The sequence below is a fragment of the Pristis pectinata genome, chromosome 4 (genome assembly GCF_009764475.1).
Source record: "Pristis pectinata isolate sPriPec2 chromosome 4, sPriPec2.1.pri, whole genome shotgun sequence".
Lineage (NCBI taxonomy): Eukaryota > Metazoa > Chordata > Chondrichthyes > Rhinopristiformes > Pristidae > Pristis > Pristis pectinata.
This window is the reverse complement of record NC_067408.1, coordinates 102,230,288-102,518,645: the sequence shown is the minus strand read 5'-3', so window position 1 is coordinate 102,518,645 and position 288,358 is coordinate 102,230,288. Positions and strand designations below refer to the sequence as shown.

General features: G+C 40.4%; 6 protein-coding genes across 10 annotated transcripts; 3 read left to right on the top strand and 3 right to left on the bottom strand.

Moving 5' to 3' along the window:
* Positions 1-55,779: 55,779 nt before the first annotated feature.
* Positions 55,780-71,998, top strand: LOC127569610 (protein downstream neighbor of son homolog). Its single transcript, XM_052014395.1, has 10 exons — positions 55,780-56,451; positions 59,049-59,129; positions 61,407-61,607; positions 62,080-62,258; positions 62,912-63,090; positions 63,483-63,609; positions 64,258-64,371; positions 66,109-66,307; positions 69,168-69,380; positions 70,482-71,998. The coding sequence occupies exons 1-10, from the start codon at positions 56,155-56,157 to the stop codon at positions 70,617-70,619; spliced, it is 1,728 nt and encodes a 575-aa protein (XP_051870355.1). The 5' UTR covers positions 55,780-56,154; the 3' UTR covers positions 70,620-71,998.
* A 1,705-nt stretch (positions 71,999-73,703) lies between these two features.
* Positions 73,704-119,432, bottom strand: LOC127569682 (protein SON). Its single transcript, XM_052014483.1, has 12 exons — positions 119,234-119,432; positions 109,700-109,863; positions 106,960-108,279; positions 105,850-106,007; positions 103,174-103,308; positions 88,852-89,031; positions 84,425-84,535; positions 81,547-81,663; positions 76,456-76,603; positions 75,077-75,145; positions 74,641-74,756; positions 73,704-73,868 (listed from the first exon to the last, which is right to left on the bottom strand). Exons 1-12 carry the CDS (start codon positions 119,311-119,313, stop codon positions 73,704-73,706), a joined length of 2,763 nt encoding a protein of 920 aa, XP_051870443.1. The 5' UTR covers positions 119,314-119,432.
* A 6,329-nt stretch (positions 119,433-125,761) lies between these two features.
* Positions 125,762-164,691, bottom strand: gart (phosphoribosylglycinamide formyltransferase). 2 transcript variants are annotated; one of them, XM_052013786.1, is made up of 22 exons: positions 164,573-164,691; positions 158,747-158,895; positions 157,246-157,341; positions 153,601-153,775; positions 152,683-152,794; positions 150,853-150,921; positions 148,203-148,328; positions 146,035-146,122; positions 145,236-145,321; positions 144,932-145,100; positions 142,505-142,736; positions 141,801-141,895; positions 140,262-140,371; positions 139,947-140,145; positions 138,001-138,252; positions 136,928-137,080; positions 135,972-136,175; positions 134,370-134,513; positions 131,531-131,661; positions 130,240-130,381; positions 129,354-129,469; positions 125,762-126,278 (listed from the first exon to the last, which is right to left on the bottom strand). In XM_052013786.1, the coding sequence occupies exons 2-22, from the start codon at positions 158,889-158,891 to the stop codon at positions 126,081-126,083; spliced, it is 3,042 nt and encodes a 1,013-aa protein (XP_051869746.1). In that variant the 5' UTR covers positions 158,892-158,895; positions 164,573-164,691; the 3' UTR covers positions 125,762-126,080. The 2 variants fall into 2 exon arrangements, with proteins under 2 accessions (XP_051869746.1, XP_051869747.1); XM_052013787.1 differs by lacking the exon at positions 164,573-164,691 and adding an exon at positions 160,781-160,812.
* On the top strand, positions 164,662-170,936 carry dnajc28 (DnaJ (Hsp40) homolog, subfamily C, member 28). Its single transcript, XM_052013788.1, has 2 exons — positions 164,662-164,761; positions 168,682-170,936. Exon 2 carries the CDS (start codon positions 169,203-169,205, stop codon positions 170,283-170,285), a length of 1,083 nt encoding a protein of 360 aa, XP_051869748.1. The 5' UTR covers positions 164,662-164,761; positions 168,682-169,202; the 3' UTR covers positions 170,286-170,936.
* Positions 170,937-174,851: 3,915 nt separating this feature from the next.
* Positions 174,852-226,847, top strand: LOC127569451 (transmembrane protein 50B). 4 transcript variants are annotated; one of them, XM_052014104.1, is made up of 7 exons: positions 174,852-174,964; positions 186,853-187,030; positions 207,121-207,233; positions 208,928-208,995; positions 222,813-222,905; positions 224,901-224,958; positions 226,071-226,847. In XM_052014104.1, exons 2-7 carry the CDS (start codon positions 186,932-186,934, stop codon positions 226,114-226,116), a joined length of 477 nt encoding a protein of 158 aa, XP_051870064.1. In that variant the 5' UTR covers positions 174,852-174,964; positions 186,853-186,931; the 3' UTR covers positions 226,117-226,847. The 4 variants fall into 4 exon arrangements, with proteins under 4 accessions (XP_051870064.1, XP_051870065.1, XP_051870068.1 ...); XM_052014105.1 differs by having other exon boundaries at positions 174,858-174,964; positions 186,857-187,030; XM_052014108.1 differs by having other exon boundaries at positions 174,877-174,959; positions 186,857-187,030.
* Positions 226,848-229,912: 3,065 nt separating this feature from the next.
* On the bottom strand, positions 229,913-280,394 carry LOC127569431 (interleukin-10 receptor subunit beta-like). The gene is made up of 9 exons (XM_052014069.1): positions 280,149-280,394; positions 255,048-255,165; positions 248,027-248,190; positions 244,779-244,890; positions 242,270-242,457; positions 240,417-240,580; positions 236,620-236,767; positions 234,409-234,566; positions 229,913-231,711 (listed from the first exon to the last, which is right to left on the bottom strand). The coding sequence occupies exons 1-9, from the start codon at positions 280,201-280,203 to the stop codon at positions 231,406-231,408; spliced, it is 1,413 nt and encodes a 470-aa protein (XP_051870029.1). The 5' UTR covers positions 280,204-280,394; the 3' UTR covers positions 229,913-231,405.
* Between the last annotated feature and the right edge of the window lie 7,964 nt (positions 280,395-288,358).

Genomic DNA, 288,358 nt, shown 5'->3' with positions numbered 1-288,358 from the left:
CTGCAAGGGTGCTAAGTATGTGAAGGTTTTTTGCGATAAATTAATGTTAAGTCTGATTGCTGAGTACAGAGGTTGGCAGTATATAATGGAGAAGGGTGAACTGAGTAGTGACAGAATTTTATATTACAGCTGATAAGATGCAATATTTGAAGTAACTTCCTGCAGGACTGCATTCAGGTCTTTGGGGATTAACTCTTGTAAATGTTATTTTTGCTGTGTTAAAGCCCAAGACATGAACACTCCCATTGGGCTGCTTTGTAGAAGGATTTCACTTCTGATCCATTCTGGAAGAAGGGAAACATCCATGCCTTAGGGATAATACCACACACCTAAGCACTTGAGTCAATAGCCAGATTCATAAAATGTAGGAAAGTCCAGTAGATTTAGGCTTGATGTATGAATGGGAGGGGAGAAATGAGGTATACAATTGAGTAAAACAAAAAAGGCTACTTCACAGCATTATTCTAAATGAAACCATACTTGATAGTCAAGGAAAAACAAGTAATAAAACATAAATGCTGCAAATACTCAACAAATCATCAGCCTGAAACATTAACTGTTTCTTTCTCCACAGATGCTGTCTGACCTGCAGAGTATTTCCAACAATTCTGTTTTATTTCAGATTTTCAGCATTTGCTTTTGAAAGTGACATGCACAAATTAACATTTGACAAGTCCAGAGTATAACATGTAACAATGTGCTTTGTGAAATAAATAAAAACTAATACTAATAAAAAACAATGGAATCATTGAAGATACTGCAGTAATAAGAACTTTGGAAATATTCAGCAAGTGAGAAAGCATCCGCAGAAAGAGAAGTTAACATTTCTGATGAGTGATCTTCCAGCTAATGATCTACAATGGATTTAATTTGGATTCAAAACTGGTTTGGCCATAGAAGACAGAGGGCAGTGGTAGAGAGGTGTTATTCTGACTGGAGGTCTGTGACCAGTAGCGTTCTGCAAGGATCAGTGCTGGAATCTCTGTTGTTTCTGATATACAGATGATTTGGATGGAAATGTAGGCGGACTCTTGGTAAATTTGCACACAACCCAAAAATTGGCAGAGTTCGGGATAGTGAGGAGAGTTGTCAAAGGACATAGCAGGGTATAGGTAGTTAACAATATGGAGGAAAATAGCAGATGGAGTTAATCCAGGCAAGTGTGAGGTGTTGCACTTTGAGAAATCAAATGTAAGAGGAAAGTATATAGTAAATGGCAGGACCCTTAGGAGCATTGATGTACAGAGGGATCTTGGGGTGTAAGTCCATAGCTCCCTGAAAGTGGCAACACAAGTACATTGGGTGGTAAGAAAAGGCATATAGCATGCTTGCCTTCATTCGTCAGGGGGGTTGAGTATAAAAGTCAGGAAGTCATGTTGCAACTGTATGAAACTTTGGTTAGGCCACATTTGGAGAAATGAATGCAATTCTGGTCACTGCATTACAGGAAGGATGTGGAGGCTTTGGAGAGGATACAAAAGAGGTTCACCAGGATGTTGCCTAGATTAAAAAGTATTAACTATAGGGAGAGGTTGGACAAACTTGGATTGTTTTCTCTAGAATGTCGGAAGCTGAGGGGCAACCTAATAGAAGTATATAAAATTATGAGCGGCATAGATAGAGTAGATAGTCTGAATCTTTTTCCCAGGTTGGAAATGCCAAATACTAAAGTGTGAAATTTTAAAGGAGATTTATGTGGCAAATTTTTTTGCACAAAGAGTGATAGGTGCCTGGAACATGCTACCGGGGAAGTGGTGGAAGTAAATACAAGAGCGATGTTTAAGAGACATTTAGACGGGTCACATGACAGGAATTGAGGGATATCAACCACATCAGGCAGATGTGCAGTTTAAACTGGCATCATGGTTGGCAACGTGACCCAAGGGGCCTGTTCCTGTGCTGTACTGTTCTACATTCAAATGTTAACTCTTTCACTCTCCACAAATGTTATCCAATTTGCTGGGAATTTCTAGCCTTTTCAGTTTTTATTACAGGACGTACCAGATGCGCCAAATGATCTCACCCAGCTGTATTTATCCTTTTTGTTGTGAACTATCTGAGACTAAACTCAACCACTTGCAACTTGGTGCTATATTGTCCCCCAAGCCAAGACCAAGAAAAGTAGCTTCCACCTCCATAATACAGATCAACTCTGCTCCTCTCTAAGTTCATCTGCTACTGAAACCTTCATTATCTCTGAACTTACCTATACTAATTCATTCCTGGAGAGCCCCCCATCTGCCACACAAGGTGCCAGTGACTTAACTTGTTCTAAGTACCATTCACCCTACAGTATTTCACTCCTTGGAGAACATTGGATCTCTGTTAAGTAATGCTATTATTTTCTGATGAAAGGTCATTAATCAGAAATATTAACTCTGGTTAAGTTTCCATTGTTGCTGCCTGACCAGTTGAGTACTTCCAGCATGTTTTATTTCTACTTTGATTTTCTGACACTTGCTTTCAGTTCCTCCTTGGCCCTGCTCCTCTGTAATGTTCTCCATTTCACAACCCTCCAGGGTATCTGTCATCCTCCATTCCATTGAATGGAGTAACAGGCTCAATGTGCTTTGGGTCAAGTCCTACTCTCAGTTCTTACATTCTTTTCCCTGATTTTACTGTTTCATCGTTGGCAGCCATGCCTTCAGCTGCTGAGGCCCTTAGCTCTGAATTCACCTCCAAAAACCTTTCCTCCTCTTTAACTATCCATCTTATAAGACACCCTTTAATAGCTATCTCTTTGAGTAATGTTTTATTCATCTGCCCTAAGATCCCTTCATGTGGCTAAGATTTACAATTTGTTTGAACCTCCTATGAAGTGCATTGGGAAGTGCTATTGTGCTAAAGGTGCCATATAAATACGGTTGCTGTTGATTTAACTTTTGAAATGTATTCCAGTGTCTCCTCCTCTAATTCTTTCCCAAGATTGGTGCAGAGTAACCACAAATTCCTAAATTATCAAGCTTTCATTCTATACACTTCTGCACTAAGGATCATGACCCTTCATTTAAGGTTCTCAGGCGTCAGACATTTCCCAAATACGAAGTGGCCATCTTCTGTTCTGTCAGCATATTCCAATCCAGTAAAGAACAATTAAAATTAGCATGTGGCTGATGGATACCATTTAGCCACAACTAGGCTGAGTTTGAAAGCGAAAGGGCGATAAACCACTCCTCACCACATTTGGCATCAGTTTGATCTTTCATAGTGTGTTCAGGAGGCAAAATAAATCCCTCCTGCAATGAACAATCAAGAAAACGCTTTGGAAAGTGTATGAAAAGGCAGCAATGGCCCTTCCCAGATAGTGTGCAAATAAAGTACATTCAGGCCACAAAGTTTATCCTTTACATAACACACAGATCATTTATTGCATCATTCATAAACGTCAACATTGGTATTACTCAACTTGGACAACATTCACTTTAAATGATGGGTTGAAGAACTTTGATTTGGAGATATTCCACATACAAAAGCAGTGTTAATTGTTTCAATCCCCACTGGTTGTGGAGTTGTTTACTTTTAATTTATATCTACTCAACTGTATTTGCTGCTTGATTCTTGGAAATTGTTTAAGTAGTGAATTCAGGGCATATCTAAGCAAGAAGAACCCAGCTGAGTAAACAGAGTATGAGTAAACTGTGAACAAAGGAATACTGAGCGCCCACACCCACATCAACAGGAAAGCAGCACCTAGAAATTGTAAGGTTATGCAAGCACAGGCAATCTATGCTACAAATGACAAATAACCTATGCTTGTGCACCTCTGAGTATAGCAGTTTTCACTATGTGGTTCAGCAGTTATACAAATTAAAAGTTTTCAGGCTATTGCTCTGTGGCCTAAACCAAGAGGGTGCTTACTTGAGTTGAGAAGAGAAAAGAGAAGTTAAAAATTGTAGATGTATCATTATCATAAATGTAGATATATATAACTCCTTACTGACTTTCAGTTTATTACTATCCACCTGATGAATGAGGTACCATTCACTAGAACACAATATCAGAGCAACACTATGGAGCATCCCAGGCTCTGATGTCACAGATATTCCTGAAAGTTCGCCCACAGGTTCACTGTAATAATACATTCAATAGTTCACTCTTCAGCCTGCCAACGTATTTCTCACATGAACATAATTCTTATGGTTTTCTTCCACTGTAATTAACGATATAAAACACTGAATTTTACATCAATCCTGGAGTATTTGTTTTACTACTGGGATGCTGATATAACAAAGCTGGGTCATGACGCTGTGACAGGTATTTTTCTTTCTAGCTGGGTATAGCAGCTTCACATAATACAGCCCTTAGAAACTGGAGATGATTCAAATTACAACAACCACCTTTGATGTAGTAAAATATTCCAAGGCTCTTTACAGCAAACAGCAAAGGAGAGTTTAAGAAATAAGTTTAATAAGTCTTTTAAAGAATGAATGAGAGGTACAGAGGTGCAAAGATTTAGGGATGAAATTCCAGGGTTGCACAGAAATGTTAATGGTGAAGGGTAAATGATCAGCAACACTCAAGAGATCTGAATTGAAGCGCAGCAGATACCTCTGAGGAGTGTAGGTTTGGAAGAGATGGGGTTGTGGTGCAACTATTTGAAACATTGGTTAGGCTGCAGCTGGAGAGTTGTGTGCAGCTCTGGTAGCCAAACTAGAGGAGGAACATGATTGGACTGGAGACGGTGCAGAGGAGATTCACCAGGATGTTGCCTGGGATGGAGCATTTTGGTATTGGTATTGGTTTATTATTGTCACTTGTACCAAGGTACAGTGAAAAACTTGTCTTACAAACCAATCTTACAGGTCAATTCATTACACAGTGAAGTTACATCAAGTTAGTACAGAGTGCATTGATGTAGTACAGGTAAAAAAAAACAATAACAGTACAGAGTAAAGTGTCACAGCTACAGAGAAAGTGCAGTGCAATAAGGTGCAAGGTCACAACAAGGTAGATCATGAGGTCATGAGGTCATAGGTCATAGTCCATCTCATTGTATAAGGAAACTGTTCAATAGTCTTATCACTGTGGGGTAGAAGCTGTCCTTAAGTCTGGTGGTATATGCCCTCAGGCTCCTGTATCTTCTACCCGATGGAAGAGTAGAGAAGAGAGAATGTCCCAGGTGGGTGGGGTCTTTGATTATGCTGGCTGCTACACCAAGACAATGAGAGGTAAAGACAGAGTCCAAGGAGGGGAGACTGGTGTCTGTAATGTGCTGGGCTGTGTCCACAACTCCCTGCAACTTCTTGCGGTCTTGGGCAAAGCAGTTGCCGTACCAAGCCATGATACATCCTGATAGGATGCTTTCTATAGTGCATTGCTAAAAGTTGATGAGAGTCAAAGGGGACAAACCAAATTTCTTTAGCCTCCTGAGGAAGTAGAGGCGCTGGTGAGCTTTCTTGGCCATGGCATCCACGTGGTTTGTCCAGGACAGGTTGTTGGTGATGTTCACTCCCAGGAACTTGAAGCTCTCAACCCCCTCGACCTCAGCACCATTGATATAGACGGGTGTATGTACACCGCCCCCTTTCCTGAAGTCAATGACCAGCTCTTTAGTTTTGTTGACATTGAGGGAAATATGAGGAACAATGCTGGTTTGTTTTCCTTGGAGCAGAAGAGAGTGAGGGGAGACCTAAATGAGGTATACAAAATTATGAATAGAGTATACAGTAAGAAATTTTTCCCCACAGCAAAGATGTCTAAAAACAGAGAACATAGGATTCAAGTAAGGGGTAAGAGGTTTAGAGGGAATCTGAGCAAGAATTTTTTTCACCCAACCAAACTATCTACTCCAACCCCAAGGCCTACAAGATATGAGGCCCAATATTCCACTGAAAGCAGACACAAAGCACGTCTTCCTGTCTGCAAGTAACAGTAAGTGAACATAAATAAGTTTCCTTTCATTTTTCTTCATCCTACCCTACAATATGACCTTCTATTCCTCACTCCCTCATGTGCTGACAGGTTTTGCCCTTAGCTGCATTAACTACTCCTTGGAGGACCAAGTACCATACTCTCACCACTCTCTTGCAAAAGGAATTTGTCTCAAATTCCTTGTTAGATTTATAATTTCTAGTCTAAAACTTAGGTTAGGGAATGGATTGTGTCCTTTCTCTGCCTCCTGCCTGAAACTCCTTCAGGGCGAGTGTCAATTCCATTGGCTGAGGTGCCAGAAAGTTTGTGATTTCTGTGGTCAGATTTTTGTTCCATTTTTGGGTCACAATCTATTCTGCTAGTTTCTCAAACACAACAGTTAAACCATCTAAAACATGAAACAAATAACTAAAACTATCATACTTTGATATTGCCCAATCTTTTTTTAGATTTAATAATAGAGATAAAATTACTGCTGTTTAATTTCCAACTGCTTAACCAGTTAACCACTCTCTAACAATGTCTTAGTAAGTTATCAGATTCAAACTATCCACATATGGATAATTCATTAGTTTAAGCTAGAATTTACAAAATCTGTTTGAACTTCAGTGCATAATAAAACAGAAAGATTGTCTTGAGCCAAGATCCTCTGACTCCACTTTAATCCTTAAAAGATCCTCCAAAAATCCCTCACCTAGTGGCATCCAACCAGCTCCAGTCAACAAGAACCACAATGAAAATGAGTGCCCTTGAAATTAAGCTGTTAATGTGTCAGCTCCCCAGGTAATTTTCAAAAAGTCTATTTGGAAAAAGAATTACCCCTAACCAACACTTCAAAGATTTGAAGACTATCTAAAATCACTGCTAATGAAGCACAAAATCAAAAGACGATCAGTCACAGCAAATTCTGCAAATCATTTCAAATAGCTACCATGTGTAGCCAGAACTCTACATATATTACAAAAAGGCTGATAGTATCTTAGGAAGCACAGAACATGTACTTTGGACAGTTGAGAACAGTTGCTGATATTTTTAGTGCTTATATTATTTTAACAAGAAACTTTGATTTATTTGTGAGAATTTCCTGCAATCACTACAGAATGGGCAGAAATAGTAGCCACTTGGATCAAGAACTGATGCACCAGTCATATCCTTGCACTGGAGTGTGAAAGCATTGGCTTCAGGTAAGGAACATAGAACAGGCCCTTCGGCCCAAGATGTCTGTGCTGACCATGCTGATTTTAACTAACTTCATCTGCTTGCACATGGTCCATATCCCTCCATTCCCTGCCTGTACACCTTCCTGTCTAAATGCCTCTTGAATGTTACGATCATATCTGCTTCCACCACTTCCCCTGGTAGCATGCTCCAGGCACCTATTTGTGTCAAAATCTTGCCTTGTAAAGCTCCTTTAAACTTTCCCCTATCACCTTAAAGCTATGCCCTCTGGTATTTGGCATTTCCACCCTAGGAGAAAGACTCTACCCTATTATGCCTCTCATGGTGTTTTGTTATAAAAGAGGAATAAGAAATAATGTGCAAAAGCCTTATCTTAGTGAGTGACAAAGAGCCTGGAACATGTCTATGCCCTTTGGAGGAATGGTAAGTATATCAGGGAAGGACTTCTATCTGCAATTGTTCCATCAGTCAACCCACATGTCACTCCCACCACTATGGAGGCTTAGGTAGAAAATTTCTCAGACTTATCCAGTACAATTCTGTGGGAAGCTTAAACAAAGTTAAATGCTGGTATCCCCATCTGATAGTGCAGTTTTACAGAGGTCTACTATCCAAAGTAGATCCACACATTCATTGAAATCCACACATTCATTGATCAAGAAGTCCTGTTTCTGTGTTGTATAATAATCCAAAAAAATAAACTCCAGCAAATGTTTGCTCTTACAAATTTTCACAGAAGTCTTAGTTATACATAGTACCTCAAGTCATATTGGTATTAATGAACAATGGGAAACAACAAGGCAAGGAAATGCATCTTTTTTCCAGCTAAGAAGCTATTCACATGCACATCTTGACTTACCTCCATAACCCACACAAAATCTATTCATAGTTTGAGACAGGAATTGAGCTTCAATGTCATTACAAGACAATAAGAAATAAGAACAGGAGTCATATTGGCCCCTCGATCTTGCTCCACCATTCAATACTATCCTGGCAGATCCTCAACACCATCACACCACCATTCCCAGCACACAAATGAAAAATCAATCTCAGTAGAAAATATTTTAATCAATTCAATCTCCAACAATCTCTTGCAACCAACTGAGCTCCATTTTGAATGGGCAACTGCTTATTCTGAAACCATGTCCCTAGTGCAAGATTCCTCCACCAGGGGAAGCACCTATTCTGCCAAACACCCTCAGAATCATAAATGTTTCAATAAGATCACTTCAGTGGAGATAGGCCCAACATGACCAACCTTTCCATTCTAAACAACCTCTTCATCCCAGGAATCAACCTAATGAATGCTGTTGCTCCAGGAAAGTTTCAGTGGGAAGTCAGGATAACTCTGTGAAACTTTTCACACCATCTTTCAGAAAAAAAAGGGTTTGGGGCTGAAAAATTAGACATACTCATATAAAATCCATCTATAATCCACTGACAGAGACTCAAGAAATCAAAAATGTTTTCATTTCCATAGCGTCTCATCATGACATTAAAACACGTCAAAGTTCAAATACCTTTAAAGTCTGATCACTATGGTTACATGGACAAATGCAGCAGTGACCCACCAGCAACAGTGAGGTAAATGATTCTATATTGTTACTGTAGAAAAGAATGTTGGTTGTTCTTCAGATTGTGCCAAGAGATCCTTTATCGCCACACGAGAAGGGAGATAGAAGGCTTGTCCTGCAGTTCATCTGAAGGACAGCATCTCCAGTAATGCAGCATTGCGCTGCAGTGCCAAATTAGATTACAAAAGCAGTTACAAATCTACACCTGGGCCAGATGTTTGAGTAATCCTAAAGAAATTTAGTACAAATTATAATTTGTCAAAAGCCTTAAATTACATCCCATTCCATAAATTGTTTTTCATTGGACTAAAGTAATATATTTCACTGCATTTTACCTCAGTGAATTCAAAGCTGTTATTTATTTTTGTAAAAATTGGAATTAATCAGAAACTCAAATTAATAGTTTAACAAAACCACAGAATCCCACCTTTGACTGATTTTAAACTGAATTAACAATGTCGCCTTTCCTCTAGGATTTCCGCAAATCTTCCAGCAAAGATACAGTGAGAGGTCAGGATGACCCCATCCCATAGACCTTTGATTATGTACATCATTTCCAATATTTGTACAGGTTTATTTGGCACAGTATCTGAAATTTTATAGAGAGTCCTCTAAGTGAAACATTGGCTTCACAATGCTTCAAAACTGGTTCAGCCACATAGACACTATGGCCAAGAAAGCACTCCATGCCTCTCCTTCTTCAAAAGGCTAAGGATATTCGGCATGTCCCCATTGACCCTCACCAATTTTTACAGATTCACCATAGAAAGCATCCTATCCAGATACATCACAGCTTGGTATGGCGACTGCTCTGCCCAAGACTGAAAGAAATTGCAGAGAGTTGTGGACACAGCCCAGTCTATCATGAAAACCAGCCTCCCCTGCATTGACTCTGTCTACACTTCCCGCTGCCTCGGGAAAGCAGCCGACATAATCAAGGAACCCTCCCACCCCAGTCATTCACTCTTCTGTCGGGCAGAAGACACAAAAGCTTGAGAACATGTACCACTAGGCTCAAGGACAACTTCTATCCCGCTGCTATAAAGACATTTGAACGGACCACTTATACGATACAGATCAACTCTTGATCTCTCAACCTACCTCATCATGGCCCTTGCACTTTATTTGTCTACCTGCACTGCACTTTCTCTGTAACTGTTATACTATATTCTGCATTGTGTTATTGTTTTCCTACTGTATCACCTCGATGTACTTATGCATGGAATGATCTGTCTAGATGGCACACAAACTAAACCTTTTCACTGTATCTCGGTACATGTGACAATAATAAACCAATTACCAAACAGAGCTTCATCTCAACAATGGTGGACAGAGATATTTCTGTCCAGCTACCGTATAAAATCTAACAATTGCTGGAATAAACAAATCATTGATTAGCAACTGTAATTTTTCAGCCAATTACGTGATCAACGTAAAGCACTAGATAACTATATTTCACTTGCAGCCCCTTCATTGTGCCAACTGCTTAAATCAGCTGAGGATTCATGCTGTAACTGTGGAAACTGCAGCCATTGATATAATGGAAACACACCCAGTTGATAGCTTCCCAGGTATCATCATGTCAATCCCAAGACCTGCTCTCAGTTTCATCACTATTGTAAACAGAAAGCCTGCTTAAGCAGGCAGCAGAGCAGCAAAATAAAGGTGCCAACCATTGGCACAACTACGTAGCTGAAGACTTCCCATTCTTCCTTTTGCAGGTCATGTAGCAGACTCAGAAAGATCATTTACCTTTGGCTCAAATGGTCAAGGAAGGCTAAATGGCTTCCTTTTGTCCTGTGCCCTTCAATAATTCTATGAACAATTTCACAGTATCTATGAAAATTCTATATAATACTTCTAGCTGTACTTGAGGGTTTAGAACTTCTCATGTCAGTGGCACCCATGTCATTTGCCACCTCTTTCACTGTCCTGTGGTTAAGGAATACTGCTACGGACATGATAGTCAACTTCCACATCCAGTTTAAAGCATTTCTAAAATCTCTGAATCTCAAGAAAAATGGGACAAAAAACATTTTGCTGTTTTTTTCCATACAGTTGCATTTTGTTAATTTTGCACGTAAAACAATCAGAATTTTTCCCAATGAAAAGAACTGCTCTGCAACTTAATCTGTTCTGTATCAAAGAAATGAATTTCAGCATCCCTGAAACATTAGGTACTCTAATTTAAAGCAATGCTGTTTAATTCCATATTTCTGCACTGAGGGAGCACTTTACCAGTTATTTATTTATCTTCGTCTCTGTCGTATTTTGTTAGGTTGACTGCTGAAGCAGTATAAACTTTTGATCACTGCTTATATCTTGAGAAATAGAACATGGTCGATAAACCTTTAGTCCTCAAAAAAATGCCTTCAGATAAGGTCCCATTTGTCCTTTTTGTACTAAAGTTATTCAATAAACTGTGACTTCTGAAGAGTATTAATTTTCCATAGATTCCTTTATATAAAATATTTTCCTTGCAAAGCATCTTCAGTTCTTTACATATGCTTCTTGAGAATACCTTGAGGAGGTGCTATACCTACTGGGACAAAGCAATCATGATATTTTTGCTGCAAACTCTTAATGCATCTGTATCAATTCCCTTCACCTCTGCTTTTAAGAGGAGCAATAAACCACTTAAAATAAATAGCATGGCGCCTTTGTTAAAATACTGGACGGAGAGATTTGATACAGAGCCATTAAACTTTCATGCATTAATGTCATACAACAGAATTTCTAGGCTTATATGAGGAAGGTATAAAGATACCAGGGTCTTTATGAGGGAAATCTGGAATACTATTAAACATTTATACTCCTCAATGCATTCTGCAGTGATTATATTGTTGTGGTAAAATTGTCTTTAAACCAGAACCATTGAGACAAAGAAAAATGTTATCAATTATTAAATGATCTGGATCTGAGGGTTTTCATGCATGATGAATTTTTCATTTAGTAACTATTAAACGCCACCACTGATAAGATTTCTGTCAATTGCGGCTAATGTGAAGCAAATTTGCAGTAGTTCACAAACAATTTTTTATATATGAGTGATAGTGTGCTTTTGAATTATTTTCGTGCCTTAACGATGTTTGTTTATTAAAATCTAGTATGTGTAGTCCATAGTTAGAGTGTCATTTGAAAAATGTATTTTGCAATGTTGCTGGGAATATTTGCTCCCATGTTGACCAAAACCACCTGCAGAGTTTACCAAGAAGGCGTTGGGAGTGTTTATTTGTTTCAAAGCTGCTGTTGCTCAGATACTGCTGAATATATTCAAACACAGTGATTTAATATCTAGGGTTTTTTTTAATAACTTGTCATGAACTTGAACAACACTTCTAATCTTGAAAGGAGATAATGCTTTGACAGGCCTAACCACTCCCCTCGAGCATCAGGCACTCAGATCCTGCAAGCTCCAGTGCAATCAGCAAGTGTAAGAATGGCTGGAGACTGCACACAAATTGTAGGATTCTTAAACAAAAACATAAAATGCTGCAAATACTCAGCAGGTCAGGCAGCAACTGTTGAGGGTGAAAATTTATTTTCAAGGTGATGGTCTTTTATGGATAGACATTCAGTATAGCCTTCAGAAAGGAAATGCTTAAGTACTAGGAGGAAAAATGCAGGGAAAGACTGTGAATAACTGAATTGTTCTTAAAAAGACGGTGCAGAATGGGAGGTGGAATGGCTTCCTCCTGTGCTGTATTATTCTATGAGTTTATGTTCAAAGGAAGAAGTCAGTGATATTAAGCAAGTACTGAGGCAAGGAATGGGCAGGAAGAGGAAGCGAGGTCAGAGCAAGAGGGGAAGCCTGTGAGATGATAAGTGGCAGAAGATTAGATGATAAAAGAGATGAAAAACACAAATGGCAATGAGGTAGCAATTGGACAAGAAATAAAGTATGGATCTAGAAAAGCACTGAGAGGCAACAATGCAACTAATGTCGTTAGACCTGGTGCAGGAAGAGCATCTCCCATTATTTGAATGGAGAGGAACAGGTTGCAAGGAATAAAAGTATTAGGTAATTCACAATTATTTGGGGGTAGCTAAATATTTTTGATTGTTTAAAATGGTGCAAGTGTTTTAAGCACTTTAGCTTCCATTTATTATTTTAAAAAATCTTTATAACTTTCATTGATTTTTAATGGCCTTTGAGACAACTAGAATCATTTAATGCTTTTAAAAGATTCGACAGCTGGCTAAGCCCAGGGTGTGGTCTAGCCAGCTGCAAAATTTTCTTCCGTTTTTCCTGGGTACAGCTTATTTTATTCACCCTCCCCTGCCTCCCCCCCCCACCCCCACCCATGGCATCATTACATCGTGCTATGCCCTTTTATCATGTAAGACCTTAATATTGGCAACAAGTTCTAGCTTAATCTAAAAGTGCTGAATTCTGTATTGATTCAAGTAGCATGTGAAATCCCCAGTCAAAAGATGTGGTGCTATTTGTTGATTTTCACCTGGGTATAATGGAACAGTATGGAAAGCAATGTGTATTATTAGTTTTTCTTCTTAATTTTAGTGTTTTGCTCTTGTTTGCATTAAATTTCATTAATGGTTATTCTCTTGAGATCCCTTTTTTGTTCAAACTTACTTGTAGCTTTTCAGTTGTCTCTGCTGATTCCACTTCCTCTTCTGTTTTGGTATCCTAACTGCCTGCGTTTGGGATTTGAACTCATGATTTCTAAACTGATAAGCCAGATAAAGTGCAGTACCACCCCAAAAGTACCCTTTGCAAGTATCAAGGAGAATCACAGAGCCTCAGGCCTTCTGGCTTCTGTGATTGGATGAAAGCCTTGAAGCTCCAGATTTGGTAAGACCTACGCACCTGGGAACCTGAATGCAATCCAGTTCCCTCTGCTGATTTCCAGTGCCCACCCTTTCCAAGCAGCAGGGCAATCTCATTACTTTCTATTGCAGAGGTTGCAACAAACACTCAAAGCTTAAGTAAAGTCTTACTGAATATGGTTCCCTCTACCCTGCCCCAATAGCCCACCTTTTTTCTTCCTTCCATATCAGAAAAATATCATTTGGACTAATACATAGAATATAGAACATTACAGCACAGTACAGGCCCTTCAGCCCACAATGTTGTGCTGACATTTTATCCTGCCCTAAGATCTTTCTAACCCTTCCCTCCCACATAGCCCTCCATTTCTCTATCATTCATGTGGCTATCTAGGAGCCTCTTAAATTTCCCTAATGTATCTGTCTCCACAACTTCTGCCGGCAGTGCATTCCACATACTCACCACTCTCTGTGTAAAAAACTTACCCCTGACATCCCTCTTATACCTTCCTCCAGTCACCTTAAAATTATGTTCCCTTGTGTTAGCCATTTTCACCCACAGTCAATGGGCAGTCAATACAGCCAACAGTCCCAGTTAATGTTGAAGTATCTGCATCTTTGGGCTCCAATGTTGCACTAAAACTGGTCTGGGTTATCAAACTCTTTATGTTTATTTTCCTTAAAGCCATCACACATTATACTTTGCAAATGATTAGCCTGAATTGCATTCAGACACTAAAAGGAAAGCAAATTATCTTCCTGGACTACTTAGACCAAACAAACATTTTCATACATTTCATGTTAGATTCATTTTAACTGTCCACGGCAGGTTAAAGAAGGCAATATCCCTAAGACGCAACAAGATGTCACCTGGAACCAGAGAGAAGGGCTGCCCCTTTAAGTTTAATATTTATTGAAATATTAAAAAAATCAATGCAATTTCACCAAATGAATGCATATTTGCTGATTTATTGAAGGCAGCAGTCAATTTCACTTCTGAAGCTCATTTGTCAACCCTGTCCACTGTATAAAGTCAAAAATTCTTGGCTGCAATGAATGGAAGGGAAAGCTTTGTATTTGACTTGTGATAGATTTGACACTCCTGATCCTAAGGTGCACTGTCTTGACAAATGTTAGACAATCTGTGAGCATGTGCAATTATGCATGTGATAGCATACTGTGGTGGAACAGAAACCTGAGATACTGTTGCAATCTCTTTCAATCTTGCCTTCAGTCACTGAACCTACTAGTTTGGTGCACACCTGGGTCCATTATACATGGTCATATGGCTGATTGATAATATTGTGCTGTTAGTCAGGGATGACTGATCCCAAATTTGGTGAAATTTGGAACTGTTTGTTCAAGTACATCTATAAATGTCACAGGAGAATATGTGTGCACCCAAATTTAATCCTGAGAGGAAAAGTAGGATAGTTTTACTTTTGTGTCTTTTACTAATAGGTGAGGTTTTTGTGGTCAGCCACGATAAGAACTTTGATCTCTTTAACACAGTCAGACCTCAGGTGGGTAAACTTAGCAAAACTGTGGTTTGGTTTCCAAACATAGGAAAGATAAATTGGCTGCTGCACCACCTTCTGATAACCCTATCAACAATGCATATCTGCATATGGCTGACACAGCAAACATCATCTCACATCAGCACAAATATCATTTGACAAGGAATATTTGACTTACTAACTTAAGATTGGGTTCTTATGACTAACTTTCATTCTTGTTTTGTCTGAAATTAGTCTTCATCAGTGACGTGAAATGGGTGATAGCGAAACAACAGCTGAATGGGTACCATGCCTGCTTTTCCTCCCACTGACCTCAAAACAGAGATGGAGCCAAGTGTAAACTGGGTAGCCCATACACTATCACCCAAGGATAAAAGGTCAAATGATTCCCCCTTCTATAATGTACATACAGTCTACATCAATGGCACATGGGATTAATGTTTAAGTGGAAGCCAAAACACCAACATGGACTGGTTGAGGTGAATGGCCTATTTCTGAGATGTAATTTCTATACGGGTTTATGCAATTCATAGAGTCAGACTCATACAGCACAGAAATAGGGCTTTTGGCCCAGCCTGTCCATGCCAACCATCAAGAACCCATCTACTGTATATTAATTCCATTTCAAGACGCTTGTATTCCTGTATAGTCTGTTTGTATTCTTCTATGCCTTGACGATTCAAGGGTTTGTCTTCATTTCCTCTGCTTATTTGTGGTAACTGTTCATTGTCTAACTTTTGGTGATCTAGATGGCAGTAAACCACCACCCATCTGAGTTAGAATTGAGGAGATTGTAGTAATTGTTCTGAAGACTATATCTTTCCAATGTGGACAATATGAACATTAGGCATCTGAACTCAAAATCTTAATTATTTTAAAGCCTTTATTTTTTGAAAATATCAAGCTTTGGTCTATTCTAATTGTATAATTGCCCAACGTTGAATATAAAGTGGTGTGACTAATTGTTTATACTCCCATCTGCTAAAGGGTAAATAATGAAGGTAAAGATAGTGAAGCATTGTTATACTGCTGGACTTCTTAACAGCTCTGGATTATGCAATGACAACATTCTTGGATGGTGATATAATGCCTACAATAATTCAACAGAGATGCATTTGATAAAGTGTTGAATGGTAGATGGTCCTCAACATGTTATATTAGTCAGCTGAGGCATGCAGTAGGAGCACATTACAAGAACTATCACTGATAATTATTCCCCACAATGAAATCATTAACACCTCATTTATCAATATTTACCCAAAAGGCCCACAGTAGTTGGTGTATAATGCTAAACTGCATAATATCATTCATTTTCACATAATAAAACATCCAGGAGAAAAAAGAATCACACTAAGAGATTTTTGCATAGACCTGTATAGAAATTACATCACAGAAAATTTCCATCTGCAAAATATGTTAACAATGCTAAGGAGCAATGTAATTCCTGTAATTGCACATTACCTGAACATGAGAAAGGCTTTCAGGAAGACACAGTCCAGACACAGTGTCAAATAGATGAAGTAAGGTCAGGTTTCCAGAGAGTGGCCACCTGGCTGTAACTGTATGCAACTCAAGAGAGATTAAGCCCACCACTGATGAAGCTGTCAGAAAATTGCCAAACATCATACTATGAGACCTTGTTTTGACTAACTTCTTATCCCTAGTGAGATTTTTAGAATTCTTTTCAATCAGTCACAGATTATAAAATGTAATTTTTAAGAGGTCAAGAAGGGGAAAGAACATTAGCTTATTTTTCCCTGTTGAACATTCCATGATAACCTCTTATAATCAAATGATTCAACTCACATTAAGATGTTACTTATCCACAGAAGTTACTTATCGAAACTGTGCACAGAATGGTCAGAACAAAATTCGCGTTAGTTGGTCAACAACTTTGAGTTGAAACAGCTTCCACAAAATGTTGTTCGATAGCTGAACACTGACCAGACTCATTTCACACTGAACTGCTGCAGTCAGCAGAAACAGTAGGCTTCTAACCCATACATTTCCACTAATGTGATGATGCAAACCAATTGCACCCCAAGTAACTCCTAACCCACCTGGTAATAAACTGACACCATCAAATCAGCAGCCATTGGTCAATGGATATTATAATCAGGCTTTGTGTAAAATGGGTATACTCTGATCCTTACACTTTGGTCGGGCAAGCTAGGAAGGTAGCTGGATTTTAACCCTGGCAACAAAATGAGCTAGAGCTCAGATTGGTGGTAGAGCCCTCTCCTTGCTCTGCTCAACCAGACACAGAAACTGCAGATAGGAGGTGAATCCTTGGGACTGTCAACAAAATAGAACAATTGCTAAACGCTATTACAGCAGCAGCGACCCGGGTTCAATTCCCGCCGCTGTCTGTAAGGAGTTTGTACCTTCTCCCTGTGTCTGCGTGGGTTTCCTGCGGGTGCTCTGGTTTCCTCGCACATTCCAAAGACATACAGGTTAGGAAGTTGTGGGCATGTTATGTTTGCGCCGGAAGCATGGCAACAGTTGCGGGCTACCCCCAGAACACTCTATGCAAAAGGTGCATTTCACTGTGTGTTTCGACATACATGTAACTAATAAAGATATCTTATCTAAAAACGTGTTTCTGAGCACTTGGTTCCCAACTGCGGAGAGAGCAGGGGAGTCTGCCTCGAGCTGAAGAAATAAATAGATTCGACATCACAGTCGATTCACTTTTCGACATCACTTCATGTATGGATCAGTAGCCAACATAGTGGATCATCAGTTGTAGCAATCAAATGAGCCTTAACCTTGGTTATTGATATGCCAACATGCCTGAGGCTTTAAATATGATGACTAATACAGTATCTCAGGCTTGGCTTTACAGCACCTAACTAATTCTCAGCAGATAATGCAGCTGGCATGGGGCATGATGTCAAAAACAATGTGGAAGTGGATTCTGCCACCTATTCTCATCCGTTGCTTCCCCAACTCCTACCATCCTGCCTCAGGCCACATCTGTACCTACACAGGAGTCAATGGAGCAAACAATGGCAGGGTCTTCAAGGGCTTCAAAACACAAGAGGACATTGAACCAGAGCATCACCATCGTTGAAACATGGATCTAAGTAACCTTTCTCAACCTCTGGTGAAGCCACAGTCCAGGTCCAAAGATATCTGGGAATTTGTGTTGCCACAGAACAAAAGCACACTCTCAGCTCCTATACAGAATCCCATACACACCTGGAGTTATAGAAAAACACAGCAGAGGAGGCAATTCAGCCTTTTACACTTGTTCTTTGGTAGCCCTTCTATTAGTTCCAGTCTTCTGCTCTTTCCCATTGTCCCGTAACTCTGTATTTTCCACGTAATTGTCCAATTCTCTGATGAAAGTTACTTTTGATTCTGTTTCTGACATCATTTCAGGCAGTGCATTCCTGGTCACAACAACTCACTGTACAACAGTCATGCCATGCCTGGTACTTTTCCAATGCCTTAAGTACATGTCCTCTATTCACTGATCCTTCAGCCACAGGAAACAGTTCTCCTTTATTTACTCCATTAAGATTTTGAACACTTCTACTAAATCTCTTCGGAGACTTCTCCAGTCTTTCCACAGTAGTGGAGCCCCCATCCCTAAACTTTTCTGTGGCCTTTATAATGATTTGACATCATTACTGGTGAGGTATCCACAGCTGAACACAAAACTCCAGCCTAACCAATCTTTTACAAAAGTTTAGCAGAACTTCTTGGCATTTATGCTCCATTCCTCTGTCGGTAGAGCCAAGGATCCCATTTATGGTTGGTAGCTTTCCTTCAAAGATTTCTGAACATATAGCACAAGTCTCCCTTTCAGCACCCTCTATAAAACTGTACAACTTCATCATTAATGCCTTGCTTCATTCTGTCTACCAAACACTTCTCTGTTTTCTAATTGCACACCAGCTTGGCAGTGATGGAGCAGAGGGCCTTGTTGTTCAAGGACACTCCTGGTTGATTTAGCCGTGCACAAGTGTGTGGTCAAGAAGCCGTATAGTTGTGGGAAGCCAGCTGTACTGTGCAAACCCAAGCAGCTGCTCATTCCGACTGTAGTCCTCACAGACAAAGTTCCCATAACCGTAGGTACCAGCAAACAGTCCATCAGTCACCTACATTAACAACTACGTGCAATCCCTGGCCACAAGATGCATCAGAGAACAGATCATCTTCTACAAAACTACATGCAATCCCTGGCCACAAGATGTATCAGAGAACAGATCATCCTCTACAAAGCTACAGATAACTGCCGCCACCTGTTACAACCATCCTGCTGGCTGTATTGTCATTTGCAAGCCCTGCCTCACCACTTCCCTCTCTGCTATCCACCTCCAGATCTGCCAAGCACATCATTTGTTACAGAGTCACACTGTTTAATATCTAGTCAAAGGCAATGGGCACACCACCCATTCCATCAAAATCCTCCAAAGGACACTCTCAGCAAATTGGCTGTGAACAAACCCTTGCTGGTTAGTCAATAAGAATAAAAAAAGCAGCAATGATAAGTGCTTATCTGAGTATGCTCAGGATTGTAAACCAACCCTATCAGTCATGGCAATGTTTTTGGTTTCAATCCGTGAGATTCAGGAAACCCAAATTATGTTTAAATGTTTGCCAAAATATTGTTCCGATTGAATTTATTAACATTAGTTAATAGACAACCTGCCTCTCCCAGGTAATCTACGCACCCAAGGAAAACAGTAGGTTGCAACCTGCTCCTTGACCCAGTGACATTTTGACAACTCCAACACACCAACAACACTGAAACTCTCGTGATCTTCCAGGTTAAACCTACCCACTGGGATTCGGATCAGCAAGGCACTCCGAACTTGCTCTTAAATTGGTCTTGGCGGGTAGTTATTAGAGGCTGAACCACTATTGCAAAGATTTGGGAAAAAGGAGTGAAAACAAAACACAAAGAAAAATTAGCCACAAAACAATGATTTTATATTTGGCGGGTTTAAAAGGGTAGTCCGTAAGGATAGTGAGAAGCAGTTCAGTACTTTAACCCCGAGATTATAGCTTCTTAAGCAGATGTGGGTCCAGCTCCCAGGGGAATGTTAAGGTCACTGACATTACTGCTGGGATGCAGGAATTGATTGCGCAAAGTACTTTAAGTGAGCTTTTGGTCACGGTTATCTGCAAAGCCATTGCAGCTCACTCAAGCAATTGGTGCTGTCCTTTTGCTTTTGTCAATTTGCCTGTGTGATCGCTGTCATCGCTGTCCATGCCTCTGTGGCACTGGCTGATGCCAAACCATCAAATCTGATTGTTCCAAAAGTTTAATCTGATGTGGAGAGGCCGCACAAGATGCAAAATTGTGGGTCCAACACATTGTACTGGAGAATGGAAGGTACGCAAGTACATGCATTTATCCAGCATCATATCACATCTCAAAGCAATCCACAAATTGACTACTTGGATTGCAGCGGATGTCCAGAATTTTTTTTTATTATTTAAATAAAAGCCAAGCATATTTCTCTTGGACACACATCACAATGTTTTCTTCCTCAGACAGGTGAACAAGATCGATAACTGAAGGTCTCCCAGGCACCAGCTGCACCCTCACAGTACTCCGCACTGCTAACACACCACAACTGGCCTTTGGCTATTTCCTGTCAATAAATTTTGATAACTTAAAGCCATCTCCTTTCAAACTGGACGCCTTACCGTAATCCCACATATTTTCAGAGGTGGTACTGTCTTGTGGGAAAAAAAATAAGATGTTTTGTTTAGTAATTTCTTTTTAAATTATTCCGAGGTCCAGGTTACAAGCAAGAGCAAACCCCAAAACACAAGACAGGTTCAAGTCAGCAAGAACGAACGGGGAGAAAGGCTGTCTGGCGATCCCAGAGCATTCATCACAAAACACCCTTCTGTCACCCACCCAATGCAATCTAGAGTTCCTTCTCAAACCTCACAAATTCCTTCCCCCACCCCCCACTTTCAAAATCTGCCTTAAAATACAATTTAAAATGGAGAGGTTATAAAGGTGGAAATGGAGTATGACCAGGAGATTATAATCCATTGGTATTTCAGAATATCATGCTAGTGACTGCTGCTTCTTTTCCCCACTTCCAAAAAGGTCAACAATACCAACCTATTTGGCCATGCCTTGGACTCTGCCCCCTCCATTAAATCCTCCCCCAACTTCTGCTCAGAATTTTTTCCCTCCCCTTTCCTTGTGCATAATGTCCACCTGAAAAATCGGCTTGCAAACGTTTCTCACTTGTGCACTGAGCTCCTCTCCTACACCACTTCCAAGCAACACTGACTGACTGACCTTGTCACGTCTCTTTTCATCTGTCAAGACATTGTACAGACCTATATAAACACAAATTGTTACTTGACCTTTTCCACAAGGCACATGGACTTTCATCAGAATTGTTACATTAGCAGTGAATTATAGACATTAGACATTTAAAGGGCAGGTAATAAGCATTAAACTAATGCATTCCTGGTGGTATCTCCTTTAAGATTTGTACAGGGAATTCACACACTGTCCATAAGTGCGCAGCCTCAGTAAATAAATAAAGCTAATTACAGCAAATGGTGTGGAGCGACTGCAAACAAAAACATGGAAAGGTTAAAATCTGCATTTACATCATGACATGAAATTTGTTTCAATCCCAAAGTAACGTGAATGCTGAAGTAAATTTTCAAAACTTCACTTGTTACTATACTTTAATAAAGATGCATTTTTAGCTATTATAATACTGCTGTTTTATTGCTAAATATGTGCTTAGCATGTCTCAAGCCGGCTCTTGGGTTGCATAGCAGTCCACATTTGGTCACACCTGACTGTCCCACAGAGTGCTGATCATGGGTTTCCCACCATTCTAGGTCACAAGAACAACAACAAGCAATTTGCATTGCGTCAATGCCTGCACTTTAATAATAATTCATTGGCTTATATCACTTTTATTTATGAAATGGCAGCAAGTTAAATATATATTGTAAAATATATCCAGAATTTCATTTTCGTGCAGTTGCAGATTGGGCTGGTCGTGGGTGTTGCTGAAACTAACAGTGCCAGTGAAGCTCCTCAATAAAATGCCAATGCCCAATCCAGTATGAAACGATTCATAACAGCAAGATTACACAACCAGAACAGGAGTGCATCTGCCCATTGATTCAGTGTAAAAGTTGCTGAGGACTTTATATGTGACAATGGCGCCCCCAAGTGGTTTCTGCGTAATGAAAGAAATGCATCAACTAATTCTCCTCCCTGCCGGGAATCTTTAATTGCGAGTCAATACTATTTGCCATTCCTTTTGATCACTTAATTTGCAATGTCTCACTTTACATAAGAAGAATAACATTCTGTCTTTTGTCACAGACTGTGCAGCAGGCATGTTTATAAAGTAATCCTGTATGATTCTTAAATGGGAAAGATGGCTACAAAATGTGAAATGCACAATTCACAACAAAATATTTTAAACTGCAATAAAATCTGAAAAAGTTGAAGATATTCAGCAGGTCAGGTGGCATCAGAGATGGGTCAATGAATTGCAAAAGGTATAAAGTGTCACAATGTTAAGAGGCAGCAAAAAGGGAAAGAGAGGAGAGATCAAAATGGAAGATCCATGGTAGAGTGAAAGGCAGGAGAGATTAAACTATGGAAGATATGAATATACAGTAAAAACAGCAGATAATGAGACAAGAAAATAAAGATTGATCTAAAGACATAAAGGAGTTTAGCAGAGTCATTCTCTGTACCCATTGAAGCTTTAATGCACACTGCTAAAGATGCAGAATTATTGCACACATTTATATTGAACTTCTTTGCAACAATATATGAGGGCAACGATAAAGAGTTCAAAGTGTGAGTGGGATGGAGAATTAGACTCAGGTGACTGAGTCTTGCAGACTGAATAGAGGTGTTCTGCAAAGCTGTCACCACATCTGCACAATGTGAAGGAAACCACATCGTGAGCAGTGAATAAGCACACTAAATTGAACGAAAGGAAGGAGCACATGGAACATAGAATATAGAACAGTATAGCACAGGAATCGGCCCTTTGGTCCACAATGTCTGTGCTTACCATGATGCCAATCTAAACTAATCTCATCTGTCAGCACTCTGCTATCCCTCCATTCCCTGCCTGTGCCTTTCTAAATGCCTCTTAAATATTGCTTTTGTATCTGCTTGTACCATTTCCCCTGGAAACACATTCCAGGCACCTACCGCTCTGTGTAAAAAAACTTGCCTTGTAAATCTCCTTTAAACTTTCCCCTTCTCTCCTTAAAGCTATGCCCTCTAGTATTTGACATTTCCAACCTAGGAAAGAATGAGTAAATTGTCAGCCATGGTAAGAGTGTTTGGGCCCAGGACCATGGAAAGATAGGAGGTGAAAGAGCAGGTGCTCATCTCCTGTTCTTGCAAGGGAATTGAGCAAAGATTGCATGGAGTAATCTGGGTGTACAATTGAATTGGCACATCCCATTGAAAAAGAAACAGCCAACCCATAATTGTTCTTGAATAAAAACAGAAAATGTTGGAAACTCTCAGTAGGTCATCTCTCTCAGGTAGCATCAGTCACTCTTGGACAATGATTTTAAATTTAGAAACATCTTACAAATTTGTCACATTCCAGTTGGATTCCCTTACCAGTGACAAAAATGCATGGGGACCATAACAGGCTTCATATAATTCTCCTGTAATTAAGAATATTTTGGTACAAAACTTTTCCTTCAAAAAAATATCAGGCTAATAATGTGATCTACAAGTTTACTTTGAACAGTATTTGTACTCAAGCATAAGTTTACCTTCCCTTTTAAATTTGCATATAACTCTCAAAAATAAAGCTGATATTAGCATGTACCACATCAGGCTGAAGACAGTTGTAAAAATGTTGAGTATGAATATAGATCAATAAACTGTCTATGGATTAAAGTTCATAAGTATTAGCAAAAGCAAAAATCAGCTGATTGATCCAAGCCGGAACAAGAGACAAAGGTATGCTCTGGTACTTCGTAAAATGCAAAACATTTGACAATAGACTTGATTCATGAGTCTATAATGTTAGTAAGGCATTAGTAGGATGAGAAAAGCATAGCTACAATTCCTTCAAAATGTAACAGTGGCTAGTGCCAATAGAAAACTGGGAAAAGAAGAGATAAATGCAGAAGTTGTCCTCCCCTGCCAATCAATTGAAATTATGGATTATGACTGAATTTATACCTTATCTCCACTTTCTCATCCTTATCCTGCATCTCCTTTATATGTCAGTATCCAAAAATCTCTAACTTTGAATATACTCAACAATGGAGTATCCATAGGGAATTCCAAGATTACTGACCTTCTATCTCTGGTCGTAAGTTCAAGGCTCTGCATGTTATGTCATGTGTTATTGACCCTGTAAGGGAACTGAAAGGGCCAGAATGCAGTTCAGATAGGCAAGGCTGAGCCTCCTTGAATAACCACTAAGAGGTTTGAGGAGCTGTAGAGATACATCTCCCCAGCAAAGAATAAACCTCCTGCTTAATAGGAAGAAGAGGTAGTTAGGGGTTGCAAAGTAAACTCCTAACAAAAGCATGATTCAGTACAGAAGGCATTTCAGTCACAGAGAAGATAAATGACAAAATTCAGCTCAATTTGCACATAACATCATTTATCCTCAACTTGAGCCTCCTCCTTCAGTCTAATCCTCCCCTCATTTCTCTGTCTAACCAGCATCTCCATAAATGCATCCATACCAATCTCTTGTGATAGCAAATTCCATGTTCTTATCAATCTAAACATAAAAAATGTTTCTTCTGAATTCCTTATCTGATTTTTTTTTAGTGACTATATTATATTGATTCCCACTAGTGGAAACATACTTTCTGGTGCCTCTTTTTTAAACCTCTCCAGTGTCTTTACAGGTGACCATTCCTGTACCTAGCATTCCAAGTATAATCCGACCAAGTTCAGCATAACTTCTGAAACAAAAATAGAAAATGCTGGAAACACAGATGGAAATGCTGGTGAAGGGTCTGAACCATTAACTCTGTTTCACTTTCGACAGCTGCTGCCTGGCTTGCATACAGAAATTTCTATTTCAGATTTCCAGCATCTGCAACACTTTGATTTTCATTTAACATAACTTTTCAATTCAAGACCCTTGGTTTCCTTCACTTTGTTATTGACCTACATCATAACATTTAGTGATGTGAATACTTGCTCTTCCAGATCCCTTTGTCCCTCTGAGGCATTTGGATTCTTATTTTCCAAGTGGTATGTGAGATCTCCTTGCTCTTTTATTGATCAAAACATAATCCCTTACACTTTCTATCTTTCTATATTGCTAAAATAATACTATAGTTCTATCTTATACTATATTGAAATTGATTTATAAATTTATTTGCAATTACTTCTGTGATAATGGGTTGCCTCCCCTGGTGCAGGGTGCCAACTATCATAGAGATCAGGAAAGGTGGGCACAGTGACACATTCACCTCCAGTCCGCCATGCACACCCCTCACTTTGCTGCTCCATCACATCGCTCCTGACACCCACTTACCTTGTAGCTAGACCCATCCTTCTCTTTCAATGCACTTGCTCCCATTCCCATCTGGCTATCCAGCGCCCCTACTCACTATTGGTCTCTTCGTCCCATCATTACACGAGTAGAGGACACAGACCAGAGAGACCTGAAGGGACTCTCTGTGGCTCACAGTTGTGGAGGAGGCAGCGCTGAAAGGAAGTGATTATGGTAAACCAAGATGACAATGGGAAGATGGAAAACTCAGTTATCTGGTGGTACATGAAATAAGGGCACCCACGTGTCCTGTGTACAATGGCATAATGGTTAAAGTACTGGACTAACTATCCAGAGCTATGAATTCAAATACTACTACAGCAGCTGGGAAATTTAAATTCAGGTAATTAACTCATTCGGATTCTAAACAAAAGATATTACTAGTAATGGTAATCACAAGACTGCAGGATTGTTATTAAAAATACATCTGATTCATTAATGTCTTTCAGAGAAGGAAATCTGTATCCTTACCTGATCTGGCCAGCAATACTGTTGACTCTAAACTGCCCAGTGAAACAACTGAGCAAGCCATTCCATTGAATCAACATCCACTACCTTTGTATAAGATAACTCCCTATCGAACAACTCTGTGGGAGTTCTTTCTGCAGCATTTTCATAAAGGCAGTTCATTAGCACCTTCTCAAGAGCAATTAGAGATAGGTAATAAATGTTGGCTTGTCAATGATGCTGACATCCCATGAGTGAATTAAAAAAGATCATCTTGATTTGGATTCAACAGTGGTTGGAAAATGTCTCTCTCCACAATGATAACCTGCAATATTTTTATATCAGGATGAGAATTTCATGTTGTTTTTTATCATGCATGCAGCAGTTGTCAGCATAATCACTGGTAATGTGTCCTCACAGGAGTGGAATTCATCTAAAGATTCATCATCACATGATTCATGCAGACCCACACTTCGGTAGGACCAGTGTTCTCTCCTGGTGACTCACACTTAAGAAGTGAACAAGAGCAGATAGGGACAATAGTCAAGAGCCTGTGTTGGAGATCATGGCCATCTCTAAACCTGCTCAAATGCAGAGAGATCCTGTACACTGTAGGCTTTTGATGAAGAGGAGAATTCTTACCAACAGCAGAAAATGGCCAGTGTATTGACAAGCATTCAAAACATTGCAGAGAAGTTGGAGAGTGCACTACAGGTAAGAGGGAGATGGCATTGCAGGCCATTTTGATGAGATCTTCATTGGATAGTATGAAGCACCATCAGAGGCTTCAATTCAAATGAGTTCATACTCATCCTCAGCATAATTGCACACACTCTGGTGGCACAATGGCTGCAAACTTAAACAGAAGTGCACCTTCCACCTTGCTTTTATATCCTTGTTATAATATGGCAACTAGAACTGCAAACATGTGTGGTCTGGCCAAAGATTAACAGATGGCCCTGAGACTAATATAGCCCTCTCAATGCCAAGGTGTCCTCACCCCTGTTTTTGTCTACAAATTTCAGGAAGCTTGGAATCTCGAAGACTTGAGATTAAACATAGAAGTGCATGGAAATATTACTCTAACTGAGCAACTAATATGGTAATTCATGAGGGCTTTGAACACACGCAGCCCATCTGAGGTACGGAAGTTGGTGATTTGGAGCCAGCTTCACCATGCAGTGTCAATTGTATCCAAATCTACACATCCCTGCAGGTTAAAATTGGGTACAGTTTACCTGTAATCATCTTTCTGTAAATCTGTCAGTTCAGTCTGTCAAGGTTGGTGTCCACCACCTGTTAGTTCAGGTGTTGGAGACCAACCTTGTTGATATCCCCCACTGTTTTCCACATCTTGAGTCAATGTAGGTCTGGTACAGGATCCAAGAACCTACTGAATTTAGCAGGGATTGTAGGGCTTCATATTGGATGGCAAAGGGGAAGATGCATTAATAAAATTAGTTTGCTTTAATTTCAATATTTTTAATTATTTAGGTGTTTTAAATGCTTTTAGCTAAAATTAGTTTTCTTTAATTGCTGAGATTTTTATCTTCTTTAATCATTTTTGATAGTTTTGTAATACCCCAAACGTTAGAGTCATTTAAAAACTAATAAAAATTCTCAAGCCTTTTAGAGTTGCAAAAACTAGGGGCAGGGCTTTTGGAGGTCTCATCGGCCTTCTGGGCCAGCCACGGAAATCCCAGAAATTTCTCCTCATCTTAGTCCAAAATGCCTTATCCCATATCCTGAGACGATGATACCTGGTAATAGACCCCCACTCCAATCAAGGGAAATATCTGCCCTCTCAAAATGTCCTATATTTTAATGAGGTTGCCTCTCATTCTTCTGAACTCTAGCGGATACATGCCTCGTTGATCCAATGTTTCCTCATATAAAGTGCTGCCATTCCAGAAATCAGTCTGCTCTGCCACTGATGCCCTTTCTTATGTAAGGAGTACAAAACTGCACTGAACACTCCAGGTGTGATCTCACCAAGACCCTGTATAATTGCAGTATCATTTTCCAGGAATTCGGCTAATATGTTTGATTGAAATTCATGTCATTACAATCTGGTTATCCATTAATTTTAAAGAGGTTATTTACTTAATTAAAGTAGAAACCTCATTCAAACCCACCAGCTAATTCATTAGAATAGCAGCCAGAGTCATTTTAGTAATAGGGTAGAAGTGGAAGATCTTTACAGCCTAATTTTATATCCATGTTTCATCAATCAAAGCCACAGAAGGACGAGTACTCTTGTCAATTAATCTTAGAAGAGGAGTTGTCATCGTCTGCTGATAACACGCACAAGCTCAGTTCCTGTACAAGTCAAACCTGCCTTTTTCAAGTCTGCATTATTAAGCTGATGTTCAGATTTCTGAGGCTTCATTTTGAATATTTTATTTTCATGAAATGATAAAATGCCAAGATGACTCTGCCAATTTTCATAAATCTGATCAAGATTATTTTTCATAAACAAAATCTAATTAGTGCTGATTATCAATGAGTGATTCGGAACTAAGAATCTAATGTATCTTATGAAAATTGAGGCAACTTACCTTTGCCTTCTTTAGTATTTCTTTTGTGTAATGTGCTAAATATTTGCAAACTACCTGAGCATATACTTGAACACTCGTGTGAAAGGTGTGTAAAAGCATGATATAAAGGTTGCATTTCATAACACATAATACAACCTAGGAACAGGCCCTTCCACCCAGAATGACTGTGCAGTTAAACTAATCCTGCACATGGTCTATATCCCTCCATTCCCTCATGTTCATGTGCCTGTCTATATGCCTCTTAAGTGTTGCTATTGTATCTGCTTCCACCACCTCCCCTGGCAGTGTGTTCTAGGCACCTACCACTCTCTGTATAAAAATCTTGCCTCACAACTCTCCTTTAAACTTTCCCCCTCTCATCTTAAATCTATGCCCTCTAGTATTTGACATCTTCACCCTGTGAAAGAAGACTCTATCTGTCCCATCTATGCATCTCATAATTTTACATACTTGTATCAGCTTGCCCCTTGGCCTCCAATGCTCCAGAGCAAACAATCCAAGTTTATCCAACCTCGCCTTCTAGCTAATACTCTCTATTCTAGGCAACATCCTGGTGAACCTCTTCTGCACCGTCTCCAAGCCTCCATAACCTTCCCATAAAGTGGTGACCAGAACTGCACACATTACTCCAGATGTGACCTAACCAGAGTTTTATACAGCTGCAACGTGATTTGCCAACTTTTATACTCAATGACTTGACCAATAAACATAAGTGTGCTGTTTGCCCTCTTTACCACTCTATCTCCTTTCACTTTGACACTTACAGGAAGCTATGCACTTGCACCCCAAGATCCCTCTGTACATAACTGCTCCTAAGGGTCTTGCCATTTATTGTATACTTTCCTCTTACACTTGACCTCCCAAATTACAACACCTCACACTTAAACTCCACATTTCCAACTGATCTTTATCTTGCTCTATCCTTTGGATTTGATATTGGGACGTTTCTATTATCCATACAGCATCAGTATCAACCTAAAACAATACCTCACCCATATTTGATCTATGCCTCTTACATCCAGGTGATGGTGGAAGTCAGAATCAGAATCAGAATTAGGTTTATTATCGTTAACATATGTCATGAAATTTGTTGCTTTGCGGCAGCAGTGGAGTGCAAGAGATCAAGACATAAAATTACAGTAAGTTACAAAAATAAATAAATAGTGTAAAATGGGAATAACGAGGTAGTGTTTATGGGATCATGGACCGTTCAGAAATCTGATGGTGGAGGGGAAGAAGCTGTTCCTGAAACACTGAGTGTGGGTCTTCAGGCTCCTGTACCTCCTCCCTGATGGTAGTGTTACGTACCAGCAACAATAGAAACACAACGAGCCATGTATAAATGTTAAAATCTATTTATTAATAACTACTTGTAATAATAAGAGAAATAAAAACATTAGCTATTAGACATTGACCCCAAAATAAACCCGAAGTGTGTGTGTGGTAAGTTTCCAAACCCCAAGTCTGGGAACAGTTCTCAAAATTCGGTTCAGCAAGTCATGAGGCAAAACAATGGGCAAAGGCTTTTGAAAACCACATTAGGATGTAGAGAGAATGTAGAGAGAAGGTGTTTACGAATTTCACAAGTTCCATGATGGAACCAATATGACATCTTAATCACCGAAGATCTCCATTGCTTTGTTCCGAAGTATCTGCCACACCGAAGGCACTCGATACATGGCTGCCCACAGATACCTGTTTTCCAGTACAGGTTAACGCAAAAGTGGACTCCACAGATTGCTCCAAAAATCCATACATGGATTGTATAGTGACAATCACAACAATTATGATTCACTCGTAGATACAGAGACTGGCAGTCAGTGCTACCAATTTTTACGTCTCCCGCTCTCTCTCTTTTTCTCAGTCTGTCTGTGCCATTGCCAGCAGGTCAGTGAATTTTCTTCAGACTCTTACAGCATTCCAGTTATAGACACTTTTTCCCCTCCCACTCTTAGTAATCAGATAAAACCACACACATACTACTACACTACCGTCCAGGTGCCTTAAAGGGACATTCACCAAGTAGCAACCTGGCTCGTAACAAAAGTAACATGAAGAGGGCATGTCCCAGGTGGTGAGGGTCCTTAAAGATGGATGCTGCCTTCGAGGTACCGCCTCTTGAAGATGTCCTTGATGGCTGGGAGGGTTGTGCCTGTGATGGAGCTGACTGAGTCTACAACCCTCTGCAGCCTCTTTCGACCATGCACATTGGAGCCTCCATACCAGGCAGTGATGCAACCAGTCAGAATGCTCTCCGCCATACATCTGTAGAAATTTTCAAGGGTGTTTGGTGACATATCAAATCTCCTCAAACTCCTAATGAAGGAGAGTTGCTGGTCTGCCTTCTGCATGATTGCATCAATGTGTTGGGCCCAAGACAGATCCTCTGAGATGTTGATGCCCAGGAACTTGTGGCTGTTCACCCTTTCCACCGCTGACCCCTCAGTGAAGACTGGTGTGTGTTCTCCTGACTTCCCCTTCCTGAAGTCCACAATCAGTTCCTTGGTCTTGCTGACTTGACAGAATAAAATATTGACATAATCAAATAACTTGACATAATCAAAACATTTGCAACAGTACTTCTTTGGACAAAGAGTTGTTAGAATGTGAGCTGCTTTGCCACGGAGGTGGAATTCTCACAGCATGTTCCCAATTTCCTACAGTAACTCTAGTCACCTATGAAGTTCATTCTGTTCTTTAGCAGTTGAAGCAATAGCAGAAGATTGAAAGATCAGAAGACCCTTGCAAATTCCATATAATATAAATGGCTATGGTTCAACTTGCTTGGCTCAATGCATAAGTTTCTGAAAACAGACTCTATTGAGTTCATACAAGGGTCTTTGATTCCTGCAGATCTCCCAACGCTGTCTACCATTCAAGGATCACCAACCTATATTCCATACTATTTTTTGCCACATTCCCTAGAAGGAGGGTGTAAATTTGACTGTCCATTAGAGTGGCAGTTAATATGTAAGATATCAGCTGGTTTCTCCTCTCTATAAATGGGAGACTGTTTATTACCTGGTTTCAATCCTTCCACTGAGATCAGGTGCATTCTGGAGCTATTCAACAGAGTATAATGAATGTTAGGGAGTGTACAACATTTGAATTCAGGGATTAAAAAAAAGAAATGAGTCGCTGATTAATTGTCACTCTACTGGACAGTTAAAATTACTCCTTCTTTCTAGGGAAGCTATTTTTACTTCACTTAACACAACTTGGAATTAATTCTAACTTCTATCAAGTTTTTCCCTACATTCTTTATTTACAAAGACACAGATTTTAGACCACCACTTGTGCTGTGTAAAGGGAGTGCTGCACTCGCAGAGAAAACATTCAGATAGGAAGTTAGACTGATGTCCAGCATGTTCTTTCAGGTGGATGATGATAAAGATGCCACAGCATAATGTCAAAGTAAGCAGAGGAATTTTCCCAGTCTCCTAGTCAATATTTATCACTAAGATAAAATCTGATTATTTGGTGATTCACACATTGTTGTATGTGGGACCTGCAGTGCGCAAACTGACTGTGTTAATTACAGTAAGACAGGTTCTATGCTTGAAAAAGTGTGTTGTCAGTTGTAAGCACTTCATAATTTCTGGAAAGACATGTTATACTACAAATCCTTTCTTTACAATCAACCAATTCTGCAGGTTAAAGAGCATAATGGTGCTTCCATTGGTTGCTGACATGTTGACAAGTTCTCTCAGTTCCGCAAGGAATTAGCCTAAATTATCTTTGTATAGGTTGTCTCAACTCTTGCCATAAACTGAACACACAGGCACTGAAGCCATGAGTCAACTGCAGCAGGCTTTTAAAATCTTCAGAAGTCAAATGAATAGTTAACATTAATCTATAAATACTTCCTTAAACTAGAAAGTAATAATAATAATTTGATTGCATTGTCACCATCTCAGAAAATCTAATGAATGATGGCTGGCATTATTCTATACGTGCAATTCCAAACTTTAATTCAGACAATAGAAAACTGAACCATTCACTTGTCATTTTCCATAAAAGGGGAAACCACAGTCCTTAATCCTTCAAAACTAGTATATTTAACTCTCTTTATATACAGCATCCCTTTCTCCTTGAGATGTAATTACAGTTTACCTAGACATATTAAAAAACTTGCTTCAAGTCTATTCCTTCCTATGAATGTTATGGTCCTCATGGATTATTTAAACTCATCCTGCAGCACTAAAATGATATTCAGACAACCATCCGTTCTCTCTATTGCCAAAAAGGAAAGGAAAAGATCAAATATAATCATTTCATAGTGCAGCAGCCCAGGCAACTGTCAAGAGAATTTTTTTTTTCATTTATTTGGCCTTGAACACTGCCTTTGGCATTAGCTAGTTACAAATGACAAATAACATTTGGCTTTGAGTGACACTCAGACTGAAATAAAACAGACTTTGGAAAAGAAAGGATGACAGAAGAAGTGCTTAGTCTGAAGGAAACTGCTGTACACGCTGAGATGGCAGGGTTGTGTGATTTTTGTGAGTAACATAAAGCATACGAGATGTTAAATGCTAAGTTCCTGAAGTCAAAGACAATGGTGCTTCAGGATTGTTATGACTTTCTCCTTTGTGTTTTTGCCACAACAGGGAAACGCAAGCTGTATTTCATTACAGGGATAAGGCCTGTTCAGGGCAAACGAAAGGGAAAGTTCGTAATATAGTTCCGTAACTTACAGATGGCAAGGATCTCCAGCACTCACTTTTGACAATGAAGATAAAAGTTGACAGATGCCAGGAAACTACTTCCTTAATGTATCCTGCAGTACAGCGAATCAGAAGAGAATGAAATTTAATAAACCAAGCAATCTGGTGGAATAATACAATATTTACTTTATCCTTGTGTTTTCCCCTTTATTTCTTCCTCTGTTGGGCCTCCCTGTTTCCACAATGGCCACACCAAGGTTCAGGCTTAATATTCACCTTTGGTGCTGCTGGGCAGATCAAACAACCAAGCTGGAGCTGGTCTGGACAACAATGATAGTGGGTGGGAATTAACAGCTTTCTCTTGACTTCCTACATTTCAAAAATAAGTAATGAAAGGATCTCAATGTCAGAAAAGCCTCCCAGTTATAAAGGTATCAAAACTATCTCCCAGTTCAGCAGGAAAAAGGGCCTTGCAGCCTTCTCAATGTTTTAGAATAGAGAGTGACGAAACAAGGCCTTCAGTACAACAGGTTCATCTGATGCTTAGGCTCCAGTTAAACTTCTTTCCAAAATAAAAACAGAAAATGCTGCAAATACTCAATAGGTCAGGCTGCGTCTGTGGGAAGAGAAACAGGGTTAATGTTTCAGGTCAAAGACTCTTTGTCAGAACTGGGAAGGAAAGCAAAGGAACTCATTAAGCTGCAGGTAATGTAGGGGAGTGGGGACGTCTTTGATAGGGTTAAACCAGGGTAACCACAGGGATAAGATGTAAAACAAGGTTATCTGGTCAATGAGTGACTGGGAGCAGTTAGAGAGTGAGAACAAAAGAAGGTAGGAGTTGTGAAATGCAGAGCAGGAAGACATGCCCGGCAGGTCAGGCTGCTCATATCCTTCACCCCCAGAGGAAAAATAAGAAAAAAAAACTTCAGCTTACTTTATTTCTCTGCATCAGTCATCCATCTGTGATCTTGGCTCAGCTTGTTTGTTTTTTCTTCTTTTTTTCTATTCAGCTTATCCCCATGGCCACCCCGGTTTTACCCTGTCAGAGACATGCCCATCCCCCACCCTCCCTACCACTTAACAAGCTTCTTTTCTCTCTTTCCTGGTTCTGATGAAGGGCCTTTGACCTAAATTGTTAATTCTGCTTCTCTTCCCAGGGATGAGGCCTGACCTGCTGAATATTTCTAGCATGTTCTATTTTTATTTTAGAGATTTTGTAATTCTTTTTGATTTTCACAGGCTTCTTGCCATCTTTCTCCTCCAACTCTTCTTTCCTTCCTCCTTATGAAAAGTCTCTTTAAATGCATTCATTCTATTCAACTCAACCACTCCTCAGTCCAATAATGCTGTTAATCTGAAATTAAAACAGAAAATGCTCAGTAAGTCAGGCAGCATCAGCGAAGAGAGAAACATAGCCTCAATCTGAAATGTCAGCATTGCTTCTCTTTCCATAGATATGGCCTGACCTATTGAGTGTTTTCAGTGTTTTCTGATTTTACTCCCTGTGATAATGAGCTCCACATTTTCACCACTTTCTGGGTAAAGAGTTTTTTAGCTTAATTCCTTAATTTCTTAGAAACTATCTTGATTGTCTCCAGCTATGACCTTCCCTGCAAGACTCTGTTTACTCTGTAGAAGCCTTGCACATTCTTAAATCTCTGGTGTGTCACCCCTCAGGCTTATCTTTTCTGATGAAAAGAAAGCCAGTGTGCTCAACTTTTCTCCCATTGGCATACTGTCATTACACTGGCTTGATAGCTCTAAAGGGAGCTCAAGACTGCAGCAGGATCCCTAGGCAAATGGCAAGAGATCAGAAGACAGCCACAGGTGCAATTATCAATACTAATAGAACCAATTTTCAGGAACGAAGCGAGCACAATATCATGCAATTGAGAGTGAATTTCTGTCTTCACATGTTCTATTTTCAACAATCTGCTACACTTCCTAATTAAAATATTGACATCAGTTGTTGTCAACAGCTATTCTCAATGGCAATGGTTTTGCAAGTTCTCAGGGGAAAAATTTATGAAAAGCATGATCTGTTCCTATAGCATTAAATCTTTGGAAATTGCCATTTCTCAGTTCCAAGATTGGATTTGGTTCAAATTCTGTATTTTAAAATGGACATGACACCAACCTAAAAAAACAAGGTTCAGTTTGGATCCAAAAATAAGGGTTGCATTATCTCAGTAGCCATACTGTAATTAACACTGACCAAATATGGAGTCCACCCGTAGCTGGATCAGTATAGATTGAACATTATCTTGGTGTTTTAAGGAAGGGAATTTGATTTACGTGGCATTTCCTTAGAGTCAGAGTTGTACAGCACAAAAACAGGCTCTTCGGCCCATCACATCCATGCTGACCTTTTTGCTCACCAACACTAATCCCATTTGCCCACATTAGGTTCATATCCTTCTGTCCCTTACTCTCTGTGTAAGAAACTTACTCCTCAAATTCCCTTTAAAACTTCTTCCTCGCATCTTAAACCTTGTTTTTGAGACCCCTATCATGGGAAGAAGACTATCTAGCCTATCTGTCCCTCTTATAATTTTATATATTTCCATCAGATCCCTCCTCATCCTCCTTCGCTCCAGGCAAAACAAGCCTAGGATATTCAATCTCTCCCATAATGAAACAGGCAATATCCTGGGAAATTCCCTCTGCACTCTCTCCAGTACAATCACATCATTCTTATAGTGTGGCAAACAGAACTGCACACATTACTCCAGTGCAGTAACATTCCAGTTTTACATTTTATGCCCTGACCAATGAAACAATCATGCCCTATGTCTTCTTGACCACCCAATCTACCTATTTTCAACCTTCAGGGAACTCTGGACTTGAACTCCAAGGTCCCTCTGTTTTCATCACATTCTTTAACAATTCTACTGTTTGCTGTTTACGTCCTATCCCTATCTGACTTCCCAAATTGCATCACTTAGCAGTTGTCAGGATTAGATTCCATCTGCCAGTGCTCTACCCAACTTTCCATCTGATCTATATCCTGCTGTAAGCCGTAGACAATCTTCCTGACTATCCACAACATCACCAACTTTTGTGTCTTCAGCAAACTTACGAATCATACCTCCTACATTCCCATCTAACTTGTTACTATATATCAAAAACAACAAGGGTCACAGAATTCCAATCAGAAAAGCATTGTTCTACCACTACCCTCTGGTTCCTATCATCATGCCAATTTTGGATCCAATTAGCCAGTGCATCTTGGATCCTATGTGCCTTAATCTTCTAAACCAGCCCACCATGCGGGACCTATTCAAATGACTAAAGTCCAATTGGACAACATCTACCACCCTGAATTCATCAATCTTCTGAGTTACCTCCTCAAAAAACTCAATCAAATTAGTGAGGTGGGATTTCTATTCCCCCATTCCCACAATGCAATACTGACTATTCCTGTCTTTCCAAATGCATATGAATCCTATCCCTTAGAAATTTCCCTACCCTCTGATGTAAGGCTCATGAACCTGTAATTACCTGGCTACCCTTCTTAAATAAAGGAACAACATTAGCTATCCTCCAGACTTCTGGCACTTCATCTGTTGCTAACAAAGATGCAAAAATCTCTGTCAGGGCCCCAGCTATCTCCTTTCTTGGTTCCCATAGCAACCTCTCTTGGATTATATTGCTTCTCAGGCTTACCCTTTAACTCACATAGACTGGTGGAATGTCACCAGTTATTGGTTAATTTTCAAATGAAGTAGAATAACACAAGGTACAGCATTTTAATAATTATGTGGGTTGTAACAACATTAAGTGCTTTTACTAAGCACCTTTCCATCCCACACATTCGCTACTGTAGGAAGATTGTCTTTTGCTTTGGTTTATTTCTATCATTCTTGAATGTGAATTAACCCAAGTTGGGATGTTGAACAAAAATCAAAAAATTGCAGAGGCTAGAAATCTGAAATAAAAACAGAAAATGCTAGAAACTCTCATCAGGTCAGGCAGCATCAGGTCTTACCTGAAACATTAACTCTGTTTTCCTTGCACAGATGCTGGCTTGGCAATAGGAGACAGAGGGTGATGGTGTAGGGTTATATTTGTAATTGGAAGCCTGTGGCAAGTGAGGTATCACAGGGATTTGTGCTTAGACCTTGCCATTTGCCATATACGTTCATGATTTGGATACGAACGTACAAGGTATGATTAGTAATTTGATATAAAAATTGGGAGTAAGAAGGATATCCTTAGGTTACAGATATTGACCAGCTAGTAAAATGGATGAAACAATGGCAGAGGAAAATTAATCACAATAAGTGTGAGGTGATGTGATTTGGAAGGTCTAATAAGGGTAGGACATATACCATGAATAGTAGGGGCCTAGGGAGTATTGAAGAATAGAGGGACAAATCCATAAATCCCTAAAGGTGGCAGCACTGATAGATAAGGTGGTGAAGAAGGCATATGGGATATGCCCTTCATTAGCTGGGGCATAGAACATGGAAGTCATGGTAGCTTTTTTTTGCATTTAAAGGTGCTTTTAAGTACATTTATTACTTTTAAAAAACATGTTTAAATTATTTAAATCTTTTTTGTACTGTTTCTAAATGATTGATCATTAGAGTCATGTAAAAGCAATGCTAAGGCTTTTGACATCAACAATCTATCAAAAGACCATCAGGATGGTTGTGGATAGAATCTCAGTATCCACCATTCATCAAAGCTGATGAAAAGTCATTGACCTAAAATGTTAGCTCAGTTCCTCTCTCCACAGATGTTGCCTGACCTGCTGATTAACTCCAGCAGTTTCTTTGATTAATAAAGCAGAAATATTAGATTGATGAATGGCCAGGTAAAGACAGCTCTTTGGAAACCATAAGCAGAGTTTAATGAATGGTTTCCTTATTTGACTGTCTATATTTGGGCCATTTAAAGGCCATCATCCAAGTAGGCTGATGTTTTAAGGAGTTCAAATGGCTTGAGTTTGCACATTTACAAACCACAAGAGATCTGGCCGCTACTGGGAACATTAACAGTAGCTCAGATTGAAGTGAAGGACAGTAAACAGCTAGTTGGATTTACTTGATACTATACATATGGAAATATAATTGAGGTGGGCCATAAAGAATTTTAAATATAAAGAATACTTCCTCTGTTTCTGAAGATCTGTGCCAGGCTAACTCACCTGCACAAGGCCAGTGTAAGTGCACTACAGCAGATCTCAGTATCCTTCTATTGATGTATTAGAGCAGGAGCAATCATACTGCTGATCCAGTTCACAATGAAACATCACACCAATGAGTGTCTTTATTTATTTGTGGAATGTGGGTGTCACAAGCAAGGCAGCATTTATTGTCCATCCCCAATTGCCACCTCTTTGAACTGGTACCCTCCTTCCGATGAAGATGGCACTCCTGTGAGACTGCTATATATCCCAAGCAAGGGCAGGATTAGGCTTCGGATCAATATCTTTAAATTTAAATTTTACTTACTGCATGGTAACAGGCCCTTCCAGCCCAACGAGTCTGCACCGCCCATTTTAAACCCAAATTAACCTACCCATACGTCTTTGCAATGTGGGAGGAAACCAGAACACCTGGAGGAAACCCACGCAGACACGGGAGAACGTACAAACTCCTTACAGACAGCGACGGGAATCGAACCCCGATCACTGGCGCTGTAATAGCGTCGCACTAACCACTACGCTACTCTATGGTCAATTTTCAAGGTTCATACATAGAAAATGACCGGTTGGGCAAAGTACCAGAGACACCATTTGAAAAGCAGGTAAGAGCCAGTTCATAGAGTCAGGGAGTCATAAGGCATGGAAACAGGATCTTCAACACACTGAGTCTGTGCTGACCAACAAGTATCCATTTGCACTAGTCTTACTTACATGCACATACACATAGGGATAAATTATAGTGGCCAATCAACCAACCAGCCTCAATGTATTTGGATCTGGGAGGAAACCAAAGCATCCAGAGGAAACCTGCATAGTCACAGGGAGAACATGCAAACTCCAAACAGACTGCACCAGAGGTCAGGATTGAATTTGGATCGCTGGAGCTGTGAGGCAGTGGCTCTTCTAGCTGCATCGCTGTATTGCTGCTAAATTCACTGATGATTTTCTTACTGAATGAGCCCTCAGTTTAGAGGAGATCATCTCACTGAACTGGGTCTTTATATCCAAATTTCTTATAGGTGCCTTAAATTTAGGTAAATCTCTGCAATTTAATCCCATTAATAAACAGCTCTTAATAAAAATTACCAATTATTCCAGGATCCAGAATTCAAATCCAGTTCTTGTTATTTGCTTTAAACCATGACTGCAAAAACATGCATGCATTCAATTTCCAAACTAATTTCATTCTCCTGAGATTCAACAGATGGACTTAAGTCTGGAAACTAACTACTGGGAAAGATCAAGCAGAGAACTATATCCATGCTCTGTGTCATATTTCTCATAAAAAGGGCACTTGGTCTATCAAGCCTCTGCCAATTCTCAGAGAAATCCCATCAGTCCCATTCCCCCACTTATTTCCCTGTAATCTATTCTCTCTCACATGTCTATCAACTCCTCACAATTCTCCTACCACCCACCTACACTAGGGGCAACTTACAGTAGCCAGTTCACCCACCTGCATGTCTTTGAGACATGAGAGGATAGTGGAGCAGCCGGGGGAAACCTACATGGCTACAGGAAGAATGTGCAAAACTCCACACTTTCAGCACTGAAAGTCAGACACAAACCTGAGTCACCGGAGATCTGCACACTAACTGCTGTGCCACCCTACAAGAAGCGGGAGAGAAAACTATCATTCCAAAATGAAATAATTAAGAAGTGTGAAAAAAAATCCAGAGGTATTATTTTACTTCATTTTCATTGGCACTGATGTAGCATTTAAAAGCCCCGCTTGTTAAATTGAATAGGTTATTGCTCTGAAACTCTTGGAGTGCAACTCTAATGTGCAAGGGTCTTAGCACCACATACCTTAGTTCTAAGTCACATCCCAAGGAGGGAGCTTTATTGAATGGGCTGATTGCCCCTGAAAGACCTTGTGAGCTGTGTCTTTCCTAAGATGCTTGTTGGAATATCAGATGGTACCATTCCACAGCACTTAATGAATGGCTCTGAGACTCTGTGTCATTCCATTGGCTCTGAAGGATTCTGGCACTCCAATGGCAGAATGGTCATTGGGACTCCCGTGACAGAGAAAAGGGCTCAAAAATACTCCTAAATCCGCAGTTCCAGCTGCCGAATTGTAGACTCCAAGCAGGGTCTATAATTCTACTACTGGGATTAGGCAGGCAGGTTTAGTGCCTTAAATAATAGAAGGCCAGTCACGGATGCCAGTTTCCTAGAAATCGACGAGCAAGCATTAGTTTATGAAGCCCAATTAACCTATGCTCTCCACAACTGTCTCTTAAACTGCTTCAGATTTGTTTGCATCCATCAACCTCTCTGGAAGGCCGCTGCAAAGCTTTTTACATTTTAGCTTCCTCAGTAATGCTGATTTTGGAAGGTATCCAAAAGCATGTTGTAATGTGGAGGGTATTGCGTAAAAGATTTTTTTTCCCCTGTAGTGGTGAGAGAGACATAAACAGTATATGTTAGAGGGCTTTGCGTACCATCAGGGGGCACATGAGAAGAAGGTGTTGTAATTCCCCAGAAACTGAGAGAGACATAAGCAGTATGTTCTTGCAACAGATGGAATGATGTGTGAGGAATTGTGACAATCTATACCGAGTTCCTGCACCATGATAATATCATTAGTAATGATAGATCTCATATAAAGGTTTTGTGAGTCAAAACTAGTCCACATTATGCAATACTCAATTGTCTGCTCAGTCAACTTTGAAAACCCTTAATTTTAGTCATGCTAACAGCAGCTTTACTGAGCTTCTGTAGTACAGAAGCACCTTTACCCCGAAGCCTCAATAAAATGGTTTACACATCTGAGTACAAATTGTACAGAGGAAGTGAATAAAAAGCAGGGTCCACTCGACTACCCAAATATCACAGTAAAATCATACCATTGTAAAAATATTTAGACATTCTGATGTTGGAATGTTTTCCTGAGGTTTTATTTTACTCCGGTGGAAGTGACTGTTTTTACTGGAAGGAAGACAATTATAAGAACAGGGTTTTAGCATAGCTTCTTCCTTAAGGGTTTAATTTCTACACTGCTTAACAAGGTTGAGTAAAATTCCTTTGCGTACTTATTTAATAATTGTTATCCCATTTATTTTAAAATAGCTAACAACTCCTTTAAAATTGTGCACAGGGGAATTTTTGGCTAAATTCATCAATCACACCCTCTGAATAAGAAGAACTCTCAGATCAGATTACATTGCAACTTTTTCCCTGTTTAACACATATCCTCAAGCCATTCAAGTGCTCTAACCTCAGGCGCCACCATGTCTTTTTTCCCTCAGGGAACGAATATAAAGGAAGGGAGACAAATGAAACTGGTTGACGAAAGTCGTTCTTGTACTCTTCTTTCTCGGTGTGAAGAGTTCATAAGTATGTTTTCTGGGCAACTGAGCTAAGAGAAAGAACTGAACCTGTGGTCCAATGTTTAATCACACTTCAGTCTCAAACTCTCCAATATAGAACATAGAACAGTACAGCACAGGAACAGGCCCCTTGGATCGCAATGTTGTGCCGATCTCATTAAACTAGTAATTAAATGCCTAACTAAACTAATCCCTTCTGCCTACACACTGTCCATGTCCCTCCATTCTCTGCACATTCATATCATGTGCCTATCTAAGAGCATCTTAAATGCCTCTAATGTACTTCTCTCCACCACCACCCCAGGCAGCGCATTCCAGGCACCCACCACCCTCTGTGTATAAAAATTGCCCCGCACACCTCCTTTGAATATACATCTGAGATTTGAACTACCTATAGCAGACCTCTCAAAATACCACCAATGCTGTCTCTTCAAAATCCTCCACGTACACTGGGTGGATAGACAAACCAAAATCAATGTCCTCCCCCAGACCAGCACTGAGGCCGTAGCTGGCCACGTTAGGTTGGCCATGTCTCATATTCCTGACAGCAGATTCCCAAAGGAGACACTCTATTCTGATCCTGTCATCGGAAAAGATTACAAGGCGGACAAAGGAAAAGGTTCAAGGCTGTGTTCAAAACGTCCTTGAAGAAATGCAACATCCCCACTGACTCTTAAAAATCTCTGGCCCACGACAGCTTAAAGAAAAAAGGGAGCATTTGCAATGTTATTGAGAACTTTGAGGGCATGCATTAAAAGCAGGGACCCTGAACAAAAGTGGAAAGAGCAGACCAGCTCATAAACTACCCAGCTACCTGGCACATTAGCCACCACCTGCCCCATCTGTGGAAGAGACCACAATTCCCACATTGGCCTCATGAAAATGCACTAGTAGAAGTAAGTCATCCTTGGTCCCGAGGGAATGCCTGAGCAGAAGAAAAAGACTACCTCTCTGCAGCATTACTCTGAACTACCCATTCTGTCTTAAGAACAGTGGTGGTCCACAAACACTTACATGTAATAATCCACATTCAGACAAAGTTTCATACCTTGCCATATCAGTTCCACAGCACATCAATTCACAGCTCATTCTTAAAATCCTGTTCTTGTTGAGCATTTGTGCTGAGACTCTGTGGTTAAATGTACAGCAATCTGAGTGACTGGCTCCAGAGAACATATTAATGGGAAAAAGATGAAACAGATATTTTGGACTGTGAAGTTCTTGCATGTGGAATCAGTGAGGGAGTGGAGGAAAGGGGTACAAATGTCTTTTATATTTTCACCCCTACCATAGTCATCATGTACTTCCTAGTCATTCATATTCCCAACCACAGTTCCTAAATTAACACTATTTCCAACCCAACACTATAACAGCCCACCCTCCAGGTCGTGAAGCCATCACAATTTTAACTTCTTACCCTTGTCCCTGAGGGCCTCAGCAGCTTCTCATCTAAACCCAGCAGGAAGGGATGGGAATTCTGGCAGCAAAAGCCAAAAGCCAGCATCCCAAAGGAATGTCCTTGTCACCTGATATACACCAGTTTCAGCTGTCACATAACAGCCTCCTTTGACTTAGCTAAAGTTTCTGTTCACTATGCCATCCCAACCACACCTGTATGTTGGGCAGGCACGGTAGTGTAGCGGTTAGCTTAACTCCATTGCAGCGCTAGCAACCCAGGTTCGATTCCGGCGGCTGTCTGTAAGGAGTTTGTACGTTCTCCCCGTGTCTGCGTGGGTTTCCACCAGGTTCTCCGGTTTCCTCCCACATTCCAAAGACATATAGGTTAAGAGGTTGTGGGCATGCTACGTTGGCGCCGGAAGCATGACGACACTTGCAGGCTGCCCCCAGAACACCCTACACAAAAGGATGCATTTCTCTGTATGTTTCGATATACATGTGACTAATAAAGATATCTTATCTTATGTTAAAAGGTGGACCAGTTACCATCTGATGTGTTTTCTTCTCACTCTTTCAAACGAATAGGTTTAAAATACATCCCTTGGGAAGGCAGTAAGGTACTGTAATGAAGTAGCATGATAGCAAAGTGGTTGGATTACCAGCCTAATCAGAAATTGATCTAGAAACTCAAATTTTAATCCCAGCACAGGGGTATTTAAATTCAAGTGTTCAAGTAAATCTGGAGTTAAAATAAATGCTTTTATCAGTAGCTGTAACCCCAAAACGACCAGATGGTTGTAAAAACTCATCTGGTTAACCAACATCCTACAGGGAAGGAATCCTGCCCATATGTGACTCTAAATGAATCAAAATGATTGATTCTTAACTGTCTACTCAAATCAGAGCAATTAGGGATGGGCAATGCATTGCCAAAGATATCCACATCCTAAGAACAACTAAAAGACAAAAGGCAGTCCTGGGAGTAAGTCTCATTGGCCTTTCATGAGACTCTGTTCTCAATACTGTTGGGCAGGAGTGTCTAGATTTGGCTTTCAGATTTTAATCGAGGTACCAAAATTAATCTAATTATTGAGATAAATATTTTAAACCTTAGTCTGCTGGCAACAACGTCTTCCCCTTCACTTCAACAAACACTTATAATCCACACTGGGAAAATATCAAATCCCACTGTAGGGAAAAGACTTTTGTTCTTCTTGTGGAATTCAGTCCACAGAGAATTCATCTTAACAATGATCAAGGAGCTTGTTATAATTTGAAACCATAATAATCATAGGAGAAATACTTCCAGTATAAATATTGTCAGCTAGTAAGCCACGCTGTATAAAATGGTTTATAATTACACTCACAGCTTTTTGCATTTAGGAACAAATTAAAGGAAGAAACAAAATCCAGGTCAACTATGTGGCAAAAAAATATTGGAAAATCAATACAAAAAAAATGCCGCATTAACTCTACACTCAGACTTGTGACTGCAATGATGCATTTTTGAAGAAATACAAAAGGTTAAAAAACAACCAAGTGTTGAAAATACTCTAAATTTTCAGTGGAACATAAAGATCCCCAGACATGTGCATAAATCAGAAAATGATGCCACTTTCCTGAACAGGATGTGATCGTAGGAACAAACAGCAAGTTTTTCCAGCCCAGTTCAGATCCCATTAAACAAATAAAAGTAATAAGGAATTCAGAAGAAGTGTTTTCGTTCAGAGACTGGTTAAAATGTGGAACTTTTAATCACATACAATGATTGAGATGAATAAGATAAAAAAAATTAAGGGGAAGCCAAGTAACCACAGTGCAGAGAGAATACTATGTTCTCTGCACCGATACTGCCTGACATACTAAATCCAGCATTTTCTGTTTTATTTCAGATTGTCACCATTTTCCTTATAAATATCAGCATACTGAATGTACTAAGAAATACACTGTTGATCATATTAACTAAGCGCTGTTCTGTTAGCAGTCACTATCATTGCACCATAGCAGATTCAAGAGTACATAAATTACAAAGCCAGCAGTGTGATTAAATCCTCTCCACTTGCCTGAATTGGCACAGCTTCAACAACATTTAAGAAATCCAACACCATCCAGGACAACACAACCTGCTTGACTGGCATTTCATCCACCACCCTAAATGTTCTTCCCCTCCACCAGCACACCATGGCAGCAGTGTTCACAATCTACAAAATGTACTGCAGTTACTTGTCTAGGTTACTCCAGGCATGTACCAAATCCATGACATCTACCACCAAGAATGACAAGGTCAGCAGATGCATGGGAATACCATCATCCTGCCGACGCCTTTCACACCATCCGCATTTGGACATTGATTGCCGTTCCCTTATCATCGCTGGATCTAAATCCTGGAACTCCATAACCAACATTGGGAATACCTTCAGCAGTAGCACTGCTGAGATTCAGGAAGGCAGCTGTCCACCAACTTGACAAGAACGATAAATGACCCTCATATTCCAATAAATAGGCAATAAAAAAGCCTGCTTGACAACATCATTGTTGCTGGACATCTGCGATCCCCTAGGACTGATAATAGATGATGAGGAGATCTCAATCATTTCTATTGATACTTATGCAAGGATACTTTATTAAACAATGTAACATATAGCCTTTAGTATTTTCAGATTGCAGTAACACAATAAACTTATAGTTTTGAAAATCCCATGGGAAAAATAGCTTTGTAATTGTGAGTCTGAAACACTCTAGCCCCTAATCCCCTTTTTCCCATTGACATAATTGTTTTTATAACTCAATTGATGCAAGAATTCTTGCAAGATTTCTTGGGCAACACAACTATCGAGTTAATGTAGAACTACCTGTTCAAATGGTGTTAGTACACCATGAGTCTACCTCTTAAGTATATGACACAGAAATGCTGCAATGAAAAAGCAGCCGTTTTTTCTTCTGAAGTCTATTGTGCATGATAATAGCATGATAATACTGTGCTAGAGCAATAAAATTATTTCAAATGCATGACCTTTTACCCACTTAGCATGAAATCAAAACTGAAGCCATAAAGTTTGGTATTCAATTTCACCGCACGCAGACATGAAACATGAATAGATAATAAAGATGTACGTAGGTAATGCATGACATTAAAGAAATTTGGTCCACCAATATTGTTAAAGAATCATTTACACCTCTTAAATATTCCAACCACCAGAATGGGAAACCTATGTTTTGATAGCAAAAAATAAAGATCTCAATTTAAAATAAATTTTGCTTGGCCTGTGATACTTTATACAAATGCACTGCAGATAAGGAACAACTGCAGATGCAACTTGGAGAATATCACATGGTAGTTCATAAGACCATAAGACATAGGAGCAGAATTAGATTATTTGGCCCATCGAGTCTGTTCTGCCATTGGATTATGGCTTATTTATTTTTTTCCTCTCAACCCATTCTCCAGCCTTCTCCCCATAACCTTTGATGCCTTACTAATCAAGAACCTATCAACCTCCGCTTTAAATATACCCAATGACTTGGCAATGAATTCCATGGATTCACCACCCTCTGGCTAAAGAAATTCTTCCTCATCCCTGCTCTAAAAGGACGTCCTTCTATTCTGAGGCTGTGCCCTCTGGTCCTAAACTCTCCCACTACTGGAAACATCCTCTCCACGTCCACTCTATCCATGCCTTTCAATATTCAGTAGGTTTCAATGAGATCCCCCCTCATCCTTCTAACTTCCAGCGAGAACTATCAAATGCTCTTGTCATACAGTTGCACTGTCCCTTCCATGGCCAGTGTGGAGCACCAAACTACATAAAGATCATGAGGTAACTCGATTTAAAGTAGTGGATTCATGTCAGAAAAAAAATCAAAAGGCTGTAGAGATAAAATGCATTAGTTGACAATTATGATTTTCACCTATGTGTTCAATAATCCAAAAGTAAACTACTGCAGATATAAGAAATCTGGAAAAAAAAGTCCTGGTGGTTTTCAAGAAGCAACTCTGGCAGCAGAATCTCAATACCTTTTCAAAAGAACCTCATTAATAATCTTTGTCGGATTCTTTGTGGGAATGTGCATCCATTTGTTTTGTGGCACCACATACAAAGGATTGGCAGTGCAGAATGTCTGAACTTTGACCCAGGAGTTAGCTGTGACTCCTTGTACTTGTATTGTCTATTCCCTAGTTAGCTGGAGTTTGTACCAAACTTTGTTTAACTTCAAACTTTCACATTGTTCACCCTCAGTGGTTTCTGTTTCCATATTGTCTTTTGTCTTCCACCTGACCCCTCCCACCACCTCTGCCTTGAAAACTAACACACCTCCACTCTTCCCCAAGTTCTGAGGAAAGGTCCCTGACCAAAATGTTAAATGGTTTCTCTTTCCACAAACGCTGCTTGATTGGCTGACTTTTTCCAACATTTCTGTTTTTGCCCATTACACTGTTGATTCACTGAAAGACAGATCAGAGAACACAAGGTAGATGCAGATTAATTGGAATTAAATTTTACCTGTGGCCACAGAAACTCTACGTAATGCAGCTATATAGCACATAAAGCCAAAATTGTGCACTGACTGAGAGAACTGAACTTCCCATTATAGTTCATCTCAGTTCAACAATACTGGTATTAATGTGATTGAGGACTCATTGCCCATATAAATTATAATAATATTTAGGAAGGAGACAAGCTTATTTCATTTGCATAGATAAAATACACATATCCATCTCCCCAACATTAAAATTACTATTTTTTCTGCAGGAGTATATTTAATCTCTTGATCCCTCTTCTATATTTCAATGATTTTTTTAGTTCATATTAATAACCTGTGGATGAAAAAGTTACACCTAGCTTTACTACTTAATTCCTAGTTTCTAACTTAATTTGCTTCTCTGACATTTGTAGATTGCTTGAAGGCAGTTTTCTTTTCACTGAATATTTTACTCCAGTACAAATGAATTAATGTATGACCGATAGAAAAGGAAATAGCTATTCAGAAGATGTAAACTACTAAAAATGTCTTCATTGTTTTTTTTATTCAATCAAGTCTTCTTTCCTTTACCAAAATTAACTACACAGTGATTTCACAAAACATTTAACAATATTGTCAACCTAAAAATGTTAAAAATCAGGTGACAGAATTTAATTTTGAACATTAATGTGGTCAACACTGTGACCTGCAGCAACACCCTCTCAATTGTTGAACAGAACTTTGTGTATTTGATCAAAATAATTCATTGAGAAATCAATTTAATTGTATAACAGAAGACTTCACTAGATTCTGCTGCTCAATGATCAATGTTTACAACCTTACTCTGATGTAATCTGTGCCTCTAATCCTGTGGCAGAATCACAGTTCACTTGCTACCCCTAGTGGTAAAACAGGGTGAAAATTCAGGCTTTCTTTCCTGCACGTTAGTTTCCTCTCCTTCGGCACAGGTTCTTTTTACAGTAATTTTTCAGGTCTGTGATAGGGTTGAGATTTAAAGACTATGATGCATATAGTGCTGCTGCCAGTTGAAAGGGGATGGTTAATTGCAAATGACCTGGCTGGAAGGATCAAACAGAATGTAAATCAAAGGACATGAACAAGGACAAAGGAGGGGTAAAAGAACAAATCTAGAACAATGAAATGCAGAGAATAGCAGTTATCTGAAGTTTGAAACAAAAGAGAACAGTGAAATACAGCATGAAGCAATTCATCTTTTGACCAACGCCAAGTTAACTTATCATAACCAACACCTTATTGGTGCTCTCGACATCTTGCCATACACAGAATGTCTATTGTGTTAAATGTTAAATTATATAACAACCACTGAACTTGAAAAGTAATTCATTATATGTAAAACACTTTCTGATGTTTATGATACAAATGATTTTATCACTACATTTCAACAAATTAATAGATTAAATTGAACAGATTGTCTGAATATAATCATTTTACCACCAGATATCTGTTTCTTTTCTTAGTATTGTCGGCTTTTCTATGTTTTGTTGTCATACTTGCTGACAAAACATAGAAAAGCTGACAACACAAAAGGCACATGTATCACAGCCCTGATAGTAAACTATGATCAAAGCCAATATTTTAAAGAGAGACACAAGAGACTGTAGATGCTGTAATCTGTAGTAAAAAACAAAGGGCTGGAAGAACTCAACAGGTCAGGCAGCATCTGTGGAGGTAGAGGGATGGTGGATGTTTTGGGTCAAGGCCTGATGCAGGGTCTTGACTTGAAACATCAACCATCCCTCTGCCTCCACAGATGCTGCCTGACCCACTGAGTTTTTCCAGCAGTTTGTTTTTTTGCTCATCATTTTGAAGAGATTAAATTGGTTAAATTAGTTTTACTACATTGGCTTTCATGAGATTTACTGGTGTTTTGCAGGTAGATTCCACATTTCACTCCTTTTCTGTGCAAAAACTAAAACCCAATAGTCTCATAAATAACTTTGTAAATGGAAGCCAGCAGAATGCAGGCTTGTCATAACCAATGCTTCAGCTAGACCCAATATTCCAACAGTTGTGGATTAGAGGAATTTAAAAATTGTACACAATTTTTCAGCAACAGTTTTAGAAAATTGTGACAGGTGAATGGTGCGAAAGGTATTTCTTAGTGGAGTCTAATTTCCCTGGAAATTTTGATTCTGGACATATTTTTTCATGCTTTCCAGGATCTTGAAGTGTATTAATGTTGTGTTTTTGATGCCCATGCTCCTACCTTAGTCAAGAGGCTAAAGTACTGGAGCAGGTTCCTACATCCTTCTTCTATGGCTCACAATTGGGATTGCCTAGTCTCATGAGAGCTTCTGCCATTAGAAACAAACAGGCTGTTAGCTAGTGGGTTATCTAGAGGGCTTAAAAAGACTGGGACTAGGCAAGACAGAAGTCCATACTGCCACACTGATCAGTTCCAAAAATGAAGATGGTGTATTGTAGAAAATTGGCATTTGAAATTTTGCAGCAACAGACGGGTCTCTGCAGTTACTCCACATTTTGAATCTAATTTTCTAACTGGTTCTTCAACAAGAACTTCCTTCATATCTGACTGATACATCACATGGAACCATAGTGGGGCCATCACATCTCTTCTGGCTCTTCCAGTTGGTCTCATGCCCTGTCCTTTTCCAATATCACTACAAATGATTTTAACCTTTAGTCTATTTATCCAATTTCCTTTGGAAACTATTATTAAATCTATGACAACCACACTATCTGTTGGTTCTGATGAAAGGTCATCAACTTGAAACACCAACTCTCTCTCTCTCGCCATACCTGTTGCCTGATCTGCTGAGTATTTACAGCATTTTCCATCTTTAGTTTCATCAGATAGTGCATTTAAGATCCTCACCGCACAATATATGATAAAGAATTTTCCTGATGCTCCCCTAGTTCTTTTGCCAATGAACTTAAATCTGCATCCTCTATTTATCCTTCAGTCATTGGAAATAGTTGGCCTGTAGCTTATCTAAACCCCTTACAGTTTAAACCTTTCTAATTAAATCTTAATCTTGTCTGTTCTAAGGAGATTAACCCCGATTTCTCCAGACTGTACATGTAACTATAATCCTTCATTCCTGGAATCACATCTTCTCTGCATCCTCTCCAGAGCCTCCTTCTCTTTTCTATGTATGGGCTCCTAATTAGATATAATACCCCAGAGTGCTGTGACCTGAGTAACAAAACAGAGTCAAGGGGCTGATTGTCTCCTTCTAGTTTTATCTTCCTATAACGTACAGACACCAAGAACATAAAAAATAATAAAGTTTATACATATTTGGTGCATAAAAACTGGTATAATTCCAACATAAATCACAGCACAAGTAATATTTTTCCCTGTATCCTTACCTCCCTAGCATCTCCACCCCATCTTCCCCTTTATATAGGTGCATTTGGTTTTCTACTTCCACCACACTTTAGCAGACAGGACAGGGAATTGAGGTTTCTGAGTGTAAAGTCAGTTTAAGAAGTAACAAGGTGCTTATATCCATCAGTGCTTCAGCTTTTTGGCATTTAATAGTGCATCTGAAAATCTTGATCTTGACTTCATTACTGTACAAAACCACTGGTGCTTTCAGTTCTAGCCAAGCAATGACTAAGATGGGAAACGAGTTTGCAAATCATTGGCTTTGAAATTGAATTATCTAGATTTGAGAACTGAGTTGAACATTTCCAAATGACCAGTCGATACCAATGAAGAGAGAAAGAAACTGCACATCAGTGTAGTATACTGAGGAGAGGTGCCAACCAGTGTCGATTGGAATGCTCGAGGGCTTCTGCAATCCATGGGCATCAGAGGGAATTGATATCATTATTAAAGAAAGAAACCAAATATAATGTATTTTTAGCTTGTACAGTTACGTTGCATTAGTTGTGTTATCGATGCCTTCCGTCAGAGGAGAACATTTGTTATAATGATTTTGCACTAATGGTTATGCCATCCATTCAGTTCACAATTGTCCTGGATCTGGATTTTTTTCTTCAAAGATACTGCTACAGAAGTCAATGGCACATGTCTTTTCCAGCCCAATGTTTATCAGTCCTAGCAGGCAACTTGCTTATACTATTGATTTTAATTTAATTTACATTTTTCAGTAATTGGAATATAGTTCAACTCAATCAGTACCTTTCAAGACTCATAACATAATCTATCAAAATAATTTCTCCTATTTGTCAGGATTTCTGGTTGATTTTCTCTGTCCTTACAATCCCTGTTAATTTTGCCAGCACTACTTATCCTTAGGGGATTGTGAGTGAACAACATAATGACATAACACAAGGATCTCATTTGCATGCTGCCTTTTACCAAGATTATATAATAAAAGAGACACAAGAAACTGCAGATGCTGGAATCTGGAGCAACAAACAATTTGCTAGAAGGAACTCAACAAGTCAAGCAGCATCTGTGGGGGATAAAGAATTGACCCACTGAGTTCCTCCAGCAGATTAATTGTTTATCTAAAAACAGGTCAGGCTCAAATACACCCAGGTCTACCTCATCACCACTTTTTAATCCTTGCGTAAAAGCTCCTAACCTTTTTGATCAATTCTTTAATCACTATCTACTTCATTGGCTTGGGGTTAATATTTCTCTTCTGGAAGACATTTGAAAGGTTTCAATAAACATTATTCCAAATTTACCACTCAAAAATGGACATGAGACCTCTTCCTTGTAACTTCCAATCATTAATTGAAACTCTAATTAAGACTGATATTTTTCTTTTGCTCCTCAGGATTGTTAAAATAAACACAGTATTCTCAGTAACCAGAAGCTATTCTCAGTAGAATCATCTTTGTTCTCAGAATGCAGACAGAGTAAAACAGTGAAACTTTCCAGGTCTATGGATGTGATATGTGTAGGAAATATTTCAGTTAATGGAATCCAGCAGGGCTGTGTTTTATGATCTGCATTCAGTCTTAAGAAATCCCATGAAACAGGAACCATTAATCTCAGACACACCATACTCGTTCACATTATTCTATTTTTACTAAATGTTACCATTTGAAGTGAGACATACTCAGCCATTTATAGACAAAAAAGCCTTTGCATTTGATTTTTACTCTTGGAACAAACCCTGAAATGAAACTGAGTCTCATAGAGTCCCAGGAAAGAATAGATTGTGTATTAAACTTCTGGCAGATCTTGGTGAAATACAAAGCCTCAAGTTATTATTAATTGGATTTATATGCAGATGCAAAAAAATTTCTATACATAAAAACAAATTCACCTGGAATGCCCATACTTCAATGACTTATCATGCCATAGAGATACAAATGGCAGACTTACTAGGACATTGCATTAAAAAAGATTATCTTTTCTAAAAGAGTTTCAGGTTTCATCCTGCCACCTAATCTTCCAAGGCAATGGAATTAATGTTTGGGGCCAAAGCTAGCAAAATATTGAAGCATGAGAAAACCTTGGAATTAACTCACCTGTCCTTATGAAAATGGACAAGGCCTCCATGCAATGTCATCTGATGGCAAATGTAACTCAGGAAAATCCAAGGATTGAACCTATGTTTGATAGAGCAGAAAATTTGTATTCCAATGCATTGTGCTCATTCAAAGATTACTAAAATGGAAAACAATCTGTTCATTTTAAAAATGCTGTCTATAGCTATTTAGTTAATAAGGCTATTTAGATCTTTAGCATGTCTTGAAATCTTAAAAATAATATATAAATATGTTCCTCTGGTTATTTATATCATTTAATTTCAAAGTCACAGAATTGTACAATACCAGAGGCCATGGTCCATTTTGCTTTATCATCATTATAATTTATAATATACAATAATTAATTTTCTTGACAGGAAGTATCCTAGGAATATTGTTTTAATTTAAAATGCTCCAGCAATGCTTCTACTGTCTGGTGTTCTAGGTTAATGGGGCAGTGATTGTCAATACCTCTGCTCCTCTTGCTGCTCATATTGTTGCCCAGTTGATGGTAGCTGCGTCCCACCAACAACAAACTTATGCGACATAGAACAGAAGACCACAAGTCTGAATCCCCATTCAGGGAAGTACAGTAGGCATCTACAAAATGTTGATTATTTGTTCATTAAGGTCTGTTTTGATGGCAAGGCTCTCATTGGAGGCCTTGTGCTGTTGGTTTCTTTTGTGTTACTGCTTTCATAATCAAATAAGCAGATGTAGAAATAATAGCAGAACATCTTTTATTAAACACTCTCAACTAAACTGCATTGTCTGGTTATACCACCTGTTACAAATTATACCACCTGTCTTTAAAAGGTATGCAAAACATGTTTTCCCTTTAAAAAGGAAATAAACCCATACAATCAAACTATTTATGTACTTGAAAATATAAAATTTGTTAACTATCTACATTAAAACCATATAATTTCAACCAATTATGACTTCATTCAATTTCTTGGTCTCCTTGTTTAATAAACTCTTTCACCACAACCTACACTTGACACCTCTGAAGTATCCATTCCAGACTCCAGTAATTTCAGTGGATTACTTTCCCAGGTAGATGTCATAAACATATGGTTTCATACCGTAAGCATCCTAAATGGCTCAGTGAAATTATACAGGGCTCTGGTGAGATGTCATCTTGAATGTTGTGTGAAATGCTGAGCCCCTAATTAAGAAAGGATATACTTGTGACAAAGGGAGTACAACCAATTATCTCATTGATTTTTAGGATGGGAAGATTATCTTTTGAGGAGAGGTTAAGCAGATTAGGCCTGTACTCTCTTCAGTTTGGAAGAAATAGGGGTGATCACATTGAAGCAAAATTCTTATGGGACTAAACAGGGTAGATGCAGGGCTGATGTTTCCCCTGGTTGGTGAGTGGCAAGAGGTCAGAACCTCAAAATAAGGCAACCATTCAGGACTGAAACAAGATAATGAAAATTTGGAATTCTCTACTGAGAATAGCTGTGGAGACTTAGTTGCTGAGTATATTCAAAATACAAATTGATAATTTTTTAATTATTAAGAGAATCAATGGATACAGAGTTAGCATGAGAATGTGGTGTTAAGGTAGAAGGTTAGCCATAATCTTAATGGCTGAACAGGCACAAGGGGCCAAATGGGCTACTTCTCTTACTTCTGAGTTCTTTGTAGTATCAACATAAATGTCTCCATAACTTTTAATACATTGTATAATGTATTCTGTATCACCACCTTCTTGGTGTCACTGGTTTATCCCAAACTGTCCACATAAAGTTTAACACAGTCTATTAAGTCTAACAATAACTACAGCAGTTACAATTATGCTTTATTGTTATACATTATGACCTGAAATGTAAAATCTGTTTCTCTCTTCACAGAATGCTGCAATTTTCTGACCATCATTTTCCAGATTGTCAGCAAGCCTCAACTCTGAAATGACTCTCCTGCCTTAGTCTTGCTATGCTGCAACATGCTATTCTTAAGTCTATGCCTGCTTTAATATCATTTGGTGGATCTTCGGAGATTTGGAACTGCCTCTATTTTGCAATGCTCTCCTCTTTCGAAATAATCAATTGAATATGTGCTTTGAAAATAAAAACTAAACTGTAGATGCTTTAATTCTGAAATAAACTAGACAGTACTCAGGAGCCAGACAGCATCCGCTGAGTGAGAAACAGAATTATAGTTTCAGGTCGTTGACCTTTCATCAAAACTGGGAAAAGATAGGATACAAGTACGTTTTAAATTGCAAGGAGGATTGGAGAGAACAAAAATATCTGTGATAAAGAGGCGATAGCTGATCAAGATTCCCATCAAACGGTATTAGCTTAGATGGGAATCTTGGTCTGCATGGACCAGTTGGGCCGAACGGCCTGTTTCCGTGACTTTATAAGACTGTGATGCAAATAGCGATATACAAGCTGGGTGGGGACAAAATGTGTTACTTTTGGAGACTTTATTTTCAATGGCCTATTCGTGTTTCTCCCACAACAGCTGTCTGGAGTTCATAGTCCGGATAGAACCTGCACACATTTCTCCGCCTTAGCTCCACAACGTGCATGTGGAGTACCATCTCCCCACACTGGCTGCTGTACATTGTGGCGGGGACTACCGTCCACGTGTGAGCCAAAAATCTGACCAGCCTACACATCGACAGCCCACCCTTCTCCCCTCTTACTGACCAGACACGTCGCCAGCTTGACCCGGGACTAACAGACCGTCCGGGGAGGACGGGGAAGGCAGCGCGCATGCGCCGGTACTCCGGCCCGCCCCACACGAGCAGGTCCAGCCGCCCCTGATTCACTACGCATGCGCAGACCCCTCCCCCAGCCCGCCCGCACGACCATGTCCAGACGCCCCTGATTCACTTCGCATGCGCGGATACTCCAGCCCGCCCACACGACGATGGGCAGCCGCCCCTCCTTCACTGCGCATGCGTAGTAACTCGGCGGGAACTGTTCAAATGGGAGCTCGCGCGAAATTTTTTTTAACTTTCTTCCGGCAGAGTCGGTGGATTTGACTGAGGGACCCAGCGGGAGATAAAGTTTATTTTTAAATAAAAGAAAGAAGAAGAGGGAATAGTTTTAAATCATCTCTCCTTAAAGTTAGCAGAAACTGATAAAAGTCCCACGAAACGAGTTAATTAGTAATTATTCAACAACTGCCCACTGAGGCGCCCGAAAGTTGCCGCCTGGCTCCAGTATCGGGGGGTGGAGGGTTTCCCTCGTCCGTTCGGTAGCCATAAGATGTCGGCCGAGCAAGTAGCCGGCTACTCACCCAGCTTTAAGAAGCCCGCGGAGGTTCTGAGGCTGCGGAGGAAGCGGATCTGCAGCGTGGCCGGCCGGCTTCCCTCGGAGCCACCGCCGACTTCCCCCGTTGAGAAGGCCGAGCACGGCGGCCCCGGCCAGCAGCAGCAGCGCAAGAAGTGCCGGAGGAACCCGTTCGCCAACATCGCCAATACCTGCGGGCTGCCCGCCGAGAGTGCGGGCCCTGGGGGCGGGCGGCCTGCCGAGGAGACGCCGCTGAGCAAAGGGGCTCCTCAGGTACACCTTTCAAACCCCTTCGTTGTCAGTGTAAAACAATGTTTTCCTTATTAACGTCTTGGGGAGGTCTAAACTAAACACAGAAGATGCTGGAAATGCTCAAATGTTTGGAACATCTGTGGGAAGACGAAAGGTCTTCGACCAGAAGCATTAATTCTGCTTCTCTTTCCACAGAAGCTTAAACTGCTGAGTGTTTCCAGCATTTCTGTTTTTATTTCAGACTTCCAGTAGCTATTATTTTCATTTATTGAAGGAGTGCTGCACTGTCGGAGATAAACTCAAGCCCTCTCTCGGGGATGTGCCAAAGATTTCGTGGCTATATTTCTTCCAACGGAGGGAAATTAACCACAGTGGTTTGGACTGTGTTATCCACGAAATTGCAACCGCTTAAAGTAAACTATCAGGTGGTTGTATTTGTAGGAGTTTCACGTGTACTTTCCTCACCACCTTTTCTACATTAATACAGTGACTACACTTCAAATGTGGTTTGGCAGGAAGGGGTTTTGAAATGCTCTGAAAGAGACGTGAAAGGTTCCCTATAAACAAAAAGCCTGCAGATGCTGGAAATGAAACAGACGTTTAAGTGCAGTGCATCTACTGGTTCCACTCTATCCACAGGTCATGTTCCTGTTTCGAAAAACTGTATTTCCCTCCATGGATGCTGCCTGACCTGCTGAGTTACTCCAGCACTTTTTGTGTATTTCTCCAGATTCCAGCACCTGCAGAATTGATTGTCTCCTGATAACATATCTTCCTCCTTTAGTATTTTCCAAAGTATTTTGCAGCTAATGAAATACCTTGTAAAGTAATTAGAGCAGTGAAGATGTGCAGTACTGAAACGGCTCTTCAGCCACCGAGTCCATTCTGACCATCAACCATCCATTTACACTAATCGTACATTAATCCCATTTTTTATTATTGTCTTACTTGTCATTTTCAGATTTTAAAATGTATTTGCCATCTGGTAATTTAAGTGCTTGCTGAATGGAATGTTTAAGATGGGACATGAAAGTTGTTGGAAAACTGCTACTTTGAAAGGTACAAAGCAGCTAATAAAGCACTTCAAGCTGAGAACTGCAATTCATATTGGAGGAATTAACTCGAATGCTAAATGGTTTGGAGTGATACAATGATGCTCAGGTTGACAGCTAATTAAGAGCAATAACTGGTATTTGTAAAGTCCCAAGATGCTTCACTGGAGTGCTACCCAACAAAATTTGAAACTGATAGAAGACGTTAAGACAGATGATCAAATAGCCTGTTCAAAGGTGGGCTTTAAGAGATGGTTTGAAGGAAAAAGCAGAGGGGTTGAGGGTTGGAACTCCTGAACTTTGGGTTTTGCCAGTTATGGTGATTGATACTAGAGTGATTTTTTAAGATTGAGAATAATCAAAAGTCCATAACTGGAGCAGTGTAGGTATTTTAGTGTTGTAGGGCTTAAAGAGGTAGGGAAAGTGAGATCACAGAAGTTTACGAAAACAAGGATGAGAGCTACAGTTGCTTGTTTATAACCAGAAATCATTGTAGGTGGGCAAGCACAAAATCAGTAGTCCAATGGCATTCCTTGCACAGGAGAGGGGGGGGGGGGGGGGGGGGGGGAGTCTGTGTCTTTACTTCAAAAATACTTCATTGGTTTTAAGTCCACTTAGAACATCTGTTAAATAAATGGAAGTTATGAAATGAAAAATACTCAGCAGTTTGCAGCAACCCTGGTGAAAGAAGCAGTTAGTATTTTAGGTTGAAGGCTCTTGAAATGTAACAAGTCACCCTGTAGGTAAAGGTATCAGTCTGCATGCAGCATGGTACTGCGAGCAATGAGGTTGTGACTAGGTAAACTGCCTTTAGTGGTATTATTTGAGGAATAAATATTGGTCAGGGCATTATGTTGCACTTCCCTTCCCTTAGAAATTTTGCCCTGGGATCTTTTACATCCACCTGTAAATGTAGACATTTAAACATCTCATCTGAAGGATGATATTTCTGTATGGTTTAAGATTAACTGATTTGGAATGTTAGCCTGAATTATATGCTCAAGGAGCTCAGGATTCGTCACTTTAATTTGCCAATGTACACCCATTTCTGAGAAGATTTGCATGTTTCAGTTATAAGTTAACACTATCATTGCTACTTTTTGTTGCTTATCAAATTCATACCCAAGCTATGAATTAATGGTAATCCAGATATTTTCCCCCCATCTGAAAAATTGAAACAATTCTACATGGAAATTTTATATAATACTATAGCCACACATGCATGCAGCAAATCTAGGTAGTTAAAATGCATTGACAATTCCTTTCCTCCCACAAACGCTGATTGACCTGCTGAGTTCCTTCGTGATTGTTTGTTGCCCCAGATTTCAGCATTTGCAGTCTCTTGTGTGTCTCGAGTTAAAATGAAGCCCTGATATGTGGTTAATAATTTGACAATCACTTTGAAGCCAGTAAGATGGAAAACCCATGAATGGCCATGGATTTGCCCACAGATCTAAGCTAGGCTTGGGTAATTTCTTTAGCTGACAAATAGAGCTTAGCATACAATTGTGTATTTTTAATGTTAAGATTTTCTAATAATGTCTATATTCATTCCGGTATAAATAGGTGCTGCCTTTAGGAGATGAAGATTCCATTTTGGAAGCAAAGTTTATTTCCCAAGTACTACCATTTCCTGTGCCAATTAAAGTAAGCTTTTGTATACCAGTATATTTTGTTAATTAGCTAAAGGCAGAAGTACAAATGTATATGATTTCATCTTTCACCACCACCACCATATTAGGAAATGGAAATAAATAACTTAATAGTTTGCCTAAGGCACCTAAAGAGTGTGAACAAATGGGATGCAAAGGGAAGTGTTGAAGTATCAAAATTAAGGAATACTTGCATAAATAGTCAAGAGTGTTTAGTGTTTTTAATTGCATGTCTTTTCTCATTCTGCTCTTGGGATCGCAAGTGTAAGCATGCTGCTTTAGAATCCAGAGGTTGTAACTGAGAAATGCAACATGTTGAAGGTCCTGGGAAATGGGTTTGAGTGTTGGGCAGGGACAAGACACTGTGAAGTTGACCGGAATTAGTCATTCAGTACCTAGTCATGTAAAGAATGACCAGTCCTCAAGAAAACAGATAGCTGGTGAAATATTTGTCCACCACATGATTTTCCCTTTGCTGCTTTGTAACCAGTTATCAGAATTTTTTTTAAAAAAAGTGTAACCTTATTGGAGTTTTACTCCTACAATTAGTGTTTTCCCCTTGATGACCACTGGTTTCAGTTTTACTGTCTGATTTGTCTAAATTGGGAGAGCTATCCCACAGTCTAATCAAGCAACAGCCTGATTATAGAATTGTACCACAGGTAATGCGCCAGACTCCCTCTTGACAGTCCCTGGGTACAGAATAGACCTGGCAATGGTAGTGGGGAAAAATCATAATACAGGTGGGAAGGAGAATCCTTCAGAGTTCTCAACTTTGACACCAGAACCTATCAAATTTTGTGGCATCTAGTCAAATATGCAAGTAAATCTCCTTACCACCACCTGTCCTCCTTTAGCTGATGAATCAGTGCTCTTCCACGTTCAACAACACTAGGAAGAAACGCACAGTAGCAATGTCACATAATGTACTCTGGGTAAAGAAATTCAATATCCATTAACAAGAATAGCTGGGTAGCATCAGTACTGACTGAGCTGGACAAGTCATGAAGGACACCTCTGCAGATCCAGTCTGGCAGTAATAGTGAGCGAATTCTGACGAGATAAACCTTTGAGTTTATCTTTGCCATCGCACATGTGGCAGATGCATCTAAACATGATAGCATTGGTAAAAGTGACCATTGCACTGTCCTTGTAGAAACAAAAATCCAGGCTTCATAGTGAGGAATGCTCTCCATCAGATTGTTTGGCATTGCAATTGTGCTAAATAGGCCTTGGAAGAAATCTTGTAGCTTAAAAGTTGGCATCCATGAAGTACTGTAAACCAGCAGCATAAATTTACACAATAAACAAATTTCATGTCATATAGGTCAGTGATAATAAATCTGATTCATAGCCCAGCATATCCTGCGCTCTTCCAGAAGGAGCAGCAACAGGCATACCTAAAAATGAGGTGCCAGCCTAGTGAAGCTGCTTCATAGAACTATATGCATACTAAACTCGTGCAATAGATAGTGAAATGATCGCACAACCGACTGATCAGATTGAAACTCCGCAGTCCTATTACATCTAGTTATGAAGGTAGTGAACAATTTGCAGCTAAATGGAAGGAAGAGTTTAGTAACATTACTTTATTAATGCTGCAGAGAAACTATGACACACACAAAGCTCCATTATATTATAACTGGCCTTTCTTCACTCAGTACTGACTCAAGTGGATAATCATTACGTGGATGACAGCATCACTCTTACTATGAGCTAAGACCTTGAGTTTCAGGAACTTTATTAAATATTGAGATCATAACAGTAGGAAAAAAAATTCCTAGCCATGCTTGCATTTTCCACTACAATTTACTGGATAGTAAATCAGGGTTACCAATACTGTACTAGACACGCTTTCCTTTTCATTTTCTATGGAGCCAAGACTAATTGTTGCACACTGACAGCTAGTTAAGTTGGCACAAATTTAGGAATTTAACTTCAAATCTTCCGATTTATGTGCTTCTGTATCATTTTTATTAAGCCAACTGGGATTTGATTGCTAATTAGGTCTGTGATTTTTTTTTGCCAGTAATCAGTGGAGAAAAATTAGAGGACAATTATTTCTGAATAAAATTCAGTACAATAATCTCATTTTAGTGGGATCATTTGATGTAACCAGCATTGTTGTGAGTAGCTTGGAATGATTTTTTTCTGTAATTTGGCTCAACAAATCATCTTGAGTGAAAAAGGTATATATTAGGGAGAACTTGCATTTTTAACAAAGGTTTTTTTGACAACCTCAGTAACTTTCCTTGTGATTTTGTTTTTGCAGAATTTGCAGGACTCTAGAGCACTACCTGAATGCACTTCTTTACCTGAAAGCTTCCCTGCTGACTGGAGTGTCAAAACGTGGGTTCTGTTCACATCCCCTCACCCTTTTACTTGGACAGGTCAGCTTAAAGCATCAGAAGAAGCCAAAGGATTAATTCAACACTGTCGTTCCTCAGTAGTTGATCTTCCTTTGCATGTAGAGGTACTAAATTATCTGTAATCATATCCTCATGCACTTTTTTGCTACCATAAAATTGGAATTATTAAAGATGCATTTAAATTAATTGATAAAATTTGATATTCAGTTTGAAACTCATTGGGTCTACTTTTCTTCAGTGCAGAGGATGGGCAGATTTTAATAGTGGGAAATCAAATTGCTTTTTGTGATATTTCATGTAAATTTAAGACAGTTGGCCAATGTTGTCTTTGTAGGCAATTAATCACTTCAGAAGATCGAAGTGCACGGGGGCAGATGATGAACTGATTTTTGCCTTGAGGGATTAAAAAGATTGGAGGAGTGAGAAATACACAGAACAACATTAATACATTGGGTTAATCTAAAAGAGCAAAGTTCAAATAAGTGTTCCACAGATTCCTGAAGTTGTCTCAAATGTCTAATGTTGAGCAAGTTCTAATTTCTCAATGACGGTGCAAAACATTTTTCTTTTATATAGGACCCAAGATCATGCACAGATTTACGCTGTGCCTTCCAGCAGAATCTTGTATACTGGCTTCACCCCTCCCTACCATGGCTATCACTTTTCCCTCGCATAGGTGCAGAACGGAAAATGGCTGGCAAAAATAATCCATGGGCACAAGACGAAGAACTCCAACAAGTGCTAATGAGTGAATGGTACATTGCTTGCTTTGTGTTCACTTTTTTTAAAAGAAAAAAACTCAGTTGACCAAGGATTAAGATGCAAATGATAGGTATTTTACCATGGATTTGCAAGTTATGATTTGGGCTCAAGCTTGTTAATGCATTTCACATGCAAGAGAAGACAAACTTGCAAAATGGGCTTTAAATTCATTATTTAGGGTGAAAGAATAATATTGCTCAGCCAGCATCAGTGGTCTCTTGTGTATCTCTTAAAAATTATAAATTTTAATGGTAAATAGGCATTATCTTCAGTACTGAAGTGCAAGATTTTTGTAACTTTTTTTAAGTAAGGTTTAAACGTAAGGTATCTCTGTCCAGACCCATGACTTGAGATAAAAATTCTCCTATCCTGGTCAATGTCATTCTTTCAACATCAACAAAAGAAAATAGATTATTTGGATCTTGTAAAATTTGTCCAAATTGACTGCTGTGGCTAACTACATAACAGCACTGCTTATGTAATGCTGTTGTAAGCTTGTGCTTGATTAATTGTCTTTCAAAAATGCTATACAATCCAACTCCTAGAAAATCTGAATTCAATGTTAGTGCCTTCAGCAGACAAGATTATCATGAAATGCAACAATACATTCACTCCAAGTGACTACTTTTATGTTCACTTTTTCCAGGTCACTCAGCTTTAGTTCGTTGTATAATCTACTGCGAGCCAAACTTTGCCCATTTTTCTACTTCTGCACATATCAATTCACTGTGCTTTTCCGAGCAGCTGGAATAGCAGGAAGTGATGTCCTTACTGCTCTTATTTCCCCTACAACAAGAGGTCTCAGAGAAGCTATGAAAGATGAAGGTAAGACACTTCATACACTTTAAAACTTAATATGCAATGATGGCAGTGGGGCCAGGGATGATTAACCCTCTCAGGTCAAATCCTGACCATTTGAATTCTAGTGACCTAGACCCATCTCTTGTATATGTTTTAAAAAAAAATTCTGAAGTACTTTGCATCTCAATGTACAAGGTGATTTTTGTTTTAAACATTCCTAGTATTGGTTTATAATGTTTCTTTAGACCTCTTCATACAGCTGGATCATAAATCCCTTTGTGTCTTATTGGTGCTCTAGTTATATCATGATACAGAACATGATATTCTATCAAAAAAAGTGACACCCTTATTGGACTCTCCTTTTTGATATTAAAAGAGGGTATATTTTTGGTTATGACAGCTTTATCTTTGCACAGGGATCACATTTTCCTTGCCCTTACTGGAAAATAGTAGAAATGAAAAGACAAAAAAAAGTGAAATGACAGAGTTGGGAACACGCATTCCAGATGCTAAAACACAGGAGAAAAACTTGGATGTTCAGAAGTAAGTCTACCTTATGGAAAAATACCATGTGGATATTTTAGAAAAGTTGGTTTTGTGATACTATGAGAACCTAATGCTTCCATTCAAATAGAGCCATGTGATTTTGTTTTTAGAGGCCACTTGAAGAACCCAAGGCATAGGGATAAATGCTACTAACTATTGGTATGGGACTAAAGTGGCATTAATCTTAGAAATTATACAAATAAGGTGTGTAGAACATTCTTGTTTGAGTGCCACAAAACAATCTTTTAAACCAAAATAGAAGTTACTTCTGAGACAAAACCTCAACTATAATTTCTCAACCCTTTTTTTTTAACCTTGGCATACAAATTATTAGGAAATTAAAACTCCTATACAATTACCTCAGTCAGAACTTTGATTTTAAGTAACAAATCTAATGAAAGGACTAGAACTGAGAAAACAAATATGCAGAGGTTCAGAAAACTGAACAATTGCAAATAGGGGGTCTGGCCATATAAATGCTATTTTTTTTAATTCTCTATTCATTAACACTAATATTTAAATTAATCTGAAATGAAAACTGAAACAATGGATATTTCTAATTCTATGAAAGGAAGCTTATAATTCCATATCTTCTACCACCATGAATGTTTAACAGGCATGTAAAACACTTTTTTTTAAATGTAGAGAATATGCTGGCAGTAGTGAAGAGGATGATGATGACGATGGTGGAATATCCTGGCTGAAAGAAATGGGTGTACAGGACAAAGTTAGAAAGCCTAATTCTATTTCCGTTAAACTGTATCCTTTTAAATCTAGTTTCATGGTGAATGAAAAGGAGTTTCGACTTAAGTGATCAGAAGCTGGAACAGATGTTTAGTTTTCATTTTCTTTAGTTCCTTCTGAAATGTTAGCTATAATGTCCATAGCAGTATTGTAGAAATTGCAGTGTCTACTCTAAATGTGCTCTTTGGCTTCTAAAGAAGTAGCATAGAATGGTTTGTGCCTTGCATGTTAATTTTGCATGTATAAAGTTTATAGGGGAAAAGTGCATGGTTGCTTTGGAGTAATGCAGCAAGTCACTTTAATTACATTGCTACTTTTACATCATTGATTTTCATGAGGCATTTTTGCTGTGTGACCTTCTGAATTTATAAATGAGATCTATTCCAGAGGAGGGAAAAGGTTAACATTGTCAGCTTAGATATATTAAAGATCCAAGTGAAGAAGCTCACAGTAAGTAATTCAGGCTTGCGGTCATTTACTTCACTGCATCTTGACAGTTTTATTGTGACTGTTAATACACTAGTGGTGGACCACAATGTTCATTCTATAAATGGTGTTGGATCCCTGATGAATACAAGAATCAATATTGTATGCAAAGAGTTTTAATGTGTTGGGTGTATAACATTTAAGGTTAGATTGTTGTGCAGTATGTTGCAGCACTGGTATATAATAATTCACTTAACTTGCACTGTGTTTTGGAGGGACAGCAGATGGCTCCAGGAGAATGGCATGGGCAAGTATTTGGGATAGGCCATCCTGCTCCATCCTGTGCAAATAATGCCATGGAGGAGAAGGGTATATTTGTGTCAAGAATTACACAAAGTACTATTATGATTTGACCTCCACTGTTATACTGTGTATATCCACAAAGCCTAATCCCAAAACAATACCCAGATTGTCACTGTTTTCCAACTCTTTGTTCTTTTCAAATAACAGGTTACCTTTGTTTTAATGCATTATTTATTACTTCAATAACCATTTTCATAATTTATCTGCTGACCTCTCAGGCAAAGTTTAACCCACAAGTTGATTTGATTCAGCATGAGTTTTTTTGTGGACATATTTGTACTCATTGCAAAATTATCTTGAGCTTTTGGGATTGGAGGAGTGGCAATTGCTATTTGTTAACCCAGCAGTCAGAAAGCAAGCTTTTAGTTTTAAAGACATAGCTCTTTCCTGCAATTTTTTTGTACCTGTAGTGCCCCCAACCAAACCTCTCCAACTGTCTGTGTTTACAGAAGACATTTCTTTTCAAGTAGGGATTGTTTTCTTGAATTTTTTTTTAAAAACTGAGACCTATCTGTAACATGAAAGCTAAAGAGAATGAGAGATGACCAGAATCAAAGGAGAAGTGAGGAAGTGGACCAGAACAGGGAGGAGTGGCAAGAGGTAGAGGGAAGAATGCAGGGATAGGAAAGCCTTGTATAATCTTGAATTATGTCAATGTGCTCTGCCTTTAGTGTATGGACAGCTCACAATTTTGAAGGGAATATTGGTGTTGTGGTTGTTACTGGGCAAGCAGCCAGTGCTGTTGTGAGAATAGCACTGGCCGTCGTCACTGACCTTGTGAGAAGTTTGTGTCCTGCCATGTCAGCTGGGGAATTTAAATTCAAGTAATTAAATTTGGAATTAAATGCTAATCTGAGTCACTAACCATGAAAGTATCAGGTTGTCATCACTCTGTGTTCGCTAATTTTTGTATTGTTGACTCTGCAACTCTTGAAATAGCTTTTCCTTCATGCTAAAATCTAGTCGTAAGGAACACAACCTTGTGCGAATGGACCATAAGCCTGAATCAGCTGTACTAGTGAAAGGCCCACAGACGTTGACGTTGCTGAACTTCCTTATAAACAATAAGAGCATTGTAGCTGGAGCTGGACCCCAGGCAGGACTCCCACCTACACTCTTGGCACCTGTTGCATTCAGAGGAGCCTCAATGCAGACATTAAAGGTGAGCTTTAATGTACTAAACTGTTTTCCGTGAATCAAAGTAAATGTCTGTAGTGGAATATCATGTAGTAAATCTTGGTGTTCTATTTGGTAATTTTAGATTTTCTCTTTTGGCTTGTGTATTTATCCCACTTTATACACCTTGTGTAGTCTGTTTGTGTTCAGTTGCCCAAGAAAACGTTTTTTGTTTATCTTCAAAACTGTTCTATATCTATGACCAAGTTATTAATCAAAATGGGGTCCCTTTGTATTCTTCAACCTTCCTTGCCTACCTTGGCTGCCAATCTACAATAAATTGAACCATTGATTGTTCTTTGGTTTCTGTGCTTTTGATGTCTGTACCCATCCTGTGTGGGATCTATATGCTTTTTCTTTTAAAAAAAACTATCTAAAATTACTATGAAGTATTTTTTCTTCTGTGACTTCCTTTATTGCAATTAAATTAGCTGAGCATGACCTGTTGAATGATGATATTTAGCTTACAGGTTAGTTTCATTGAAACTAGTGCCTTATGAAATGTAATAACATTGCTAAGTAATGGGTAAATGAACTAGTATGAGAAAACTAGAAAGATGGCAATGATCAGAATAGCATCTACAACAATGTCAAAACAAAAGCTAGCAAATATGCAGAGTCCACATTGACAAGTAACAGGAAATTATGAGAAGTTAAAAAAAATATGGCTGATACATTAAACTATACTGCAGAAATAGAAACTAGAGATGTCATGACAGTGAACTTTAAATAATTAATATAATTAGAGAAAACAAGTAAATTACAGGGATATAAACTAGACAAATCCCCATGACGTACCCTGTATCATGGGATTCTAAAAGAGATGGCTGTAGATTTAGCAAAATCATTAGTGGTACTTCCAAAATTTCCCTAGATTGTGCAACAATCCTGAAGATTCTAGTTATCATATTTAACACTACTGCTTAAAGCCAAGAGTGGACAAAATAGGAGACTATAGACAATTTGCCATCTGTGGTTGATACAATCTTTAGAAGAGCTAGCACATCACACTAAAACAATTTTTTAAATTGTGAAAACCTAGGCACCGCAGGTTGTATGGAGGCTTATTGTTTCCTCCCCATAGCTCACTTTACCACACAACTTCATGACCTGCCAACTTAGTCATAGAGTTATACAGCAAGGAAACAGGCCCTTTGGCCCATCTGGTCCATGCAGTCCAAGGATCCCCATCCAAGCTAGTCCCATTTGCCAGCATTTGACTCATAACCTTCTAAACCTTTCCAATTCATGTACCAGTCCAACTGTATTTTAAAAGTTGTTATTGTACCTGCCTCAGCCATTTCCTCCGGAAGCTGATTCCACATAGATGCCACCCTTTGTGTAAATAAAAAAAGTTGCCTCTTAAATTTCTATTAAATCTTTCCCCTCTCACCGTATACCTATAACCTATGCCCTCTAGTCCTTAGTTTCCCCTGCAGAGTTGGGAAATCATCTATCACCCTATCTATACACCTTATGATTTTTATACCTCTATAAGATCACCTCTATCTCCTATGCTTTAAGGAATAAAGTCCTAGCATGTCCAACCTCTCCCTATAATTCAGTCCCTCAAGTCCTGGCAGCATCCTTGTAAATCTTTTCTGCACTCTTTCCAGTTTAATAACATCTTTCCTACAGCAGGGCAACCAAAACTGAACACAATAGTCCAAATGCTGCCTCACTAGCGTCTTGTATAACCGCATCATGACCTCCCAACTTCTATACTCAATGCCCTGACATATGGAGGCCAGCATGCGAAAAGCTGCCTTCACCTTGTCTGCCTGTGATTTCACTTTCAGTGAGCCATCCACATGTACCGTAAGGTCCCTCTGAATATTTGCACTTTTTTCTGAATTAAATTTTGAATATCTAAGATTAGCTACTGATCTTGGTATGCAAGTTCATGAAATACATAAAATAGATGTGCAAGTAGAATAAGCAACTATGAAGGCAAATTATATAATTATTACAGCATCTGCAGTCTCTTGCATCTCCAAATAATATCTTATTTGAGTGGGTTCATTGTGAGTTGGTTGTGAGGAAGTCATGCTGAGATTATACAGATAATTTAAGTAATCTGGAAGTTTAGGATAAAAAGAGATGATGGATAAAATCTGTGGGCCTGCCCCCAGCTTTGGGTATAAAAGCTGTGAGGAAGTTAAGATTTTAAATGTTCCTGACATTCGGAGACACTTAATCAATTTAACTTGAAATAAATAAATTGAAATTTAATTTTTAAATCTATAAAAATACAAAGCTCTTCCCCTTTGCTTTACCTTGGCTTTACAATTTCCAATGGAATCTCGTATCCTGTGCCATGTGTAAACTAGCACCAGATCTGAGGCAATTTCCCCATGTAAATGTGGAGTCCAGTGGCAGAATGAACTGATGTACAGAATTCTGAATCTTTCAAGTCTGGGACTTGTACATTTGACAGGACGTGCCTGAACTTCTCTTTAAATAACTAAACCCGATGGTTCCATTCAGAATCGGTGGTATTGGCCAATGAGGTCCAGCCTGTTGTTTTTCCTTTGGAGAAATTTGCTAATCAGCTTGTAATACTTTCTCCAGAGTGGGGAGGGAAAAAAGTAGATTCAAAGCAAAATGCTGAAAATGGTAAATCAAGCAGAATCTTTGGAGATGCAAAACTTTTAATGTTTCCAGTTGATGACCTCTGAAGGGTCAGCAACCTGAAATGTTAACTTTCTCCAGTGGAGCCAACTTTGCTCCTGGGCCTACTGAGCATTTCTAGTATTGTTTCATCTTTTATCAGATTACCAGTAAATGCAATATTTTGCTTTTATAGAATTTTGGATACAAGTAATAATTTTGCATAATTTATTCAGGCCAGAAGTATTAATGTTAGGACACAGCATCCATCTGGGATGAAGGAATCTCACAGCCTTGAGATCACTGGTCCCATCATGCCTCACACCCTACACAGTCTGACGCTGATGCTGAAGTCGGCACAGAAAGGAAACTTCACAGCCAGCTTTCACTCACATGAGCCAACTTCTGTGTTTAATGTAGCCCTCAAACTGGAACATCATGAAGGCAAGGTAAAGGACAACAGATATTTATCTTCAAAAAGTTTTTGCTTTCAGTATTTGTTTTCCGAATAGGTGGGTTTCTGAAGCCTTGGTGCAAACAATATTTGGGGGGAAAGGTGTAAAGCTGTAATAATGCTGCTAATCAGAAGGAACTGGTGGGCAATGTGGAAAAATGAATATGTATTAGCCTAATCTTCTGTAGACCAGCTCGCCACTTGCCTACTAAACTAACTTTATCTGGAGTGAGTTGCATAGTTCAAGTTTGGGTGACATGGTGTTGCACCAGTTAGTGCTGCTGCCTCGGGGTTCCAGAAACCTGGGTTTGATCCTGACCCTGGATGCTGTCTGTGCAGATTTTGCATATACTCATGACACCATGAGATTCCCCTGGGTGCCAGATACCCCTGGCTGTTTCCTCTTGCTTCTCAGATTTGATGGTAGGTTACCTGTCTTGGATACATGATTTAAAAAAATAAAATACGGAGAAATGAAAGGTGGGGGAATGGGACAGATGGAATTGCTCTGTTAGGATGGACTTGGGAGGTGCAGTTGCCTCCTGTCATGTATATGTAAATGTCTTCTACAGATCTGACACTAAAGACCCTATGAGGCACAGGACCTTTCTAATCATAAATATCTTAACTCAGCCCTTAGACACTTGGACAATGGTTAAGCCAAGCCCTTTGCTTTCTCCCTGTCAGAGATTGAATGTTTGAGTATCTGACACAAACATTCAAGTCAGTTAAAAATTAAATGTTAAAATGTATATTTAAATTAGAAAGCTCGAGCATTTAAAATTCAGTGTAGATTACTGTACTTTTTGCTTTCTCCCTTATAACTATTTTCATTCAATAGATGGCTTTACCCGTTTAGCAAGATGTCTGGACTTTGGGAATACATGTTTACTACCTTGTGAATATTTTGGATTATAGACAAAATTAAAATGAACTATCTGGGAAGTTGGGTTGTGTACAGTGTAATTATCTCAGTTCCACCTAGAAGTGGAATAACATTGAGACCATTTACTTTAATATACACAGGATTACACCCTCCACTGTTTTCATTTGCTATTAACATGCTGAACATACACATTCTTTTTTGTTTTAACAGGACTGCTCTTCAGGTGAGCTTTCTAATTATGGTCTACACCCAGAAACTCTGAATCAACTAATGAAACAGCCAACCATTGGAAAATCCTCCATGAAGCATCTAGAAATGAAGGACTATAAATATACATGGAAATTGTGAATTCCAGTTTTCCAATGATAGTTCTGTGACTTATTTAAAGTTTTCAAAAGTCACCTTTTGTAGATGTTAAGTGATGTGCAACTGCATTCTGGAGGAAAGCTACAGATGGATTGTGTTAATGAACATTGACTGAAGCAATGAGGACCAAAAAACATTAGATATTAAGTGACTGCATACCAATCCTATTTATTAATACACTGTACATTAGTATTAGCCATGTTATTTGAAATTGGGTTTATTTTTAATGCAGATGATAAATGCATTTCATATTTTTAATTGCGACACTGAGCCATTCAGGGTTTGAAATATCCATTTGGTTATTTGGAGTAAGGGAATTATTTCAGTGATTTGTTTTTTTTAACTGAATGGATCATAGAACTATTTACTATAGTAGAATCTGTTTTCTCTGGAGATATGGTGCTGTTGATGGGTAGGATAATGAAAGTGATTCTGGATTTGTAGGAGTTGTAGATGGATGGAACTTTATTTGACTTTTTAATTAGGGAAGAATTAATGAGTATTGGATAAAATGTCTAGATTGTTTCAATTGCCTTTGTTTTTACCTAGGAGATTGTAAACAGCTAGCAGGTAGGCAAGTAAACTTTTTTTCTGGTTAGATATTCAGATTTTTAAGTTATTTGATTTGGCTATGATATGACTTAACATAATGTAGCTTCAAACCATGTCTAACTGGTATTGTTATCTGTTTGCATGGGATTCTTCAGAGGACTGTTTTATTCAACTTTATGCTGGTCTAAAAATTTCCTGCTATTAGGTGTGTTATAAATCAACCTTGACAAATAATGAAACTGACAAATACAATTTATAGATCATCAACCCCATAGTTTACTGGCATGCAAATTCTCTCCAATTCAGTGTATCAATAACAATATTTAGTGTTTATATATCAGCAGGATCATTGTGTAAGAATTGCAGTCACTTTTTTATTTACCCTGCCACAGCAATGTCAGAGAATGGAAATAAGCTAACAAGATCAACAGTTAAGTTGGTTTTAGGGTTGTTAATCTTATTAGAATGTGATGTTTTACTTAATAATTAGTTTTAGCCTGTGATATATAGTGGCCAGTTAGCACTGAAATGTGATGAGGATTAACTAGATCTGACCTGTTAATTGATACAGCATAAGATTCTGGCACATTTCAATTTGTAGCAGACTGCTTATTGATTTAATTATAAATACTTTTACAAAAGGAAAATGTTGTGAAGTAATTCTAAATGAGTAGAAAAGATGTATATTGTCCATTTTTACTTTAGCAATCTATGTTCAACATTGAGCAGATATTTTGTATTGCACTTTCTGATCCACTGCCACTTCAACTTGACTATTTATTAAGTATTAAATATACAAGTGAAGCTTTGGTCGAGTCTTTTCTTTAATCAGTATAAGTTTAGGCACTTTCTCAACTTGCTTCTATTTGTCATCCAAATATGTGCTACTATCTAATTGAAATAATGCTTTGAATTCTATTTTTCAATTACACTTTTATCGGCAAAGTGTCAAACATACATTGTTTGAGTGTTTGTGGCTAAGGTAAAAGCTGACAGAACAGTGAGGTGACAGCAGGAGTAAGTCTGTAAAGTTTTTAAAGACACCTTAAATTTCTAGCCACATTCCATATCTTAAATGGTAACCAGCTGCACATTCATGGGTAAAGATAAAATGCCAGCCCAGCTTCTGACAATTCAGTATCTGATTTATCATTTATATTCATTGAATGATAACTTCATGAATCCAGATCATGTGCAACAAATGTTTTACCACTTTTTCACTGCCACTGCATAATTAGATGCAATATTTCTCATAACCATGAGTCCAGGCTGCTGATTTCACAAATACCAGCCCTTCCAGTAGTTCCTTTAGTATCTGAAAGTTTAAGATCCAGATTTTATCTTGGATTATGGTGCCTGTAGCTCATCAACTGTGCTAAAACCATTCTCTTTATGGCGGCTGAACAAAACCAGGGTACCTAGGAAGCATCCAAAGTCAGCAAGCTGAAGTTAGGAAAAAAAATTCAACTGTTTTAGTTGAGATTTGCTTTGTAGTAATTTTGGTAGAATAGTCATACACCTGCCACAAAAAAGGAAGTGGGAATGAAATGCATTACCCCAAAAAGAAAGCTTTTGAAACTTGGTTAATGGGAAATTTTAAAAGGATAACATAACCCAAGCAAAAAAAAAGTGGAGTTAAGCTATGAATCAGTTAAGATCTGATGGCCAAAGACATTTGTGGGCATTAATGGCCTACACTTCAGCCAAATGGTGTAAATCCTATTTTCTCTAGTGATTTTTTTTTGTGGTTCTTCCACTAACTTCACAGAGATCAGCTGGAGAACTTTGTGAAACTCACCCACATACATAATGAATTCTACATATTACCATCCACTGACAAAAATAATTGCATTGCTGAAGGAATATTTGAAACTTACTACATCATTTGAGTATGTATACACTCTAATTTTGGCCCACATTATATTGACTGATAGCTAGAAGTTCCCTTTGAAATTGTGCTGAATTACAAATAACTGACATCTCAGATTTCTGGATTGCTAGATATCTGACATTCTGCTACTGGATTCTATGTTGAGCCCAGCAGCAGAACTGTGATGTGTTGAAGAAGTGCAGATGTACTTTGATTGTAGTGCTTCATGGCAGGAAGATCTTGTCTCCACAGGGCACTGGTAACCATCTCAGAGAAAGGCAAGTTCCTGTTTAGTTTATTTTTGTTATTTAGTGTTTTCAAATTTTACTCATTTAAATGTCTATCATGCAGTTAAAAATACTTGAGCCTTTGAAAACTAGCAGGCTATCAAGGCATGCTGGAGATGGGGCCTCAGGATAACTGTCTGAGGCCTGCTCTGTGAGCTACATCAGACCTTGTCAGCAGTGTCAGCCCATCCAACCCTCTTCATCAAGTGCAGATAGCTGGGGAAGATGGAAAGTGGGCTAGATCCAGCCTGATCAAAGTCTGGCAGTGAGCAGGAGCTCGCTATCATTCATAACAATTCATGAAAAGGTCACTTTCAAAATAATCCACAAGCAACTGCTAATATAATACAACTTTATTTATGTAGTGTCATCTGAGGCATTCTTAAAACTTGTGGCTGAAGCAGCACCCTCCTTTGGAACAAGCCCCATGGCCTGTAGAGCAATAGTGGCTGCTGAGGCTTTAGCATGCTTCTTATTGGGACTGGCGAGGCTGGGCTTGTACTCTGTGCCATTGATCATCACCTGTCACAAAAATGTACATCATCTAACTGAGATAGTTTAAGGCTTACCACACTTCAATTTATTTTAATGTAATATTTCAGAACATCAAACAAATATTAATCACTATACTAAACAACTAAACCTGTCCTTGTAAAAGGCTTACAAATTTGTTTGCAAGGATGCAGTGGTCTACATGTGGTAAAAATTAAGTCATTGTGAACCTGAATGAAGCAAAGCAGTATACATTCTGCAAGTGAGAAGACACTATCATTGTAAGCGTGGAGCACATCTATAATTGAGGAAGACACTATCTAGTTTTTGTCCATTATTGGTGGAATCGTCAGCATTTTACAGGAAGCTAATTCTGAATTCTATTTTCACTGTTCCTGTTTTTTTTAATAATTATAGAATGAGAGTCCAAATCTTTGTGTCTAGTTTGATGTTGCTTCACTAATTCCCTTTGCCAACTCAAACTTTCACCATTGCAACTTTCACATTGATGTTACCAATGTGTGAAGTTTTGTACTTTACAATCTGTATTTAATTTTGACTGAACTTAACCTCACCCTGGAAGTGTACAAAGGTCAAAACAGTTTTGAAGCATACTAATTCCATGATTCTTCACATTGGTAACCCTGTCTTGACTAAATGGTAGTGTAATTGCTTGGAATCTACAGCCCTGTCCAAAGGCATGTATTTATATCTTAGTTTTGTTGTATAAATAAGAAATATTAACATTCTTCAGAAAATATTGTTAACAGCAACCTTAGGAACTAAATAATGACTTCATCACCTTAAACAGAAAATGTTTACAGTGATCTGGGCCACTGTCACGAACCATCAAAAAATCAGGTGGTGGCCATTTTCTCTTGTTACAAATTTCCATCAAAGCAGAAACCGGGTGTTTTCCTAAGGATTACACAAACAGAAAATAATGGCATTTAATCATCAAAAGTTGGCAATCAAAATTTAACAATTTGTAATTAAAGCATCAACTAATTTAAATCCAAAAGGTTGTTTATAACCATCCAAGGTATTAGGGAAAGAAGAAGAAAAAAAAATCTCGGAATATATGTCAGTACTTTGCATTATGTAATTTTTGCTTACCAAGAAAATTGTATTCTTTATGTTGTATTGGTTTGTAGTATCCCTGTTTGAGAAATTACTACTTAAATTCAGCAGCAAAATATAAAGATTTGATGGATTACACTGTGGCTGTGTATTTGTACCTGATAAGTCCTTCATTATGGGAAAATTTCCAAATTTCTTCTGTGTTTTCTCTCCTTCTGCTACCAGACCTAAATGGCACAAAATGTTGGCTCTAAATTTGTGCAAGGAATAAATGACATGTTGTGGTCTAAAGCTAAAGATACCATTATTTTTTCAGATCGTGGCCAAGTATTTAAAACACTAATCTGCGTTTCAATAACTTTTCATCTGCTAAATGATGATAAACATATTAAAAGCAGCAAATCCCTGTGGCCATGCTCACAATGACTTGCAGCCCAAAGTGGAGATTGAGATGTCTCAGAACTGAATTGCAGAAAGGCTACAGCATATAGGAGGCCATTTTGTCCATCAAGTCTGTGCCAACACTACACAAGAGCAAACCAGCCAGTCCTCTTCCTTTGCCCTCCTCAAAGCCGTGCATCTTTTTTTCCTTTCAAGAAGTTATTCGGTTCTCTTCTGTCCTCATTGCTTCCCTGGCAGTGCATTCCAGACCCTGAAATATCCTCCACTTCTGCACTGAAATACCAAGATGTTTATAGGAGAATCGTGCTGGGACCAGTGTCCTGACAAATTGCAAAAACAGGATTGTAGACAGTGCTTTTAACTAAATAGGAGAGAGGAGGATCCAAGAATAGGATATCTAATAAATTAAGAGGAAATAAGAGCGAGGTGGCACAGGAAATTGACAAGCAAAGTGTGACAGGCTGGGGGCAGAAAATGTTAACAAAGTTTTGCAGCACAAAGCAAATCTCTGGAATTCTCTGCCCCAGAGGGTGGAGGAGGACAGATCATTAGATACATTTAAGATGAAAATGGATAAATATTTGAAAAATCAAGGAATTGAGGGCTTAGGGAACCGGCACAGAAGAGAAGTTGAGACCAGCATAGATCAGCTATGTTCATATTGCATGGCAGGGTAGGCTTGAGGGACCTGGTGGCCTACTCTTGCTCCTTTCTTTAATGTTCTTGTGTTAAACCCTGAAGAGAGTAATTCACAAACACTGCCCTTTCTCAGCTGAGCCACTCCCTCCCTCACAAACATGCACAATTTTTACCCCACTCCCCACCAACCTCACCCAAAACCACCATGCATATCTAGTTACATTTTCAGTGTTTCCAATGCAAAGCTCTCTATACCAGGAGCACACATTGGAGAACTAAGTGTAAACTGAGCACAATTTTTCCATCTATTTTTCTTAATAGATTAAAAAAAATTGTGGACACCACACACCTGACTTATCATCCTTCTGACTTCAATCTTAATGATTAGCATAGAAAACTGACATTAATGTTTGTTGAGAGATGATTGTTGTTGCTGTGTGAAGCAAATTCTACTCCCTGCTATATTGATGAGCTAAAGCCACAAGAGCACCTTCACCTTTACGGTCAGTCTTGAAGTCAACAACAATAGGTTCTACTGGTCCATTTTTGTTTTTTCCCAGTCCTTCTCCTTCTCTCCATCCCATTTTTTGCATCAATTGTGCTCCCATTCCTCCAGTTAAAGGTGCAGCTCTCAGGAACTGATCCTGTTCGTAAGTAGATAGGTATAATGAAAACAAATCTTACAAGAGGTCAAAGTAGCCTTTTACAGCCACACCGATCAAGACAATTTGCAAAATTTCTGGAATGCATCATTACACGACACATCTTAAAATATGAATCAAATAATCCAAGTAACAAATGTAAATAATTAAGTCATTGTTTAAAAAAAAGTTTCAAGAGCTTTCAAGAAACATGCTCCAAAAAGACTGTGCATAGTATGGTCATAAATGCAAAGGAGCAGAGGTGCTGTGCATTTATGGTCAGAGTGGGAATAAGTACTGGATGATGGGTCTCACAATTAAATTAACTTAATATTTAACTTAGAATATTATGAAAGTAAGAGACTGCAAACGGCACCAATTAATCAAAATTGCCTGGCAGAATCAGTTACAACTGAAGGTCAGCAGTAAGAGGGTGGGCTTAAAAGGGACAAAGTAATGTGAGCAAGAAGCTCAGTCGGCACTTGTAACTTGGGTGTATAAAAAGAGTGTAAAAGTGAACAGCTTCTGCCACCATAGCGTGGTCTTAAATGAAGTGCATCATAAAAGCTGCCAGTTGAACATTTGGTGAGAGCGTGAATTCAATGCATAAGGAGGATGCAGAAAGTGACGTTGGAATGATTCATCTAAGCTTACATAGAACATGGAACAGTACAGCACAAGAACAGTCCCTTCAGCCCATGATGCCAATTTAAACTTCTCATCTGTCTGCACATGGTCTATATCCCTCAATTCCCTGCCTGTTCATGTGTCATTGGGTAGTCTGTCTCTGGTAGTCAGTATTTTCAGTTTTGTCTAGTGCTTTAGTGCCTAATCCATATTTTGTAACAAAACAAAGCCTTTCATGGTCAGACAAAATATGGAGATAATATTGTCTAAAATATGCAAAGTCAGCCAGTAGATCACAAGCGGTGAGAATTGCAGAGATTGAAACTGCTTGGAGTAGATATATCTGTCTCAAATCTCCCTGGCTCAGAGTCATTCTCAGGTGCAGGTTTGTGATTTTCCAATACAGGAGGGTTGGAGAGGAGTATCTGGACTGTTTTCTCCAGAATTCATTCACACCTCATACAGAGATGCACAATCATAACAGGGTTGGTATAGCCTGTAGTATATAGAATAATGGGAAGACATTTGAGATGGAGATCAAGGATCCGTAGAGGCTGATCCTATGAAACAAGTACTTCCTACACAGTTTGAATTGTGTTCCACAAATGATAATTGATGTTTAGTCAATTGTTAATTGTAAATATGGGGAAAAGGCCGGTGTATGGCATATGATCACAGATCAAATGGAAAACAGGGGCCGGCCTACTTCTGTTCCGATGCCTGCTGTTCAGACATTTAAAGTGAAGATGAAAGATATGTATTTGAAAACAAAGGAAAAATGTACTTAGCTGGACCTCTATTGAGAATGCCCATGGCAACAAGGCAGCTAAAAGGATTTAACCTGCAAAAGGTCTGCATACAACGAAGTGGAAGTTAAGAACTATCACCTCTCTTTGCCCTTTCACTCTCTCTCTCAGCTCATCACCAACCACTGCTGGATACCATAACTCAACAAAATGTCAAACTTTGTAGAGGTAAGTGACCATTAATACCTGAAGGGAAATGTAATCCAGCAGTCAAATGCTAATAGTTGTACAATTTTCATGGTCAATTTAATAGTTAATGGTTATTGAAGTGTGGTAATGAGGCAAACCTTGTAATATTATAGACAATACAAGTTTGCTATATTGCATGGTTCTTAAAAACTTAAGGGGCTGAGAAATGTCCCATTGCCTTGAATATCAGGATGCTACTCTGGACTCTATAACTAAAAGGTATTTTGCTCAAGAAGATGTTAGTTAGTTATCCACCCAGAATAAATCACTTCAGCTAAAGTGACAACAACAATAAACAGCATAAGCTATTTTAACTTTTAATGAGTTGCCCTTTTCAATCATAAAGAAGCACCCCCCACCCCCCCGTGGTTTTGAGGCCCACCACTGACAAATGTGTTACACCACAGTAAACACATTTACAGTTAGGCTTTTACATCATTTTCAGCCCAGGAAACAGTAAAACTGCAAAATCTAATTAAACTGTTATACCATGCAAATACAAGTTACTTCAGTAAAGTCATTGTTTTTAAATTTAAAAAGAACTTTTGCAAGAGCTCCAAATGTATGTTAAAGGATAAAACTCATAAAGGATTGAAATTTTTTTAAATTGTAGTTAAAATATATAATTTAATTCATTTAGTAGATGATTCAGTTAACCTTTTAACTGTTTACATACAGCTGTGACTATTTTTTTCTTAAAGCAAACCATAGAATTTAAACAAATTATCATTACAATGAATTAGAAATATATTTTAAACTTAAACTGTTTGTTTCTTTAATGACATATTGGAACACATGCAAAAACTGTCTGAACAGCTTAGAGTAGCTCTTCAAATAAACCAAGGATTTGGAATACCAGGAGACTCCTCCCAAAAACCTGGATGGTTTTTACTTACTTCCGTTTCCTTCTTGCCCTGTTTTTCCAGGAACCTCACAAAAGAAAGAGGCAACCATGCAGAGAATGATACAAACCCCAGCCAATGTCGCCCAGGGTTCCGTCCTGCTTTTGTACCTGCTTTGCAATGATAGAATTTTTTATCATCAACATCTGTTTCAGTATCTCCAATATGTATTCAGTTCACAAATCCAATTTCACTACGTTATTAACTGCACACAATTTACACAGAAAAGAGACATAAAACAAATAATTTATTACAAAGTATTTTCTTTCCATATTTTCAACTATCAAGGTCTGGAATTCATTAACCCAGTGTATAATGACTAATATACTAAGTGACACAAAATCTTGTTCATACTTCTTTCTCAATCAAACTTGGGTATTGAAAACAAGAAGTTTTTGTAGTAAAATGAAAAACCCAATTAATCAAAACTAATGTCTTTGCAACACCTAAAAAAAAACATCCCTGAGAAAGACAAACTTAGTATTCCGAAACCTGCTAAATATACTAATAAGATTCATCAGAATGTATTCAGGGAGATTTGTGCAGGTATGAAAGGCAACAAATGTAAATTTAAAAGGTCAAAGCGTTTTGAGAACAAGGGGAGACTACCAGTCCATGTCTGCTTAAAAACTCCATAACTTTAATAGATAAAGAAAAACTTATAAAAGAGATTTAAGTATAAAAGCATAAGGAGAGCAGACAGCCTTGTTGATTTGGTTTTGCCAGCTTAGTTTATGGAGCTAGATCAGGCAAAAAGTATTTTGGTTCTGACTACTGAGCTGGAAGGGAAGGAGAAGGTGCTCTTAATGAAGAACCCTAACTTTCAAGAAGATTGTAAGGCTATCAAACAATCAGTGAAGAAAGCTGCCAGGAAGATACCTGCCATTTTGTCCAACCCTTAATCTACAGCAGTGTAAGTGGAACCCTGAAAGAAGGGAAAAAATGTAGAATATAGATTTCAAAGGAAGAGGAAAATGATACAAGTGAGCTAAGTATAGCAGCAGTCAAGACACAAGTCACCAAGTGTCACATCTTTCTAGGAGTTATACCATGAAATTCAGAGCAGAATTTGTTAAGAACAGGTGGGAAATAAAATACTTGACAATTTCCAATGAACATCAAATGTATTAAATATTTATATCAAATTGTATAAATTTAAAAGTCAAAAGCTTTTTATGCATTCATGGCATACATAAAATAAAAGATATATGAAACAATTGTTTCATACCAATTTTGATTCGGGCTCCAGTTAAACTCTTTGCATAACTGCATCTCTTGTTTGTGAACTGGATACACCACTGAACATAAACTGAAACAGACATTAGTTTTTTTTCCTCAAATGGATTGACTATAGAAGTGACACACGAACCATGAATTATTCAACATTTTGTAAAAGAAATACAAAAATGTGAAGCATTACTTCTCCTTTTACTATTTCCTTGCTTAGACTGAAAGCAGCTCATATTGCCAGTTGAAAATATTGTATCTACTGTTACTTCATATGCAAGAAAGCAACACTTGGTTACGCTAAAGAGAGCTTTAACACATTACAATTTTATGAATGGCCCAGGATAACATAACATTAAATATGATTTTAAAAACCTTTAACGGTTTTTACTGTAAACGTCTATGCACAGTAATACTGAATGGTTCTGATTAACATCAATTTCGAAGCACTAAGTGATCTAAAACACAAGTAATATGCCGAGTTTCATATTTTCCCTTCTAAGGATTCTTACCCAAACCCTTAGAGGTCTTGGGTATTGAAATGAGACATTTCATCCAGGACCCAAATGCATTTACTATTTATATATTACCTTCCATTTTAACACCCATTCCTGCACAATCTGTCTTAAATCAGAGCATTTGTCTTCCATAATATCCTAGAATACATGCAAGAATCAAATGCAGTGGAACCGAGTGCTTCAACCCGGTCCAAGAGCTCTCAGATTGAGGCAGATTATGAGAGCAGATGGTTGCTTTCCACTCATAACAACATATTTTCTCTATTAGTCAGCTATTTTCTCTTCTACTTTTGCCAGAATAACCTCATGCAAGAGCAAATGAACTCAACAAAAAGCACAAACATGTCTACAGAAAGTTTCACCAGCTCTGCCTGGTGGTCATATTCTATCTAGGATGCCCGTAAAAGGTGGCAACACATAATGCAGGAAGTCAATCAATATAAAACAAGCAGGAAGATCTCTTCTTTTTCAAGTACTTAAGATTTGATTGAGATTATCAGCCAATTAGAAAAGAGTAATCAAGTCAAAGAAATACGACTGTTTTTGCAGAGAAAAATGAAATGGATAATCTTGATAAGAGATTCTTCTAGACCTCACACTTCGTAACCATAACACATCCTTAAACTGTCTCATACTTTTCTACTTAATAGAACTATATCCACAAATATGTCCATTACCTTCCTGATCCAGGCTTGAGGACCACTGTGTGTTAATTCCTCATAGGTCAAGACTTGAGCTCCAGTACTACCTGTGAACTGACCAGGCAGAGAGTTTGCCTGAGCCCACACATCAATCTGACAAAAAGAAAATATATTGAAACCATATTAAACCATTCAACCTATTGAATATTTGGTGCAAATCCAATTTATCCAAAGATAAATATCCAAAATCTATTGATCTGTTGTTGGTCTGCAGGGTTAACAATAATAGTTACCACCACTGAGAAAGGCTGATCAGTCATCAATAATGCCCTTGCAACAACAAGTCTGGGTTTAAGCTCTTTCTTGAAAGACCCACCAGTCATCGGAAGATTAGCACAGAGGTTCCAACAGAGAAGCAGTCAATTTGACTCAACCTGTCTGTGTTGCATTTATCTTCTGCCTGGCCTATATCCCTTCAACTGCTTTTTCTTCATTCAGCTATCCAATCTGATCTTGAATATTGACATAGTTCCTGTCTAAGTCACTAATTATAAAGGTGAAATCTATAGCCTCGTTGTCTGAATGAAGTGGTTTCTCTGTTCATTTTTCTAAATCTCCTATCTATGACCATTTTTCTTGAACCCTTTTCAAATATTTCACCCTTGAAGATTATGTTCAATTATTTGAATACAATGTTAAGGATTAGGTTACTATTTGGGGAATGTCCCTTTAAGACATAGTACAGTTGTGTGTATGTGTGTGTGTGCGCGCGCGGCATTATTACGACAATAACAGGAGATAACAACGTGCTGACGTTTTGGTTCAGTCAGAGTCAGAAGGAGAGAGAGGAGAGAGAGACACTGCCTGCTGGTCTCTGTATCGATGGATGAAAAGCAATAACTGTGTCTGTCACTACAATCCACGTATGGATTTTTGGAATAAAGTAGTGAAGTCCACTTTGTCGTTAACCCGTAGAAGGAAACAGGTATTTGTGTGGACGGCCATGTCTCGAATGCCTTTCGGGGTGGCAGATACTTCGGAACAAAGTAGTGGAGATCATCAGTGACTGAGGTGTCGTAGGGGTTCCATTGTGGAATATTTGGATTTCGTAACTTCTCTCTATTCTCTCTCTACATTTCCTCTTCAGTCAACGGTGCTTTTGCAGAAACCTTTGCTCACGTTTCACCTTATGGCTTGCTGAACTGAACTTTGAGAACTATTCCTGGACTTGGAGTTTGGGAATTTGCCACACAAACACTTTGAGTTTAGTTTTGGGGGTTAATGTTTAATATCTAACATTTTTACTTCTAACATTTTTACTTTTATTTTTTTCTTATTATCATAAGTAGTTATTAATAAAGTAGTTTCTAACACTTATACATGACTTGGTGTGTTTCTTTTGTTGCTGGTACGTAACAACAAAGATTTTAATAACAGAGCTTTAAGTATTAATATAGATGAATCCACTGTTTTAAACAAATTAAGTTCCTGTAAACAAGTAGAGCATCTTGATTGGATGGTGAGCATGCAAGGATCATCTGGGAAATGGGGAACAGGCTATGCAAGCTCAAGGACTATATTTTTAATAACTACATGATTATTGGATAAATAAATCCTCAAAAATAAAAATGATATGCTCCACATAAAAAGGGTCCTTGGAGAGAATCAAGTTACATTACCTGAATTTTGATGCTAAGTGGTGATAACGTCATCCATTTTAACAGATGATTATATTTGTGGCTTCTATTATTTTCTGCAGAGGTTAGAAAAAGTTGTGTTGCAACCTTATCGATACTGATTGCTGATGACCATGTGCTGCACAATGATCCCAGAAAGCAGGAGCTAAAAGTATCTTCTAGTTCAGTAAAAAATAAAAATACAGATGTCGCCCAGTTTGATGGTTGGTCTGTCCCTGAGAAGCTACATACCTGCCCTATGCATCTAGTCCCAAACCAGCTTAAAATAGGACTGTCATCCATTACACATTCTTTATAACATGAAGCAATAACAGGAAAGCAATCTTCTAAATGCATGGTTTGTATGATCTAATTACAGCTTAGAAAGAAATTTGTTTAAGACAGTCATCAATAAAATTACATTTGCATTTATATTAAGAAAGGCCATTGTCTTCAAATATCTGATTCAGGTTCTGACACAAGCATCTTTAAGCAGTTAGAATAAAACAAAAATGGTTGCAAGAAAAAGAACTCTCACTTCAGATGGTTGTTCATTGAACATTAATAGGGTGGGTGGGTGGATATTAACTTTGTCTGTGATCTTAGTCACAGGTGAACTATTTGACAGCACTTGCTGTTAAGAATTGAATACGTGAAATTACTTCTAAGGCAAGGTTCCAAGGATGGCTAGCAAGCATAGAGCATTCCTCAGAGGAAGCTGGAATCAGAAAAGGGGAAGTTAAGAGAATAAACTATTAAAATAAACTTAAAATTGAGGGGGCAGTGGGAAGATAAGAGTTCTTTAAAGTTGAAGCTACAAGGAATGACAACGTGGAAGCTCAGTGGAAAACAGAAGGTTTACATTTAGATATCACCATATATTTCAGAAATACTTCAAATCACTTCACAGAAAACAAATGGGAAACCAGTCAAACAAGAGTAACCTGGGAATCATCTTACAAGTGGCAAGTTCCACAATGAGATGAATGATTCCCTTGTGTTGGATCAGTGAGGAATGTGAACCAGGCCATGAGAGGAATTCCTGCCAACAGTGGCAGGGAGAGCTTTTCTGGTGATTTACACTACAGTATACTCCCTGCACTGGAATATCAGCCTAGACTTGGGATGAACACACAACCTCCTGGACATTCCCAAACTCTCATTTCAGTAAGAGGCCACAATGATGAATCTATTTCCCCTCCTCACCATTCACCCAGACCCAACAGATGATCACTTACCTGTTCCTGTGCCCTGAGTATCATTGACATAGCCTCCACGTCATATGGATTCTTAACAAGCCGTTTCTGAGCTGTTGCCCTCTCACTCATTGTTGCAGAGATATCTACAACCTAGAACACAAAATGCTAACATTTCTATATGGAGAGAGATAATTGCAAAAAAACTTTTTCTTATTTCAGCAATTTGAGGCTTTGTTTCCTGAAATCTGGCTCTTTGTTGAGAGCTGAATGGCCCACATTCGGTTACTTGATGATGGCACAGCAGTTCATGTTACCAGACTGGGAATCTAGAGAAATGCTTCCAGAGTTGTTCCCTGGAAGCTGTGGAGTTTAAATTCAACTAATCTGGTATTTAGGAAAAAAAAACACCAACCAGTCATAGCAATGATGACAATGAAAAAAGACCAATTGTCGCAAAGCCCCATCTGGTTCATGAATTTCCTTCAGGAAATCTGCCAGTCTTACCCTGTCTAGCCTACATGTGACTCCAGATCCACCCCATGTGGTTGACTATCCAATGCCATCTGAAGTGAACTAGCAAGCAGCTCACTTCTACCAGCATTGCTATGCTTAAACAGAGAAGGAATAAAACTGTAACGACCACCTGGCATCCACCTAGGTTCCGAATTGAGACTCAACAATGTGACTCATTTGACCTTGCAAAGTCCCTCACAAACATCTCGGCACTTGTGTCTGAATTGGGAAAGCTGTCAAGCAACAGCCTTACATAGTTTCACTCACAGAATCATATGTACAGAGGGATCTTTGGGTCCAAGTCCATAGCTCCCTGAAAGTAGCCACACAAGTAGATGAAGGCATGCTTGCTTTCATTGGTCAGAGCATTGAGTATAACAGTAAGGAAGTTATGTTGCAGCTATATAAAACTTTGGTTAGGCCACACTTGGAAAACTGTGTGCAATTCTGGTCGCCCCATTACAGGGAGAATGTGGAGGCTTTGGAGGGGATGCAGAAGAGGTTTACCAAGATGCTGCCTGGATTAAAGGGTATGAGCTATAAGGAGAGGTTGAACAAACTTTCATTGTTTTCTCTGGAGCATTGGAGGGGAGACCTGATAGAGGTTTATAAAATTATGAGAGGCATAGATAGGGTAGATAGTCAGAATCTTTTTCCCAGGGTAGAAATGTCAAGTACCAGAGGACATGCATTTAAGTTGAGAGGGGAAAAGTTTATGGGAGATACGCAGGGCAAGTTTTTTTTTTACAGAGAGCATTGGGTGCCTGGAACAGGCTGCCAAGGGTGGTGGTGGAAGGAGATATGATAGTGGTGTTTGAGAAGCTGTTAGATAGACACATGAATATACAGGGAATGGAGGGATGTGGGTCACGTACAAGCAGAAGAGATTTAGTTTAATTCGGCATCATGCTCAATGCAGACTGTTCCTGTGCTGTACTGTTCTATGTTCCATATCCTGCAGACAATGTTTCAGACTCTCTGTCACAATCCCTAGGTATGTCCTGTCCCATCAGCAAGACAGACCCTACAGAGGTGCTGGTAACCTTTACACAGGCAGGAGGGAGCTGTGCTAGAGTTCTCAACATTAACTCCAGATCCCACGAAGTCTCATGGCATCAGGTCAAACATGGGTAAGGAAACTTCCTCCTGACTACCACCTGCAGCCTATGAATCAGTGTTGCTCCATATTTAAAACATTTAGAGGAAACAATTGGCACAGAATGTACTCTGGGTGGGAGTTTCAATGTCCTTCACTGAGAGTGGTCTGGTAGCACTACCATAGTCCTGAAGGACATAGCTGCCATCCTGTGGCATGTAATGAATGAACCAACAGGAGGGATAGACCTACTTGACTTCAACCTCATCCAATCTACCTGCAGCAGCTGCATCTGCCCATGATAGCACAATTGTGATAACCATCACACAAGTCCTTGTGGTGACTAAACCTCATCTTCACACTGAGGATACCCTCCATATTGTTGTCTGGTAGAACAAAGCACTAAAATGGACATTGATGAGGCTCTGTGGACTATCAACAGCAGCAGAAATACATACCATCATAATCTTTAGTGTCATAGCTCAGCACATTCCTCACTCTACCATTACTATGGAGCCAAGGGATCAAGCCTGGTTCAATGAGAAGTGCGAGAAGACCTAGTTGAGGACAGCAGCAGGCCTACCTAAAAATGAAGAAGCATCAGCCTATTGAAACAACACAGGACTACTTCTGTGATGAAACGCTGAAGCAACATGCAATAGACAGAGCTAAGAAATGTCACAACAAACAGATCAGATCAAAGCCTTGCAGATCACGATATCTGTGAGTGGTGGTGGACAATTACATAGCTAACTAGAGGAGCACACTCCGAGAACATCCCCAGCCTCGATGATGGTGGGACCCAGCAACTGAACACTAAAGAAAAGGCTGAAGCATTCACCACCATGTTCGGCCTGAAGTGCCAAACAGATGAACGATCTTGGTCTCCTCCAGAGATTCCCACCATCACAGAAGCCAGTCTCCATCCAATTTGATTCCATCCTCATGATAAGAAGAATGGTTGAAATCACTAGATACGGAAAAGGCTGCGGGATCAGACAAAAATCACAGCTGTAGTACTGAAGACCTGCACTTCAGAACTAGCTACCACTCTAGCCAAGCTGTTCCATACAGTTGCAACACAGGTATCTACCTGACAATGTGGAAAGTATCGTGGTGTGAAGTCCAATCCAGCTAATTAGAATCTAATCAATCTACTTTCAAAAGTGTTGGAAGCTGTTGTCGATACTAAATACTACTAAGTTGTAAGCACTCACTAATAACTCATTCACTGATGCTCACCTTGGATCTCACTAGGACACTTGGCTTCAATTAATGGACCAAAGAGCTGCATTCCAAAGATGAGGTGACATCAAAGTAGCATTTCACTGAGTGTAGCAACAAGAAGCCCTGATAAGTCAATGGCCACCAAAGGGAAAACACTTCACTGGCTGAAGACATACCTTGCACAAAGGAAGATGATTCTAGTTGTTGGAGATCCCAGCACTGGAACATCACTGAAGGAGTTCCTCAGGGGAATGTCTTGGACCCAAGCATTTTTGGCTGCTCTGTCAATGACCCTCCTTCCATCAAAAGGTCACAAGTGAGGATGTTTGTTGATGATTGTAGTACTCAGTGAATGAAGCAGCCTATGCCTGTCTGCAGCAAGATCTAAACAACATTCAGGCATGGACCAATAAGTGGCAAGTAGCATTCATGCCACTGATGTACCAGGCAACTACCACCTCCAACAAGAAAGATTTTTAGCCATCCACAATATTCAATGAGATTACCATCGTTGAGTCCCCCACCATCCGGATACCACTGATCAGAAACTCAACTGGACCAGCCAATAAATACCATGACTACAAGAGCAGGTCAGAGGCAAGGTATCCTACAGTGAGTAACTTACCTCCTGTCATCCCGAGGCCTTTTCCCTACCCACAAGGCACAAATCAGGAATGTGATGGAGTACTCACCACTTGCTTAAATGCAGCGCCAACAACTCCCAAGAAGATCAACACCGTCCAAGACAAAGCAGCCACTTAATTGGTACGCCTTCAACTGACCTAACATCCATTCCCTCCACCACTAGTGCACAGTGGCTTTAATATTTACCATCTAAAAATTGGACTACAGTAACTCACCCAGGTCACCCCTATATCACCTCCCAAACCTACGACTTCTGCCACCACGAAGGACAAAGGCAGCAGGTGCATGGGAACACCACTGCATGAAAGTTCTCCTCCAAGCTTCACACCATCCTGACTTGAAAAATGATTGCTGGTCCATCTAAATCCTGGAATGCCTTATCGATTATCACCAATGAGATTACCTTCACCAGAAGAACTACAGTAGTTCAAGTAGGTAACTCACCACCACTTACTGAAGGGAAATTAGGACGGCAATAAATGTAGGCCTTTCCAGCAATGCACATATGCCGAAAATGAACAAATATATTTAAAAAAATGTCAGGGTGGCAAGTATTAACACAAAAGCCTTGAAGTGAGCATCAACCAGCTAGTTTAGGTGTGCTGAATACTGTGCCACATGCCTAAACACCCAATTGGAGGCATGAAGCAATAATTCTGGCCAACTATCTATTCTTTGACCAGCAGTACTTATCATTAAGCTTCAATTAATGGTTAATGAAGCACAATATAATGATATCATTAATCTATCAATGAATTAATGGATTTTAAATAGGTGTGCTTGCAAAATTGGAACATAATAGTTTACAAATTCAACGTTACACCAAATATCCCCTGCAATAATCTTTAAAAAAATGAAATTTGCAGCTGCTAATTGGGCTGGATCTGTTGGATATTGTTTCACAGTGTCTTGAGAACCATTAAAAGCAAGTGAGGAATGCACCTCCCAGTAATACACTGCACGTATTCAATGGCACGATTCTCACCTGAGAACAGACATCTGGAAAGACATCATCAGTAGTTTCCTTACTGTCTTTTTCCACAGAAACCCACTGTCCATAAACATTCAGCACCTCCTTCTTCCTGTGTTGTGAACCAGAGGAGACTGGGAACTCCTTAGTCAGAGCCACCTGGGTTTTTGCTGTTGCTTTCACTGTGGCATTCTGCTAATAAAGGGATAGTCAGCACTCATTTAAACATCACATCTAGTCATTTTCTTCTTAACAGAGGTACTCTGATGTGGCTCATGATGTTAACCCCATTTTAGCAGGGTTGAAGAACTAAGATTAACCCTACCTTGTAAGGACCACTATTAGAGAATTAGATGGTGTTTCCAAATTGTGATATTCTCAGATCACTGTCCTCCAAGGAGGACGAAATGCTGCATTCAGCCGATGTTCATGTAAAAATTTGTTATAATTAAAAATTGTTTAGTTTAATATAAAATAAAAACAGAAAATCTTGGAATATTTAGCAGGTCAGGCAACATCTGCTCAGAGAGAGGGAAAGCATGTTAAAATTTTATGTTATACCAGAACTAATGCCGGAAAATCTGGTTTCCCCCTATCTGACTATTAACTGTATTTTCTGGTTTTAGTTCAGTTTTCAGCATCAGCAGTATTTAGCTTACATTCAATACAATATGTGTATTGCAAAAGTGCTCAAGTTTTTCTTCCAGTAATAACCAATGCAACACAGTGAATTTTCAATAAAAATCAAAATTTAACTTATCAAACTCTGGTTATGTAACCATAAAAATGGATGTACCTTTTGACTAAAATTGTTTAATATTAAAATTATGGAGTCACAGAGTTGTACAGCATAGAAACAGACCCTTCAGCCCGTTGCATCTATGCCGACCATCTTGCCTACCTATACTAATCCCACTTGCCTGATTAATTCAATATCCCTCTATGCCTTGCTCATTTAAGTATCTGTCCAGATACCCCTTAAACATTGCTACTGCCCTGCTTCTACCACCTCCTCTGGCAGTTCATTCTAGATACCAACTGTTCTTTGTGCAAAAGATTTACTCCCCAGATCCCCTTTAAACCTCCTCCCTCTCACCTTAAACCTATGCCCTCTAGCTTTAGACACCCATACCATGGCTCTGGCTATCTACCTTCTATTTTTTATTCGTAATTGACAATTTAGCCATAAAGAATGTCAATCCTTGTTTGTTCAACAAAATTAGAAAAAAAAATCCAAAAGTGACTCATGTTATAGAAAGCACAGAATATTAGCTTTACTCTGCTTTTTTGAACTGATGTACAGTTTACAATTCAGAACTTATGTCCAATATGCATAGAGCAGGAACATATAAATTTCTGGTCTTTATAGACAACTTGATTGCAAAAATTAGGTTTCCACCTACCATGGATAAAGAATTATAAAGGACCAAATTCCAAGAAAAGACAAAACTGCTTTTAGCCAGCTAAATGTGATTTATTTTGTCACCAAAATACAAAGCCCTTTCCTTCTCAGTTTAAGTAAAACTATTAAGAAACTTTGTGTTTGCTGTTTTACTGGTACTGGTTTCCTTTCCCAATGCATTAAGCAACTTGATCCTCTTCTAGCATTGTAAGTATAGGCTAAACTCACTGCAAGAAGTTGTCAAGTTATTTCAAGTCCTTTTAATGACAAGCTGTTTTAATGACCACCTATCAATCTTGCTGGCATTGAAAACTATCTATTACAAGTTAGGAGCCTCATTCCTTTAGATTTTACTTACCGGAGTATTAATTTTTTAAAAATATATTTTCTTACTTTTGCCTTTTTTCTCTCTCAATCCAGTCTTTTGCTCCCTTATTTTAATTTGCTGTCTGTATTTGCTTTGTCTTTGAATCACTAAATCTATCTTTCTCTTTCTTTTTTCAGGCTCTATGCCGTTTATTAACAATTCTTCTGTTTTCTTGTTTAAGGAGACTCTTCAGCCCAGAAATTTTAGTACACCAGTAAAAGAACACAATTTTGGAATTGCACATTTCTCAGGATTGGGGCCAGGTGTTGGTGGGTGTGGCAATCAGAATGGAGGCAATGAGGTGAGATGAATAGAGATTGGGAGGGAATGTGGAAAGCTTTAGGTGAGTCAGAGATCAGGGATTGAGGCCTAGGTCGATTGGCTGGAATGGACTAAGACCAGTGGGTGGTAAGGAGTTCAAAGATAGAAAGTGCAAATGGGGCGCAGTTGTATCTGCACAAAGAAAACGTAGCTGAACCATGAATGCCCAATAATGGTCATTCCCAGGAAGATGTTAACTAATTTTTTAAACAATAGTCTAAAAGTCGTATTGCACAGAGAATTATAACACTTGATTGATACCTGATGCTGAAATTGCATCTAGCTCGCAGGCACCACTCACTGCTCAGTCAAATTAGGGGTATATGCAAAAGGATCCAGAAATGGTTGTTATCACATTTCACTCTTGGGAAAGGGCATTTTCACTTACAATAGCATTGAAATAAACAAAGCCACACAAATTTCTCAGCCACTGGGCCTGACCTCTTGTGCAGTTCTTGATTGTCCTGTAGAGGGAGCTGCATAGCATCCATCTTCCACTAACTACAACCTGCAGTGCACAAGCTCATAGAAATCGAACAGCCAAGGACAGGTTCAACAAACAGCAGGCGTCTGCAATAAATGCTGGTCCATTGCTTGAAAGAGCATGAACATTTTGGAAGAATATTTTTCATGAAAATTTCATAGAAGTAAAAAATAGGGGGAGTAAGTGATGTAGCCTCTCAAGCTTGCTCCACTGCTCAATAAGATTATGACTGATCTTTTACTTGCCATTCCCTAGTTAAAGGTATTCAGTTTATGCTACATCCTTTGTGTAGCTTTCTAATTCGTATAGACTAATGAGATTGCTGATTCATCTGGCATCACGTGCCTTTCTATCCTCTTCCAACCCCACCTCTCTCCTGTAGATTCTTTGTGGTCATTATGACAGAGATTTATAATGGCACTGAGGAATGTTGCCAGAAAAAAACTTATTTCTCTCTCAATGCCCTTTAAACTATGTTTAACCAAGTTTTTTTCTGGGGGGGGGGGGGCACGAAATAATATTCTGAACCAAGGAGTGTTTGATCATGGTGTTCATTCTTTCCTTTCAAATAGATAACTGATCAATGCTGCAGACTAAAAATCATATTTGTTCCCAATTCCCAACTATTCCGGATGCTATCTTTTGAAAAGAAGAAACTTGTCCTTATATAGCACATTTAAAGTGGTAAAATGTCTCAGGGCATTTTATGTGAGTGTTATCAAAGAAAATGTGATCAAGTCACTGAAGGACATACTGGGCCAAAAGCTTGGTTAAAGCAAGAGGTTTTGAGAAGGGTAGAATGACTGAAGCTTGGAAAGGAAATTCCAGAACTCCGGTACCTTTCCAGCTAAAAATACACCTGCCAGAAGTTGACTAAATTCAGCATACCATGTTTGGAGGAGAGGAGGTGTACATGGCAGTTGTAGAGCTAGAGTGGGTAGAGCTAGAGATAGGGAAGGTTTATAAGATAGGTGGATTTGAAAGAAGACGATAGATATGAAATCAAAATGCGACTTAACTAGGAGCCAACATGAGTCAGCAGGAGCAACAAACAAGATGCTGGAGGAACTCAGTGGGTCAGCCAGCATCTGTGGAGGGACTGCTGAGCTCCTCCGGCATCTTGTTTGTTGCTTCATTTTCCAGCATCTGCAGTCTCTTGTTCCTCCAGTGAGTCAACAGGCTTGGATGAACAGGAAGTTGAAAATGAACAAAAGAATTTTGGATGAAATGCAGAGTGAGTAAAACAAGGGAGACTATCCAGAAGTTATGTACAGAGGTAACAAAGGCATGGGGATGTGTTTCAGCAGCAGATAAACAAAGGCAGCAGTGAGTTGGGCATTGGACATGGAACTAGGACACGTCTTAGTGATGCAGCAGATTTGTGCTCTGAAGCCACAAGGTTACAGTCTGGCCCAGTTACACTGTTGCCAATGAGGTTGAGTCTGGAGTTAAGGAACAGAGTGGGTGGCAGGGTCTGAAGCAATGACTTTGGTCTTCCCGGTGTTTAGGAGGAAATTTCTGCTTATCCACTTCTGAATGTTGGTCAAGCAGATTGACCATTTAGCGACAGAGGATTAGTATGTTGAAGTATGGGTGCTGTATAATATGCAGTAATCATACATATAGGGAAACAATACTGGATTTGTCCCTGTGGCTGAAATTAAAGCCTACTTTCTGTACAGCCTGTGACGTTAAATTGTATTTGCAACTACATGCAACTCCGTATCATCTCAGCCGTAAGAGTCGTACAGCACAGACGGGCTCTTTAGCCCACATCCATCCCATCTACCCTAATCCCACTTGCCTATATTTGGCATCCTTCCAGGCCTTGCCTTTTTTAGGTGCCTTTCTAAATGTCTCTTTAACCTTATGATTGTATCTGACTCCAGCACCTCCTCTGACAGCAAGCTCCAGAAATCAAGAAATCTGTGTAAAAAAAAAATCCCTCAAAACCCCTTTAAAACTTCATCTCACCTTAAACCTATGCCTTACCTTTTTGATACCCCGACTATGGGATCTCTTTTATCAATTTAAGAAATTAATCTTTAAGAAATGCGTGGGCAACACATACCCCTTTTTAAAGCTAGTTGATCAACAATTGTGTGAAAGACCTCGCTAATTCTATTACTGCAGTAAAATGAATTTTGCTTAAATGGTGCAGGGTACTGCAAACTCCATCACACAATTCATAACTCTGAATGGAAGCCGTACATCTTTCTCGAGGAAAAGTAATGAGATAGGTGATTGATACAAGTTTTCTCAAAAAGTTAATTTTTGTCCAGCATCTGGAGGCTATCAATTTGAATTTATCTATTAATTTTACATAGGAACTTTTCTCAACACAATGTTATGGAATAGATTTCAAAATCAAACCAAATTATAAAAAGGTGATCTAATAGATCAAGAGTGTGCTAGAGAGGGAGTGAGAATTCCTATGCTTAGGTCCTAGTGATAGGAATGCCATTGGTAGAGCCATTACAAATGGTATTAGCTTAGGCCTGATTTTTCCAGTTGTCACTGATACCAAAAGACCTACTGAGAATTTGTTTTTATATTTTTCATATCAATAAAATTGGGTTGGTGATATGTTTTAAATATCACCCGTGCACATTTCAAGGGCATTTCAAAATGTGACTATGGTGCATAAAATAATAACGTGTTTGTGGATATCTGATAGAATTCATTGATCAGTGATGTGACCAGAATAATTTGGGAGGCAGAGAGAGACTGAAAAAAAATAGAAATAGCAAAAGGGAACAATGGCAATAGCAAAAAATAACAGGGAACTGTGACTGAACTTCAAATGTAGAAACTATGAATTCCATTTTTTTTTGTTACAACTTATTTTGGAGACCAGAAGCTTATGAATGATTAATGCTTTTTTTTTTGAAAAGCCAAGGACATCCTATTTTGTCAAAAAGAAAACAGAAAAACTCTGAACTGAAGCAAAGATGCCAAGTATTCCAAATCTTGGTTTTATGCCAGAGGTCAGATTAAAACAGAAAGGTTACAATTATAAATTATAGAAATAGTAATGGGCAAAGCTTCAGAAGAATCTGAAAGTTGAAAAGTCAATAGATATGGATGTCATGGATGAGTTGAGCCAGGAAAGGAGTTAAACAGTGTTCTTAGGGTTCTTTGAGTTGGAGTGGATTAAGATTAACAAAGAGAGAAATTGCATTTAAACAGTACCTTTAATGACCATTTTACATCTCATAAATTCTTCATACTTTTAAAGTGTAAAGCCTGTTACTTTAAATAAAACAAGCAGCTAATCTCTATATATGTTTAACAGCATTGAACAAACAGCAAATTACAAAGATGAACTGGTTAATCTCCTTGATTGTAATGGATGAAGGATGAATTTTGACCAGGAGCCAAGGGATATTCCCTGCTTTTCTTCATGGTGCCATGGGGTCATTTTCCTCCATCAGAACATATTGACTCAAGGTTTAATTCAAAAGATTCACCTCCAATAACATAGCAAAGTTAGTGGTGCTGCGATATCAGTCTAGATTACATGCAAAAGTCCAGGAACAGGGCTTGAACCCAAAAGTTTCTTGAGTAAAATTCAGTTTACCATATATTACTATACATTAGTTCTATATCATGGATCCTTATGTGCAGGATAATGAGATCAGTGCAGGTATGGGAGAATGGAATTAAGGGTGAAAATTAAAGCTACATTGCAGACGATGACCTGGTGTTGGTGAAGTAGTGAATTTAATTTGCATCTTGTAGGTTGATGGTATCATGTTTTGAAGCCATGTTGCTGGGTTTCAACTTGTTACAGTAATCAAGGTGTAGCTGACTAGTTAATTGCAGAGTTTAAAACACCAACTCCATTCATTTCTACTCTACTGTTGTACCAATGCAAGTAAACATTCTATTGAATGCTGACTGCTGTGAATTGACTCTAGCTCTTAATTTTTCATATCAGTCCTAAGCCATTCCAACAATTTGAATCTCAAAACTATTCATGGACAGCTTAACACTTCTTTATAATAAGATTCAACTGCCTTTTCTCTAACTTTTTATCCATTTCAGTCTATAGTATCAGAACTGCTTCCTTCCATTCCACTATCAAGTATCATTTGCAAAAGTGCTGTATTGTTTTTGAATCAAATTCATTGATATACATTAGTAAAAGGGCAGCACTACTAAAGTACCCCACAGATCTTTCTCCTAACACCAAAAGAAACACACAATGACTATTTTTACCTGCCCACCAACTTCTTAATAATTTGTTGCTTTAACTACAATTTTCATGTGGGCCATAGGATTTTCCACCTTTCAAATGGATTGTCATTTTCTCAAGACAACTGATTAAGTAGGATCTTTCCATTCTGAAATAATGCAGGCTGTTTTTTTTCGCTAGCTTACTGTCATACACATAACTTGCTTAGTGGTTAAACCAGAACACCACCCCAACCGAAGCCGAGGTAGTTCACTACAGGCAGGACACAGAGTTATTCTGTCTACCAGAGATAATATAATCATGTTTTTCGATTAACAACTGAGAGAAACAGAAAGAGTTAGGAAATGCTACTTGACCTGCCAGATACAGGTGCCAAGAAAAACAGTGTTATTATTTCAGATCTAACAAAAGGTCATCAACTTGGAAATTTAAGTTTGCTTCTCGCGAATGCTATTTCAACTGCTGAGTATTTCCAGCGATGTGTTTATACTTCAGACCTCCACAGTATTCTGGTTTGGTAATGTGCGAGGGTTATCAATTTGCTAATGATACTGATTTTATTGCAATATCCATTACTTGAATAGTGAATCTTGTTTGTAGATAATTCCCAATATTGAACTATACTAAAATCATCATGGAACAAGAAATTTTCAGTAAAAATGTTGGATTTTAACAAACTGCCAATTTATTTACAATAACTGAAAATTTGTGCAGGGTCTATGCATGTAAGTATTTGTTAAAATATTACAATCAGCTGATTTCCTTAATATATTGTTAAAAAGGTTACTTGATAGTTTGGAGGATTAAATGGCTTCAAAGTGCTACAGATGTAACTCATTTCATGCTCAATTCATCGTTTGTATTGAAATCACCTCAGATACGTAGGAATTGAAGGGCCACATATTATTTTCTTTCCAAATTAGAATTTATTTTATTAAACAAAAGATGTTCTTAATCTGAAAATAAAAAAAATAGATGCCAGAAATCTGAGATAAATCAAAGTGCTGGATGTACTCAGCAATTCAGTCAGCATCTGTGGAAAAGGAAACTGAATTAATGTTTCAAGTCAATGATTTTATTTTAAATCAAAATTTAATCTGTTTTCTGAAAATTCATCAATCTGAAACTTTAATTTCTCTCCTTATGGATGCTGAGGGAACTGACGAGAATTAAAATCGATGTGCTGGACATAAAAATTTTTAATCTGTTCCCTATTTGGGGAAACTGGTTGAAAAAGGCAGTCAAAAAACACTTTGTGAAAATGAAATCAAGCTTGCCATAGATGCTTTCCATGGTCAAACAGGCTATCCATTTCTGCATTCAGACATGAAATGGCACAAAATTCAGCCAAGATAGTCTGGTCTCAGACATGGTTGAGTGAAACAAGAGCAGAAAATGCTGAAACTACTCTGCAGGTCAGACAGCATCTGTGCATTGGGAAACAGAGTTCATGTCTCAGGCTGAAGACCTGAAAAGTTAACTTTGTTTATTCTCCACAGATGCTACCCAACCCATTGAGAATTTATTCCAGATTACTAGTATTTGTTGCTTTTCAAACATGTTTAAGTGCATTGGTACATTTAGTATCAGTTTATACAAATATCAGGCATGTGGACATCAACCTCACTAATCAAAACATCATTAACTAAGCATAAAAATTGCAATTCCTCCTGTCAATTAATACCTGGATAATCTTTTGATGAGTTTATCTGCCCTCCACCCCGAAGAGAACGATACCTGATGTTCCACGAATTCTAATTACCTTCCAGTTTACCATCTGTCGATAAATAGATTAAGATCCCAGGGTAACTTCTGCTAAAATCTAAATTCAAAGACCTTTACTGATTTATGCAGATTAAAATTGGAAGCCCAAGAAACCTCACTGTCATCCACACAACAAGACCAAGTGTAAGGAATTTCTCAGGTGGGAAATGGATTGAAAAAATTCATTGGTAGAAAATAGAGTCTAATACATGCTCTGATTTCAACCACATAATCATATCTAAATATCCAGATGAGATTCTTCCAGCATTTGGTTGTTAATCATTGGAATAAAAATTCTTCAGCAGTTTGAAATTGTGGCAGATATTCTTTAACTCTTGTGGAAGGCTTATATGAAATGTGACTACATTCTTCAAATTGTGAAATAAAATAGCCCAAGCTCTGGTGGTTCAGCAGCTAAGAACATTACCTGATGTGGTATTCAGCTTGTGCACAGCAGGATGTCCCACAAGCATTCCCTAGATTTTAGTTAGTCAATCTCACTGGGAATGGCAGAACTGGTATAGTAATTGGTAATTACCTCAGAACAGCAGTAGCCCAGAACTTATCGTCGTCTATGCAAGTGCTCTAAATCATGCTTTGTGTAAAACATTGGACTTGGGAGCTGAGTCAGCGATTTGAAAGGATGGTGAAGGTCACATCTACGTCAAGAATGTGTTGCTATGGCACAACTCGAGTCAGGTTTTTCCCAGGAGGAAGTGTTGCGGGAAAAAGTTGGGGCAAATGAAGAAACTGTGGTTTTAAAGAAAGAAGAAAATATTTCTAAGAATGAATAATAAGCTTTAAGTAGAGATTATTACTGTGCAGAACAAACATACTTCATAGAAACTCAATCATACTCCTTAAAGGTGCACAATGAAAGCATGATATTAAAGCCACTTTTCAAAAAGATCAAAAGAAATAAATGATTAAAGCATAGCAGTTTAAAAAAGATACAGTAAACAATTTAAAATTCTGTCTACTGCTAAATAACTTAAGTGGGTATTTAGTTTTAACAGGTAGAGGAAAAGGGGAAAACATTGTTTAAATAAAACTTTATTCATTCTGATAGTTGAGAGAATGTGAGATAGGGTATATTTTACTGAAGGCAGATCAATTGCAAAAACGGCTGGATCAAAAGGAGGGAATCTCATCAAAAAGAAGTTGATGTTTTAATCTGGACAAAACTAAAAGGAAGTGGGTAAACATAATCATCGGTAATTGGTCAGACAAACAAGGTACACTGTAGATTTGATCTTCACATGTACATTGCATTGAATTGACTGATCTTAAAGGGAGCAAAATAGGGTCTAACATCTCCAGACCTTACACGGAACATTCTGAGGTAGAGAGTGATGCATAAATTGTAGACTTTGGGATCGGGCTATTGAACATATATGGCCTTTTCAGAGTAGAGAGTGATGCATAAATTGTAGACTTTGGGATTGGGCTATCGAACATATATGGCCTTTTCAGGTCTCAAACTCTTCTTATGTAACCATGACTGCTGACCTGTGGATTATATACCAACCTGGAATAGCACTTTTGAGGAAGTGGGGTAGGAGTGAGAAAATTAAAACTATATTCACAAGATATTAGTGTAATAATTTTATTACAGAGATGACAGCAAATGATGTTCTGGAATGAAAGACACACAAAACTAAAAACTAGCAGTATCAAACAATTGCTAAAATGTATTACATATTGAAGAATATGCAAAAATTAATGTTTCCTCCAGCAGCAGGAATAAAGCACAAACACACACCTGGAAACTATAGATCATATCATGTAATGTTTCTAGCTGAAGCAGTATGTCTTTATCAGGAACATAAATTTAATTCTTCTGATGTTAGCTGAAGTGCAATGCCACGTTTTTTTGCATCAACAGTGTCTTACAAACAGGGAGGAATCTGCACCGATCCTTCCTGGGAAACATGGGACAACTTCAACTGTTGTGTTTGGAATAAGCTACTTCTACTTATTCCAGTCTAAATGGGAAGTAATGAATAAACATCTGAAGAAGGGTTCAGTTTTGGATGTTTTTTTTCCAACCTTGAGGGAAACAAGCCTGATGTAGTCGATCCATTGCTCCGTCATAATAGAAGGAGTACTTTCAGAAAAGTAAATAACGAGTATCAGGTGCTTCAGGTGGACTTCTCTGAAACTACACAACCCAGTATCAAAATGAATTTCAATGTGCTCACTGGAACCAAGCTTGGACCACAATCTTCATTGCTGCAGACATAGCACCTGCTAAAGGTTTCTACTGTGGGTGGCTGGACAATGGTTTAAATACTGGATTCTGGGGGATGGCAGAAAAACATATTAAGAAACAATTTTGATTTAAAGATTACAAGTTTTATTCCTCCCACCAATATTCTCCCAGTGCCAACATAATTTTCAGTCACCCAATCTGCACAGATACCCAGGACAAGGAGATTCATCAATAACCTGGCATAAACAATAGTAACACTTTCCAGGAGTCATAGGATAGTGATTAAGCCAGTGAAGTGCACGATGAACATGTTTCCTTCCTTATTCCAGGAACTTTGAGTCACTGTATACACCGCACTACTACTCAAAATCAGCTAATTTACTAGGGACTGGAAGTCAGCCAAGATCTTCCTGGTCCATATAGATCTTTAACAGAGCCGTTGAATAACTGATTTTAAACCCTAGCATAATTGTCAATAAAATCTTCAGTTACTGTTTTAAAAAAAACACTAGAAACCAGTCCAATGAAAAAACAGTAATGCACAAGTATTTGTGTGAATTACCACTGCACATAATTCAGATGTACCAGAGTAACTGTAATCTAGGACTGACCAGCTTTGTTATGTGTAGATGGGGAGCAACACTACGAAAGCAAAAGGAAGACTATTGATGACTAACTGCCAACCATTTAAGCACATCCAACTCGCAAGCCTTCACAGCTGAGTAAGATCGTGCGAGGTAGACTCAACTTGAAACCCTAATCCTGAATGGAGTACTGAAGAAAATGGGTTGGAGAGTGAGGGAATAGAGCAGAACGTGGTCATTAATGAATTACAACATTTCAGATTTTAAATGTACTATCAATTATTTTATTTAATTGAAGGCATTATGAAATGCCAATTAATATTTTAGGGAGAGAAAGTTATTATTTGATTCAAAGGTAGCTAAGAAACCTCCCACAAAGTGGCAACTTTAAGCAGGCAGATCTAATTTGAAATATGAATGGAGGAGGATTTTATAATGGAAGTGACAAGTGTGACAAAAACATAACAGGAAGTCAAAGAATGTGTAAAAAAAAATCAGAGCAGACATGACTTTTACCTATAACCAATCCCTTGTAGAAGAATTCAATACCAATAGATTATCAATTTGTAAATTTTGAAAATTTCTTGCACAGGCTTAATGAACTTAGTGTTGAATCCTACCCGTGTCCCACCTGCCATAACCCTAGTAAAATGTCACAGTTCAGTTATGTATAAGCCCCCAACAGCATCTGTGGAAGTGACAGAATACACAACTGCAGAAAATGTGCATGTAGCATAGGCATGGTAGTTTTAGCAGAGGGTGGAGAGGGGGCGGGGAAAGGTAAAAGAAGCTACATTTCCTGAAGACTGGAATAAGGACACTAGCTCATGTCTGTAAGGACATTTCTGGTGCTCGTTTACTGGGTCTTTACCGAAACAATAACCTAAACCGTATTTGAGATGGGCCATCCCATAAATATGCCCTCATGCTACTCCTGCTTCCCACTTATCTTTGTTGGCCTAGTAGCTTCTAATGCCTAAGAGTCATTGTTACCAGAGTAAAGTGTAAAGTGTAATGGTCCATATGCAGCAACAAGGTTTCAGGTAGTGGATCATCCTGATAACCTTTGACAGCTTATGCTGTCATGTCTTTTCCATCTCCAAATATCTCTGATGATCAGGGACATTCAGAAAACGGTTGAAATACACTTAAAAAAGTCCACATTTAATTAAAATCATTATTAAAATAATGGAACAAAAACAAACCACTTAGCTTCACTTACCATTTTAAAGTAAATCTATGACATTATTCAAATAAGTGCCGGCTTGATAAAACTTAGGGGCCAGATACAAAGTGCACCCAGTCCCTTGATGAAAAACCATTCCTGGACTCAGTACAGGGGTCCAGGTAACAAGTGCAAGGTTCGATGCATTTCATACTTCCATGCTGCAGTGTGCAAGAGCAGAGGTTCAGAAGTAGCTGACAGTGCACAATAACTAGGTGATGGGTCCCTACAGAACCTTCAGCTAGCAATCAGTGCAACCTAGCCCATTATTCATAGAACTAACAAGGAAACAGGACATATCATATTTAGCAATGAGCCAAGATTAGTTCACAGTCCAAAATATATTGTGAACTTCCACCCTATTCCAATTTTAATACAAATCAAGGTCAATATGGAGTCTGAATGGAAACAAACAGCAGCAGATTTTGGAATCGGTTGAGGCTGACTTCGGTGTGAAGAGACAAGACTATCTATGGCACTCTGGACAAATCTGCTCATGTTTAAACCACAACAGAACAGTTGGGAGGGTTCAAGAAAGAACTTAACATGATACACAACCAGCCTGTACCCTAAAAGGAGCAAATGCTCCATTTCAAAAACAAAAAGCACTGGACAATTAGAGGGGGAAAAGACAAAAAAAAACAAAACTAAAAAGGCAATAACTAGCACAGATCCATAAGATTGGGAGATGTACATTGAACAGCAAAAGTTGACAAAGCAGGCAATAAGAACCACCGGAAAAAAAGTATACAAGGAAACAGGCAAAGTAAAACAAAGCTAAACAACAAATTTAGACAGTTAAGTGGCAATTCGATTTAACATTTTTAAGAATACTTAGATGGAGTCTGATAGCATGGACAGAGGAAAAACTGTGTGTTCATTGGAAAATACTTGACAAGCAGGCCCAGACCTTTCAAAAGTTAGGAGTCATTTCTAGATAGAGTAGTAGCAGAAACTCTTTCACAAAATACTTGGTCAAATGTTAACCTTAAATTCAAGATCGAGATATTTGATAAATATGAAGTGATATGGGGAAAAAGACAGGTATACTGTTGGGCCACAGTTCAGCCATAATCTCTCAGAACAGCAAACAGGCTCAAAGGGATAAAGACCATCTCTCTTGTTCCAATATCACCATCAGGATAAAATCTCAGTTTAGAGTATTGTGTGCAAAGATTACCCATAATTACATTGTTTAGGCAAATCTCTACACCAGGAGCTCAAGGATTGGGGACCTTCTAATTTTGGGTTGTATCACTCTGTTCTGGGATTTGTTATTATATTCATATTTTTCATCATCCCCAAATTTACTAAGCTTACTGAGGTATCACATTTTGCAGAAAATTGATTTATGGGGCACTGGCTGCCTTAAAAGTACCATTAATGAAACTCTTCATTACGTTCAAATTCATTAAGCAGCAGGCCAATCAAATCATAGATGGCAGTAGACCTAGGCCAAAGGCAGTAGTCTTTTCGCTTATCATTCATGTGTCCACTTTCCAATGGAATCACAGAACAATGATTAGGATTGAAACTGATACATAACACAGGTCTCTAGAAACCAATCGCTAGAATGCCAATGTTATTTTTGTCTGGGAACACCTTAACCATTGCTAGAAAATTGAACCCAAGATCTAATTTTGCATGGCTGTGTGCTAAACTGATTTTACTTTTAGCTGTTGAGCATTCATCTAAACTTATTACACCCAGTAGATAATTACAGAGAAAACACAAATTAAACCACCTGTGACTGGGTTCCATTAATGTATAAATTACTTACATTCAAGCTGAAAGAAATGGGTTTCAGTTCATTAACTTTAATTGGTTGATTACTGAATGGTTCATCCTCTTCAGAGACATGTGGTTTGTTACCCAATTCATTATCATCGTTGCTCTCGACTATTTTCTTGCATTTCTGAGAAGGAAGTGTCCAAATAATTTATAAAAAGCCAAATAGACAAATTGAATGAACACACAATATAGATGCAACAATTAAATCCTATAATCTTCAAACTGAGTAAAAGGCATTTAAAGTTTATCCTGCAAATTGCTAGATTTCTTGTTTGGCGAGTACCTGACACAAAAACAAGACTCCAGGATTTGCCAGCAGCAGTGGATGTAAATGGCTTCTATCCCTGGATTGGTGAGGAGAATGAAGTTTGGAGAGAAGGAAACAACCACTGCTCCTTCTAATAGCTACCTCATACTTGCGTAGCTATATTACGTGTGAATCAGAATAAGGGAAACATGTGCCCAGATCTTGATGCGCAGCTTACATACTTCCTGCTATTCAAAGAGGAGTATGGGTGGACAAAAGCCTCTTGAGCCAACTGGTAAAGCATGCATTATGTAATCAGGGTCACACTGACAAACTAAGACAAATTGTGCCCTTCAAACAGCTAAGAAAATCTTTGATAAACAGCAGCACCAAAGTCACAGCCCCACTTTCACTATCCATCAAGCTGTCATTTTTTTTTCCTGATGCTTCTGAATTTTCTTGACGTTCAGAAGCATTCAAAACTGTTAGCATTTGAACAGGTAGAATTTAAAAACAAAATTACCTCAAAGCACAAAGTTTGTCCTACAAATCAGATTGAGTTTTTTTTTGAGGTAATGAAGATTAATAAAGGCAGCATTGTAGATGTTATCTATATGGACTTTAGTAATGCTTTTGACAAGGTCCCTCATAGTAGACCGGCCCTGAAGGTTAACCAAGGGATTCGAAGCATGTTGGTGAATTGGATCCAAATTGGCTGGATGACAGGAGGTAGGGGGTAGTGGTGAAGGATGTTTTCCCGACTGGAAATCTCTAACAAATGGTGTATTGCAGGGATTGGTGCTGGGACGTTTGTTGTTTTTAAAACAGATATAAATGACCTGGATGAGAATGTGGGGCATATGATTAGACCAAGTTTGCAGATGACATGATAAGTGGAGTCGTAGATAGCAAAGAAAGTTGTTTAAAAGACAACGGGACATTGATCAACTAGAAAATTGAGGAGAAATGACAATTGGAGTTTAATCCGAGCAATGTTTAAAAGGCATTTGAACAGTTACTTGCTGAGTAGAGGGATATGGGCCTAATGCAGCAAATGGTATAGGCAAGATGGTTGGCATGGACAAGATGTTTCATGGGCTCATTTGTGCTGTATGTTTCTACAATTATATATGAATAAAATGCAACTTAATGTATTCTTACCTTTCTTCATCAAGCCATAAAATCTCTTTTCAAATGGATGGGCTTGCAGCTCCATTTGTGAAAAGATTCCCCAGCTTAAATACGGGGGAAATTCCTGCAAGTTCAGAGCCAAGAACAGAGTAGTGGCAGATCCACCACTAGAATCCGTCAGCAAGTTTGGGACTTGTGATCAGACCTACATGCAAAGTACCAAACTTCCTGTCATTAAGTGGGCAAATGCAGCCAGTTCATCATGGAACTGCCGGCAAAACCCACCTGATCTTGACCACTAATTCAAGCAGAGAGAGAAAAAAAATGATTTAAGCTCATGAAGGATTAAATGTACAAATTTAATCAGTGGATTCAATCAGCTTGTCTATGCCAGATGTTAATGAATACTTAGAATTCCAGAAGCCACACATATGCAGAGTTTGCGTGGCTATTGATACAAATTGTGAAATTATTTCTTTCCCCTCAGTTTTCTTGTTATCGCATCTTTGATATAAAAAAAATTGAATTGCTCTCACTCAGGTGCCATTTGATATTTATTGTTAATGTAACTCCTCTGAGAGAAATGGGAAAGTACTATGCATTGGCAGCATTTTCTCCAACTTTGTATTTAATTTAATAACTTGACTCCAAAGAAATGTACTCAGAAGCTACTCGTTAGGAAAACCAATATTAGGATTTTAAAAATAAAACTAAAGTTTTTAAACATTCAAACATCATTTGGAGATTGCTTGCTTCTGCCTTCCTGCTCCCATCTTATGAGAAACAGGGAAAAAGGAAGAAAATTCATTGATCTGCTGCCAAACAAATTTGGACAAGATTCCAAGCCAAAGCACCAAATGAGGTTATCCACATGAGGTAATATCAGTTTTCAGGACTTACTACTACTCTCAGAATTACTTTGATAAACCTGCTTCCCCTCTCCCACTTGCACCCCTTTCTCCAAAAGTACTGTAATGCACAGACTCTCACTGCCTTCCTATACTCTTGTCATGCCACACACTTAAAGCTAGGCAAAGAGAGTAGAGTTCCTAATCTCAAATGGTTATGTAGAATAAAGATCAGACTCAAAGTGGTCCCTCGTGCACTGTCTTGCACTTTCTACAAGCTCAAGAAAGTTATTAGGACAAAAATCTTGCCAATATCTTGTACCTTCCAGTGCTGCAACATACAGGCAACTTCAGGCCTTTAGAAATTAGGAAAACTGCAAAGAAATAAAAGGCATTACATGGCCAGAAAGCATTATAAGGAAAGCAAAATATTATTTACCTCTGTGAGTTCTTGTATTGATGAACAACCCATTTTTTTGGTAATAACTTTTTTAACAAGAGGCACAACAGGTTTCAGGTTTGCTGGCAGAGGCATTCCAGCTTTGGCACACATGGCTGCAGCATTGGCTTTTGCTATCTCTAGCAACTGTGCTTTATCTGTAAAAACAAAACATCCTCAGTGGATTATTTTTATTTCTAAAATTATTCTAGAGTAAGCCAATATACATTTTTTTTTAAAATACCCTGGTTTTTGGAGAGAAATAGTCTTCTTCTGTGGAGGAATCCTTTGTGCTGTGGTTATAATACTTATAAAAATGACCGTCTTTAATTAACAAAAAGGGAGACAATACCACAAACGATATTGATTCCATTTTTAGGTATTAAAGTTCAACACTTATTAGCACATTTTCTCTCAAGAACTACAAGTGGTGTTATGGGTTAACCATATCATCCCTTTACTTCTGGGTTATTTGATTGAATGGAATGACTAAAACTCCTTGTTACTAAAGCTAATCTAGGGGACATCATGAATTTCTCCTAAACTATAATCAATCAAAACAGATGTCCTAAAAACTGGCTACGGAAAAGAAAAAAACAAAAATCACATATTTGCAGGAGAGTGAAGTTGCTTATACCCCATCCACTATGGAGCAGCGCATGCAATTGAAACAATACTGGAATAAAACAGTTAACTGACTGAGTTCTTCTGTCCATGCAGTTTAAAAAGCCATTCCCAGCTTTTGTTCTCCTTGCTTCACGTCTATCATGTTTCTTCCCCCCCAACAGTCCCAATTGATTTTGACTGTAAATTGGCCACACATCTATCAAGAATGTATCTAGATTTTCTTGGTCTGCTCACCTTACATTATATTTTCCTCACAACATCAGTGGCAGCAATTCAGTTTATGCCAGCTCACGGAACATTCCCATTCCCCCATACTCTACAGACAGTACAGCACCCCAGGTCAGGATTGAACTTAGGTCCCTGGAGCTATGTGACAACAGCATTAACTGATCCTAAACCACTTCTGCAGCCAATAACCCTGGAAAAAGAAGTAGCCTTGAAGAAACCTACTACACTTGCTAAAAAAAATAAGTTATCTCTTACCCAAATCTGTGAGACGTTCAGGCGTTCTGCTGGTGCTTTTTCTCCTTAAAGGAGATCTGGATCTCCTTCGCCAATCAGGTGACCTCCGTGTCCTCACAAGCCTACTAAGGTATCCTCTAGAACTTGATCGATGACATACCCGGTCGTTGGATCTCGACCTGGGTCTTGGCGAGGGTGATCGCTTTACTCTGGATTTTGATCGCCGGGGAGATCCTGAACGAGTCCTACTCCTGCGCTTTGAACGTGAACTGGACCTAGAACAGCGTCGTGGTTTTGACTTAGACTGACATTTGGACCTTGCTATAGAGCTTGACCTTGATTTATGGTGTATCCGTAAAGGAGAACGAGATTTTGACTTTGACCGTTGTTCTTTCTTTGCTATAGAACGAGATCTAGACGCTTTCCTTTTAGACTTTGGGGATGATTCTGTGTGCTTCTTCCGTTCCCTTGAAGTTGACTTTGATCTATGTCGAGCTGGTGATGGCCTTTTTCTGGAACATGAACTCCGTGATGTATGTCGTCTACTACTTGAGCTGGCAGATGATTTTCTTACAGGAGAACGTTGTGAGTGGGAATGCAACTGGGACTTGTGATGTTTTGTTGACTTTGAATGAGATCTTGACCGACTTCTTTTTGTTTTCCTTTCTTCAGGTCGATCATGTTTATTTTTTTCTTCAACAGTCTGAGTAGATTTTGACTGTACATTGTCTGAACTTCTATCAAGACTCAATCTAGATGCTTGGTCCTGTTCACAGGCTGAAACTGCGGTCAATAGTTCAGAAACATTTCCAGCAGTAGCTGATTCAATACCATTATTTGTGTCAACAGCACTGTTCTCTTTTGCATGTTGATCTATGTTACAATTGTCCTGTGGCAATGGCTTAATTTCAGCCAATGAGCATTCTTTCTCAACTCCTACTGGTACAACTGTATTCACATCAATTGCTTCAGCAACTGTATTTTTATTTGACCCAGTGTTGCCTGATTCCATCAAAAGGGAAGAATTTTCATTCTCTCTGCTACTACATTCAGTGTGTAAAGGCGATTTGGAGTGGGATTTTGATTGTGATTGTGGCTGTAATTTTAAGTCAGAGTCTGACTTCAGACTCATCTGAGATTTTGACCGAGACCTAGAGTGGTCTCTTTTCTTATCATCTTTTTTCCTCTTCTTTTTCTTCTTACTTTTGTGCTTGTGGTGGTGCTTGTGTTTATGTTTTTTGCTTTTTTTTGCTGGAGCGGAACTATCTTCTTTGTTATCCAAAGCTGGGCAATTAACTTGTTCTGTTGTTATGCTGTCCACAGTCACATTCTCTTTATTATCTAAATAAAAATAATGAGAGGCAACTGCCAAGGTACATATTGAAGCTATAACAAATCAATTCTCTTTTGAATCAGAAATTAATGCACACATTTTAAATATAATCAGAATTATAAACAGGTTTATGCAAGTTTTCATAGATAGAATTCCACAGAAATTCTAAGACCATTGAAACCAACATGTATTGGATATTCTGAACTGTCCTTGTACCAGCTGGCATGATGACAAATAATTTCATTATTGGTTTTACTTTTGACTGGTAAAATTTTTCTGGTAGATCCAAGTATTATTTTTCCTTTATTCTCATCATGCAATCTGGATCAGAATGGAATATAATGTCAGATATGAAGTAAACCCATTGCATCACAACAACTTGCATCTTTCTCAAATACAGAAAGATGCAAGTTGCTTTGAATGCAATGGGTTTACATTTGGGAAGAGGAAGTGGTGGAAGGTAATGCCTAACTTCTAAGACCTGCTTAATAATGTGCCAGAACATTAAGAAGATTGTGTCAGTAGCACCCACATTCATTCAGTGCAATTGGAAATGCAAGGCAATTTTTCTGTTCAGATTTCAACTGAGATTCAATGCTGACAGTCAGATCCGTTAAAGTTCAAAATTCAGTCTGAATAAGAGGGTTTAATATGCAAACATAAAGAAAATATTTCTATCTGTGCAGGAATCCAAAACTTACGTTCATATACAAGATACTTGCTAGCAAATCTAATAGGGAATTCAGGACTGTCTTGCTACATTAAAGCACAATACAAATCAAAACTGCTGTTATGTCCACGGGCAGTATTTGGCATGTCATGGCCAAACTTGAAGATTGTGTCCCGTTCTAGACTACACTCCAGTGAATGCCTTACAGAAGAAATACATTAGAAAGATTTGAGGAATGATAAACTTTAGTTATCAAGATTGACTGTAAAAGTTGGGATTATTCTCCTTGGAACAGAGGAAGTCAGGAGGGAGAGCAAAATTTTATTGGGTCATGAACCAGTGGACAGAGAATGAAAGCTAATAGCAAAAGAACAAAAAACAGTTTTTCCTCCTGTAACTTTTTAGGCAGTGAGCGGCTAGGATCTGCAATGCACCACTAAAAGGGGATAATGCCAGGGCATTCAGTCATGGCCCTAAGAGAACTGAATTAGTACTTGAATAGAATGCATTTGTAGGGTAAGGGGAAGAAAGCAGGGAATGGGATTAGTTGGATTATGCTTGCATATAACTGTCTCAGGCTCGAAGGCTGCATGGTAAGTACAGGAGAATGAGAAGCCAAATAGCAGTCCCCGAATCACAAGAAAAAATGGATCTTCAAATAAAACGAAGGCAGAATTTTAATACTGTATGGTGTATCCACTAGTTTAAATTTCAATAATGCTTTTTAGGAATAGGAGAGAAAGAACATCTGTACTCACCAGGATTATCACTTTGCTTTTCATCTAAGCTGGATAATGCATGATCACTACTGTTTACAATCTGTTCATCCTGCGTGTCCACAGTGGTACCAGCCACAACTTCAGATTCCTTTGGCTCCACCTCCAATTTAATTTCACCATTTGCCTCATTGATCACCTTTCCACTAGAAAAGTAAAAGAAAACTTGGAACTTACAACTTAAATCTACAAATATTTTCATGGTTGAAATCTCACTGTTGTGACCAAATTATTTAAAGCAAAAAGCAAACTGCTGGAGGAACTCATCAGGTCAAGCAGCACCTATGGATAGAAATGGACAGTTAACATTCCCCGTCAAGACCCTTCATCTGGAGTCCAGATGAATGGACTTCAACCAAAATGTCCATTGTCCACTTCCCTCCACAGGTGCTGCCTGACCTGTTGAGTTCCTACAGCAGTTTGCTTTTTGCTCCAGATTCCAGCATCTGCAGTCTCTTGCGTCTCCATTATTTAAATTTAAGTAATGTTTTAACCATTTATCCATATTCTATAATGCAATACACATTGTGAATAACCCCCCAAAGCATGACATGCTAAGTTCTTTACAACCACGCAAGTGGCAAGACCTATTACTCATGCACAAGCCTTGGATGTCTTTGTTGGAAAACAGTCAACTGTAGGGAACAGTTCTGTCCTCACTTGAGATCTATACAAAATCTCAGATGATGCAACAAAGTAAAGAATAACAGTTAAAATCAATATTTGGAAGAACTCAAAAATAATACAAATGTTATGGAAATTTCAAATCCTTCCAGGACAGTAACATTAAAATGTCTTTATTCATGAAATGTTGCTCTGAGCAGTATTTGTGATTCATCTTCTTACCAGTAATAAGCCACTTTGTATGTAATGGATGAATATCAGGTCATTCTGATAAAGATTCCAAAAAGGAAATCTACTAGCAATATGGCAAGATCAAGAAAAGCACTGCCTGGATTCCCAAAGCAAAAATCTTGGTCAATGAATTGCGATGGTTCCACCAACATACAATTAGTAAATGAAATGGAAATGCAGGATCACTGACAGCAGGGACCCTCATGCATGCTGATCAAGCATTCACTGGTCAATGCTAATATGCAGGGTACCACATTTTCATGCAAACTAGAATAAAAACCAAGTGCTGGAAATACTGAGCAGGTCAAGCATGATTCTGCAGAGAGAAATGGAGATGACATTCCAGGTTTACAACTTTGTTTTTATTTCAGATTTATAGCACCTGTAGCTTTTTTTTAAATTTTCTAAATGGCCCTGGTTCATTGCCATACCAGAAATTCTCAAAGTTATTAATGACCCATAAAAAATAATTTTTAAAAATAAAGGACTCGGGATTAAATTACAATTAACCACCAATTATCTGTTGTCTTAATTCAGGAACTCCTGGAATTCAGTAACCATGGCATGTGCCATTTTAATCTTTGTCTTTCTGAGAGTAACACTAAGTGATAGAGAAATAGCAACTTCAGTAGAAATATGAAGTACAGGTACTACTCCACTTACAAATAGTTAATTCACAACTTGATGCTATAATGCCATTGAGACTTTAGGGCAGACTTCTGTTTATGAATCCATTTTCTGTTCTAATGAGTAGTGCACTGCACTCCACCAATACAAAACCCACAATGCAATTCATTCAGCCTTTTCAATTTGCAAAATTTTGTTTAACAAAATAGATTCCAGGAATGCAACCTTTTTTGTAAATCTAGGAATGCTCACATGCATTTATGCACGTGCACCAGTCACACATGGGGTTAAGGTCATCAGATTCTATAAAAAAGGATTTGCAATTGATGAGGAATTATGTGGATTGTCCGGAAAAGGCAAGATTAAACCCAGCTCTTTCCAAGAATCAGAAACAGCACAACAGGATTAATTGCTTCCCTCTGCATTTCAAAGTTACAATGATTTTATGCAGTGATTATGAACAAACTTGACAGCATATATCAACTTGAAATAACAGATTTTCATAGGTAGCAGGAATCCTCCCATCTTGCATGCCACCCTTCCCACCAAATTCTCTTTTCTGCCTCTCAACTTGATGCAATATGGCACAGTTTGAAACCAAGTCAATTGTAATTATTGAAACACAGAGAAAGTGTTGATTCAACACAAGACTGAACATGCTTTAACATTATTTTAAAACTGTATGCTAATTCTTTCATAAAGTTATCCTTTTACATTCGTAAATGTTATTTTAGCATCCTTCCTTTCCTTTAAGACTTTCCTTAAACCTACGTCCCTGGCCAAGTTTTTAGTCACCCATCCTAATAGCTCCTCCTTTTGCTCAATGCCAACATTTGTCTGATTATGTTCCAGTGAAGATCCTTGGGATGTTTTCCTACGTTGAAGGCACAATGTGAATGCAAACTATTGTTGCTAAATACAAGACTGATGTATAACAGCAAAAATGCATTTTCTCTCAATGGGAAGTGACAGAACAGCTTTGCTGGATAAAATACATGACAACCAACTCCACCAAAAATAAATGCTTACTAGGATCAGGCACAGCGAACCAAAGCTATTACTTTATTGCATGCTATCATGAGAAAAGAACAGATTGCTTTATTAAATTTCCTCACAACTCAGATTTGTGGGATGATATTTACACCATTTATTAAATGAACAATTCAAACAGGCTTGGCAATTAAACTTCAAGTGCCCATTACATTTTAATGAAATCAGTGAACCAAATGTGTGCCCTAATATTTCACATGATCTGCTGTAGGTCACTGAACTAGTGACAATACTGCATAATCATCATGTTACCCAATCTACCAAACTGCTACAATCAAGATCTGTAAGCTCTACCTATTAATTCATTCTGAGCTAACTCCCACAGTGACTGAAGCTTTACAATTACAGTCACAGGTTTTCTCAAATCATGTTCCACTTTTATTCTCTTCTCAATGTAACACTCTTCCCAACACATTAAGGAATTATTTCCAATTTATTGATAAAGAGTAAAAATATTTAAACAACTAGAGACTATTAATACATCATCTCAAACATCTTACAGTCTCATCACCACAGTGGCAAACTTGTAATCACTCATTTTAAGTGCAATATAACTTGAAATATGTTAGCCTGGATCTTATGATGAAACTACCAGCATTGTGGTATAAATCGGACAGTAACCTCCAGCATCCACAGTTATAATTTGATGCAGAGAGAAATAAAATCACCTGATATTCAACAAGCTTTGTTATATCAGCACTTCACTACCTAATTCAGATTTAAAACACAGGTGTGAACTTGGCCACAAGTTACACAATAACCACACTAATACAACATTCCAAGTCTTCATTGCAGTTGCATGCAGTCCCTGGGTTACGCAAGAACCATGAACTGTCCATAAGCCAATTTTTCTGAAAGTCAGAAATATCCATTTTCTACAGCTACCCATATCGTGTCACTCTGCATACACCTCCTATAATTCTTTCATTTCATCCGATATTCACCCTAATGCTATCCATAATTAAACTAATGGAATATACAGTATACTGTATCCAGTTGTTAATGAATGCCACAAAAAAACTTCGTTTTTTTTTCAAAGCTATCTTCAAATATTCTTTAAAAATTTATGGGAGAATTTGCATAAAGTTGGATTTCTGAGAGTTATGTCTTCCATAACCCATGGAGCCCTGTACTGAAAATAACGTTAAAAGATATATAGCCTCTTTTCCTTAGACTTTTAATTATTGTTGATCATTTGTCTGTTATCTCTCTTTCTTAATCTCATTGTTCCCTTCTTTTAATTTGCTTTATAGATATAATTTTACATTGAATTAATAACTTTTACTTTAGACTCTGCATGCCTCAGTGAAGACTCTTCAATTTGACTCACTGAAGTGACACATTGTTGTTTTTCTTGCGCACGTACTTTGCAGATTCACTTCAGGAAACGTTATGATGAAAATGATGTCTAAGTTTTCCAAACTGCCACTGAAAAGCTTGTGAAAGGTTTGTGGACAGCTGTAAACATATACAAAAGCGAGAGCACTTTTCAACTTATTACAAAAACTGGACAAAATATTCCATCAATACCCTAGCACAAATGCAAATAGATCAAACAAATTCATGTGCCCAGTATTATATTTGCAAACAATATAAATTAGAAGCTTATTGTATTAGATATACAATGGAGCTCAGATAATTTTACCACAAAATCCACCATGCAACAGCAGACTAATATCTTACAAGCAAACTGTAATATTCATCCTTTAGTACGTTAACTCATGAAGCAGACTGGATCCCCAACATGTTAAATCGAGTCCAACTTCCAAACCTCTGCCACACTGCTGCAGAAGGAAAATTAAGATGATACCACTGTTGTTGGTAAAATCTCAGATAGCGACGAGAAGGTGTGCAGGAGTGAGATAGATCGGCAGGTTGAGAGGTGTTGCAACAACAACCTCACACTCAACAACAGCAAGACCAAGGAATTGATTGTGGACTTCAGGAAGGGGAAGTCGAGAGAACATGCACCATCCTCATTGAGGGGTCAGCAGTGGAAAGGGTGAGCAGCTTCAAGTTCCTAGGCTTCAACATCTCAGAAGATCTATCCTGGGCCCAACACATTGATACAATCAACGTGGCAGCACACCAGTGCAAATTTCCATAGATGTACGGCGGAGAGCATTACAACTGGTTGCATCACAGCCTGGTATGGAGGCTCCAATGCACGAGATCGCAAGAGGCTGCAGAGGATAGACTCAGCCAGCTCCATCACGGGCACAACCCTCCCCACCATCGAGGACATCTTCAAGAGACAGTCCCTCAAGAAGGCAACACCTATCACTAAGGACCCTCACCATCCGGGACATGCCCTCTTCTCAATACTATCATCAGGGAGGAGGTACAGGAGCCTGAAGACCCATACTCAACAATTTAGGAACAGCTTCTTCCCCTCCGCCATCAGGTTTCTGAACGGTCCACGAACACTACCTTGTTATTCCTTTTTTGTTTGTACTATTTTCTAATTTATAGCAGTTGTTGTCTTTCTACTGTACTGCTGCTGCCAAACAACAAATTTCATGTCATACAAGTCAGTGATAATCAGTAGAATGCTACTGTGCACCACCAATTAACCATTCCAATGAAGCAGAAGCCAAGGAGCAGCAAGCACATTGCCCACGAATCATAAGGGAAAATAACATTACAGGGGGAAAAAAAAGGTAAACATAGAACTGTATTTTTCTTATAGTTGTTTCCCCAATCAAAGCATACAAAACAAAATCCTATACAGGATGTTCCCTCCCCCATATGGTCTATTGGTTGATATCTGCAAATATTGATCAGTTAAATACAGCTTCAGCACCACTCATTGTGCTGGACAAATCTCCACAACACTTTAGCAGCTCACCAGTTGTAATTATACCATATCTCTTCCATAAAAACAAAGCCAAGTAATAACCTATTGTTTCTTGTTACAGCATTGAATCTCAACAGATTTCAGTTCTTAGCATGTGAGGCAATATCCTGCTATAGTTCCAATGCCATTTTGGTTAAAAAAAACACATAGATAACAGTGTCAATAAATGTTAATACCCAAAATACCAGATGTTGAAAGATTAAATCATTTCATTTTTGGGGAGAATTGAGGATCTTCACATAGCAAATATCAACTCTTGGGCAACTGGGATTACAAGGACAGGAGCTCTGTGTCAAGCCTACTGGCCTGCTACTCCCTGCTGTCTAATCTTCTGTGGTGAATTGCTGGGCTGCTGTATTGAGCTTGCTGAACTGGACTAGGCCCTCTGGGCCACTGGTCTGAGTCCCATTGGTCAGCACCCTGCTTATACTTGGCTTGTGTCTACAGAACCAGATTTTCTTGTCTGTGCCTGCCCTGCTCTGCAAATGTCCTGCCCTATGGCTGCCAGATTGGGCACCACAGTCTCAATCCTTCCAACTGGTTTGGATGTCCTCAATCCAACAAATATCTAGCCCTGGGAACCCAACCACATCCACAAACCTGCAGCATCATCGCAGGCTGCCACCACCAACCCCCCACCACCCAAGCTCTCAAATTACTGCCCCCCCCACCCATCCAAGCTCTCAAATTACTGCCCCCCCCACCCATCCAGATGCTTTTCCCGAGTTCCTGCACGGCCAATCACGCATCACTGTTTGCCATGCTTTCTCTTCTACCACCCGCACCCCCGCCCACCAAAAACGCTGGGCTCCTCTTCCCCACCCCCCCTCCCCAAGATACCAGGCTCCCCTCCTCTTCCCCACCCCCCCCTCCCCAAGATACCAGGCTCCCCTCCTCGCGCCCACCCCCCCCCTCCCCAAGATACCAGGCTCCCCTCCTCTCGCCCACCCCCCCCCCCCCAAGATACCAGGCTCCCCTCCTCTCGCCCACCCCCCCCCCCCCAACATACCAGGCTCCCCTCCTCTCGCCCACCCCCCCCTCCCCAAGATACCAGGCTCCCCTCCTCTCGCCCACCCCCCCCCTCCCCAAGATACCAGGGTCCCCTCCTTTCGCCCACCCCCCCCTCCCCAAGATACCAGGCTCCCCTCCTCTCGCCCACCCCCCCCTCCCCAAGATACCAGGCTCCCCTCCTCTCGCCCACCCCCCCCTCCCCAAGATACCAGGCTCCCCTCCTCTCGCCCACCCCCCCTCCCCAAGATACCAGGCTCCCCTCCTCTCGCCCACCCCCCCTCCCCAAGATACCAGGCTCCCCTCCTCTCGCCCACCCCCCCCTCCCCAAGATACCAGGCTCCCCTCCTCAAGATACCAGGCTCCCCTCCTCTCGCCCACCCCCCCCTCCCCAAGATACCAGGCTCCCCTCCTCTCACCCACCCCCCCCTCCCCAAGATACCAGGCTCCCCTCCTCTCGCCCACCCCCCCTCCCCAAGATACCAGGCTCCCCTCCTCTCGCCCACCTCCCCTCCCCAAGATACCAGGCTCCCCTCCTCTCCCCCACCCTCAAAATACCAGGCTCCCCTCCTCTCCCCCACCCCCCCTCAATACAAGGCTCCACTCCTCTCCCCCCGCCCAAATACCAGAACCCCTCCTCTCCCCCACCCCCCCCCCTCAATACCAGGCTCCCCTCCTCTCCCCCACCCCCCCCGAAATACCAGATCCCCTCCTCTCCCCCACCCCCAAAACACCAGGCTCCCCTCCTCTCCCCCACCCCCAAAATACCAGGCTCCCCTCCTCTCCCCAACCCCCAAAATACCAGGCTCCCCTCCTCTCCCCACCCCCAAAATACCAGGCTCCCCTCCTCTCCCCACCCCCAAAATACCAGGCTCCCCTCCTCTCCCCCACCCCCAAAATACCAGGCTCCCCTCCTCTCCCCCACCCCCAAAATACCAGGCTCCCCTCCGCTCCCCCCCCCAAAATACCAGGCTCCCCTCCTCTCCCCTACCCCCAAAATACCAGGCTCCCCTCCTCTCCCCAACCCCCAAAATACCAGGCTCCCCTCCTCTCCCCCCCCCAAAATACCAGGCTCCCCTCCTCTCCCCCCCCCCAAAATACCAGGCTCCCCTCCTCTCCCCCCCCCCCAAAATACCAGGCTCCCCTCCTCTCCCCCCCCCCAAAATACCAGGCCCCCCTCCTCTCCCCCCCCCAAAATACCAGGCCCCCCTCCTCTCCCCCCCTCCCCCCCCCAAAATACCAGGCCCCCCTCCTCTCCCCCACCCCCCCCCCAAAATACCAGGCCCCCCTCCTCTCCCCCACCCTCCCCCCCAAAATACCAGGCCCCCCTCCTCTCCCCCACCCTCCCCCCCCCAAAATACCAGGCTCCCCTCCTCTCCCCCACCCTCCCCCCCCCCCAAAATACCAGGCTCCCCTCCTCTCCCCAACCCCCAAAATACCAGGCTCCCCTCCTCTCCCCACCCCCAAAATACCAGGCTCCCCTCCTCTCCCCACCCCCAAAATACCAGGCTCCCCTCCTCTCCCCCACCCTCCCCCCCACCCCAAAATACCAGGCTCCCCTCCTCTCCCCCACCCTCCCCCCCCCAAAATACCAGGCTCCCCTCCTGTCCCCCACCCGCCCCAGAATACCAGGCTCCCCTCCGCTCCCCACCCCCCACGAAATACCGGGCTCCCCTCCTCTCCCCAACCCTCCCCCCCCAAAATACCGGGCTCCCCTCCTCTCCCCCACCCCCCCCCCAAAATACCAGGCTCTCCTCCTCTCCCCCACCCTCCCTCCCCCCAAAACACCAGGCTCCCCTCCTCTCCCCCACCCTCCCCCTCCCCAAAACACCAGGCTCCCCTCTGCTCCCCCACCCCCCCCGAAATACTGGGCTTCCCTCCTCTCCCCCACCCCGCCCAATACCAGATCCCCTCCTCTCCCCCACCCTCCCCCACCCCAAAATACCAGGCTCCCCTCCTCCCCCCCCAAAATACCAGGCTCCCCTCCTCTCCCCCCCCAAAATACCAGGCCCCCCTCCTCTCCCCCCTCCCCCCCAAAATACCAGGCCCCCCTCCTCTCCCCCACCCTCCCCCCCCCAAAATACCAGGCCCCCCTCCTCTCCCCCACCCTCCCCCCCCAAAATACCAGGCTCCCCTCCTCTCCCCCCCCAAAATACCAGGCCCCCCTCCTCTCCCCCACCCTCCCTCCCCCCAAAACACCAGGCCCCCCTCCTCTCCCCCACCCTCCCCCCCCCAAAATACCAGGCTCCCCTCCTCTCCCCCCCCAAAACACCAGGCTCCCCTCCTCTCCCCCACCCTCCCTCCCCCCAAAACACCAGGCTCCCCTCCTCTCCCCCACCCTCCCTCCCCCCAAAACACCAGGCTCCCCTCCTCTCCCCCACCCTCCCTCCCCCCAAAACACCAGGCTCCCCTCCTCTCCCCCACCCTCCCCCCCCCCAAAACCCCCGGCTCCCCTCCACTCCCCCACCCTCCCCCCCCCCAAAACACCAGGCTCCCCTCCTCTCCCCCACCCTCCCCCCCCCCAAAACACCAGGCTCCCCTCCTCTCCCCCACCCTCCCCCCCCCAAAATACCAGGCTCCCCTCCTCTCCCCCACCCTCCCTCCCCCCAAAACACCAGGCTCCCCTCCTCTCCCCCACCCTCCCCCCCCCAAAAATACCAGGCTCCCCTCCTCTCCCCCACCGCCCCTCAACACCAGGCTCCCCTCCTCTCCCCCCACCCAAATACCAGATCCCCTCCTCTCCCCCCACCCCCCCTCAACACCAGGCTCCCCTCTCCCCCCCCCCTCCAATACCAGGCTCCCCTCCTCCCCCCCCGCTCAAATACCAGGCTCTCTCCCCAACCCCGACAAACACCACACTCCTGGGGTCACTCATGGGCCGAACGGCCCAGACGTCAAGAACAACAGCCGCCAACCCTCTGCTGCCAGCACTCAGCACCGGCGAAGCCCCCCCCCCCCGCCGCCCGGCCCGGAGCCGGGGCAGCTGCCGCCGTCCGGTCCAGCGGAGGCCGCACGGATCCACCGCCAGCCCGGGCAGCCGAAAACACATCCCCCTCCTTCCTCGTCTTCCGTCGGCCCGGACCTGGTCCACCTTGTTTATCGAGCTGTCGCGCCGTTACCTCTGGTGCTTCTCGTCTTCTATCTCCTTGATCTTCTTCACCACAAACGAGCGGAAGATCTCCTCGATGTTGGTCGCCATGGTAGTTGTGCAGCCTGCGGCCTAGGCCTTCCCACAATGCAACTGCTTCTTCAGTCCCCGCCGCCAGGGGGAGCAATGAGGGCAATAAAGCACAGAGCACAAGGTTGGTGTCTGGGATTTATTGTGGGGATAGGACAAGGGAACGAAGTCTGATCATGTTACAGATAAATATATAAATAGACTCTACAAAAACAAAGTACTAAAGACGCTGGAAATAGAAGACTCTTGAACCAACGGGCACAACCATAATCAGTACTGTTTAGCAACACTATGACCACTTTGCACTGAAATGGACTGTTATTTTTTGTTCTAGTTGTGTTCTTTCTTGTAAAAATTGTGTATAATTTATATTTTTCTTGTCAATGCTGTTTATATGGTGCTATGTGCCTGTGATGCTGCTGCAAGTAAGTTCGCACAGGTGCAATGAAAAACTTACTTCAATGAAAAACTTGTGCATTTGACAATAAACTCCACTTTGACTTTGACAAAAATGCTTGGTGTTCCCAGGAGGTCAGGCATCATCTGTGGAAAGTCAACATTTTTTGGTCAATGACATTACACCAGGACTGGAAAAAGTTAGAGCTAAGTAGAGTTTTATCATATATTGCGGGATGGAAATCATATCAGAATAAAAGGGTAGATTGCAGGAGAGATCAAATAACAAAAGGGTGATACATCAAGGTAAAAAGTTTAATTATTGGATGAATATAGATACTGAGATGTAAACGGGAGAAGTAGAATTTTATGTTAGTCTTGTAATTCAATACAACATAGAGCGAGGCAAGTTGCCACATCAAGTCCATGCCAGCTCTCAGAGCATTCTTATCAGCTGCATTGTCCCAATTTATTTCCCTGTAATCCATTCTTTCTCACATGCCCATGAACTCCCTCTTGCTTCTCCTACCACCCATTTTCTCTAGAACAAACTAACCTACCAGAATGAGGTTAGGATGTGGGAGGAATTGCAGAAATATGATAGAAATATGATGGAATTTATCCAAAAATATGATGGAAAAATAATTCCAATATTAGAATTTGAAATAAAATCAGAAAATGCTGGTAATACATCTTTGTTTAATTATGTGATCATTATTATTTATTTAGAGGGGACTTGACAGAAACATATAATTATTGTTAGTAATCAGGAAATGCTTATTATTATACTTCAGTTATAAAAAGTTTTGATGAGACCACAACTGGAATGGCACATACTATTTTAGTCTTCTTTTCTAGAAGGATATATTTGCCAGAGAGGGAATACAATAAAGATTCACCAGACTGCTTGGCATGCCAGTGAGAAAAGATTGGGTATATTAGGCCTGTATAATCTAGAGTTTAGAAGAATGTGAGGTGATTTCATTGAAACTTCCAAAATTCTCGCACAGCTCAACAGGGAAGATGTTTGCCCCGGGTAAGGAGTCTGGAATCAGTGGTCACAATATCAAATAAGGAATAGACCATTTAGGATTTAGATAGGAAGAAATTTCTTCATTCAAAGTGTGGTGAATCTTGGAATTCTCTACCCAAAGGGCTGTGGAGGCTCAGTCAATGAATTAATTCAGAACAGAGATGGATATATTTCTAGATATTAAGAGAAAAAAGAGATATGGAGCCAGTGCAGCAAAATGGATCCAAGGTAGAAAATCACCATGATCTTGATGAGTGCAGAAGACTCGAAGGACCAGATGGCCTAATCTTATTCCTGATTCTTCTCTTCTAATGTTCTTTAAAACATTAAATCCAGCAGGCACTAATGTGCTTAATCCCCACATTTTCTATTTTAATGTTAAATTTTACGGAGACTGGTAGGAAACAGTGCAATTTGAGGGAATTTCCAGAAGAGTGGGAGATGAGGAAGTTATTACTTAGAAACATTAGAAGCAAGCTTGCAGATGATGCAAAGATAGGTGGAGGAACAGGTAGTGTCGCAGAGGCAGGGAGTCTGTAGAGTGGACGTGGAGAGGATGTTTCCGTTAGTAGGAGAGTCAAGGATCCGAGGGCACAGCCTCGGAATAAAGGGGTATCCCTTTAATACTGAGATAAGGGGGTATTTCTTCAGCCAGAGGGTGGTGAATCTGTGGAATTCATTGCCACAGAGGGCTGTGGAGGCTAAGTCAGTGTGTGCATTTTAGGCAGAGATTGATAGGTTCTTGATTGGTAAGGGGGTTTAGAGTTACGGGGAGAAGGCAGAAGAATGAGATTGAGAAAAATAAATCAAATGATTGAATGGCGGAGCACTCTCGATGGGCCTAATTCTACTCCTATATCTTATGGTCTTATGGAAGCAGGAGTAAGCCAAACACCACCTTTAACCTGTTTTGCTGTTCAATGAGGTGATCCAGTAACTAGTCCACTTGTACACAGTCTCCATATCCCTTGATTCTTAATGTCCAAGAATCCATCAATTTAAGCTTTCAGTGCACTGAATCCAAGAACATCTACAGGCTTCTCTCCAAATTCAGTTAAAGGATATTTTTCTGAGAAATTCAGTTGGTTACCACACATAAACATTGTTCTAAATCATAGAATTTCCAGATCAAAACGAATTGTCTTCCAATTTTGACCTTTATGGAAAACAATTTTCATTTTTTAAGTTGCATATGCTTGTCTCCCTCTTATTACATAAAAATGTGCAATTAACATGCATGAAATCAAATGTCATCCTTGCTCTGCAAAGCATTTCTTGTGGTTGAATAACTTGTCATTTTTAAGTAACTGTTTGGAAATGATTTAATTAAACCAAATGTGAAACAGCCAAAGTACATTTGAGGTTGATAGACTCTGACAGCCCTTCCTACGTAAGGTTAGTAGAGCATTTAATGGCTGAGCAAATTGGAACCCCCTTCTCCAATTTCAAAAGCAGAGACACTGAGAAGAAAATTTTATTCAGGATGGAATATCTGGAAGACAAACGTAAGAATAGTTACAAGGAAAAAAATATAGGGAATAAAATATTTACCTATCAATCACTTTCATTGTATGTCTCAGCAACTGCTTTTACCTAATCCCATCTTTGTGCCCCCCCCCATCATTAAGTTTCAAGGACATTTTCTATTTAACTCATTGTTATAGCATAAGGATGGGGAGTTGGCATCACACCCTGTGCCAAGTTGCTATATCCGATTTTAAATTTCAAAATTCAATATGGGATTTAAAACTATTAATGAATTATTTGTCATTGTTAATTACAGAATGGATATTATGAATTGGATAAAATGAAATTTGCAGCAAAATTCTCCTTGTTTTTGAAGACAGCATTGTGGGTCACCTGATTCTGTTTGTAAAAGTCCAATAAAGATTTTCATTAATTGGTTTTATTGGGATCCAAGCATCACCAACATTGAGTGCCCATTGAGAAATAGATGGGGAGTCACCTTCTTAAGCAGCCGCTGTTCAAACATATAACTGAGTGCTCGCCAGGCCATTTCATGAAGCATTAATAGTCAACCACATATATGTAGGTCTGGAGTCACATGTAGACCAGACTAAGAACAGCAGATTATCTCCCTTGAAGAAAACATTACTAACCCAGATGGGCTTTTATTAGCAAACCAGTGGTTTCATTGCCATTACTATTAATGACTAGTTTTCTTTTAAATTCCAGATTATCAAACTAATTTTAAGTTTCATAGTTGCAGTTCTGGGGTTTGAACTCAGACTGCTGGACTACTAGTCGTTTAGCTACTGCACCACTATTGTGCCCAATTCCAAGGTCATCAAATTTCCTTGTGTAACACCATTAGTGCTCCACTGAACTATGACACGCTCTTACAGCTGCTGGTATTTAGCCTTGGCAGCCAGCTGTTAAGAGGAATTGTGCCAATACAATCAGCAGTCTTGTAGCTACACGGAAGTATTATTACTTAATAAATGGATGTCATAATAATAGGAGTTGGATGGGAGTGTGCTTCCAGGGGATCAGAGGGAGCTGGATATGCTAGTGAAGAACAGAAGCCTGCAAGAGGTGTGTTCATTGTGCAAGTGGTCTATAGACAACCCTCTTCCTCAGGGCCACAGCTTGGTCCTCCTGACAGAAGGTTGCCAGGGAAGTCTTAGCAATACACTACATAAGTGCAGTCTATGAATGCCTGCATTGGGGAAGCCATCAATGCAGGCAAATCCCTATGCCTGCCCTGCTAGCTCCTGTGGGCTGTGCAATCTATATGCATGGAGTATGGACAGCCCAAATTCACCAGTCAGCTTCAGACTGTAAGATGAGTAGAACAGCAGGAGCAGCCTCAAATGATACTGAGGCAAGCAAGCCAACCATAGTCTAACCTCCACAAAACAGTTCATATTGGTGTGCTGGTTTGTTTTCTGTTGCAGAGAACAGATGTCACTGAGTATCGCTGTTTGAGTGTTGGCCCTTTAGATTGCTCAGTTTCAGGGGAAACATGGTTACAAAAACTTGGTTCTTCTTAGAGGAAATAAGAACCTCATTTTTCAGACTAAATGAAGTTGACAATCACAGTGGAGATGGCACAAGATGGCGGTAGAGACAAGTTGAGATGGAGTTTGGGCATTGTATTTCTGTCATGGGGGGGGAAAGAGAGGGTCCTAGGTGGAAAAAAACCCAAAAAAATCCCAGTGCAAGATGAGTGGTCAGATTTCCTGATAAGTGCTAAGACACCTAGAAATGGACACAAGATCGTTCTACACAGGTTAAATGGATTTTGATCTGTTCCACACCTTTCTTCTTGAGGGTGAGGAGTTGTGCAAATGAAGTTCAAATCAGACTTTTGAAAGGTTGGGACAGAAAATGTTAGAATTGTCCACTGAACCAAAATATTAACTTGCTTTCCTTCTTCATGGATGCTGCTAGACATATTGAGCATTTCTAGCACTTTATTTTAGATTTCTGGCAGCTGTAATATTTTATTCAAGTGAAGAAGTATACAGCAAAAGTAGACTTTTAGAAAGACATTCAATTTTTTAAAAAAATCATATTCTTAGAAAGGCAAGATTATCAGTGGCCATGGAAGGTTTCCTGATGGGAACAACATCAAGACAATGCAAACCTCACTAGTTTCAACACTGAGGCATCAACATCTGATTTTCCAGCTTGAATGGGGAAGATAGGAATGCTCATGAAGACACTTGCAGAAGTCCCAGACAAGTTTAATATGCAGGTCTTCTTTCCATGTGCAGAGTTGGATTCCCATCCACAAAACCAGCACGAGGCGGGGGTGAGTCTGCAGTCAGGAAACCATTGTGAGTGGACCTAGCAGTATATACACCCATGGAATGATAAGTGAAATTTAGGCTACCTCTAGACCACAGTGAAACTGTTAAAGGAAAATGGAAATGCCAAAGTCCTAGGCATTCTTCTGTCAACCCCTTGCTTTCAGGTTTGACTGAAGGAATTGCTCACAACCTGTGATCTGCACACTTAAGTATTCAGCCATCAGCAAGCTTTAGCATGAAAATGTAAATTGTTCATTTAAAATAAGTGGCTGTGAGACTGCCAAAAGAGAACAAAAAAAACCTCCAGCATCTTCAGGACTTTGGTGGGGCTAGACTGGCAGATTTTCTACTATTAATACTCCCAACACATTTTTAAGTCACTTTGTGTTTTGATGTTACACAATAGTATAATAAGCTCTCCAGTGAATCCAGCATATTTAAAAGGAATATAGGAGCCAGGGCTCTGGTGAGTGCAAAGGGAGCACAGGAGTGTGGGCCTAATGAGCATAAAGGGAGATCTGGAAACAGAGCCTGGGGCAAGTTTAAGGGGATCACCCCAGTGAGCCAGATGCCAAACCATCGAACCACCTTCTCACAAATGAATACCAGATTTTAGGAGTTTTACTGTACATTCACCTCAGCCTTGCACAGTAGTTCAAGGCCAAAGTTGATTGATATCTGATTTGCTTATAACAGAGCTTTTGGGGCAGCATGGCATCCTTGTTCGGTTGCTTTACATACAGTAAGACTGTATTCAGTTCTGGTTGGCTAGCGGAATTCTTTGCAGCATAGCTTAATAAACCAGCCCATATTGTGTACACTGACCAGGTAGTTTACACAACAGCTGAAGGGTGCCTAAACCAAACCAATCAGTAAACTATTTTTGCCTCTATAACCTGCTTTTTCCTCTACTTCTTCCATGTTCCGTTTGTCTAACCTTCTGCACTGGAACTCTCAACGATAAGGCACCTGCTGTAATTACTGGAGATACAAGAGACTGCAGATGCTGGAATTTGGAGCAACACACAATCTGCTGGAAGAACTCAGCGGACGAGTAGCATCTGTGGGAGGAAAGGAATTGTCGATGATTTGGGTTGAAATCCTGCATCAGGATGGTTTGTTGCTGCTGTAATTAATGTCTGGTCTGTAACCATCTAGGAATACTTCACACACTTCTGCTTTTTTCTCTCCAAGACTAGGAATGCAAACATCCCCCTCTTCTGAACTTATAAATCTCTTACAAAATTACAAAACACGGTATGACTCGTCTCTGTAAAAGTTTTATTACCACAAAAAAAATGTGCAATTTGTTTTTTTCCTCTTTTCTGAAGTTTTCTGTTGCAGTCTGTGAAAGTTCTTCTCTGTTAAAATGGCAAGTCATTCTACTACTGATAACCTGTTTCAAGTAACAATATCAAAATGGGCACAATTTAATACATAGGGGATTCTCTGGGACTCACAGCTGGTGTGGAATGTGCCAAAGAGATACTGAAAACAAACCAAATGTGGACTTGTATTTGGTACAGTTTGTAAAACATTAATGGTTTTTGTAACAAATCCCAATGAGCCCCTGTTGCTTGGCTTCAGCTGGAGTTCTGTGCTTTCCAGCAAATCTTCCCATCTTCTCCCAAACATATTGCTCCACTGGCTACCAGATGGATAGCAGCCGGATATGCCACATGCTCAGCTTCTTTCACTCTTTCAGACAGCGTCTCTTCAGTATCCCCCACCTTTACTGGCACTACTTTCTGCACAATTATTGCTCCGGCATCAACTTCTTCCTGAAACAGCCAATCAAAGAGCAGAAACACCATTAGATGCAAAAGTTGGCTGACATCAGCGAGCTCAGCTTAAAGTAGGAATTAAGTCCAAAGCTTCAAAAGTGTGTGTGGATTAATATTGAACTTGGTGTCACCACACTTAGGAAGAATAAAGGTGTAGACTATTTTCTAAATGGCGAGAGAATTCAGAAATTGGAGGGCCTACTTCAGGATTCCCTTAAGGTCAACTTGCAGGTTGAGTCGGTAGCAAATAAAGCAAATGTCATGTTAGCATTCATTTTGAGAGGATTAGAATATAAAATCAAGGATGTACTGCTGAGGCTTTATAAGGCGTTAGTCACACCACATTTGGAATATTGAGAGCAATTTTGGGCCCGATATCCAAGGAAAGATGTGCTAGCCCTGGAGAGGGTCCAGTGGAGGTTCACAAGACTGATCCCAGGGATAAAAGGCTTAACATATGAAGTGCATTTGATGGCTCTGGGCCTCTACTTGATGGTGTTCAGAAGGGAGAAGGGGAGTCTCATTGAAACCCACCGAATAGTGAAAGGCCTGAATAGGGTGGACATGGAAAGCATGTTTCCATTAGTAGGAAAGTCTAGGATCCAAGGGCACAGCCTTAGAATAAAAGGGACACCCTTTAAAACAGAGATGAGGAGGAATTCCTTCAGCCAGAGGGTGGAGAATCTGTGGAAATTGTTGCCACAGAGGGCTGTGGAGGCCAAGTCATTGGGAATATTTAAAGCAGAGAATGGTAGATTCTTGACTGGTAAAGGGGTTAAGAGTTACAGGAAAGTAGAACAGGTTTGAAAAAAAACAGCAATGATTGAACAGCAGAGCAGACTCGACGGGCCAAATAGCCTTATTCTGCTCCTACATCTTATGGTCTCATTTTTTGCCACTTGTATGATATTCTGCCTGCAATTTCCCTTGTGCACATCACCAAAGTTTTCCAATGCCTGAGGAATTCCCAGTCTTGTCAGTAGGCCCAAGGTTCCTTCAAAGCTGGTGTGCAGAAATATACTGGAATGGATAGAACAGTTTAAAAGGGAAGCTTGATGAATATGGAGAAAAGGGATAAAAAGATTTGCTAATAGGGTAAGGGTTGACAGAAGCTCATATCGAAGACAAAAGCCAGCAAAGGTTAATCTAGTTGCCTGCTTCTACACTGTGGATTCATTGTAACATTCATTCTGATATTTTCTATAGTTCCACTCTTCAATACTCTGCGGATAACAAGAAATAAGCACAGTTCAAGGGCATGGGCCCTATGCACCTCCCCAATAGGAAACTAGAGGCTGTGGCACCCCCAACCACTATAAACATGAACAAGAGGACCGATTACAAATCTTGCACTAAATTCCACCCTTCAGTGACAGATGGAGGAACTGTTGCATACAAGCACCGCAAGGCAGGCACATCTTCTGATCATTGTCTCTCCTCCAACTGTTTTGGAAGGTAAATTTAGAAGCCACAGTCTCCAATTCCAACTTCTAAAACAAAGATAATCCTCTTAATTCATGGTTCACCTTTTCACCAAGAAGCCAGGCTGCATTGAGGTGGCACACACCAAGGAAATGCGTCCAAGACCATGGAGGTGCCAATCCAAATGAGCAAATCAGATCATGCATGGAAACAGGGAAGCCTATCAAATGCGACACCAGAGACCCCAGAGAAGCACTGCATCACCAATCAGATGCAAATGTTTCTGGAACGACTTGACTGGTACATGTCAAAGGACCATACGCCACCATTAAGAACAAGTTCCAAAAGACAATTGGACTGTTGAGGTTACACTGCCCCCAAAAGTAACACATATGGAAATATGGCCTCAAACCAAATGTTTATGCCTCAAGTTGTACAGGACAGTGAACTGGTTCTGTACTCACTGAATGTATTCAGGAACCAAATCTTGAGAACAATTTTGCAGCTTCAGCTCAAAATCTAAGTGATGTAAAAATTACACCATTTGTACATCAAGCTCAAACAATCGCACATCTGCAATTGTACTTGTGCGGTGATTCTGGTTGTTTTACTTTCACTGATGAATGAGCAAGTAATAAAAATGTAACACATCACATTTTTTTTCCCCATGAAAATTATTTCCTGTTAATCCTGTGCTAGAATATCAAAAGGGACTGATTTCTGAGATCAGGCCTCAAACCCCAACTGAAGAAAGCAGCATGATGGCAGAAAGAAAGAAAGCTATGCACTTGTACAGTACCTTTCACATCCCTTTCAGAATATCCCAGTCTGATGCTAGCCACTGTGCTGGTGTAGCAGACAGCCAGCTTCCAAAAGCAGCAACACAGTCATCAAATAATACAGCACGGAAACAGGCCCTTTGGCCTAACTTGTTTATGCTGACTAAGATCTAAGCTAGTCCCAATTTCCTGCATTTGGCCCATATGTCTCTAATAACAACAGTCAGATAAATAGTCTTCATGATGATTGATTTGAGGGATAACTATTGGACAGGACATCTGGGATTTTCTCCCCTATCCTTTACAAAATCAGGTAGAAGTGGTGCATGCAGCAGTTAATGTCACTGCAAGTGCCCCATATTCAGTATGTGTGGAGTTTCCACATTCTCCCTCCTACTGCGAGGGTTTCCCCCTGGGTGCTCCGGTTTCCACCCACATTCTGGCTGGTAGATTGATTGACTACTGTAAGTTCTCCAGTGTTGGTTGAAGGCAGGAGAATCAGAGGAGTTGACAGGCATGTGAAGGAGAGTAGGTGACCAGATAATAAGTAGGGGAATGGGACTGAAGGGATTGCTCCAAGAGTCAGCATGAACTCAATGGGCCAAACCTCCTATAATCACAAGAAAAATGACTGCCACTGGATTTTCTAGATCCCAACTTAGAAGAGATGGGCACACAGTTTTACTTCTTCCATAAAAGCCTTTAATTGTGCAGCACTCGCTCAGTACTGTGCTAGAGTGCCTGCTAGATTTGAACCCTAACTGCAAAGGAGCTAACAACTGAATCAAGGCCACCACACAGTAAAATGGGATGAGGAAAACTGAAGGAAAAAGGAAAACAATAAACTGGAGCTTGAAGATGGAATACTTACAGCCACAAAATGCACAGTACAGCCAGTCACCTGTACGCCAGCCTGTAGTACCTGTTTGTGAGCATTAACTCCCTTGAAAGATGGTAGCAGTGATGGATGGACATTCAACAGCTTACCTAAAAGACAGTTTACAATTACAGACTGTCCAACGTTCTTGGGGAAGAAAAGTTACTTACTACTCATGGCTGGAGTGAAAGTAATGCATAAATCCAGCCACAAAAGTCAAATTCTCTGCCCCAGAGGGATTAGTAAATCGAATATATCTAATGCCAAGGTCAATGGAATTTTGAGCACCTGGGGAATCCGAAGTTCAATGATTGTATGGAAGAGAGAGCCACAGGTTCTGTTATGGTCTTATTGAATGGCTGAACTGACTCAAGTGGCATAACTCCTGCCTCTATTTCTAATGTCCTTTAAAATTATTTGCTTTTTTATTTTTAAGTTATAAATGTTATTATAAACCTGCCACCTTGAATGTATGCCCAAGTCTACTGTGAATGCCTGTTATTGAATAGTTAAGGGTCTTAAATAGGGACCATTATTTGCATGTAATTTTACAGCTCAGAAATCTCTTGTCACCACATTATTAATGTTCCTATAAAAATATTTTTTCTGATCAATAATAGGTAATGATAGCTGCAGTAAATCTAGTTAAAATGCAATTCAGAGGTAGCAACTTAAGGTAGAGGATAATTATCAACTATTACACCACTTCTCAAGATTGCCATGTTAATGTAACTATCAATGCAAATATTATTGCAAAATTTAGATTTCGACATATGCAGAATTAAGATTCCAAATATGCCAACAACATATTTACTTACACTGTAAAATTACTTGTGGATTGCTCAGATCAATTGTGGGACAAAAAAAATCAAATATTTACCATTCCACTTTTTGACAAAGGGACCAGAGAGGATTCTCATAAATCCGGCAAGGCAAACCAGTTCAACAGAGAATTCCTGAAGCACCTGATCGACAGTGCTGTCAAATTCAGAACGACTTCCAAATAATTTGTGGTCAATCACCTGCAGGTTTTTCCAATGTAAAAGAATTCAAATCAGGTACATTTTAGGAATGATTGGAAAAAAAATGCACTCAAATTTAGCTGATCTTTTTTTTAATCTTCTGTACTGTTCCTCTTTCTACAAGTCATAGTGCTTTTGCTCTTGCATGCAAAGTCACAGACAGTTCATTTTAACACCTCACAATATCCACATGCATGGGCTAATGCTTTCAACTTGACTGGTTTCTTTGATATTACTGGTGTAATCAAAAGAGTTTCTTGCCACCCGCATCTAGCAGTGAATAACCCAAGGGACTCTATCCCACTCCCTTCCAAATGAATACTCCTTTATCTAACCCAGAATCCTCCCAAGCTTGTACAAGGTAGACCCAACACCTGTCTCCATTCAAAACCAACTATAAATAACACATTGTTACCACTTAATGTAGTATTTATTGTCTCTTAAATAAAGCAGAGTCAGCTGATGTACAACATAAACCATGTCCATAATACCAGTGATACTGTTTTACCCGCATACACATCCAACATTTTTGTCACTTTACTCTCTATATACTAAAGGTTTAAGCTTCAAAAAAACATGTACGATTTTGTTTTTACTGTAAATTTGGCAGCACTTAAGTCTGTGGATTTTGACTCAAAACACGTGCCTCATGCCCAAATTTTCTTCCTTCTGGGGTGGAGGCAGTGAGCATTGGGTAGTGGAAAAAGTAAACAATGGCAAAAAGCACCAGAATTTTATTTTTCTTTCTCAGATTGCTAAAGAACAGTATATCTGAAATTTGGAATCAACATGTGCTAATTACCTGTATATTTTCCTTTTGATCCTCAGCAATTTTACATGCGAGCATGAAGAGATTAATCCAGGGCTGACGCAAGACAGTGAAAGAACAGGCCTTGTTCTTCAAGTGCTAATAACTGTCTAGCATGCAATCTGCGATTAGTAAGTTCATAGTGTTTATATTTTATGATCTAAACGCTGGATGCAAGATTGAAAGTAAAATACTAGTTGTTGAAGATGAGGAACACATTAATCTCCTCTCCCCCACATTAGCTGTCTGGTCCTTTTACCCTAGCTTTTACTCACATGTGACAATTACGGACTACATCTTTTGCACGTGACCATGCTACCAGAATGCAGGAGTGTTCTCACCCTTGTAGGAATGCCAGCTCGCGTTGCTTTCTTCAGTCCCTCTACGCCAGTTTTGTTGGAGATAACAATTACTATTTCTGCACGACTGGTAGGATCCTTTGTGTGTTCTATGATGGCCTGAAGGTTCGTCCCTTGAAAGAAAGAGGCAAAAATATAAGAGGCTTATCAGGAAAAGTCATGCAAGTTCAAGAGAAAAGAAATTGAACAGAAATTGTCAGTCCTCTGCCCAGATAAACACGACTGTAAGCTTCCAGTAAATACAACACTCGCCCAAATCAGGAATCCGAGCTTCACACATGACTGAACAATGGTTATATAAAAGCAAGGCACTCACCTGGCAGCAGATAACAAACAAGTTTAAGATCACACAAAGGCTTTATATTGCCTCTTCCAGGTCTAACACTCACTCACATTGTTCAACTTCAAAGCAAGACAGAGAACTGGCTTGTGTATTTCCTCCATGACACAAGACGACATGAAAATAGGAGGAGGAGTAGCCTACCTGCCCTGCCATTCAATGTGATCATAGCTGATCTGCCCCAGGCCTCAACTCCTTTTCTGCGCCAGTTTCAACAAAGCTCTTTATTCCCCAATTTTCAAAAAAATTATCCACCTCCCTTTTAAATACCCGTGATTTAAATACTTCCAGGGCAGAAAATTCCAGAGATTCGTCACCCTCTATGAGAGATAAATTCCTATGGATCTCAGTCTTAAATAACGACCCTCTTATCTTGTAACTATCTTCCCTTTCTCAAGAATCTCCCACTTCTGGAAACATCTCAACATGTCCTTTATGATCTTATGTTTCAATAACATCACCCCTCCATCTTCCAAACTCCACAGAATGGCAACTCTATCTTTTTAAGCCATTTGTTATAGGACAACCATCTCATTCCAGGAATTAGCTCAGTGAATCTCTTCTGGACTGCCTCCAAATGTTAGTACACCCTCTCTTAAATAAGACCAAAATGGCACAGTACTCCAGGGGCAGCCTCATCAACAGCCTGATCAATTGTAACAACACCTCTCCATGGTTAAACTCCAACCCCCTAACAATAAAGGCCAATATTCCATTTGCCTTCTTGATTCTCTGGAAAGCAAGTTCCAAAAAGACTTCTCCATCACCTAACATAGCTGCCTTCAGATTACAGAGCACAGAAAATGCATATTAACAAAAGACTCTCAACAACCTGAGGAATTAAGAATGGGGCAGATCATGCCTGCTGTGTCCATGTGCAGCCACTAACTCTTGTCAGGATGTGAAGGCCTAACAGTCAGGACAGTCAGCACTCGAGGTGTTCCGCAAGACACAATGGGTAACAAGAGATGAGAGGCTCCAGGCAGCGTACCATCAAGGCCCCATTTTCTAAACATTCTGACGGCCTTCAAGTGCTCGCTGGTGTCAAAGGCTTTTGTTGTTAAGTATGTCTGATAGATACTTAAAAACTATTCAATTTAACGGAGGATATTTAAAAAAAACTGAAAAATAACTAACTGAAAATATACATTAAAAGTAACAGTGTTTTTAATTATTTGACAGCAAATGTTAAAAGTAAAACAATTCAGACACACAGGGCAGCACACAGTGGTACAGCAGGTAGAGCTACTGCTCCATGTCCTGGGTTCAATCCTGACCTCCAGAGCTGTGTGTGTGTGTGTGTGTGTGTGAAGTTTGTGTGTTTTCCCCGCGACCACAGGAGATTCACCCAAGTGACCTGGTGTTCCCAAAGATGAGCTAATTGAAAGATTAATTAATCACTACACGGTGCCCCTTGTGTAGGTGGGTAGTAGGAAAATCCGTGGGCAGGAGTTAATGGACAGGAGAGAATAGGTTACTGGGAATTAAGTGGGAGAATGGGATTGTTGGAATTGCACGAAAAACTGGAATAGGTTTAATGGCCAAATGGAATACAAGAGTTATCTTTCCCGACATCAGCCCAGCCTGACACAAATCAGAGCAGCTGGATGTGAGGTACATCTCGCCCCACTCTCCAGCACACCAATGCTCCACTACTGGGCTCAACGATGAGTCCAGAAGGTAGACAAATAGGTCATTCCTGACTTCATTTGGCCGAACACAGAATAAGCCTATAATGAGCAGAGTCGTGAATGGCTGGCAGAACTGTTGGTTGTCAGACAGCTGAATTTGGTCCAACTGAGATGAAAGTCGATTCCAACCCCCATAGCAGGAGATTATTAGAGAGCCAACTCAATACCGTGCTAACATATTAAATGCCAAAATTGAGAAGTGCTGAAGAAGCTATTGTCACAGAAGGTGCTTTGTAGCAGAATGTGGAATGTAGTCCTACTGTACAGTGAAATACATCTTTTGCATGATGACAGCTCCCATTGCAATCAAATGAGCAGAAATCTTGTTACCAATGAAGAACAGCTTACACACAAACTTCGTCAACAAACACGGTAGTGTAGCGGTTAGCGTAACGCTTTACAGTGCCAGCGACCCAGGTTCAATTCCGGCCGCTGTCTGTAAGGAGTTTGTATGTTCTCCCCGTGTCTGCGTGGGTTTCCTCCAGGTTCTCCGGTTTCCTCCCACTTTCCAAAGACATACAGGTTAGGAAGCTGTGGGCATGCTACGTTGATGCCGGAAGCGTGGCGACACTTGCGGGCTGCCCCCAGAACACTCTACGCAAAAGATGTATTTCATTGTGTGTTTCGATGTACGTGACTAATAAAGATATCTTACGTCAACTTGAATAAAGATTCAGGAATGGAGAAAACAAAACGTTCAAAATCTATCGCTTTCAGCTTATTCAGGTTGCAAGTAAATACAATGTTCTTTCTTCTATACAATTATTTTCATTCGTAATTGGTAACTCACCTGTTCCAGAGATAAGAACACCCACTCTCATTTTATGAGTCTGCCCTTCACATTGTGATAAGTCACCACCTGCAGCACTTTCATCCAACTGCTGGCTTAAATGTAGTGTTTTCATGAGATTTTTAATTGCTACCTTTTCACAGCCTATAAAAAGGAGAATGAAGTCATTTTTAAAAAAAACATTTAAAAATGCTCCAACAAAGTCAGATATTAGACAGATAGGCAGCAATTTAGAATACTTTCCACTCGATGTTATAATGAAAGGTTTAGACTGGCTGATTCTGAGATACATTTTTCATTACAATAGAGAAAAGTGGACATAGGCTCTTCTTTGCCTTAATTGTTTTCCCATCTTTCCCGAAGGCAACTAGATCTTGCTGGGGCAAATTTTATTATAGAAGATGCTACACGTTAGCCCAACCTGTTCTCACATGATTCTTACTAGGTAATCTTATGTATGGAATAACTCCTCTAAAATTTGGATTTAAAAAAAATCCTTCATGCCCATTTATTTATGCCGAAAACATAGATCAAGTGTTTGGCTCTAATTCTGTTGGATCTTCCACCCTGTAACAACTGGACTGGATACTTCCCACTGCAATTCACCCCATGTCATTTCCCTGTCATATTTTATGCATGTGATGATATCCTTAATGTGTACAGCATGTTTCAGATGCACCAAACTGGATCAATAGTTTACTGTCCACTTACCATAAAACAAGTCCATCATTGCAGAAAGTCAGGAGCCATGCTTGAATTAAAGGGTCCCTACTGAGACATTGTTGTATCTTTACTTACCCCTCAATGATTGGTTTGTGTTGCCTTTTTGGAGACAGACTGCACTGATGTCTACACTGGATGCTGCAATCGGTTGCCCTGGAGATGGCTGTGGCAGTGGCCTGATCCCAGCTCCAGAGTATCAGGGGGACGGTGGGAGGGAAGGGGCAATGAACAGCGCTGGACACCTGTGAAAACCCAGTCAGTGTGTTCATTCAAAACAGAAATTGGTGGATATCTGGGCATAAAAGGGAATCAAGGGATATGGACAGAATGCTGGAAAAAGGCACCGAGGTAAAGTATCAGCACCTTGATGAACGGCAGAGCATGCTTGAATGGCTCAATTACCATCCTCCTGCCCCTATTTTCTATGTTCTTAACCAACATGGAGCTGCTTAACCCTTCCCATACCCCAATGACACACCATCCAACAGCAGTTATAGGAACTGATCAGGAATTTTGTCAGCCACCTTATCCCCAAACAACACTACCAACCTTCCTACTTTTTTCCTGAGATTGGGTAACTTTGAGCATGCAAAGGAAAAGGGAGACATTTTCCTGTTCTATCTCGGTACCACAATATATGGTGCAGTTGGTCAATTAGAACAACTGATTAGAACGACTTAATAGCTAAACATTACCTATTCATTTTGAATTGAATAAAAATAACTTGCAGCATAAAAAGTAGCAGATAACTGCTGTTATATTGGCACCAGGTTTTTACAAACCTAACCCAGTAAATGAAAATCAGCAGGAATTCCAATAACATTCTTAGCAGTCTGCTCCTCCCCACGGTCTTCACAAATTTAACATGTAGTAAGAGACCTGTTTTGTGCGGCACAACACTTCCAATGGTCCATGCCTCGTAGCAGCTTTGTACATCTCGCAGGATGTCTTCAGCATTCTCCTTGTCCACGATGAGCACAGCTCCAACTCCACAATTAAAGGTGCGAGCCATTTCTTCTTCAGAAAGGCTGCCAGATCTTTGCAGCCATGAAAAAATTTCAGGAATCTTCCAAAGTGATGCATCTTTTAAATGTCAACAGAGGTAACACAGTAAGTTCAGAATGAAAATTTAAGAGTTATTTTGACACAGTCTCACTTTCCTTACAAGATCTCCTCTGAGTATTTAGGTAAAAGAGATTTGGGTTATTTCAATGCAAATAAGTTATTCAGTATTTCAGAGGTTTGATTATATTTCAGGGATTAACCATATCAGAATACAATCTCCAAAACTGACTGCACTGAAACTCAAATTCAGCCCCAGGAGATGGAATTGGAATCTATGCCAATTGTAGGGCTCTTCAAGTTGGCTCAGTGAATTAAGTCCAATTTCTTGTGGACACAAATCAACAAGCCTTTTAGTCATTCAGCAAGATGGCCTAAAATAAATAAAAATATCTAGTGTAGAATGCAAAAGCAAGCCATACTGTTACCAAATTGTCAGACTAGCACTGTCCAAAAGGAATTTCAATCATCCAACTTTTAAGGTATCCAAAGAGATGGACAAGTTAGAAAATGCAGCAAGACTGGGATTTGAATCATAATCCCAGAGCTCTACATTCTCCTGGAGCAGTTTACTTCTAACAAAAATAATTGAAGTCTCTTAGTCTCCTTTCCTGCAAGATTGGCATGAAGTGAAGATTGACAGTTCCTCTTGCCAACTAAATATCTAGGAATGGTGTTGAACAAGAAACATGAGTGTCACAGCAATTGATGGGGCTGAATGGACTGCTTCTAATATAAAACACCCTGTAGTATATAAACATACAACTCCTTACCTAATGTAACACCAAGATTTTCTGGAAGAACTCTGGGAATATTTTCTAGCAGTCCACCTCCAGTAATATGAGCATAAGCTTTCACGTGCCCCTGACGCAGAATAGGCAGCAAGGCCTTAGCATAAATTCTAGTTGGTGTTAGCAGCACATCTCCTACAAAAAAGTTAAAGGAAAATCTTTACAAACAGAAATTCTATTGTCAAGTACTATAGGTGACAAGGCAACTAAAACAGTTGGCCAACAATCCAAAAGAAAATGCTGCAGATGTTGGATATCTGAAAATATTCAATTTTAGTTCCTAAGGTCATTAACCCAAAATGTTAACTTCTCTCTGCGTAGATGCTGCCTGACATGATATTTCACCACTTGCTGCTTTAGGTTAAGGGTTCAAGGCTAATTTTCTAATTGGCCTCGAAAAGCTCAGCAAATAAAAAGGCACAGATTTGCTCAAAGAAAAATTAACTTGACTTTCAAAATGGACATCTCAGAAATGTAATAGAAAATGGAATTAATCTGCAGCAAGTACATTTCATTAGAAATCAAATTTCAAGTCACAGAATTCAGAAGTATTTTAAATTCCAAAGCGCTGATATGCCAAATTCAATAGGTGCATAAATTAAAAAAGCTTCTGTTAAGATGCCTGCAGTACAACTGGAAGACACAGCAAAAATATTTTGGGACATTGTCCCTAGAGTGTTTCTCAGAACATTTCCCAACAGGGAAAGAGGCCATTTGGCCCATCAAGTCTTTGCCAGCTCTCAGACCATTCCAATCTGTCTCACATTTTCCAACGTTTTGGTTGAAGGTCAAAACCACAGTAGTGTCTTGCTTGAAGGCTGCTTTAACACACCATTGCAAGGCCCCTTCACAAACTTATTTCAAGCAGCACAAGCAGTATTAATTCACCCTTATAACAGCTGCATCTAGTGGAGCAGACTAGAAGGTCGTATCACAAGGACCAACTCCAGCCTGCTGTCTGAGTTTCCCCGATGTAAAAAGATTCATTCGAAATGAAGATGTAGATAATCTACCAGAAAGGCATCACATCACCCATATTTCACATCAAATCTTACCGAGTGTCTGAGAACCATAGCTGGACGGTGCTGGGGAGGAACACTGCAAAGAGGACTTCTCCAGAATTGCTCGAACAAGGCTAAAGCCATTACTATGGAGTCCAGATGAAGCAATGCCAATGAGGACATCACCAGCACAGATGCGCTCCAGCTTCGGGAGCATCTGTCCACGTTCCACTGCTCCTACTGCAAAGCCTGCAAGATCGTACTGCCCCGAGGAATACATTCCTGGCATCTCAGCAGTCTCTCCCCCTACAAAACAGGCAGATAACAGAATGAAACCCTGCTGCTAATGATATTAACAGAACTGGCAGCAAGATATTAGGGGAAGAAAACAAGAACTTGTCAAATACATATTACATTGAACTTGCACCTTTAACATGACATTTATCTTTTCACAGAGAAGTCTTCTAAATCAATTGAACAGGTTGGATGTAGAGTATGTTTCCATGTGGGCCAGTCAAAAACTAGGGGCCGTAAATACTGGAAGGCTACTAATATACGCAATGCGGAGGAAAGGAGAAATTTCCTTGATAAGAGTGATTAGAATGTGGAATTTGTTCTGGGAGATTGAAGTAAATTGCCTAGGTGTTTGCCAAAGGAAGCTGCAATGAGATCAATGAAATGGGAGAAGGTCACTGCTGAATATGAACATCAACCCAAGTTGATTGGGCAGACAGAATGGCCAGTTTATATGTTGTATACACAATGATGTCCCTACTTCAAATACAAAGCAGTTTTGTCTGAGCCACAAGGAGATCCTGGGTTGGGGTATAGGTTTTAATTAGCATCTCAGGGAGGTCAGGGAGAGAAGCATCTGGAGATTAGGGAATGAAATCATTTCTGCAGAGTGGTTTGTCAGCACATTCTCTCCCAAAAATCTGCTTCTGCCCCATTCACATTTACTTGGGAGCGGGAGGTCAAGGATAGAGGAAGAGGTGTGTCCCCCAACTGATTCCCTTGTTGTGTCCCCACTGCTAACAGTTTGGATTACCTGACTGAGGAGACCCAAACCCAAGATGTTCTGGTTTATTTGGTTCCCTAATGCACTTGGCCAATGCAGTTATGAAAGCTACCAGAAGCTGTAGAAAACAGGGCTTGCTCTATCAATTTTCCCTCCCTGCCTTTGTAATGCACAGAACACAAATCAAACAATTGATTCCAAGGTCTATATGCCAGGAATATCTTGACTTAAGATACTCCAATCATCATTTCTATTCAGAACGGAGACATGGCTGACGGCAGAAAATTAAATGGAGGCAGCACTGTGTCACCACTAAGGTTCTATGTAAATACTGCCAATCTAAAATTCTGTTCATCTCAATTTGCTATGGAGAGTTCTTCAACCCTGCTCTCCAATCGTGATGCAAAAGAGAGTAAATTGGCAATAGAAGTTAACATATTTCAAACAAAATCTATTCTCTGGTAATGAATGAGCAAAGAACTCATTGTTTTTAAGGAAAGAAACCAATGTAATTCACAGCTCTTCCCCTGTATTCCCAGGCAATTTGCATTCAAACAGTGGTGTGTTTGCGGAAAAAATACTGCCGAGCACACAGAGCAAACACCAGTTTACTTTAACTGATGTTGTGGGAATTTTCTCTTCCACATGAGAGAAGAGATGAAATCTTAGTATAAAAACTTCTACATCCATTAGGGCACAACTCTGTCAGTACTGCATTTGAGTGCCTATGATCAAATCTCTTGAATGATAATGTGAACCCACAATCATTTTACATTGGCACCAATCTTGTCAATTCATAATTACCTTACAACCACTGACCCCTAACAATCCCCTGGCATTAGGCTATGTACTTGCCTCAAATTCATTAACCAGAACCAGATCTAATACAAGCTTCATTCATTGGGTTTGTATTGCACTAACATAGAAAAGTCCTGAAATTATGCCTACTTTGACCCGTATTCTTTGGATAGTGGTGCCTTACCCAATAGTGCACATCCTGCCATTTTACAGGCCTCTGCAATACCAGCAATCACAGTCTGTGCTACCCCCACATCCAGTTTAGCACAGGAAAAGTAATCGAGGAAGAAAAGTGGCTCTGCTCCTTGTGCCAGGATATCGTTTACGCACATCGCTACCAAGTCCTGACCCAACGTGTCATGTTTATCGCACATCTGCGCAATCTGTGCACATTCAAAATGGAATTAGGGTAGAATTAGAAAATAAACATCAACAACACTGTGATAGTGGCAAATTAGAATTCTACTTCAAATATAGCTAGAATATGTGCAAATGACACCTTTAGTTTGGTTCCGACACCATCAGTTCCAGAGACTAGGATTGGATCAGAGTATCCAGCTGCCTTTAAGTCAAAGGTGCCTGCAAATCCTCCAAGCTCAGCATTACAGCCTTGGAAGTAGAAAGAAATAACTTCTCAGAATTGGAGATTTTACCTCTGAAGAGAACCTTTTGGCTCACTCCACATTATTGTTTAAACAGACCATTAAAACATGTCTGATTTCTTTGTACTTAGTTTCAACGAGCACTTGTAAAGCTGACTGGGCTATGGAATGTATTTCTGTAACAGAGTTTCTTCTAACTTCTTCCATTATGCTTTTTTGGTACTCAGATTCAAGTTAATGCTTATCACCTACATGTGGAAAATAAGGGGCCAGTCTTGCAACCAGACATCACTGCTTTAGTTGGACTTGTCTGTATTTCTCTGCATAAGTCATAAAGTTTAGCACCAGCACAGCCTTACGCTGGCAACAGCATCTTCTGCTATGCCATCTGTGCTGTCAGCTGCTCCTGCCCTGCTCCAGCACTCCAAGAAATCCAACAGGGAAGCATGAACTTCCATGGACTTTCCACCTCTTGGGTTGGGAATTCTGGCCATTGAGCCAGACCATATCACACATACAATGACCCCACTGAAGTCAGCAGGAAGAAATAGCTGCCAGGATGTAGATCTTATTTCCTGGAGTTTAAGTTAGTTTTTAAAATGTGTTTTTGTGTTTTAAAAATTTCAAACCAATTTCTAAAAATTATTAAATATGCCAGAAAGAATTTTCCAGTGGTAAATTAATTTTTATGAAAGACAAAGACATTCACAAATACTGAACTTCATTGGCAGACCTGACAGGCTGTGGACAGGGCCTCACTAGCTGCCAATGTAATTCTCTGCAGGGTTAGAGATGTTTTATGCTGGGAAATGCCCTGCGCTTAGCCAGGGCACCACCTTCCAGCGGAAGTTGTGTCAGCCAGGGGTAGACAACCAGTGATCTCAGAGGGGTAGATTTCACGTGGACCCACGTTAAATCAGTTAACCATTTAATATCTTAAAACTCATTATTGGATTCCTCTTTCAGCCTCTGCCATTCGATTGAACACATGCCCCATTTTGTTTTAAAAAGCGACTCTTGTTCCTCATTCCTCAGTCTTAATTATAGTAACAAATCTACATCACAATTTCCTCCAATCACTGTTAAAAACTCAGTTTTCCAACTCTGGCCTTGTCAGAGCTTTGTATAAATTCGTTCTCTTCCCCCCCCCCCCCCCCCCCCCCCCCCCCCTTAAAAATAACACAATCAGAATGACTACTTCATTCTGATTGTGTTATTGTTCAAATACTATTGAATTGTATAAAGATATTGATTTCCCTATTATTATCTTTTCCTCAGCATTTTTCCTTAACTAGTTATAGTGCAGTCTTGAAATGGTTCCATTTTGTAATGTTATGTATTTAATAGTTTAAATCTGAGATATTATTCAAATACATTTTTCACAAACACAAAAGATTATGGTGAAACTCGATTGAAATGCACAGACACAAGCTTACCTGGTCTAGAGGTAGCTGCTGCAAGTGGCTTAATTGAATGGACTAATGCATTTCCAGCCACAATATCAACTCCACTGTCTTTGTAGGTCAGTCCTCTATAGAGAAAAGTTGGGACAAATATTGTGAAAGTGCAGCAGGCACAGGGAAAATAAGTAGAAACCATAACAAAATTCAACCCACATTAATGTGATGTTGTCTGAAATCTTGCATCTTGTTCCTTTCTAGCAGAGATTTGTGCAGTGTATTGCACCCACAAAGCTGTTTGCTGCCATCCCACACATGCCAGCCACCTTAAGAGATGGCAATGAACATAACAATTTCACCTATTTGTTTAAGAGGACTATAGTCAAATGTGGCAGCTCCACAGCTGATCTAGCCAGGATCAGCTAAATCAAAGGTTAGAAAATTATTTTAGATTAATTTAGTTTGCAGAACCCAAAAGCACAATGCATTAGCCAAATAAGGTAATTTATTAAATAACTAATATTTTAATAAAACACCTTTTATTGCCTTAAGTAATCTTTAGTTATGCTTTCCTTCTATTTCCCTAAAACTTTGCATAGATTTAAATTTCTAAGCGCCATGATGAATTGTGCCGAATTGAAAATAACTTTTGCACACTTAATAGAGCAAACATCTCCCTAATCCTACATGAAGTACACCCTATGTACCGAGTAAATACTTATTTACATTTAGTCACTAACCTGGATTGTTTTATGAATGCAATGGCTTGATGTGCAATATCCTTTCTGTAAACAGCATCCTGGAACTGAATAGTTTCTACCCCTTTATTGGCTTCTTTTACTGCCCTCATCAGGTCCTTATTGATCGCAGTTACTGTAAGAACTCGACCACCATTTGTCACAACCTTCCCATCCTTTCGTGCAGTACCCGCATGGAACACTTGTAGGCCCAGATCCTTTGCAAGTGACAAACCTTAAAAATAAACACAGCCTTAGGTCAATTTAGTACATTGTTGTTCATTGGCACAAACTATATACATGTAACTCTCCTCAAATTCTCTTTGTGTCAAATCCAAGGCACCCTCTTCTCCAGGAAACTAAACCTCACCTCCATCAGTCTTGCCTTCCTCTACTTTTTGCAAATTAAATAAAACTTTTTTCCACTTATCCTCAAAACAATAACTTAATGAGGTGATAAGGCAATCCAAGCACTAAGTGTCTCTCCTAATTGCTTCTACTGTGGTCATTCCAGAGACAAGTGTCAGTAATCCATTTTATCAAATAATATCACAGATGATAACGAGACAACCTTAAATGTTAACTCTGCATGTTCTCTCCACAGGCATTGCCTGTCCTATTGAATGTTGAGCATTTTGTTTTATTTCAGATCTCCAATATCTGCAGTATTTTGCTTTTGGGCTAAAGAGTCATTGTCCATATAACAATGGCACCTTCAATACAATGAAATATCTCAAGATGCTTATCAGGAGTATCATTTAAGTATTTCAGTGCAGAACTAAGCTACCAGGATTGATCATTACAGGCTTAGCCTATAAGGCAGTTTTAAAGAGAGTATTATAAGGAGAGGTAGAGCAAGAGAGACTTGGAGAGAGTTCCAAGAGGTTATGACCTAGGCAGCTGAAAGTATGGCTCCCAATGGAAGACTGATTAAATTTGGAAGAGCAGAAGGGCCAGAATCAAAGAAATCTAGAAGGCTGCATTGTTGAAAGAGGTTGCAGATTTAATGAGAGGTTGGGCTGGTTCTTTGGAGGGTTTAAAAATTAGGAAGATCTCAAAACTGAGGTTTTGTTGAAAACGGAGCTGGTGTTGGTCAGCAAGTCCCAGCGTAATGACTGAGCAAGATGGAGAGAAAGCCAAGATACATTTAGCAGAGATTTGGAGAAGCATAGGTTTATGGAGAGTCAAAGATGGGACACATAGCACTCTCCCAATCAGATTACTGGGTAAGTGTCAAGAAGAGTTAATTCCGATCCTCTTCATTCAGGAATAGAGGTGATGGACAGTAACCAGAATCAGATCATTCCTAGTGATCATGGTTTGTGTGGCTCAATTCATCGTGCGCCACCTGCAGCACATTAATTTGATAGCTGTTGCAGAAAGGTATCTAGTTAATAGCATTTGAAAGAAAGTGATTGATGTGTTTCCATTTCCCACCACCATGCCTCCCTTTGATCACACATTTATCCAGTAAATAGCCACCATTAGGGCTGACTTTAAAATAAAGATACCTTGGGCAAAATCGAGAAGGCATCTGTGGATCTTTACCCAGATACCAAACAAAGCCTTAAGGAGTAGGGCAGGCACGGTAATGTAGTGGCTAGCGTAACGCTTTACAGCACCAGCAACCCGGGTTCAATTCCAGCTGCTGTCTGTAAGGATTTTGTACGTTCTCCCCGTGTCTGTGTGGGTTTCCTCCAGGTGCTCCGGTTTCCTCCCACGTTCCAAAGACGTACGGGTTAGGAAGTTGTGGGCATGCTATGTTGGCGCCGGAAGTGTGGCGACACTTGTGGACTGCCCCCAGAACACTCTATGCAAAAGATGTATTTCACTGTGTGTTTTGATGTACGTGTCTAATAAAGATATCTTGTCTTATCTTAATTGAAGTGGCAACTGAAACTCAAAAGAGAATTTTGGCTTCACCAGAAGTTTGGCTTATTTGGTGTTCCAACTTATTCTTTTCATTCATACATTATGAAAAATGACTTGGGTGTCTCACTAATTAAAAACAGAATCCATGCAAATAGAGCAGCATCCGTGGAGAAAAGCAGATGGTCAACGTTTCGTGTCAGGACCCTTCTTCAGGACTGAAGATAGGGAAAGGGGAAGCCCAATATACAAGAGGGAAAAGCAGAGCAGTGATAGGTGGACCTAAGAGGGGAGGCGGGGTGGGCACAAGGTGGTGATAAGTAGATGCAGGTAAGAGATAGTGATAGGCAGGTGTGGGGGAGGAGGGGAGAGCAGATCCAGTCTTTTTTGTCCCATATTATTCAGATTTTTCCCTCCAATTCAGTACTCAACAATGAGCTGTAATATCATAGTTGAAATGGGTTTTGGGGGGGGGGGAGGGGGGGTGGTGGTGGCGGTGGCAGGGACACAACATTTCATGTGTCTTAACATGAACTTTTTTTTTGTAGTTTTAGGTTTTACCTGTGATCTCATGGCCTTTTGAGTAGCAGCCTGGATATCCACCACTGGCCATAACCACAGTCACAGCTGTACTGGTTTCCAACCAAGACGGCATGGCTTTAGAGAGCTTGCCATCCAACGTCGCTTGTATCAATTCATACAAGTCACTGCTTAATAAAGGAAGAATGACCTACAACACAAAGTGGTCAAACATGAGATCTTTTGACAAGAAAAATAAATTGTCTATTGAAACCACATTCCACATTTTAATTTACTTCAAAAGCACAATCCTCATAAAGAGAGGACAAAATAAAAGCAACACTACCTGACATTCCGGATCACCAAAGCGACAGTTAAACTCTAACACTTTTGGTCCTTCTTGTGTCAGCATCAACCCAGCATAAAGTATTCCTGAACAAAGGCAAGGGGTTAAAAGTGATTTGCTTCAGCAGTTCTCTTAGTTAAATTAAATTCGTACATCATTATTTCTGGTCACCCCAGAGCTTCATTACTGAAATCTTCAATGAAGAAAGTGCAGGTACTGCTTGAAGGAAGCACGCTTGTTAACATTTGTACATTTAAAACATTTTGGAAGATTGAAACATTTATAAATTGAAGCCCAAAAAGTATCATGCCACCAAATTAACAATACAGATCGAATCTCCATATCTATGAGCCAGCAGGAAAAAATTGCAAAAGGTTTGATGTAATAACCTGTGTAAAGGAAACTTGTCCGTCATAGCTAATCCAGAGAAAGTGAAGGGGTAAACAAGGATTTGTTGTGATGAAATTCAGAACCACATGCCAAATGCAAGAGATTTGGTTCTAGTTCACACAGTTCAGTTTTAATTTTTATTAGGTTCTGTTTGTTGCCTGAACAGTATCAAGAGTACCCATCACTGGCAGCAATAGTGGGAGTAGTGGCCGATTTTCCTTGATTTAGCTCAGGGAACACTGCAGCCAAAAGGACTATCTGAAGCACCAGGTTCCATCAGCCAACTCAGCACAGAAGAACAATAAATTCAGATACTTTTAGCTCACTTGTACAAAGGGAAGTGCCTTTACTTGCTGTTCCATTAAGTGAACGTTACAGATCCCTGCCAATGATATACAGCAGCACTCACCAGTGTAAGGGATTCCTTCTCGTCTCATGCCATCAATTGTTTTCTGAAGAATATTTTCCCTGATCTTCTGAAGAATGTTTTTGGAAACCTAGGAGGCCACAACCAAAAACAAAATTAATAAAAAATCTAAAAATATGAGGAGAGATAGAAGGCAGCTCACCTTCCCATTTAACAGTCTAGGTATTCCCACAACTAGAAGTCCAAGATACCCCTTTCAACTACTTTAGCAAGTGCAAGTATAGTCAATGCTGTGCAGTGTTATAGACTGAGTTATGGAATTATATGGATATAACAGGCAATAATTCAAACGAGAACCAGCCTTCAGGAAAACCTGTTCTTATGTAAATTGCAAGCAGTAATCAGTTTGAAATTAAAAGAACAGCTTTGTAAACAAATAGTGCTGTCTACAGAGCACAGGCTGCTCCAGAAATGTTGTTTGCAAACTCACATGGCTGTGAGAGGCTCTCATATGCATCAGCCTGGCCTACATCAAATCAGGAATCAGACACTAGCTAAATTTTGCAACATTGTGAACGAATTCAAGGAAGCTTCCAGACAGACATATTTTGTCACTTTGCACATCAAACATGGTCTTGGGAATATTTGTTCTGTCTATCAACAATTGGGATATCTGTGTACTCAGAAGTGTCTTGTCAGTTACAGTGTGCTCTCTCTGTAAATATGTAATTAAATGGAACCATTTGTCAGACTCAAAGCACTGAAGTACACAATGTCATTGTAGCTGTTGATATTATATTGAATCACCTATTATCTTTGTTCTTAAGAGACAATCAAATAACTGGCCACTGTCACAGCCTCTCCACAGGTGCAGAAGAGTTCATTATAGGGAAGTTTCAATTTAAAACTCAACTGTGATTGTCAGTACCTTTCTTTAATTTATAATACTCAAAAGAAAATGTGCAAAATCAGGGAGATCAAGTGAATGATGTTAATTCCAGGGTTGAATTTTAATATACCAAGGGAGAGAATAGATCTTTGGTCACTTGCACTTAAACAGGAGGAAATTTTGGAAGCAGAGTACAATAGTAAATATCTTGTGTAAGCAACCAAGGACAAATGCTGACCCCTTTATGTCATAAGTTCGAAGAAAAAAAAACAAAGGCCTACAAATTGATCCCTGCTGTTAAAAGTACACTAATGTGTTTGTACATGGCACCAAAGAACATCTTGGTTTGAGGCCTACCACTGAGAAATTCAGGGATGATCAGGGCCCATAAAGATTGGACTCTACTGACTGGCCTACTGAACACTTTCCAAATATGGCACATCTGGGACTGGGGCTGATTCTGAAGGGTTAGGGTGACCAAGAGAGGTTGGCCATCTGATTACAGGACCTGGATATCGTGAGTACAGTCTGGGTGTGAGATCAGTTGTGATCCATTTCAGAAGTAAGCAATCCTCAGACGCAAAGCACTGAAAACAGAGCAATACATCTTAATTTTTAAGGTCCTAGGAAAGAACAAGTTGTAGCAGAAATCATTTATGAGCCTTCATTTAACACCCTAGATTCATTTTGCAGCACAAAAACTAGGAAGTGAGGGATTGTGAAAGTTTAAGGGCTAGAAAGAACCCCTTACAGATGGCAAACTGGCTGTCCCTACATGACAGGAGGTTTGAGACACTTTAACTGCACAGGGCCTCTCAACCTTCTACCTGAACCAAGCAATAACCTCCAATGAGCAGAAGGATTTCTGATGCCACTCAGCTGAATAGATGGTGAAGAAAGTTGGAAGGCCATTGCCAGAGAGGGAGGAGACCGCTAGTTCTCCCCACAAGGTCTTCTGGCAGAGCAAGGAAGCACACCATCTTAAATACACAGGCCTCCTGTTAAAGTTGTCATAATTCATCAGAATCCCCTATGTTTAATGAAGGACTCTGCAGGAATTGCTTTTGTATGCTTAAAAGACCAGGTTAAGATTACAAACCATGATAAATCAATAGGACTGAAGCAAGTCAAGGTATCTGGCCATTTTAACAGGGATTAAAATCATTTAAATTCATCTAAATTCACCTTCTCATCTGAGATAATCACTTGGTATGAGCACTGGCTGTACGTGACACAGGACACTGTTTCAGTGGGATAATCAAGTAGTCAAAACTGTTGTAAAGTAATAAAGAGCAATAAACAAAAACTGTAATGTAATTACCTGAGGAACAGGACAATAAGCTCCCATGCCACCAGTGTTGGGCCCCTGGTCCCCATCAAATAAACGCTTGTGATCTTGAGTTGGTGGCATGCAGGCAATTGTAACACCATCACTGAAACACAGGCACTGCACAACATCATCAGAATTACTTTTTAAGTACTGGAGCTGACATCACTTTCAGAATAAGGTTCAAGTTATTTATATAACAAAATAACCTGCTTCACAAAATCCTAGTCAATTAGCAGTATTGTGAAAGAAACCAGCCAACAAGAATGCAAAGAGAAACTTTAAAAAAAAAATCAACGTTGCTTAAATCTGTTTCTCATTTTTTTGGAGCATAGGAGCCAGGATTAATTGCGAAACATGTTTCATCTATCTTCCTATTCAAACATGAAGGCGTGCAAGTTAAGTTGGAATCAAAAACAGAACGCTAGAAGAACTCAGCAGGTCAAACAGCATCTGTGGAGGCAAACGGTGCAAGTTCAGACCCTGTATCAGGACCAAGAGCAAACAGGAAAGATTGCCAGTTTATAGCAGTATGTAGGGGAGCGGGATAGAGGCTGGTAGGTGATAGGTGGAGCCAGGTGAGGAGGGGGATGAATGGCAGATGAAACCTGGTGGGCTGAGGGGATTGGGGGGATGAACAAAGGAAGAAGAAAGCTAGGTGGACAGGAGTGTGGGGGAGGAGAGCACTGGGGGGTATGGGTTACCTGAAATTGTAGAGTAAAATATTTACACCGTGGGGTAAGCAACCCAAGCAGAATATGAAATTTAGTTTTTCCAGTTGATGTTTGGCTTCTCCATTGCAAGGGAGAAGGTAGAGCACAGACAGGTCAGTGTAGGAGTGGGAAGAAAAGTTAAAATTACACAAAACCAGAAGCTCAAGATGGCCATTGCAGACAAAATGTAGGTGCTCCACAAGATGATCACCTAGTCTACACTTGGTTTCACCAACATGGAGGCCCCATGGTGAGCATTGAAGGCAGTGGACCAGGTATCCCATATGTACTGCTATATGCTGGCCACCCCCCTACTTACTGCTGTTTTTTGGCAGTCTTTCCTCTCCCTTCTCAGTTCTGATGCAGGGCCTTGACCTAAAACGTCAACTTACACCTTTTGCCCCACAGGTGCTACTTGACCCGCTGAGTTCTTCCAGCATTCTGTTTTTGTTCTAGATTCCAACATCTAGAGTCTCTCTTGTTTTGTAATCACTTTGAAGGTCAAAATAACAGAGAAAATATCATCTAAATGATACAGTTAAAAGGAAACTGAGTTAAAACACCTGGAAATCTGTTTATTATTGCCACATGTACAGAGGTACAGAGGAAAAACTTTGTTTTGCATGCCATCCATACAGATCATTTCAGCACATCAGTACAATGAGGTAGTACAAGGGAAAACAATAACGGAATACTGAATAAATGTTACAGCTACAGAGAAAGTGCAGTGCAAGGAGACAATAAGGTGCAAGGCCATAACGAGGTAGGCTGTGAGGTCAAGAGTCCATCTTATTGTACTAGGGAACCGTTCAATAGTCTTATAACAGCAGGATAGAAACAGTCCTTGAGCCTGGTGGTACCTGCTTTCAGGCTTTTGTATCTTCTGCCTGATTGGGAGGGGGGGGGGGGGGGCAAAGAGAGAATGTCTGGGGTGGGAGGGGTCTTTGATTATGCTGGCTGTTTACTAAGGCAGAAAGAGGTCAGACAGAGTCCACAGAGTGGATGCTGGTTTCCGTGATGTGCTGAGCCGTGTCCACAACTCTCTGCAGTTTCTCGCAGTCTTGAGCAGAGCAGTTGCCATACCAAGCCACGATGCATTCAGATAGGATGCTTTCTATGGCGCATCTATAGATTTTCTTGAGGGTCTTTTTTCCTGCTCATTCTATTAGCATTTTTTTTGTATAGCCAAGCATTATTAAATAGAGAAAGCCATTTTCATGACATATAGATCCAAGTGGTCTCAAAGTAAAGCAATGGACCTCTATTCTGGACCTCTCACACTGATCTCCTGCAGACCAGCAATTTATTGTCTATAGCATCTCTGGCATAACCTTATTCTGTCTAGCACCACAGATGTATTGGACTATTTCTTATTCTAACATATGTTTGGGTTGGGTTTTCTAAATGTGCATTGGCCAACGATACAAGAACTCTCACTGTGTGTTTTCCAATCCAATGTTAATTAATCTAGGGCAGCAAAAAAATAACAAAACCCATCAAAAATGCTGAAAGTAAATGTTAATTTGCTGATGAAGACTTGGATAAATCTAATGGGCAAATGTATTCAAAGGAAAAAAAATCAAATGGAATTTATGTAATACTCATTGCAAAGTCAGATTCAGACATGGAAGCTTACATATTGAACACAGGAAGCAAAACAGATCCAGAATAATTATTAGCTCCACAAATCCCATTTGTTGCTGGCAAATTTAAATAATTTCACAGCAATCCCTAATCAGCTAAAAGCCTTTTCACATTCTCAAGTAGGTGATCATCAATCCAGCTCCAAAATATATAACCCAAAGACAGCCAGCACTGAGAGCTACAAGTTAAGCTCGATTTTAGATAGACAACGGAATTAAACTTGGCAGTGAGGAAATAAAAAACTATTTAAAACTTGACTGATGAGAAGAGACGCACGCTTTACTCACAGACACTTCTTCTCCTTCAAGCAGCTCTTCCACAACTACAGTTTCACCGGCAGAACCAAACGCCTTTTCCTTTTGAAGAAGATAAACTTCAGTTATAGTTAGCAAGACTGAAGCTGCCCATTGGTGGAAAAATGCTAACATTATAATAATACTGATTTGCCAGATTTTTCATGTTTGGAACTGTAACCAAAGTATTTTCCAGAAAGAGTGGTGAAAAAAATATGTTCATACAGCAAATCCTCACCCCCCAATCTCTCATCTCCACACCTCTCGTGCCCACCACAAAATATATTAGTCGAAACATGGGGTACGGTCTTCACTTTGGGTGCAACGTATGCCCAAACTGTGCTAATTATCCAAACAGGTTTTAAGGTTTGTTTCCTCTTGAAACTCTTCCATATAATCACAAACACACGATATGCCAACCTCCCATATTTTTAGAGCTTAACTTTTCTTTAATATATTGAATTAAGTAACATGCAGTTTCATTGAAGGATCAAATCACAAAACATACACTTTTAGTAATAGTATCTAGCACACAGTACACGAGCAACTGCTTTCATACAACTGAACAACATTATCTCATTCGTATACAACAATTCGTAGAAATAGAAATTTATGGCACCTATTTTTTTCAACTTGCCTCAAATACTTAAAGCAAATGCCTTATATCTATAGTCTCCATCCTGATGGCATCAACATCGATTTCTCAAACTTCCAGTAAACCCTTCCTCTCTTTTCCCCTCCCCTCCTTTGTTTTCCCTCATTCCTGTGGCCCCCTCACCCCTTCTCTTTCCCCTCCCTCATCCTCATGACCTGCCCTCACTTCCCTCCCTTTATTCTATGGTCTACTATCCTCTCCTACCAGATTCCTCCTTCTTCAGCCCTTTGCCTCTTCTACCTATCACCTCTCAGCTTCTTAGATCTCCCCCCTCCCACCCAGACTCACCTGCCAACTTGTGCTCCTCCCCCTCCCTTTTTATTCTGGCTTCCGCCCACTTCCTTTCCAATCCCGATGAAGGGTCTCAACCCAAAACATGACTGTTTATTTCCCTCCATAGATGCTGCCTGACCCGCTGAGTTCCTCCGGCATTTTGTATGTTGCTCCAGATTCCAGCATCTGCAGAATCTCTTGTGTTGATAACATTTCTTCATTACTAAACTTTACAAATGTAATCCAAATATTACAAACAAAACCATTCATTATACTTACCGATATTTAAAATATAGTTGCTCAAGTCAAATGGCCACAGTGAATTCCAGTTGCCCACTTAAATGCAACAATCAACACTCGAGTATTGTCCTTACTACTTTAAAGTACAATTGAAATAAAGCATTTTCTACCCTGTTACTACAGAACATTTACTTATCTAAAAGCAATGTAGAAGTGCTATATGAAAGCAAGATTTAAAAAAAAGATGGATTGTGCCCAAAAATATATTTTGAAATTATAAGCATTAAAAAAGAAATATCACCAAGCTTGTAAAACTCAACTCAACGTCATCAAATCTGTCACCAGATTTTCCATCTTTGTAACTAATTGGATTGGAAGTATTGATATTTAAAATATAGTTGCTTAAGTCAAATGGGTCACAGTGAATTCCAGTTGCCCACTTAAATGATACTTTTAAGTCTTCTTTCCCACCTCACTTATATGAACTGGAGCAGATATTTGGGATTGAATTTGTGTTGAACATAAAAATTACCATGTCAGAGAAGTAACCAAGGAGAAGACTACATGGAGAATTTAGTCAAGATTATTCCTTTCATTCACCGAAAGACACATTTATAGAAAGGTAAAACCTTACATAAAGTTCTATGGATACATACCTGCATAATATCCTGGACTGCTTTGCAAGCCTCTTCTTTGTTAGCTGCAACAATAACACCTTTCCCAGCTGCCAAGCCACTAGCTTTCACTACCAGAGCAGGGAATTCAGCACTAAAAGAAAAGCATAATTATTCCATTGCAGGACATGGGGTGAAGTTTACTTTTCCTACTCCATTCACAAAATCGCCTGTTTAAAAAAGTATATAGGAAATTGACATATTATGCATTAGACGTACTATGGAAAAATTGTGAGAACTAAAAATGTATCACCCTCTGAAATGCTGTGGCTTTTGACAAAATTGGTTTCATTGCACAGGAATGGAATTTCAATATGTTAAACAACCATACTTGTTTTTAAACATTGACAAAAACCTTGCAGGTAAATAGTCAGATGTACATCCACACTTATTTGAAACAGTAAGCTTTTCATCTTGGGCAGGCACGGTAGTGTAGCGGTTAGCATAACGCTATTACAGCGCCGGCGACCCGGGTTCAATTCCGGCCACTGTCTGTAAGGAGTTTGTACGTTCTCCCTGTGTCTGCGTGGGTTTCCTCCGGGTGCTCCGGTTTCTTCCCATGTTCCAAAGACGTACAGGTTAGGAAGTTGTGGACATGCTATGTTGCCGCCGGAATCATGGCGACACTTGCGGGCTGCCCCCAGAACACTGTACGCAAAAGATGCATTTCACTGTGTGTTTTGATGTACATGTGACTAATAAAGATAGCTCATCTTATCATCTTGTTGATTGCCCTGATAGATCTGCAGAGAGCAGCTTGCAACAATTATAGTAAAAGTAATGAGTAGAATGATAAGGCATCCACTGAGTGGCAGACTCTTAATCACATGCCATATTAAAATCTGCACTGCAGCAAAATCTTATTAATGTGCCCGCCACTTGGATAAAGGCCCCTCTTACCGTTGGATAAAGCTACATGCTTCCCCAGCATCTGTAAATGCTTTCCATCTGGCAGTGGGGATATCATGTCTATCCAAAAAGTCTTTTGCAAAATGTTTGCTGGCTTCCAATTGTGTTGCTTTTGCTGAAGGGCCAAAGCATCTCACTCCAGCAGCCATCAGGTCATCAACGATTCCTGAAGAATACAAGAGTCAGGAAAGAAACACATCGTGTGCAATGGATTCTGAAAAATATCCAAACAAGGTTTCAAAAAAATTATTTTTCAATCATTTTGTTTTCCTCCTCCAAATATACTGACATATACTGGAGCGTGATGGAGTAGGGGTGGAGTGGGTGAAGGAACTTGTCACCCAACATCCAAACTTCTTTTCCTCTTCACTTTCTTGCCACATGAACATCTGTGGCTCAACCAGCTTTTAATGCCTTTCTCCAGTTCTCTTGTTATTCAGTCATGTTTTATTTAGACAAGCTTGTTAAATTTTCATCCCTATAAAAAGGACATTTCTGAGCCAGAACATCTTCATAAATTCCAGTCTCATTTAATAACTTGAATTTAAATTCTCCACCACCATTGTGGATTTGAAGTCATGTCTTTAAAATCAACAATCCAGGCCACTGGATATTAATCCAGAGACTTTACGCTACTCTGCCCTATCTACACAAGTGCACTTTATGAGCTGGTAATTGTTGTTGCTCAATCAGGTTGGCAATCTTGAGTTTTTAAATATTCACCATTCTCAGATTCCTGGACAAAAGGGTTGATCAGATGTCTGCCTGCTAAACCAGTTCAAGTCGGCCACCTCAGCTTAGATCAACATTTCAGCTGGTTGAGCAGTGGATAAACCCACACAAGTGTTTTATTATTTATATAACAGAAGGGCAAAACCTGCCACTTGGGAGCCAATTCTGTTATTTGCAGCCTTTATATTTGCAATCTCAGGTTCTGCTCCCTGTGGAATACAGAAGCTTTGAGTACAAAACACAGCAGAAAATGTCAGATTAAAAACTGCAGGCAGAGTAGAACATAGAACATTACAGCACAGTACAGGCCCTTTGGCCCACAATGCTGTGCTGACATTTTATCCTTCTCTAAGATCTATCTAACCCTTCCCTCCCACATAGTCAAATGAATGATAGAAAAATGGAAGGCTAAGTGTCTCTTAAATGTCCCTAATATATCTGCCCCCACAACCTCTGCCAACAGTGCATTCCAGCACCCCAACCACTGTGTAGAAAAAAAACTTACCCCTGACATCCTCCCTATACCTTCCTCCAATCACCTTAAAATTATGCCCCCTCATGCGAGCCATTTTTGCCCTGGGAAAGAGTCTCTATCTACTTGATCTATGCTTCTTATCATCTTGTACACCTCTATCAAGTCACCTCTCACCTCCTTCACTCCAAAGAGAAAAGCTCCAGCTTGCTCAACCTATCCTCATAAGACATGCTCTCCAATCCAGGTAGCATTCTGGCAAATGTCCTCTGCGCCCTCTCTAAAGCTTCCACATCCTTCCTATAATGACTAGAACTGAACACAATACTCCAAGTGTGGTCTAACCAGAGTTTTATAGAGCTGCAACATTACATGGCAGCTCTTGAACTCAATACCCCGACTAATGAAGGCTAACACAAGATACGCCTTTTTAACAACCCTGTCGACCTGCGTAGCAACCTTGAGGGATCTATGGGCGTGGACCCCAAGATCCCTCTGTTCCTCCACACTGCTATGAGTCCTGCTATTAACCTTATATTTTGCCCTCAAATTCGATCTTCCAAAGTGTATCACTTCACACTTATCCGGGTTGAACTCCATCTGCCACTTCTCAGCCCAGCTCTGCATCCTATCAATGTCCTGTTATAAGCTACAGCAACCTTCTACACTATCCACAACACCACCAACCAAACATCAGGGATGTTTTGAAAGAACATTCACCAACCTGAGATTTAGTCTTTAAGTTTGCATGTTAGCCACAAAAAGAGATAAAAATTACACTTTCCTCAAGGGATTACTTTAACCACACACAAAAAAATTAATACCTCAAACCTCATCCCAACATGCCTCCAATTCACACACTTCTGATTTTATTGGAAGTATGGTAGAGGTGATTGGGAACGGAGTATGGCATCCAACCAGTGAACCTGTGTGCCTCAGAGTTAAGCTGGCTTCTAAGTTTAACCCTGAATGAGTTTCCCAGGCAATGGGAAATCAGCTAAGGGAAGCGAGGACAACTTTACAGAAAGATGTTGTGCCGATGCAGCAAGGCTCTTGGGCCAGGAGGAGTCATTTCCCTGCCCATGATGCCAGTATTCACATTCCCCTCCACCCACCCTTATCCCTTTCCCAGCCAATGTTAACTCTTCCCTGGGATCAGACTGTTCCAAAAGATTGGAGACCACTCATTGCCCCACCTCACCCCTTGGACATATACAAGGCAAATGTGGGAACCAACTCTTAATAAACCAAACAGCACTAGTCTTGCAGCACACAGACATTCAAAAGCTCTAATGCTTATGTTTTATTTCAACAAATATATTCCAGGAGGGAAAATGGGAGATTATAGAGAAAAATAAATCTCACATGGCAAACATACAGTTGGTCCCAAGATCAATCTTTACCAGTTTTGTCCAGTCCAGTACCGTATAGCAGCCTTTTAATAACTCAAGGCCACTTCATATGGCGTTGCTGTGATTGCCCCTGTAAGGTTAAACTGGTTCACCTGGCTGAAACCACCCTTAGTTTATTCACTTTAACAGAAGCACCAAAGGTTATGGGATTATGTAAACACAAGTAAAACTCTAAAGAAGATAAAAAAGTCTCTCTTTTTTAAATTAGTAGTCAGATTGCATTAAAAACAGGGCTAGAAGAAAATCAATGCAAACAAAACCGAAAATTGGCATTTCCATAAGAAATCAGCAGCAATTCTTCATTATGCAGGATATTATATATATTCTACTATTCCATAACACAGTACAAATTTATTAAAATTTCAACTTAAAATGAGAGTAGACCTGCAAGTATTCAGCAGACTAATCAGGAAAAACATTAGGTAACAAAACCATCTCACGATGACCTATTGCCCTTGCTGATATTGAACAAGTGACCAGCTTTTGCTGAAGGTGACACTCCTAACAATCAATTATGTGCCTTCACAGCAGCCGGGTGTAAAAGCACACATGCCACAATACTGTTGGGCAGTCAGAAATCATCTCAACCCTCAAATTCCCGTTGTAGCTTTTCGGAGATGCAAGGCTACTGAATGGAGCACATCACTGAAAGAGAAATAAGGGATCTACAAATGAGACAAATATCATCGTTTTACAGCAACTTACTACAATAAAGTCTAGAGGTGGTAATGAGGGCTAAGAAAAAAATTAATATTCTGGACTTACCTGGAAAATAACAAATAGATTCAAAGATATTTATAAATATGCAAACAAAAAACATCCCACCGACCTAAACCATCAAATAGATTCCAACTAGACTATTGCATTTATTAAGTTGCACTAGTTTTATTCATAACAGGTCAGGACCCTAAAATTATGCTAAGGGTGAATAGTGCTGTTAGGTTAATGATCCACTAAAATAAAGGGACTTCAGACAAATGCTACTGTCCTGTAGCTCAATTCTAGAGACCTTGTGTTTACCTGCAGCAAGGGGAGCTTCTGGACCAACCACCACCAGGCCAATGTTGTGGTCTTTGCAGTATTGGGCAAGAATGGCATGATTGCTGACAGAAACAGCTGCAATGAAGAAAAAAGACTGTTTGCACAATGCATATGGAAATGTAACCTTTTGGAGAAACCTTTTACAAGGCCGATCCTTTGAATTTATAGGTTACCAAAGTAAAACTGTACATCACTGTATTCACTTCATGCACAAGCCCCAATCTTTGATTTCAAAGAAATTGACATCAAAGGTAATATCTTGATACCAAACGTCCCACAGACAGCTGCAAACCTTATATTTTGGTTTCTTATAGTGTTGACTGATTATTCCAAACTCATTGTGCAAATCTAATCATTTTTGATTTAGCAGTTTTAATCTAATACAATTTGTTAAATTTTAACATTGAGAAAAGCAAAATATTATGACACTATGACAACGTTAGTTCATTTTAGCCATATTCAGCATAATTTGCAACATTACCACAGATTTACGAAATGATCTTTGCCTCAAAACAAGAGGCAGGCATACTTAAATGGGTCATTTGCTCTCCTGTGTGAGCTTCGATCATCAACATCTGAAAGGTTATCTAGAGACAACAAATAACCAAGAACTTCTACAAAAGTAGTGCACTGATTGAGAGGAGGTCTGTTGAACAAAGGCAATGAATTTACGGTGTTTTGCAATGGCCACACGAATCCATAGATTAGATAGTATTCCCTAACTATAATTAATAGGTTAGATAAATTAAAAATACCAGAAATAAAAAAAGGAAATAAGCTAGCTATTCAGCATCTTCCCCTTTCCAACGTTGTGGATTTTAATTTTTTTTATTTTCCATTGTTTATACTTGTCCTTTGGATGAATAAAATTATCCAATATTATTCCAAGGGGTTCAAGGACAGATCTTCATAATTCTATGTATTTAAACTGGTTACTTTTGATTTAGCACTCAAGACCAAGATTCCAGCATGCCCTTGGGTAGAAAATAGTCAACTTAAACACACCCACACACGGTGAAGAGCTCTGGATTGGTGGTTAACGTCTTCACCAAATACTGGCTCACTCAACCCTGCCACCATCTATACCCCCATACAAAATTAATGATTAACCAAGCAGGTTTGGAATCAAATACTTAATAACTAGTTTCATCAGCATGTACATTAGATTTATGAAAACACAATACATTTTGCACTATAATTTCAGAAAATTCTAAAGAATAATATAATTTCCATTCTTCACACCATCAAAATTTCCCCTTTGCTAGTCAAGTCTATGCTACTGTGAATTAATTGTGCATCATGCAACTTTGATATTTTGTTTATAACACTATTATAATAACTAATTCCATACTGTATACACAAGTAACACAGGATATTAGTTCCAAAATCACCTGCTTACATTTCCATTAACATGAAGGAAAAGAGTAACGTTCAGTAATTTCAAACCACCAATCAGAAACAGAATCATGGAGCCTCTCACCTGAATTTGAGATTTTTCCACTGCCGGCTGTCCCTGCATTCCCTGGAGCGACCAAAACCTGCAGTACATGTGGTGACTGGGCCAGTTTCCATGCCAGTGCGTGCTCGCGGCCTCCACTGCCAATCACAAGCACCCGTTCTGCCATCGCCCTAAACATCAACACAGTTCTGTTTGTTACAGTCGGTTACTTGAGCTAACAAGAAATAGCACAGCACGCAACCAGCCACTGATCCGCAGCACCGGTTCTGCCATCGCCCTAAAGGTTATAGAAAATTACAGCACAGTACAGACCCTTCGGACCATGATGTTGTGTCAAACTTTTAACCTACTCAAGATCAATCTAATCACTCCATACCCCTCCATTTTTCTATCATCCAGGTGCCTACCTAAGAGTCTTTCAAATGTCCCTAATGTATCTGCCCCTACCAGCACCCCTGACAGCATGTTCCACGCACCCACCACTTTCTGTGTTAAAAACTTACCTCTGATATCCCGCCATGCCTTCCTTCAATCACCTTAAAATTATGTCCCCTCGTGTTGGCCATTTCCACCCTAGGAAAAAGTCTCTGGCTGTCCACTCAATCTGCCTCTTATCATCTTGTACACCTCGAACAGGTCACCTCTCATCCTCCTTCTCTCCAAAGAGAAAAGCCCGAGCTCACTCAATAACGCATGCTCTCCAATCCAGGCAGCATCCTGGTAAATCTCCTCTGCACCCTCTCTAAAGCTTCCACATCCTTCCTACAGTGAGGCGACCAGAACTGAACACAATATTCTAAGTGTGGTCTAACCAGGGCTTTATAGAGCTGCAACATTATCTTGTGGCTCTTGAACTCAATCCCCTGACTAACAAAGGCCAGCACGCCATATGCCTTCTTAACAACCCTATCAACTTGCACGGCAACTTTGAGGGATCCATGGACTTGGCCCCTAAGATCCCTCTGTTCCTCCACACTGCTAAAAATCCTTCCATTAACCCTGTATTCTGCCTTCAAATTCGACCTTCCAAAGTGAATTTGAAGGCAGAATACAGGGTTAATGGCAAGATAATAAAGGTTAACACAGTTCTGTCTTTACAGCAGATTAACACCTCTTGAGATCACAAGAAATAGTACAGCACACTCCCAGTCACTGATCGGCAACATAACTTTCACTGTGCACCCGAGAAACTTGTTGTTTGAAAGAGGTATATCAGTTAGCATTCCAATACAGAATGGTGAAATTACAGAAATAAGCATCACATTTTCTTTGTGACTTGGGTCTTTTAAATTCAATTATAACCAATTTCATTAATCTGCAGCCAAATGGATAACACATTAGGATTTTAGTCTCATCCCACCTCTGAAAAAACAAACGTGATAAAATGTGGTCACAATTCAATACAGCAGCCCATGAAATCAGACATTGGGTCTCAATGTAACAGTAAAAGAGACAAATTAATTAAAAATGGATCTCACTAATGTTCGCTCTCAAACCTGACCTTTTAAAGTAGCTGTTGAGATAAAGCAGTGTATTGCAAAAGACAAGTTAAAAAAAAAGGAATGATGTACTCAAGATCTGTCGAAACTTTGAATGTAAACCATTTCAATCAAACTTCAAAAGTATACTTCAAATTTACACTGCAGATTGGAAAGCTATTCCCAGCCTCAGACTATAGGAGTAGTGTGTTAAAAAAAAAGTCATGGATAATAGAGGACTCATATGTAATATATTCCACGAGGGCTGCATGCAGACTGACCTCATGATCTACTCGTGCTTTCCAATCACTTGGATTAATAGGCTCACATTAACAAAATAGACTCAGCCTCAAATTCTATATATGGCACAAGAATTTTAAAAAATTACAAATATATAAATCACAAGACAACTGTGGATGAGAAGACCACTCAGGCTATCTTAATCCTCACAACAGGAAGATCCTCCATAACTGTATCTTGATGTTCCCAGAGCATTTTCCTTGCTTCTAGCATTCCCACTTCTCATTGGCAATACACATCAGACCACAGCAGGAAGAGTACACATGCAGTCACTCACTATGAAATACACTTTTTAAACATCAACTTCAAAATAGTTTCACATGCGTCTGATTAAGAAACAGTATGGGCCAGAGGGAATGGCCTTTTACCTCATGCATCATACCTTTGTTATTTGATATATAATCCAACCACGTTTACCTTTTAGCAAGGGGAGGGACAAAACCAGTTGCTTGATGTCATGAAGGTTTATAGGGACAACAAGCAGGGAATACAAAATGATATTTCAACTGCTAGTGAGCATAGAACATTTATTTCCAATACTACCTCTTTGCCATGAATGCTTTGGTGTTGGGTCTACTAGGTGTGCCTCACAAGTGGGAGCTAGAGGACAGTGTCTTAAGGCATCCCAGAAATTGGAGGGTCGTGGTGGTGGTGCTGGAAGAAGAGGAGGAGGAGGAGGAGAAGTGTGATCACTGGAGACCATATCCCAAGGGTCTATGCTGCTATCTCCAGCCCTATGGAGCAAGGCCACCAGAAGCCAAGGTTGTTCAAGTCATTGCTGGCAGAGATCAGTGTGGTGATGGAGCTCTAGTCAACTATTCTATTTTCGGCAGGTGCAAATGGAAACATTGCCAATCCAGTAGTGATGGTATCACTTTCTAAACTTCTCAATCCCCACAGAGGTGCACGTTTGCAATGCAACACAAGCTTTGACAACATACAAGGGCACAGACTGAAGCTCTGCACGAGTCTCCACAAAGGCAGATCGCATTCGAAAAAAAACAATGATAGGAAAGCAGTGGCCCCCATGAATTCTGCTCTCACCAGAAAGAAAATTCACATCAACACACTGGATTGTCTGAGTGCTGCTCAAGAAACAACACTGCACAATCTCATTGAAGAAGGTGAAAGCATATTCCCCAGCTACTGCATGAGACCACCTGCTGTGTCACTGCAGTCCATCATTTATCCCATATCTACAATTAGTGCCCAAGTGTACTAGGAAGTCAAAGCCTTTTGATAGCCAACCACCACTGCAAGAAAAGATGTCCACCAGGAGCATTTGTCAACTGAGTGCATGAGATACCACAAGCTGGTCTCAAGTCGTGTAGTGATACCTTTTCTCTGGTAAATCTGCTTTCCTATGCTGACGTGAACTTGCCTACAGCAATCTCATGTTGATCAAGTCATAATCTCACCTCGCTGACATGGCCAATGTTAAGCACAACCCGTGAAGGAAGGAAAGAGATGTCCCACACAATGAGCCAGTCCATATTGTTCCCACGTTGTGACCACCTCCTTGAACCCACAACCATAAATCAATTAAAATCGCAAGTCAAGATATCAGAACCAATCTTTATACATCAGTAGGTACAATGGTGTACTGGTTAAGTTGTTAAACTAGCAGCCAGGAGTTTTTAGCAATTGATCCAGAGATAGGAGTTTGAGTCCCACCATGGCATGTGGGGAATGCAAATTCAAGTTATTAAATAAATCTGGAGCTAAAGCTCATCTCAGTAATAGTAAGCAGGATTATATATAAAAAAGTCCCATCTGATTCACTAACATCCTTCAGAGAATGAAATCTGTTATCCTTATTCATCTGGCCTAAACATGGCTTAAGATCCTCCATTATGGTTTACTTTTAACTGCCTCCTTAGTTCAGAGGCATTTGGAGATGAACAATAAATGCCAGCATCATCTGTTTTCCATGAATGAAGTAAAATTTAAAGGCAAAACAAATTTAAGCATTTTACAGTAAATATATTCACAATGAATCTTTAGTGATTACTTTCCAAGTTAGCTTGTTTGGCCAACTTGCAAAAGGCTGGTCTCTGCAGTTGGGCAGGCAACAGACAGTCACAATCTTTGTCTGTAGGTAGATAAGGGCCTAGAGGGAGGGAATGCTCCATTTCGACATGTTTAGCTCTTCATACCTACTGCTTATAAATGCAAGGGTACTGTCAGAGTGCCAGAAGCAACAGCAGCAGATTCTTGCTCCACAAAGCTGTTGGCCCTCTCTCAGACCAGTACATCTGGTGGCCTTGTAAGATCACATTATTGCCATCACTGCCTTGAAGCCTGTGCCAAATTTGCAATCTATTTACCTAACCAGCCTTTAACAAAGAATGGAGCTTCACCGTCAAACCAGGACAAGATCTGAAGGTAGACCAAATTGTTCAGTATTCTAGTCAACAGTACTGTATCATTGCTGTATTCTCTACACAATGAGTCCTTCAATCAATCAAGCTCCCTACCAAAAATCTTATATGTGGATGAATTTTAATTGCCATGTGTATTTTCTGAATTACTCCTTTTAGTTCTTGCAATCTGCCAGGCAAAGAGTATTTATAAAAAAAAATACATTATTTATAAAATTTTAGGGTATGAAACATCAAATTACTTGCATTTATATAACAACTTGTAGTGTAGCAAAATATTCAAATTCATCTTACTGGAACGTCAGTACAAGACCAGTCCACACACTGGGATATTGGACTAATAGCCCAAGGCTTGATTAGGAAGGCTGATTTTAAAACGGCAAAAGGCAATGTTTAAGGAGGGAATTCCACAACTCAGGGCCTAGGCAGTTCGGCACAGTCACCAGTGTAGGGATGAGGGAAATCAGGGATGTATGAGAGCTGAAAACTGGAGGAACGGAATGGCTGAATGCATTTAGAGCGAGGTAATGGAAGGACAGCACTCTTATCACATGCAATTTATGTTCACTATATTTCATGAGCACATGCAAAATGTGAATTGGAGCTTTTTGCATAAATATTCATAAATAAAAATGCCAAAACTACTTGATTTCATTAAGAATAATGTTTAAAAATTACTTTGACTATCCCAATGAGAACAAACCATTGTGATGTTTTGATTAACATAAGTTGAATACATTTTTAGCATATCAGCATAAATAAATAATATCTTTTTAGGGAAACAGTAGCTGCTATAAGTATTCTTTAGCAAGGGTTAGGAAAATGAAGTCAGGGATTTTTGCACGTTGAGTTTTGTTTCAACAAGGCAAGCAGAATCATTAATTTTTATTAATACCAAATGTTTTAAGAAGTCATGAGAGATACACTCTACCCCTGGTCTTGCTCAGGGCTACACAATAGCCCTGGTTTAAATAAAAATAAAAAAATTGCTGGAAACACAACAGGCCAGATAGTAACTGTGGAAAGAGTTAACATTTCAAGTGGAAGACCCTCCGTCCGATCAGAAGCATTAACCCTGTTTCTGTCTACAGATACTGCTGACCTGCCGAGTGTTTGTAACATTTCCTTGTTTCATTTCAGATTTCCGGCATCTGCAATTTTTCATTTTCAATTACTTGTTGCTCGAGTGAAATAAGCAATCGATTTTTTTTTATAAAAACAACCCGTAGACTCCTTTTTTCAGCCTGTGGTAAATTTCACATCGTAACCGCTACATTTGTTTTGCGACCACCTTGAACACTTTTACTCGCATCATTAATGAGCAGAAGCACTTTGACCCCTAACAAAATATTAAATAGAATCAGATTTCACAATCAAGTTAGCCCTTAACCATGTCAGCTTTAGTTAAAAACATATTAAGTCATCACGAACTCTTTAATAATTGCAACTCATTTCTGATAACAACTTAGTGAATCCACGTTACAACTTTCCCATTGCTTTCACTTGATGAGCAAGACGGAGCGACTGATATATGACTATATGAAAAAGTTAGGTGATAACTATTATCTATTCTCTGAATACAGCATATGTAGTTCTTTTACATGTTATGTCACTGTTTACAATTCAATTCGATGAAAGAGAAGTGCATTAAAATAATCAAAAGTAATGGTAGAAGTTTGCAACCTCACCTACAGATCTTTGAAACACAGATACAAACACGTGCTGCGACAGCAACCAGCGCGAACAAAAGCACGTCTTTAACACGCACGAATGGCGCTGCTGTGCGTTGCTTGAGAGGGCGGTGAAGTTACCGAGACTTGCGCTGCAGCCAATCATAAATACTTGAATCTGAAAACTGGGAAGTCTGTCTGTGTTGGGTAAGCACCAGTAAATTGACTGAGCGTTAGGTCTTTTTGAGGTTGAACGTTGTTACTTGAATTCAACTATGCAACAAAAAAGGGCAGGGTTTTCTACTATTACTTTTAAAAGTATAAATTTGAAATTTTGAAAAAAAAGTTGTGAATGGAAGGAATTGTGGGGTCTGTAGTTCCTATTTTTCTTTGTTTTAAAAACAGGCAGAGCTGAGAACCACCTAAAATCACAGATATGTTGTGGAGACATTATTACTGTGTAATGGGCAAACGTGTTCATCTTAAAATGAGGGACCTTGAGTTTTGGGTTTCCATTCTGGAGGCCTCTTGTGAAGCCTGTGAGGTTGACTCTCATCCTTGTTTTCAAATTCCTTCCTAGTCTCGCCATTCCTTCTCTGTAATTGCCCCCAAAGCTCTCAGCACTCATTTGATTCTGACTTCTTGATCATCCCTGAATTCACTATTGGTGACCTGGACTTCATTTGCCAAGGTTTTAGCATTCCTTCTCTAAAGTTTTCTATCTCTCCACTCCTATGATGTTGCTTAAAATCTATCTTTTTAACCTAGCCTTTGACCATCTCCCTTTTTTGTTAATTCTGCTGCGAAGTGCTGAGATATGCTTGAAATTTAAAGGTGTTTGTATATGTTATTGTTGGATAAGTATTTAAGATTCTTCTCGGAGCAGTGTCCTGGATCCAACCATTTTTCAGTTGCTTCATCAATGAACTTCCTCCCATCATAATGTCAGAAATGGGGAAGGTCAGTGATGTTTTCACAGCATTTAATTCTGTTTGCAACTCCAAAGCAACCCATGCCTGCATACATCAAGACATGCAGAACATTTCATGGGCTGATAAATGGCAAGTAACGTTCAAGCCACAGATGTGCCAGACAATAGCCATCACCCACTAAAGACAGTCTAGCCACTACGTTTGACATTCACTGATATTACTATTGCCAAATCCCCCACCACCAACCAGAATGAAGATTGTTGGTAATGTCAGGAACTCAATTGGACCAGCTGCATAAATACTACTTACAAGAGCGAGTTAGAGATGCAAGAGATTCTGCAGATGCTGGAATCTGGAGCAACACACACAAAATGCTGGAGGAACTCTGCAGGTCAGGCAGTGTCTTTGGAGGGAAATAAACAGTTGACGTTTTGGGTCAAGACCCTTCATCAGCATTGGAAAGGAAGAGGGCAGAAGCTGGAATGGAGGGGGAGGAGCACAGGCTGAGTCCAGGTGAGAGGGGGAAGGTAGGTGGGTGGGGGAGGGGGGAGATGTAAGAAGCTGAGAGGTGATAGGTAGAAGAGGCAAAGATGAAGATGAAGGAATCCGGTAGGAGGGGGCAGTAGACCATGGAATAAAGGGAAGGGGGCAGGGAATAGGTGATAGGCAGGTCATGAGGGTGGGGAGGGGAAAAAGAAGGGGTGAGTGGGACACAGAAATAAGGGAAAACAAGGAGGGGGGGAAAGTGAGGGGTTACCAGAAGTTAGAGAAATCGATGTTGAGGGCGTCAGGTTGGAGACTATCAAGGCAGAATATGAGGTGTTGTTCCTCCAACCTGCAGCTGGCCTCAACATTGCAATAGAGGAGGCCGTTGATAGACGTGTCAGAATGGGAGTGGGATGTGGAACTGAAGTAGGTGGCCACTGGGAGATACTGGCTTTTGCGGCGGACAGAGCGAAGGCGCTGGACAAAGCGGTCACCCAATCTGCGTCAGGTTTCACCGATGTAGAAGAGGCCGCTTCAGGAGCACCAGATGCAATAAATGACACCCTCGGATTCACAGGTGAAGCGCTGCCTCACCTGGAAGGACTGTCTCGCGTCCTGAATGATGGTGAGGGAGGAAGTGTAGGGGCAGGTGTAGCTCTTTGCAGGGATAAGTGCTGGGAGGGTCATCAGTGGGGAGGGACCAGTAGACAAGGGAGTTGCGGAGCGAGTGACCCCTGTGGGGGGGGGGGAGGGGAAGATGTGTTGGGATCCTGTTGGAGGTGGCGGAGGTTTCAAAGAACGATGTGTTGGATGCGGAGGCTTGTGGGGTGGTAAGTGAGGACAAGGGGAACCCTGGCGGGGGGGGGGGGGGAATGGGGTGAGGGCAGACGTGTGGGAAATGGAGGAGATGTGGGTGAGGGCTGCATTGATGGTAGTGGCAGGGAAACCCCATTTACTGAAAAAAAGAGGACATCTCAGTTGTCCTGAATGGAAAGCCTCATCATGGGGACAGATGCAGAGGAACTGGGAGAAGGGGACAGCATCCTTGTAAGTGACAGGAGTGGAAGAGGTGTAGTCAAGGAAACTGTAGGAGTCAGTGTGTTTGTAAAAGATGTCACTGGTTAATCTGTCTCCGGAGATGGCGACAGAGAGAATCAGAGAGGGGAGAGTGAGGGCAGGATGGAGGTTGGAGGCAAAGTCAATAAAATTGAGTTCAGCATGGGTGCAGGAAGCAGCCCCAATGCAATCGTCAATGCAGTGGAGAAAGAGTTTGGGAGTGTTACCGCTGTAGGCTTGGAACATGGACTGTTCCACGAAGCCAACGAAAAGGCAGGCATAGCTGAGGCCCACGCGAGTGCCCATGGCTACACCTTTGGTTTGGAAAAAGTGGGAGGAGCCGAAAGAGAAGTTGTTGAGGGTGAGAACCAGTTCTGCCAGATAGAGGAGGGTGGTGTGGTGGAGGGAAAATGGTTGGGTCTGTTGTCCAGAAAGAAGCGGAGAGCCTTCAGGCCTTCCTGATGGGGTTGGAAGTGTACAGGGACTTGACATCCATAGTGAAAATGAGATGTAGTCAGAGCCGGGGAACTGAAATATGTTGAAGTGATGGAGGGCATGTGAAGTGTCATAAACATAGGTGGGGACTGGACTGGGGGGGGGGGTGGGAAACAAAATGGAGTTGAGATATGAGGACACAAGTTTAGTGGAGCAGGCAGAAACAATGGGCCTACCGGGGCAGTTGGGTTTGTGGATCTTAGGTAGGAGGTAGAAACAGGCGGTATGGGATAGGTGAACTGAGGATTCTGGTTATCCTGAGGTGACTGCCTTTCCTCCTAACAAAGCCTATCAGTCATCAACAGGACACAGGCCAGAAGTACAATAGCATAATCTCCAATTGCTTCTCTGAATATAGTTCCATCACCACTCAAGCTCAACTCCATTCAGCGCAAAGCAGTCTGCTTAATTGGCACCCCATTCACTATCCTACACTCCATGGCCAGCCACTGTGGCAATAATGTGTAGTATTTATAAAAATGCACTATAGCTACTTGTCTAGGCTATTCCAACAGCACCTTCTAACCCACTAACTCTACCACTGAGAAAGACAAGAGCTTTAGCAAAGGGACAACCTCTTGTGGTTCCCCTCTAAGTTACATACCATCCTGCCTTGGAAATATATCATTATTCCTTCATTGTCATTGGTCTAAATCCAGTCATTGTCATTGTCCTAAATCATTGTCATTGCCCTACCCCAAAACCACTACCCAATCACTACCAAATGCTGGCTTTGCCATTGGTACCCGAATAGCCCCACCCCAGAAATAAATGTGTAAACTTGAAAGATCTTTGGGAGAAAGGAGGCATCGTGAACCAAATCAGGCAGCTCTTTCCAAGAGTTAGCATAAGCATGATGAGTCAAATGACCTCCTCTGTGCCATATGATCGTCACACTTGCTGTAAAGGGTGTTTGTTTTATTGTCTCTTGCTTTTCAGTGTATTGGAAGCTTCTGTGAACCCCAACTTTCTACAGTCTGACTTCTCCCGTTATGCAGCAAACTCTTTCTGTGCTTTTTAAAACCGGATTGCACTACTATTCATTGGAAATTTGGTATTGAGAGCTCCGTCCCTTTTTAAACATTATTTTGATTATGTATATTATTCTATAGAAAACACCATTTTCTCTATACATAATACTAATTCTTTTCGTCCTAGGCTAAACGAAAATTTACAGCCAAACGTTTGACAAAGGGGTTTAAACTTTTAAATTACCCCGTTCTGGAATGCAACACATTTTGAAGCAGTTTGCCTTGGGCGCACTGCATTGCATTGCATTTTCACCCACATGAGTGCGCTATGCCGTGGAGTTTTGAGAAACGTTGTAGAAACTACAGCTCCCAGGAGCGAATGTACACAAACATCCATGGCTTCTGTTTGAGGTGATCTCTCGGCCTGTTGGTGGTTTCCGGACACAGTTTCGCTCTGTTATTAATATTGTCCTGAATACTTTCATTGAGGTGGTGGGGGCAGGAAGAATCCAACAGTTTAAAAACAATGCACAGAAAGGCGAGTTGATTCGTTCCCTTTGCAAAATGTAACGCAATTCCGTGCTGTAGGTCAGAAAAGAGTATTTGGTATTTTTTTTAATACCAAAGGTTTCGATTCTTATTAAAGCGTACATCAAGTGGTCTGTCAGTGATTGTATTTCCCACTGAAGGCATCACTCTAGATTGAACATGTTAACAGCAAAGAAACACTGGGTTATGACTAGCCTTCGCGCTGCTAGGATGCTCTCGGGTCACCGATCATTGAGCAAAAGCCTCCAAGAATGTTACAGCTTGCTTAATATACAGGAAAACTGCAACCACGATGAAGTGAAGGAAGCTTATGTCAAACTGGCCAAGTTATATCATCCGGATAGTGGCTCTGATGGCGCAGATCCTCTAAAGTTCATGCAGGTTGAAGAAGCCTACAAGGCTGTTGTCAAGCATTTAGCAGAGAGAAGAAAGGCGGAGTCTGATCAAAAATTGGATGAAGAAGAACAATCCAAGTACCTAGCACCTCAGCACAGACAGTATCTGAACTTTGAAGGCATTGGTATTGGAACACCTAGTCAAAGAGAGAAACAATACAGAAAGTTCAGAGTCAACCGTGCAACTGATCAAGTGTTGGATTATAGGAAACAGAAACTACAAGCTCAGGATCTGGAAAATACAATGATGGTGAAGGATGTACAGCAGAGCAAAAAAACAAAAATAACCCAAGCAGTGGAACGACTGGTGGAAGATCTCATCCAGGAGTCGATGGCCAAAGGCGATTTTGATAACCTCAGTGGTAAAGGGAAACCATTGCAAAAGTTTTCACAATATCCATACATTGATCCCATGACACATAATCTGAACAGGATACTCATAGAAAATGGATATCAACCAGAATGGATTGTCCGGCAAAAAGAAATAAAGCAAACTATGGAGAAGCTTAGAAATGACATGATGAGTTACAGGAAAAAACTCGGTGAGCCCCTGACTGTCTACACTCAGAAACATTGGGACCTAAACTGTGAGCAATTCAGAAATGATATTAAACAACTTAATAAAACAGTAGATAGATTCAATTTAATTGTACCTCTACTGAACAGGCAGATGCTGCACTTTGACCCAGATAAGGAGCTTGCTGTTATATTGAAAAACTATGATGCGTTAATGGAAGCAAACAAAACCACTTCAGAGATTATTGGAAAATCAACTGAGGAAAGTAGTACAAAAAATAACCTGTTTAATTGGATCAAACTTTTCCTGAAATATAGTCAGAGGAAGTAGTGAAAGTTTGTAATTTTCGTGATCAGAATGTTAATTTATTCATTTAATTATATTTTTAAAAAATGTGCAACAGAGGAGCACATTACTTACAATAGTAGCAGGCCATTCACTCAGATTATGGTTTATTTTTAGTTTAATGCAATTTTATCCACAATTTCTCCATATCGCATGATGCCTTTGCCTATCTAAATTCTATCCATTTTAATCTTGTGCTTCAACATTTCCTTTCTTTATATATATCCTCTCATTCTAAATTTTTCTTCCATCTGCCAAACCAAGGAATAATTACCATATTCGGCAAATAAATTAGCATCTGTTCACACCAATAAATGTTCTTTGTTGTGGTGTTTAATATGCAATAATTCTATCTGCAATATACTGCATGTAAGAAAAAAATGTGTTGGTTCATTTAATGAATGCTGCACTTTTTTCCTTATTGGAATGTTCAAGGAGACATTAACTGGAAGCCTCTACTAAATCTTGTTAAAATAATGGATTAATAAAACCTTAATTTTGTGGCATAAAATACATTGTACTTAACAAAAAATTGAAATGGTTACAATATATTACATTGCACAAATAGCACTATGTATAAACGCTCAGAATTTTCTGGAACTTGTTCACTTCTGAAATTGTTTTATTTAAATTGTCAACAAATAAGGCCTGAATGTGTGTGGTTTTTTTTCCACTAATGTATTTTTAACCAAAATTATTAATGTTGCTTTCTTGATGGGCAGAATACTTCTGTATGTGTCTGTTTAATTGTTATCCTCCAATTAGCTTCATTGTGGCCTCAGCTCTCATGGATTCTTCTCTTATCCCATCTCACTTTCATCTTTTGGGGACAGTTTTCTGGTTCCATGCACCTCATCACAGTATTGTTATGGAGTTCTACATCATTAGAATCTTCTTGACTTTGATTAGCAACTAAGTAGTGCAGCGAAGTCAAAAAATAACTTTTATTGGTTTGGTCTTGCTTCACACTGATTATTTTGATAATTGAGAATCAGGTGGTGATTTCACTGTGCTTATTTATTTATTCACATTTCCAGATTGATAACCTGTAGAGCAGGACATGTATGTTTCAGATTTAAGGCACTAATGAGATGAAAAAGTCAAAATTTAGGACCCCTTTGTTAATGAAGGATGGCCATGGTGATAATATCACATTTACAAGCTTAATATCAATTGTCCTTTTAATCTGTCAGAATGATTAGCGCATCAAGAAATGATGGAGGCAAATGAGTTTGTTGGAGCCCTGACATTGGTGGCAGATGACTGAAGGACAGCAAATATGGAACTTTTATTCAAGAAGAGCAGTAGGGATAAGCCGGGTAATTACAGGCCTGTGGGTCTATGTCAGTGGTAGGGAAGTTATTGGAAACAAATCTGAAGGACAGGATTAATCTATGCTTGGAAAGATGAGGATTAATCTGCGATAGTCAGTGTGGCTTTGTTAGGGGCAGATCCAGTCTGCTCAATTTGATTTGAATTTTTTGAAGAGATAATTTATTGTTGTGGACAGTGCAGATCTTGTTAACTATTCAGGTCTTTGACAAGGTCCCACATGGGAAATTGGAGCAAAAGGTTAGACACCATGGGATCCAAGATAAGATACAGTGGCATGCAAAAGTTTGGGCACCGCTGGTCAAAATTTCTGATACTGTGAAAAGATGACCTGATTTCCAAAAGGCGTAAAGTTAAAGATGACACAGTTCTTTAATATTTTAAGCAAGATTACTTTTTTATTTCCATCTTTTACAGTTTCAAAATAACAAAAAAGGAAAAGGGCCTGAAGCAAAAGTTTGGGCACCCTGCATGGTCAGTACTTAGTAACACCCCCATTCTTCCTTGCAAAAGGCTTTGGTTCTGAGAGATTCTTGGGCCGTCTTGCATGCATTGTTCTTTTGAGGTCTATCCACAGATTTTCAGGGGACTGTGAGGGCCATGGAAAAACCTTCAGCTTGTGCCTCTTGAGGTAGTCCACTGGATTTTGAGGTGTGATTAGGATCGTTAGCTTGCTGTAGAAGCCATCCTCTTGTCATCCTCAGCTTTTTTTACAGATGGTGTGGTTTGCTTCCAGAATTTGCTGGTATTTAATTAAATTCATTCTTCCCTCTACCAGTGAAATATTCCCCGTGCCACCCCAAAGCATGATTGATCCACCCCCATGCTTAACAGTTGGAGAGGTGTTCTTTTCATGAAATTCTGCACCCTTTTTTCTTCTCCAAACTTTCCTGCGTCCTCACTACAAAATTCAGCGTCAGAAGTTTGCAAAGGAACATCTAAACAAGCCTGATGCATTTTGGAAACAAGTCCTGTGGACTGATGAAGTTAAAATAGAACTTTCTGGCTGCAATGAGCAAAGGTATGTTTGGAGAAAAAAGGGTGCAGAATTTCATGAAAAGAACACCTCTCCAACTGTTAAGCACGGGGGTGGATCGATCATGCTTTGGGCTTGTGTTGCAGCCAGTGGCACGGGGAACATTTCACTGGTAGAGGGAAGAATGAATTCAATTAAATACCAGCAAATTCTGGAAGCAAACATCACACCATCTGTTTAAAAAAAAGCTGAAGATGAAAAGAAGATGGCTTCTACAACAGGCTAATGATCCTAAACACACCTCAAAATCCACAGTGGACTACCTCAGGAGGCACAAGCTGAAGGTTTTTCCATGGCCTTCACAGTCGCCCAACCTAAACATCACCGCAAATCTGTGGATAGACCTCAAAAGAGCAGTGCATACAAGACGGCCCAAGAATCTCACAAAACTAGAAGCCTTTTGCAAGGAAGAATGGGCGAAAATCCCTCAAACAAGAAATGAAAGACTCTTAGCTGGCTACAGAAAGTGTTTACAAGCTGTGATACTTGCCAAAGGGGATGTTACTAAGTACTGACCATGCAGGGTGCCCAAACTTTTACTTCAGGCCCTTTTCCTTTTTTTGTTATTTTGAAACTGTAAAAGATGGAAATAAAAAAGTAATCTTGCTTAAAATATTAAAGAAATGTGTCATCTTTAACTTTATGCCTTTTGGAAATCAGGTCATCTTTTACTCGCTTAGCTATTCACAGTAACAGAAATTTCACTGTGTGTTTCGATGTACATCTTTTTTGCATAGTGTTCTGGGGGCAGCCTGAAGTGTTGCCACGCTTCTGGCACCGACATAGCATGCCCAGCGAATTGGATCCAAAATATGCTTGGTAATAGAAGGCAGAGAGTTATGGTGGAGGGTTTTTGTGATGAAAGCCTGTGACCAGTGGTGTACCACAGACACAGGTGCTGGGATCCTTTCTGTTTCTTATATAATTAATGATTTGGATATGAATATAGGAGATATGATTAGTAAGTTTGCAGATGGCATAAAAATTGGTGTTGATAGGAGGATAGTTGCAGGATACAAGATGATATGGATAATGATTCAGTTAATAAGATGGGCTGGGCAATGGCAAATGGAACTTTAATCCTGAAGTGTGAGGTGATGTACTTTGGGAAGACTAATAAGGGTAGTTCACACACAATACATGGGAAGTATTGAGGAATAGAGGAAACTTGATGTACAAGACCAAGGATCATAGGTAAGGTTGAGAAGAAGACATACAAGATACTTGCCTGACTCAGTTGGGTGACAGAATATAACAGCAGCCAGATTATAATACAACTTTATGAAACTTTGGTTAGGCCACAGTTGGAGTATTGGATGTGGTAAACGTGCAGAGGAGATTCACTAGCATATTGCCTGGAATAGAGTGTTTCCGATGGTTTCACCCCAAAACGTCAACAATTCCTTTCCTCCCACAGATGCTGCTCGACCAGCTGAGTTCCTTCAGCAGATTGTTTGTTGCAATATAAGAGAATGGTTTGTTTTCCTTGGAGTAGAGAAGGTTTTTTTTTGGGGGGGGGGGACCTGCTAAAGGTATAGAAAATTATATGAGGGGCAAGGATAAATAGTAGGAAACTTTTCCCCATAGCAGAGATGATTAAACCCTGAGGACATACGTTTAGGGTAAGAGCTCTAGAGGGGATCTGAAGAAGAACACTTAGAGGGGTAATATGGAAAGGTAAGTGGTGGAGCCAGAAGATCTCCCCTTTAATAAGTATCCAGACAAGAACTTGAATCGCCAAGACGTAAAATGCTAAGGACGAAATGCTGGTAAATGGATTTAGTGTCGATGGGTATAGCATGTACATGGTTGGCCGAAGGGCCTGTTGCAGTGCTGTACGACTCTATGACTATTTTCCTAACACTGCATATTCGTCGCTCTCCGCCATTTGGCCACCTCTTTTTTTTGCCCAAACCCCTGACCTTGTGGTAAATCAGCAGCTGCTCCTACGGTCCATGCATTGAATTGCCAACAATCGTCCCAAGCATTCTCCAATTTGCACCGCATCGCCTTATCAATGATTGACGTGTTGGCAGGCGACCCATGCTGCAGCCAATGACAACTCCTGTTCTATTCGGTTCTCCTTCATGCAAATGAGTGAAACGCGGGTGGCTGTGAGGTGAACGTCGATTGGTGCATCGCGTGAAAGGTGCTATTTCTATTGGTCGAAGAGGACGTCTATCACTCGCGCGGGCTCGGCTTGGCATCGGCATGTGGAGGCTGGACGTAAGGTGGACAGGAAGGTGTTGAGGAGGCTGGTTCGATATAGGCTTCGCCCGGAGGAGGCCGAGGTCAGGTTTGTACGATTATCTTAAACAATAATAAATGTTTAAATGGGTGTAATATATTTCTTCTGGTCGCTTTCCGAAGTCTGGGGAGAGGGGTGCCGAGTGTGAGCTGTATATTATGGTTGGTGGTTTGTCAGGGAAGCTGCAGCATCGCCTGCAGTAACCTTGTGTCTGTTCCATAACGCGATGCACCCCTCACTGTGTAGCCATCGAAAAATGTGTCTTTTATTTTACATGTTGTTAACTTGTCACCGTTATTGGATGGAAAGGTGAATGACTGCTGTTGGACACCACATTTCCACGCAACTGGCTCAGTGACAATAATGCCTCCTCACTCATTACCTTTTACTTAATTTGTGTTTTGGAGGGTGGGGGGTCTTTTTTTCGTACAAAGGATGACCTGATTGGCAACTTAATTTCTTTATGCTTCTCAGAAAAAAACAAAAAGAAGGAAGTATTTTTGTTGCTGTTACACAAACCAGTTGGCACAATACTTTTTTTTCTGTAAATGTTTTATTTTCTTTCACACCATTTTTTTTCTCGCACCGTAGTCTGCAGCAGATTAGGGTAGGCTTATCTTCTGCATCAGTGAAGATGACTTTGTAACTGTAATAATAGAAGTGCAAGTAATAGCAAGTGTCTGACTTGCTACTATTCTTGCAGCATAAGTACTTTAGTGCATTGCTAAGGGACTGTGGTGTAATCGGAGAGAATATCTTTTGGATGAAAATTTCGACTGTTGCCTCACATGCTTTTCATGTAACGTTGAGGTATGCAGAGGAACATTTTTTTTATACAGAGCTTTTGGAGATGAAGCTCGAAATCACTGTTGATCTGTTGAATGAAGCATTTGAGGAGATGGGCCTTGTGTTCAACATCTGCAAGACAAAGGCCCACTGACAACCTGTCCCAATGTAGAACTCCCTGTGATATTAAAGATGCCTTTTGTCTCATCTGTGGAACAATTTATGGATCCCTCATAGAAGTGGAATGGATGCAAGTCATTCTCAATGCTAAGGGCTTGCCTAAGAAGAAATAAGATGAAGATTAGTGCAACTGAAGGGTGATGGTAACTCAGAGGGTGGAAGAAAGTTTCAAACATCTTGACCGTTAGCGTAAGAGTGTTTCCTAACTGTGCTCCTCAAACAAACTGAATTCAGATTTTAGAGTTTGACATCTTGAAGAATATGAGAGGGTGGAAGGGGATAGAACAAATATAGTTCCCCAGTTTGACGGCATGTCTTCCTGATATGAATGAACAATATGAAAGCTTTGCTCATCACTAATATGAATCTAATATGCAGAAGTGTCTTTTGTGTTGTCAGTCTTTGGTCCAAGTTTTAAAATGGAGCTTTCAGAACTCATTTTTTTTCTAATGAGGGAATGACTGCAAGGTAAATTACTTAAGAGTTTCTTTTTTGTTTAAATAGAAAATGTATCCAGCATTTTTCTGAAGCTTGCTGCTGATTCTGAGGGGCCTATTATGAAATCATTTTGGCTGTAGTTAAATATGATGAAACGGCAATATTACGGCAAGTTGAGTTCAGTTAAAGCAAGCACAAATTTTGAATAGAAATAATCTATAAATTTAAGTGAAAGCCATTGGTAAATGCAATGTGATGTACTTTAGAACTTGAATCAAATTTAAATACCACAAGAGTTTGTTTGCGTTTATTAATATTTGTGTCATCACACCTTTCTCTGTTAGGTGATCTGTGAAACCTTGTGTTTGCAAATAGTTCCACTAAATGTTGAGTTTGCTAAGGATTGGCTGGATTAGGGATCAACCTGGAATTCCCTGTGACCTCCTATGACCTGTAATTTATCAGCTTTGACAATTTTTCAGGAAGGAGATGGGGTGTGATGAGTCTGCAGTCTCAGCTGTGCCAATTATTAAAATAGAATGCTTTATCTTTGGTTTTTAAATTCAAACCAGAAGGAATATTTTGCAGCAGAAAGTTGAGCAATCCCTCTTGTAAGAAAATTCCACACTTTGGTGCAGATCTCTCAAATGCTTCTCTCCAGAAACACACTCAATAGTTTTTTTTAAACCCCATATGTGTGGTCTTCTCTAGTGGCATATTTCATGACTATAGTGCTCTTTAAAAGATTTCTACCTGCCTTTGCTTTTATATCATGGAAATTGGAGTTGTAAGCCTGTATTTGGATAAGTTGGTAGCACCTATGTTTCTACACCAGAAGGTTAAAAGTATGAATTCCACACTAGGACTGAAATATATAAACTTTTATTGATGTTCTACAATACTGAGTGACGATTGCATAATTGAAGTTACTATCATTTGAATGAGGTGTGATGTGGATCTATCTGACTGCTCAGTTGGATATAATGTGGAAAATATTTTGTGTTGATCTTCTGGACGGATGAGTGGAACCCATTCTGTTGAATCTATCTTATGATTTTTGGAGAATTCTTACACCAGGAAATATAGGTTTTCAAGTAGAGCATGGGTATGAAAACATTTTTGATGCTGTGATACAAGAAAAAAATTGTAAACTTTTAATGTATAATTCTGGTACATGTTAGTGAGAAGAGGGAAGCTTAATACCCAGAACCAAACATCAAAGGGTAGTGTCCAGTTTTCATTGAGAATGCACAGAGATTTTTGTTTTGATCTGAAGAAGAGTCGAGATGCAGATTAAGTTACTGGCTCATGATAAATCCGTGGGATTTTGATTGATTGGCACTTGAGACCACATTTAATCACATATTAGTGAATTGGTGAAATGCTATTTAAAAACATCCAATGCAAGTGTCTACTGACACGAATCACTGAAAAGTTCAGATTTACTTGGGTGTACTGATCGTCTGTGTGGAACTTGTGTAGAGTTCCATCTAAGAGGTATTCATGTTTTATGTATGTTGTTTAGAATCATCAATGAAAATGTGAAAACTGCACAAGATTTCAGCTTTATGGCTTAAAACAAAACTGGAAGGAGGAAACCAAAGATTTTTTGCATCAAGAAAGGGGGCTCTATCATTTTCAATAGTGTTTATTTTCACTTCATAGCCTCAACTTCCCTATGTGATAATGATGAAAGCCTCCATGAGAGTAATTTGCATGCAGCATCCATCAGAGAAAACAAATGAACAAAAAAAATGTAGGCATGCTAAAATTAATAATAAATTTAATAAGACATGTTTTGAAGAATTGGTACCCACTGCTTTGGGAGTAACAGAAGAAAGCATTGAACATTTGTTGGAGTCTTGTAGTATGAGTCTTAGGGCATTGTCAAACAGAATTTAATATTGAATACAAAAGGGCAGATGAGTTTAAAACTGGCTAGCTTTGAGCTGTCTTCTAACAGGAAAGAGGAGGTAGAGTAATAGTTAAATGGGGGGGATCAAGAGACCAGACTTGGAGAGTAGCCCTTTGAGGTAACTGTAATACACTAGAGGAGATTAGAAACTTTGATAGCTGAAGCCAAAAGGATTTGAAGATAGGGGAGAGAATTTTAAAATCAGGAGTCAAAGTAAACCTATATTGTGGGTAATAGGTGAATGGAATTTGACATTTGCAGCAGAATTTGAAAAATCTCAAGTTCATGGAGGATAGAATGAGGAAGGCATCGGGAGTGTATTAGAATAACCAACGGTAGAGGTAACAAATATAGACGAGCATTTTAACAGCAGGTGAACAGACCAGGGATAAAGATGGATGATGTTACAAAAATGGAAGTATCTTTCATTGGCACAAGTTGCCAGATACAGCAAGGGTGTAGGGGAAGAGAAAACTGTTTTCCCTTTCTAGACTAATACGTAGAATTGGGTGGGTTGTCTTATGACGGAAGTTTGGACACAGTAAATGCTGTTGTTTAGAGTGAGGGGGAATTGATTGAAATATAAGATCCTGTGATCCTAAGGAGTTGTCCATTTAAGATACATTCTTTTCTCTGAGGGTAGTGAGTCTTTGGAACTCCACTTCCATTCTCCTTTGAGGAAGAGAGTCTTTGAATATCTTTAACGGAGAGGTTGATAGTGTCTTGCTAAGCAAGGGGATGTAAGGTTACTTGCATTAAATGAAATTGTGGAGTTGAACTTGCAATCGGATCACCCATGATCTCATCAAATTATGGAGCAGACTTGAGGGTTTGGTTGGCCTTCTGCTGCTCCTAATTCATGTTTTCTAACTTTTAGCTGAAGGCTAATTTGCAGTTGTCAGATTGCTTGTCTAACATATCTAGACAGTGGGCAAGTCGAGAGGTGGTGCTTAAAAAAAAGAGCTGAGTGTCATCAGCATGCATTTGGAAACTGCAGCTGTTCCCTGATGTTGGCAAGGGGTGGCATGTAGCTGAGAAATGGGAAGGGCTCAAGGTTGCAACACACAAGATGCTGGAGGAATTCAGCAGGTCAGGCAACATCAGGACTGATAAAGGGTCTTGACCCAAAATATCGACTGTTAATTTCCCTTCATAGATGCTGCCTGACCTGCTAAGTTCATCCAGCATTTTGTGTGTATTGCTCCAGATTCCAGCATCTGCGGAATCTCAGGGCTCAAGGGTGGTTTTCTTGAAGGGCGTATTGGTTTATTATTGTCACTTGTACCGAAGTACAGTGAAAAGCTTGTCTTACAAACTGATCGTACAGGTCAAGACGTTGGAAGAGACTATATGGCAGAGTTTTCTGTCACCACTGCTAGAAAGATGATGGAACCAGGTGAGTGCAGGACCAGCTGCTGGACACTTGACACACAGTTTTCATTGGGAAAACAGGAAACTAAATTTCCTATGCTTAGAGTCAGGATTTATGTGATCTTAACCATATCTACATTAAAGGCACTTTTTAAAAAGAAAATTGTTTTACCTGTCTTGCACATGATGTTGTTTCTTTATTTTCCCCCAACCCATTCCCCAATCTTTGAGAATGTTAAAAGCAGTTATGGTGCAAAAAAATTTACAAAATGCATAAAATTCCAAGTAACCATTTGCAATAAGCACGCAGCACAGCATCTGATTAAATGGGGCCACTGTGCGAGGCTATTTTTCACATCCTTTCCAAAGAAGTCTGTACGCAGGTTCTGAAATTAATTTATAAGATTATGTGACATTATTAGTAATACAGTCTCCATGTATTCAACTGCCTGTGAAAGCCAGAAGGTTATTAAAACTCATGGGTCCTCCTTCAAAAGAAATATTAGTTGTACTTCTAAGATCTTCTGCACGAGTTTTTGATATTCCTGTACTATGGAAACTAGTAGCTATGTTCTGGCTTCTTTGCATTGACCATTGTTATTGCTACTTTTCCCACATAAAACTTTCAAAGCATCCCTAGAATAGCGTTTTTTAACAAAGTTAATATAGAATGGAAGATTATCTGTACTATATTGGTACATTGCTAAACTGCCGCTAGCCAGGTTAAGTGTCACTGTTTGCATTAGCTTTACACAATTAGTGGCAATTCTGTAATGGGGTCTAAGAAGGCTGCAGCAAGAAGACTTAATTTTATAAGAATTGTTCAGCTATGTGTGGTCTTTAGCAAATTCAGCAAGTATACTGTTATAAAGCAACATCAGGCCTCGATGGCAGCTGCACGATTTGCCTGTACGACAACAGTATTTAATCAAATATAACTTAGCTTCAACAAGCCCATTTGTCCTAGGAAAAGTGGGTGTCTGCCAAGCTATTTTTGAGAATGCAATTTGAAGTGGTGCAATTTAGTGCTTTATCCACACTGGTAACTCAGAAAATTTATGTCTTTTCTTCATAGTGATTTATATTGATCTGGTGGATTCTGGTCTCTTGAGGTTACTGGTCTCCACCCCATGTGCATTATACCCTGGTTACAAATATCCCATTGATGAAATGAAGTAGCATTAATTGATTGTGAACAATCCTGTACTCAAGCTACTGCTGCTGCCTCTTCTGTCACTCCACTTGGGTGCTGGAACCTTCCATTGGTGGGCACAGTGGTGTTGGTTAATGAGTGGTGGTGGCAGGATCAATAGTCAGAAGGGCTCTCATCGCCATGATATGGAAGCTCCTGCTGTGGCCACTACTTGTACTTAATATCAAACTACTGGCTGACAACTTAGCATAATATGCCCAGCCCAGGGGGTCTCCAGATGTGTAATGAGATTGTAGAGAAGAGTTTACTTCACATGCTCCTCCAGCAAACAAATCCACAAAGGTCTACCCATACAGTTTGCTGCTTGTTCATGTCTTTAGCAAGGGAAAATGATTTGTAGGTTATTGAGAGACTTGCCAGAGTTAGAAATGATGGGTGATGACTCACAGCTCAGTCTAAAATTTTAAGGAGTTTTTGGAAGATTGGGAGAGAAATGCGTTATGATGAAGAGTTTAGTGGTGTCACAACCATGACTGCAACCAAGAGTAGAGAAATCACACAGTAGAGCAGTACATAGATGGGGTCCTTCATTCTAATTGATGTTCCTTCACTTAATTGTGTGATTTAATTTGTAAACTAATCTTAAGTATCAATAATGTGGGATCATGACTTGGCTGGAGATAAGGTGTTGGCCATTAAGGACTGAGTAAAGAAATTCCTTTTATGCAGGGGTGGGAATGCAGATATCCAGTCTTCTGTTGTATTCAAGGCTGAGATAGATTATAGGCTCTTAAGGACAATCAAATGACATGGGGATTGGTCAAAGTGGTCTTCAAGTATCCTTTCAGTTTTGACTTTTATGAAAAGGTGCTATATGGTCTCCTTTCCTTTTCTTAACGCTAGCTTGTATGATGTTGCCTCCATGTAAACAAAAAAGCAGAACTATTTACAAATTTTGGCATGCACACGGATCTCCTCATTAATAATATATTGGTACAGAGTTTAAAGTTTTGCCTCTTTCGTTTCTACTTGAATGATTTTCAGAAAAATGCTGCTGAACAAGAAATTTTTAAATGTAAAAGTTGCAGGTCTGAACAGGAAGTACAGATTTCTGCGCACACCCTGTCCTTTGTTGCTACTTGTTTGATTATTCACACTTTCCATGTGCTGACTAACAACTTGAAGCATCTTCCAGAACTGGTTTAATAGACTACATAATTGATAGTCAATGGGCGTTCACGACAGGATAAATAGAAAAGATGCAATAATGTTTTTAAAATAAGTGACTGGAATAATTACATAAATGTTCATGTTATGCTCTACCTCTTCCTCCTGCCCCCATTGAATTATTCATAAGCTTTCCAAAAAATTGCCCATTACATTCTTTTTTGACTATATTTTCCACACTTTTTCAAAATATGAGACATACAATTATTACGTTGAAGGTATGTGAATGCTTTTAAAATTCAATTTGATTCACATATTTAAAGCAATCAGTTCTCAATTAAATATATCCAATATAGTATTTTAAATAGTTTTATATTTAAAAGAAAGGAAAACATTCTTCCTCCATCTGCACATTCAGGACATTACTAACAAGTACAGGAAGTAGCTGCTGGTACAGTCAGTCAGTAGTAGTACTTGATTTGAAGTGCTAGAGTATTAGAATTAGGACATGCCCACTTAGTTTGGATATGTTCATATATAAGGCCATTGGGAAGAAAATATTAGATAGATATCTTTATTAGTCACATGCACATCGAAACACACGGTGAAATGCATCTTTTGCGTAGAGTGTTCTGAGGGCAGCCCGCAAGTGTCGCCACACTTCCAACGCCAACATAGCATGCCCACAACCTCCTAACCCGTATGTCTTTGGAATGTGGGAGGAAACCGGAGCACCCGGAGGAAACCCATGCAGACACGGGGAGAATGTACAAACTCCTTACAGACAGCGGTCAGAATAGAACCCGGGTCGCTGGCGCTGTAATAGCATTACGCTAACCGCTACACTACCAGGTCTGAGCTACAGTATTATAAAGATACAGTAAGTTAAGTATTAGACCATGGAATGTATAATGCAAATGTAGGTTCTTTTTGGTGTGCTCTGGTTCTAAAACAATATCTACTAAATGTTTCACAGTACATTTTGGGAAACCATGTATATTTTGATTAAGTGTCTGAGATTTTCCATGCAATTCCCCATTTACATACTTGTTTTCCTAAATCTTGTATTTACTGTAAACAGCTGCTGTATTTGCCTACTATTCCACAGTGACTATACTTTAAACATACTTGATAGTCAAGGTCCATTAAATACATTCCAAGTGGCAAAAAAAAGTATATCGCTGATTTTTTTTTTCTAAACGTAAGAGAACAACATTAAGTACTTGGGAATGGAATGTTGCAACTTTCTTCATCTGTAGTATCCAGAAGTGTGGCATTAAATATAAGAAATAGAAACAGTAGTAGGCCATACAGTGCCTTGTGTCTGCTCCACCCTGCAATAACAACATTTCTGATTTCTTTTTATTATATTTGCCCTTTTCCCCTAGAAGTTAAAGTTCTCTGCAATAATTCAGCAATTCCATTATTTAATGCCAAGCTCAGAGTATGCATTCCTGGGTTTGTTGGTGACATGGTTAGGATATGTTTGCATACCTCTTTTTTTTAGTTTGACATTCAAGTTCTTAGAAAAAGTAGATTTCTACTATCTTGGAAAACAAATTTTATATTTTTTGAACAGTCAGCTCAAAGCTCTGGGCCAAAATCTTCAGCTTTATTGGTCACTTCACAATGAATCGTAAGGGTGATTCAGTTGCTGGATCAATTTTCCTCAATTCTTCTATCTGGCAGTCTAGAGATTTTTTTTCTTCCTTTCTCACCTGTTCTTTCTCTACCTCGTACAGTCAACAAACCTGTATTCTGGAATTATTTGACCAGTGGCTCTGACATCCACCATCATGAAGTGCTTTGAGAGGCTGGTCATAGCACGCATCAACTCCAGCCGCCCAGACAATCTCAACCCACTGCAATTCGCCTATCGCCAAAATAGGTCTACAGCGGATGCCATCTCCCTGGCCCTACACTCAGCTCTGGAGCATCTGGACAGTAAAGACACCTATGTTAGACTATTGTTTATTGACTACAGCTCTGCCTTCAATACTATAATCCCAAGCAAACTTGTCACCAAACTTCAAGACCTAGGACTCAACACCTCCCTCTGTAACTGGATCCTTGACTTTCTAACCAACAGACCGCAAACAGTGAGGATAGGCAGCAATACCTCCGGCACGATTATTCTCAACACTGGTGCCCCACAAGGCTGCGTCCTCAGCCCTCTACTCCCTATACACTCATGACTGTATGGCCAGATTCTGCTCTAACTCCATCTACAAGTTTGCAGATGATACCACCGTCATAGGCCATATGTCAAACAGCGATGAGTCGGAGAATGGGAAGGAGATAGAGAGCTTAGTGGAATGGTGTCATGACAACAACCTTTCCCTCAACTGCAACAAAACAAAAGAGCTGGTCATTGACTTCAAGAAAGGGGGCGGTGTACATGCACCTGTCTACATCAACGGTCCTGAGGTCGAGAGGGTTGAGAGCTTCAAGTTCCGGGATGTGAACATCACTAGCAGCCTGTCCTGGTCAAATCACGTAGATGCCATGGCCAAGAAAGCTCACCAGTGCCTCTACTTCCTCAGGAGGCTAAAGAAATTCAGTTTGTCCCCTTTGACACTCACCAACTTTTATCGATGCACCCTAGAAAGCATCCTATTTGGATGCATCACGGCTTGGTACAGCAACTGCTTTGCCCAGGACCACAAGAAACTGCAGAGAGTTGTGGACACAGCCCAGAGCGTCATGGACACCAGCCTCCCCTCCATGGACTCTGTCTATTACCTCTTGCTGCCTTGATGAAGCAGCCGGCATAATCAATGACCCCACCCACCCGCGTCATTCTCTCTTTTCTCCCCTTCCATCAGGTAGAAGATGCAGGAGCCTGCGGGCACGTACCACCAGACTTAAGGACAGCTTTTACCCCACTGTGATAAGACTGTTGAATGGTTCACTTATACGATGAGATGGACTCTGACCTCACGATCTACCTTGTTGTGACCTTGCACCTTATTGCACTGCACTTTCTGTGTAGCTGTTACACTTTTTACTCTGTACTGTTATTGTTTTTACCTGTACTACATCAATGCACTCTGTACTAACTCAATATAACTGCACTGTGTAATGAATTGACCTGTACGATTGGTATGCAAGACAAGCTTTTCACTGTACCTTGGTACAAGTGACAATAATAAACCAATTCCAATATTTCCCTGCCTGGAGCTGTTCATTATCTGAATAATGCTGCTTGTATATAAGCATAAGGAATCGAAGTGTTTGAAACATTAGACTTCCTTATTTGGAATGGTATAATAATAATTAAGTGCTTTTGTTTGCTTCAATATCTACGAGCTGATGTGGAGCTTATTTAAATATGAATATTTGCTTAATTTGCAAAAAGCAGAGTGAAGACCAGGAAGAAGATGGTCATTTCCTTTCTGACAATGCACAGAATTCTCATTGTGTCAGACTGACCATTGTTGTTTTCAGCAATGAGATGACACAGCCAGGCTAGGCACAACTCAAAACGCAATTTATAAATTCGCTGATGACACTACTGTTGTTGGCAGAATCTCAGATGGCGATGAGGAGGCATGCAGGAGTGAGAGAGATTTGCTGGTTGAGTGCTGTTGCAACAACAACCTTGCTCTCAACGTTAACAAGACCAAGGAGTTGATTGTGGACTTCAGGAAGGGGAAGTCGGGAGAACACACACCAGTCTTCATTGAGGAGTCAGTGGTGGAAAGGGTGAGCAGCTTCAAGTTCCTGGGCGTCACCATCTCAGAGGATCTATATTGGACCCAACACATTGATGCAATCATGAAGAAGGTACGCCAGTGGCTCTACTTCATTAGGAGTTTGAGGAGATTTGGTATGCCACCAAAGACTCTTGCGAATTTCCACAGATGTACAGTGGAGAGCATTCTGGTTGGTTGCCTATCACCACCTGGTATGGAGGCTCCAATGTGCAGGATTGAAAAAGGCTGCAGAGGGTTGTAGACTCAACCAGCTCCATCACGGGCACAACCCTTCCCGCCATTGAGGACATCTTCAAGAGGCAGTGCCTCAAGAAGGTAGCATCCATCATTAAGGACCCTCACCACCTAGGACATGCCCTCTTCACATTACTACCGTCAGAGAGGAGGTACAGGAGCCTGAAGACCCACACTCAATGTTTCAGGAACAGTTCCTTCCCTTCCGCCATCAGATTTCTGAACAGTCTGTGAACCCATGAGCACTACCTCGTTATTCTTATTTTGCACCATTTATTTATTTTTGTAACTTCTATTAATTTTTATGTCTTTATGTCATGCACTATACTGCTGCTGCAAAACAACAAATTTCATGACATATGTGAGTGATAATAAACCTGATTCTGACATCCGATATTCAGAATACACATTGTTAGTAAAACACAATACTTATTTGTCATTTTACGCTGCTGCCAAATGTTATTGTTTCTAACTTCATCTTCTCTTCAGTAATGGTAAGCATCAAAGTGAAACATGTATTTAGTTACAGAAAATATTGAAAACACCCAGCAGGTCAGGATGCATTTGTGAAAAGAGAAAAGGTTAACATTTCAAGTCAGACATCAATTCCATTTCTCTTTCCACAGATGCTGCCTAACATGATGAGTGTTTTCTGCATTTTTCTGTTTGTTTCAGGTTTCTAGCATCTGCAGTTATTTGATCTTTGTGAATTTGGCTGTCTGCGTCATTTATGAATATTGAATGTCGTCCCAAAAAAAATCAAGTTTATGATGCACTTTCTGTTTTAGCATTAATGTATGGTGCACTATTGAGAGTGAGAATGTTGTATGCATTGTGTCCTGGAATTGGGGCAATGTCTCTCCTAGAGATTGGAGCAATCCAGCATTCATTGTCTGATTATTGTTCAGTTCAGCATTGAAATGGGGTAGAGAGCTGTCTGGAAAAAAACAATAATAATTGTGTATCTTTCTTTCAGTTAGATTCTAACGTGGTTTTGAAGGCTGAAGACGTCATTGCTTTAACATTTAGTGGAGGGTCTCAACAGCAACTTTACTATGGCAGGGTTCCTGGATAATTTTCGCTGGCCAGAATTTGAATGTATTGATTGGGGAGAAAGCAGAAATACCGTCGCATCTATAGTTGCTGGAATGTTGGTAAGTTTTGTGAATAAACTAAATTGTAAACTTATGAATTCTTCAATACCCACTGTGTATAGGTAGTTCGATGCTAGCAATTTATCATATAGAAAGAAAAAATAAAAAATTTTCTTGACTTTATACATGGAAGTTACAGCAAGGAAACAGCAGATTCAGCACCAGCCTGCAACCAAAATCTTTTTCATCTGTCCTGTTACAGGATGTATTCTTCAAATACAGTTCACTGTCACCTGCTATTTATGAACCAGTGAGCTGAATCTATCATGAAAGAAATACTATAATAGTCTATTTGCTGTAAACAAGATAATATAAACCATTTGTATTTACATAGCATTTTAACATCGTAAAATGTTCCAGGTCTGTTTTACAGAAGTGTTAAGCAAAACTTAACATCAGGTTGGATGAGAATATTAACACAGATGGATCAGTTTTCAGGAGCATTTTAAAAAGGACAAGGAAGCTAGAGAAGCAAGGCAGTTTATTGAAACATCCCTAAATCTGAGCCCTAGGATGCAATGACAAGACAGTGTTTTCTTTTGTTTGTTTTTGTGCATGGGCATTGCTGGCAAGGCTGACTTTATTGCCTATCCTTAATTACCCTTGAGAAGGTGGTGGTGAGCCTCCTTCATGAAGTACAGTGGTGCTCCCAGGAACACGTGGTGTTACACAGCCTTCCTAATTGTCCCTTGTAGTCGTTGTATTTATATGGCTGATCCGGTTGAATTTCTGCTGAATGGCAAGTCCCAGAATTTTGATGGTGACAGACACAACAATGATAATACTTTTTTGATTGCCATGGGTAGGTGGTTACACTTTCAAATCGGGTATGATCATTGTCTGGACCTTCTGACCTAATGATGGAAGGAAGGTGATTAATGAAGCAGCAGAAAATTGTTGGGCCAAGGGCATTGCCCTGATCAACTTCTACAGTGATGCCCATGTGCTGGGATAACTGGCATCCAACAACTCCAGCCATTTTCTGTTAAAGTTGTGATTGATTATCAGTATTTATTTTTCTCTTGATACCCATTGACTTTACCAAAACAACTCAATGCCTTAATGTCAAACAAAATCTTCATCACCTTTCCTCTGGAGTTCATCTCTTTTGGTCAATGTTTAGAGTAAGGCAGTGATGAGATCTGGAGCTGAGTGTTCCTAGTGAAACACTAAATAGGCATTGGTGCATAAATACCACTGCTAACAGCATCTTCTGATGGTGAAAAGAAACAAATAGTGAAGTAGATGAAAATTGGAGATGCACAAGAAGATACAACTGTAGGAGAACGGAGATTGTGGATGGGTGGACAGTTAGAAAAAGGCAAAGCTGCTAACCACTCGTCAAAGAAAATATAATGCTGTGGTTGGAAAAAGAAAACATTTTGTGTCTGCAGGTTATGGAAGAAGATAAAACAAAGATGACTATTTTAAAACTGGTGTTATTGCGGTTAACACCAGTGTTGGCCAGGAGAGTATAGGATGAAGGGTGTAACAGAGATGCAAGTTAGTGTAAGACCAGCAGAGTTTTTGGAATCTGGAAGGGAGGTGGCTGTAAATGTAATAGGATAGTTGAATTTAAAGGAAGCAAAACTGAAAGTTGGTGAGGCGATGGAAATAGACATCTCAGGGATGTAGAATATATGAAAATGGAACCTCAACTCAGTCAAACACCAAGATTGTAAATTGTAACTCCAGCTAAAAGCAACAGATAGATCTGCCTGCAAGATATTCATAGGTCCAGTTATTTTGAGAGCTAGAGTTGGTTCATGAGTTTAATAAGTCTTGCCAAACCATGGGTCAGATGGGGTTTGTAACGTGACCTGGTTTTTAATTAAACCTCATTTGACAACTTTGAATGATTGCAGTGCTCTTTGTGGACTAAGAAAACGCATGTTACTTTTAATGGCTACTTAGAAAAGCCTATGATTTGCAACTTACTATCTGATAAGTATTCTCCACAAAATTCAAACACAATGCAATATTCTGTATATTGTGCCAATGTGTTTTTAATGATCCTTAACCTATTTGCCTCTATGACACTGCTTTTCAAACTCTCTTTATTTTAGAAAAAAGCATTGCAGCAGCCTTTCTGGACTATTTGTACTTTTTTTTTGTGTGGATGTGATGTAAGGAAGGTTGCTTAAAAGAACCAGATCCTGCTTAAAAATTCATTTGTTGTTTTCACTTTCTCCTCTTTGGATTATGGCAAGAAATTTCGAAGTGTTACAAGTAAACACCATTCCCCTTCTCCATCTGAACTTAAACTAATTTTAAAGAAGTCTTTCACAGAGCTCCACTGTAAAGCTTTCATCAAATGTGCTGATTAGAATATTGCAGGCAGAAGCTCAATATAGAATGGCAATCTTTGATCCTGAATACCCTGGTCTTTCAGTTCCCTGCCTCACTCCTCTGCACACACTGCTAGTCCCTGCCAAATTGAGATGGTATCACAGTTTTTACACTGACACTGGTTTGGTATTTTGACTTTGGATTTTGCCCAGTATTTTTTTTTCAGGGCTCATGTTAGAGGCGCTGCAAGCCACAGATATGAGGGAATGCTGAGGTTTTCTCTTAATTTAGTATAAAATGTTGGATTTGGAAAGCACGTGGGATTGAAGCAGTCCACGTTGATTTGCTATCTTGAGGGGTTCTTCAGATCCATTGTAAAGTGAAGAATCTAAATGGCTGCATGCACATAATGAAATTGTGAAAAGGATAAGCATTCTAAATCACATTAAAAGTATTAGAAATGGTTAAGGAATAAATTTGAGATGTAATTTCTCCCACATCAAAAGTGCCTGAGAAATGTTAACTAACTTGTTCAGTCATTATTGAAATTCTTACCTCCCTCGCAGATCAAATATAGATTTATCAAAATAGTTAATGATGTCTTGCATTCTTTTTGATTTATAATTAGCACAGTCTGTTGGTATGTTGTTTCCCCCCAATAAAGATAGACAATGGAATCAACAGAATGGCTTGTATGGCTTCTATTGTAGCACATATTTAATACTTCTGGTTGGCATTATACCAAATCTATATCCAATGACACAAAATAATTGAAAGAAAACTGACTTTAAAGTGAGAGAATAAAAGTAACAAGAAAAGAGAGAAATCAGAATAAAAGTAATAACATTTAAAGGAAAAAATTCAAGAAAATAATTAAGAAAAATGTCTGTGAATGCAGGAAATCCAAAAAAGAGATCCATAGGTAAATTATTTCAAAAAAAATTGTTGGTATTACTGTGAGCCTGTTGTGTATATCTAGCTTTTTTTAAAGTTGGTTAAACACTTTTGTCTAAATACAACAACTAGAAAATTGGTGCTACTTGTAACTGTAGCAGTGGTGCTAAAGTTTACTTAGATTCTCAATCTAGAACAAGGATTTTTAAATCACTGTTCAGTAATAATTTATGTATTTCTATTTACTGTAGTTTGTTATGTTTAAAAAGTGCTATACTAGATGCTAAAAGTTTTAAACTTAAACTAAGTAGTGAACTTGTAGTGGAGGGCAGATTCATTAATTAAATATGGTTGCAAAGGTTCTGTAAAATAGTGAAAGAGCATCAAAAATAGAAGGGTAACTGGCCCATATGTTCCTGTCCTACAAATAAATCTGATCACAATGATTCTTTATGTTGCCCAATTTACTACGAAATCCCCATATCTCTTGATCCTCTTCTGCCCAAAAATCTAAGCATCTCAGTCTTGGATATCATTGTTTTTGTTTCTTTCTCTCTTTTCCTTCCTTCCCTGAGGTTGACTTACTTGCACTCCATTTTGTGGGTTCTGAGGTGGCTGATGAAGCCGATGTGGGACCCACAGACTGTGTCAGAAGTGAGACAGAAGATACATGATAGGCGAACAGTTTGGGAGGCGCTGCACTCCTTTCACTAATTATGTTGGCCTTTTCTGTGTGCTCCTGGTGAATGGACTCTGTTCTCAATGTTATCTTGAATGTGCCTTTATTTTTGTGCTGTCATGGGCCAGGAATTTCCATGAATCAGTGGGAATGTTGCTCTTGGTTTTCTCCAACACTTTGAGGACACACTTAAATATTTTCCTTTGCTCATTGGGTAATTTCTTGCTGTAACAGAGCTCAGAATAGAGGGTTTTTTTTAAATCTGGTGTTAGGCTTGGCAATTACATGGCCTTCCCATCAGAGTTGACCAAGCGTAGTTAATTCTCATTGGTGGGGATGTTGGCTTGGGAGAGGATGCTTATATTCACTTAACCTACCGATGAATTTTGAGGATTTTGCAGCCTTAACTGACTGTGCATCCACAATTTAAAGAAGCAGAGAATTGCAAAAATGGGCAATCGTCCAAGTGAAGAAATTTCTCATTAGTCTAAATGACTTTGAATATGGCCCTTGCTTCCTGAAGAAATTTCTCATTAGTCTAAATGACTTTGAATATGGCCCTTGCTTCCTGTCATCAACCCTGTAAATCCCTACAAGGATCTTGTATGGCTGAATGAGAATCTGCCCTCCATATTCTAAACTATTTAGAAAGCAATGGCTTTAGTTTGTCTAATTTATTTAATTTGTTTGCAGGTAGTTTGGGCTCATTAGGAAACCAGTATCTCTAGCTACAAATGGCCAATAGATGGAGCCAAGAGACTCCCAAGTAATTTTAATCTATGGCAGTGTTTTGGACAAATTGTGCTCTGTTTTAGTCTCTTGTTAACAGTCAGAATCAGGTTTATTATCACTGACATACATCGTGAAATTTGTTGTTTTGTAGCAGCAGTACAGTGCAAGACAGAATTACTACTCTAAGTTACCAAAAAATAAATTAGTGCTAAAGAGGAATAACAAGGTACTAATAAAAGACCGTTTTTGGGGTTTGACCATTATATGGTCTGTTCTGCTCTATCTTAGTCCTGCTAAGTCATAGCTATTAGTTCAGTGATTCCATTAAATTTCTCTTTTGAATATATTTGGAAATATTTTAAAATGTACAGCTACACTCAGCATGTAATTTGAGGTATAAATCCAAAGCATGATTTGTACTTTTACCCAGTGTCCAAATTGATTCAACATTTCCATTCTTCTGAAACATGAGATTACCCAAGGAAAACCTAGGTTTTTTCTTTTACTATTACCCTCTTCTACCCAATTTCAGATAATGAACTCTGGTTTGACCAAGTATTTTGGTGTAGTAGATAAGTGAGATGCTAAAATCAAGTCCATATATTTTTAAAGAAAGCCAAAATAATTACATGATGATCACTTTGGGCAGATTTGTACATTGTGTTCTTCAGTGAATTCCTGTGCTTTGAAGATCAATTTCAGGATCGTAGTTTAATGCATTCCATTGAAAAAATTTATCTCTTCTGTAAATAGTTTTTAAGATTGCATGTCAGTAATGATACTGTAAGAGCTTCAGTTGTATTTCCCTCATGTCACTCATTGCCAAGGAATATTAACTAGCTTCTTGTTTAATTGTCATTAAATTCTTAAATGTACTTGGTTTGCATGTAAAAATAACCAAGATTGCCTTTTCCCCTTTTATAAGAGTTGTCTGTTACTATTTTGGCATGATTGCCCTTGGGAATTTGTGCTCTGGGTAGCTCCTATTTCTCACTCCAGTTCTCGTGTAACTAAAAGTAGTAAGATTTTTTTTAAAAAAGTAAACTCTGGGTATTAAGAGAAGAGCTGAAGGCCCTTATGAGTGTAGTTAGAAAACCCAGATTGCTTTTTTTAAAAAAAATCCTTGTGGGATGTGGGCATTGTTGGTAAGACCAATGTTTATTGACCATCCTTAAGGTAGGGTTGAGTTGCAGTCTTGAACTACTGCAGTCTTTTTGGTGAAGGTACTTCCAAAAATGCTATTGGGTTGGAAGTTCTAGGATTTGGATTCCATGACATTGAAGGAGGAGTCAGGGTGATGTGCAACTTGGAGAGGGACTTGCTGATGGTGGTGTCCTCGTGGCTGCTATTCTTGGTGTGGAAGATTGGATCACAGCTTGGGAGGTCCTACTCAAAAAAAAAACTTTGAGTAGCCACAGCGCACTTTGGTGAGTGACTGTAATGCATATCACAGCCATCATACATTTGGACAGAGTGAATGCTCAGAGTGGTAGATGTGTGGCAATCAAATGGTATGCTTTTTTGTTTTGATGGTGTGAGCTTGTGTGTTGAAGCTGCACTCATCTAAGCAAGTATTAAGTATTCCATCACTCTCCTGACTTTTTTTTGTGTGAAAGGATGAGTCACTGTATGATACCCAGTCTCTGGCCTGCACATGGTGGTGTAGTTGGTATAATTAGCTCTTTGTTCTTGTTGAATCCCCTGATGTTGATGGAGAGAGACAAGGCAATGGTGATGTCATTAGATGTAGGTGGTTGGTCTTCCACGTTGGAGATGGTTATTGACTGTGTGGGAGTATGTAACTTGCTGTTTATCAGCCCATGTCTGAATGTTGTCCAGGCCTTGCTAAGTGCAGATGTGAGCTGTTTCTTCTTTTGGAACAAACACCCCACCTCTAACCTTGAGGGGAGGAACATCATTGATAAAGCAGTTGAAGCTGATTTGAGCTCAAGACACTGCCATGATGAACTTTGCAACAATACAGGTCCTCTGCAGGTTACTGCAGGATTCCATTCCTGTGCACTGTTTGTAACTCGAACAATCTTCAAGTCAAAAATGTGGCAGCAAACAGAGTTCCCACATGACTGAAGATGCCTGCAGCTCTGTAGGACCATAGATCCTCCAAATGCTCATTAATATGTATGGGCTGTGCACAAGTTGGCTGTTTGTAAGCTGGGGAGGGCCCATATCCTGACCTCTGGAAGCTGTAACCAATATCTTTTGCAGCTAATAGAAAAATTTTCTCTTGATTCTCATTTGAGTTATAGAATCATTGATAACATTGAAACAGGCCTTTCAGTACATTTGAGTCTGCACTGGCTATCAATCACTTCTTCTGAGGCACATTGAGGATAAATTGCTTCTACTACAGTTCTGAGGTGACTATTGAGTACTATCAGATTCTGCCAGAGCTGGGACAATTGAGTGAGTTTGACACAGACGGAAGGGTTGATTGGATTGTTGCATGCTCTTTCCGTTGCTTGCATGGCCTCTACATGCTCCTGTCAGAGAAGCTAGAAGTACCTGGTGTCCTCCAGGACACTCTCCACCAGTTAGAGTAGTCTTATGCTAGGGATTTACAAATTATTGAGGATACAATTATTCAGGGACATTTTGAGTATGTTCCCAGAAAACTTCCTTTGTTCTCTTGGATAATGCTTGCTGTCACAATTGGAGTAGTTTGCTTGGTGCAGGAATCTGATGTGTGTTCGTGTGTAGCCCTGTCGACAATGATGGGGGCACTTTTTAGCCACATTGAAATTTTTCTGTTTTTGTTTTATGATGGAATACAATTCTTCTGCTAATGGTCCACACCATCTCCTTGGTGCCGAATTCTGAGCTGCCATGTCAGTTCTGAGCCAATATAATTTAACCCAATTAGGTTGCTTCATTAGAATACAGGGTGTCGTTGGGGTTTCGACAAGGCTTTGTCTCCACAATGAACACCACTGTGTGGTGTTCACTCCTGTCAATGCTATAGTAGACATTTGGATCTGTAACAATTATATTGTTGAAGAGGACGTCAAATAGCTTTATCCCTTGGTTTGCTCCCTGCATGCTGCAGACAATCCAACAGCTCTGTCCTTCAGGGTTTAGCATAACATGTTGCTCTCAAACCACTTTTGCTGGTGTACATTGAAGTCCCCCCATGCTGTGATCTAGCTGCCTCCACTTTGAATACTGATTCATTGTCTGTGTTTGTCCTGATGCATCTGGAGTTAATGCTGAGGACTTTCAAGGCATTCTTTCCTGACTCTATGCTACTGTGCTGCCATCTCTGGCAAGTCTGTCCAGCTGGTGGGAGAGGGGGTGGTCAGGGATTGTGAATGACTTATCTAGGGCTTTGGCTGTAAAATGATGATGTGAGAATGTTGCTCAACTAGACTGTGGGAATTGCCTAGCCCTAGATGTTTGTGGAGATCAATTTATATGATGGGCTGGACCTGGAGCAACAAATCAACTGCCTTTGTCCGTATCAGGTGCTCTGTCTGTTGTTTTTAACTGTGTTTTAACAGAGAGGTGTTGATAAACCACACCATTTTTGATGTCCCTTAAGTGTCAAACATATTGTATTATAATGGCTAACGAGTGCGCAGTACCAGTCTCGGTCTATGCTGGTCACACTTCCAGCTTTTTCTCAATTGCATTGTTTAGCTGGTTGTAAAGACTTGTAACAGAGCATGAAGTAGTAACACCTTGGCATTTATGCAAGGGAATCAGACTGAAAGTCTGCGCCAGGTTAAATCTGGTTGACTAATTGCCAGAAGCAGGTTCTCTATTCATTTGAATGGAGAAGAATTGCAGCAAGGAAATACAGTATGCATTTGAATTAATTGAGGTTAATTTCTTTGTGTCTAGAAGTGTGGTTTAGCTTTAATATTTTTAATGGATAGTTTTGAGCATGTCTAATCACTCAAAGGTTTTGACTGGCCAGTTAAGCATGTTTGGCATCTATCCCCTGTCCTTACAAAACAATATTTTTGTTCTTGCTGGGAGAATACCCATGAAGATCTGCTAGTGTGAATAAAAAAAATATGGTTGCATTTTCTGCTAAAGACTGATTTGTTGATATTTTTAATTGACTTTGGTAGTTTAACTCATAACTCTTAATACCATAAAACAAGTTGGCACAACAGAATCCAAGACTAACCCTGTGCATATAAAAGTTAGAGTATAAGGTAAAACTTTAGAGAACACAAGTTTTCAGTAAAAGAGCTGGAACATGAGAAATTAGGAGCAGGAGAAGGGTGCCTACCCTGCCAACCAATAGGATCATGGCTTATCTGCCCCGAGCTCATTTTTCTTTTCTGTGCCAATTCGCCGTAGCCTTCAATTCCCCAACCTTTCAAAAATGTATCTCCTCCTCTTTAAATTCTCTAGTGATCTTGCCTCCACAACCCTCTGGGGCAGAAAATCCCAGAGATTCACCACTTCAGTTTTAAACTACTGTCCCTTGTGACTATGTTATCTTGTTCAAGACTCTCCCACTAGTGAAAATATCTAAACATCTACCCTGCCATGCCCTCTTGAGCTCTTGTGTTTCAGCAATATCACCCCTCAATGTTCTAAACTTCAAATAGTACAGATACAACTTTTTTAGTCATTCTTGATGGAACAACCCACTCATCCTGGGAATTATCCCAATGAATCTCTTCAGGTCTGCCTCCAATGCTAATGTATCCTTTCTTAAATAAAGGGACAAAAATTGTACACGGAACTCCAGGTGCAGCCTCACCAACGCCCTGTATAATAATAATAATACTTCTCTATTTCAAAACTTCAATCCCTTTCTGAGCCAACAAAAGCCCATATGCCATTTTCCTTCCTAACTACTTGCTGCATTAGTCTGCTAAGCTTTAATAATTCATGCACAGGAGTACCTAGATTTCTCTGTACTCCACTCATTGCAATCTCTCTCTAAGGCAGGTTCAAAGAGAGAATGCAGTTCTAGGAAGTGTAAACTCTTAAATTGGATTGCAGTGGAGAATACTTAACATGTAAAGTTCTTTTTTTTCATCATTGTATGAGGAAGGAAGTAGAACACAAATAATGCTCATGCACAAATTATACAGAAATGACTAAAGCATCCTCAAACAGCTTGTGCGGGCCTTTATCTTTGTCAAATGACTGACATTTCTCAAAACAGTCATGGCCATGTGCTTTATTTTAAGGTTATACAAAGTAACCCAAAGTAGGGGAAGTCCTGCATATAATCTGATCAATACATATTTGTTGCTTGGTAAACTTTTATATTTATTCAAAAGACAAATTAGTCATTTGTTTATTCCATTTCTAAAGGTACTAATAGTATCAGGGACAGAAAAGATTCTACTTACAAGTCACACCTAAGCTGAAGCATGAAGTATTTCTCAGTGATCAAGTGATAACCTTGCCTATTGCCATCTCCAAACATCTAGCAGTACTGGTTAAGAACAGCTTCGTACTCTCGTAAAAAATCTTTGTTGTGGCACCAAACTTGTACTATATTTAAATATCCACCTTATTTATTGACTATTGTTATTCTGGTATATTTTTTTCTGAACAGATGGGTTTATACAAATGCTCACAAATATCTGATGTGAGGTGAGAATGCCACTGCTTAGTCAAGATATCGTCATTCGTTTAGTAGTATTGCAAGTCTCCAAGTCAGGAAGTTGTGGGTTAAATGCAGCTTTATGCATCACTGAGGAAGGACAATCAGAAGTGATAAGAGGTCATGTCTGTCTAATTATGTTGACATGAAGGTGCAGAAGGATTCAAGTGTCCTCACCAACTGTTACCATGAGTAACATGATCTGTTTTATTTCATTCTGGGAGGTGGACAGTAAGTCTGCATAGTTCTAGAGATCTACATTTTCTCCACATTAAAAGTGTAATAAAATAAAATGGTTGGAAGTCATTTGAGTCATCCTAACCACACTTCATTCTTTATAACAACCAAGACAGTGGAATCAGAACCAGACCAGGCTTTTCAAAAGGTACCTGTTTGGCTAGAGAGTTCTATTACAAAGAGGTTTATGTTCTGTGAAGGATGGGGAAAATGCCCTCTTCATGCTACTACCATCAGGGAGGAGGTACAGGAGCCTGAAGACCCACACTCAACATTTCAGGTACTGCTTCTTCCCCTTCGCTAACAGACTTCTGAATGGCCCATGAACACTACCTCATTATTCCTCTTTGGCACTATTTATTTATTTTTGTAACTTATAATAATTTTTATGTCTTCTATGTCTTGCACTGTACTGCTGCCACAAAACAACAAATTTCACGACATGTGTCAGTGATAATAAACCTGATTCTGAAATGAAGGGTTTCTGAAAAATGAACTGTCTCCCACTTCTGGTATTAACCACATTCCCAGAACCAACCCCCTTGTAGAAGCAATGGAAGTAAAACTTATTTCCTCCTGAGTCATGATGCTCACTTCTGGCTGCTGAATCATATTTTGATTAAGCACTACTTAAATGTAACTGATTCTTATTGCTTGGGCTATTTCATTCACCTTAAGCTCTTGTTCTTAGGCAGTTGCTTGGACTCAAACATAACTTGCTTACACTCCAGTTCTGTGGGTTCTGAGGTGGCTGATGAGGCCAGTGTGGGATATGCAAGTTGCTGCATGCTAAAGAGGTGTTTGACAAGGCAAGTGGGTAGTGACGTGGGAGGTGATGTGCTATTTCTGTTTTTGGGTTTCTTTCTGGGTGCTCTTGTCAAAGAGATTTAAGATTGTTGATGCCACCTTGTATGTTCCTTTTATTTTTGAGTGATTATGGGTCAGGAGTTCCTACAAATCAGTCCATAGTCTTTTCATCCTCTATTCTGCTGGCAATCACTTGCTCAGACAGCATCTAAAATGGTGTCTATTTTATCTGGTGTTTGGCATGGAAATAATGTGGGCTATTGACTGTGAACAGAGCCTCAACGCTGGTGATGCTGGCCTGGGATAGGGCGCTGACAGTGGTTTGCTGATTCTACCAAGGGACTTGGAGAATTTTACAGAAAGATTGTTGGTGGTATCTCTCTTGATCTTTGAGATCCCGGAAGCAAGTGCACATCTGAAGCCTACAGTAAGGCAAGGGTCACAGGTGGACCATGAGCTTTCTGCCAGGTTTGAGTTCTTGATCTTCAGTTTTATTTTTTCAGACTGAGTAATATTGAACTGGCACATTGAATACACTGGTGAATTTCATCATCAAAGTATGCCTTTGCTGTGAGGTAACTCCAGAAATATCAAGGTAATCCATGTTTTCCGATGTCTCACCTTGGATATTTTAATGTCTGGGGAGCAGGGCTATGATGTTGTGCAGCAGGGGACAGCTTGTAGAGGACCTCTGCTTTGTGGATGTTTGGTGTAAGGCCCAATGTCATGTACATTTAATTGGAGTTTGGACCCTTAATGTAACTTGGACTCTGTCTTTGCGTCTCGTTGTCTTGGTGAAGCAGCCAGCATAATCAAAGACCCCACCCACCCAGGACATTCTCTCTTCTCTCCTTTTTCATCGGGTAGAAGATACAGGTGCCTGAGGGCACGTACCACCAGACTTAAGGACCATCCATCTCACTATATAAAGGAACTGTTCAGTAGTCTTATCACAGTGGAGCTTCTACTCCACTGTGATAAGACTACTGAACAGTTCCTTTATATAGTGAGATGGACTATGACCTCACGATCTACCTTGTTGTGACCTTGCACCTTATTGCACTGCACTTTCTCTGTAGCTGTGACACTTTACTCTGTACTGTTACTGTTTTTACCTGTACTACATCAATGCACTTGGTACTAACTCGATGTAACTGCACTATGTAATGAATTGACCTGTACGATCGGTTTGTAAGACAAGCTTTTCACTATCTCGGTACAAGTGACAATAATATACCAATACCAATAATGTGCACGTATGCAAGTGTCAAAACTTAAAGCCATCTTCTTGCTTCTTAAACCTTGTTCTGCACTGACCTGTGGCAATGCACACTTTGCATATTTGTTCCTCATGCTTTCCTCATGCAGTCACCATGGTGTACTAAGATTCCATCCTTGCCGCATCCATTTCCCTGCTGGTTTTGTGTAACACTGTCTATACCAATCCTCTTGGTACATTTAGATTCTTAAATGTTCTTGATATGAAGTAATGCCATCTACCCGTTTTCTACTTGCATTAATCCCCCAACCCTTGTCATCGCTGATTAACTGGACTCTGACAACTTGCACTTGTTTCTCAATCCCACTTTATTTACTTGTGCACCAGGAGAACAGACCTAATAAGTACCATTAACAGGGCGGGGGGGGGGGGGGGTTTTGGCAGTGATGAAGAAGCAAGTACTGTTGCCTAAGTCTGGCCCCAAACCCTGGGTATTACAATAGCAAACCTCTCTCTGACTCTCATGGAGCTATCTCACCGCCGGAGATTACGCAACCCGTTATAGGAAGGCTGATACCACCCCTCAAAGCAATCGCAAAGGCGCGGCTCATCTTTGTGGGCAGCGCAGTTTCTTGTTCCCCCTTCATCTCTGGCGTCATTATCAAAGTAGAAGATGGAATGGAGTTTGCTATGATTAAGGGCTACTGGCCACATTGGCACTCCCTCGCCTGAATGTGTGGGCCCTCCAGAACCCATACAACAACTCGACTGGTTAGAACACAGAGCATATTTATAACTAAGACGTAGGAAAGTGCTATAATATGGTTCTGTGCTTAAGCAAAGGACAGGCACATAGAATATCCATGACCTAAAACACATAATGACTACTTAAAGCCACGAACGATGATGATCAAATAATTCGGTTAGTTAGTTGTTGTCCTCGGGGTCTTCCTGGTCCGGTGGTGCAGCAGGTTTGACATGTGATGTATGAACCCAAGTCTGTTTCCCTTAGACCTTCATGGCAGTATGCATGGTCTGCAACACATGATACGGACCTTCCCACTGGGCTTCAAGGCAATTTTTCCATCGATGGGTACTCGTGAAATCTTAATCTCCCTGCTGGTAGGTATGTCACTCTATAGTCGTCATGATCTTCTGAGCTTCAATTATCTGTTGATGGAAACTTTTAAGAGTTTGCATTAGTGCCACACAATACTGCAACGTGCTTTCACTCACAGTATGGATGTCCATCTGTTTGACAGAAAGGGGAGGAGCATCTGGTAAGCACATGGGATGTCCTAGTCCTAATGCTATCTCGTGTGGAGATAGGCCCATCATGCAATTCGGAACACAGCGCATTGCCATGAGAGCCAGTGGCAGTGCCTCTGGCTGCTTTAATCCTGTTTCCTCGCATAATTTAGCCATTCTGTTTGTCAGGACTACGTTCTGTTGCTCGACCGCCCCAGTCGATTGTGGGAGGTACGGGCAAGTGAAGTGGTGTTTACACTGTAAAACTTTCATCAATTCCAGTACCATCTTGCCTGTAAAATGTGGGCCATTGTCACTTGATATCTTCTCAGGGATTCCAAACCTAGGAATGAATTCTCATAATAAAAGTTTTTAGCAACAGTTACAGCATCATTTCTACAAGTTGGATAGGCTTGTAGCCATCTACTAAACAGACACACGATAACAAATACATAGTTATAACCCATACGAAAAACATGATGATGCTGGAGAACCTCAGCAGGCCAAGCAGCATCTATGGAGAAAAGCAGGCGGTCAACGTTTAGAAGGGTCCTGACCCAAAACATTGACCGCCTGCTTGGCCTGTTGAGGTCCTCCAGCACCATCGTGTTTTTCATTTAGCTTCCAGCATCTACAGTCCTTGGTTTCAACAATTATAACCCATACATTTAGGTAACTGTATAAAGTCCATTTGTAGATGTACGAAGGGCCCCCAGGGTGAGGTGTCTTTCCCGGGTTGTGTTTTTAGCAGATCAAGCAATTCGCTGCCACTTTTCCTGCTATGTTCGGAAATCCTGGCGCATACCTCTGATCCGCCCCCCCCTTGCCTGCATGCGTCAAATTGTGTACCATGTGGCCAAGCCAGGGAAGAAGAGCGGAGGGCACGATAGGCCGACCATCGGGGTGACAGCAAAGGCCTTTAGAGTCTTGCATACAGTGTGCTTCAGTCCATAGTCTTTTCATCCTCTGCTGCGTCACACTGTAATTGCACAAGTTCATCAACAATGTGGGAAAGGGGGCAGCCTGAACACATTGGGGTACTACGTGCCCATAAGAGTCCACTGCTGTTGCCTTGGCAGCAGAATCAGCTCTTTTATTACCTTCAGATACTTCATTTCCGTTAGTATGAGCCATACATTTAACAACAGCAATCACAGAAAGTAATTGAATAGCAGAAAGGAGATTGGGAATTAATTCACTATGTCGTACCAGGGTTCCCAAAGAGGTGAGGAACCTGCATAGTTTCCACAGCTGTCCAAAATCGTGTGCTGCTTCAAAGGCGTAACAGGAGTCTGTGCGTAAATGTTTACGGTAGCGCCAGCGGCGAGGATGCAGACCCTTGTGGCCCTTGTCAATGTGAAGAGTTCAGTGGCTTGAGCAGAACAGGTGGACGGGAGATGGGCTGCCTCCTCAGTTGAATGAGGTGAGCGCACAGCATTTCCACTAAGAATGTTCCCAGTATTGGATCGGGAGGAGGAGTTGTTGACTAGAAAGATCAGATCCGGGTTTTGCAGCGGAGTACCCTGAAGATCAGGTTGCAGAAGAGTAGCGGCCTGGATTACCACCTCACAGTCGTGTGGTTCCCTTACATCCTCGGTCAGCAGGATTCAGTGTTGTACGGCGGATGATAGCCTCAAGTTAAAGTCTGAGATGAGTTTACTGCATGGTACATGGCAGCCATGGACCTCAGGCAGCCAGGATGACCTTGGGCTACAGGTCCAGTACTATAATAGGCTACTGGATGGTAGGTGTCACCGTGTCACTGCGACAATACTGCTTGGGGGAGAAACCTCTCGTTTCATGAACAAACAGGTGGAAGGGCTTACTGTAGTCTGGGAGCCCAAGGGCTCGGGAGGACGTGAGAGCCGCCTTCTGAGCTGCAAAAGAGTTGTGGGCTTCAATAGGCCACTCCAACTGCTCCAGAGCCAATGGCAGAGCGAGGTCTTGGAGAGGGTGGCTGAGTTTGGCATAATTAGGAATCCACTGTCAACAATAACCAGTCATCCCCAAAAAGTGGATGAGATCCTTCTTGGAGATTGGTTTTCAGCAAAGTGGTGATGGCGCTCACGCTTTTGTCTGAAAGTAAACAGCAGGACCTACTCAAGACATGACATCAGATAATGCACTGAGGTTCGACACAGCTGCAGTTTTTCCCTCGATGCCTTGTGGCCCTTGTCAGCCAGGGCGAGTAAAAGGACTACAGAGTCCTGTTCAGAGGCTTCATGGTCAGGGGAACATAAGAGCAAATCGTCCACATGCTGAAGTCACGTGGAATTGGGCGGGAAGATTACATCTGCCAAGTCCCTCTGTAGAGCCCGAGAAAACATGGTAGGACTCAGTATATCCCTGTGGGAGGCGGGTCCACGTATATTCTTTGCCTTGGTATGTGAAGGCGAACAAATATTAAGAGTCTGAGTGGATTGGGATGGAGAAAAACTCCCAAGTCAACTACTGTATAAAACATGGTGTTGGCTGGAATACAACTGAGGATTGTGGCTGGATTTGGAACTATCAGACCAGCTGGTATCACAGACTCATTAACAGCCCTTAAGTCTTGAACGAAATGCCAGGTGCCCTCTCCTGGCTTCCTTTACTGGTAATATGTGGGCATTTATTCACTGGAAAAGTGAGATGCGGAAGCAGTTAGATGAATCTCGTAAGAAAAGCAAGGAAAGTGTACAAAGGGCGCTGGAGAAGGGGGAAAGACAGAAGGAATGGAGAAAGAACAAGCAAAGATAATGATGTCTACCTCAGTGGTTAAAAAGAAACCACTTGAACAACTGGTACCAGAATCTGAGGATGAATTAGATGACTATGACCCTCTGTACTCTCGCCACCACAGTCTCCTCAATTCACTTTAAACAACCCATTGATCAATGTCCCGAGCTGCCACACCCATATTTTGCCTGTAATGAAGGTTTCTGAGCCTGTTATTCCCTTAACTGTAAATGGACAACAACTTGATTTCTTAATTGATATTAGAGCCACTTATTCCACAATTCGGGTGTCTGATTGGCCACTGGCGCCATTGAACAATGAATTGGTAAGCATTGTGGGACCTTCGGGACAACTAGTGTCTCTACGCATCTCTCGCAGGGTCACTTACCAGCTTCTCAGGACGCGAAGGAGAATATCAGTTCCTCATAGCACAGAACCCTCCAGCTAACCTTTTGGGGTGGGATCTCCTTTGCAAGCTTGGTTGCATGTTGGCATGCCCCCCTGATAAAGTACAACTCTATGTACCAGAAACTGTATACCCAACTGTTTGTGCCTTGTTAGAGGAGTCTGCTGGGACAAAACCCAAAGTCTGGTGGTGGAAGTTTACGCACGAATCTTTATCTGCTAAAGCGTTAGCAATGGTTAAGTAATTGCTGCAACTCCCTGAAGCCCGCAGAGTGCTGGAAAAATACCCATGCATGACAACTGAGTGGCACACGACTATCCATTTAACGGCACATTACCCTTCCAAGGCCTTGGTTCAGGCCAAGAATCCCATTTGGAAAGGGGCATCCTTGGCAGCCAGGGGTAAGCCTTGCGGCCACAGACCCAATGAATGGAAGGGTTGCTGTTACCTGGCCTATGAGATATCATTTATGTTCCATTTACCATTGCTGTCTCTACATCCAGCTGTGCAAGGCCACCATCGAAAGCTATCACAAAGGCTGAATGCTTCTACATAATAGCGGCCCCCTTCTGGGGACCTGCAAGACTTGCTTGCGAAAACATCATCCTCAATCCATTTTGTTGCTGGACTATTCCTTTGACATTGTCATGGATAACCCCAGTTACATTTGAAGAGATCTGAAGCCACCCCATTTAACTGACAGTGAAAACTTCGTACCCTTTACAGGCCACCTGCTCAAGCTGTACTACTGGATATGTAATCTTGACGTCCTGTTAAATGTTTTCAAACTCCATGATCTAAATCACAAAGTACTGATATCACCTCCATGATTGTCCCACCTTTGTCGCGTGCACACTTTCTGAAAGTTTTATCCATGGTTCATTTAACTTTCTTGATTCAAATTTTCCAATGCCTGTGGTTTGGATTTCCAGCTACCACAAAATGCTGTGTAGATCCTACTGTTCCCCTTTGTTGTAGATATTTCCAAGAACTCCCACTGATCATCTTCTTTGCTATCTCGTCCACTTTTCCCAACACCTAATCATCACACCCCGGACTTTATTTGATTAATTAATTCCAGGCCTGCTCTGGTCCAAGTCTCTGCACCCAACTTTTGATTGCCCACTGATCCATATCTTGCTAATATGTTTATTTGTTAAATTGTTTCCAGCTAATTAAGGCTCTGGATCAATGAGGAAAGATTGGATGAATTCAGATTGCGGCCAGGAAAGATGGTACATGAGCAGTGAACTAAATAGAATGGAAAATGTGGAATGAGTATGTGCTGGGAAGAAGTGCTAGTCAGGGAGGGATGATTGAAGGGATAAGGTCTATTGGGTTTCTATGAGCATAAAATACTTAACAAAGTATATTCAGTACTCTTGCTTTCAGATTTATATTAACTTAAAGTGGGTTTTGGCAGGCTTCATGTACTTTGGTGTATGATTTGGATATTAAGTACAGGTGACCCCTGCATTGAGTGGGGGGGTTGCGTTCCTAGGAAACAGTCTGTATTGCTATTTTCTGTAATGTGAGGCACATCATCTGCGTGTGTGCAAAGAAGTGTGAGTTGACTTTTTGTATTACTTTTATTCTCACACAAATTCCATAAGACTGAAATTTTTGGATAGTGATTTGTGAACAGCTGTAACGCAGGGGTTGCATTTATTTAATTTATTTAAAGTGGTTTAATGGATATTGCTAACTAGCCTGTGGACTTGTCTTAGTTCCTCAAATGTGCTTCCATGTGGTGTCCATAAATCAGGTTTTGTAACCCAGGGAGGCCCTATAATCCCAAATAATGTACATAGGAACAAGCTCCCATAAATAATATTAAATTCAAATGAGAACCAGTCCTGGGGAAAAAAAATTTGTGTTTACATGTAACCTCCCTGCAGGAATTGGACACCTTTTCTCTCTTACGAACTCGGGCTGCCAGTTTCACTGTGGGAGGCCACTTAAGAGAGTTACTTTGGAATTTGAAATGCAATTGCTTCTATTGATTTTGTGCAACCATACTACATTAAGCAATGTAACATCCACTGATACTTCAAGCTCATCAAAACTAGCCACTGAGTGTTGGATATCCTGATTCTGTACCATTGTAAGGAGAAGACTGCCTGCACATGGTCTATATCCCTCCATTCCCTGCCTGTTCATGTGTCTACCTAAATGCTGCTTAAATGTTGCTGCCCTAATAGGAAGCAAAACAATCTGAAGAAGAATATAAGATATCTTTATTAGTCATATGTACATCAAAACACACAGTGAAATGTATCTTTTGCATAGAGTGTTCTGGGGGCAGCCACAAGTGTCACCACACTTCCGGCGCCAACATAGCATGCCCACAACATATGAAATGTACTTTCGAAATTATTGCAGAATTCTTCAGAGAAAAGTTGGTTTTGGCAAAAGATGGTGAAGGGTGCCCACATTGGGTCATGGATTAAAGTAGTTTCATTATGCATTAAGTAGTCTCACAATGATCATGTGAGATTATAGTTGAAATCGGCAGATTATTTAACCATGTTTGGAAATCTTATTGTCCTGAAATACTTATTTTTAGCTATGGGACAATGGATAACAATGTGAGCAATAATTCTACTAGTTTTTCTCCATCTTCCTCCCACGACCTGAGAACTGTGGGGTTGGGGTAACCTGATCCCAGCTACTCTCTGCGTTAAAAGTATTTACTGAGGGTCAAATCCTATGGCTCTTGCTGCTCCATTTATGACATGGCTAGTAGAGTGCTGCCTCACAGCCCCAACAATCTGGGTTCAATCCTCACCGGTGCTCTCTGTGAGAAGTTTGTATGTTTTCCCTGTGACCATGTGGGTTTCCTTTTGGTTGCTTTCTTTTCCTTCCACATCCTAAAGACATGCGAGGTGGTAGGTGAATTGGCCACAGTAAATTGCCCAGAGTATGTAGTTGAGTAGTAGAATCTGGGGGGATTTGATAGGAATGTGGGGAGAATAAGATACAGGGAAAATTAATGGGAGAGTGAAATTATTCGGCAAACCAATATAGATTTGATGGGCTAAAATGGCTTTTCCTATATCATGAGGAAATATTGTTCAGTTTGAAATAGAACACAGATATGAACATAATTTATTTACTATTGACATTTAAGATAAGATCTTTAAACTGCACTTGCCATTTTACATAATGTTATAATATTTAGGGTAAGATTACAATTGGTGCCATTTATCTGGCTTGGGTACAATTTATGTGCACAGATCTCTTAAGATGCTTTTTGTTTTGTTTGTAGTTCTTCACAGGTTGGTGGATAATAATAGATGCTGCAGTTGTTTACCCAACAAATGAAGATATGAATCATGCTTTTCACACATGTGGAGTCATGTCAACCATAGCTTTTTTCATGTAAGTTCCTGACGAATACCGTGTTTTGACTGTCGACATAGCTTTCATTATGTGCTATATGCAGGTCTTTCATGGGTTAACAACTGAAGTATGAACACAAAATTGTATTGGTGTCAGCTGTGACTTGGTGGCACTTCAGAGTCAGAAGTTGATGCATATACAACCTAGTCCAGAGAATGTGCAGAAAATTTAGATTGCTACTTTTGGTGTCATGAAAGTGTAATTTTTGGATGAGACTTTAAATCGAGGACCTGTCTACACTCGAGTGGATATGAAACATTTAATATCACTATTGTAAATGAGTGAGCATGTTCCTCCCAGTGTTCTGGCCAAACTTTATCCATCCCAAACAATGTTTACCAAGTGCAACAAACAAAATGCTAGAGGAATTCAGCAGGTCAGGCAGCATCTGGACCAGATGAAGCGTCTCGACCTGAAACGTCGACTGCCCATTTCCCTCCACAGATGTTGCTTGACCCTCCATTTTTTTTTGTTGCACTCGATTCCAACATTAGCAGTCTCTTGTGTCTCTAACGTTGCCCAAATGGTCAGATATCATATATGCTCTAAGCAGGCTTGCTTTATACAAATTGGCAGGTGTGGTTTCCCCACATGCATCAGTAACTTAATTTTAAAAAATTTGGAGATTTTTGGCATTGTTAGGCAAATGCCTGAAGGCATTTTGGGATGTTCCCAAGGTCAGGAAAGGTGCTATAAAATGCAATTTCTTTCTTAATTGCATGTAAATAAACTTGTCAGGTGTGTTCAAATCGGAGGTATGTGCAATTAAAACAGTAACCTGGTTTTGATGAAACCTGCAGCCATGAGACACGGGAAATATGAATGCTTAAAGGAAAATCCTCAGTTATGAGGAAAGATTGGAAAAATTCACTCCTTGCTTTTTAAAAGGTGACAAATGGGATGTATATGATAAATTAATTTGAAGTAGTATTTAAAGTTAACTGCTTCCTTCAATCACAATGGCAGGATGAGTGTAAAGGTCCAATATGTTTAAAAGCAAGTACTGGACTAATAGTCCATATCTTTTTACCCAAAGAATATCCTGTGTGGTCTTAATAGATAACCAAATGCTCTGAACTCATTTAAAAGGTAGATGGATACAATTCTAAGTTTTTATGTCTGGAAAAGTTAAATGAGCTGAGCCACATTTCTACCTGTAGTTGATATTCTGGCTCTTTGGTATTCATTTTTGCACAAATTATATATATACACACACACACATTTTTATATATATATGAATGAGACAGAGATAAAAAACATTAGTGACATGTTTTTCTAGCAAAACCACCATTTCTTGCACATCCCTAATTGTATTTTAATCTAGTGGTTTACCAAGGCCTTTCAGTTAATTGTTGCCCACATTCCTTTGAGTGTGGACTCAGACAAGAGAGAGTCGGCTTCCTTCCCAAAGGACTTCAGTGAGCCTGATTTACATTTTTAAAAAATTTGTTTAAAAAGCTTTGGACACCTTGTAAATTCACCATCTGCCATAGTGGGATCTGAACTTGTGTTTCTGGATCATCAGTTCATGCCTCTGGGTTAATCACTTTGCTGCCTTAACTCTAGATCTGCTAATGCAGGTTGCTAAAACTCTGACAAGATAAATTGTAAGTATACATATTATAGCTTATCACTACATTCCACATTTGTAATGTAACTTGTTTCTGATTTAGGATAAATGCTGTGTCTAATGGGCAGGTCCGAGGTGATGGATACAGTGAAGGCTGTTTGGGAAGAATAGGTATGGTCGTTTAATGCTATTTTCATTTTATTTTTAGTGGTTACTATAGTTTGAACATTTAAAGAAAAATTACATCACAAAGGCATGGCAGACAGAATTGAAGCAAAAAAACCTTGGTACATTGCAAATGGATAGCCTAGTTCACTACACAAACAGCTAATTTTATTGCACAGAAATTATTAAGGTGATGGTGTCTTTGAAGACCTGAACTTGTGAATAAAAACAATTGTATAGAGATAAAACATAGATTTCTGCTTCCATAGATAGTCCTTCCAGCTTTATAGTTCACTGAGGATCCTAAACTGAGGTAGTGTTTTTTCTCTCCCAGTTGATTGGTGGGAAAGAATGATGAATGATCAGTATTTTTCAAAACTGCTTAAATCTGTCATGCCCAAAGTAATGGCTTGGGAACAGGAAAAATGAAAATACTGTATTGATTGGGAGGAGGGATGGAAAGAGTACAGAGACCCTAAAAGGAGAAAATTTATATAAAAAGGGAAAACTATTTGCTTTTTGTCTCTCTCTCCCCCAGATATAGAGAGAATGGAACCTGCATTTAGTTTTAAATTGTTAAAAGTAAACTAAAGCATCTGGCTCTACTTTTCATGGGCAGATGTCAGAAAATGAGATTGAAGATCAATAATACATATATATTTAGAAAAGAAGTCTTCATCACATATGATCTCTAACTAGACTGCAGTGTAATGTATTGTCGATGCAGCTGTACTGAACATTATGCATGCAGATCATTCTGTATGCATCACTCATGAGTGGTTAAAGGTTAAAATTGTTCCTGTACTGAATTTGAAGATGCATTGAAAATAAGTTATTTTTGTTGGTCACGAAGAAAACCACAGGCTTTTGTTTTGTTATTTTTGCTGACTTGTTTTGCAAGTTAATTTCCCATTAAATCCTCCAAACCATGTGCAGGAGCTGACATCAATGTGGCAAGGTTCCTGATTCAATTATTCTAATCTTCAGGCCTAAGGGTCAATGCATAAAGCACAAGGTTTTGCACTGGAAAACTCTGGTGAGTGGAGATGAAAGAGAGAAGTGCAATGGGGATGAGGGTTTAAAGTGGAGAGGAAGGTGACTAGTTTGGATGGAGGTCATGGGGGTAAGGTTGAGGGGTGGAGGGAATGTTGAGATAATTAGGGGTGCCTGAAGACATTGACAAGGAGAGGTAGTGTGGTAGAATCACTATTAATGAAACATAAAGAAGGAACCAGACTTGAGATTGATGCCTTGATCCAGACAATAGTCCAGGTAAGGTTGGATCCTTTAACCAAACATTGCTTCACCCTCCAAAGAAGATTTGCACTGGTGTTTGGGATCCACAGCAGATACACAAGTAATGTTAAAATGAGCTTTGCAAAAATCACACAAACCCAGTGACTTCACACTATTATAATACACATGATGAAGTTCCAGCAACTGTCTTATGTGGTGCAGGTAAATGATATTTTCAATCACATGGGGTTTTGTGAATGAATTTCTGAGCCCCTGTGAAATGCTGGTTTTCTAGAACCAGAAGCTGCTTAGATGTCTTTCTGAGTGTTCCCTTGCACCAGGTAAAGTTTACTGACTAGCTTGATCCTGTTGCACAACAGCCATGCAAGTATTTTTTTAGATGGATTTATTAAAAAACAATCACAAAAAGGACACCTGGATTTTTTTTTCTCCTTTCTTCTAAGTGCAAAAAATTATAGTGGCAATCAGCTATTACTGCGTTTTAAAATCAACAAGTAGTAGATGAAGAATTGAATCTTCCTGGTGATTTTGGCTCTTGCATTTGTGTAATACTGTTAAGGATGGGAAAGGAGTTCCTATAATAGCTTTACCATTAGAGACATTCATCTCTCTTCAGATCATTTTGCCTCCCCTGATATTGAAAGGTGATGGCACACCTATTGAGGTGGTATTGAGTTGCAATATGAATTCAAACAAATATTGATGTCAGTAGGAAATGTACAGGTAGGCACTTGGTTGATTCCTCCTAATGCATGTTCAAAATTTAAAATCAAAACCAGAGTACCATCAAGTAACAATTTGGGAAGTATGCATTTTCATTATTTTTTTAGAAATTTAAAAATACCAATCCGTCAGCATCTGGAAAGCGGAGTGTTTTAATGTGATGATTGGTTAACATTTCAGATTTGAACTATTCCCTTGTAATTTTATTTTAACCACACCCTAAAGCAACTTCTCATGACAGGAAATATGTACACCAGCATGCTGCTCTGTGTACTTTATTGTGGTAAGAGTGACTCAGACACAAAAGTTTATACTTTTTTTAAAAAAAAGCTATTGAAGTCCATCTCACTGGTGTTCACATTGTACTGTCAGGACAACAATCATATATGCATTTAATTTTTTTCACCTAAATTGCCAAATTCAGTTTTTAAAACCCTTAGAGGTTTGCTGAAATTTTAATATACTGCACCATAATGTGATATTTACTGAACATTATGCAGGCCCATCTTCCAGAAATTGCAAACAACTACCACTAAATCTAGAAGGCAGGTCCCAAGATGTTGTCACTTTCCTCAAGAGTTATACATACAAAACCTCCATTCAACTTCAGTCTCCATCTGTACAAAAGCCAATTCTTGCAATTCATGTTGCAACTAGTATTAAATTGTTTTAAAGATTGCTATATGTTTAAACTGTACACCATGAATGTAGTGACATGAACATTAATTACTGAAGCACAAGCTTGTGTATGTTTGCGTCACTGTTACCACACAAAAGTACTGAGAGCATTATACTAGTGCCACAAGCAATCATTTCCTTCATGAAAGATTACTTCAGTTTATGCTAAATTTGTACAGATTAGTTAACACTTAAGACTTGGACCAGTCATTATATTAAAGTTATTTTCCTAGATGCTGAGTTTTGCATTTACTTACTGTAGAGTAGGAATGAAAGTGCAGAGTCCAAGAATTATTATTTGGTAGTCTACAGCATTAGATTTCAAATTTTGTACAGGAAGACAGACGCCAACATGTACATTTTCTATTGGTACCGGTGTCTAATTGAAGTCCTGTCACAGCTCAATATCACAAAGATAAATATGTTACCATCATTCAATATCAAGTCAGGGAAGAATTCCTACTCTGCCAATGAGACGAGGAAGAATGTATTTACAGTAGAACTCTGATAATCTGCTATTTGGAAACCCTGATGGTTCAGCATCTGGCTCACTAGGTGATGATGGCAATTTTCACTCACCTGGGCCCCAGTTCCAGCACTTCCTTCCTAATCATCAAGTTGCTGGTTCCTACGCTCCCTGTGCCAGGTCCCCAGTTCCCGCATCCCCCTGACCACTAACTAGGGCCCCAGTTCCCACGTTTTCTTGAAATTTCACTGGTTCACTGAAATATTACTGTGTAACATCTTTTTCCAAAGTGAATTAAAAGCATGTTGAAGTATTAATTTAAAAAAAATCTGCTAGTCTGGTATCACCAAAGTCCCGAGCATGCTGGATTAATGGAGTTTAACTATAAATAGTATATATACTCTGCACAATTAACATTATTCAGCAATGTTTTTTCAGATAGTAAATGCTGGCTCAAGGCAAATGTACAGCCTTGGAAGTGATTTTTTTGGGGGGACTTAAAACTTGTGTCAAATCTGATAAAATCACGGACGACAATTGACACACAGGACCTGTCAGAGGTTTGAAATATCCTAATAGTTCTATAATTCTTTTTGGATAAAGCAGACCTTTTTTTTGTTTTCCTGCACCTCAGGGATATCTTATTTTGCTTGCCCCCTATTCCCTGCACTAATTTTAAACACTGAATAAATTTTGCAATTTAATTTTTTTCAAATATTGCCAGCTTTTCTATCTTTAAATGTTTTTCATCTTTTCAAATTTCACTGAATGTTGTATTTACTCTATTAGTCTTCCTGTCAGATATGGAAGCTTGGCCACTACTTTTGTTTAGAATTTCATCCATTTGATGGTCTTTAGTTTGTGCTTTGTTGTTTTTTTCCTCTATGGACCTTATCCTGTTTTCTCATTTGATTTGAGTGTGGAGTATTTTGTTACTTTCCTTGGAGGAACAACAAAACTGAGCTCTGTGCTTTCCTAATTTTTAACTTCTGTAATCTTTCCAATATTCCCTTTGCTCAAGCCTTAATTTGTGTTTATAATGTTCCTTGTGTTTCTGTATTCCATCATAGTGAGTCATGGAAATTAATGCCCACACAAAAAAAAAGGAAATTATTTTCCGGACTCTTTTGATCAGCTTTTTAAGTGTTTTCCATTGCTACTTTTTTTTTGGGCTTTTAGTTTAGTCCTCCAGTTCCTTTCTCATCTTTTTTACCCCAAATGTTGTCCATCTTATCTTAATCTTTATTGTAAACCTTCTGAAGTGATTAATACTGCCTTCATATTCCCCTAAACTAATATGCTCGGGATCAAACAGGACTATCGCTATCACTCTCTCTTCAATGACATTTCACATATGAGTTAAGAAAGAAATCTTGGACAGAATTTTAAAAAGCTTCATGTGCATGTTGCTGGGAAGATCTGCATTTGTATCCCATTCCCAACTGCTCTAACTAGATAGTTAGGCTATTTTGGAGAGGCATAGAGTTAAACAGCACAGAAATAGGCCCTCCAGTCCAACCTGTCCATTCTGACCAATGTGCCTTGCTGAGCTAGTCCCATTTGCCTGAGTTTGGCCCATATCCCTCTAAACCTTTCTTATTCACATACCTGTCTAAATGTCATTTAAAAATTGTAACTGTGCCTACCTTTACCACTTCCTCTGGCAGCTCATTTCATATACTCACCGCCCACTGTGTGGGAAAAGTGTCCCTCAGGTCCCCTTTAAATCTTTCCCCTCTCACCTTAAACCTATACCCTCTAGTTTTAGACTCCCCTGCCTTAGGAAAGTGAATGTGACCATTCACTTTATCTATGCCTCTCATGATTTTGCCCAAGTGATCTTACTTTCTGGGCCGGTCTGCCATGAGGGACCTTGTCAAAGGCCTTACTAAAGTCCATGGAGACTGTCTGCCACCCTGTCCTTGCATATCTATAGTCTCAGAAAAAAATCAAATACGTGAGAGATAATTTCCCATGCACACAGCCACACTGACTATCCCTAATCAGTCCTTTTCCTGGTAGATCCTGTATCTCAAAATCCCCTCCAGTAACTCCCCCACCACTGATGTTAGGCTCACTGGCCTGTTGTTCCCTGGCTTGTCCTTGCAGCCCTTTTTAAATAATGGCACAACATTAGTCACCCTCCAGTCTTCTGGTAATTCCACCTGTGGTTAATGATGATACAGATATCTCTGCCAGGGCCCCAGCAATCTGTCCATGCCCCCCTGAGTTCATCTGCCTTACCTGTCGGGCTTCTTGCATTAAAATAAATACAGTTCATGAACATGTGCATCAAAGCCTCTCAAGAAAAAGCCTCAGTGTTTACACTTCAAACACACCACTTCCACCTTGCAATGGCCTTTTATCACTGTGGCCACTCCAGAGGACAGTTAAGAGTCAGATATATTGTAGTGGATTCAGTGTTTCACACAGAACATATTGGTTAATAATCGCAGATTCCTTTCCCTAAAAAAAATTATATTGAACCAGCTTAGAGCTCCATTGCTTTCATTTGTCTGGTTCTGCATTTCTGGTGATGTTATAACATGCAACATTTAGTGGCCAGTTCTGTTCTTTATGTAGCAGTGTTTCAACTGTTTGAAGAATAACTTGACCTCCAGTTGATTACGGTCTCCAGTTGCCTTGTTTTATTTTGCTTCAGTTGCTGTGAAGGTTTTTACCTTCCAATGATTGTCCTATCAATTTTTTAATCATATTTACATCTGACAGTTTGTTACTCCATGTTGTCTAACTTGGCCTGACTTTGATTCATTCCTGATCAAATTTAAAGAATGCTGAACCTAAAATGAGCAGCTCAAATATGGTATTGTAGCCGAACGCGGCGCACGGCAGGAAAGAAAACACAGAAACACGGAGGCTGGACTGGAGCACACTTTACTGACTCAAACAAAGCGCACGTGCTCGCTAAAGAGTAACCGAGAGCCTCTCTGGTAGACGTGACATGCGGTCCCCACCGGAAGGCCCACCCCGCGGTTAGTCCGCGTTGCGCTACCAGCTGCCGATGGCGGTTCAAGTCCTGCAGGTCTGGGCTGCTACACCACCTCTTCCACCAACCCCCCCCCCCCCCCCCCCGAGAATCACCCATTGGGGGCGTGGGAACCCCAGTCTGTGTGTCCACCTTGGGTGGCCTGCCCCACCAGCGCGGTGAGGGCACCTTCATGGGCTGTCCGATGTCCAAATGCGCCAGTTTGAGGCGGTCCACTGTGAAGGTCTCTTGGCAGCCCCCCACCTTCATGACACACGTAGATCCATTGTGCCGGATCATCTTGAAGAGTCCTTTGTACGGCCTCTGCAGAGGGGACTTGTGCATGCCCCTGCGAATGAAAACATACTCACAGTCCCTGAGATCCCTAGGAACAAAAGTCGGTGTAGTGCCATGTCTGGAGGTTGGAACCGGTGCCAGGCTCCCCACCTTGTCCCGCAGCTTCGTCAGCACTTCCGCCGGTGTCCCGGCTGGACCTTGGGCCTCCGGCACGAACTTGCCCGGGACCGTCGGGGGTGCCATAAACCAACTCTGCCGAGGAGGTACCCAGGTCCTCCTTGGGGGCCATGTGGATGCCCAGTAAAACCCAGGGAAGTTCATCTGCCCAGTTGGGCCTTCTGAGGCGCACCATCAGGGCTGACTTGAGGTTCCTGTGAAAACGCTCGACCAAACCGTTGGCCTGTGGGTGGTACGCCGTGGTGTGGTGTAAACGGGTGCCCAGGAGCTGTGCCAGTGCTGTCCACAACCCTGACGTGAACCATGCTCTTCTGGCGGAGGTGATGTCGGCTGGAAGTCTGAACCTGGCGATCCAGTTTGCGATGAGCATCCTGGCGCAGGACTCCGTGGATGTGTCCACTAGCGGCACGGCCTCCGGCCATCTGGTGAACCTGTCGACCATGGTGAAGATATACCTGGCGCATCGGGAGACGGGCAGGGGGCCAACGATTTCCACGTGGATGTGCTGAAACCTGCTGAGCATCGGTTGGAACTGTTGGAGGGGAGCCTTCACATGCCGCTGAACTTTGGCAGTCTGGCAGTGTACGCAGGTCCTGGTCCAGTGTCCAAGCTGCTTGTGCAGACCATGCCAGACGAATTTGTCTGAGATCAATTTGATGGACGCCCGGATGGACAGGTGGGCCAGGCTGTGTAGCGTGTCGAATACCCACTGCCTCCATGCTGTTGGTACCAAGGGCCGAGGTCTGCCAGTCGACGTGTCGCACAGGAGCCGAACCGCTGTAGGGCCGACGGGGATATCCTCCAGCTGGAGTCCTGAAATGGCGGTGTGATAGGCCAGGATCTCGGTGTCCGCCTGTTGTGCCTGCGCCAGCGCCGTCTAGTCGACCCCTGGGGCTGACGTGGTCACTGAGTGGATGTGGGGACGAGACAGCATGTCGGCGACCACGTTGTTCTTCCCCTCGATGTGGCGGATGTCGGTGGTAAACTCCGAGACAAACGAGAGGCGCCTCTGCTGCTGAGCCAACCATGGGTCCGATACCTTTGCAAGGGAGAAGGTGAGGGGTTTGTCGTCCATATACGCAGTGAAATCCCGTCCTTTGAGGAAATATCGGAAGTGCCAGATGGCTAGGTAGAGTGCTAGCAACTCCCTGTCGAAAATGCTGTACTTCACCTCCGGCGGTTGCAGGTGTCGGCTGAAAAAGGCGAGCGGTCGCCACTGGCCCTGAACGAGCTGCTTCAGGGCTCCGCCAACCGCCGTGTCGGAAACGTCGACCGTGAGCGCTGTGGGTACATCGACTCTCGGGTGTACTAGGAGGGCCGCCTTCACCAACGCCTCTTTGGTCTGCTCAAAGGCTTCCGTGGACTCCATGTCCCATTCCACCTCCTTGGCCTTGCCGGCCATCAGACCGAACAGGGGTTTCATGATGTGCGCCGCCGCCAGCACGAACCGGTGGTAGAAATTCACCATCCCCACGAACTCTTGCAGGCCCTTGACCGTGCTGGGTTTGGGAAACTGGCGGATGGCCTGAACTTTGTCTGGCAGAGGGGCGGCTCCATGCTGGTTGACCCGGTGGCCCAAGAAGTCAATTTCCGGCAGCCCGAACTGGCACTTTGCCAGGTTGATTGCCAGTTCGTGGTTGCTCAGGTGCTGGCAGAGCTGGTGCAAGTGTGCCACATGCTCCTTGCGTGACCTACTGGCCACCAGGATGTCGTCTAGGTAGATGAAAACGAAATCCAGGTCTCGCCCAACCGAGTCCATTAGCCTCTGGAAAGTCTGAGTGGCGTTCTTGAGGCCGAAGGGCATCCTTAGGAATTCAAACAGCCCAAAAGGGGTGATGAGGGCTGTCTTGGGCACATTGTTGGGGTGCACGGGGATCTGATGATAACCTCGGACCAGGTCAATTTTTGAAAAGGTGGTCGCCCCGTGGAGGTTGGCCATGAAGTCCTGGATGTGGGACACCGGATATCTGTCGGCGGTTGTGGCGTCGTTAAGTCTCCTGTAGTCCCCGCAGAACCTCCAACCTCCTGCGGACTTGGGCACCATGTGCAGCAGCGATGCCCAAGGACTGTCCGAGCGGCGGATGATCCCCATCTCCTCCATTTTCTGGAACTCCCCCTTGGCGAGGCAAAGCTTGTCGGGTGGCAGCCTACGGGCCCGGGTGTGCAGTGGTGGTCCTTGTGTGGGAATGTGGTGCTGTAGGCCGTGTTTGGGGCCAGTAGTGGAGAACTGTGGGGTGATGATGGAGGGGAAATCTGCCAGCACCCTGGCGAACTCTTCACCCAAGAACGTGATGGAGTCCAGGTGAAGGGCCAGGAACTGGGCTTCCCCGAGCTGGAAGGTTTGGAAAGTCTCGGCGTGGACCAAACGCCGGCCTTTCAGATCGACCATAAGGCGGTTGGCCTGTAGGAAATCCGCCCCTAGTAATGGGCGTGACACCGCTGCTACCGTGAAGGTCCAGGTAAAACAGCTGGGGCCGAAACGCAGCGGGATGGTATGCAAGCTATATGTCTGGATGGTGGTGCCGCTCGCGGCGGTGAGGTCGGGGCCTGGGGCCGCCGTACGGGTGTCCATGTTTGAGGGGGAAAGGACGCTGATCTCGGCTCTGGTGTCCACCAGGAAACGTCACCCGGAGTGTCGGTCCCAGAGGAACAGGAGGCTGTTCCGATTGTCAGCTGTCGAAGCTACTAGTGACGGCCAGCCCCGGCGTTTCCCGGGAAGGCACACAGTGGACGGCAGCGGCGCGCGTTTCACCCCCACCTCTGGTAAAAACACCATTGGTCTGAACCCTCGTCTTTGTCCCCCGTGGGTCTCGGCGGTTTCGGTTGTGGGGTCTTGGCCTTAGGCTGCGCGGTCATGGTTAGGCAGATGGAAGCTGCTGTCTGCTGCTTACTCTGCCAAAAAATGTCCGCCCTGGCTGCGAGGCTGCACAGGTCGCTGAAATCTTCACCCGAGAGGAGGAGGCGAATGTCCTCTGGCAGTTGCTCGAGGAACGGCTGCTCGAAAAGGAGGCAGGGTTTATGGCCATCCATGAGCGCCAGCATGCCGTCCATCAGCTCGGATGGCTTGCGGTCGCCCAGGCCGTCCATGCGCAGGAGCCGCATGGCTCGATCGCGGCGGGAGAGTCCAAAAGTGCAGAGGAGGAGTGCCTTGATTTTAATGTACCTGTCCTCCGTAGGTGGATGGTACAGGAAGTCGATGATCTGCGCTGCCATGTCCTGGTCGAGCGCGCTGACCACGTAGTAATACCGCATGGTGTCGGCTGTAATGCCTCTGATGCTGAACTGGGCCTCAGCCTGCTCGAACCAAACATGGGGCTGAGCAGCCCAGAAAGTTGGGAGCTTGAGCGAGACTGCGTTGTGCAAGTCGTTGGGATTCATGTTGCGGGTTCCAGATGCTGTCTGGGAGCGTCAGGGTCACCAAATGTAGCCGAACGCGGCGCGCGGCAGGAAAGAAAACGCAGAAACACAGAGGCTGGACTGGAGCACACTTTACTGATTCAAACAAAGTGCGAGCGCTCGCTAAAGAGTAACCGAGAGCCCCTCCAGCGGACGTGATGTGCGGTCCCCGCCGGAAGGTCCACGTCGCGCTCCCATGCATGCGCCCGCGGCCGCCAATGGCGGTTCGAGTCTTGCGGGTTCGGGCCACTACAGTATCACAGTACAAGTTCATGTTCTAATTGAAATGACTGTGATGGATATGGAAATTGAATGTATTTTGTGATTTTTAATTTCTAAAAGTTGCAACAGGATATGTCTCAAATTTCCAACTAAATTAGACAATCCACAACTAACCCAAACAAATGCCAGGCCACTAGTCTCCTTTCAATTATATCAATAAAAAAACGTGGTGGACAATCATTGCAAATTCAAAATATATAACAAATTATAGAGCCATTGAAATATAATTAAAGAAAAATGTATATACACTGGCATCTACCCAACAATTTGGACAAATTAGCCTGGACCAGCCACATAAGTACTATTGCTGCAAGAATAGGTCAGAGGCCTATCGTCATCCCCTCAGTACTAATCAACGTTTCAAAACCTGGGCCTCTATACCTCCCTCTGCAACTGGACCCTCGACTTCCTTATTGGGAGACCACAGTCAGTGAGGATCAGTAGTAACACCTCCTCCTCACTGACAATCAACACGGGTGCACCTCAAGTGAATAGTATTTGGATATCCTGACTTTCTGATACCCTTGATGGAGCTGGCTGAGTCTACAACCCTCTGCAGCTTCTTTCCATCCTGCACATTGGAGCCTCCATACCAGGCAGTGATTCAACCAGTCAGAATGCTCTCCACCATACATCTGTAGAAATTTGCAAGAGTCTTTGGTGACATACCAAATCTCCTCAAATTCCTGAAGTAGAGCCACTGGCGTGCCTTCTTCGTGATTACATCAATGTGTTTGGGCCCAAGATAGATCTACTGAGACGTTGATGCCCAGGAACTTGAAGCTGCTCATCCTTTCCACCGCTGACCCCTCAATGAGGATGGTGCGTGTTCTCCTGACTTCCCCTTCCTGAAGTCCACAATCATTCCCTTGGTCTTGCTGACATTAAGTGAGAGGTAGCTGTTGTTGCGACATCACTCAACCAATTGATCACTCCTGTACGCTGCCTCATTGCCATCTGAGATTCTGCCAATAGTGGTGTCATTGGCAAATTTATAGATGGCGTTTGTGCTGTGCCTAGCCACACAGTCATGAGTAGACTGTGTGGAGAGAGTAGAGCAGTGGGCTAAGCATGCACCCTTGAGATGCGCCTGTGTTGATTGTCAGTGAGGAAGAGGTGTTACTACCAATAAGGAAATTGAGGATCCAGTTGCAGAGGGAGGTACAGAGGCCCAGGTTTTGAAGCATGTTGATTTGTACTTGAGGGGATGATGGTATTGAACACCGAGCTGTAGTCGATAAACAGCAGCCTGAATTATGTTTTGCTGCTGTCTAGGTGCTCCAAAGCTGAGTGGAGAGCTAGTGAGATTGTGTCCTCTGTAGACCTGTTGTGGCGGTAGGCAAATTGCAGTAGGTCCAGGTCCTTGCTCAGGCAGGAGTTAATTCTAGCCATGACCAACCTCTCAAAGCACTTCATCACAGTAGCTGTGAGTGCTACCATGTGATACCACTAAGAAGTCAAACCCAGCAAGTAATACCACCAGCTGCAGTCTCCCATCTGTGTGGCTCACCAGCCTCACTTGGAAGTATATCGCCAGTTCTTCTTCATTGGTTTAATCCTGGAATTCCCCACCCAGCAGCACCGTGGAAGTAACCTCAATAGAATGACTGCAATGATTCTAAAAGGTGGCTCACCACCACTTTTAAGTCAAGTTGAGTTTATTGTCATGTGCACAAGTATGGTGAGGTACAGGTACAATGAAAAACTTGCTTGTGGCAGCATCACAGGCACGTGCATTTGGACAACAATGTGCAGAACATGAGTTGTACATTATACAAGATCGTGAAAAAAAATACAAGATATTGGTACAAAAAATGACACAATCAGAGACAAGTCCATGGTAGTGCAAGAGATGGTATGTAGTTTTCTGTTGCTGAGGTAGGGTTAAGATTGTGCAGGTTGGTTCAAGACCCTGATGGTTGTACAAAGTAGCTGTTCCTGAACCTGGTGGTGTGGGACTTCAGGCTTCTGTACCTCCTGCCTGAAAAAAGCAACAAGAAGAGGGCATGACCCGGATGGTGGGGATCTTTGATGATGGATGCTGCCTTCTTGAGGCAGCGCCTCCTCTAGATGCTTTCAGTGGTGGGCAGTGCTGTACCCATGATGGAGTGAGGGCAGTTGGGGATGAGCAGTAAATCCTGGCATTGCTAGCAATGGCCTGATCCCAAAATTGAATTAAAAAAAGAAAAGTAACCTCTTGAATCCATCTGAAATATTCAGATGGTCTTTTATCTTCTCCAATCTGTGAACTTTCAGCTGTGAACGTTATTTGGAAAAGCAATGTCAGTGGTTTAAAAAAAATACTGTTGTTTCTGCTTCACCGGGTGTGTATGGCAGTGATACTATCTATATTGTAAATCATTTTGCTTTCTACTAGTGCATTTTCAAGTGGAACAAAGAAACTGATTTGTTAATGAGATATGAAGCATGTGGCTGACAAGGATGCGGTTTTCAGAAATGGCTCCATGCTCATGTGCAGCAAAATTATGTCACTGCTTACAAACTCACATTAGTAATAACAGATGTGTTCTTCCCCAGAGTATAGATGTACTTATTCATGGAAGTTTTATTATTTGGAAAGATCTTTGATTATTTTGCTTGATTGTGAATGTTTTGTTAGCTTACATTTTTAAAGTTTATTTACATTTTAAGCAATAGATAGGATGAAATGAAGTCTGCCTTGAGAAGTAATTTAAAACAGGTGCTCTAGTGTTGAGTTCCATACATCGGACTTAATTTCTTTTAGTCCATTACTTTGTTTGCTGTTGTGTATTTAAATGATAGCTGATGCTTCAGAACCTAAGCCTATTTGACTTCTTTCTTCTCAGCTATATTCGCTTCCACCTTCCATCCTTAGCTTCTTTTGATCCATAGTTGTTCACTTCTTCTCCACATCTGTTTTGCTCCCTCCTCTGCCCCTTCATTTCTGAAATAAGCCTGTCTTCTACCCTTAACCTTGATCCTAGAGCTCTCTGCTAAATTGTTCTTCAGGGCTGTGTTACTGAATTAGCCAAAGCTTTTTACTCCAATCCAGCTACCCTCTGTCAGTATCATCCACTTCTGAATGTCTGAGTACCAACATTCTCCCATCACCAAAACCCTCTGGACCTTTACCTTTCCATTCACCAATGACACAGCAAATGTACTCTGTGGAATGTTCCCAGTCAAAATTGAGACTCCACATTTGTGACCTAAACTAGGAGGCCTCCAGTAACTCCCTTAGTTTGAAAACCTGGTTCATGGATGATTCTTTCACTTCATCCACATCCCTTTGTTAGACATTCCACCATCACTTTAACCTGCCGTTTGTGTTGGCTTCCTGCATTCACAACTACTTGCTGCTCCTTCCAGATCTACCTCAGGAACTTCTGAATGAATGAATACGTTCTGGCTTTTCATTGTTCAGTTATTCCAGTTTTGTCCAAACTTTCCTCCAGCCTTTGGGGAAAGTTTATATGGGTATTTTGTTAAAACTGAGTGGGAGTAAGTACAGCCCTGGAAACGTTTTCTCACCCCTACAGTTGCTCCCTGCATCCAGATATTCTCTACATTTTTTCACAGGTGCGAGAATCTGGCTTTTCATTGGCTTCATGCTAATGTTTGGATCTCTCATAGCATCCATGTGGATCCTATTTGGGGCATACGTTGTACCAAGTAAGTCTTTTTTCCTGGTCCCATAAATGATTAACATTTTAAGTATTGCTGTTGTTATCACGTACAAGAATATGTCTGTCTATGATTGGCTGGACATGATGTGCAGTCTTATTTTGGTTAAGAAGTTTGCTTTACATTGCCATCTCAACAGATTTACTGCATGTCAAAAGCGCTGAGAAGAACAATGTTGCTGATCTGGTACTCCTTATGAGCCCCATTCCCTTAGGATAAGAAGTTTATCTTTGAACATCCAATCTCCTCTAGATCTTCAATGGATGGATGAAATATGGGAATTGTTCATTCCTGTTTAGTACAGAAACAAAACTGGAAGGTTGGCTTAGCTGTGACTAATAAGGAAACTTATGGATAATATTAGCTCTAAAGGAGGAGCTGTATAAATTGACCCAGAAAAGCAGCAAACCCAAGGACTGGGGACAAGGAGAACCAAGAGAGAGATTAAGTGGTGGGGGAGGTGAAACTAAGTTGAAGGTAACATTAAAAATTAATTGTAAAAGGTTCTGTTGATGTGCAAAAACAGAAAATGATTAGTAGAGACAAATGTACACCTCTTACAGACAAAAACGGGGAATTATAATGGGGAGCAAAGAAATGGCAGCACAATTGAACAAGTACTTAGGTTCTGTCTTCACAAAGGACGATACAAATAACCTCCCAGAAATACTGGGGAATCCAGGCTCTCGTGAGAAGGAGTAATTGAAGAGAATCCATATTAGCAGTGAAATGATGTTAGGAAAACGGATGGGATTGAAGACCAATAAATCTTCCACAGCCAATAGTCTGCATCCCAGAATGCTTGAGTGGCCCTAGAAAATTGTGGATGTATTGGCAGTTAATTTCCAACAATTTTGGACTCCAGATCAAATCCTATGAATCAGAAGGTAGTGAACATACTGTCCATTTTTAAAAATGGAGGGAGAGAGAAAACTGAATTATTGGTTAGTTAGCTTAACATCAGTTGTGGAGAAATGCCGGAGTCCATTACTAAAGATGTAATAGAAGAACAGTGATGAGATCAGGCAACACTAGGATGGATCAATGAAAGGGAAATCATGCTTGATAATTTTACTGTTTTCTGAGAGTATAACTAAAATGGATGGGAGTGAACCAGTGGACATGGTATATTTAGACTTTCAGAGGGCTTTCAACAAGGTTGAACATAAGGGAATAGTGTGTAGGATTAAAGCACGTGTGATGGGGGTGGGGATAGAGAACTAGTTCGTAGACAGGAAACAAAAAGTGGGAACGAATAGGTCATTTTCTGAATGGCAGGCAATGAGTAGTGATGTACTGCAGGGTTCGATACCTGGCTATTCACAATATATATCAATGATTTAATGGGGCAGTTACATGTAATATCTCCCAAGTGTGCAAAGAACTCAAAGTTGGGAGTGAGCGTGAACTGTGAGGAAGATGTAAAATTTGAGCAGGTTGAATGAGTGGGAACATGCATGGCAGATGCAGTAATAATATGGATAAATGGGAGTTCCAGGATTTGAATCCAGTGATGATGAGGGAATAATTCCACATTAGAATAATGGTTAATTGGAGGAAACTTGCAGGTGGGGTTCCTATGTACCAGCTCCCCTTCTCGCTGGTGAGGTTGGAGGTGCTATCTAAGAAGCATTTACTCTTGGGTGGAGAATTTGAAGTGAATCATCCCACTTAAGGCAAAATCTTTACTTCAGAACAAATACACAACATGGCTTGGTAAGAGTTTGTTTGATTGTGAATCCACAGATCTGAAGTGTTTTCAGGTGGTCAAGTGAAATATAAATAAACCATTTTCAGCTCCCTTGCTTTTATGATTAATTTCCTATTTCTATTTTGCTGTACTAAACATCTATACAAACAATAATTCCTGACTCTAATTTATTAGACTTGTCTAATCAAAATCTGTGCCATCTAACTTTGTCACTTAAACCAATATGTCCTAAATGTATTTTTTTTGTTAATATTTCTGTTTATTTCTTACAGAGGCTAATGTGTATCCAGGCCTGGCTGTTTTCTTTCAAAATGCACTAATATTTTTTAGGTAAGCAAATTATTTCATTTGGCAAATGCAGTTACTGCACAGTTTCTCAGAAAGTTTGAGTAGCTAGTATTGATTTTCAAGGTCAAAACAACAAATGACAAGTGAAGGGGGGGGTGAGGGGTCTATTTATAGAGCTTTAGAAAATCATGAGGGGCATGGATAAGTGGATGGTCACGGTCTTTTCCCCAGGGTAGGGGAGTCTAAAACTAGAGGGCATGGGTTTAAGTTGAAAGGAGCAAGTTTTTCACACAGGGTGATGGGTATATGGAGCAAGCTACCAGATGAAGAGGTGGAGGCAGGTACAGTTACAATGTTTAAAAGACATTTGGACAGGTACATGGATAGGAAAGGTCTAGAGGGATATGAGCTAAAGGCAGGCAAATGGGACTAGTTCACGTAGGTGCCTTGGTTGGCATAGATGAGTTGGGCCATTCAGTGTTGTTGCTGTCAGATTGTAGACCACCCAGTTGGAATATGAGGTGCTGGTCACCCTGGCAGTTGGAGGAGGCCAAGGACAGACATGTCAGTGTGGGAATGGGGAGGAGATTTAATTGGCCAGCAAGCAGGATCATGAGAATTGAATTCTCCAACTTCCGTAAACTGCTCCCCCTCTTCTCTTTCCTCCTGATCTACCCAGCTCCAGCTCCCATCACCCTGTTTCTTTCCTCTCCTGCACCCACTTCATCTGCCCTCCCCACCTCCCTCCTTTGATTCCATGCTCCACCTTCCATCATCTACAGCACTTTGTTGCCTCCACCTATCACCTCCCAGCTTCTGTTGCTCTTTCTACTCTCTCCTCCTCCATCTATCACCCCTCCTGACCTGGATCCACCAGTTGCTTGCTAGCGCCATCCCTTTCCTTCGGCTCTTTATACTGGCTATCTCTCCTCTACCTTTCAGTCTGGATGAAGGGTCTCGACCCGAAACATCAATTGTCCATTTACCTCCATAGATGCTGCCTGACCCACTGAGTTCCTCCAGCATCTTGTGTGTTGCTTTTAATTGTGTGATGTAGTAATGATAATATTTTGACTTCAATGTGAATAAACCTTTTATGCCAAAATCATGAATGTAGAAATCTATCAAGCACCTTGCCTTGTCTTATTTTGCAGCAGCCTGATCTATAAATTTGGGAGAACAGAAGAACTTTGGGCATAAAAGCTGTTCCATTTCAGCACTGAGATAACTCAGGATATTCTGCACTTAAACAAAAACTGCAAATACAAATTGCTTTGTACTTTTGGCCAAATAGTAATTTAAGTAACTTTAGTGATATCTACAAAATAATTCTTGGAAAAAATCATCATTTTATTTTGTTAACATCTATGCTTAGAAATTCATCCCCCATGGCTAGATGAAACACTAATATTGTACAGCCAGCACATTGTAGTTTGGCTTCAAAATTCATTCCATTGAAATCAATGGAATGAATTATACAATGCCGAGATGCTAGAATACAGCATGTTTGGTGCTGTTGTCTGGGGATGAATTTCTGGGCCTTTAATTTTGTAATTTGATAACTGCGCTCTGAATAATTGTAATGAGTCGTATTAACAGCGAATGATGCACTGTTTGAGCTGATAACTGTAATATGACCTCATCAAGTTCTTTGAAGAAAACATGGATTTTATGTCTGATGTGTTTATTATTATTGCTGCTTTGCATTTTTTAAAGAGATCTGCAATGTAAACTTCAGATTTAGGCAAAATATTTGTAGAAATGAATGCCTGTTGTATTATTTTAAATTTTAACAGCCATAAAGGCAATTATTAAATCAGAATGTTTGCTTCAACTTCTATTAGATGTCTGAAGAAGGAATGCCACTATTAAATAACAGCGTTACTTTTATTTTCTCATGAGGATATTTATGAAATAAACCTTGTGTTATATTTTCTTGTTATTGAGTTCTCTGTTAACAAAACTTGTGAAAGAAGTTCCTTCTGTAATGCTGGAGAAAATTATTCTTTGAAGACTCCAGATGGCTGACTTCATTATTGTGAATTTTCCTTATGAGAGAATTTGACAAGAGGAATAAAGGTGACTTGCTGCAATTATGTAGAGCCTTGGTTAGATTGCCCCTGGAATATTGGTCTCCTCGGAAAGAACATACTTGCCATTAAGGGAATGTTTAGGACAGATAAACAAAAATGAATTGCAAGGGTGGTAAATCTTTACCATTGTCTTTGGTGGAGGCTGTTACTGAATTCATTCAGAACCAAAATCAATAGGCATATTAGGAGCAGATGTTAAAGGTCAGCCATGATCTTACAGAATGGTGGAGCAGACTCAAAAGACCAGATGGCCCACCCCTTCAACTTAATTTCCTCTCCATCAAACCCACTATCCAATGCAGTTGCATATTATGGCTGACTTGAAATTGTTTTATTTCAGATTTTCAGTTTCAAAAATGAAGAGAGAAACAGTCACTGCTTAAGTATCATGTTGATTCTGCCTGCTAATAAGGTTATTAACCAATTCTGAAACAATTTGAAATGTCTTCAAGCACAAGAAAAGTTCTTGTAGGAGAACTGCCACTGGAGCTCCACTAATCCCCCAGACACAACAAATCTGATTTGTAAAAGGAGCAACACATACAAAATGCTGGAGGAACTCAGCAGGTGAGACAGCATCCATGGAGGGAAATAGCCATTGTTTCAGGTCGAGACCCTTCATTGAGTCCTGATGAAGGGTCTCACCCCAAACATCAACTGTTCATTTCCCTCTATGGATGCTGCCTCACCTGCTGAGTTCCTCCAGCATTTTGTGTGTATTGCTCCAGATTCCAGCACCTGCAGAATCTTGTGTGCCTTTGTAAAAGGAGCTGTTGTTTATCTGTTGGAAGACCGTCATCTCCTCATCACATAGGTACAAAACTACCAACTTGCCTCCACGTACCTTCTAAAGGGCAGGAATGGCTGTCTTGCTGACTGGTAGCAAACAGCCAGATCAATTGAGGCCACCACCTCCTATCTGGTGGTCACTCCTCTGAGTCACACTCCAAGTGGCTGACTCTCACAAATTAGCCTAACCAGTTATTGCCATGCTGGCAGGATTATTATCAGGATTTTCCCCAAATACACTTGCTTGCTGTCACGAAAAACTAATTTAAGAGATACATAATAGGTGTCATCAAATCAATGTAGAAGCATAGAAAAGTTATCTTGCCACTTGTTTATTATGGGCTTAAGGTCTAAAATGAAAACTGATTTAATAGGGGATTTGGTTTTTAAATCTCAAAGCGCAACAGAAAGATCTAAGAAATCTTTGGATTTTCTTTTGGGCATTTCCCTTCTCATTCCATTGAATTTACGATTAAAATTGGTACAGGCTAAAACGAGAGTAAAACAAACTGCAGATGCTGGAAATCAGAACTAAAACCAGAAAATGCTGGAAAAACTCAGCACATCAAGCAGCAGCTGGAAAGAGAAATAGTTAGTGTTTTGGGTCAAAGATCTTGTTGGAACTGATAAAGAGAAAGTACAAGCTGCTTTGGACAAAATTGTTACTTTTAAGCCAATGTCCCTATTCCCATGAGAACTGAACACTTAAATACCTCTAACTCCTTCTCCCAAGAGCAATCGTTCAGAGCACTATGAATGTTGCTTTTATTTTACTACATCACTAGTAATTAGTGCAGTTCTATCACAGCTACTTAAAAAAAAAACATGCTGCAGATTATCCAGAAGATTAAGATGCGTGGGATCCAAGGTGAATTGGCCGTTTGGATTCAGAACTGGCTCGCCTGTAGAAGACAGAGGGTAGAGGTCGATGGGACTTATTCTAGCTGGAGCTCTGTGACTGGTGGTGTTCCTCAGGGATCTGTACTGGAATCTCCGCTGTTTGTGATGTATATAAATGACCTGGATGAAAATGTACATGGCTGGGTTAGTAAGTTTGCAGATGATACAAAGATTGGTGGTGTTGTGGATAGAGTAGAAGACTGGCAAAGGATACAGTAGGATATAGGTCAGTTGCAGATATGGCAGAGAAATGGCAGATGAAGTTCAACCTGGCCAAAGGTGAAGTGTTGCACCTTGGGAGATCAAATGTAGAGACAGTTCACTGTTAATGGCAAGACCCTTAACAGTGTTGATGAGCAGAGGGATCTTGGGGTCCAAGTTCAAAGCTCCTTGGAAGTGGCTACACAGGTTGATTGTACATGGATTTTAGCAAGGCATTTGATAAGGTTCCTCATGGAAGGCTTATTCAGAAAGTCAGGAGGCATAGGATCCAGGGCAACTTGGCTGTGTGGATTCAGAATTGGCTCGCCCATAGAAGACAGAGGGTGGTGGTAGATGATGATGATAATTTTACAGGACAGATGGAAACCTATGATTCCCTGGGCTTGTATTTCATTACACAGCCGATGAAGATATAATTATAAAGATTGTCTCCTTGTATAAGCACTTCTTGCAGATAATAAATAGAAAAATATCACAAGATTAAACCACTCTTTGCTCTCATAGCACCCTGTAACCATTGGAAAACCTCAGAATCCAAAACAAATAGTCCAACAGTAACTTGATCCTTCAAAAAGACAACACAGGACAGAGACATCCGTAACTTTAATTCACTGGCTTCCACTCCCTTTGAGCATAGTTCCTTACTGGAAAGGCAGAATTGATGAATTTAGTGCAAGATCTCTACATAATGGTCACAAACTTCCTTAGATCCATTTTGTATCTTTTGCACATGGAGAAACAGGTGGTAAGTAGAAAATAATAGAAGTAAATGGTCCAATTTTTCAGGATACACGTAAACCTTAAAATCCATAACTGTGTTATATTTCCGATTAAACAATGGAATCAAAGAAAATGTGCCACTATGCTTTCCAGCTGGATTACATTTGACAAATGTCACTAATGTAGAATTCTTCCCCATTTGACAAAATTCAGTAAAGTAGAATCCTTCCCAACATGCACAACACAAGATCCAATCAAAATCTAGGCTTTCTATAACAATGAATTGAAAAGCATTTTATTTTCAATTTCAAAGCTAATTTCACATTCATAAAAAGAGGACATGTAAATCTGGCAAACAATTACATTTTGCACAACTCACACATCAAATCAGAAATAGTAAAACTTAAGATGTTTGCAAGTATCAACTTAAAATTAATCTATGCATCAGATAATAATTGAACTATCAGGAGCACTGATAACAGTTAACAGTTTAGACACAGTAAATTTACTTTCTGCAATAATGGAACATGACTCGGCACTTAGTAAGTTGCTGAACACTTTGGCAAAGGTTATTCATTATTTTAATGATTGTTCATTTTATTAATTTGTAAACAACATATTTAAAATTACGTAAAAGTCTATTTTCTATGTTAGATGATACCTCTAACTCATAAATCCAAGCAGCCTGGATGATAATAAACCACTAATCTTTACTTGGCTCGTCTATGATATGCAAATCCTTTAATGGTAAACAGCAGGGAAATCTGTGTAACTCCATTATATTATATTTGTTCCACTAAGCAGTAAAACCACTTGCAGCCCACTTCCTGCTTGAAGTGTGGAAAGTGAGGGTTAGGCTAGAGTTACGACTTAATTACTATTGCTTCAAAAATTTGTATCAATGAAAATTCAGTAGCTCACAACAAGACTTGCACAAGGCCAAGTATACAACAAAATTCATTCTTACTGGTGGCCAAGACAATTATTAATGATTGTATCCACTATTGTCTCTGTTACAGAACTAAGAAATACCATTGCCATTTCAGTCAGGGTTGTTTGAACACTGCCAGTATTGATAAAGTCTCATTGTCATGATCAATATCAGAAGACTAACCACTGACCTATTTACGGTCAGGGACTAACAACCAACAATGTCAGTCTTCATGAATATACTCTGCAATCCTATATCAGAACAGGAACACCATATGCACTCTTGTGGGTGAGCACAACCTCCTTAAAGTCAATTACAAGGTGTTTTCCCATACTGTCAAAACTTGAGTAATTTTCTTCTTGTTATACGGAATCACACTGTACAAAAGCATATGCAATAGACTTTTACTGTGCACATTTCCATTGTCACATTCAATTGATCCACTAAGCAGGATAGATTACCACCTTAGCAGAGTCAATGTTTTTCAATATTTCCTGTCCATGAACTTTCTTTGACAAATCTGTCAAGTCTTTCTCTGCAACAGAAAATACATCTTAAAGCCAAGTATTTTCATATTCCAGTTACTTTTAGAGAAAAAATTGATCAGTGGCTTGGCTATGTACATCCTTCAGTAGTCCAACTAATCAAAATTAGCAGACTGAAGGTATTTATGTTAATTCATAAGTGATCTTTGTGTGCAGTAAAAATATTGCAGAATACAACAGTGCCCGGGTCCGTTTCCTTTCATGCAAGTGTATGCATCTAGTACACCACAAAGTCAACATCTGGAAACAAAGGGAATGTTCATGATAATCTGTGAACCATTTTTTAATCCTATGTTTTAGATGCATCATCTATGCTCTGTGGATTTTTATGGGAAGAATCTTGTGTACTATTTGAATAATGTCCAGAATCTACACTTGATTGACTGCTTTGCAGATCATCATCTTCATTAGGGACCTTCATGTCAGACTTGGTTGTCTCTTGGTTCACCTTTTTCTCATTGGCTTTAGTTGAATTTAGCAGCACTGGTGTAGTTTCTGATTGTGACACAATAGAGAGTTTGTCCCAGTGATCCTCCTGCAGATCATCTTTATGCAGCACTGGAAATACAGGCTGTTGGGATGGTTCAGTCAAATACTGGGGGGAAAAAAACAATTAATGACATTTATCTAGTGTAATGTCAATTTTTAATGTAAATATTAATTCTTGGTTGTTTAATTTCAAATAGATTTTCTCCCTAACAATTTTATTTGCAGGTTCCAGCTACCAGCCTAGACAACACAGCATTAATTTTCAGTTTTAACATATCCCCACAACATTTCATCAATTCAAACGCTCAGAGTAGATTCCCAAGTCATATTCTATTGCTTGCAGCCATAAAATGCTTAGATATTAAGGAAATCAAAGGATGGGGGTTAAGACAGAAAGATGGTGCTGAGGTGAAAGACCAGCCATGACTTTATTAAAAGATGGAGAAGGCATAAGGGTCTAATGGCCTACTCCATCTTCTATTTATTATTTGTATCATCAATAGCCACAGGTAAGGTGCCAGAAGACTGAAGGATGGATAATGTTTTGCCTTTATTTAAGTAAGGCTGCAAAGAAGAGCCTGGGAACTACAGAGCAGTGAGCCTAACATCAGTGTTGGGTAAGTTATCGGAGGGGATTCTGACAGACAGGATCTACATTCTTTTGGAAAGACAAGGTCTGATTAGGAATAGTCAGCATTGCTTTATGCATAGGAAATTGTCTCACGAGTTAAGTTTTTTTGAAGAGGTGACTAAAGATAGATGAGAGGAGTGTGGTAGACGTTGCCTACATGGACCTACGCAAAGCCTTTGACAAGGTACCGCATAGGAGGCTAAACCAGAAAGTTAGATCACAGGATCCAGGCAAGCGAGCCAATTGGATACAAAATCGGCTTGATGGCAGAGGATTGTGGAGGAGGGTTGTTTTTCAGACTGGAGGCCTGTGACCAGCAGTGTGGCGCAGGATTTGGTGTTGGGTCCACTGCTGTTTGTCATTTATATCAATGATTTGGATGAGAATGTAGGTAGTATGGTTAATAACTTTGTGGATGATACTAAAATTGGTGGTATAATGGACAGTGAAGAAGGTTATCTTAGATTACAATGGGATATTGATCAAATGGGCCAGTGGCCTGAGGAATGGCAGATGGAATTTAATTCAGAAAAATATGAGGTGTTGCATCTTGGTGAGATAAACCAGAGCAGGACTTACACAGTAAATGTTAGAGCCCTGGAGAGTGTCGTAGAACAGAGAGACATAGGGGTGCAGGTACACAATTCCTTTAAAGTGGTGACACAAGTAGGCAGTGTGGTGAAGAAAGTTTTTGGCATGCTTGCCTTCATCAGTAAGAATATTGAGTACAGGAGTTGGGACATCACATTATAGCTGTACAAGAAGTTGGTAAGGCCACATTTGGAGTAATGCATATAGTTCTGGTTGCCCTGCTATAGGAAGGATGTCATTAAACTGGAAAGGGTGCAAAAAATATTTACAAGGATACCACTGGTACTGGAAGGCTTGGGTTATAAGGAGAGGCTGGACTTTTTTCCCCTGGAGCATAGGAGGCCAAAAGGTGACTTTACAGAAGGGCATAGATAAGGTGAATAGCCAAAGTCTTTTCCCCAGATTAGGGGAGTCCAAAATAGAGGGCATAGGTTTAAAGTAGAGGGGAAAGATTTAAAAGGGGACCTGAGGGGCAACTCTTTCACCTGCCTCTGGAACGAGATGCAGAGGAAGTAGTAGCGGCAGGTACAATTACGACATTTAAAAGGCATTTGGACAGGCACATGGATAGGAAAGGTTTAGAGGGATATGGGCCAAACGCAGGCAAATGGGACTAGCTGAGGTAGGCAACTTGATTGGCAGGGACTAACTGGGCTGAAGGAGGGCCTGTTTCTGTGCTGTTTATCTCTATGACTCTATGAGTTGTTTACTGGTGCTTTCCCCACTTAAACATGCTAAATTATCTCATTGGAGCATAGACATGCACAATCTTGTTTTTAAACATCAGCAGACAAACTAGTGGTACTGACCCAATTAGTCCTTCATTTTCTTCTCACAGAACAATACAAGTGAACCCAGTTACTATTCTATTTATGCTAATCCCCCTACAAAATGACTTTACTATTAGTGTTACCATGTAGCTATAACCAGTTAATATTTGGTGTTGTTAAACCACAGGAAAATTAACTGAAGGAAGAAGCAGATATACAGTACTTTAACATATGTTCTGCTTTATTATTAGTTATTATTGCTGCTGTAAATGCAGGCAAATGGGACTTGCTCAGTTAGGCAACTCGGTCAGCATGGATGAGTTGGGCCAAAGTGCCTGTTTTCCATGCTGTATAAGCTCTATGACTCTTCTGTGTTTAGAACTTTAAAACTTCGGCAACATTTTTAATAGAGCATGGCTTTTAGCAAACATTGCCATTTAAAATACTAATAAAAATGTGATTCCAATTTATCAAGACAGAGATAGAACTGAAGCCTAAGATTTCTTAATTATTTTTCTCCTCTAGATATTCCTATGGTATAACAACATTCCTTAGTCAAGTGGTATGCATTTAGATGTGCAAGATTAGTTAGGGTTGATCCAGAATTTTAAATTTTCCCATTGAAAATGCTTGACAACAGCTCTGTAGCTTGACTTGGAGTAAGATTTAAGGACACAAACCTCCTTGTAAGTAATCCTGTGTATTTAAATATAAAACTGCACGTTCAACAGTATTTACCATAAATCAGCAAAATTTAAGACTCTCTGGCTTTACTGAAATATAAACCACTGAGATAAAAGATTAGTCAAACCTCTCTTATATGCACTGGAAGACTGTAGGATGGATACATTAGGTACTTGATCGTTCTGCGTACATAGATCACAAAGAGAAAACATCCAAACGTTACCACCAAAACAGCAATCAATGTTATGAAAAGGACCTGGGCTGCTTCTATCGCTCTTCTCTTAGCTATAAATAAAAAAAACATCATTAATGTGGGGGCTGAGATACAACATAAGGCATCAGCCCTGTACAATACTGCAATATGTCACCAGGACTGGTAGCCGGACTTAGACCTTATAACTCTATAATTTGAGTCATAACCACAGGAGTAACTCAGAGTTAGTATTCTCTCAGTTATTCCATCACTGGCATCAATCTGAATGTTATCCCAAGTTCATCTCTAATTGAGCACATAAGTAATTAATTCACTATTACTCTGCACGGTAGAGAGGTTGAGAGCAGAGCAAACACACAGTGCTGAATGTCAGATTAGTAACTACCTATTGGCATCTGTAGTTGATTATACAATATTGTTACTTGTCCTCTGAATAGCTAGAAAGGTATTACAGGCAACAGATTTATCAGGAAAAAAATATCAGAAATATATCAGAAAAACAATTAAAAATGAGTAGCAGATCATAAAGAGGATCTCAGTACTTTGCTGCACCAACAACTTATATTGAGGATTTTCAATGAAACCCTTCCCCAGAGATTCAGTTCAATTATAATTAAATCCGATGTACAGCACATCTTCACAGGTAAGGAATAAAAATGAGAGTTCAAGCTATTTGCTAGAGTGTATTTCCACCTTCCGATAAACGACACTCGGAGGAATCTAAGATAAATCCTCCCAGTTAAAGAACGACATGGGCATGTGAAATCCAAAAGAGAGGTTCTAAGTCTTTAAATACAGGATTTAAAGCTGTACAGATTTGTAGAGATTGGGATGGCATTAAAACAGGGGAAGAAAAAACATTTTAATCGTGAATGTGGTAATAAGTAGTCCAGTGTGCAGTGGAGTCATCAAATCAATATTTACCAGAGATACAATGACTTGGAAGTACATTAATCACTTACACTTTTTTTTTACACACAGAATCTTCAAATCTATGATATTCATCTAATATTATTGTAGAGGAAGAAGGGTAAATGATCCTGATTGTACCAAAATATTGTAATTGTTCTCTTCTCTTGCATTTCCAGAACCAGATATTTAGTTAATCAACAGAATTCAAATCATTTATAGACCAGTTGCAAATGTGAGCAGAGAAATGGCAGATGGAGTTTGCCATTTTGGTTACCTCACAGGCAAGTGTGAGATGTTGCCATTGGGAAGTCAAATAAAAGAGGAACATGTACAATAAATGGCAGGACCCCTAGAAGCAGTGATGTAATAGTTCATATACAAGTCCATGGCTCCCTGAAAGTGGCAGCACAAGTAGATCGGGTGATAAAGAAGGTGTATGACATGCTTGCCTTCATCATTCAGGGTGATGAATATGAAAGTCGGCAAGTCATGTTGCAGCTGTATAAAACTCTGGTCAGGCCACATTTGGAGTATTGCGTGCAGTTCTGGTTGCTGCATTACAGGAAGGATGTGGAGGCTTTGGACAGGGTGCAAAAGAGGTTCACCGGGATATTGTCTGGATTAGAGAGTATTGGGTATCAGGAGAGGTTGGACAACCTGAGAGGTTCCTGAGAATGAATAGTTTTAAGATTAAAGGCAAGGACACAGGGAAAAACTCTACAGCTCCCGTTTGATATAGCGCCATGGGATCTTTTAACTTCACCTGACAGGTCTCATTGAAAAGTAGCATCTCTAACAATGAAGTGCCCGACTGATATGTTAGTCATGGCTTCTCCCTAGATCAATAGGTCTGTTTTATGGGGGAAACACAAGAGAAAATCTGGGCTTTTCACTGTTGAAAGACACCATAGAGGGAATGTTAATTTAGCAAATGTTTATAGAAAAGCTAAATTTGTAAAATGGCTTCAAGTGAGACCCACACGAGGATTAAAAGTCAACAGAAGCACTGCCAACGCATAAAATTGTGATTAGCCCATTCACATCACTTAACAGAATCTGACGTTCTGTTTCACAATGGAGTGAAGTAACACTAACAGCAGAAACATAATTCTGCCCACATCTCACTATTAAAACATAATAAATAATAATTATAAATTATTTATTAATTCATAATGTAATAAGTTATGATTTAAATGAATGCAAATATCTCACCATCAGCAGTGACAGAAGAACAAGACACTGGGCTGGGCACCCCTTGCTTTGAAAGCTCTGGTACAGTGGCCTGCACTTTCAGGCAGTAGGTAGTCCATGGCTGAAGCTCAAGTAGTGCAGTTGACATAGGGGTGGTCACATTATGCACCTGAATTTAAGTATGAGCAAGATTATTAGTTGGCATATCCTTAAGTTTGCTCAGTAATCAAAAAAAGTGTCTAGGTTTGTTCACAGGACAAAATTAAAACTTATACGCATTATTTCATGGGACAGAATTACAGATTGATAAAGCTCTTAAAAAGGCTATTCTGCTCATTGTTCCTGGGCTGGCTCTTTGGTAGAACTGTTGCCTTTCTCCATTCATAGGCCTGTAAGCTTTTTCCCGTCATGCATTTATCCAATTCCTCATTGAAAGTCACTACTGAATCTGTGATCATCATCCTTTTTTAAGTGGATTCTAGACCACAACTTGTGTTGTAAAAGAGTATTCATTATTAGATCTAATTCATTTACCAATCACTTTGAATCTATGTGAACTGATTATCAAGCCTTCTGCCATCAAGCACAAAGATTTGATTGTCAATCAAGTCAAATCAAATTTATTGTCATGTGCACAAGTACAGGTGAGGTACAGGTACAATAAAAACTTGCTTGCAGCAGCGGCAGACAACACGGAACATACAGTAAATCACACATAAATTATACAAGACAGTGAAGAGAAAAAAAGACATTAGTGCAAAAACGTAACACAATCAGAGACAAGACTGTTGTAGTGCAAGAGATGGTCTGTAGAGTTCCGTTGCTGAGGTGGGATTAGGGTTCAAAGACCTGATGGTTGTAGGAAAGTAGCTCTTCAAACCAGAGCATTACTATTAAACATAATGTCCCCAAGGAAATTGTATCTGAGTCCTTTGCCCTTTACAAACCAGAATTATTGGCAGTGTCATCTGACATAAGTAAAGGAAAAAATATTTAAAATTTAGAATCAGAATCAGGTTTATTATTACTGACATATGTTGTGAAATTTGTTGTTTTGCGGCAGCAGTACAGTGCAAGACATGACGACATAAAAATTACAATAAGTTACAAAAATAAATAGTTTAAACAAGGAATAACAAGGTAGTGTTCATGGGTTCACGGATCATTCAGAAATCTGATGGCGGAGGGGAAGAAGCTGTTCCTGAAACGTCGAGTGTGGGTCTTCAGGCTCCTGTACTCCTCCCCAATAGTAGTAATGTGAAGAGGGCATGTCTTGGGTGGTTAGGGTCTTAAGTAAGGTTAAGTAATCTGAGAATATCATCAGAGTTGTTCATGGTAAAGCTGACAAAGATCTGGAGATTTGTGAAGACCCAGCATTTAGAAAGCTCTTTCACTACACAGTGCCAATAAAATTAACAAGTGTGATGCTGAACTATATAATAATATTAGCAAAGTGTAAATGAATTCAAGGAGAAGATACGATCTAGCATCGGGAAAAGAACATAGACCCCTTCAAGCCTGCTTCACCCATTCAGTGTAGTACACTGCCACAGCTGATGTACCTCAATATCACTATCTCACTTTATCCCCAACTCAAAAAATCTCAGTCTTCGTCTTGAATATACTCAACATCTGGCTTTCACAGCCCCCTGTAGTCAAGAATTCTAAAGATTCACTGCCCTCCAAGTGAAGGAATTACACATCATGTCAATGACTAACTCCTAACACTAATCCCTGGTTGTCGATTCTCAAGCCAAAGGAAACAGATTATCACCACCCGTTCTGTCAAGCCCTGTTTAGAATTTTATATGTTACAGTGGGATCACTCACATTCTTCTAAGCTCCAAAGAATATAGTCCCATTCTTATCAAATTCCCTTCATAACACAGCCCACATATCTCAAGAAAGAATCTAATAAACAGCTTTCCACATCCAGTAACAACAATATACCCTTCCTTTGGTGAGAAGACCAAAATCGTACATTGCATGAAGTCTGGCTTCACCAGGGCCCTGTCTATTGCACCAAGATTCACTGAGTCTTACTCCAATCCCCTATTATAAGGACCAGCATTCTATAGAGGTGGAAGGTTTAAAAGGGACCTGAGGGATAAGTTCTTCATGCAGGGGGTGGTGCGTATATGGAAAGAGCTGCCAGAGGAAGTGGTTGAGGCAGGTACAATAACAACATTTAAAAGACATTTGGATAAGTACATGGGTGGGAGGGGTTTAGAGGGATTTGGGTCAAATGCAGGCAAGTGGGACTAGCTTGGTGTGCGCCTTGGTCGCCATGCATGAGTTGGGCTGAAGTATTACTACTTGGTATCATTGCTATGGTTGGCATGGACGAATTGGGCCGTTGTATACTTGGGCCGAAGTCTGCTGTATTACTCTATGACTCTATCTCCCATTTTAATAGTTTGTTCTGCCAGCATAGTAACCTTGTGATTCAGGTACCAGGATAGTCACAGTCATCTGTATACCACCATTTATTGGTCTCTTGACCTTTTAAAGACTTTGCTTTGCTGTTCAAAATGGACAATTTTCTAATTTCACCACATTATATTCCATCCATCATCTTCTTAATTGCTTTATCCAGACTTTATGCATCCCCCTCACAGCTCATTTTGACACCTAGCTTTGGATCATAGCAAATGTGGATTCTTTGCAGATGATTCCCTCATCAGAAAAGATGGTAAATAACTGAGGCTCAGACATGGATCTTCTTGGCACTTCACACTTTACATTATAACCCATTTATTCCTGATATTCAATTTCTGTCCCTTAACCAATGCTTCGAACTTGCTGTTTCCAATGCTATGAATATCTTGCACCTGTTTTTTTTCATTAAATGCATTTTCAAAATCCAACTGTATTGTGTCCACTTGTTTCCCCTATCTACACTGCTAACTATACTCTCAAAAGACTGTTAGATTCACCAGCACAATTTTTGCTTTAATAAAGCAATGATTTTGATTTTAATTTTAATTTTGATTTTGTGTCCCCGTTACAACATACTTAAAAACAGTTCTGCATTTTCTTATTGCTGATGTCAAGCTCCCTGGGCCACTGTTTGCTTTCACCCTCCACTCTTTAGTTGGATCACTTTATTCACCGCAGGAACCATTTTGGCATCTAGGGAGCCCTTTCCAAACTGGTTGCCATACTTTCCACATTAAAACTGTGCCTATTCCTCAAAAACACTGTACTGGATGTAAATGAGATCATCAAAGGCTTTACAGAAATCAGAATCAGATTTACTATCACTGACATTTGACCTGAAATTTGTTGTTTTGCGGCAGCAGTACAGTGCAAAGACATAAAAAAAAAATCTATAGATTACAAAAATAAATAAATAGTGCAAAAAAAAAGGAATAACAAGGTAGTATTCATGAGTTCATGGACCATTCAGAAATCTGATGGTGGGGGGTGCGGGGGGGGGGGTGCGGGGAAGAAGCTGTTCCTAAAATACTGAACAAAGACAGTTACTACAGCTTTATGAATCCAATCAATATTTACTTCAGGATGAATGGAATGATATTTGGGACAACCTATCTACGCCCCTCATAATTTTGTATACGTCTATCAGGTCCCCCTCCCCCCACTCCATTCTGCCTCCTGTGTTCCAGGGGAAAAAAAAACCTGTGTTGAAGGTTATGTTGAAAGGGTGACATGAAATAAGTGGGAGAAGTCCTGTCTAAAATCGAAAATTATAAACACCTCAAGCCAAATGGTCCCTTTCTGTGTAAATTGCTACCTAACTTGATGAACCATCATCTTTCCTTCTAGTCACAAAGAAACATTCTTTAATAATAACTTACATTTGTATTTCCATCGTCATTCTTTTCCCAAAAAAATATATTGTAAGTAAGATCCTGATAATTGAATCGGAGGGAGTTTCCATCCTCACGGACTGGATCTGAAATGATGACGTGTAATACTCCTGCCTCTGACTGTACTTTAACTAATGGAGGTCCAATCACAGCTTGAAAAGAGAGGAAGACTTTTTTAGAAACTCAACATTTCAGTCTTTACTTCAATAACATTCACTGTATAGTATTAAAAATGTTCAACTTTCTCTCTAGAAATTTCAGCTGAAGGTTTCAACTATTTTTCTTCCTGTTTTTTCCTTACTTTACCACTCATCCCTAAAGGTGCCAGTTCACACTAAGTGTCTTACCCCACTCAGCCCTAGGTATCCCAGCAAACTTATTTTGCATGTGAGCTCCACAAAGGGTTTTGGCAGGCTTTTTGTTTATAGAGAACATTACAATCTGGATATTATCCAGGTGAAGTTATTGGAAAACAAATCAAAGCCTGAATCTTGGGACTCCAATACTATGGGAGCACAATAAGAAACTGCAGGGAGTTGTGAACGCTACCCAGACGATGACAAAAACCAGCCTCCCCTCCATGGACTCTGTCTACACTTCCCACTGCTTTGGTAAAGAAGCCAGAATAATCAAGGACCCCACCCAACCCAGACATTCTCTCTTCTCCACCCTCCCATCAGGTAGAGGATATAAAAGCCTGAAAGCACATACCACCAGGCTCAAGGATAAATTCTACCCCGCCGTTATAAGACTATTGAATGGTCCCCTAATATGATAAGATGAACTCTTGTCCTCATAATCAAACTCCTTATGGTCTTGCACCTTATTGTCTACCTGCACTGCACTTTCTCTGTAACTTTAACACTTTATTCTGCATTCTGTTATTGTTTTCTCTTGTACTACCTTAATGTACAGTCGTTATGAAATGATCTGTATGGATGACATGAAAAACAAAGTTTTTCTCAGTACATGTGACAATAATAACCCAATTTACCAAATTTCATGTTGCACTGGAAATGATCAATACAAAAGTATTTTCAAACTGACAGCAGCATGGAGACAAGCACTGTGAACTGTTAGGTTTGCAGAGTATGCACACCATCCATTCTGACAATACCAAAATACACCAGTGTTAAAACAGATCATCTGGCATGAGGCTATATATGGGCACACTAGGAAAATAAAAAGACTGATATGAGCGTTGCTACTATTGTGAGAAGAGTGGGGCAATTCAAAGGTGGCACAGCTTATTTTAAGCTTTTTTATTTGGGCAATTTCAAAGATATTCACTGTCGGGTTCAATAAGTTGTAGATTCAAGTCCCACTCTAGAGGCTTGAGCACAAAGCTGGAATTGACACCTTGACAGGATTGAGGAAGTTCTGCACTCATACAGATACCATCGTGTACATGAGATGTTAAATGGAAGCACCATCCATCCTCTTGGGTGAGTGTAAATGATCCCTTGGTGCTTCTTGAAAGACACCAAGGGAAGTCTGCCCAGTGTCCTTCTTAAAAGGCATCAAATTTTCTAGGAATTTTCATAGTGTTATTTGTTGGATCTAGTTCCATTCAAATTGGTTGCCATGCTTTCCATATTAAAACTGTTCCTACACCTCAAAAATACAGTATTGAATATAAACATGATCATGAAAGGCCTTATATAAATATTTCTTTTAAACCAAGATGGTTGCCATTCATTTAAGGATCCAATCAATGTTCCCATCAGGACGCCACATCATTTGGACACCACAAGATTCTACAAGGTCTCCTTAAATAGTTTAGGGGTAATGGGGAGCACAAGAATTCAAGAAAACATGACTAATATATGTAAATCTCTTACTGTCTTTATATGGACAAAAAGGCTTTATTTCAACCCATTCTGACGTTGCACCTTCCTGTTCCGTTCTCACTCTTAGATAATACTTGGCGTAGAAAGCGAGACTGTCCAACAAATCACATTCAGTCTCAGTGGTGCGGGTGCAGTTGACTGCTTCAGTCCAATTCTCTTTGGTCATTCTCTCAAAGTTTCTGGGAAAAGTAAAAGCTTTGCATCAAAATCCTTTGCCAAACTCAATGTTCCCTTAATGTCAAACTGGACCAAAGACAAATTTAGTATTTTACAGAAAATAGCTAAATCAGAAGCTATGTTTACAATGAACTAACTTAATCCAAATTAGAATAAGATTTTCACAAGATCACAAGACAAAGGAGCAGAAGTAGGCCATTCGGCCCATCGAGTCTGCTCCGCTACTTCACCATGAGCTAAACTATTCTCCCATCTAGTCCCAATTTCCGGCCTTTTCCCCATATCCCTTGATACCCTGACTAATTAGATACTTATCAATCTCTGCCTTAAGCACCCCCAATGACTAGGGCAGGATAGGCCATTCAGTTCCCATGCCTGCTTCATCATTTAATATGATCATGGCTGGCCTTTTATATCAGTGCCACTTTCCCGCACAAACCTCATATTCCTTAATGATCAATCTGTATTGATTCAGTGACAGAGTCAACACAGCTTTCTTGACTACTCCCCGAATGAAGCAATTTCTTCTCATCTCAGTCCTGAATGGCCCAACTGTATTTTGAGACTGTAACCCTTGGTTCCAGACATCCCAGCTGGGGGAAACATCATCTTTCCTGAAAAGCCCAAGTTTTGTACATTTCAGTGAGATCTAAATTCAAGAGAAACATCTGGCAAAATCCCCTGTGAATCAGTTTACTACGAAGCCAAGCACAAAAAAAAATCACAAGTTCCTCAAATTTTTCAAATGCTATTAACTTTTTCTTTAAAAGAATAGTTTTTTTAAACCAAATGTAACCAATTGTATTACATCATGATCTTAAAGATTTAATGTGTGTGCAAGTTGATGAAATTTATCAAAGACAACTTAAGGTTCTGCCTTGTTCAACTTTTCTCAGTGTCAACGAGGAATAACTGATATCATTATTCATTTAAGATAAAAGGATTGCATGTTTCATCACAGTCAAAAAGACACATCAGCTGTGGTCAAAAGGTCAGCAGACTTGAAGCAGATATTTCCTCAACAGTTTGCCGAACTGGCCAGCTTAACCTCACAGAAGACTGGCAGAGAGCCACCTAGCAGATTTCTTTAACACATAACTACCCAGTTCTCTTGAGAAGAATCTATGGAAATCCCCAGTGTACATGTGCAAAGGCAGTGATCTCTCAGATTACTCCCATGTTAATGAGTGAAGGAATAGTAGGATAACAAAGATCAATGTGTATCTGAGGAAATGGTGCAGGAGGGTGAACTTCAAATTCCTGGAAGTTTGAGCAGGTTCTGTGGCAGGAAGGACCTGTTTAACATGAATGGTTTGTACATCAGAACTGGTACAGATGTGACTGCAGCTCAATTGCTTATTCATCAGAGGTGAATATATCTTTGTTAAACAATGGGTGAAGATGACATGCCAGCATCAGGTTTAGCACATGTTTAGAAGGGCACTGAATAGATTTAGTCCTCTTGGGCCACCAGCCCAAACACTCACAGGAACACCCCCAGTAATTTAAACTCATTCTTTTGGTCGGCAGTGATTCCTGTCTTTCCAGGTGCTTCTGAAACAAGGCACTAGAGAGATCCACCAATTTGTATCTGCAAAATCCTCCAAAGCCACAGGAAGGGGAAGTAGACCAACAGCAACATCTTTTCCCAGGCCAACATCACCAGCATTGAGTTCTTTACTACACTCAGTCAGCTCTGTTGGACAGGCCATGTCACTTACATTCCCCAGCACTAGATTCCTAAAACAGACACTCGATTCTGAGGGTTACTATGTGGACAGAGAAAGAGATCCAAGTATGTTCTCACAACAAGGAAGGAGAGCATTTACGATAGCACTGAGAACCTGGAGGCTATTAGTCAGGAACATGCAGAAGCCCAGCTTAAATGCCTGAAGGAGCGCACCAGCTACCAAATCATCCAGCCATCCCATCAGGCACCTCCAGCCCCATTGGTGGTACCATTTGCAGGTGCTACCTCAGAATCCAGAGAACCAGAGTGGAAGCAAGTCATTCTTGATCCTGAGGAACTGCCTACAGGAGGAGATCAGAATGATCTTATTGACTCCAGAGCCTCATGCAATGCTAGATAATATAATGGATGGAACATCCACTCCTTCAACAGTGTCTGATATAAAATGAAAGGAGGAGGCAGATGAAAGCATTATTTAGCTATAAATAATGTAGATTTAGGGTTGGAAAATAGGTGCAGAAGATTGCTTAACCATACCACTGGTATTGCTAACCATCACTATACATTTGTTATCATTGATAAAATTAGTTTCAACAGCAATATCCAAACGAGAGACTGTTTTAATTTCCTTACCCTTGATATTGAACAGAATAGGTCACTGGACTAAGTTGAAGAACATCTGGATCCCATCTTACAACATGTTTCATATTGTAAGAATCAACTGTCACATTTTTTGGTGCAGACACTAAACAGAAAAGATAAATGTTAGAAGCTATTAGGAAGAGAAAATAAAAATATTTTATATTTCTAATACAGAGAAAAATGTCTCTTTAGTTGCTAATATTGAACTCACATAAGTGCATCAATTGCTGGATGTTTTGTCTCAGTAAAAGGCAAGAGAACTGTGAGTACAATCAATGACTAATACTCGCATGCATTTACCATATGACCAAAGATGATTTTCTCTTTATATATAACCATATACATTTATAAAAAAGAGACAAGAAACTCTGCAGATGCTGGAATCTGGAGCAATACACAAAAAGTGCTGGAGGAACTCAGCAGGTCAGGCAGCATCTACGGAGGGAAATAAATAGTCGACCTTTTGGGCTGAAACCCTTCATCAGGACTGGAAAGGAAGAAGGCAGAAGCCAGAATAAGAAGGTGGGGGAGGGGGAGGAGCACACGCAAGCAGGTGATAGGTGAGAAGGGAAGGTAGGTGGGTGGGGGTGGGGGGGGAAAGATGTAAGAAGCTGAGAGGTGATAGGTAGAAGAGGCAAAGGGCTGAAAAAAGAGGAATCTGGCAGGACAGGGCAGTGGACCATGAAATAAAGGATGGAGGAGGGGAGGAGAGGAGATGGACAGGTCATCAAGGCGGGGGAAGGGAGCCACAGGAATAAGGGAAGACAAAGGAGTGGAGAGTGGTTGGGGGGGGGAGAAAAAGAACAGGTGGGGCTACTGGAAGTTGGAGAAATCGATGTTGAGGATGAGGTGTTGTTCCTCCAACCTGCATCTGGCTTCAACGTGGCAGTAGCGGAGGCCGTGGATAGACATGTCAGTACGGGAGTGGGATGTGGAATTGAAGTGGGTGGCCACCAGGAGATCCTGGCTGTTGCGGTGGATGGAGGAAAAGTTCTCGATGAAGTGGTCACCCAATCTGTGTTGAGTCTCACCAATGTACAGGAGGCCGCACCGGGAGCAGCGGATGCAATAAATGACACCCTCAGACTCACAGATGAAGCGCTGCCTCACCTGGAAGGATTGTCTGGGACCCCGAATGGTGGTGAGGGAGGAGGTGTAGGGACAGGTGTAGCACTTGGTGCCGTTGCAGGCATAAGTGCCAAGGGGGTTATCAGTGGGGAGGGATGAGTGGACAAGGAAGTCACGGAGAGAGCGGTCCCTGTGGAAAGCGGAGAGAGGGGGTGAGGGGAAGATGTGCCTGCTGTAGGATCCCGTTGGAGGTGGCAGAGAATGATAAGTTGGATGCGGAGTCGTGTGGGGTGGTAGGTGAGGACAAGGGGAACCTGTCCCTGTTACGTTGGCAGGGGGAGGGGGTGAGGGCAGATGTGCGGTAAGTGGAGGAGATACGGGCAAGGGCAGCACTGATGGTGGTGGAAGGGAAACCCCAGTTACTGAAAAAGGAGGACACCTCTGACGTCCTGGAATGGAAAGCCTCATCATGGGAATACATGTGACAGAGGCGGAGGAACTGGGAGAAGGGGATGGCGTCCTTACAAGTGACAGGGTGGGAAGAGGTGTAGTCAAGGTCACTGTGGGAGTCAGTGGGTTTGTAGAAGATGTCTGTGGTCAATCTGTCTCCGGAGATGGAGACAGAGAGATCCAGATAGGGGAGAACTCACCTATCACCTGCCTGCGTGTGCTCCTCCCCCTCTCCCCACCTTCTTATTCCGGCTTCTGCCCTCTTCCTTTCCAGTCCTGATGAAGGGTCTCAGCCCGAAACATCGACTGTTTATTTCCCTCCTTAGATGCTGCCTGACCTGCTGAGTTCCTCCAGCACTTTTTGTGCATTGCATTTGTAAGAAATGTAAGTTTGCAATGCAGAATAATTTGGGTTAGAAATGTATGTCAGAAGGTGGAAGGTCTACAGCTCCTGCGGCTCCTCAGCACTACAAGCAACCATTCCATGATTTAACGTGGTTGACATAAGACGTACGTGCCTACAGTAAAGGATGTAGGATTGTGCTGCAGTCTAGTAATGCACATTCCCTGAAAAAGGAAAACGCAGACTCTCCTGCAAGTTTGGGATTAAAAGTATAGGACATAAAGCCAACAACAGTTACTCGAGAAACAAACTTGGGTGCGAACAGTCAAACAGTAGATTCCAGTTCTGAGATTTCAATCTGAGCTTCCTCTGTAGAAGTGGGGAAAAATAATGCAATATATCTCTCAGCTTAACAACTACTTAAGAGCTGCACCAGCAGAGGCCTATAGTGATATCATCAGTTCGGATGATTCTTTATTATATTCTGAAGCTGAGCAAATAGTAGCACCAGCAGCATCTTCAGTGGACTGTGTAAATGAGATTGCTATAAGGAAAATAGCTGCATCCCTTCCACTCTATGGAAATGACATGGCTGCTGCCTCGGGTGTCAACTTCTTTTTTCTTGCAGATGGTTACTGAAACAGATTAGAGTTGTGGATCCATTCAATGCCTTCAGGTGCGACTGTGTGAACAGATGCAATGCCACAACTGAAGGATTGTTTTGGACAAGAACCCACAATAATAAACCATAGTTTGATTAGCAAAACTGCAGTTCACAACTGGGGATTTTTCCCCACTGTCCACATTTTCTGAACTGCTCCCAAACAGTTCAAAGAGGACTTTGTTTTCAGAGAAATGTTATCAGGTTGCAATTTCATTTTTTGACCATTTGTGGTTTTGCCTTTGTTGTATCCAGTGCCGAGCTGTCAGGCAATTTTAATACTATTGCCTTCTGCTGAACTTAGTCAGTGAGTCACATGCGGCTTAGATCAAGTAAGTATGTAATTTTCCTTTCCAAAGTCAACCTGATGTTTTTTTTGTCAATCCACCATTTTGGGTTCTAGTTCTTCTTTCCAAATTTAGTTATGTAATGAGGTACCAATGTCCCAGTTGCAGCAGTGAGGATGTGAATTATTTTCTGCAAATCTGGGTCTGTGGTCGACTCATTCAGGAACAATCACTAAATAAACCTGGCAAATGGTAGTGTCCAAGACAGGAAACGAACCTGGCCCTCGTGCAACGCATTGTCATATTAACATTTGAATATTGGTCTGACTGAACGACAAATACATCCCCCACTGCATGTTGAGTACAAAAAGCAGAACCACTTGGGAAACAGCTTAGCAAACATTACTTGTCACATGCATATCTCCCCTACCTGCTTCAACCCAGTTTGAAGTTTCACTTCCACGTTCTGCTCTCACTCTTAGGTCATACGGCGCATGGAAAGTGAGACTGTCCAACAATTCACATTCTGTTTCAGTGATGTGCACACAGTTCTGCACATCAATCCATGTCCGGTTATCTCTTCTTTCAAAAGATCTGAAGTTAAGATTGCAAAAGACAGCCATAAGTGATACTCTAAAATTAGCACATCAAAATCTGTGCAAAAGGGGAAGTTAATAGCTTGAAGAAAACAAAATTATTCAGAGACTGTATTTACAGCAAACTTCTGCATAAAATCACATTTAGTTGAAGCAAAATTAGAATATAGCTTTGGGTGCTCTACTTCAGGCAGGATATCAAGGCCATATAGTGGACATAGAAAAAAGTCACTGAAGCTTGGGCCATTAGGCAAAACAGTGAGTGGCTCCAGTGATTTGGGTTCAATCCTGACCTCGGGTACTGTTTGCGTGGAGCTTCTACATTCTCCTTGTGACCACACGGGTGCTCTGGACTCCTCCCACATTCCAAAGACGGGTGGATTGTCAGGTTAAATGGACACTGTAAATTGCCTCTAGTGTGTAGGTGAGTGTAGTGGTACTGGAAGAATGTGGGGAGGCAAATGGCTCTCATGTAAATGGGTGCTTGATGGTCAGTGCAGACTCAGTGGACTGAAGAACCTGTTCCTGTGCTGTATGTCTCTATTAATGAGAGTAACAGAAGCTTAAGTTATGTAAAGAACCCAGGTAAGCAAGTGCTCTTTTCAGTAAAATAGAGGCAGTGAAGGGGACAAAAGTTTCAAGTGTTTTTTCTTATATATACCAGAATGGGACCTAATGAGATGGGAGGAAGGGGAGGAGATTACTGAGCCCTGAAAGAAATTTTTAACTCTTCACTGGTCACGGGTGAGATGTAAATGACTGGAGGATTGCAAATATGGTACCTTAATTCGAAAAGGACAACAGGGATAAACCAGGTAATTACAGGCCAATGACTGTAATGCCAGTGGCAGCGAAGTTGTTGGAAAACTTTCTGAAGTACAGGATTAATCTACACTTGGAAGAAAAGGGATTAATGAAAGATAGTCAGCATAGTTTTGTTGGGAAGAGATGCTATGCAATCATATGACTGAATTTTTTGAAAAGGTAACAAAATGTATTGATAAGGGCAGTGCATTTCAAGTGGTCTACATAGACTTCAGTAAGGCCTTTGACAAGATTAGAGTACATGGGATCCAAGACAAGTTTCCAAATCACATCCAAAGTTGGCTTGGCAATTGGAGGCCAATGGTGGAGGGTTGCTTTTACGATTGAAAACCTGTGACCAGTTGTGTACTATAGGATCAGTGTTGGGACCTTTACTGTTTGTTAAATACATCAATCATTTGGAAATAGAGGTAAGCTTCATGAGTTTGCAGATGACACAAAATGTAATGCTGTTGTTGATATTGAGGAGGTTAGTTTTGGGCCACAGGATTATATTAGTCAGTTGCTAAGATGAGCAGAGCAACGATAGATGGAACTTAATCCTGATAAATGCAAAATGATGCACTTTGGAAGGACTAATACGAGTACGTCATATGCAATGAATAGTGGATCCTAGGGAGTATTGAGGAATATTAGGAACGTGGTGTGTAAGTCCAAAGATCTCTGAAGGTGGCAGCACCGATAGATAAGCTGGTGAAGGAGCAATACAAGATATTTGCCTTCTTTAGCCGGGGCACAAAATATAAGAGCAGAGATTATGGTACAACTTTATAAAACATTGGTTAGGCCATATGTGGAGTACTGTGTAGTTCTGGTTGCCACACTAAAGCCAAGATGTGATCACACTGGTGAGGGTGCAGGGGAGATGATGCTTGGGATGAAGCATTTCAGTAATGGGAGACTGAATAAACTAGATTCATGTTCCTTGGAGCAGAGGAGACCGAGGACAGACTGGCTGGATGGAGTTATATAAACATTACAAGGGGCATAGATAGAGCAGACAGTAACAGATAGTCCCCACAGAAGAGGAGTCTAAATAGAAGGCATTGGTTTGGGATAAGGAGTAAGAGGACTAGTGGGAATCTGAATGCACTGTCTGAATGGTTGGTGGACAATGTTTAAGTATCTCGACAAGCGTTTGAATTGCCAAGGCATAGAAGGATACGAATCAAGTGCTGATAACTGAGATTAGTATAGACGGGTACTTGATGACTCTATTCAACCCTATTTTTCTTTAAAAGTTGTTATTACATCCTTCATTCTGGATTTCATCATTTTCCTGATGTTAACTAACAGTTTGGTACGCACTGTTTTCTCTCTCCCTCATTTCTTAAATAGTGGGGTCATGGGTCCAATGCACAAAAACAATTCCAGAATTATACAATCGTGAAAGATGATAACCAGAGTGTTCACTTTCTCTATAACCACTTCTTTCAGAACTCTTACAGCCAGTGAGTTGATAATTGATGGTCAAATAATATATACCCACAAGGAAGAGGTTGGGTAATTTAACTTCCATATGCAAGGTTGCAAGGACATGGAATCCCTGACTTGAGACATTACTGGAAGTAAAAAGGGAAATGGGTTAAAATTTGCAAAATAGATATTTACGGGAGAATGAAGAAAGGGCAGGGAAATGTAATAATGTGGCATGATCTTTCATGAAGTTCCCAAGAATATTCTATTTCACGATAAAGGCTGAGCAGTAATATTTCCTCCTGCCATACTTTCACACACAGTGTCATACCTGGCTCGAAGATGAGCTCTGAACCATATCTATACCACCACTATGAATGCCCATTTCCACCTCTGCAATATTGTCTGACTCCCTGCCTGTCTTACCTCATCAGCTGCTAAAATTCTCATCCATACCTTTGTTACTTCTACACTTGACTCTTCCAATGCAGGGTGGTGGTAGATGGAGGGTATTTTGCCTGGAGGTCGGTGACCAGTGGTGTTCCGCAGGGATCTGTTCTAGGACCCCAGCTCTTTGTGGTTTTTATCAGTGATTTGGATGAGGATGTAGAAGGATGGGTTAGTAAGTTTGCTGATGATACAAAGGTTGGTGGTGTAGTGGATAGTGTAGAAGGTTGCTGTAGATTACAACAGGATATTGATAGAATGCAGAGCTGGGCTAAGAAGTGGCAGATGGATTTCAACCCGGAAAACTGTGAAGTGATACACTTCGGGAGATTGAATTCGAAGGCAAAATACAAGGTTAATGGAAGGACTCTTAGCGGTGTGGAGGAACAGAGAGATCTTGGGCTCCACATCCATAGATCCCTCAAGGTTGCCGCGCAGGTCAATAGGGTTGTTAAGAACACGTATGGAGTGTTGGCCTTCATTAGTCGGGGTACTGAGTTCAAGAGTCACAAGGTGTTGTTGCAGCTCTATAGAACTCTGGTTAGACCACACTTGGAGTATTGTGTTCAGTTCTGGTCGCCTCATTACAGAAAGGATGTGGAAGCTTTAGAGAGGGTGCAGAGGAGATTTACTAGGATGTTGCCTGGATTGGAAAGCATGTCTTATGAGGATAGGTTGAGTGAGCTAGGGCTTTTCTCTTTGGAGAGAAGGAAGATGAGAGGTGACTTGATAGAGGTGTACAAGATGATAAAAGGCATAGATCGACTGGACAGTCAGAGACCTTTTTCCCAGGGCGACAATGGCTAACATGAGGGGGCATAATTTTTAAAGTGATTGAAGGAAGGCATAAGGGGGATGTCAGGGGTAAGTTTTTTTCTTACACAGAGTGGTGGGTGCGTGGAATGCACTGCTAGCAGAGGTCGTGGGGGCAGATATATTAGGGACATTTAAGAGACTCATAGATAGACATATGAATGATAGAGAAATGGGGGGTGATGTGGGAGGGAATGGTTAGATAGATCTTAGAGCCGGATAAAATGTTGGCACAACATTGTGGGCTGAAGGGCCTGTACAGTGCTGTAGTGTTCTATGTTCAAATTGACCTCCCTCATTCTTTCCTCTTTAAACTTCATTCAACACTCTGCAGCCAATATCTTAACTTGCATCATATCCCATTCACAACCCTCTCTTGTGCTTGATAACCTACATTGACATCTGGTTAAGCAATACTCAATTTTAAAATTCTCACATTGATTTTCAACTTCCCCTTTAGCCTCTCCCTTCTGTATCTGTGCAATCTCCTCTGGCCTTACCATCCTCTAGAACCTCTGCACGCCGCTGCTTGTGATGATTGACAAATCTACATTGCTTCACCATTGGTAGCCATACCTTCAGCTGCCAAGATCCTAAGCATAGAAGTTCCCTCCCTAAACTTTTCTGGGTCTCTTTCCTCCTTTAAAATTCTGCTTAAAACCTTTGTCAAGTTTTGGACATTGCCTTATTTCTTAATATGAAACTTTTAACGAAGCTGTTACGAAGGTGCCTTAAGACTTGTGCTAGATTAGAGGAGCCTGCAAGTTGTTGCTGCTGTGGCTCCTGGCCATTGGCACAAATTATCCAGAACATCAATACTGTGAACAGGAATCTTGGAGGGCTGCCAGCAAGGAAGTTTTACACTTGGTAGGCGCTTTCTTCTCAAAAGTACCAGACAAATTAAGTTCTGGGAAATACAAACAGAAACCACACACAGGAAAGGTTGCGTAAACTTTAGGCATGAGATCAGAAGAAATAACACGCAGAATTCCTGCAAATTTGCTTATCACTGCCGCAGGCAGTTCCAACTAACTAAAAATGTGAGGTCATCATTTCAATGTAAAAAAAAGTACAAAGGAGTAGTAGTTTTTAAATGGTGAGAGACTGATGGGTATTCAGAGGATGTCCCTGTATGTCAGTCTCAGAATATTAACATGCAGGTTCAGCAAGCAGTTAAGAAGACAAACAGTATGCTGGCCTGTGTTACAAGACGCTAAATTTTCTGTTGATGTTCTCCATTCGCTGCTTACATTTTCCTCAAACTTTTTACAAGTACTTTGCTCTCCTTTATTTCAAAGTTCTGAGCCATATTCTCTGAAAGCCTTATTTCTTATTTTCTTCATTTTGTATTCTGTTCTCTGGAATCACTTTGCAGCACCAATGCTACCGAACTCCCGCCCCCTGAATCAACGAAAGCACTACTTCCTGGCTATCTATCAGCTTTTTCATTTTTCCTGAACCATCCTACCACTGAGGATGAAGTAAAGGGAAACTTTTTGAAGAGATGTTGTGGGAGCATCAGCATTTCATATACCACAGCTGTTCAAGGAGGCCACCCAGATTCACCTTCTCAGGGTGAATGGAGATGGACAACAAATACAGTCTATCACGAAACTAAAGGTGAAGAAGGCTAGGCAGCAATATTGGTCACAATTCCAGTGTGGAAACTCAAGTGAACCACCTGCATTTCTAAAACTAGCAGTACAGATCATTGGTTGGAAAAGGCAGGAGTCAAAGCAATAGGAAAATGTTCACCAGCTCTGAGCCTTATGCTGTTAAGGTCATTGCCTGAGACAGTTGTATGTACCTCCTCCCTCAGGCCCCCTCAGGAAATGATCACAGATTCTCCTTTGGCCTCAATCCTGCTCCACCGAAAGACTTTGTTCACTTTGGAAACTCTACCACCAGTTCACTTTTAAAGACCTATTCTTAGTGAAACCATTGCTTTATTTTCCATGAAGGACCCATTCCACATTCTGTATGTGAGGTTCAAACCTTAAAAAGGCATGCTCTCCATTATCGGAGTAACATTTTATATCAAAATACAGATGCTGGAAATAATCAGCAGTCAGGCATCCTCAGAGAGAAATAGTTAACGTTTCAGGTTGATGACCAGTAAAATGCTGTTTTGAGGATAGGTCACCGTTCTGAAATGTTAATTCTATTTCTCACTCCACAGATGCTGCCTAACCTGCTGAATATCTTCAGTATTTTGTGTTTTCATTTAAGCATTCTCCGTGCTCTCTAGATGACTGCACAGACCTCTGCATTTTCCATCAAAACCTCACTCCTTGTTCACTTTAAGCCTCCTCTATCCCTCCACCAATGAAATACAGAACAAGCCAGAATTCCCTCATTCATATTTCACATTAGAACTGCACAGCTAAATAATGGTCAAAAATAAAGTTGTCAAAATAAACAGATTCTTTAAGCAACTCAACATCACTGGAGTTAATCACACTCTTTCTTACTCCAGATTTATTTCATTTAAAATCTCCAGCTATCATGCAGGAAGTTCTAGCTTCTGGACTATTAGTCCAGTAACCTAACCAGTATCTCCAACACAATCATGCTTCAAAGGCAAACAAAATATGCACTGTCATTCTGTCAGCCTGTGCATAGCATCACTTAAGTTTGTTGAAGTTCTCTGTTATTCTGTCCAAATTTTTTTTTATATATAAACTATTTGTTTTATTCTGGTTTAAATTTAACCATTTTCTTCATCTTCAAGATGTCCGAATTCTGCTTAATATACGTAAACAATATTCACAAGTAATGATTTATTTTTCATGGGAAACAGTCAAATAGGGATTAATTTAGGATGTACTTTCTCAATGTTGAGTTGAAAGATACAACTGCCTGAGCTTAACTCGCCTTGGATTATATCAGTTGAATTCCTTTCCTAAGGTTTTACTGAAACGCATTCCAGATTGATGTGCTATTGTAGATGTAAAGCTACAATGCAATGGCTTGCCAAGTACTACTCCATTGCAATGTTCTATGAGGTTGTAACTAGACACCAACAAACAGTAGAAAAGGAGGCAATTTTAAATAAAAAGATACTTTGCAAATTAAATCTAAAAAGAAAGTCACTCCATACATACAATAGCAAATGATACAGCTTATGCGTGGAGGTGTCATTAAAAAAAAACACGGAATAGAGTTCTGAAATTAAATTTCTTCATCATGAACCTGTTTTGACCATTTTATTGCTGTACAGTTTTACAGGTATGGACCCACATACCTGATTGGAACCTTCAGAAGGATAATCAAATTTGAATGATTCAGAACAGTACTAAATCCCACATTAAAGGAATTTAAGAAAGCTACTTTGTATTAAACTCAGTCCCTTACTTTTGAACGGAGTATGTTGGTAGACCATCTTGGAAAGAAACAGGATTCCATCTGATTACCCGCTTCGACTGGATCAGATTAATCCTCAGGTTTTCTGGTTCTGGGATCTTTCCCAGCACTGTATAAACAGAAAGTAACAGTATTGAAATCTTAATTTCAAAGAAAATGAAACATTCTTTATTCAATTCAGAAAAGGGAAAGAGTAAGACAGAAAGCTAATCATTGCACACTAGGTCCATCTGACTTGGAAACAGAAACTTGTAATCAGATGCAATTCCCCATATTTAGATCCAGTGCAATTTTACATATCCGCTGAGCTCTCACTGGCAATGCAAACTAAACATTACTTCTGTTCACAGAATGGAGCTTGAGGAAAATTGATTAGGCATAAGTTCACCTTGGCTTCTAAATACCTAGGCTCCAGAACATGAGAAAGTCACAAGAGGTCTACTAATAATACCATATCAACAGCAATGTTCACATTTCCATTTTCATTGAATTATTTGATGTACCTTGTGGACCAAAACCTCAAATGGAAAAAGTTAGATGGTTGTATACATTTGAAAAGCTTTACTTGTTGGTGGAATCAAAAACCTCTGGCTGTCCACTTGATCTGTGCCTCTTATCATCTTGTACATCTCTCATCCTCCTTCGCTCCAAGGAGAAAAGCCCTAGCTCGCTCAACCGATCCTCATGAGACATGCTCTCCAATACAGGCAGCATCCTGGTAAATCTCCTCTGCACCCTCTCTAAAGCTTCCACATCCTTCATATAGTGAGGCGACCAGAACTGAACATAATACTCCAAGTGTGGTCTAACCAGGGTTTTATAGAGCTGCAACATTACCTTGCGGCTCTTGACTAATGAAGGCCAACACGCCATACGCCTTCTTAACAACCCTATCGACCTGCAGAGGGATCTTGGAACCCAAGATCCCTCTGTTCCTCCACACTGTTAAGAATCCTGTCATTAACCCTGTATTCTGCCTTCAAATTCGACCTTCTAAAGTGAACTTTTCTGGGTTGAACTCCATTTGCCACTTCACAGCCCAGCTTTGCATCCTATCAATATCCTGTTGTAATCCTCAACAACCTTCTATACTGTCCACACCACCACCAACCTTCATGTCATCTGCGAACTTACTAACCCACCCCTCCACATCCTTATCCAAGACATTTATAAAAATCACAAAGAGCAGGGGTCCCAGAACAGATCCCTGCGGAACACCACTGGTCACCGACCTCCAGGCAGAATACGCTCCATCTACAACCACTCTCTGCCTTCTATGGGCAAGCCAATTCTGAATCCACACAGCCAAGTTTCCCTGGATCCCATACTTACCGACCTTCTGAATGAGCCTATCCTAGGAACCTTATCAAACGCCTTACAAAAGTTGATACACACCACATCCACTGCTCCACCCTCAATGTGTTTTGTCGCATCCACAAAGAATTCAATCAGGCTCGTGAGGCATGACCTGTCCCTCACAAAGCCATGCTGACTATCCCTAATCAGACTATGCTTCTCCAAATGCTCATAAATCTTGTTCCTAAGAATCTTTTCCAATAATTTGCCCACCACTGAAGTAAGACTCACTGATCTATAATTCCCAGGGTTATCCCTACTCCCTTTCTTGAACAAAGGAATAACATTTGCCACCCTCCAATCATCTGGTACTACTCTTGTGACCACTGAAGATGCAAAGATCATCGTCAAGGCTCAAAAACCTCTTCCCTCTTCCCATAATATGCTGGAATATATCCCATCCTGCCCTGGGGACTTATCTAGCCTAATATTTTTCAAAAGTTCCAGCACATCCTCCTTCTTAACATCGACATGTTCTAGCCCATCAGCCTGTTTTACACTGTCCTCACAAACGTCAAGGTCTCTCTCACAGGTGAATACTGAAGCAAAGTACTTATTAAGAACCTCCCCTACCTCCTCCTCTACCACTAATTGGTCCTACTTTCACTCTGGTCATCCTCCTGTTCTTCACATACGAGTAGAATGCCTTGGGGTTTTCCTTAATCCTACTTGTCAAGGCTTTCTCATGCCCCCTTCTAGCTCTCCCAAATCCATTCTTAAGCTTCTTCCTGGCTACCTTCTAACTCTCTAGAGCCCTGTCTGATCCTTGCTTCCTAAACCTTAAGTAAACTTCTTTCTTCCTCTTCACTAGATATTCCACATCTCTTGTCAACCATGGTTCCTTCACCCTACCATCCTTTTACTGCCTCAATGGGACAAACCTATCCAGAATCCTTGCAAGTGATCTCTAAACAACCCCCACATTTCCATTGTGCATTTCCCTGAGAGCATCTGTTCCCAATTTACGCTCTCAAGTTCCCGCATTATAGCATCATAATTCCCCCTCCCCCAATTAAAATCTTTCCTATACCGTCTGCTCCTATCCCTCTCCAAGGCAAGGGTAAAAGTCAGGGAATTGTGGTCACTGTCTCCAAAATGCTCACCCACCAAGAGATCTGACATCTGACCAGGTTCATTGCCTAGTACCAGATCCAGAATGGCCTCTCCTCTAGTCAGTCTGTCTACATATTGTGTCAGGAATCCTTCCTGGACACATCTATCAAATTCTGCCCCATCCAAACCTTTTGCACTAAGGAGGTGCCAATCGATATGAGGGAAGTTGAAGTCACCCATGACAACAACCCTGTTATTTTTGCAACTTTCCAAAATCTGCCTCCCAATCTGTTCATCAGTGTCCCTGTTGCTATTGGGGGTCTATAGAATACTCCCAATGGAGTGATTGCTCCCTTCCTGTTTCTGACCTCCACTCACACTGACTCAGTAGACGATCCCTCCAGGACATCTTCCCTTTCTGCAGCTGTGATACTATCCCGGATTAGCAATGCCACTCCTCCACCTCCTTTACCTCCCTCCCTGTCCCTTTTGAAATATCTAAACGCTGGAACATCCAGCAGCCATTCCTGCCCTTGTGACAGTCAAGTCTCTGTAATGGCCACAATATCATAGTTCCATGTATTAACCTATGCTCTAAGTTCATCACCTTTGTTCCTGATACTTCTTGCATTAGACACACTTCAGCCCATCCAACTGACTGCAAGTTTGCCCTAGCAACTGCCTATCCTTCCTCACAGTCTCTCTACATGCTGCATCAACCTGTACACCAACTGCCTCATCCTCTGACCTATCACTCAGGTACCATCCCCCCGCCAAACTAATTTAAACCCTCCGCAACAGCTCTCACAAACCTGCCCAAAATATTGGTCCCCTTCCAGTTCAGGTGTAAACTGTCTCTTTTGTACAGGTCGTATCTTCCCCAGAAGAGATCCCAATGATCCACAAATCTGAAACCCTGCTCCCTGCACCAATTTCTCAGCCACACATTCATCTGCCAAATCAACCTATTCTTACCCTCACGAGCATGTGGCACAGGCAGCAAGCCAGAAATTACTCCCCTTGAAGTCCTGCTTTTCAGCTTCCTACCTAGTTCCCCATATTCATTTCTCAGGACCTAATCCTTTTTCCTTCCTACATCGTTGGTACCAATGTGTACCATAATTTCTGGCTGCTCACCCTCCCCCTTCAGAATGCTGTGGACCCGATCCCTGACCCTGACACCCAGGAGGCAACATACCATCTGGGAGTCTCTTTCACGTCCACAGAATCTCCTGTCTGCTCCCCTAACTACAGAGTCCCCTATCACTATTGATCTCCTCTTCTCCCCACTTCCCTTCTGCACCACAGAGCCAGACTCAGTGCCAGCAACCTGACCGCTGTGGCTTTCCCCTGGTAGGTCGTACCCCCCAACGGTATCCAAAGCAGTATACCTGTTATTGAGGGGAATGGCCACAGGGGTTCTCTGCACTACCTGCCTATTCCCTTCCCCTCTCCTGACAGTCACCCAGCTACCCGCCTCCTGCAACTTAGGTGAGGACACCTCCCTGTAGTTTTTATCTATCACCTCCTTATTCTTCTGTATTAGCCAAAGGTCATCCAGCTGCAGCTCCAGTTCCACTGTAAGGGTGAAGAATGGGATCCGTTCTTTTGTTTTAAAGTGAAACTATCCCAGCTAGTGATGATGTAATGGTACCACATTTGTCTTTCTTCCTGTTGTTGAAATTAATAAGTTTCAAGTGTAAGCATGAAATATTTAGAAAATTCCCCTCTCCATGACAGAATATTCTGAGTACTCACCTCTGGATTAGAAGGTCATGTATAACACACTTCAGAGACCTGAACATATAATCAACATGGACACTCCAATAAGCATGGATGGAATGCTGCTCTGTCTTAAGAGCAGATTTTCTTGATGCAATACATACCAAAGTCACACTTTCTTCAGTAGATGTAAAAGAACCCATATTTGGAGAATAAGGGAATTTTCCTAGTTTCCCTTAACCAGTATCACTGCAGTAGCTGATCTAGTCATCTATCATGCAGTTCTTTGTGGGATTCTTGTCTACTAGCATTGTCTGCCAAGTTTTCTCATGAGGCAATGGTATCTTTACTTCCAATGAACTTAATTGCAGTAAAATATTTTGGAATATCCCAAGATTGTGCAACACTCTATATGAATGCAACTCTTTGTTCACACGTCAGCAAGAGTCTGAGATTAACCTTGAAGGCTTGGAGGAGCAGATGCATCTCTCACATTTGAGTGTATCTTGGGGACAATTATCCTCCATGCTCAGGTCTGAAGTACCTGCATGCAGTTTGGTCCGGTGCACAAAAGCACTGACTAATTACTAGTTGAGTGAATAGGAACAAGAATATCTCCCCATACACTCATTCACTAATCTTCTCACATTCTAACTTGTAAAAACAAAATTCAGGTGATTTTCCATCAGTTTCTGCAGTAATTTTGGGGATACAACTGAATAATTTTGGCACTTAAATAAAAAAAAATCAATAAATACCTATTTCTTAAACAGTGAAATCTGAAGCATGGATTCATGCATATACGAGTAATTATATTCATGCACAATTACCCTACTTCTCCATTTCTATTAGGGCAACTCAATTGTATAAGCCTTAAGATAAGCACAATCTGACATACAGGCAGAATTTTAGAAAGAGCCATTCTAAATTATTCAAAGGCATTTATCTCACAATCCTATATTTTCCTACGCATAGTTCTTTATTAAACATTTTGCCATTTGACCATGCATCAGGTAAAGACATGCTCCATCATAGGCAGTTATGATTGTCTGAGGTGAAAAAGCTTAGGTCGCCATGCCACATTCTGAAAGGTTGTTGATGCTGCTTCACGGGCTACACTTGAGCACTGGTCTAGAAGATTCCATTTCGGTTAAACACAGCTCTGCTTCAGTAACCAAACTTCAAAATCACGCTGCAAGCCAAACTTTACTTGAGAGCACAGCCATAATTTCATCCAAGGAATTTTCATCATGCTTATACTTTCAAAGCTCAAACCCAAATATTAAGTACTGGACTGAAAAATTAAATGACTGATGTGTGTCACAGGCAGTAGTGAATAAAGAAAGATAGAATAAGGGGATGAATAGTGAAGTATAGTGAAAATCTTACAACAAATATATATGTAAATATAGAAGAGGACTTTTACAATCTAGTTACTGAATGACCGTTACATTGGGTTCTGAACGGTAGTTATTTTTTCATGAAGTTTTATTTCCCCTTTAATTTAACTCCCAGTCCCCAAATTCCCCCTGGAAATCATAAGATGTATTTTGGCAAGAAAGACAATAATCTACTGCTATGAAACTGCTTTCATGTTATTTCAAACAGGGTTCACAGCCTTCTCAAAGGAATAGATATTAAGAATTTCATACATTTATATACAACTTCTCGCTATGGTGAACCTGATTTGAGATGGTATAGGTGGGTCACACAAGGGGAGTATTGAAACCATGCTGATAGAAACAAGTGTTCTATGAAACACATCATCATGATCGAATTTGGAACTGCTCACTGAGGCACTAGCTGTGTCAGAGGCAACATGTTGTGATAAGTTGCTGACAAAAACATCAAAACCAAAAATCTAAATGCTACCTTATTTTGCTATGAACATGGAAACTCCAATAATCTGGCATGCTTGGGAACTTGGTGGTGCTGGACAGACAGGTTTTCCAGACTTTTGGATATTATTGCTCCACTAATAATCTAACAAACTTTTAATTTGCCTTCTGTTAAAAAAGGTGTTGCACAGTGAACCCCTAACGTTGGAAGGGAGAGTGGGAGTGAGAGTCCAGGTGAATTGGAAGGGAGAGAAGCAAACTTCACTTCCTTTCAGAAAACTTAGCGCAATTGCAATATAGATGCCACTCATTAGAAATAATAGCAGAATTCCAAATAAAATCCATATTCTAATAATCCATGATGCTCCTAAATTCCTTGAACTAGTTCACCATCAGATGAAATAATTAATTTTAAATTCGGATGAAAGTGTGGTAGTGTTTTCCTTAATCCTACTTGCCAAGGCCTTCTCATGCCCCCTTCTAGCTCTCCTAGTCCATTCTTAAGCTCCCTCCTGGCTACCTTGTAACTCTCCAGAGCCCTGTCTGATCCCTGCTTAAACCTCAACCTTTCTCATCTTAGTGCTGCACCTCACATCTTATAAGCTTCCTGCTGGAGCAGGTTCAATCTACAAGATAAAAGCAAAACCTACATCACTGCCATTCCAAAACCCAGGTCACTTTAGCCTCAGTTATTGAGCTGGAGTAAAAAGATGATGATTGGAGGCCAAGATCCAAGTCATTGTCCACTCATTCAATGAAGCATGCAAGACAATGGGCTATACACTTAATATACGCAAAACAAAGATTCCCTACCAACTTGCCTCACTGAACAGCATTATCCTTCAATAATAAATCTCTCCACTCTGAGACACTGGAAAACATGAACTGCTTCTTGGGAGCCACTTGTCAATGAAGGATACATCAAAGGTGTACTTCTGATCACTATCAAAGCACTAACACAGCCTTTAAGGAAAAGAAGTAGACATCCCATTTGAGTTCCAAAATAGCAAGATAGTTAGATGGAGGAAAAGATCTAATTGTTCTCAAAGCCTTCTTGAATAAGTGTTTAACTTCCATTAACTCATGGCAATCCCTGGGCCAAGATTGTTCAAAGTGGAGAAGGGCCAGTCCGATGGCACTGAGAACTTCATGTCCCTTCATTGGAAGCACACAGCAAAGTAAATGGCAGATGGAGTGCAAACCACCTACTCGCCATCCCATCAAACATCGCTTGAGGCAAGATCTGTGGGTCCCACACTAGTCTCATCCCCCACAGAACTGGAGTGGAAGCAAATCATCCTTGATGCTGTAGAACTGCATTAATCGAAAAGATCAGTAATTCAAAAAGGAGATGTCAATATGCACAGTGTGAACCGTTGGGCAACTTTGACAAATTAGTTTTACCTTGAACCATTGGGGAACCTTGTCAAGTTAGTTTGCCAGTTTTTTGAGTTTGAATAAAATTTTCATTTGTGAGCAATTTGCTCTAAAGTAAAAGTTGACACCATGGACACAAGTGAATATGATTGCTATGGAGATCTTGCAAATCTTCTTCATATCCTTTCTAAGGCCTTTACATTATTTCCAATTATCTGGATGATAGATGAGAAATTCCACTTTGAGTTGTTAAGATCTAGGACACCCTATCTGAAAAGGTGAGGAAATCGAATTCTACAAATAATTTTCAAGGGGAATCAGAAAGGTCCTTTGAATTTGAAGATTTGACACAGGGACAAAACACAATTGCTCTTTCTATGAGTCAGTATGTGCATGAGGTCAAATAGCTTCCTTCTGAGTTGTGAATTTCTGAATTCAGATAGAATGGGCTCCAAAACTATTTGTTCTGAAAAGTATGCAGGTATGTGCAAAATCTGGATCTGTGTTGTATGTGGAGCCTAAATAGATCAGAAAGGTTTATTATCCCCTAGAGCAAAATTAGCTCACCAAACCAGAATTTCACCATACTTCCTGGCTAAAACTCACTCTCATTCTGCAGATTGCTTCCATTTTACTTTTTGATCTTTCCCATTTTCATCTCAGCCTCCAGCTTCAGCCAGTCAACACCAATCCTCATCTAACCTCAGCACAGCCTCAACAAAACTTGACATTTCCATCCTTAATTCACAAAGCACTGAAAATAAAAGCAGTCTCTGTAGGACAAGTTCTGCATAAACCAGTTCCCAAATTTCCAATCACAGAAATTTATAAAAAAATCCCCAAGTGCCAAATGTTTTCAAAGAAGAACAAATTCGCCGAACAAAGATTCCACTTCTTTCACAGGAGCAGAAAGGGTAGAGGGTAAGAATCTTTTTCCCTTGGTGGGGGTGTTTAAAACAAGAGGGCATAGGCAGAAGGTGAGGTTAGGTGGTTCAGAAGGGATCCAAAGGGAAACTTTTCCCACACACAGAATGGGTGGAATATGGATGATGTTACTCGAGATGGGTATGGATGCAGAGATTCTCACAACATTTGAGAAGCATCTAGGCAAGCACTTGAATTCCAAGGCTTTGAAGGCTACAGATCAAATGCAAGTAAATGGCACTTGTTATAGGTAAAAGCATATGGTGGGCAGAAGTGCCTGTTCCTGTGCTGTACAATTTGATAACTCTAAATCCCTTATTTGCTTAAGGAGCACCAATACAAGCATTTGTGTAGCACATGGAGGTTATTTACTAGACATTATATACTAGACATTTGGTAGAGGAGGAACTAACAAACTTAATGGCTATTTTCCCAGTACTATCTCCTCTCCCTACCCAATAGGTCTGTGATCAGAGGTCCTTCTTTGTGGGATATTATCTAATCGGCACTCTCTCCACACACACACATTATTCTCAAAGTCAATTTCTCTATTTATATTTTTTTATATAAATGTTAACCCCAGTTAATGGCAATATTAAAAATATTGTTTGAATGCATTAAGCTCTTGAATAACACAAAGGTAATGACCATAAATTTCTAGAAACATCTCCTTAGTTCCTATTGTAACTTTATGCCACTCTATTGAGGATTCAACTGGATAAGCCACAGGAATTCCAGCAGACATTTAAAAATTCCTCTTGGTTCATTTCCAAGAGTTAACATGCCTCTCCAAATGCCATCCTTCCCACTTCCAGTAATTGCCAAGAAGGTTCATTGCAATCTCCTGAAAATAATCTAGGCCCTGATATTTCTTCTGTATAATTTAAGAGTTTTCTGCACAAAAAGACCATGGTATTCCCCAAACATCAGAGTTACTCTGTAAAATTTCCTTGTTACCAATTACTTACAATTTTAAAAATGACTAGCTAATAGAAGGCATGGTTCTCCATAATCATGGAAAAGTACAAAATGGGTTTAAATTCACAAGTTTGGAGTGGGTGCAGAGGAGGTTCACCAGGATGTTGTCCGGATTAGAAAGTATTAGCTGTAAGGAGAGAAATTGGATTGTTTTCTCTGAAGCACTGGAAAATGAAGGGTGACCTGATACAAGTATATAACATTATGAGAGGCAATGGATAGGGTAGGTAGTCGGAGTGCTTTTTCCCCAGGGTAAAAATGTCAAATATTCATTTTAGGTGAGGGAGGAAAAAGTTTAAAAGGAGACTTGCAGGACAAGTTTTTTTCTTTTACACAGAGTGCAGTAGGTGCCTCGAACTCACTGCCAGGAGAGGTGGTGGAAGCAGATACGATAGCAACATATAAGAGGCATTAGGCAGGCTCACGAACAGGCAGAGGATGGACAGATGTAGACCATATGCAGGCAGATGGCATTAGTTTAAATTGGCATCATGGTCAGCACAGACATTGTGGACCGAAGGGCCTGTTCCTGTGCTGTACCGTTCTATGTTCTGTGTGGTGGGGGGATTAAAAAGCACAAGTGTGTTTGTATTGTGGGAAACTGCATTCATTTTGATTAGTGCATGATGATGTTTTTCACTCAATTGTTTTTGCTCAACTCTACAAGCTAAGTTTAGTTGAACAAGGCTTAAGTGTGTTCTCCATCAAGGGTTCTGCAGGTGTATACCTCATGGTAGCGTGCTTAGTTATTCTGTACTTTAGCAAGAAATAAGCAAATTGGCATGTTTTGAGTAACCTACAATATTTGCTTCCTACGGGCTTCTTTATTAACTGCTCCAATTGAAGCAGATGATTTGAAAAGAGAGGATGTTTGACACCATTACATCTCTTAAGAGCTCAGGAACAGGTTAGATCAAAACTCAGAGTGACTATCAGAACATAGTTCAAGGTAAACCATGACATACACATACAGAGCTCAATTCATCTACTGTATATTCTGCAGTGGTACCTGAATCCATGTGTCTGGCTTCAATCCACCTTGAATGAATATTGATCAATATCAGGAAACTAACTTTTTCTACATATACTCCCTGAAAATGTCCAGTAGGCCATGATTATGACAGCAAAAGGAATTTTAGATATCTCGTTCTATGTTGGTAAATATTGCATTTGCTTATCAGTAATTCAAGATCACTGTCCAAACAAGCTCATTAAACTAAGCTCATTACAACTGCTTTCATGCTGACTATTCCTGTGTGCTCAGTATGAAGTTCATCTACATTAGTTTATCTCAAAAATAGTTGGTATTACCATTCTATGGCTGCACTTGAAGTAACCCTGTTTACAAGGCAACTCATTGTAACCCATGTTCAGTTCTTCACCTGAATTCAGCCTTTCAATAACCCTTTTCAACACTGGATCTTGCTTGCAATTTCAGACAGTCATGGGAAAGTCTTTATGACTACATTAAATACATAAATCACACATCCACTTTCAGCATCAGAATTCTCATGCAGTGGCAATGATGTTCCGCTTGGAATGCCTGTACTCAATTGCATTGTCTTACTATGACAGAAGCATTAACTGCCCAATTTTGCATCTACAAAACCACCACAGTAGTAATCACCGACTTGGGACAAAATGTCACTAGCAGTGGCTCACAATTGGTTACTAGCAGAAATGATTTGTCTGGTAAAAACTGAAAGAATTACTCCTTTCCAAACACTTTTTTTTAAATGGTTTCCTCTTGATTGGTGCCTAATTGTGCCCACTCCTTGTGAGGGTACAAGAAGAGAAAGTAATGGGTATCTCTTACCCATCATCCATCACAAGGCTTAGTATTCACCTACGTTATAACATGATATATCATACGTTAACTTTAACTTGCACATTAGTATCATAATTAGTATCAGAGCTTCATTGGCTGTTTTTCTTGTATTCATCATAGTTGCTACTTGCTCCACATCCAATCCATGTCTTTTTTCAATAAGCATTGTATCTGGTAGTAATTGCTTGTAATACTGCACCATCCCCTGGAATGATCTTAGCTCTGCCACATCTTTGGGCTTTGCCACATGTTCCTTCACTAAGCGCAGGCCATAGGCATCAACTTGAAAACCCAGGTACAAAACCTCTCAGAACAAATCCACACACTTATTTTTCTTTCGCTTCACACTGTAACTCATGGAACCTGTGCAACAACTTCCACCAAAAATCAGTAGATTTTCTTTCTCTGTGCTCAGCATCAGCAAATCTTCTTGGTTACACAAGCACTGATCCTTGCCATTGAAAAGAATGAAGACTTCATCAACAGTACTGCAGTACCAACAGTAAAGTTGTAACTTTGAATCTTCAATTCTTGCTCAAGTCGTCTTTCCTTTCCCATTAGAGTTGGCCTATCTCATGGTTTGCTACAACAACTGGTAGATGTATGTTCTGTCTGTTGTGCTGTACTGTAGATTCCATTGGTCTTAAATTCTATAAAATTTCAACAGTAACTTTTCAGCTCAAAGGAGCTGTCCATCAACCACACAAATTGCTAGAGTCAATACCTTGACTCATTATCAAATGATTTGTGGTAGTATCTATTCACATGTCAATGCACTAGTTGGTAATCAACATCTGTACCCTGTCTGTTATGGCATAGGTACTGGACGATTTCTGATCCTTATTGTCTGAATGGATTTCCAAACTATGAAGTATTCCTTTATATTGTTCTTTCAGTTTGTAACCAAGATTGCTTTTTGTTTCTTGCCTTAATCAGGCTGTCAAACAGTAATTCTCCTTTAGATAAATTAAACACTTGTTCTAAACAATGAAGAGATGACTTATGGACTTTACATCAAAAGCAACTGGCTGAGGAGACACAAGAGACTACAGATGCTAGAATCTGGAGCAAAAGTCAAACTGCTGGAGGAACTCAGTGGGTCAAGCAGCATCTGTGGAGAGAAATGGACAGTCAGCATTTCAGGTCAAGAGCCTTCATTTGGTCTGAAAGAGAAGGGGAGAAAGCTAGCCTAAAGAGGTGGGGGGAAAGGGTGGAGCAACAGCTGGCAAGTGAAAGGTGGATCCAGGTGAGGAGGGGTCATTGGCAGATGGAGGAGGGAAGGTAGAAAGAGCAACAGAGGCTGAGAGGTGATGGGTGGAGCTGACAAAGAGCTACAGATGATAAGATATCTTTATTAGTCATGTGTACATCAAAACACACAGTGAAATGCATCTTTTTGCAATACTGAGAACGTGCTGGGAGCAGCCCTCAAGTGTCGCCACGCTTCCGACGCCAACATAGCATGCCCACAACTTCCTAACTCGCACATCTTTGGAATGCGGGAGGAAACCGAAGCACCTGGAGGAAACCCACACAGACACAGGGAGAATGTACAAACTCCTTACAGACAGTGGCCGGAATTGAACCCGGGTCACTGGAGCAGTAATAGTGCTACACTAACCGCTACACTACTGTGCCTTCCCTGGAATCTGATTGGAAAGGAAGATGGAGCATGGAACCAAATAAGGGTGGTGGGGTGGGCAGATGGGAACTGTGGGGGGCAGGGAGTGTGTGGGTGATGGGCAGATGTAGGTGGAGGAGGGGAAAGGAACTGAGGGGGGGGGACATGGTTGGGAGTATCTAGGACAAACTGGGTAGATCAGGAGGAGAGAGAGAGACAGGGGGAGAGCAGGTTACCTGAAAGTAGAGAATTCAATGTTCATGCTGACGGGTTGTAGATCACCCAGATGGAACATGCATTGCTGTTCCTCTAGTTTGCATTTGGCCTTACCCTAGCAATGGCAGAGGCTGAGGACAGGTAGTTTGGTGTGGGAATGGGGAGGGGAATTAAAATGGCTTGCAACTGGCAGCTCTAGATGGCCATGGCATATGGAGTGCAGGGACTCTGAAAAGCAGTTGCCTAGTCTGCACTTGGTCTCACCGATGTAGAAGAGGCCACACTGAGAGCACTGAATGTGAATAGCAAGATTGGAGGAGGTGCACATGAATCTCTGCCTCACCTGGATGTTGCTGAGGGAAGAGGTGTAGGGACAGGGGAAAGTGCCTGGGGAGGGGGGAGGAATGGGTGGGGAGGTATGAGCGAACCAGGAAGTCACAGAGAGTGGTCCCTGTGGAAAGCAGAAAGGGGTGGGGAGGGGAAGGTGGCTTGTGGTAGTAGGCAGAAATGTCGAATATTGATGTGCTGGACATGTAGGCTGGCGGGGTGAAGGGTGGGGCCAGGGAATTGGAAGTTCTTAGAATGGTGGACAGCACGTGAGGTGTCCCGGATGTGGGTGGGAAGGGACTGGACAAGAGAGGGGCAAGATAGGGTTGTAATATGAGGAGATAAGTTCAGTGGGTAAAGAGCAGGCAGAAATAATGGGACTACCAGGGCACGCTTGTTTGTGTATCTTGCCAAGAATGAATTTAACTGTATTGGTTTATCTATCAGTATAAACACAAACTTATTGCAAAAGGCACAATCTAAAAAGGCAGCAAAATTGCAAAGCAAGGACGTTTTTTAATTGGTATTGGTTTATTATTGTCACTTGTACCTCAGTGTTATTATTTCACTGAGGTACAGTGAAAAGCTCATCTTACAAACTGATTGTACAGGTCAATTCATTACACAGTGCAGTTACATTGAGTTAGTACAAAGTGCATTGATGTAGTACAGGTAAAAACAGTAACAGTACAGAGAAAAGTGTCATAGCTACAGACAAAGTGCAGTGCAATAAGGTGCAAGGTCACAACAAGGTAGATCGTGAGGTCATAGTCCATCTCATTGTATAAAGGAACCATTCAATAGTCTTATCACAGTGGGGTAGAAGCTGTCCTTAAGTCTGATGGTACGTGCCTCAGGCACCTGTAACTTCTACCTGATGGAAGAGGAGAGAGGAGGGAAGAGAGAATGTCCTAGGTGGTGGGGTCTTTGATTATGCTGGCTGCTTCACCAAGACAACGAGAGACAACGAGACAATGAAACAATGTACTCACTAATCATTTCACTTTGCTTGGATCAATATGATCTTCCAGTTTCCACACATCATGTTGAAGAACATATTTCATCTCGTGTGATATGAGAAACTTTGTCAGCACACAGTATGCTTCTGGCTCTTTCTCCACCAGGAATATTTATTTTTATGTTTGCATATCACATCAAGCAATATCACCTTCTCCTTCAATCTCCAGTATGTTATGCAATTTAAACAATATGCCCATTTGTATGATACACAAATGGAATGGTTTTCAAGCTCATACATGCTGAGGCACACAACATAACTGGTCGGGACAGCCGGGATATCCCACTCCTAATCAACAGTGATACAACTGTAACAGTCATGCAGCAGTCCAGTGAAATCATCGCCACTATTCCCTGCACACTGTTGCTTGCCACGTTATGCACTCCCTGTCATTATGCATAAAAGCCATAAGAATCAGACTTTGTGCAAGAGGTAGAAAAACATAATGAGTTTGGTTCAACAAACTCACCTACTGTTCACTAAGTGAGATTCAATGTCCATCAACAACCTTGAACGTAAACTACCATCCTCATTGCCAATTTGTGGGGTCTGCACAAAGGCACTAAGATGAAGTATATTTATTTGCAAGGCACTTAACCTATTCAAACTGCACCTTCTTGTTGCAGACTGAATGTTGCAAAGGAAACATACTACATGACTCTCTTGTCAAACCAGAGTCATCGTGTGAACATGTGCAGTAAGAGCTTGTCCACCAGGTAGACCACAAATCTTGATAAACATTTCTGCATGGATTTCAGAATTGGAATTTTAAATTAACAAGCCAAGACCAACAAAGCAAAAACAAGTTGATGTAGCGTAGTTGATGTAGTCTACATGGAGTTCAGTACAGCCTTTGACAAAGTCCCACACGAGAGACTTGTCTCAAAGGTAAGATTCCACAGGATCCAGGGTAATTGGACTAACTGGATCTGAAAATGGCTTGGTGATAGGAGGCAGAGTGTAATGGTTGACAGTTGTTTTTCAATTGGATGTCTATGACCAGTGTTGTACTATACAGATCAGTGCTGGGACTCTTGCTGTTTGTTATTTATATTAGCAATCTTAATGTGAATGTAGGAGGTATGATAAGTAAGTTTCAGATCACAAAATGATTACCAATGAGTACTCGAAATGCCATGGCACAGCAGAATAAGAGCCAAGTGCTGGGAAATGGAATTGTGATGCTTGATGATTGACATGGATACTATAGGCCAAAGGGCCTGCTTCTGTACTATATGACTTTATGACAAGTTGGAAGTGCTGACATTCCTAAAGCTCATAAGGAATTTGAGTATTATTCCTCCCTAACAACAACGACCACACTTCAAAAGATACTTTATTGGCTATAACTCACCTTATGCCCTATAATGGCTGTGAAAGATGCTATATAAATACATAAAGACTGAATTTTTTATGAAAATTAGACGTAAAATTAGGCAATTGCAAAACACCTAACCATCTAATAATGAGAAATAACAAGCTGGAATGAAAAATTGTAAAGTTCATTATGAAACAAAAATTACTGAGAATAAAAATTCTCAAGGATGCTGTTAACAAAAAAATTTAAGTTCAAGTTGAAGTTTATTGTCATAGCCAGGCATACACAGAGTATTAATGCCATGAAAATTAGCTTTTTGGAGCAGCAGCACAGTACATTACAAACATATGTTAACATAAACTTAAATTATACATAATTTACATGACAAAATAAATATAATGACATTAGCGCAAGTTGAGAGAGAAAAAGAAATATAGCACAAAGTGTTAGGGGTTTTTCAGATAGGCTCAAGAACCAGATGGCAGTGGGAAGAAGCTGTTGTTGATCCTTGAGGCATGAGTCTTCAATCAATCAATTAAACCAATTTGATCATTTTCTGCATAAAATAGCAAAACAAGTTTTTCAATTTTGCTTTAAGCCAGATTCAGAGAGAATGCATTTCATTCCAAAAAATGGTTTCTTTACATTTTCTAATTTATTCAGAATAGCTTCAGCAGCTGTCTTTCAGTTGTTTACATAGAACTCACTATGAGCCTACTGGTTTCCCATGGCTGCTCCAGTTTCTTCCCACATTCCAAGAAATGTGAAGGATAACATTCTACAACTGTGAAGGCTGAAGTAAGATCACATGTAGAATGGCTTTGGTCCCCTTAAGGAAAGATATATTACCACTAGAGGCAGTTCAAAAAATGTTTACTAAGATGATCCTGGATATGCAGGGATTAAGAGGAAACGTTGAACAGGTTGGCCCTATACTCGTTAGAGGAATGAGAGACAACCTTATTGAAATATAAGATGCATAGGGAAATTTAGCAAGGCTGGTAGGAGATTTCCCCTCATGAGAGAGTCTTTAACTAAAGGACAGAGTCTCGGAATAATGAAGTGCCCTTTTAAGACTGAGATGAGGAAAAATTCCTTCTCTCAGAGGATTGAGGCTTTGGAACTCCTTGTTCCAGGAAGTTTTGGAGGCTGAAATCTTGAATATATCAAAGTTGAGATAGATTTTTACTCAGTAAAATAGGGAATAGGGTATGGGGAAGAGGGAAGGAAAGTGGATTTGAGGAAAGTTGGATCACCAAGATCTTATTGTATAGCAGAACAGGCTCAAGTAACTGAATGCCTACTCCTTTTCCTATTTCTTTATGGAAAACCAATATTTATGTTTAGAGAATATCATCAGTAGGACGATTCCTTTCCCAGTGTTAACCTTAAGCCACAAGATGCCCCCAAAGTGCACAGAGCATTTGGGCATATCTAATAACAGCAGTTCAAAGGTGGGGCAACAGACTCCCATTCTGGTCTGAAAGGGGTGTGACCATAGCTGCTTATCTGACTTTCACTAAAACAGAACAAATAACTGCCAGTGTGAACAGGAGTATTTGTTTTATTTCCTGAAAATTAACAAAGCTGTAAGAGTCATACCCAGATTGAGTCAATTCAATCAATAGTTGCCTTCATATAGTTATGCAAACTAATTAACATGACCCACGCTTCCACACTGGTAAATAACTTTAAGACTTATTACCATCCTGCCTCTAAATTTAAGAGTTTGACCAGAAATTCTCCTTGTAGTTTCTAATTTCTCTTTTTAAAAGCAAACTAACTAGGACTTGTTTTCTGTCATCCTTTGAAAAATTCATCAGATCACACTGGACAGACACTTAGGATGCAGATATTGGTTAGAAATCCTGCTTTAAATTGTGCTGTTAAAGAAAATATCTTAGTTAACAAACATTTGTAAAGCATAATTATTTTAATTTTTAAAGTTTTATCACCAACTGGAAATCTACGCTCTTACAGGGTTAAAGGCATGAGCATCTTGATATACGAGTTGACTACCTCAATATAGAAAGAATACAGGTTTACTAAAAAAAAATCCTCACTTTATGCTTCTATATGAACAAAAATTATTTCCATGTGTTTTTATGAGCATTGCACACCACTCCCCTTTCCACCCACCGGCATTCATTCATGCACAAAATGAGACTTCTTACTCAAAATATGCAAATCCTCAGGTGATTTGCTAATAATATGAATGCAAAGTGCTGGAAATAAAAGTTGTAAATGAGTGTAGTAGCAGTAAGTCAGGCAGCATCCATCAGGAAAGAGAAAAACAGAGTTATCGTTCCATCTTGACAAGCTATCATCCGATGAAGGGTCCCATCTGCCCATTTCCCTCTACGGATTCTGCCTGACCCACCAAGTTCCTCTAGCAGTTTGTTTTTTGCTATCAACAGAACATACTGGTGATAAGTCTTTGGCACTGAACATTTTGTTTCCTTCTGAGCATATCCACCATTTTGTCTTTTTATTTCAAACTAGCTAATAAATTGCATGGATATTAGATACCACTTTGCAGCATATTATACACCACATACATTATCTAAGTGACTGCTTTTGTAAGATTGAGTGAGTAGCTCTTTAATAATTGTAGTATCTGACCAGCTGCTTTTAGTATGTTTCCACAAATGTTTCAGTGCAGAAATGAGCAGAACCAGTTTGCCTGTGTGGGCTCAGCACACAGTTGAAATGCTGCTCATTTCCCTGTAATTTCTTGTTCTTTTAATTTACTCCAGAGTAAAAGTTGTGTGAACGGCCAAATGTACAGCAAATGCAGCACAATGTGAATAGATGTGAAGTTATCCACTTTGGTTCTAAAAACAGAAGGCAGATTATTACCTGAATGGTGATAGGCAGGGAAAAGTGAAGGTGTAATGAGACCCAGGTGTTTTTGTACACCAGTCACTGGAAGCAAACGTTCAGGTGCAACAAACAGAAAGGCCTTCATTGTAGCAAACCATTTGCTAATGCTGTACAGAGCCTTGGGAGAACCCATCTGGAGGTTTGTGTACACTTTAGGTCTTCTAATCTGAGGAAGGATGTTTTTGTCATAGAGGAAGTACAATAGGGGCTTGCTAGACTAACTCCTGGAATAGCAAGACTGATGCATGAGGAGAATTTGGGTCACAAAGGTCGATATTCGCTGGAGCTTAGAAGAATGAGAGAATCTCATAGAAACCTATAAAATTCTAATTGGACTAAGTAGACTTGAAGCAGGGAATGTGCTGCGAATGGGTGGAGATTCCAGAACAAGTGTCACGGCCTCAAATTACGGGTTATGCTATTCAAGAAACGAGACGAAGAGACATTCTTCATTGAGAAGGTGGTGAATGTGTGGAATTCTCTACCAAAGAAGGCAGTTTAGGCGAAGCTATCAAATATATTCAAGGAGGTAGATACTTTTCTTAAAGCTAAAAGCATCAAGGGATATAGGGAGAAAGCAGGAACAGAGTACTGAATGGATGATCGTGCAGGAATGATGGATCAGGCTCGAAGAACCAAATGACCTATCCTAACTCTGATTTTGGTTACTGGGACATGATATCAGAAGTGGTGGTTAATGAAGGTATTAAATCTGGACTGGAATACTGAAAGCCAGGCATGGTTCCTCTCGACTGAGGTAGCATGAGGACACATACAGGCTATCTGGTTCATTAGGGACATTAGACAATGGAACAAGTTTAGATTAAGGAGAGACAGGAGAACATCCCTCTGATCTCCTCTATTTGTAAATTCACCCACTGCAAATTTATACCCTTCAAACAACATTATTAAAAACAGATTTGCCTCGAATTTCATCCCTGGTAACACCAGTGCATTGTACATTGTCTTTGAAAGTCATTCCATTAAAGTTTGAGTTCATCCCATTGAACTTCGGAGGTAGATGGCAATGCGTATTCTCGACTATGTTACACAATTAGCACTAATGATCAGGAATAAATTGCTAGCCACTTTAGTCACGATCATACTGTTGATTAGACTAGCTGGCTGTGTGCAAATTGATTGATACTTTACTGACAGGAGGGACCACAATCCAAAGAAAATACTTCATTAGCTCTAAATCAACCTTGGACATCCTGAGGTTATGAAAGGCACAATATGGATGCATAGCTTTCTTCATGAAATAAGTTTTGTACTGCTCATACTCATATCAACCAAAAATCATAGAAAATAATAATTTTGTGCTATCAAGCCAAGCCAGACTTGAACAAGAGTCTCAAGAGATGAAAGTTCAGACTTTTAAAACATTGAACTATGCAATCCCCAGAGCCCGTGAAGATTTATGATGCTTGACTTTTTTGACAGGTGTCAAAAACATTCTAGGTCTCTGGTATCTATATTTAAAGAGGAAGTCTCACTCACATGCAAACTCAAGGTACATTCACCACTGCTAGGAAAACAAGATGACATGCAAAGTTGAATAAGATTCTCAAACTATGCAGTTTATATCCATCTACTGCTTCTAAGGTGCCTCTCACACTTGCTCCAGGTAAAGTCTATTAATAAAGTGGATAGTTACTGTACAAAAATTAAGATCCTCAATATTAAAAATAACAATTCATAGTAGTACATTATTAAAATCAGATATGCAAATAACTTTTTAACTAATAACTGTGGCCTCCTCTACACTGGTGAGATCAAACGCAGACTAGGTGACCGTTTCCGTAACTGCGATCTGTATCTCCGTTTCCAGTCACTTCAACTTCCCCTTCCACACTATCACAGATATGTCAGTCCTCGGCCTCCTCCACTGCCAGGAGAATTCCAAGTGCAAACTGGAGGAACAGCACCTCATTTTCCGTCTTGGAACCTTGCAGCCTAATGGCATGAACATTGAATTCTCCCACTTTAAGTAATCCCTACACCCCTTCCCCATAACACCCCACCAACCATACTTCTTCTTTTCTTCCCTTTCCTAGCCTCTCTCCCTCTGTTCTACCCACTTTTTTTCTCTCCTTACCTTTGACCCATCGCCCGGAGGATCTGCCATCCCCTCCTCCCCCACACCTGCCTATCACTATCTCTTACCTGCATCTACTTATCACCACCCTGCCTCCCCTCTTTTGTCCACCTATCACTGCTCTGCTTTTCCCTCCTATATACTGGACTTCCCCTTTTCCTATCTTCAGTCCTGAAGAAGGGTCCTGACCCAAAATGTTGACTGCCTGCTTTTCTCCACGGGTGCAGCCTGGCCTGCTGAGTTCCTCCAGCATAACAGTGTTTTTCATCCAGATTCCAGCATCTGCAGTCCTTTGTTTCTCTATGCAAATAACTCGCTCTCTTCAAAAGCATAATTTTAATCCAAGGAAGAGGCTGTTAAGATCTTGTTCCACAAAAAGGAAAAAGCCGATTTGAAGGAAAAAAAATCAATGTACCCTGTGATATTTTTGCCTTTTGCTCATTATTTGGCATATAAAATGTACAATCTTAATGTCAAGTCAGAAATATGTGCTACATCAATAATATATCGATAATATTTAGATACTAGGGTGCACCTAACTCCACAGAAAACTATATGTATCGATTTTATAAATATCAGATTACTTAAAAAAGCATAGGAGAAATAATTCTAAATGTATACATAAAAGAACACACTTACATATCATTACACCATGCCGTGTGCTCAGTAATGACCATGTTCAACAAAACCCCACTACTTAATCTAAATAAATCCCCCACATGAACTTTCATAGGGTCACCACTGATTTGAATCCTATTTCGACCATCTGCTTAAATGTGTACTGAGATGGGATATTGTGTGATGCGATTCATTTCCTGACTTCTCTAAGCCTCTCCACTTGTGCCGTGGGACTAGCCAAGAGTCAGATGGAATGCTCTGCGCCCAGAATCACCAAGATACACTGTAGCAGCAACTCAGCAGATCACTTTCACAACACCTCTCAGCCCTGTGACTTCTACCACCAAGAACAGGCCAACCACAGAAACACGGAGTTCCCCAAGGCACACGCAATTCTATTGGATTCTATTGGGCAGGTACGGTGGTGTAGCGGTTAGTTTAACGCTATTACAGCGCCAGCGACCTGGGTTCAATTCTGGCCACTGTCTGTAAGGAGTTTGTATGTTCTCCCCGTGTCTGTGTGGGTTTCCTCCGGGTTCCTCCCAGATTCCAAAGACGTATAGGTTGGGAAGTCATGGGCATGCTACATTGGCACCAGAAGCATGGCGACACTTGCAGGCTGCCCCCAGAACACTCTATGCAAAAGGTGCATTTCACTGTGTGTTTCGATGTACATGTGACTAATAAAGATATCTTATCTTAACGTCCAGTATTTTGGTCCATCACCACCAGGGCAAAAGCAATTCAAGGAACCATTCCACCAACACTGTCTCAAGTGAACAATGACGGACAGTCAACATTGCTTTGCCTGCATAATATATTGAGAACAATTATTTTAAAAAGAACTTAAATCCACCAGATTCTTTTCCTTTCTAGGAAAGGCAAAAGAAAATGCTGATATCCATGGTTCTCCAGAATTTCTGTTTTTAAGGTCATAGTTGGGAGAGCTGGGGTCTGGAAGGTGGTAATATTGGCTTTTAGCTATACCTCAAAACTAATGATATTGATTTGGCAGCCTGATTTTACATTGACATATTTTTCAGTGGAGCTGATGACTGTGGTTGTACTCCAGCAATCTCGGTCCCAGTAGCCCTGTTATGCTTTGACTCAATTTAACAGCAATGATTGATTGTAGAAAATCATTTGTGGAAGGCCATGGCTTAAGCTAAACAGGGTCCTCCCCCAGAATTTACCAAATGCACTTTCAATAGAGCTTCTCAATTATGCACAGGAAAGATATGTCCAGTTTATTTTTACCTCTTCTTCTGTCTCTTAAATGTTAAATCTAATTACAATTCATCATACCTAAAAGCTGGCTCACTGGGATATGTAGTTGTCTCACTAATTTTGGTTATATGCACTTAATGCCACTTCAAAACTAATTCCAACAAGCTAATTAATTTTACATAAATACAAAGGATGTAACTGGAACAGAATCTAGCAATCCATATGATGTGGGAGGAGATTGAGAAGTTGAATAAGAAACTATCATATAAAGGCTGTTTAGAACTGATGTTTGAAAACACAAACTTTGAGATCAAACTATTAAATTTATGAAACAGGCTTCATGATGGTGCAAAACTGGAAGTACTTGGGAAACAGTGGAGTATTGTTATTAGGTTCTTTTGGATGGATTTGGTAAAGTGGACTGGAAGGAGCTTCCTCAGCTGTTCTGATCTCATAATATATCTTAAAACGAGGAAGCGAAAGGAAAAGAATGGATTTTAGATAAACATCCCCTCAAACATAGTTCCCATTCAAGTCATAATTATTTATAAATTACATATTCTTAAACCCTGTTTTATAAATCAGGACATTTATGACCATTCATAATTCAAATTTTCCACATAGAATTGCCCAAGGTTTAGCATGTAAAACATTAGTTGTGTAAACATGCAACGTGATGATGTTCCTTGCATCAAGAAGTCACTGCAGCATGAAAATGTAAGGTCATTTGCATGTAAAACTATGTCTATCTTTGCAGAAAAAAGCATTCAACTAGTGTTTGAGTACACGCCTTAATATGGGGGGGGGGAGGGGGGTAAATGTATGCATCCCCATCCATGCCATCACAGTTTAATTATCTGACTTAAATCTTATTTTGCAGAACTCCACCCCCAATATTTTTTTAATGTTTTGCTTCAGAAGTTTCTTCTGATTTTGCTTCATTTATGCTTCAAGTTTTCTCCTCAAAACCAATTGAAGGAAATCCTGTTCAGACTGCTCTCAATCAAGGCATCTCATTACTCTCGAGGTTTCCTTTGAAAAATGTGGGTAGGAATAATTTTGTTTTTACAAAGGCTCAAAATCACTATCAGCAGTGTATTTCTCTATTCCGCTCTTCACAGATCATGTTCACTAGACTGGGCCAGACTATGGTCTCAATCCATTCTCTCATTGATCTACAAATGCTACCATCACAGACGGTGACACATGGACACTTGTGCTGCTTCTAATGCTAAGTAAGATTGGTAATTCTGACCACAGCTAGTAACCAACAAATACATTCCAAAGCTCATCAACTAAAAATCACTTAAACTCGGAATAATCTGTTACTCCCTTGAAAGTTACTCATCTGTAATGGAGCAAAGAGTTACACTTGTATAAGACTACTGGCAATCCCAGATTGTCCAAATGAGGTTTCTCGCCGATGAATGACTGCTGAAATTAGCAAATTACAACACAGGACAGGTGATAGCCAATTGCACAGTAAATTCTTTCGAGTTGCAAATACGGTAATAATCAGATAATCTGATGTTGAAATGAAGGATAAAATCCCTGTCCTTCATGGAATCATTCTCCACCTGAGAAACCACAAATGAAAAACGTCATTCTTTCAGAACTGCAGTGGAATGTCACCACAGGTTAAATGATCAATAATTGGGTGTGGAACCTAAATCCCCAAGCTTCTGGCTCAGCGGTGAGATTCAGCCACTTTGCCATGAAGTGAAACAGCTCCATTTTAGCAGAATAAACATTTTGCATTACATAGCAAAATCACACAATTTCCTTAGGCAATTCAACAAGACCAAAATCTATGGGTACCTTATCATGTCTATTTTACATATAATAAAAATTATGCACATCTTCATCGTATTCAATGCAACAATTCCAGTCTTTTTCATACTCACAGAGCTTGAAAGTAATTCCTAACAGCAATTAACCAATAATGCAGAGAGTCCTTGTATTCTTAAAGGACGACTCAGCATTGAACATATTGCAAAATTATAGGCTGTAAATGTCTTACATTTAACATCTCTATATTGCTACAAGAAAGCATTAATCAATGGCCAGCACATCGTATATTGTAAATATTTAGGTACAGAAAATCCTCAATTGGAGCCCGGCTGAGTCATCTGTGGCCTTGTTGGTATGGGGAGAAGGGAAGCCGAAGGGAACAGAAAGGGGACCCCGAGGAGAACGGAAATGGGGAATCAGGGATCGTTTAAGCCGCACATCGGAATGAGCCAAGGGTAGGAATAAAATGAGAAGACAACGGGGAGAAAGGGGAGCAACGCACAAAATGCTGGAGGAACTCAGCGGGTCAGGTCGGAGCGACATGGACAATGGACGTCGAGGATGGGAGAGAGGGGAGCCGAGCCCCAGCGCTCGCTACCTCGGGCAGGTGTGAAATCCTGGCGCAGGCTATCGCCGCTCACACAGCACAGAGCGCTCAGGCCGGGGTCTGCCCGCTGCTGGACTAAGCCAAAGGCAGCGATCCGGCTCCGGGTTTCCCGGGATCCCCAGCCGAGCCGGAGTGTCTCACCCCGGGCTACACCGGGGCTCGATTTAACGTCAAGCCGGTCACAGCCGCTTCCCCACCAAGCACGTTTACGGGGCAAGGGGGACAGCGTTAAACAGCCCCCCTCACAGAAGGAAAGAGCCCCCCTGACAGCCAGACAGCAAACCGTGCTCACCGATGGCCCACAACAAGCCGAACAAGAAAGAAACCCGACATCTGACAGCGGTCATGTTTTCGGCTGCTGGTAAATGAACTCGACTTCCTCTTGTGTCCCAGCACCAGGGTGGGTGGAAGGGCCGGGCCGGGCCGACGCGGAGCTGCGCTTCCTTCGCCTCCACTTTTCTCCGCCTCTCCGAAAGTAACGCAGCTCGGAGCCGGAACGAAACCAAACCACGTAGACCAGCCCAAGTTCCCCCGGGTTTTCAGCACTGAAAACACAGCTTCAGTTTGTTTCACAATGGGAACCCCCCCCCCCACACCCAACCCTCTCTCATGAGAAAGTACACTGTTCAATGACTATTTTTAAAAAAAGTAATACAATAATTGTAACGTAGGTTATATACATCGAAGATAGTGAAGAAAGCCAAGGACGGGATGACAACAGAAATGTGTTCATATCCATAGGCTTGCTCACTAAAGCAAGTAACAAGCATTGGGTCATTGTATCAGGGGCACACACCGTTGGGTTCATGAGTCCAGATCATATCCCGAGTTATAGTTGAGAGGACTAGAAAAGTATAGTTATTGATTTGTCAATAATTAGATCTATGTTGATCTTTTTGACCATCTACAAATTGAACATTGGCTCTGGCATGCATTGATTGGGCTAAATGACTGACTGCTATAGCGTTAGAGTCATAGAGCAATACAGCACGGATACAGACCCTTTGGCCCAATGAATCCATGCCGACGACGGTGCTCACGCTGCTAATCCCAATTTCCTGCATTTTGCCATATCCCACTAAGTCCTGCCCTTCCATGTACCCGTCCAAGAGCTTCTTAAATGGTACTATTGTACCTGCTTCAACCACTTTCTCTAGCAGCTCGTTCCATATACTCACCAACCTCTCTGTGAAAAAGTTGCCCCTAAGGTCTCTTTTAAACCTTTCACCCTAAATCTATGCCTCCTCGTTTCCCCCTACCCTGGGGAAAAGACTGCTACTGTCCACCTTATCTATCCCTCTCATAATTTTAAACACTTCTATAAGGTTGCTGCTCATTCTCCTATGTTCCAAGGAATAATGACCTTGCCTAGCCTCATAACTCAGGCCCTCTAGTCCTGGCAACATCCTTGTAAATCTTTTCTGCACTCTTTACAGTTTAACCACATCTTTCCTATAACAGGGTGACTCCTCCTAATCAGACTCTATCTATCCAAATGCTGGTAGATCCTGTTCCTCAGAGTTCCCGCTCATAACTTCCCCACCACTGATGTTAGGCCGAAGGCCTGTAGTTCCATGGCTTGTCCTTGCTACCTTTCCTAAACAACGGAATGACATTAGCCACCTTCCAGGCTTTGGAAACTTCACCAGTGGCTAACAGTGAAGTAAAAATCTCTGCAAGAGCCTTCATAATTTCTTCTCTAGCCTCCCACAATGGAGCAGTGGTATACCTTTGAGTCAGCTGTTTGCTGTGTTCCCATGTACTTGCTGCCCTTAATGGTTCTATCAATACCCATCTAGTTGTTTGAAAAATAAATGAGCAATAACATTCCTGCTGGATCATGAAGGAGTCTTTTTTTTACCTTTCAGCTGGACACAGAGAAGAATCTGCATTCATTCACATCCTCAGCTAATTTGTGCATTGTAAACATCACAAATAGCGATGTAATAATCAACAGATAATTTACTTTAGTGGAGTTGATTGAGGAATAAATAATGTATAAGGCATCAGAGGTATTCTAATGCTCATCTGGAAAATAGTGCAATGTGGTATTTTCATTTCACTTTCAATGACAGACAGAGACAGTTTAAAATTTCATCTTGAAGACAGTACCTTCAATGTTACTCCACTGGTGCATTAGCCTAGATTTTGTGCTCAAGTCTCTGAAATGGGATTTGAACTCCCAATTTTCTGACCAGTGGTGCTACACTGAGTGACAAAGAAAGAAGAACAGTTAATCTATTGCCCAGTGCTCTGATTTTCAATTTCAGTTCCCTGCCTTTTAAGTATAAGGGTTATTAGGAATCTAGAAAATCCAGTTTTCACTTAGTGCTTTTTAAAATGATGGACTCATTGAAACATTCTGAAGCGAACAGGAGACGTTGGAACATTTATTCCATTGGAGTAGATATTGTTTTTCACTTTATACTATTATTCTGTAGCTTAGAGATCTAATTGATTCTGTCTTCTCTTCTTAGGCAGTTTGAGGATAACTTTCTTCCCACTCTGGTTTTGCAGATTCTGAGGTGGCTGATGAGGCCACTGTTGAAACTGCAGTCTATTGCAAGAACTGCTATTCCACTGACGGGGCAGGAGGTGCCTGATGGGACAGGTGAGTGGATAGTTTGTGAGGTGATGTGCTCCTTCTGCCATTTACAGAGGGCTTCCACGTCCTCCCAATGCATGGAGTCTAGGTTCTCGATACCATCTCAAAGCTTCCTTCTCCACTTTGGGTCAAAGATTCCAAGGCGACAGTGACATTGCATTCCTTCACAGAAGTTTCAAGCACAACCTTGAATCTTTTCCTCTTTCTGCTTGGTAATCCCTGCCTGTGACAGAGATTGGAATAGAACATGAATTTTGGGAGTCTGGTGTCAGAAGTACAAGCAATGTGGCCTTCTCAACACAGCCAACTGAGTGTAACTAGTGCTTCAATGCCAGGGATGTTGGCCTTGGAGAGGACACTGAGGTTAGTTCACTTAGCTTTCCAGTGAATTTGGAGGATTCTGCAGAGATAGTGTTGGTGGTAGTCACTGGAAGAATAAGAAGGAAAGTGATTTTGTACAAAACAAACTTTAAACTCAAATAATTTTTTTAGTTTGAGTATATGATATAGTCAGCATTATTTTCAATGGATTAGAGAGAGATTTACTTTCTATTCATTCATGGGATTCTGGGTGTTATTGAAAGCCAGCAATATGTACCCCAACCTAAGTGGCCTGGAAAGGCTGATGGTGAGCCATCTGCTTAAACCATTTAGTCCTTCTGATAAAAGTATTCCCACAGTGCTATTGAGTAGGCCATCTGAAGGGTACTTGTACAATTTCCATTGTTGTGACCCAGTGGCATCCAAAGTGCCATCTTATTCTTCAGATTCAGGCCTCAGCTTAAGTGTGGACGTTTGCCCAATTGGAGGTCCCCTTGAATATGCTTCTGAGGAACTTAATGGTTGTCTGAAGATAACTTGCTGAAATTGGCTGGTGCTGTGCAATACAGGCATTGCATTTGTTCCTGCCAGTTCATTCGTTCCAAATGTGACCTGAAGGCGAGTAATTTTTTTCTGAAACTTCCTATTTTGTGAAGGAGTGTTCCTCCTGGCTTCACAGTCTCGCCCTGTTCAATTTCCACTGCATCCCAGAACCTACATCAAACAGCTGCTGCTGTTATATTGGCAGCCATCAAACTTCAATCCTTGTCAGCCAAGCAAGCTATCTCTGAAAGACCAACCTGCATCTTGTTACTGACATGTGATTGAGATCCAAGGCCCAATTTCAAGAGTTTCAGAGGTTTAACTTCTAGCAGGAACTGTTGGTTATCCTGTAATTCCTTGCTGAAAATAATTCTATGTACTATCTGGTCATGGAAGTATTGAGCTGATTTGGACTTCGCCTCCAATTCAGAATCAGAATCAGGTTTATTACTACTGACAGATGTCATGAAATTTGTTGTTTTGCGGCAGCAGTAAGTGCAAGACATAAAACTAACTATAAGTTTCCAGAAAAATAAATACATAGTGCAAAATAAGGTAGTGTTCATGGACCGTTCAGAAATCTAATGACGGAGGAGAAGAAGCTGTTCCTTAAACATTGAGTGTGGGTTTCAGGCTCCTGAAGGTAGTAATGAGAAATTGAACAGCTTTTCAGCAATCAATGTGAAAAAGATTGGACACTGGGAACAAAACACTGGAGGGTGGGCACTGCTCGGGGAACTGTAACTCAGCAAAGAGGGGGGAGTAACAACACAAAAAGGGGGGAGTAAAAGGCTGAATTTGTATATCATTTGTGGGTTGTGATATTTGTGGAGAGGGAGCCTGTAAGCAGCCAAAGAACATGGTCAGGTGAGAAATACACTGGCACTAAGATGTAACTCCCCTCATAAGAAGTGAGAAGATGGAGGAGGGAGTTAAATTCTTAGAAAAAGGAAGTGTAACCCCAGCGTAACACACGTAAATTCCGAGAGGGCCTCGTTGTCATTTTTAATACATGATAATTCAAGACGAATAGCCTACCAAACTGATTGGTCATCAATAAAAACAGAAAATGCTGGAAGCACTCAATGGGTCAGGCAGCATCTGTGGAAGGGGAAGCAGCTAACACTTCAGGTCTGGGGCGATAGGGGAAAAGGAACATTGCAATTCTGCAGACCTTGAAGTGGTTCCTGGCAATTCAGTGGTGAGAATTCTTGTACATGTAGGGATCGGGCCGTAATTACAGGAGAACCCAATATTGGCAGAAGGGTGGCCAAACATTTTAATCAGAGGTTGCAGGAAGAATGCACTGTGGGAGCCTAATTCTGCCCTTCCAAGCTAGGATTCTTGCTCACTGCGCTATAGAACAAAATAAAATGTTGATAGGCCAATAAATGCCAGACTGTGCTTCCTATATTTTATGGTTTAACCCCATACCTCCCATATCTTCTTGCCTGTTGTGTGGAGGTTAATGTCAAGGGCTTTATTTCATCATATCCCTACACTGCAGGAAGAGGACGAGGAAACAAAATGTATTTACAAATGGTCAAATATATATATTTACCAACCATATTTTGTTATAGCAAATTATGTCTTTGCAACAATGCATATTTTTTAAAAATCTCAGCCAAAAGCACTCCAATACCAATAGACTAATATTCTAATTTTATTTCCGATTCTGCTTGTATGGTTGCATGTGTTGATTACTTGAATTGTGATGTATCAACGATGAGTAACATATGTTAAGGAAATCAATAAGGGAAGTGCTTGTAACTCGTCAGTTATTTTTATTCTCTGTAGTTTTTGTAAATTTCAAAGAAGAGTTTTCACCAAAAGTTTGGCACCTGTGCTTCCAGATTGACAGCTGTAATAGACCATAAGACATAGGAGCAGAATTAGGCCATTCGGCCCGTCGAGTCTTCTCTGCCCATTCAATCATGGTTGATTTATTTTTCCCTCTCAACCCCATTCTTCTGCCTTCTCCCCGTAACCTTTGATGCCCTTACTAATCAAGAATCTGTAAACCTGCACTTTAAATATACCCAATGACTTGGCCTCCACAGCCATCTGTGGCAATGAATTCCACAGATTCACCACCCTGTGGCTAAAGAAATTCCTCCTCATCTCTGTTCTAAAGGGATGTCCTTCTATTCTGAGGCTGTGCCCTCTGTTCCTAGACTCTTCCACCACTGGAAACATCCTCTCCATGTCCACTCTATCCAGGCCTTTCAACATTCAGTAGGTTTCAATGAGACCCCCCCCACCCCTTCTTTCTAAATTCCATTGGGTACAGGCCCAGAACCATAGAACCATACAGCACAAAACAGGCCCTTCGGCCCACCATGTTGTGCCGTCCATCAGACCACCCTCACACTACCTAACTCCTTCCTCCCGCATATCCCTCTATCTCACATTCCTCCATATGCCTATCCAACAAGCTCTTGAACCTGTTCAATGTATCTGCCTCCACCACCACCCCAGGCAGTGCATTCCATGCACCAACCACTCTCTGGGTGAAAAACCTCCCTCTGACATCTCCCCTGAACCTCCCACCCATAACCCTAAAGCCATGACCTCTCGTCTTGAGCATTGGTGCCCTGGGAAGGAGGCGCTGACTGTCTACTCTATCCATTCCTCTCAATATTTTATATACCTCTATCATGTCTCCTCTCATCCTCCTCCTTTCCAGTGAATAAAGCCCTAGCACCTTAAGCCTCTCCTCATATTCAATACTCTCCAATCCAGGCAGCATCCTGGTAAATCTCCTCTGCACCCTCTCCAATGCCTCCACATCCTTCCTATAATGAGGCGACCAGAACTGAACACAGTGCTCTAAGTGTGGCCTAACTAGAGTTTTGTAAAGCTGCATCATCACCTCGCGGCTCTTAAACTCAATCCCGCGACTTATGAAAGCCAACATCCCATTGGCCTTCTTAACTGCTCTTTCCACCTGTGAGGCAACTTTCAATGAACTGTGAATATGAACCCCCAGATCCCTCTGCTCCTCCACACTGCTAAGTACCTTGCCATTCACCCAGTACTCTGCCCTGGAGTTTGTCCTTCCAAAGTGTACCACCTCACACTTCTCCGGATTGAACTCCATCTGCCACTTGTCAGCCCAGCTCTGCATCCTATCAATATCCCTCTGTAAGCTCTGACAGCCCTCCACACTATCCACAACACCGCCTATCTTAGTGTCGTCTGCAAACTTACTAACCCAGCCCTCCACCCCCTCATCTAAGTCATGTATAAATATCACAAAAAGTAGAGGTCCCAGAACCGATCCCTGCGGTTCAATCCGAGGGCACTCCTTCCACCACAACCCTCTGCTTTCTACATGCAAGCCAATTCCTAATCCACGCAGCCAAGCTTCCTTGGATCCCTTGGCCTCTGACCTTCTGAAGAAGCCTACCATGAGGAACCTTATCAAATGCCTTACTAAAATCCATGTAAACCACATCCACCGCACTGCCCTCATCAATCTTCCTGGTCACCTCCTCAAAGAACTCTATCAGGCTTGTGAGGCAAGATCTTCCCTTCACAAAGCCATGCTGGCTGTCCCTAATCAATCCATGATTCTCAAGGTGTTCATAAATCCTATCCCTTAGAATCCTTTCTAACAACTTACCCACCACAGACATGAGACTCACCGGTCTATAATTCCCTGGCCTATCCCTATTACCTTTTTTGAACAAGGGGACAACATTCGCAACCCTCCAATCCTCCGGCACCACCCCCGTAGACAACGAGGACTCAAAGATCCTTACCAGCGGTTCAGCAATCTCCTCCCTAGCCTCTCGAAGCAGCCTGGGGAAAATCCCGTCAGGCCCCGGAGATTTATCTGTCTTAATATTATTTAACAACTTCAACACATCCTCTCTCTTGATATCAACAACCTCGAGAACATTACGCCTACCAGCACTCCCCTCCACATCATCAAGACCCCTCTCCCTGGTGAATACCGAAGAGAAGTACTCATTGAGAACTTCTCCCACTTCCGCCGCCTCCAGGAAAATTCTCCCACCTTTGTCCTTAATCGGACCTACCTTCACCCTAGCCATCCTCCTACCCTTCACGTACTTGAAAAAGGCCTTGGGATTTTCCTTAACCCTACTAGCCAAAGCCTTTTCATGTCCCCTTCTAGCTCTCCTCAGCCCTTTCTTAAGTTCCTTCCTTGCTACCCTATATTCCTCACAGGCCCTGTCTGAACCTTGCTGCTTATTGTCTGAACCTTGCTGCTTATCGTCTGAACCTTGCTGCTTATCGTCTGAACCTTGCTGCTTATCGTCTGAACCTTGCTGCTTATAGTCTGAACCTTGCTGCTTATTGTCTGAACCTTGCTGCTTCAAGGAACCATCAAATGCTCCTCATATGTTAACCCTTTCATCCCCTGGATCATTCTCGTAAACCTCCTCTGGACCCTCTCCAACGCCAGCACATCCTTCCTTAGATATGAGGCCCAAAACTGCTCGCAATACTGCAAATGTGGTCTGACCAATGTCTTATAAAGCTTCAGCATTACATCCTTGCTTTTATATTCTAGTCCCCTCGAAATGAATGCTAACATTGCATTTGCCTTCCTTACTACTGATTCAACCTGCAAGTTAACCTTCAGGGAATCCTGCACTCGGACTCCCAAGTCCTTTTGCTCTTCCGATTTCTGAATTCACTCCCCATTTAAAAAATAGACTATGCCTTTATTCCCTCTACCAAAGTGCATGACCATACAGTTCCCTGTGCTGTATTGCATCTGCCACTTCTTTGCCCATTCTCTCAATCTGTCCGAGTCCTTCTGCAGACTCCCTGCTTCCTCAACACCACCTGCCCCTCCACGTATCTTTGTATCATCCACGAACTTGGCTACAAAGCCATCAATTCCGTCAACCAGATCATTAACATATAACGTGGAAAGTAACAGAACCAACATCGACCCCTGCAGAACACCAGTAGTCACCGGCAGCCAACCAGAAAAGGCCCCCTTTATTCCTACTCTTTGCCTTCTGCCAGTCAGCCAATCTTCTATCCATGCATGTACC

Excerpts from the sequence above, each read along its gene's own strand:
- LOC127569451 (XM_052014104.1), top strand. The coding sequence starts at position 186,932 with ATGGCAGGGTTCCTGGATAATTTTCGCTGGCCAGAATTTGAATGTATT. Across the intron at positions 208,996-222,812 it reads AGGCTGTTTGGGAAGAATAG|GTGCGAGAATCTGGCTTTTC; the intron begins GTATGGTCGTTT and ends ATTTTTTCACAG. Across the intron at positions 222,906-224,900 it reads TGGGGCATACGTTGTACCAA|AGGCTAATGTGTATCCAGGC; the intron begins GTAAGTCTTTTT and ends TATTTCTTACAG.
- LOC127569682 (XM_052014483.1), bottom strand. The coding sequence starts at position 119,313 with ATGGCGACCAACATCGAGGAGATCTTCCGCTCGTTTGTGGTGAAGAAG. Across the intron at positions 103,309-105,849 it reads CAATACAAGAACTCACAGAG|AAATGCAAGAAAATAGTCGA; the intron begins GTAAATAATATT and ends CTTCCTTCTCAG. Across the intron at positions 89,032-103,173 it reads CCATTTCTTTCAGCTTGAAT|CAGAATGCCACAGTGAAAGC; the intron begins GTAAGTAATTTA and ends TCCCTTTATTAG.
- LOC127569610 (XM_052014395.1), top strand. The coding sequence starts at position 56,155 with ATGTCGGCCGAGCAAGTAGCCGGCTACTCACCCAGCTTTAAGAAGCCC. Across the intron at positions 64,372-66,108 it reads AATTCTATTTCCGTTAAACT|TCGTAAGGAACACAACCTTG; the intron begins GTATCCTTTTAA and ends GCTAAAATCTAG. Across the intron at positions 69,381-70,481 it reads TGGAACATCATGAAGGCAAG|GACTGCTCTTCAGGTGAGCT; the intron begins GTAAAGGACAAC and ends TTGTTTTAACAG.
- LOC127569431 (XM_052014069.1), bottom strand. The coding sequence starts at position 280,203 with ATGACCGCTGTCAGATGTCGGGTTTCTTTCTTGTTCGGCTTGTTGTGG. Across the intron at positions 255,166-280,148 it reads CGGCTTGTTGTGGGCCATCG|TGCTGGGAAAGATCCCAGAA; the intron begins GTGAGCACGGTT and ends CTGTTTATACAG. Across the intron at positions 244,891-248,026 it reads TTCAAACTGGGTTGAAGCAG|TGTCTGCACCAAAAAATGTG; the intron begins GTAGGGGAGATA and ends TTTTCTGTTTAG.
- gart (XM_052013786.1), bottom strand. The coding sequence starts at position 158,891 with ATGGCAGAACGGGTGCTTGTGATTGGCAGTGGAGGCCGCGAGCACGCA. Across the intron at positions 142,737-144,931 it reads AAAAGGCCATGAGATCACAG|GTTTGTCACTTGCAAAGGAT; the intron begins GTAAAACCTAAA and ends TTTATTTTTAAG. Across the intron at positions 134,514-135,971 it reads TGTTGTGCCGCACAAAACAG|GCTGTGAAAAGGTAGCAATT; the intron begins GTCTCTTACTAC and ends TCCTTTTTATAG.
- dnajc28 (XM_052013788.1), top strand. The coding sequence starts at position 169,203 with ATGTTAACAGCAAAGAAACACTGGGTTATGACTAGCCTTCGCGCTGCT.